The sequence below is a fragment of the Mixophyes fleayi genome, chromosome 3, assembly GCF_038048845.1.
Source record: "Mixophyes fleayi isolate aMixFle1 chromosome 3, aMixFle1.hap1, whole genome shotgun sequence".
In the NCBI taxonomy this organism is placed as follows: Eukaryota; Metazoa; Chordata; class Amphibia; order Anura; family Limnodynastidae; genus Mixophyes; species Mixophyes fleayi.
The window spans coordinates 212,328,044-212,572,676 of NC_134404.1; the positions used below are offsets into that span (position 1 = coordinate 212,328,044).

General features: G+C 41.3%; 2 protein-coding genes and 1 non-coding gene across 4 annotated transcripts; 1 reads left to right on the forward strand and 2 right to left on the reverse strand.

Annotated features, from left to right (window-relative positions):
* The first annotated feature begins 88,778 nt into the window (after positions 1-88,778).
* On the forward strand, positions 88,779-104,908 carry ARG1 (arginase 1). The gene is made up of 8 exons (XM_075203081.1): positions 88,779-88,894; positions 91,343-91,415; positions 97,150-97,324; positions 98,507-98,666; positions 99,516-99,610; positions 100,305-100,409; positions 101,871-102,007; positions 102,439-104,908. Exons 1-8 carry the CDS (start codon positions 88,838-88,840, stop codon positions 102,603-102,605), a joined length of 969 nt encoding a protein of 322 aa, XP_075059182.1. The 5' UTR covers positions 88,779-88,837; the 3' UTR covers positions 102,606-104,908.
* A 16,079-nt stretch (positions 104,909-120,987) lies between these two features.
* On the reverse strand, positions 120,988-243,540 carry MED23 (mediator complex subunit 23). Of its 2 annotated transcripts, XM_075203082.1 has the most exons (30): positions 243,312-243,540; positions 232,270-232,301; positions 229,059-229,146; positions 228,161-228,285; positions 227,203-227,314; positions 218,448-218,546; positions 216,943-217,044; positions 208,760-208,829; positions 193,820-193,932; positions 185,535-185,630; positions 185,017-185,034; positions 180,889-181,089; positions 180,275-180,418; positions 173,940-174,085; positions 173,142-173,387; positions 171,755-171,897; positions 167,902-168,076; positions 167,268-167,431; positions 166,643-166,767; positions 165,670-165,875; positions 159,169-159,349; positions 158,772-158,942; positions 158,156-158,372; positions 154,119-154,355; positions 151,682-151,847; positions 151,017-151,089; positions 142,189-142,403; positions 141,823-141,943; positions 131,672-131,803; positions 120,988-122,752 (listed from the first exon to the last, which is right to left on the reverse strand). In XM_075203082.1, exons 1-30 carry the CDS (start codon positions 243,348-243,350, stop codon positions 122,579-122,581), a joined length of 4,131 nt encoding a protein of 1,376 aa, XP_075059183.1. In that variant the 5' UTR covers positions 243,351-243,540; the 3' UTR covers positions 120,988-122,578. The 2 variants fall into 2 exon arrangements, with proteins under 2 accessions (XP_075059183.1, XP_075059184.1); XM_075203083.1 differs by lacking the exon at positions 185,017-185,034.
* LOC142146866 (U2 spliceosomal RNA) lies at positions 137,964-138,154 on the reverse strand. Its single transcript, XR_012690045.1, has one exon. It is a non-coding gene; the product is annotated as a U2 spliceosomal RNA (small nuclear RNA).
* Positions 243,541-244,633: the final 1,093 nt, after the last annotated feature.

Consider the following 244,633-nt stretch of genomic DNA (forward strand, 5'->3'; position numbering starts at 1 on the left):
AAGAACCTGGCCAGGAAGCGCTGAAGATCGATGAAGGAGCGGTGGAGGAGAGCCAGGTAGGAAGCAGCTGGGCCAGAGTTGGGGACCCGATAGTAGTACTTCCGGAGGGAGCCGAGAGCAGAGTAGACCAGCGGGTGCAGGACTCGGAGAGAGGCAGGGTGGAGGTGAGGTAGGCAGGCAGCGGAGAGGTGCCGGGGGGCCACAGTAGAAGGAGCCTGGGCCCCGGTGGAGAGCTCACGCAGCACGTCCGCGCTGGACGGAATCCGGAAGTAGCGAACATTTGTACATTTGTGGTGGTGGTTGGTTACTGCACTAAAGTTCATTTTTATGGTGAACTCTATCTGAAACCAGTATCAAAAGGTTGTGTCCTATTGTTATAAGTGGACATACATTCTCTTCCTTATGAGAACTCACCATCACTGGATCACTATTTAAGTAACAGCAGATTTGTGCGCACACCCACAACATTGTACCTATAATTCTCCTAAATGTCTCAATATTGGTTGAATAAAATATAATGGCAGTATTTTTGTCATGGGCTGACCACTCCCCCTCTAGTGTCTGGTCTCGCCTCTATGGTAATTGACCACACCCACTCTGGTGGGCCACTACCGTTGCAGTCCCCCGGTGGGCCCCTCATGCCCCAGTCCGACACTGATAGAGAGGGAGCGCAGGTTAGATAGACTGGATTCAATAGATCTCCACACAGAGCATGCCACAGTGTACAATGCGCCAGTTGCACCTAACATTAGTACTGTATGGACACTCCCCCTCCCCCCACATTACAAAAAATATACAAATCTAATGCACACCTTAGAGTAGCTGCACCCATGTTTTTGAGAAGTAGTCATATGATACTGATCCAAAGGAGTGATGTGTTTCCTAATCCCACAGCAAAAAAGGCAGCACACAATAAATATTAATTTCATGGACTTGTGTTGTATTAAAGCCTGAGGTTACAAAACAAAAGTTGCAGAGTGAGAGATGAAGTAAAAACATTTCAGGACACAAGCCCTTTTTTTAATGTTGGGGTTTTTGTAGCCACATGCTTTAATAGAACACAATTTTTGCTTTGTTTCATCTAAATATCAGCAGACATACGGAATACGGTCTGAATAGACTCATATTACTGCAAGGAAAATTGAATTACATTTTACCTCTTTTAAGTATTAAGCTAATTTAGGCTTTATGACTGAGGGCGGTGAAAGCATTCATATAGCTTCCCAATAGAAAATTGTGATATTATATTTTTCAAAGAGTGAATATATTATGTCCTTGCTTTGCATATAACATTGAATTTCTGAGACTCAATGCATATTATTGTAACTCTGTCAATGTCATTTCACACTTCAGCAGGGCCTGATTAAGGGTTCTGGCTGCCCTAGGCTAATACGGCCGCAGCGCCCCCCCCCCCCCTCCCTCCTCCGAATATATAGGTGTATAGGAACACTCCTGAATATGAATGTTCAGGTGTATTCTCCAGCATTCAAATTTAGACAGATTGTGCCATTGTCTCTTACCTGTTCTTGCTCTTCTCTCTTGCAACTTTGTTATCCTCTCGCTGGCTTCTGGAAAGTTGGCGTCCTTTTTTGAAAATGCAAAAATGTATTTTAATGCAAACCCTGAATGATTAGGCCCTTTAGTTAAAACAAAACACTCCATTATGGCCAGCTAAAAGTATCCCATTGGACAGGCATATATAAGCAATATCTGAATATTTGTTGTCAATCAAATACAAACCTCTACCAGCCCCATCTCACTAATATTTAGTATTCTAGTGATTGCTGAGACCACCCATGTGACCACCACACAATCATGAGATTCTGCCCCCCAAAGCTGCTCTATTTTTTAAATACCCCCTGCAGCCATTTTCCTTAACCACAACCCCCCCCCCACAGCCATTTTCCTTAACCCCTGCTGCAGCCATTTTCTTTACATCCCACCCTGCATCCATCCCCCTTACAGCTATTTTCCTTACCTCCACTCTGCTAGCTAGCTATCCCCCCCGTCACATAAAAACTCCCCCAGTCACATATATCAGCCCCCCTCCTCTGCCCTCCTTCATACATATCAACCTCTCTACCTCCCTATAGATTTTCATGGCAGCCCCCCCTCCCACCCTATAGATTTGTATGACAGTCCCCCTCTCCCTCCCTATACATATGCATGACAGTCCCCCCTCTCCCTCCCTATAGATATGCAGTGTAGTCCCCCCCCTCCCGATAGATATGCAGGGTGGTTCCCCCCCTCCCTATAGATATGCAGGGTAGTTTCCCCCCCCTTCCTATAGATATGCAGGGCAGTTCCCCCTCCCTATAGATATGCAGGGCAGTTCTCCCCCTCCCTATAGATATGCAGGGCAGTTCCCCCCCTCCTTATAGATATGCAGGGCAGTTCCCCCCCTCCCTATAGATATGCAGGGCAGTTCCCCCCCTCCCTATAGATAGGCAGGGCAGTTCCCCCCCCCCCCTCCCTATAGATATGAAGGGCAGTTCCCCCCCCTCCCTATAGATATGCAGGGCAGTTCCCCCCCCTCCCTATAGATATGCAGGGCAGTTCCCCCCCCTCCCTATAGATATGCAGGGCAGTTCCCCCCCCCCCTCCCTATAGATATGCAGGGCAGTTCCCCCCCCCTCCCTATAGATATGCAGGGCAGTTCCCCCCCTCCCTATAGATATGCAGGGCAGTTCCCCCCCCTCCCTATAGATATGCAGGGCAGTTCCCCCCTTCACTTACCTGTAGTTGTGCCAGCGTCGCTCCTCTCCTCAGATCAGCAGATAGGAAGTGAAGACGTCCTGCTTCCTGTCTGCTGCACAGCAACAGGCAGCCTGGCGATTGGCTGTGTGTTGCTAACCACTGACCACCAATGCTTTTAAACGTCGAGCCCTCCACCCCCCCGCGGCGACCCCCCCGAAAAAAAATAATTAAAAAAAATTTTATTTTTTTTTTTAAAAAAAAAAATACCCACAGTGCCGCGCCCCCCGGGACCCAGCGCCCCAGGCTGAAGCCTGGTCAGCCTAGTGGTTGATCAGGCCCTGCACTTCAGATTGTATCATTGAATTGTTCCTCACCTGGTAATATATATTCATCAACATATTGTGTTTTCATAGTTATTGTGAAAATATTTTTTTTGTGTAATAACCTGTATTTTGGAGTAACATAGGCGGTCAAGGAATCCCTACCTTTAGTGTTTGCCTCAGGCATGTTATCAAATAGTTCATAAGCTTAGAGACTGCACTAACCGGAAGCATGCTTTTCTTCTGTCAGATATTATCCATAATTATTTCCATAATTCATTAGCATTAGGACCATCAATATGCCTGTGGAATAGTGCTTACATCTCTGCAATGTTTCAAGTCATTTGTGTGTTACTGAAACTTTTAAGATTTCTTTTTTTATCTTTGTTGAAAGTTATGTCATGCAGTATGATATATTGTTTTTCTTATTACAATGTTTACTGATAATTCAATATCTATTCACACCCTCATGTGCAAGTTGATGATTCTCACAATAGCCTCATCTACTTCCTGATTCATCTTATTTCCTGACCACATGTCTATCCCAAGTGATAAACTCTTAAATATATAAGTTCAAATATTATTTTTTGTGCTATATATACTGCAGGATATTACAGACCGTATATTACTGATAGGACTTGACTTACAAGCAATATTGGATGTCATTTCAAAATATGTTGCCAGCATTTTGCTAGCATACCATCTTTTTCGTTCTGTGTTAGTTAAATGTGTTTTTATTAAAGTAAATATGTGTTACAAAGACTGTGGGGGTCATATATGTCACTGAAGAATGTGGCTTTGCAGTGTATTAGTTTCTGCACATAAATGGGTTCACTACATACTTGCCATCTGTCCTGGAATGTCCCAGAGACTTCCAATACATTAGGTGATCTCTCGGACTCCCAAGAGAGTCTGTCGCTAGTCCCTGAAGCAGGGCTGGAAAAGTGGTGGGTGGAGCCATCATACAGGAAACACTGGGAAGTGGGCTGGGGCGTTGCCATTTTTTTGTAGTACACCTTCTCCTGGTAAGGAGTTGTGCTACAAAAACATGGCTGCCGTTCTCCAGCACACAGATGTAGTCACTACTTTTTCTTCTCCCCAGTGAGAGGGAGAGGCTGAGAGATAGAGAGAGGGGAGATGGAGAATAGTAAAGAGGTGATAGAGAAAGAGTGGGTGGAGAGGGGAGATAGGAGTGAAGGGAGCCTGGGGAAAGAAAGGGTATAAGAAAGAGAGAGTGGAAAGAGAAGAATTTGGGACAGAAAGAGGGGTGGAAAGGCTGGGTAGAAGGTTTATGGATGAGGGGGAGAGAGGAAGTTTGTTGAATGTGGTGAGAAGGTTGGGTGGAATTGGGAGGGGCGTATTAAAGTAATTCTATCATTTTCAAATAAGCATTGTCCAAGCGATTGTATTGTGTTTCCAAAGCACAAAGTAATTTATTTTAGCAGATGTAAAATTTATCAGTTCAATACATAATTATAATACAGTACAGCCAATACGAAAAGATACATACATACCGATGCGCTCGCTTGCGCTAGCTGCGCTCCCACTGGTACCATCGGACAGTACTTCACTCCAGAATACTGTGGTCAGAGAAGGACTGACTTGGTATCAGTTAGAGCTGTATTATATACACTCAATGTTACAGTGAAAACAATGCAGATGGTGTGGCTTGCTTTTATTGGTCCAGGTATCAGGAAGGTCGAGAGTGCTGTAGGTCATAGGCCAGTTCAAACCAAAATATCCAAAGGTGGAGGTCATCTCTCCAGGGGTTGTGCTCTGACTTTTCCCGCCAAGACTCCAGTTTCAACTAGTCTATTTAGCATTTTATAGCTGGTATCACTCTGATCATTTATTCCCTAATATCAATAACTAGAGTATGCAATGTGCGATCTCTTCAGGGAATGAACCGGACAGGCACTGATGAATAGGGGATTAAAATGATACTAAACATGACACATTTCCTGTAACCTGAACCTTAAATAACACTAAAGTGTACATATAATCATAATATATAAACTAATAATAAACTAAATACTATCTGCTCATAAATCACTGTGGAATGGAACCAATATAAATATGAAATATATATATTACAAAATGTTAGAGTGCGTGTGTGTGCGTGCGCATTTTACCATGCGATTGCGCCATGCGATGTGTTACGTGTCATACTGATCGCAATCGCACGGCAAAACAATATTAACCAATATACTTTCGTTCATCCAATTATACGACTTCGACAGTTGCAACTAGGTGTTACTTGCCCAATCCCCCTGAAATTAATTTTGCAAAACTTGACAAGTGTGGTTCAATCTTGCCATTCTCTATTTCTTGGTCGGTTTCTGCATAGTCTTTACTTGATAGCAGAACTTGAGCCTGTGGCCATCAGTTAATTCAGGAAAAGTGCCTGTGATAACAATTAGTTCAGGCCATGAGCCTGGGGCACCAGTTTATTCAGGCCATTACGCCTGTGACATTAGAGAGTCCCTAGGCCTGTGGTGCAATAGCAGTTTCTCCCTCCTCACATCATAAAGTTCTCTTTTCCATAGAACCCATTAATCAGGCCCCCATTAAAGGTAGGCTTTTGGTTTTTAATACTGCCTTTTACTGCCAGTGGTTGTATTGTATTATGGGTGTCACTGTCAGTTAGGGTAGTACACTATACCTTGTGCTAGAACATTAGTTTGTGTGTAGCATCAGCGCCGGTGCTAGGGTCCTTGGCGCCCTAGCCACAGTGTGAAAATCGCCGCCCCCCCCTTTAAAAATCGCTTCCCTCCCCACCCCTCCCCATGTCTTTCTTTAACTTACCTGCATGAAGCTGCTCCTCTCTGCTCTGTCTTCTCCCCTCCACTCACAGACACTGTCGGTCCATGATGATGACATCATCACGGCCTGTCACTGTCAGTGAGCGGAGGGGAGAAGACAGAGCAGAGAGGAGCAGCTTCATGCAGGTAAGATTCATAGCCCCTTCCCTCCTCTCCGTGGATTTCCATTTCTTTTTTAATTTCGAGGCGCCCTGCAGAGCCCGGCGCCCTAGGCAATTGCCTAACCTTGCCTAATGGGAGCCCCGGGCCTGTGTTGCATACCAGTCACATAGAACATTGTTAGGACCAGGGTGATGCCGTTAGCATTTGAGTGGGTGATATTTACTATATAGGTACAGTTTAGGCCTTTGGGGAGGCTTTTTTGTTTCACATCCATTCCTAGGAGGCATCTTTAGCCACAGACTCCAATCAAAAGGACAGTGAGTGACCCCCTTTCCGTGATGCTCTTGGTGGCCCTCATCACTGGTAAGGTATTTGTCCAGGAGTTTTACTTGCAACGAATATCTGTAGCCCAAAGCCTAGGCCAAGAAACCAATTACCCCATTCTAGGCTAACACCTCAGACATTTTCCCTTCTCTTCTGTCCGCTACCATGTCAAAAATAACCTTTCCTTTCTCCTCCATAGGACGGTCTGAGAAGCCTTGTGTAGGAATGTTGCTGATAAGGTCACTGCTGAGTCCAAGGGGAATGGTCAATAAGGTCAGTGCCTGAGTGCCATGGGACACCCGCCACTTGTAGAGGAGCCAGCATACACATGGCTGCCAGGAAATGCTGGCACCAGGGCAAATGCATGAGGTCTGAGCTTCTTATGCAGCCCTCCCTTCCCCTCCCGGACCTATAGTCCAATGTAAAGTAAGACACCGTGAAAATATTTTATTAGAATAAACACTCCTTGAAACCCTCTAAAATGTAACATTTCATTAACACAGCAATGTTCATTCCCCTGAAATTGCCACAATCAGTCCTGGCTATGAGCCTATAATGTTTAATCGGATACAAATTCAATCTGTTTAAAAGCAGGGACATTTGGATTCCTCAATTGCAACTTAGATGGGCTATACACAGAATCTGCCATGGATTTTAACAACTAAGTTCTGTAATAAGTTGATCAAGTTCACAACATAATTCTTTAATGCATTTCTTGGGTCCTCTTCTCATTTTCTCATGAGCATGTGGTGTGAAGGGAAACATGGCAGCCTGACAGGTTTTTTGACCTTTACGATGCGTTCTGATTTTTATTTACAAAGAATAATTAATACAATCATAGCATTTGTTCAAAGAAAGTAATCATGACAGTGAAACCGTTTTCATATTGGTGCATGAGTATCGCTAGTCTGGATTCTAAATTCTAACAGGTGCTTCATTCAGATCAACTCAGGTGTCATCAAGACAACTTTAAATCATTAGTCAGAGTATTTTAAGAGGTTTGTTAAAATCTTGAACAGTATACTGCCATATATATTGCTCTGTACTGGTGCGCTGAGATTGAATACATTGAATGTATTCAGAATTTCTTTACAATACATAATATAATACAATGATTTCAAAACAGATTTTCCTATCAGATAAAATGGAAATACAAGGCTTAATCAAAACTACAAGTTGCTACCTATTTACACTGTGACTTTGTACAATGATTTAAGTCCAGGCTTACAATTATTAGGGTTGCTCTATTTTAAACCACTAAATTCATTTATGGTTCTTATTTCAAATTCAAAAATACCTTAATTGCTAAAGTCCTAAAAAGTGTTTATTTAAAACAAATTATTGAAGGGATTGTATACTAAGGGGCATATTTAATAAAGCATGATAGTGCTTTTAACGGGTCATTTAGATGTCCTCCGCAAATTTATTAAGGGTGCATCGCAGCAGATATCATGGATATCTGCTGCTTTGCATTCCTCTTCGTTTTTGGGAGCAGTCACCATTCAACAGAATGGTGACTGCTCCTGGCCGCAATCTAACAAGTCCCGAAAAAACATTTTTTTCGGGAACTTGTCATGTTAATGTTTGCCAGCTGAAGCTGGCGTACATCATCGGAATTGAAGAAATCTAATGCTGTCAGCTCTGCTCCGAAGAGCAGAGCTGTACATCGCATGTGTGGAGGGATCACATGATCCCTCCCTGTCACTCAGCGCACTCTCTCTGCAACTATTGTTGCAGAGACAGAGAGGGGATCTGTGTGCGCATGTCCAGTTCTTGGAACTGGACATGCGCAATTGAAGAGTGAAGAGAAGACCCGGAGACAGCGCTTCCGAAGAGGGGGGTAAGTATGATTTTTTTTATCACTGAAACAGCAGTTTTTCGGAACTGCTGTTTCTGTGCAGGGCTGTACATAAATGTGAGAAATAGTTCAATCCTTATCATTGCGATAAGGATTGAAAACTACTTTTCACTTTATGTGAATATTGATAAATGTGCCCCTAAGTCTCCCCGTTCCAGAGCATGATTTTCAAATGATAAAAAACAACATGATTCTATTATGTTTTAAAAACCATTATCTTTCTTTATAGCAAAAACCATTACAAATTTCATTAGTGAATAAAAAAGGTAAAAAGTCCTGAATGAGAAGAAAATTCAAATGAAAACCAAACTTGGACAATGTAACAGTTTCTGTGAAGCCTAAAATATAATAAATGCCTGTAATTAGCCCACGGCAGGGGATTTAGTACAGTGCGATCCTAGAATTAAGTCACATAACCTATATTTTTAGTAATATAGTAAAATAGTAATATTTTAAATGGTTTGCATAGTGACAAAACTGTTTGTGCTAGCCGTATTCAAAAAAAGCGTATAGTTCTACAATTTTAGAGCTGTGATTCCGAAAATAGATATTAAGGGGGATATTCAAGTAAGACGGCAGATCGCAGTTACGCATGGCTGCACACTTCCCACATTGTGGATTTCCCTTTGCACCTCATAGGATTGCGAAGGGAAACCCGCGATATTGCGGTACTGTAATGGCACTATACATAACCGCGATCTGACGTCTTAATGGAAAATCCCCCTAAGACTTTACTAAAACTGTTTATTATAAACTCTGCACTTTCCTGTTCAGTCGTATCTGCTGATCAAAATTATCAAGAGGGTAAGTCATTGCACAGTGATGTTGTTGACAGGACTTGTGTGTGAAATAAAGCTGGACAATGCTTCGGGGGGAATTCAATTGTCCGCGATGTTACTAAGAACATTTTTACCTCTATGGGGCGTGAGCAGAAATCCGCATTACTTCAATAAAAAAATAATATCCGCGCATGGTATCTTGTGGCTGTTCTGGAGGCACAGCCACGAGACACCACGCGCGGATATTTAAGGATTTGAATCTTCCCCTTTTTGTGACAAATGAATTTTCTTTACTGCAATCTCTGCATTATCTGCCTGATGTACAAGATGGGTATGAGTTACACCTCCCAGAGTTCCCTGCATACTCTTGCAGTGCGTCATGGGATGCATATCTTTTCCTTATCATCATCATCATTTATTTATATAGCACCACTAATTCCGCACAAGTCTGACTGTATAGTGCTTTCTATAGTAATACAATGCTGTTACTATTATATAATTAACATTATGTATCCTGCACAGCAATAATCAAAGGCATCAATTAATCACTGGTGTCGAAGTCGTATAATTGGATGAACAAAAGTATATTGGTTAATATTGTTTTGCCGTGCGATTGCGATCCGTACGCCACGTAGCACGTGGCATGGTGCGATCGCACGGTAAAATACGCACGCACACACTCGCATTACAACATTTAGTTATTTCTATAATTCATATTCATATTGGTTGCGTTACACTGTAATTTATGAGCAGGTAGTATTTGGTTTATTATTAGTCTATATATATATATATATATATATATATATATATATATATATAATGATTATATGTACACTTCAGTGATATTCAAGGTTCAGGTTATAGGAAAGGTATCATGCCTAGTATCATATTGAAACCCTAATCATCAGCAGCTGTCCGGTGCAGTTGGCGAAGAGATCACACATTGCATACTTTAGTTATTGATATTAGGGAATAAACATTTGTATGATGCTGGCTATGAAAGGAGCCGACCCCCTGGAGAGACGACCCCCACCTTTGGATTCCTTAGATTGAATCAGCCTATGACCTGTTTACCCTGGAACCACCCTTGTCTGGACCTATAGAAGCAAGCTACGTCATCTCTATTGTTCACTGTGTAACACTGTACTGTATATAACCATAGCTGCACCCCCATGGCCCTCAGTCTTCACTGATCACAGTATTCTAACAGATATACTGTCCACCGGGTCCTGTGATTAGCGCAGCGAGCGCATGCGATAAGTGCGCGGTATGTATGTATCTTTTGGTATTGGCTGTACTGTACTGTATCATAATATAATAATGTATTAAATTGTTGACTATTTACATCTGCTAAAATAAATCACTTTGTGCGTTAGAAACACAATACAATCGCCTATGCAATGCTTATTTGAAAACGATAGAATTACTTTAACACTGGTCAATGGGCAATTTGAGAGTAGCACATGAGAATTGAAGAAGGAGGCGTAAGTATACTCTGTGCAGTGTGCACCATTACAATACTATACTATATCTCCCAACTGTCCAAATTTCAGCAGGACAGTTCCGAATTTAGGGGACATGTTTTTCCCACAGGTGGGAATGTTTGGGGAAAGGGAGATATCTAATGGGCAGCCTAGGGCTTTACAGCACTAAGCAGCCACCTGGGAATGTTACCAACTTTATGTGGTCATGCCCCCATTGTGCATGACAACGCCAATCACCACCAGGGTTAATGTATAAAAATGGGATCCCTGTAGTAGCATATTTAAATCAGGGTCACAAAGATCCACCCTCCATTTTAATCTTTAAGCCTATGTTTCATTTACTTATATTATATTACCATAATAGGGAGGGGCCTTATTGAAAAAGTTTTGGAGTCTCTCTTAATCATTTCAATGGGAGTTTTGTATATAGTACCAAAATCTCTTTCACACCTGGAGATACAGTACATATTATTAAACCTGGATCCTTAAAGTTAGCTACTACTGTTTTGCAACTACTTCAAGTGGTAACTAGGAACCCTGAACAGGTCAATGTCCACAGTTTGCAGGTAACCCTTCAGTGTCGGACTGGAGCATGAAGGGCCTACCGGGGGACTGCAATGGTAGGGGCCCACCAGAGGGGGTGTGGCCAGCCCCCATAGAGGCGAGATCAGACACTAGAGGGGGAGTGGTCAACCCATGAAGGACATGGCTAGGTGCATAGTGTAGTATATAAAGAATGCAGTGTATATAAAGAGTGCATAGTCTGGACCCCACCCCTTAGAGCGAGACAAAGTCTTGCCCCACTAGAATCAGAACAGTTGGCAGACAGTCCTGCTCTCTCCTACCTGTTCTTGCAGCATTTACTACCTTCTGCTGATGTCTTAAGCTCAGTTGCTGTCTGGACACTGAAATGTTGGAGTCCTGTTTGGAAAAAAGGATAGGTACATTAAATATGCAAAGCCTCGCAATGAGGACACACTCTAGCCCCCTTCCGCAACCAGTCTCAATGTTAAATCAATAACTCTCACGTTTAATAACTAGGCCTCACTCCCTGCAAACAGCCTTGACATAAAATAATAGTATTCACATTTACTAAATAAACATATTCCTCACAAAGTCATTAATTGATAGCATGTACATTTAATAAATACGCATAACCCCCCCTGCCCAAGCAGCCCAGACTATAATTAGTATTTGCATGTAATAATTAAACCTGTTACACTCCCTAAAAAGCTCCAACACTAAATATTAGCATTCTCCGTGAACAAAAGCCACCCTTCTCCCCAGACTCAGCCACACATTACATTATTAGACCCAAAACTACCCCAGCATTAAATTATACTATAGGCACCAGTGGTGCATTTAGATAGATAGCTATAGATCATAAATATATATATGTATATATATATATATATATATATATATATATATTTTTTTTATTATTAATAGCAATGGAACCAACAAATAAACAGTCAGATTATGCCACACAGTAGTGCCTCAGTTCAATTTAATGTCCTCTATTCATCCCTCTCCCCTCACTGTTACAATGACAGGCTGCCGCTGTGCTAACCTGTGGCCAAAAACAACAATGGCTTGCTCCTGAGTCTTTTGTCCTGCTCCTCTAGGCGGCAGGTCCTCCGCCGCGGGCGGGTCTTCTTCCACATTACACATCACTGCCGACAACAAGGTGCAGAGAGCCGCGTCTCGGCTCTCTGTAAGTAAAATCGCTCCGGACGAACGGTCTTCTGCTGCTCCCAGGGCTGGTGCAAGGGTTCTCGGAGCCCTAGCAAAGCTTTAACTTTACACCCCCTATACTCACTTCCCAGCCCCTCTCACATTTGAGATTTGTAATGTAAAAATGATAACTCTTACCTCCTCCTTGCTGACTGGCTGGCAATGTTGTAGTTCAGATGCACGGATGTCTGATGCAGAATGCTGTCCAAACTCTACTGCTGCCCAGGAGCAAAAGCAGGATTTCTAGAGTGGGAGTTTTCAAGTTAGATTTTGGAACAAAGCAATAAGAAAGCTTGTCACAATAAGACAGCAACAGATATTTATTTTGATGATTTCTTTGATACCTTATCATTATGACACCATAATATCCAAATATCTCACCAGTGTACCTGCATATGCCCTTCACTGTACCAGGTGTACCATATAATATATTTCAGAAGCTCAAGGAGAAAAGGCAGTTTATATAAGTGAGCAAAATTATTGTATTATTCCTCCAGGTTACTTGTGTTTTGGCCTTTTTAGAAGGACGTGTGCCTCACCACCTACCTTATTGTTCGCCAACCAGAGATCTCTCTGGGTGAAGTGAAAAAAAATCTTACTTGATGTAAACTTTTATAGGTCTTTAAATTGGATCCATTGCTGATCTTTGAAGATTATCCACAGATCTTTAGATTGAAGCTTGAGAATATGCTCAGTGTGGAGATAAATAAAACCTTGACATGTTTCTGTGTGTGTAGCACTTTCATCAGAAGGGGAAAAAGAGAATGTCCAATCCCAATTTAAACAGGTCGTAACCAATCAGTGATAATACATTATTAGACAAAGCATCTAATGCATACAAAACACTAGGGATGTGCACCGGCGACTTTTGGTGTCTCGTGTTTTGTGTTTTGGATTCGGATTTTCTTGAGGTTTTGGGTTCGGATTTGTTTCGCAAAACACCTGCCGAAAGGTTTTGGTTCGGATTTAAGGTTTTGGATTCGGATTTTTTTTGAAAAAAGCATAAAAAGTTCAAAAATCAAGTTTTTGGGCTTATTTTCACTCCTACGCTATTATTAACCTCAATAACATTTAATAACAATCATTTCCACTAATTTACAGTGTATTTTGAACACCTTACAATATTGTTATTAGTCCAAAACGTTGCAACGAGGTATCTTTCTGGACTGCGTAGTGGAGTGGTCCCCACAATATAATAAGAAAACCATCAACTGGTCTGAATCGCACCCAAAAATGTACGTGGACTGTGTAGAGGAGTGGTCACCACAATATAATTTAAAAACCCTGAACTGGTCTGAATCGCACCAAAAAATGTATCTGGACTGCGTAGAGGAGTGGTCACCACAATATATATAATAAGAAAACCATCAACTGGTCTGAATCGCACCAAAAAATGTACCTGGACTGCGTAGAGGAGTGGTCACCACAATATAATTTAAAAACCCTGAACTGGTTTGAAACGCACCAAAAAATGTACCTGGACTGCGTAGAGGAGTGGTCACCACAATATAATTTAAAAACCCTGAACTGGTCTGAATCGCACCAAAAAATGTATCTGGACTGCGTAGAGGAGTGGTCACCACAATATAATAAGAAAACCATCAACTGGTCTGAATCGCACCACAAAATGTACCTGGACTGCGTAGAGGAGTGGTCACCACAATATAATTTAAAAACCCTGAACTGGTCTTAATCGCACCAAAAAATGTATCTGGACTGCGTAGAGGAGTGGTCACCACAATATAATAAGAAAACCATCAACTGGTCTGAATCGCACCAAAAAATGTACCTGGACTGCGTAGAGGAGTGGTCACCACAATATAATTTAAAAACCCTGAACTGGTCTTAATCGCACCAAAAAATGTATCTGGACTGCGTAGAGGAGTGGTCACCACAATATAATTTAAAAACTCTGAACTGGTCTGAATTCCACCAAAAAAGTTTATGGACTGCATAGTGTAGTGTTCCCCACAATATTATTTAAAAATTTTGCAGCAACAGTCAACGTTGTTTAATATCTGATACACCTCTATCTGGACTGCATAGTGGAGTGGCCCCGGTACTAAATATGGTACCAGGGCCACAATACCTCCTCCAACTTCCAAGTGTAGTGTTTATAACATATAACACTACACTAATTCTAGCACGTCAATACCTCTTGTTTTAAATAATGACAGGGCATTTTACTTTTGGTTTAATTTTTTGAATTTGTTGACATTTTGTTTTACTTTTTGAACATGGCAAATGACTGTTGAATGGTCACATAATGCCAAAAAAAGAGTTGCAAGATGGAATTGTCCTTGAACCCTCCCACCCACCCTTATGTTGTTGAAATAGGACATGCACACTTTAACAAAACAATCATTTCAGCAACAGGGCCTACCAAACAACTGTGGCTGAAATGATTGGTTTGTTTGGGCCCCCACACCAAAAAAGCTATTCATCTCTCCCTGTACAAAATAAACAGGCTCTACTGAGGCAAGATGTCGTCCTCATCCTCAACCTCTGATTCCTCTCCCCCTACAGTGTGTACTTCCTCCTCCTCACACATTATCAATTCGTCCCCGCTGGACTCCACAACCACAGGTCCCTCTGTACTATCTGGAGGGCAGTGCTGTACTTCATTGAGGAATTTATTATTCATTTTTATAAACATCATTTTTTCAACGTTGTGAGGAAGCAACCTCCTTCGCCGCTCACTGACCAGGTTCCCTGCTGCACTAAAAACTCTTTCCGAGTACACACTGGAGGAGAGACAACTCAGGTAAAATAGAGCCAGTTTGAACAGGGGCTTCCAAACTGACTTTTTTTCCTGCCAGCAACAATATGGACTGTCTGACATGTCTATTTGGATGGTGTCAGCAAAATAATCCTCCACCATTTTTTCAATTGTTACAGCATCCAATGCAGCGACACTAGACATGTCTGCAATGGTTGGCAGGTCCTTCAGTCCGGACCAGATGTTATCAGCATCCCCGCCAGCGGCTCTTTTAGGAAAACTGAGCTTTTTCCTCGCAGCCATAGATGTGGAAGAAAATGAGGGTGGAGCTGTTGGCATGTCACGGTCCTCTTCAGAGGACAATCTCCTGACCAGAAGGTCTTTGCACCGCTGTAGACTTGTGTCCGCCGAAAACAGAGACACAACATACACTTTAAACCGAGGATCGAGAACGGTGGGCAGAATGTATTCCTCTGACTTTAAAAGACTGACCACCCTCGGATCCTGGCAAAGCGTACGAAGGGCTTCATCCACAAGAGCTACATGCTTGGTGGAATCACAATGGTGTACCAGCTCCTCCCTCACTTTCTCCAGCTGCTTCTGCAAAAGCCTGATCAGGGGAATCACCTGACTCAAGCTGGCAGTGTCGGAACTGACTTCTCATGTGGCAAGTTCAAATGGCTGCAGAACCTTGCACAACACGGAAATCATTCTCCAGTGCGCTTGACTCAGGCGCATCCCCACTCCTTTTCCTATGTCGTAGGTGGCTGTGTAGGCTTGAATGGCCTTTTGATGCTCCTCCATCCTCTGCAGCATATAGAGGGTGGAGTTCTAGCACGTCACTACCTCCAGTTAATTTAGATTGCAAGGCTTGTAAATACTTTGAAGATAAAAAAAAGCAGGCTGCGCAGACTGTGGAGCTAGAGAGTGAAATTAAATGGACCACGTTACTTTGGTGGCTATCTATGCCCCCCCCCCCCCCCCCCGCCCTACACTTGTAGTTGAATATAAAAAAAAAGCAGCCTGCATAGACTGTAGAACTAGAAATTCAAATATACAAAGAAATGGACAAAGGCTGTTTGGTATCTGTCTGCATAAGATCCCCTCTCCACTAGGAGTAAAATAGAAAACTATTCAGCCGTAATATAATCTAGAATATAAATAGAAATTGAGAAAGGCAATTTGGTATCTGTCTGCATCATAATCATCAACATCCTCCTCAGCGCCAGCTACATCAATATCCTCCTCCCGGTGTACAACATTCACACCTTCATTAGCCAAATCTGTAACTGGACTGTGGATGATCCTTCCAGCATATGCAGAGGGCGTGCTGCAAATGCTGGATGGAGTCACCTCTTCCCGTACAGTGATGGGAAGGTCAGGCTTCACAACCACCAACACCCTTGGACTCGCCTTGGGGATTTGTGATGTCATCTGTTTAGAAGGCAGAGTTCTTTGCTGTTTTGTTGTTGTTGCTGACAGCATAACTCTCTTAAATTTTTTGTAGGAGGGGGAGGAGGAGGGCTTAGATCCTTGGGTGAAGCTGGACCACTAGTTATGAACACGGGCCAGGGCCTAAGCCGTTCCTTGCCACTACGTGTCGTAAATGGCATATTGCCAACTTTACGTTTCTCCTCAGATGATTTTAAGTTTCTCTTTTTGCTATTTTTTGAGAACTTGGGCTTTTTGGATTTTACATGCCCTGTACTAGGAGATTGGGCATCGGGCTTGCCAGACGACGTTGATGGCATTTCATCGTCTATGTCATGACTAGTGGCAGCAGCTTCAGCATTAGGAGGAAGTGGGTCTTGATCTTTCCCTACTTTATCCTCCAAATTTTGGTTTTCCATTATATGTAGCACAAGAGAGTGTACCCCTAAGCCACACACACTCGGCAAAGCCTTTAAAAATTATATGCGGCACAGGAGAGTACCACTGGACTTATACTGGTGAATCAGTGAACTTTGTAATATATCAGTACCACTGGACTTATACTGGTGAATCAGTGAACTTTGTAATATATCAGTACCACTGGACTTATACTGCTGAATCAGTGAACTTTGTAATATATCAGTACCACTGGACTTATACTGCTGAATCAGTGAACTTTGTAATATATCAGTACCACTGGACTTATACTGCTAAATCAGTGAACTTGGTAATATTGCAGTACCAATGGACTTATACTGCAGGATTGGTTTTGCAAATTTTGTTGTAATTAATTTTTTTTTTAATTATTTTTTGGTATTTTTTTTATAACTTTTTTTTAATTTTTTAAACACTTGGGAATAATGGGGAAATAAAGAACTATGCCCTTAGAAGCACAGAGCACAGGACACAGCACCACTGGACTGAACAGGACACAGCACAGGACCCAGCAGCACCACTGAACTCAAAATTGACAGAGCACAGCACACAGCACCACTGGACTGATACTGCAGAACACAGCACAGCACAGCACAGCACAGCACAAAACTAAACAACACAGCACGAGATCTACCAGAACTGAGGACCACCTAACACAACCTCCCTCTACCCTGATCAATGCCCGAGTGAAGATGGTGGCGACTAGCGGGGAATTTATAGGATCCGAGTATCGCGAGATCCGACAGCGGGATTATGACTTCGAGCCTCGGTTTCAGGTTTTCATTTGGCGCCAATACCCGGATCTGTCTCGGATCCGAATCGGATCGGAAACGTTCGGGTGGGCTCGGATTCAGGAAATCCGAGTGCGCTCATCTCTACAAAACACTGATCGAAGTGCTTAAAATATAAATGATATAGAATAATGTTTAAACTTATTAAATAAATGTATCTATGGTGCTGATGTAAAACATTTCATAATTTCTATTAATACATAAATGAATTGATCTAATAAAGTAACTTTATATTTATTTATGTAATAGTGATTACAACACAAGTTGAATATTTGTTATGCCACGCTGTGGCTCTAAATCCCAATCTTCAGCTAATGATTTCAAAGCAGTTATATGCAGGTATAGCTGACACAAAATAGGCTATACACCAGATGAATAAATCACTGGTTCGCTAATTCATACATGCCATTTGTAACAAAAAAAAAAAAAGTAAGAAAATAAATCAGTTTATCTTTAGTGCAGCCCGTTATAGATAACCCGCATAAATTCAGGGTTGAAATATGTAGTGAAGTGGAACGCAGTGTCCGGTTACAGACAACACAATGATCTGGTTGTGCAGCTAAGTTTCAAAAGAGAACAAGTAGTTAATAGGGATGAGCGCACTCGGATTTATGAAATCCGAGCCCACCCGAACGTTGCGGATCCGAGTCGGATCCGAGACAGATCCGGGTATTGGCGCCAAATTCAAATGTGAAACTGAGGCTCTGACTCATAATCCCGTTGTCGGATCTCGCGATACTCGGATCCTATAAATTCCCCGCTAGTCGCCGCCATCTTCACTCGGGCATTGATCAGGGTAGAGGGAGGGTGTGTTAGGTGGTCCTCTGTCCTGGTAGATCTCGTGCTGTGCTGTTTAGTTCTGTGCTGTGCTGTTTAGTTCTGTGCTGTGCTGTGCTGTGCTGTGCTGTGCTGTGCTGTGCTGTGTTCTGCAGTATCAGTCCAGTGGTGCTGTGTGCTGTGCTCTGTCCTTCTGAGGTCAGTGGTGCTGCTGGGTCCTGTGCTGTGTCCTGTTCAGTCCAGTGGTGCTGTGTCCTGTGCTCTGTGCTTCTAAGGGCATAGTTATTTCCCCAATATTCCCCTGTGTTTAAAAAAATAAAAAATAGTTTTTTAAAAAAATACCAAAAACTACTTTAATTTTTTTTAATTACCACAAAATTTGCACAACCAATCCTGCAGTATAAGCCCATTGGTACTGCAATATTACCAAGTTCACACATTCAGCAGTAAAAGTCCAGTGGTACTGCAATATTACAAAGTTTACACATTCTGCAGTATCAGTCCAGTGGTGCTGTGTCCTGTGCTCTGTCCTGCTGAGTTCCGTAGTGCTGCTGGGTCCTGTGCCGTGTCCTGTTCAGTCCAGTGGTGCTGTGTCCTGTGCTCTGTGCTTCTAAGGGCATAGTTATTTCCCCATTATTCCCAAGTTTTTAAAAAATAAAAAAAAAGTAAAAAAAAAAAAAAAAATTAAAAAAAAAAAAAAATATATAATAATTATAACCAAATTTGCAAAACCAATCCAGCAGTATAAGTCCATTGGTACTGCAATATTACAAAGTTCACACATTCTGCAGTATCAGTCCAGTGGTGCTGTGTCCTGTGCTCTGTCCTGCTGAGGTCCGTAGTGCTGCTGGGTCCTGTGCCGTGTCCTGTTCAGTCCAGTGGTGCTGTGTCCTGTGCTCTGTGCTTCTAAGGGCATAGTTATTTCCCCATTATTCCCAAGTTTTTAAAAAATAAAAAAAAGTAAAAAAAAATAAAAAATTTAAAAAAAAAAAAATATATATAATAATTATAACCAAATTTGCAAAACCAATCCAGCAGTATAAGTCCATTGGTACTGCAATATTACAAAGTTCACACATTCTGCAGTATCAGTCCAGTGGTGCTGTGTCCTGTGCTCTGTCCTGCTGAGTTCCGTAGTGCTGCTGGGTCCTGTGCCGTGTCCTGTTCAGTCCAGTGGTGCTGTGTCCTGTGCTCTGTGCTTCTAAGGGCATAGTTATTTCCCCACTATTCCCAAGTTTTTTAAAAATAAAAAAAAAGTTAAAAAAAATAAAAAATTTAAAAAAAAAAAAATATATAATAATTATAACCAAATTTGCAAAACCAATACAGCAGTATAAGTCCATTGGTACTGCAATATTACCAAGTTCACACATTCTGCAGTATCTTGTGCTACATATAATGGAGACCAAAAATTTGGAGGATAAAGTAGGGAAAGATCAAGACCCACTTCCTCCTAATGCTGAAGCTGCTGCCACTAGTCATGACATAGACGATGAAATGCCATCAACGTCGTCTTCCAAGCCCGATGCCCAATCTCGTAGTACCGGGCATGTAAAATCCAAAAAGCCCAAGTTAAGAAAAAGTAGCAAAAAGAGAAACTTAAAATCATCTGAGGAGAAACGTAAAGTTGCCAATATGCCATTTACGACACGGAGTGGCAAGGAACGGCTTAGGCCCTGGCCCGTGTTCATGACTAGTGGTTCAGCTTCACCCACGGATCTTAGCCCTCCTCCTCCTCCCCCCCCTACAAAAAATTGAAGAGAGTTATGCTGTCAGCAACAAAACAGCAAACAACTCTGCCTTCTAAAGAGAAATTATCACAAATCCACAAGGCGAGTCCAAGGATGTTGGTGGTTGTCAAGCCTGACCTTCCCATCACTGTACGGGAAGAGGTGGCTCGGGAGGAGGCTATTGATGATGTAGCTGGCGCTGTGGAGGAACTTGATGATGAGGATGGTGATGTGGTTATTGTAAATGAGGCACCAGGGGGGGAAACAGCTGATGTCCATGGGATGAAAAAGCCCATCGTCATGCCTGGTCAGAAGACCAAAAAATGCACCTCTTCGGTCTGGAGTTATTTTTATCCAAATCCAGACAACCAATGTATGGCCATATGTAGCTTATGTAAAGCTCAAATAAGCAGGGGTAAGGATCTTGCCCACCTAGGAACATCCTCCCTTATACGTCACCTGAATAACCTTCATAGTTCAGTGGTTAGTTCAGGAACTGGGGCTAGGACCCTCATCGGTACAGGGACACCTAAATCCCGTGGTCCAGTTGGATACACACCAGCAACACCCTCCTCGTCAACTTCCTCCACAATCTCCATCAGATTCAGTCCTGCAGCCCAAGTCAGCAGCCAGACTGAGTCCTCCTCAATACGGGATTCATCCGAGGAATCCTGCAGCGGTACGCCTACTACTGCCACTGCTGCTGTTGCTGCTGTTAGTCGGTCATCTTCCCAGAGGGGAAGTCGTAAGACCGCTAAGTCTTTCACAAAACAATTGACCGTCCAACAGTCATTTGCCATGACCACAAAATACGATAGTAGTCACCCTATTGCAAAGCGTATAACTGCGGCTGTAACTGCAATGTTGGTGTTAGACGTGCGCCCGGTGTCCGCCATCAGTGGAGTGGGATTTAGAGGGTTGATGGAGGTATTGTGTCCCCGGTACCAAATCCCCTCGAGATTCCACTTCACTAGGCAGGCGATACCAAAAATGTACAGAGAAGTACGATCAAGTGTCCTCAGTGCTCTTAAAAATGCGGTTGTACCCACTGTCCACTTAACCACGGACATGTGGACAAGTGGTTCTGAGCAAACGAAGGACTATATGACTGTGACAGCCCACTGGGTAGATGCATCCCCTTCCGCAGCAACAGCAACAGCTGCATCAGTAGCAGCATCTACAAAATGGCTGCTCATGCAAAGGCAGGCAACATTGTGTATTACAGGCTTTAATAAGAGGCACAACGCTGACAACATATTAGAGAAAATGAGGGAAATTATCTCCCAGTGGCTTACCCCACTTAGACTCTCATGGGGATTTGTGGTGTCAGACAATGCCAGTAACATTGTGCGGGCATTAAATATGGGCAATTTCCAGCACGTCCCATGTTTTGCCCACACCATTAATTTGGTGGTGCAGCATTACCTCAAGAGTGACAGGGGTGTGCAGGAGATGCTTGCGGTGGCGCGCAAAATTGCTGGACACTTTCGGCATTCAGCCAGTGCCTACCGCAGACTAGAGGCACATCAAAAAAGCATGAACCTGCCCTGCCATCACCTCAAACAAGAGGTTGTGACGCGCTGGAACTCCACCCTCTATATGCTGCAGAGGATGGAGGAGCAGCAAAAGGCCATTCAGGCCTACACAGCCACCTACGACATAGGCAAAGGAGTGGGGATGCGCCTCAGTCAAGCGCAGTGGAGACTGATTTCCGTGTTGTGCAAGGTTCTGCAGCCATTTGAACTTGCCACACGAGAAGTCAGTTCCGACACTGCCAGCTTGAGTCAGGTCATTCCCCTGATCAGGCTGTTGCAGAAGCAGCTGGAGAAAGTGAGGGAGGAGCTGGTAAGCCATTGCGATTACACCAAGCATGTAGCTCTTGTGGATGTAGCCCTTCGTACGCTTTGCCAGGATCCGAGGGTGGTCACTCTTTTAAAGTCAGAGGAATACATTCTGGCCACCGTGCTCGATCCTCGGTTTAAAGCGTATGTTGTGTCTCTGTTTCCGGCGGACACAAGTCTACAGCGGTGCAAAGACCTGCTGGTCAGGAGATTGTCCTCTGAAGAGGACCGTGACATGCCAACAGCTCCACCCTCATTTTCTTCCACATCTATGGCTGCGAGGAAAAAGCTCAGTTTTCCCAAAAGAGGCACTGGCGGGGATGCTGATAACATCTGGTCCGGACTGAAGGACCTGCCAACCATTGCAGACATGTCTACTCTCGCTGCATTGGATGCTGTCACAATAGAAAAAATTGTGGATGATTACTTTGCTGACACCATCCAAGTAGACATGTCAGACAGTCCATATTGTTACTGGCAGGAAAAAAAGGCAGTTTGGAAGCCCCTGTACAAACTGGCTCTATTTTACCTGAGTTGTCCCCCCTCCAGTGTGTACTCGGAAAGAGTTTTTAGTGCAGCGGGGAACCTGGTCAGTGAGCGGCGAAGGAGGTTGCTTCCTCACAACGTTGAAAAAATGATGTTTATAAAAATGAATAATAAATTCCTCAATGAAGTACAGCACTGCCCTCCAGATAGTACAGAGGGACCTGTGGTTGTGGAGTCCAGCGGGGACGAATTGATAATGTGTGAGGAGGAGGAAGTACACACTGTAGGGGGAGAGGAATCAGAGGTTGAGGATGAGGACGACATCTTGCCTCAGTAGAGCCTGTTTATTTTGTACAGGGAGAGATGAATAGCTTTTTTGGTGTGGGGGCCCAAACAAACCAATCATTTCAGCCAAAGTTGTTTGGTAGGCCCTGTCGCTGAAATGATTGGTTTGTTAAAGTGTGCATGTCCTATTTCAACAACATAAGGGTGGGTGTGAGGGCCCAAGGACAATTCCATCTTGGAACTTTTTTTTTTGCATTATATGACCAATCAACAGTCGTTTGCCATGTTCAAAAAGTAAAACCAAATTTTAAAAAATTCAAGAAATTAAACCAAAAGTAAAATGCCGTGTCATAATTTAAAACAAGAGGTATTGACGTGCTCTAAAACTACTGTATTGTTGTTTATATTTTATAAACACTACACTTGAAAGCTTGAGTCTTTCAATAAAAAAGTAACTGTCCATTGCACGAATATTTGCAACAGGGACAATTTTAGGGTTAAGAAAGTCAACTAATAACACTTCGACGCTGTCTGTCTTTATAAACACTACACTTGGAAGTTGGAGGAGGTATTGTGGCCCCGGCACCAAATTTACTACCGGGGCCACTCCACTGTGCAGTCCATATTTAGGTGTATCAGATATTAAACAACGGTGACAGTTGATGCCCAATTTTTTAATTATATTGTGGCCTCGGTACCAAATTGTGTACCGGGGCCACCACACTACGCAGTCAAGATAGATAGATGCGTATCATAGATAAAGTACATTCAGTGGTGTGGGGCAAATGGAAAAATATTCAAAATGCACTGACATTATCAAAAACAAGAGGTTGTCACACGCTAAAACTCCAACATGTATATGATGGAGAGGATGGAGGAGCAGCCGTATGTGTAGTGTAATGCAGACCTGTTGAAGGTTTTTTATATATTTTATTGTGGTGCCCAGTGCCCACTCCTCTACGCAGTCCAGGTACATTTATTGGTGAGATTCATAAAAGTTCAGGGTTTTTAATATATTGTGGTGACCCACTCCTCTACGCAGTCCAGGTACATTTATTGGTGCGAATCAAACAAGTTGATGGTTTTCTTATTATATATATTGTGGTGACCCACTCCTCTACGCAGTCCAGGTACATTTATTGGTGCGATTCATAAAAGTTCAGGGTTTTTAATATATTGTGGTGACCCACTCCTCTACGCAGTCCAGGTACATTTATTGGTGCGAATCAAACAAGTTGATGGTTTTCTTATTATATATATTGTGGTGACCCACTCCTCTACGCAGTCCAGGTACATTTATTGGTGCGATTCATAAAAGTTCAGGGTTTTTAATATATTGTGGTGACCCACTCCTCTACGCAGTCCAGGTACATTTATTGGTGCGAATCATAAAAGTTCAGGGTTTTTAATATATATTGTGGTGAGCCACTCCTCTACGCAGTCCAGGTACATTTATTGGTGCGAATCATAAAAGTTCAGGGTTTTTAATATATATTGTGGTGACCCACTCCTCTACGCAGTCCAGGTACATTTATTGGTGCGATTCATAAAAGTTCAGGGTTTTTAATATATTGTGGTGACCCACTCCTCTACGCAGTCCAGGTACATTTATTGGTGCGATTCATAAAAGTTGATGGTTTTCTTATTATATATATTGTGGTGACCCACTCCTCTACGCAGTCCAGGTACATTTATTGGTGCGATTCATAAAAGTTCAGGGTTTTTAATATATTGTGGTGACCCACTCCTCTACGCAGTCCAGGTACATTTATTGGTGCGAATCATAAAAGTTCAGGGTTTTTAATATATATTGTGGTGACCCACTCCTCTACGCAGTCCAGGTACATTTATTGGTGCGAATCATAAAAGTTCAGGGTTTTTAATATATATTGTGGTGACCCACTCCTCTACGCAGTCCAGGTACATTTATTGGTGCGATTCATAAAAGTTCAGGGTTTTTAATATATTGTGGTGACCCACTCCTCTACGCAGTCCAGGTACATTTATTGGTGCGATTCATAAAAGTTCAGGGTTTTTAATATATTGTGGTGACCCACTCCTCTACGCAGTCCAGGTACATTTATTGGTGCGAATCATAAAAGTTGATGGTTTTCTTATTATATATATTGTGGTGACCCACTCCTCTACGCAGTCCAGGCACATTTATTGGTGCGATTCATAAAAGTTCAGGGTTTTTAATATATTGTGGTGACCCACTCCTCTACGCAGTCCAGGTACATTTATTGGTGCGATTCATAAAAGTTCAGGGTTTTTAATATATTGTGGTGACCCACTCCTCTACGCAGTCCAGGTACATTTATTGGTGCGATTCATAAAAGTTGATGGTTTTCTTATTATATATATTGTGGTGACCCAATCCTCTACGCAGTCCAGGCACATTTATTGGTGCGATTCATAAAAGTTCAGGGTTTTTAATATATATTGTGGTGACCCACTCCTCTACGCAGTCCAGGTACATTTATTGGTGCGATTCATAAAAGTTCAGGGTTTTTAATATATATTGTGGTGACCCACTCCTCTACGCAGTCCAGGTACATTTATTGGTGCGAATCATAAAAGTTCAGGGTTTTTAATATATATTGTGGTGACCCACTCCTCTACGCAGTCCAGAAAGATACCTTGTTGCAACGTTTTGGACTAATAACTATATTGTGAGGTGTTCAGAATACACTGTAAATTAGTGGAAATGCTTGTTATTGAATGTTATTGAGGTTAATAATAGCCTAGGAGTGAAAATAAGCCCAAAAACTTGATTTTTAAACTTTTTATGTTTTTTTCAAAAAAAATCCGAATCCAAAACCTTAAATCCGAACCGAGACCTTTCGTCAAGTGTTTTGCGAGACAAATCCGAACCCCAAAAATAACGAAAATCCGGATCCAAAACACAAAACACGAGACCTCAAAAGTCGCCGGTGCACATCCCTAGTAGTTAATAATAATATTCAGTAACCCTTCACTGCACTTACCTCCTCCTGCTCTTTTTGCTGCTCCGCTCCGTGCTCTCTGCACTTCCGGCTCTGCTGCCCCTGCAGATGATAAATAGCACTGTGCGGTGCACATAATTCACAGCATAGAGAGCGGGATGGGGCATGAGCCATGCCACATGACACATCATCCTGGTGCCACTAAAATCTCTGCACTAGCCTGGTTGCTCCGCCCCACCAACGAAGTAGGTGGGGCTATCAAGCAGCTGGGCCCACCGGTGAATAGTCCGGCTGCCCGGTAGGCCAGTCCGACACTGTAACCCTTTGCACTGCACCAGACTCACGGCTGAATTGTCTTACTGTTGGTTACCTAAGCTAGAGGTCTGGCTTTGAACTGTCTTGATACAATTGGGACTACATGGCTACTCATTGTCACTTATATATTTATACATATTATCAGGACTAATCCCCTCATTATCCTCTCTGTGTTTATTCTTCTTATCGCATATCTTGCTACATGCCATAGGGGAGATATAAGTATCTTTATGCAGCTATTTTAGCAGTATTTAATACTAATTGCTGCTACCTCATTTCTGTGGCTCAGGTCACGGATTTATAGCTCTTGCAGGCCCGGCGCTCCCATTAGGCAACCTTAGGCAGTTGCCTAGGGCGCCGGGTCCTGCAGGGCGCCGCTGCCGCTGACTAGATTTGAAAATCTAGTCAGCGGAGAGAAGTGGGAGAGAGGTGCAGCGGCGGCGCCGCCGCTGTTTTTTCAATATCCGCCGCCGCCACAGTCATTTTTTTCAGATGCGCCCGGGTTGCACACCTGATCACTGACGTCAGTAATCAGGTGACATGTGTTTACCCGGCGACGCCTGCTGTGCCCCCTGTGATGCATTATCACACTGCCTGTCACTGGGCAGCCATTAAGGAAGAGCCTCCCTGCATCTGACCATCCTTCATCATCAAAAACGGTAAGTATATTTAATTTTAGTTATTTTTTTGGGTATTATTAATTTTATTTTCTAAAAAATGGGGTACCCAAAGCCCAAGTGTGGAGTAAAAAAAAATGTTGGGGGTGGTATTTGATTTTTTTTGCACTTTATGCCTTATGTTTGATTTAAAAACTATGGTGCATAAAATAATTATTTTATTGCACCTCATGCTCTATATTTGACTTGCTTCAAGTCAATAATAGAGCATGACGTGCCAATAAAATAATTATTTTATCCACCATAGTATTTAAATCAAAGATAGAGCATGAAGTTGCCAATAATATTAATTTTTCTCCCACATAGCTTGAAAATTAAATATAGAGCATGAGGTGGAAAATAGTATTTTTTCAATGGTATAAAAATTACTATTTTCCACGTCATACTCTATATTTGATTTGCAAAATATGTGGTGGAAAAATGACTATTATTCTTCACAGACCATGATCTCAGTATCTGATACCACCCTTTCAGTCTCTTTCTCAGTGTTACTCCCATGAGACCGTTTTCCACACTTCAACACAGTAGGAACACATTTGACAACTAAACCAATTGCTAAGATGACACCCAGTATAAGGAGAAGGAGCTTACCTACACTAGCAACCATTTCTTGTACCCACTCCCCCAGACCGGAGAACCATTTCACAGGGTTCAACCACGAGAACCAACCCGCCACCTTTTCCCCGACCTCATATAACGAAGAATTATGGCTCTTTCGAAATTCCCATTTCAGCTGTAAAATTTCATCCATCTTCCGGTCTATAACCTCTTTAGGGTCATCAGTATTATTAGTAATGTACGTGCAACATTTGACACCGAACTGGGTGGCCAGTGTCACACAATACCCACCAGTAATAGAGGTGAGATAATTTAGTACCAGTCTATGTTGCACCAACTCTTTCTTGTACGCTTGTAGCTCCCTTCCAGTATACCTGAAAGTGTCATCATACATCTCGGTGATATTATCTATTAATTTGGCTAGGTCTTGGATATATTTAAAGTTTAATGTTCCCCGAGCAGTCCTGGTGAGATCTAGAGCAACCATAACTTGGAAACCAGCAGTTTCACTAATCAATTTTGTAGCTATGGGTTCCTCACCAGGAATCATATTTCTCTTGCCACGGTGTTCATACTGTGTGTGTATGTATGGTGGTGATGTAGTCTTGTGAATATCAACTATTTCTTCATGAGTAATAGTCATGATTTCAGGAACCAGTTTAGCTAGGAAACACAAGCCCTTGGAACTCGGAGTCACCCAGGAATAAGCTTTTCTCCCACAAACAAAATACACATCCTCAGGGAGAACATAAGGAACAGTATGCCCATGAATTATATCACACAGAGTTTTGATAAAACTACCCATGCCTAGTGTCTCCATCTGCTCTAGACACGTGTCGGCATTAATGACATTTTCACATTTATCTGTAGAGACTTTTCCAATGGATACCTTCTTATGTTTGGTTATACGCCCTAACTTGTGACTTCCATCAACATTCCTGCCTAGTAGTGACCTTGTGAGTCTTCCTCTAAAATGAGTGTGGTGAGCCATTGTCTGATCTGATAGGTCAGCCTCTCAATTCTCCAGGCGCTTTGTATGAGATATGTTTAGGCACAGCAAAGATCTGCCTATGGAGTATTGTCGAAGCGTCAGACTAGGGGACCTAGTGTTATTGTACCTCCCTTCTATGGGCCTCCCACCCCTCAATTCGAGTACTTCGGATATGTTTAGGGGGAATGGCACTAGTCCTATGTTATGCTGCCCTTAAGCACGTGAGAGCACACCCAACACTCGGTTTAGTTTAGCACCTTACCCACCAGGGAGTGATAATCCTCCAAAGGATGCCCGCCTATATTCAGAGTACTGGGGGACTGGCTTTGTTGGATGCATCTCTCTTCAACTATGGAGTCGCAGAACTTGCAGATACAATACTCATCAGACAATAGCCCCTCACACTGCCTCCGAATTCCTGAGCTAGCAGACCTTTTCATAACCCCTGGACCAAGTTTGATAATGGGCTGTTCAGAGTATCCTATTAACTTTTCTTCGGCCTCCATTTCATCCGTATCACTCCCAGAACTCTCCTCCATCCTCCATCCTCCTTCACAAAAATAGAATGTCCTAGAAAAAGTAAAAACAAGGAAAATCCTGGAACAAAAGAAAAACAAAAACCGCCACTCCATCGCTGGAAAGATAGTTCTGAGGCAACGTCTCTGGTTCAGGTGTCTCAACTGCAGACTTTAGGTCTCCCGGAACAGGCTCACAAGTGACAGTTCTATGTCGTCGGTCTGAGTTTTGTCTTGCACTTTCTCCGGATTATGGACTCTCCTGCAGTGGGTGGAATGGACCCAAGTGTCTCTCTCTGCAACCTTCAGTGATGTAGTACTGGTCAGCAGCACTTGGTACGGGCCTTCCCAACGGTCTGTTATACAACCTGAACGTAAGAAATTGCGGATCATAACATAGTCTCCAGGTTCAACATCATGACAGTTCGTCTCTGGCATACCAGGTGACAGCATTTTTAGTTTTTGTTGTTGTTGTTTCAGCTGTCTACTCATTCTTATAAGATATTGTACAGTCACTTCATTATTACACTTTAAGTCGTCTTGTGGACTCACGATCAAATGAGGTTGTCGTCCGAACAGTATCTCAAAGGGGGACAGATTAAGGGGAGGTCTAGGAGTGGTTCGAATGCTATGGAGGACCAACGGCAAAGCCTCAGGCCAGGCCAACCCAGTTTCAGCCATTATCTTACCCAGTTTGTTCTTGATAGTACCGTTTACTCTCTCCACCTTACCACTGGCTTGTGGTTGGTAAGGGGTGTGAAGTCTGCTACTGATTCCCATGAGTTTACACATATTTTGGAAGATATCACCAGTAAAATGGGTACCCCATCACTTTCAATGATTCTAGGGATACCGAACCTACACACAAAGTCTTGTACAATTTTCTTTGCAGTGAACACAGCAGTATTAGTGGCTGCCGGATATGCTTCTACCCAACCGGAAAACACATCAATACACACTAACACATACTTTAGATTCCTGCACGGTGGTAATTGGATATAGTCAATTTGTATTACCTGAAAAGGTCCGTCTGTAGGAGGGATGTGGGATGGCTCAGTTGGAATAGTTTTCCCAACATTTTTCCTCAAACAAGTAAGACATGACATTGCTTTCTTACCAGCTTGAGAGGAAAATCCGGGAGCACACCAGTATGCTCTCACCAGTTTGCGCATACCTTCTTTACCCAGGTGAGTCAGGCCGTGTGCTGCTTCAGCCAGGCTTGGATAGTATGTTCGGGGAGCTACAGGCTTACCTTGTCCATCCCTCCAGAGTCCTGAGGACTCTTGACCACATCCCTTCGCCTTCCAGACCGCCTTTTCCTGCAGGGAACACAAATCTTGCATTTCAAATAATTTCTGCATGTCTAATGTCTGAAAAACCATCATAGTCTCGGTCGATACAGTCATAGGTTGCCCTGCTGCCCATTTAGCAGCTTCGTCTGCCCTGTTGTTGCCCAGGGACACTGGGTCTTCTTCAAAGGTATGGGCTTTGCACTTTATGACGGCTTCTGTTCTGGGTAACTGTATCGCTGTCATAAGTCCTTTTATGTGTTGTGAATGTGCTACTGGTGTACCTGCTGCTGTCGTAAAGTTTCTAAGACGCCAAAGGGCCCCAAAATCGTGCACTACCCCGAAGGCGTACCTAGAGTCAGTATATATATTGGCTGATTTACCCTCTGCCAATTCACACGCTCTCCTTAGTGCTACTAGTTCCACCACCTGGGCTGAGTGAGGTGGGCCAAGGGGTTCAGCTTCTACCACATCCTGATTGTCTACAACAGCGTAACCAGTACATAGCTCTCCTGTCTCTGTCTGTCTATGGCAACTTCCGTCTGTATAAAACGTAAAATCTACATTTTCTAAGGGGGTGTCACGTATGTCGGGCCTTGCATTAAAGGTCTGATTCAGGTGTTCCATACAGTCATGCGTGTCAGTATTCTTGCCTAACTCATCATCAACCAGGGTCTCCTCACCTCCCACCCTTTGTGTCTCTTGAGACACATACGGAAGGTATGTAGCTGGATTTAAGGTGTTACATCGTTTGATGGTGATGTTTGAGGGTGCCATCAGGGCTAGTTCCCATTTTGTGAATCTAGCTGAAGAAACATGTCTGGTTTGGGCTGAATTTAACAGAGCTGATACAGCATGGGGTGTATAGATGGTTGAATTATGACCTAATACTACATCCTCGCTCTTACTTACTAGAAGGGCCGTTGCTGCTACACTTCTGAGACATGTTGGGAGTGATCTTGCCACATTGTCTAATTGTGCACTGTAGTATGCTACCGGTCTGCTAGCGTCACCATGTTTCTGTGCGAGGACACCTGCTGCACAGCCATCAGCTTCTGTACAAAATAGCTCAAAAGGCTTTTCATAATCGGGTATTCCCAATGCAGGTGCTTTAGTCAGACTATCTTTAAGATTAAAGAACGCTTGCTCTGACTCTTCTGTGTGTACAACACGTTCTGGTTTTGAGGAAGAGACTAGCTCCTGCAATGGTAATGCCAGAATAGAAAAACCTGGGATCCAGGATCTACAGTATCCACACATCCCCAAGAAAGTACGAACCTGCTTCTGGCTCTGCGGCAGAGTCATGTGTTGTATGGCCTCAATTCTGTCGGTTGTCAGGTGTCTTAGCCCCTTAGTGAGGCAATGTCCTAAGTATTTGACCTTAGTCTGACATGGCTGTAATTTATCCTTTGCCACCTTGTGCCCTGTTTGTGAAAGAGGAAGCAACAACAATTTAGTATCATGCAAACATGACATAAAAGGATCAGAGCACAACAACAAATCGTCCACATATTGAATTAGAACAGACCCATTGTGGGGTTGAAAGGATTGCAAACAGTCATGCAAGGCTTGGGAGAAAATACTGGGGCTGTCAATGAACCCCTGGGGTAGTCTGGTCCATGTATATTGCACTCCCCTGTAGGAGAATGCAAAAAGGTATTGGCAGTCAGGGTGAAGAGGGATTGAGAAGAAAGCAGAACATAGATCAATGACAGTAAAATGACTGGCAGACGGTGGAATCTGCATGAGGATGACAGCTGGATTCGGCACTACGGGGAATTGGCTCTCAACAACTTTGTTAATTCCCCTTAAGTCCTGGACTAATCTATAGCCCCTCCCCCCACTCTTCTTCACAGGGAAGATGGGACTATTTGCTGTACTGGCTGTACGGATTAAAATCCCTTGTTGTATCAGCCTCTCAATAACAGGATATACCCCTAGTTCCACCTCTGGTTTTAATGGATACTGTGGGATTTTTGGAGCTATCCTACCACTTTTTAGATTGACCATGACAGGGGCTACGTTTGCCATCAGTCCAGTGTCCTGTCCATCTCTGGTCCATAGGGAACCTGGTATTTCCAGCAACATCCCCTTTACTTGAGATGGACTTTGTTCTATAACAGGAGAGTGTAACATTAACCTTTGAGGGGTGTCCAATATGTCCTGTACCTCATGTGCAACCTTCTCGGGTATATCTAGGAACACACCATCTGAAGTACAGTATATGACACATCCCATTTTACATAGCATGTCTCTCCCTAGCAAGTTAGTAGGGGCCGCTGCAGCTAAGAGAAACGAATGCTTAGTATGCAGAGGCCCGATAGTAACTTCGGCGGGTTTAGTTAGAGGATAATGTAACACTTCTCCCATTACCCCCATAGCTGGAATGGTTTTACTGGTCACCTGTAGATTGAAAGGAGAGGTTATCACAGATCGGGCCGCCCCTGTATCTACAAGAAAGGTTTGTTTCCTACCAGCTATGTCAACTATCATTGTTGGTTCTTCACTCTGACTCTCAGTTAACCTCACTGGCTGTAGACTACAGGTATGACCTGACCCCTAGCGCTGACTATTGATTTCCCGCGCAGCATTTGCTGCCGTAATATGCGCGGGTAGATGTGAGTCTTCTGGTCTATGTGAATCCCTCCTTGGAGGATATCTATGTGACCCACCTTTCTGTGTATTGAGTCTTTCCTTTTTACACTCTCTAGCGTAATGTCCTTCCTCGTTACAGTTGAAACACCTGATCACTTTAAGTTTCCTGTTATATGGGTTGTATGCTGGTGGTCGTGTATGCACCCTTTCTAGAGCCTGTAAACTTACCGTCATTAACCTATCACTCTTCTCCTCCCTTTTTCTAAAAAGGTTTTTGTCGTGTTCCACAGCAACTTCTCTAAGAGAATCTACCGTGCTGCCACTCCAACCAGGGGTTGAGGTTTGTACTCTTGTTTTTAGATTTTCTCTAAGGCCATCCATCGGTACCCCTACAGCTACCTCTCTGTGATGTGGGTCCTCACTTATGTTGGATATCCCAGTAAACCGTGTTATCGCTGCTATAGCTCTAATGAAGTAATCTGCTGCTGTTTCACTATCCTTTTGTTTAATGGTGAAAATCTTACTCCAATTTACTACTACTGGAAAATAGATGGCTAAGTGTTTGACAATTTGTTCTATATTCTTTTGGTTAATCTCATCAGTCAAGGTGTCATCTTCCTTCAACAAACAATCTTCAATGAATTTTTGTATGTTAGTATTGGGAGGAAGACACGCCCTCAACACTAAACGCCAATCCTTATTGGTTGGTTCGTGGGCATTTCCTAAGTCTTTAACAAATTTCTGACACTTAGCCAACTCTTTTCTAGGATCTGGGAATTCAGTCATAATGGAACGTAATTCTGATCTAGTCCAGGGACAATGCATTGTAACATTTCTTAAAGGAACTACACCGTCCTTATCCGGTTTCCCATTGGGAACTGATATTGTGCGGACCGGGAACGCACCCTCTGGTACACTGACTACAGGGGACACTACAGGATTTGCTGGTTCTAGATTTAGAACGCTTTCACTCCTAGTGATCACGCTACTCTCACCTATCTCAGCCATTTTCTCGTACTTGCGCTGAGCCTCTAGTACACTAACAGCATGGGCAATGGCCGAAATCACAGTGGGTTCATCTTCACTTTCAGATACACTTGATTTAAACTGGTTTAAAACAGGATACAACTTAGCAATTTTTCTATTTTCAGTTTTAACAACGGCTGTACTTACCCCTCCCGCCACATAAGGTGGCGGGGGCGTGCTTGCGCTGAGTTCGCCACGCTTCGCAACGGTTACATCCGCCTTGCGCGCGCTTTTTGTCACGCCTACTTCCGGTTTGCATTCGCTGCTCTGCCACGTGTTACCTTCCATTTGCCACAATTTTAAACAATCATTATGTTTATTCCTCACTTTCGTTGAGGTAATCAACCATACCTTATCTTTTACAGTATTTAGTACCTCTGCATTAAAACTTCCTATTGTTGGGAAAGGCCTATCACAAGTTTTGGTCATCTTGACCCACGTGTCACAATACACAGTTGCGTATGCACCATATTTCTTACACATGAGAAACCTCGCTGAACCAATAGGGCCTTCCTTAGGCAGTACACTGACCATCTCTAGCGTATGCTTAGCACTCATGTTGAACAATATACCAACTCTTTTGCTACAATCACACCTAGAGATCTCTAATGCTCGGTGAACGTATTTCCTTTAGCCGCGTTCACTCGCTTTTCTCGCCCCTGGCGAAGATCCCTAATACAGAAATATCACTGTGGGCCCCAAGGGCTATCAGCTCCTCGATACCCTGGCTCAACCACAAAATCTGCTGAGTTTATTATAACTGGGAAAACAAAGTCAATACAATCAACCAGCCTTTCCAATATAATTCCTCCTAGCTGCTTCACCAATTCGCACTCAAGATGCGATTAGATCGCACTGCCTACCAATACTAATTATTAGCAAACCTTGCGATCTATTGGTAGCGCTTTGCGAAAACCCAGTTTTCGCATTCGGTATACCTGCCCTGTATACCGTCCTTCAGTTGGGCAATCCGCCTCGTCAGACAGCAACTGAGCACAATGAGTAATGATCAGTGTATCTACGTTACAACATCACACACTATACACCTTTTCTGCGCAGAAAATCAAAAGTTCCCAACAACAGTAATGATATCTCAGAGGCTTTCACAAGTAATTGTATTATGCACATATAATAACTATCAAGATGATTGTTTAACCACGTGGCAAATCTACCGGAAGTTCGCGTACGCACAGCAGGAAGTACACATACGCTAAGCAATGCAATACAGTTAAAACGCACAATGACAGTAAAAAGAAACAGTTTTCTCTTTTGTCCCTAGGTTCTAGTTAGCGTGCCCTAGATAATGCAAAACGGACATTCGGTTTCGCAACACAGAGTAAAATTCAGGTTTTGAACACCATGCATTCTTACCCGTTTATGACGCGTCTCCACCCTTTGTTGAGGAACCGAAATCCGTTGGTCTTGCGTATCATCGGCAACGAAACCTCCAAAGCTCACGAGCCCCCAAATTGTTATGTGCGTTTTATCGCTAACCAATAAAGATTGTCGAACCTCGATTTGTGTTTCCAAAGCACAAAGATTTATTCGCAATAAGTAGAATAAATATGCTCAAGCGAAGTAATAGTAAATACAGCCGTTACTTATCGCAGGCGCTCTGGATCCAGTGCAGTCATTCAATCCTGAAGTCTGGGGACAAGATGTCTGCACTCTGGATCACAAGCTGCTGCTTATATACACAATCAACTACAGTAATACAATGAAGATGGAATAGCTTGCATCTATTGGTCTAGGTCTCAGGAAGGTCCAAGGGGTCGTCATCATTGGCCAGTTCATACAAAGGAATCCAAAGGAGGGGGTCATCTCAGCAGGGGGTATGCTTTGCTCTTCCCGCCAAGATTCCTTAGTCTTAAGTAGTTTATAATTCCCTATCATTCATAACTTGTGTATGCACTCTGCGATTCCCTCGCAGAGTGAACCAAACAGTAGGATATGTAACAAGGTTCAGTATGATACCACTCATGATGTTATTCCTTCAACCCATTCCGTGTATTTCACTAATATGCATGTAACTCTGATATAACATATAAATACTACTATATTTCGACATAACTGACTATGTGTTGTAACTACCATTAATGTGTACTATTTTATAATGTTGCGTGTCTGTGCGAATGTATGGTAAAAGACCGATTACTGTTGCTGCCACGTGTAGTGGATGAGCACGACCTTTCACGCCGTAGCGTGCCCTTGTACGCCGTAGCGTACCGTACGCATCTTTTCAGACAAAGACAACCAAGTTTGCTAGACTTTAATTGAAATGACTTTCTCCAATTTACTGACTTCGACAATATATATGCAGTTTTTGGTGTGTCATTTTGTAGGACATTGTAATAGTAATAATAATAGTAGTAATGATAATAACCATAACAACATCCCCAAGAGGCAAGAGCAAACATAACACTTCATTTTCTCCATTCCATATCTAATTACTGCCAGAGAAACATCAAGGTGCAGAGAGACCAGAAAAAGAGGATAGGCTTACTCTATTCCCCTATATGAGGATTGGAGGGTCTTGAAGGAATACTCTAGTTTCAGACCAAAGCATCTGATAGAAGCAATCATGGAGCTGTACTCGCTCCGGGGTAGGTAGGATGTTAATATAACTTTCCCAGGTTTCAAAGAACTTGCAAGTTAATGTACCCTTCTGGATGCCTCCAGCCAATCCATCCTTAGGAGAAAATACATCTTCTCCTTGAACAAGTCGAGCATTGGAGGGGAATTCTGAGGCCACATATGGAGGACCGACTTCCTAGCTGCAGCAGATATTGCCATAAGTAACCATCTCCTCCCTGCAGAAGTCCACGTATCGGGAGGCAAAATGCCCAAAATTGCCCAATCAGGAGTAAATGGCAAGTAATTTACTATCTCTGCAGTCGCAAATCTCCATACCCGGGTTCAGAGGGCCTTAATTACAGGACAAGCCCATAAACAATTATATAAATCGGCTTGGGGTTCACCACATTTGGGGCACCTAGAATCAGCTGACAGACCAATGATATTTGGACGATGAGGTGAGAGGTAGCCTCTGTGAAATATGTTGAGGAACATTTCTGCATACATGGAGGCTGGAAAGAATTTTATCGAAATAGCCAATTCCTTCAACAACATCTATTCTGTTAAATCGATGGAAGTGGCGTAACCACCCACTCAGACCCGAATTAATTTTGGTGTGATCTATTATGGTTCTCAGAAAGGCATAATTAGATGAAATTGCTCCTCTTTTGGAGGGGGTAGCTAGTAACAAGGTATCATGGGAATTATCCCAATCGACTGCTGTAAAAAGAGAAATCACCTCTCGGGCATAATGTTGGGCTTGAATAAAAGAAAGCCAACATGGTCCCAAAAAGGGAAATAATTCCAGCGCCCCATTATGGCAGTGTGGTTTTCTCCTTGTCCTATCCAATGGTAGTCAAATTGTCCGCAGTCCCTCCTTCTCCCACATAATAAAGGGGCGAGCCGCCATGCCATTTTGGAATTCGGGGCTTTTGACAAACAGTAAATGTATGATCACAGCAAAAAATAATAACCAATACTCTCTTCTAATTCTCCTGGATCTCTCTGCTGCATTTGACACTGTTGACCACTCTCTCATACAAACGCTGCAATCCCTAGGTCTTGAAGGCACTGTCCTATCCTGGTTCTCATCCTACCTATCTAATCGCTCTTTCAGTGTTAATTTCTCTGGATCCACCTCTGCTCCGCTTCCTTTATCAGTTGGAGTTCCACAAGGCTCAGTCCTAGGTCCTCTGCTATTCTCTAGCTACACCACTTCTCTTGGAAAACTAATAAGCTCCTTAGGATTTCAGTATCATCTCTATGCGGATGATACACAAATTTATCTATCCACTCCTGATCTTTCACCATCTGTGTTGTCTCGCGTTACTGACTGTCTTTCTGCCATTTCATCTTGGATGTCTTCTCGCCAACTCAAACTGAATCTTTCAAAAACTGAATTCCTAATATTCCCACCCAAGAACAGAAGCTTCCTGCCTAACATTTCTATTTCTGTCGATAACATGACCATAAATCCCACCCCGCAAGCTCGTTGCCTAGGTGTAATCCTTGATTCACAACTGTCGTTTATTCCCCACATCAACTCTATATCTGTTAGGAACCCCTCCAGCCGGCACAACACAACCCGGAGTCTACTCTGCCAGTCAGGTGTTCGCTGGAGCCCCTGATGGTGGGGACAGACTGGGCTGCAGACTGACAGAGGGTCGTGAAGTGTGTACCGGCTGGGGAGAATCCAGGCAAGCGGAGTAAGGTCCACGCAGAGGTCAAGGGCCGGCAGCAGACAGCGGTATCAGTAAACAAGCTGAGGTCAGGGGTCACAGGCGGATAGCAGAAACGATAAACAGGCCAGGGATCAGGGTCACAGGATACACGAGCCAAGACAGTTCAAAGCCAAAAGGTCATACACGGTTAATCAGACGAGGTCTCAGAAGACTAGAGCAGGAACAAGCAGGTCAGCAGACTGGAACACAGAAGCTATAACCGGCAATGAGGCAGCAGACCTCATTGCCTTAAATACACAGATGGGCCAATCAGAGCTTGCCTGCACCCCTGAGGACTAATCAGCAATCTGGCTCCAGACCTATCAGGGCTAGACCCTGTCAGACACCCATCGTTGCAGGCTAATGCCTGTAACTACAGCCCTGCATTTAATTAGCCCACAGGCTTGCCTGCGCATGCGCCCAGCAGTTCTCCTTTGCTGGGACGCGGCGCTCTCACTCTCTCTCAGCGTCCCGACCGTTGTCTAGGCAACGGCCGGGACGAGCCCCCGGAAGTGACCTCCCGGTCGTCATAGCGACGGCTGGGACGGAGGTAAGGGAGTCGCGGCGGCTGGGCACAGCCGTGGCTCGTAACAATATCTAAATCATGTTACATACACCTAAAGAACATTTCCAGAATACGCACATATCTGACACAAGACACCGCAAAAACATTAATTCATGCACTCATCATCTCCCGCATCGACTACTGCAATTCCCTCCTTACTGGTCTTCCCAAAGTCAGACTTGAACCCCTACAATCTATTTTGCACGCAGCGGCTAGACTGATTTTCCTTACTAACCGTTATTCCTCTGCTGAGCCACTCTGTCAGTCTCTACATTGGCTGCCTGTATTTCAACGAATCCAATAAAAAATTCTTCTACTAACATACAAGGCCATCAACAAAATTGCACCGACATACATTTCCTCACTTGTCTCGAAATATCTCCCTACTCGACACCTCCATTCTGCACAAGATCTACGTCTCTCCTCCACTCTCATCGCATCCTCCCATTCTCGGTTACAGGATTTTTCCCGGGCTGCACCTACTTTGTGGAATTCCCTCCCACGCACAGTAAGACTTTCCTCTAGTCTTCAAACCTTCAAGCGTGCACTGAAAACCCACCTCTTCAGACAAGGTTATGATATTCCTCAACCATCATCTTAATTTCCCTAGATTACCCTATTGCCACTGCTAACGCAAGACAACAACCTTCTGACCAACATTGCAACACACACAACCCACTCAGTACTTTTACCTTTGCAGTCTGGCTGGTCCATTGTGCGATATGATGTAGCACATGCCCTTGTGTTTCCAACTCCCATTGTCCTATAGATTGTAAGCTTTCGAGCAGGGTTCTCTTACCTCTCTGTCTGTATGTATTACCCAGTATTATCTTATTAATGTTTGTTCCCAATTGTAAAGCGCTACGGAATTTGCTGGTGCTATATAAATAAATGTTGATGATGTTGATGATGATGTATGGATTTATAAGGGTTAAGATGAAGTTTATGTCGTAATATATGCCAAATATTCCAAACAGAAAGAACAAGGGGATTTTCAAGAGTATGGGAAGGTAATTCCTGGTCATGCAAATGAAGAAAGGCCTATAAATGGATATTGGAGAGAAATTGTTTCTCCACTGCTAAATTAGTGTAAGTATTCTGATCCATTAGCCAATTTTTCAGATAGCACAGATGAGCTGCATGGCTATATTGAACTATGTCAGGGAAATTTATGCCCCCATTTATTTTGGCTTGTTGGAGTTTAATAAGACTGATCCTAGGGCGCTTCTTTTTCCATATAAATTTGCAGTTCATTTGTTGTGTATCTTTTTGTGTTAAAAGGAGTGGCAATGTTTGAAAAGGGTACAAAAGGCGAGGAAACAATATAATCTTCAAGAGGTATGTCCTACCCATATAAGAAAGATTAAGTCATTCCCAACCATCCAGTTCCTTTTGCACATCAGTTATGGCTTTGCCAATATTAAGATTGCAGAGAGTGGCCATGTTCTTCGGGAGCTGGACCCCCAAATATGGTATTGACTTATCATCCCACTGTAACCTAAGGGATTAGGCCCATGGAGGTTATACTGGACCTCTACCTAGGAAAATAGCTATTGATTTTTCAAGGTTCACTTCAAATCCTGATACTGATCAAATTTTCCTAATTTTCTCCATTAATGAGCTCAGGCAAGTCTCTAGGTTTGAAATATGAAGTAGAATATCTTTTGAAAGTAATAGACAAGTATGGCGCTTATACTCTAACAGATGAACAAAAGTATAAATTCCAAAAGCATACAGTCACTTTGAAACTTCCTAGAACGATCTAACTCAAGTCCAGAAAAGTATTGTCCCGTACAATATCCTCAATGTTCCCGAATTCAAAGTTCTCAGTTCATAGGAAAATAATATTTATCCTAGTATTATGTTCTCCACCGATGTTCATCCATACAAAAAATAAAAAGATCACATTACCATAGGTCAATACAATTCTCTATGATCAATGCATATATAGCACCAGTGTGGTATTAGATTTAAATTAATCACCACCGTGTGTAATAAATCACTTTTTCATTAGGTAATACACTTACATAAGAAGAGACTTCTTGTCCAAAGTAAAAGCATATATGGAACTCTTTAATAATTTTCACATTGATCTCTGGATTTTATCTCAAAGACAGCAAAAGAAGAGAAAAATGCTCCACATAGTGCATTATCCAAAATGATTCTATTTAATGTTTACACACCATAAAGACAAATAAAATAAGTACATAAGAGGATTTTCGCGGACGGTCCCGATAAAGCTGGACCCTTACCCTGTGTAAGATGGTATCAGGCGTGTAGGGAAACCTCTATGTCCCTCTCCATAGATCAGGAAGCCGGCTGGTTACCGTTCCACGCTCCACAACACTAGGGTTTCAGATTCCAAACCGTCTCAGGTAATCCGCGATTTTCCTCCTGGTCACCACATCTGCCGCCAACGCGTTTCAATTTTACAAAATCTTTATCAAGGCATTTTTCCCGCCTCAACACAAACACGTGATTAGATTTGATTGACAGCTCTGCTCATCCAATCATCAGATTCAGAGAGACTTTCCGGAAGTTGTTGTTGCTACAGAGACCGGTCTGACCTTCCCAGGAGTGGCAGTGTCACTGGCCAATAGCAATTGAGCGGGATTAGCGGGCGGAGCAGCGGTGGTTGGCGGGGAGAATGATCTGAAGTGAGTGGACATTTGGTGGTGGTCTTACGGATCTACTGTGCTCGGGCAGTAGTGAGGTTAGTGATGTCACTATACTATATAGGATGCTTTGTGGGCATCCAGACTGAGAAGCATAGTGGAAAAATGGGGGTTCCGGGAAGAAGCGATTATCGAGGCTATTGCAGTGCGAATACCACGCACCGAGTGGCATCCGTGGACAAAGCCTAGCTGATGTGAGGTCAATAGAGAGGGCAGTTTAGTTTGGAGGTGTTAAGTCATTATGCGAGAGAGGATTTTGAAGTCCAAGTTTAATAATGTGATAGGGCGATATGAGGACATCAACATAGGATCCTTATTTGGAATTAGAGTAGTGTATGCCTAATTAAAAGATGGGTAGTGAGGGCGATGATGGTGAATTGTCCGGTAAAGCTCTAACAAAGTCTGAACTATTTCTACTTTTAGAAGTTTATAATATTCACCTGAATATCCATCAGGGCCAGGGGATTTATGAAGCTTCAGGTCTGAGATGGTATCGGAGATCTCAGTATTTAATAGATCCTGTTGCTCAGGAGACAGTTTGGGCAAATTAGCTTCATGTAATAATTTATTTAAAAGTGGTTTATTAGGTGGAGTGGCTGTATAAAGTGTCTGGTAATATTTAAGAAAAGCATCTGCTATTTCGTTAGATTTAGTAAGGGGTAATGGAGAATCTGATATTTTAATAGCTATTATGTGACTTCTGCGTCTAAAAGGCTTTAATAGATTTGCCAAAAGTCTGCCAGCTCTATTGCCCCATCTATAGTATCTATTTTTTGCGCAATCTTTTCTGGACTGGGCCTGAGCCAGTAGAAAATTTTCTAATGTTTGCTTTGCCTGTTTATAAATAGCTAGTGTCGTGTTTTGTTTTCAGAGAGATAAATATTATATTTGATTTGTTTATATAAGGGAATGATAGATTTTATTCGATTCCTTTTTCCCTTTGGCCATGTATGTTATTTTGTTCCCCCCGCAAAACCGCCTTAGAAATCTCCCAGAATAACATTGGATTGTCAAAGTGGTCAATGTTATTATCTTGATATTCCAACCAATGATATTTAAGGTGCTGTTTAAAGTTTTCTGATGTGTATAAGTAGGATGGGAACCACCAAGTGAAATTCCGTTGCCCTTCCAAGGGAAGGCACAGCGATACTGATACAGGGGCATGATCAGATATAAGTATAGAACCAATATCAGTCTTGATAACCTCAGTTATCAGGGAATATGCCAGTAATATATAATCAAGCCTAGAAAATGAGTTATGAACCCCTGAGTGAAAGGTGAAGGATTTATCTGAGGGGTTTAACAGTCTCCATGGGTCTGTAAGACCATGTGTTGTTTTTAGAGTAGAAATCTGGGTCCACAATTCAGATCTGAGGTTCTGGGGTGTAGGGTTTACGTCTATAGTCGGATCATCTACCACGTTAAACTCGCCCCCTACTATTAAGTTTGGTGTTTCTCTTGAAGCAACAAGTTGGGATATGAAGTGGAAAAATTGTTTTTGATTAACATTAGGGGTGTATATGTTTAAAAGTGTATATTTATAATCGTGGATCTGGACATCTAGTAGTAGGTATCTGCCGTTTGGATCAACTACCCTATCCGAAATGGTCTATGGCACACTCCCCCCGAACAACATGGCCACTCCCCTGGACTTATTTCTATATGGGGCTGATATGCATTCAGCAATCTATGAATCTTTAAGGCTAGAATAATCTCCCAATTTCCAATGCGTTTCCTGCAAGAGGATGATATCGGGGCAATGGCGTTTAAGATGTGCTGTAACCCTTTTTCGCTTTATAGGAGTGTTTAAGCCGACAACGTTCCATAAGATAAGTTTCAAGGGTTGAGGGGGTCGGGGAGAAGAAGTAATGTCAGAATGTTTAAATGGCATGGTCAGCTTGTGGCTTACTCACGGACTGCAGTCTTTCCTGATGTAATCTTAAGGCAAAAGGAAGCAGGTATATCCCCAACCATTCAAACGAGTTCTGGTCTCCAACGCACATCGCACACAATTTCAAATCTAGAATTCTTGTACATGTTAAAAAAAATTAAAACATTATTATCTGAACGATCTTCTTCCACCATTTTTTATTTTTCCTCGGGATTCATCCTCAATGATATGGACATTTCAATAACTTTGTAACTCATAACCATAACGAGAAGAAGTGTAAGTAGTATAATAATAAAAAATACAACCTTTAAAGAAGAACAGGCACATTACTCATGAGAGTGGCCATACATCTAAAATAATATTGATGAATTTATTATCTCAGTGATGGGGGGACACTCTGTCTCCTGCTGGGGTCCCTCGTGAAGGTGACTTTTGTAAGAAATATCTAGTGGCCTCTGCTGGGTCATCGAAGAACAGGGTTTTTCCATTTTCCACAACTCTAAGTAAAGCGAAACGCTTATTACTGTCTATTAAGTGTTTGCATACGGCTGAAAACTCTTTTCGTTTTTGTGACACTATGACTGAGAAATCTTAGATTTGTGTTCCTTCAATAATCAGTGACCCCTGTTTTCTGTATGCCCCAAGTATTGTTTCTTTTGCTCTGTAGTTCAGGAACCTGGCTAGGACTGGACGGGTTCTAGGCCTATCACCAGTGCCGTAACTAGACATTTTGGTGCCCTGGGCGAGACAGGGCACCGGCGCCCCCATGTAAGTGGGAGTGTCATTTTCTGAGTGGGCGTGTCCAACCTCCTGTGGGGTGTGGCTAGTGCTTTACCAGTGCTAGACAGCACTGAAACCCCCTCCCTCCCCATTCTTCACATTCTGGCTTTGTAAGGATATTTATGTAATAAGCATTCATAGAATCACAGTACTTTCAATGCAGCTATCGCATGCTAGCTGTGTAAAAAAAAATTAATTGGTTATTGAAATAAAACTATGAAACAAATTGTAACAAATAAACTATATTTCTCTTTAGAACTTTGTAACTAAAATAAACATCTTAAATAAACAATACAATACAATAAATAAATGTTATATGTTTATAGAGGTGCCTTCCTAGCCTTCACACTTGCAAACTCTTCTATGATAGTGTCAAAGTTAATGGAACTTGTCAGTTTTTGTTCAATAGAAAGAATTGCCAAGTTTGAAAGGCGTTGTTGTCCAATTGAAGACCTCAAGTAGTTCTTCACTAGTTTTAATTTACTGAAGCTGCGTTCACAAGATGCCACAGTAACAGGTATACTGAGGAAGATGCGCAGAGCTATCTTGATATTTGTATATGCCGAACTCAGGGACCACTCATGTATGAGGTTTAAAATATCCTGTGGTGTTGCTGTGCTGCAATCTGGGAGGATGGAAACTGCTCGGAATTTGAAGCTTTCGATCTCTGTCACAATTTCAGTGGCATTGAGATCATTAGAGTACTTCTGTGCCAGGTCAGAAGCACACTTCTTCAGATCAGTTAGTGGCATGTTGGAGAGGGCAGACCCAGTGAGAAACTCAAAGTCTGAAGATATTTCCATCAATGTTTCACAACGCCACTTCAGTTGTGCATTCACAGTGTCCAGTACATTACAGAATTCTTTTCTGAAAACCTGCTCAGTGGACATACTGGAACCCTCATCTTCAGCTTCATCATAGTCAATCCTTCGTATCTTCCTTTTCCTCTTCATATGAAATTCCATAGGAAGGTTGATAGACTGAGCATGAACAGCTGCATCTTTCAGTATAACATCAACACCTTCTTCACGCATGTGCTGTAGTCCATTCTGAAGTCCAATTATCAGTTTTGCAGCTCGGTCAACAGATAATCCTTTCTTTTGCAAAGCTTGGTTGACAAAATCAATATTGTTCAAAATTCTACCCCACATTAGAAGTAAGCAAATGAATTTAAAATTAATTTGCATCACAAGGCTCTCAGCTGAAGAACTTGTTTCTCCACATGTCTTCTGATCGTATATCTTGTGCAGTGCCTCAAGAACTCCTGGCAATTGGTTACTTAAGGACCTGATAGCACGTGCTTTTGAGGACCACCTGGTGTCACTGTGACTTTTGAGGGTAATTTTGAGAATGCCTGTTAAGGTTTCCCATCTGCGTGTTGAACTTACAAAAAAATTAAACAGTCTCTGAACAGTTCCAAAGAATAATGCCATATCAACAGAACAACTGGCTGCATGAACTCCTACTAAATTAAGGGAATGTGCAGCACATGGAACAAATCTAGCCAGATTGTTTACTTGTTTTATTCTTGCCTGCACACCATTATATTTTCCTGCCATATTTGCTCCGTTGTCATAACCCTGTCCACGAATATTATCAGGATCTAATCCATCCTTGCAGAGCTTCTCTTCTATTTCCACAGCAAGACCACTACCTGTCTTCTCAGTGGTTTCAATAAAGTCTATAAAACTCTCTTCAACACTGCATTGTCCATCTGCAATTCTAACATATCTGATAATTTCACAGAGCTGTTCCTTGTGTGAGGTGTCCGGAGTGCAGTCAAAGATAATGGAATAGTATTTTGCTTCTTTGATTCGGTTTATTATTTCTTTTCTCACAGTGTTACCAAGAAGGTTAATAAATTCATTTTGAATGACTGGTGAAAAATAGGAAACACTGCCTTTCCTATGCTTTTCAATATGACCAGCTAACTCAGCATTGTAATGGCTAATCAATTCCAGCGCATTAAGAAATATCCCTGAGTTGGGTTGGCCAATTTGGTCACATGAACCCCGAAGAGCAAGATTGTTTATGGCACAGAAAATAATTGCATCCAGAATTATTTTTAAAACAGTGCGCCACTTCTCCTTTTCTGAAGCTATAACGGTTTGCAGTTCATGGTCAATTCCATGACCAAGTTTTAAATGCATCGCTAAGGACCTCCAACTTAAATAATTTTGTAGATGCTCAGGTGAGTTTTCATGTTCTACAATCCTGGGATTTAAATGCCTCCAATTAGAGAAGCCTTTATGTGGGTTTGCAATGCTTGGAGTTAATGCAGATTTAATTCCAAAAAGCATACAGGGAAAACAAAATACAGCTCTCTGCATTTCAGAGTACATAAGCCAGGTTCTCTCTACTGTTTCTCCATTAGGTGCAGTTTTAATGAACCAATCCTGACTAAATCGCCTCCCGTCACTAGTGGTTGAGAGTAGGGATGAGCGCACTCGGATTTATGAAATCCGAGCCCACCCGAACGTTGCGGATCCGAGTCGGATCCGAGACAGATCCGGGTATTGGCGCCAAATTCAAATGTGAAACTGAGGCTCTGACTCATAATCCCGTTGTCGGATCTCGCGATACTCGGATCCTATAAATTCCCCGCTAGTCGCCGCCATCTTCACTCGGGCATTGATCAGGGTAGAGGGAGGGTGTGTTAGGTGGTCCTCTGTCCTGGTAGATCTCGTGCTGTGCTGTTTAGTTCTGTGCTGTGCTGTGCTGTGCTGTGCTGTGCTGTGCTGTGCTGTGTTCTGCAGTATCAGTCCAGTGGTGCTGTGTGCTGTGCTCTGTCCTTCTGAGGTCAGTGGTGCTGCTGGGTCCTGTGCTGTGTCCTGTTCAGTCCAGTGGTGCTGTGTCCTGTGCTCTGTGCTTCTAAGGGCATAGTTATTTCCCCAATATTCCCCTGTGTTTAAAAAAATAAAAAAAAGTTTTTTTAAAAAATACCAAAAACTACTTTAATTTTTTTTAATTACCACAAAATTTGCACAACCAATCCTGCAGTATAAGCCCATTGGTACTGCAATATTACCAAGTTCACACATTCAGCAGTAAAAGTCCAGTGGTACTGCAATATTACAAAGTTTACACATTCTGCAGTATCAGTCCAGTGGTGCTGTGTCCTGTGCTCTGTCCTGCTGAGGTCCGTAGTGCTGCTGGGTCCTGTGCCGTGTCCTGTTCAGTCCAGTGGTGCTGTGTCCTGTGCTCTGTGCTTCTAAGGGCATAGTTATTTCCCCATTATTCCCAAGTTTTTAAAAAATAAAAAAAAGTAAAAAAAAATAAAAAAGTAAAAAATAAATAAATAAATATAATAATTATAACCAAATTTGCAAAACCAATCCAGCAGTATAAGTCCATTGGTACTGCAATATTACAAAGTTCACACATTCTGCAGTATCAGTCCAGTGGTGCTGTGTCCTGTGCTCTGTCCTGCTGAGTTCCGTAGTGCTGCTGGGTCCTGTGCCGTGTCCTGTTCAGTCCAGTGGTGCTGTGTCCTGTGCTCTGTGCTTCTAAGGGCATAGTTATTTCCCCACTATTCCCAAGTTTTTTAAAAATAAAAAAAAAGTAAAAAAAATAAAAAAATTTAAAAAAAAAAAAATATATAATAATTATAACCAAATTTGCAAAACCAATCCAGCAGTATAAGTCCATTGGTACTGCAATATTACTAAGTTCACACATTCTGCAGTATCTTGTGCTACATATAATGGAGACCAAAAATTTGGAGGATAAAGTAGGGAAAGATCAAGACCCACTTCCTCCTAATGCTGAAGCTGCTGCCACTAGTCATGACATAGACGATGAAATGCCATCAACGTCGTCTTCCAAGCCCGATGCCCAATCTCGTAGTACCGGGCATGTAAAATCCAAAAAGCCCAAGTTAAGAAAAAGTAGCAAAAAGAGAAACTTAAAATCATCTGAGGAGAAACGTAAAGTTGCCAATATGCCATTTACGACACGGAGTGGCAAGGAACGGCTTAGGCCCTGGCCCGTGTTCATGACTAGTGGTTCAGCTTCACCCACGGATCTTAGCCCTCCTCCTCCCCCCCCCCCCTACAAAAAATTGAAGAGAATTATGCTGTCAGCAACAAAACAGCAAACAACTCTGCCTTCTAAAGAGAAATTATCACAAATCCACAAGGCGAGTCCAAGGATGTTGGTGGTTGTCAAGCCTGACCTTCCCATCACTGTACGGGAAGAGGTGGCTCGGGAGGAGGCTATTGATGATGTAGCTGGCGCTGTGGAGGAACTTGATGATGAGGATGGTGATGTGGTTATTGTAAATGAGGCACCAGGGGGGGAAACAGCTGATGTCCATGGGATGAAAAAGCCCATCGTCATGCCTGGTCAGAAGACCAAAAAATGCACCTCTTCGGTCTGGAGTTATTTTTATCCAAATCCAGACAACCAATGTATGGCCATATGTAGCTTATGTAAAGCTCAAATAAGCAGGGGTAAGGATCTTGCCCACCTAGGAACATCCTCCCTTATACGTCACCTGAATAACCTTCATAGTTCAGTGGTTAGTTCAGGAACTGGGGCTAGGACCCTCATCGGTACAGGGACACCTAAATCCCGTGGTCCAGTTGGATACACACCAGCAACACCCTCCTCGTCAACTTCCTCCACAATCTCCATCAGATTCAGTCCTGCAGCCCAAGTCAGCAGCCAGACTGAGTCCTCCTCAATACGGGATTCATCCGAGGAATCCTGCAGCGGTACGCCTACTACTGCCACTGCTGCTGTTGCTGCTGTTAGTCGGTCATCTTCCCAGAGGGGAAGTCGTAAGACCGCTAAGTCTTTCACAAAACAATTGACCGTCCAACAGTCGTTTGCCATGACCACAAAATACGATAGTAGTCACCCTATTGCAAAGCGTATAACTGCGGCTGTAACTGCAATGTTGGTGTTAGACGTGCGCCCGGTGTCCGCCATCAGTGGAGTGGGATTTAGAGGGTTGATGGAGGTATTGTGGCCCCGGTATCAAATTGGGTACCGGGGCCACCCCACTACGCAGTCCAGATACTTGTTTGGTGGAATTCTGACACGTGGAGGGTTTTTTAATTATATTGTGGCCTCGGTACCAAATTGTGTACCGGGGCCACCACACTACGCAGTCAAGATAGATAGATGCGTATCATAGATAAAGTACATTCAGTGGTGTGGGGCAAATTGAAAAATATTCAAAATGCACTGACATTATCAAAAACAAGAGGTTGTCACACGCTAAAACTCCAACATGTATATGATGGAGAGGATGGAGGAGCAGCCGTATGTGTAGTGTAATGCAGACCTGTTGAAGGTTTTTTATATATTTTATTGTGGTGCCCAGTGCCCACTCCTCTACGCAGTCCAGATACATTTATTGGTGCGAATCATAAAAGTTCAGGGTTTTTAATATATTGTGGTGACCCACTCCTCTACGCAGTCCAGGTACATTTATTGGTGCGATTCATAAAAGTTCAGGGTTTTTAATATATTGTGGTGACCCACTCCTCTACGCAGTCCAGGTACATTTATTGGTGCGAATCAAACAAGTTGATGGTTTTCTTATTATATATATTGTGGTGACCCACTCCTCTACGCAGTCCAGGTACATTTATTGGTGCGATTCATAAAAGTTCAGGGTTTTTAATATATATTGTGGTGACCCACTCCTCTACGCAGTCCAGGTACATTTATTGGTGCGATTCATAAAAGTTCAGGGTTTTTAATATATATTGTGGTGACCCACTCCTCTACGCAGTCCAGGTACATTTATTGGTGCGATTCATAAAAGTTCAGGGTTTTTAATATATTGTGGTGACCCACTCCTCTACGCAGTCCAGGTACATTTATTGGTGCGATTCATAAAAGTTCAGGGTTTTTAATATATATTGTGGTGACCCACTCCTCTACGCAGTCCAGGTACATTTATTGGTGCGATTCATAAAAGTTCAGGGTTTTTAATATATATTGTGGTGACCCACTCCTCTACGCAGTCCAGGTACATTTATTGGTGCGATTCATAAAAGTTCAGGGTTTTTAATATATATTGTGGTGACCCACTCCTCTACGCAGTCCAGGTACATTTATTGGTGCGATTCATAAAAGTTCAGGGTTTTTAATATATATTGTGGTGACCCACTCCTCTACGCAGTCCAGGTACATTTATTGGTGCGATTCATAAAAGTTCAGGGTTTTTAATATATATTGTGGTGACCCACTCCTCTACGCAGTCCAGGTACATTTATTGGTGCGAATCATAAAAGTTCAGGGTTTTTAATATATATTGTGGTGACCCACTCCTCTACGCAGTCCAGAAAGATACCTTGTTGCAACGTTTTGGACTAATAACTATATTGTGAGGTGTTCAGAATACACTGTAAATTAGTGGAAATGCTTGTTATTGAATGTTATTGAGGTTAATAATAGCCTAGGAGTGAAAATAAGCCCAAAAACTTGATTTTTAAACTTTTTATGTTTTTTTCAAAAAAAATCCGAATCCAAAACCTTAAATCCGAACCGAGACCTTTCGTCAAGTGTTTTGCGAGACAAATCCGAACCCCAAAAATAACGAAAATCCGGATCCAAAACACAAAACACGAGACCTCAAAAGTCGCCGGTGCACATCCCTAGTTGAGAGTGTAAAATTTGAATCTTTCTGTTGCTCTGGTCCATGTCTCACTAAACAGCACCTCACATTGTCCGTTATGTTAGGCCAAGAATGTGGATCTTTAAACCTAAGGCCCAAAATTTCATTACTTGTGTTGTCAGTAGAGATGGGCGGGTCCGGTTCTCCGAGAACCGAACCCACCCGAACTTTGGGTATCCGAGTACCGAGCTGAGCAGCTCGGTACTCTCCCGCCAATTCCGAATCCAAATCGAGGCCGAACGTCATTGTGACGTCGTCGGATCTCGGGACTCGGTTCTCGCGATACTTCAACTTTATAAATACACGCCTCCACAGCAATCCATCGCCATTTGACAGAGGGAGAGAGCAGGGTGTAGTCATAGGCTAATTAGAGCAGGGACAGAGAAAGAATACAATATTGTTCTTGCAATTGCTCTAACCAAAATCGCTAGTGCAGAGAGGAGGATAGAGGTTTATTATTTTTTCTTCATATTTGGCACTCCCCAGCGCTTTTGGGTTGTCCCCCATAATTGTGCATTAATATTTCTGGCTGTCAAAAGTCATATCTGTCAGCAGTATCTACTCAATAAATGTTAGCACTCCTCAGTGTTTTTGGGGTGTCCTCTCTAATTGTGCATTAATATTTCTGGCTGTCAAAAGTCATATCTGTCAGCAGTATCTACTCAATAATTTTAAGCACTCCTCAGTGTTTTTGGGGTGTCCTCTCTAATTGTGCATTAATATTTCTGGCTGTCAAAAGTCATATCTGTCAGCAGTATCTACTCAATAATTTTAAGCACTCCTCAGTGTTTTTGGGGTGTCCTCTCTAATTGTGCATTAATATTTCTGGCTGTCAAAAGTCATATCTGTCAGCAGTATCTACTCAATAAATTTTAGCACTCCTCAGTGTTTTTGGGGTGTCCTCCCTAATTGTGCATTAATATTTCTGGCTGTCAAAAGTCATATCTGTCAGCAGTATCTACTCAATAAATGTTAGCACTCCTCAGTGTTTTTGGGGTGTCCTCTCTAATTGTGCATTAATATTTCTGGCTGTCAAAAGTCATATCTGTCAGCAGTATCTACTCAATAATTTTAAGCACTCCTCAGTGTTTTTGGGGTGTCCTCTCTAATTGTGCATTAATATTTCTGGCTGTCAAAAGTCATATCTGTCAGCAGTATCTACTCAATAAATTTTAGCACTCCTCAGTGTTTTTGGGGTGTCCTCCCTAATTGTGCATTAATATTTCTGGCTGTCAAAAGTCATATCTGTCAGCAGTATCTACTCAATAAATTTTAGCACTCCTCAGTGTTTTTGGGGTGTCCTCCCTAATTGTGCATTAATATTTCTGGCTGTCAAAAGTCATATCTGTCAGCAGTATCTACTCAATAAATGTTAGCACTCCTCAGTGTTTTTGGGGTGTCCTCTCTAATTGTGCATTAATATTTCTGGCTGTCAAAAGTCATATCTGTCAGCAGTATCTACTCAATAATTTTAAGCACTCCTCAGTGTTTTTGGGGTGTCCTCTCTAATTGTGCATTAATATTTCTGGCTGTCAAAAGTCATATCTGTCAGCAGTATCTACTCAATAATTTTAAGCACTCCTCAGTGTTTTTGGGGTGTCCTCTCTAATTGTGCATTAATATTTCTGGCTGTCAAAAGTCATATCTGTCAGCAGTATCTACTCAATAAATTTTAGCACTCCTCAGTGTTTTTGGGGTGTCCTCCCTAATTGTGCATTAATATTTCTGGCTGTCAAAAGTCATATCTGTCAGCAGTATCTACTCAATAAATGTTAGCACTCCTCAGTGTTTTTGGGGTGTCCTCTCTAATTGTGCATTAATATTTCTGGCTGTCAAAAGTCATATCTGTCAGCAGTATCTACGCAATGGATTCAAAGCAGTCCACATATGATCTAAATGAGCAACCAGGTTCTGTCACCAGTCCTGATGTTAGTGTTCCCAGTACGTCATCTGGCCAAGGCGATGTCAAACAACAGAGTGTTTTCAAATTAGTGCAAAAAACAAAAACCAAAAAAAAATTTACTGTATTGAAGCGAAAAAGAAGTGTAACTGAGCAAAAGTTAAGTGACGATAAAAAAAAAATTGCAAGCATGCCATTCTACACACGCAGTGGCAAAGAGAGAATGAGGCCTTCACCTTTGGCTATTAGTGGCAGATCCCAAAAAGTTACCCAGCCTACAATTGGTGCACAACTACTGTTACGCGTCAAAGCCGAGCTGCAAGATAACAGTGAGGCATTACAGGAGAATATTTGCTCTGATTCACAAATGACAACAATCCCTGTGGAGAGTCCATCCAACAGTGGGATGTCTAATCGTGACCATTCTGTTAGTCTACCCATAAAGAAGGGCCCTTTCAGCAGTTCTGCTGATATGTGCCTGAACAGCCCGAGTGTAGCCGGTGATACACCAAGTGAGGATGACACTTTGTCTTTAGAAGAGGATGTGGGGGAGATTTGGGTATCCGACGATGAGGATGCGGTTGATTGTGTAAGTCCTGCAGCAGTGTGGCACCAGTGGGAGCAGTTCTGGCATGTGAGGTTCTGGCACCAATATGCACTTTCCAAACACAAGCAGGGATGACGCAGGGGGCAGACCACAACAGTTTGACATCTGGGCTGGTTTGAAGGATTTGTCAAAAAAATGTGTGACCTTGACCATAATTCCAACCAATCCTACTATTAACATGCAAAGGATGGTGGAGGGCCTATCAGGGATTAAACTGTATTTTTCATAATTTTCACTAATAATGTTTGGGTGTAATATACACCCAAAGACGAGTGCTCAATTGCTAAGAGTCATTGATGGAGAGGAAGACAAGCAGGCTTGTCTGTAGAATTTGCAGGCAAATTGTGCTGCGTTATATAGGTAACACCCAAAGAGAAGAGCTCCATTGCTCCATTGCTAATTGTAATTGCTGAAATAGAAATAATAGGGCTGACAGTCTTGGTCTAAATCTGCAGTTACATTTTATTGTACCATAGCTCACTGCGAAACTGGAGAGGTGGCAGGGTTTAGTGATAATCTTCCTCCAACAATACTAATTCATCCCAATATCCCAATATCATAGAAGTCTGTGTAGTATGATGTAATTGCTGATAATGGCCTTCCAAAGGGAATGACTAGTTGATTTTAGGGCAGAGCTGTCACGGTTTTTGGGCAATTCTTTTACAGCACAGCAAATATCAAAATGTTTAGCGGACTCATCTGCATCACCACTGGGTGTCTTGGGAAAGCAATTTCTTTTACTACAAGCAGTTGCCAGAGAAACTGAAGGAGAAGACGTCCCAACAAGATGTTGATAAGTCTGGGATCCTTGCAAAGAAAATTAAGTATTTCATCTACAATTAAAATATAGTTAGCACATTTACTTTGTTTTATTGCACACTATAATTTTATGTAGCACCTTTTCAAAATCTATTATTAAGGCAATCACTTGACTCAAGCTAACCGTGTCTGCACTTTCTTCACAGGTAACTACTTCGCTGGACTAAAGTATATTCCCCTCAAATGCTAATCTTCTTGCAGCTGCTGTATTCTCCTACATGCTGTTGCAGAAACCACAAATTGACCCTAAATGTTTATGGACACAAACAGCATCTCCTGCATGTCATTTTTCAAAAGTTCTGTAACACCAAGTTGATAGTGTGTGCAAAACAGGAAATGTGATGGAATTCAGCCCCGCTGTAATGCTGGACCAATATTGGGGTCGTAATCAGAAATGACATATCCTCAGGAGACTCCAAGCAGGATTAGCCATCTTTCAATGACATCCCTTAGTTTTTGGAACAGTTTGTCAGCTGTATGCCTCTTAGTGAAGCTGCTGATACACAGAGTAGCCTACTTCTCAAAAATGTGATGTACCTGGGTACATGCTGCTGCTGTCCATGCTGGGGAAGGCGAATGACCAACCCAGTGGGCTTTCACAATCATATAATATTTTGTTTGCCCAGTTACGCTTGTACACATATCTGTGGTTAAGTGTACAGTGGGTAGAATACCATTTTGTCACCCAATAATGACATTTTTAGTAAACTTTCGGTACAGGAGAGAATTAGCTTTTCTAGTAAAATGGTATAGTGATGACATTTGCTAACAGGGACATAACACCTCAATTAAATGTCTTAAACCAACTGTATTAATAGTGAACATTGGACGCAGATCTAACACTAGCATAGTACCCAGGGCGTCTGTGATCCGCTTTGCGACTGGGTGACAGGTTTCATTCTTGCTTCCTCTTGCAGAGGATTGTTTAACTGCCAATTGTTGGGGGGGAAGACTGCAGGTGCTGGGATGTAGATGAGAGAAGGGAGGTAGATTATGCTGGAATGCTTGTTGTTATTTTTTTTTTAACCGAAGTTTCTGATTTTCCCAACAGTTTTCCAATAACTCGCTGAAAAATGACGAAACATGGATGAGGATCCCAGATGGTTAAGGTCCCTACCTCTACTGAGTGTGGCTTTCAAAATGCTACAAATGGATAGACAACTCTTGCCAGGATTCGTGTAAAAATAATTCCACACTTAAGAGTGGATTTTTGGTCTTATGCCCAGGCATGACAATGGCCTTTTTGTTATCACTGGCAAGAACTGCAGCAATTTTTCTTTTCAAGTGTATGAAAATCATATTGTGACATAGGAGGTGTTCAAAATTGAATAAAAAATGACTGGAAATTAGTGTTACTGAGGTTAATAATAATGTAGCTACAAAATAATACCTAAATTATGTTATTTTAGCACCAATAAATGTAATTTTTATAACAAATTGCAAAACAAAACCAAACAAAACCAAAACCAAAACCAAAACACGCAATGGCGGTTTTGCAAAACCAAAACCAAAACCAAAACACAACGGTAATCCAGATCCAAAACCGAATCCAAAACCAAAACACGGGGGTCAGTGACCATCTCTAGTTGTCAGTCTCATTTTCTACATTAGGGTCCACGTCAGTAGTACCAGTGACGGCAGGAACTTCTTCCCGACTCTCTGGCTCAGAATGAGAGATCTCTAGTGATGCTGACTCCGCTCTAGAGCTCCCGGCACCTTCATCGCTGGCTGACTTTGTGAGCCAGTTCTGAAAATGATGGGAAAGCTTACGAGCTTCCTCTTCTCTACCTCTCCTAAGCTTTCGGAATTCTGCACCAGATGGCTTCTTTGGGGGCATCGTTTATTACTAAAAGATAAATTTGACTTTAGTGGTGTGATGTAATACCATACAATACTCTGCACTCATCATGAAGATTAAAAATTAAATAAAGAGACAGTCCCAGAAGATATTAAGCTGTGAAGGGAACCTTCTACAATAAGGGAACAGAGGACAACACAGTGGACTGCAACACTGGTCGTGATGACCACACACAAAGTGCTTAACCTTCAATGTGTCTCACTAATATTCCTGAAAACTAAACCGAAACCCAACGATGCTCCAATAATAAGCTAGCTGTGAATCTCACTGAAAATTGTAATGTTCCTCCAGGATTAGGTGAAAAAACTTGTATCAAAGAGAAAGAAAGAGAGAGAAAGAGAGAGAGAGGGATCTCCCCCAGCAACACTACTACCAGTATAAGAGCTGCCTCTCCATTTGTATAATAAAGATGCAGAATTCTCAGTTACACACATTTGCAAATGCATAAAAAGCCAAATGCATCAAAATGCGCATATATATATATATATATATATATATATATATATATATATATATATATATATATATATACACATATATGCATCAAAATGCATATATATATATATATATATATATATATATATATATATATAATATATACATATACACACACAAAACCTAATTATGTGTTATATATTAGAATTGGCCTTACCGTCCCTCTTTCAGTGATGGGGTGCAAATGAAACGACTGGTCTGTCCACGGTGCCGAGACAGGTCAGGTGGCGTGTTTCTTCTTCTCTAGTTGTTGTACCTGGTCTGGGACACAGGTGTAAGCCGTTCTAGAGAGGTGTTCCCGAAAAAAAAAATTGGCTTCAATCAAAAATACAAATAATATAGCAATCCCAAACAGTGTAATATTTTCCTGTACATGTTGCCCTTACAATCCCAAGCAAAATGTACAAACAACACTCTTGGCAGAGTGAAAGGTGATGGTATATTGAGAGAAATACAACTGATTGAATGGCGATGTCAGCCTTATATTTTCCTGCATATTAAAATATATGGAGTAAAAATAGTTATTTTTGATGCATTAATAAGCAGCAGACTCCACTAATAGGTCCAGCAGGTGACAGTGTTCTCATTCAGGTGTTTTGGCCATAAGAAAATATGTGTTCTCTGATTTTAAAGATGTCCTTGCAGAAATAAATAAAATAATTCCTTGTATTTTTTTGAAACTTTTATAATAAATCTATTAATTGCAGAGGTGGAGAGGTGTTTGGTTACATATGGAGAAAAAACGGTAGCAGAAAGAAAGAAGTAATAATGCCCCTGTATAGGTCATTGGTACGGCCTCATCTAAAATACTGTGTCCATTTCTGGAGGCCATATCTCCAGAGGGATATAAATACATTACAGACTGTACAAAGAAGCCGGGACAGACTTTTCCTCATTCTGATCACAACCCGCGTTCAGTATTGTACACACTTATTTAGGCTTTGCGCACTCCCGAATTCAGCAAGGAACGTGCCCCGTTGAATTTGGGTGCAGGGTTGCTGTGCTCTACTACACAGGACGCTGCAGGCAGGTACATATCTGTCAGCTCCTTCAGAGCCGGCTGGTCTGGTGGCATTACAGTTGGTCCCCCCCAATTTTACCATAACCAGCACTAGGCAAGCCAGGTAGATTTATAATGGTCAACGTCATTAATGCCCCTAAACCCTCCTTAGGGTGTTATATATATATATATATATATATATATTCTTATATAACCCTCCTTAGGGAGACACACTTTAAATCTCCTTACCCCTCATGGATGGGCACTTTTTTTTCATTGTGTTTCTGCTCATCTGCAGAAATCAACATCAATGGCATGGTGATAATTATAAACTGTAACATTAAAGTGTTAAAAGTTCTCCCCCCCCCCCCCCCCCCCATCCCCCCCTCTCCCTCTCTCCATCTCTCCCTCTCATGTTACTTACATTTTCAGCTTCTTTTCAGTTTTTTTTTCTTTCCTGCTCACTGATGATTTTTTCCTGTTCAGCCAGCCCAGGCAGTCCTTGCTGTTTGCGCGCCTGCAGTCAAGCCCAGCCCCCTGTGTAAATCTCTGCTCCTCTGCTCCCAGCAGCATCATGACCTCTGATGCTGCAGGGACAGAGGGCAGAGTTAAAAAGTAGGAGGAGCCGGGTGCCGGCCGCCATCTTGGATGCGCCGGGCGGCCGGCAGTCTGAATCTGAGGTCTGTTTATGTTTTTTTAAAAAAAAAATTTTCATCCTCACAGGGAGGTCGGTGCGGGCGGCCACTGCGCCCCCTTGGGACTGCGCTCGGGGCGGTGGCACCGGCCGCACCGGCCTCATTACGGCTCTGCCTATCACCCTCTCTTTCCTGGACTATTCTATGCGCCCTTTCAATTTGGGGCTTATCCATTGTTTCTTCGAGCTCCAGCGCCAGAGGGATCAAAATACTTAGGTAATGGGTAAGTTGTGGGCCCTTTATTGTTTCTGGTATACATATGAATCGGAGATTATTTCTCCAAATCCTGTTTTCCAGGTCATCAAGCGTGTCTGTTAGTTGTTGTAAGGCTTGGGAATGGCTATCCACTTTGACATTAAAAAACTGATTTTTATCTTCTACATTACTAGTGCGTTGTTCCAACTCAGCAATGCGGGTTGTGTTAGCCGCAATATTACTCTCAACCGTATTATGCAAAGTTTGAAATTGTTTGTCAATCTGGGGCATAAATATGGCTGAAAATTCCATTGCCGAGATGGAAGGGGATGTACTTTGCGATGGGGCCAATGTAGGGTCAGAATTGTTTGATTGAGCAGTGTCTGACAATGGAGGGGGCGGGGGAGAGGGGTTAGATTCATTAGTTTGTGATTTTGGCTTACTCATTGTGGAAAGGGGAACTTTGGATGCACTTGTCCGTGTTTTTTGTTTGTGTTCAAATTTTTCCATGAGATAGACAAGATAAATAGAAAAGAGAAACCCATGTTAAGGTCGCGTTTCTAGGTTGTCAATTTTTATATAAAAGTTTATATTTTCTTCTCTCCTTGAAAAATTACATTTACATTGTTTGACTAGACAGAGGAAATACAGATAATATTCTCAGAGTTCTGACGTTCAAGTTAGTTGGTCACTAATACAATTAAATTATCACATATGAGTCAATGGTTAATTAAGTGACCCTTTAGTGTTCTAGTTATATCGTAATACAATTTTAACTTATGATGTTCAGGAGTACGGAGCATCCACCACCACTAGGTGGCTGCAAAGTCACAGCACATTTATGTAGCAGCCTGTTCAAAATCACTTAGCAAAGTTCTATCACATACAAGTAATTAGTACAATTAAGAAAAATTTTGACAAATATGCAAGATATTAAATCTTATGAGCCAGATAATCAGTTTTAAATGAACAGTATTGGTCATTAATTATGCCAACTGTATGACATAATTAGTTAACTTGAGAGTTCAGAAGGCAAACATTAGATGGCATCATGATCAGCTGAGAACGTTGCCCAGAGAAAATAGATACTTGATTAATGAGCTATAGACCATTTTACTTCTGATGTTAAATAATGCCAAGTATGGGCAGTATAGCCAAAATGTGTCAGCGTATCAGATGGAAAAAAAAAGAGAAAAGAAAAAAAAAAAAGAGAAAAAAAGAAAGAAATAAAGTCTCCTAATAAAACTTAGATTATCAACCTACTACTTCACGGCTGAATAGAGAATCTCAAAAGAATCTTGTAGAAAGGCATATGGGGCCAATTGTAGGAGGTTTGCACTGTACAAGCGAGCAGTGGCATGAGAGGAAGATGTAGGGGTATCAAGTGGCTCTAGCTCGTTCTGTGCATTCGCCTCCCTGGAAGCTCAATGTGCTGAAAAGTGTTAAATACCAAGACCTCCTGCTGCAGGGTAAATTCACTGCCCCTGATGAATGGCAGTTCCCCGCATCCACGACACAAGGGACAATCCATGCGCGGCTCAGGCTCTTTTCCCCTCTCTTCTCTTCTCAATTCTGGTGTGCAGCCAGGAACAAGGGAAGCCTCCGCAATATCTGTTACACCCACCACAGGAAGCCACATGTCGCCCCACAGTCTTCCGATCATGGCGGTTCCATGCTCATCTTCAAGCACCGGGAGTCTCGTTGGACGCTCCTCTCTCACCTGCAGCCAGCAGTCCTCTGCAGGGGCAAAACCTTCCGATAAGGTTATCGGGTAAGTGTCAGCACTTTCAACTTTTCCAGCGGAGACTAGCGGGAACCCGACTGAGAGCGCCGTCTCTCAGTCGGGTTGCCGCTAGTCTCCGCTGGAGAAGTTAAAGAGGTTATTTCGGCTTCCACTCCGACTCAATTTGCATTAGGTGGTCACAGTATTCTTCTCCACTTAGATGGTGTTCGAATTGGCAAGGGGTTTCACTTCAGCCTGTGAAGCTGTCTTTGCCGAGTGACGGGAAACGTGGCGTGGCTCTACTGGCGCTGAATTGCTGTTTGGAGGCTTCTGGGGTACCTCTATGGTAAGTTAGCTCTCAATTTAAAAACACATATGTATGGCCCAAATATATGGGACTCATTGTTTAGAGTTAGGACCACCCTATTAGCAAAAGCGCCGTGGAATGGTGGGTGGCTTTAACATACATTTGCAAATGTGTGCAACTAAGACTTTTGCATTTTTATCTACAGTAGAAATGGCAGGTCTTTTGCTGGCTATAGCAGTGTGCTGGGGGAATTTTTCGTACCTTTCTATCATAGTCAGCTTTAACATTTTCAGCAATTTTTACAACAGTAGCTCTTCTGTGGGTAGTACCAGACAAGCTAGCCTGCACTACCCATGTGCATCAATAAGCCTTGGGCCCTTATGACCCTATCTCCAGGTCACTTGTTGTCTTTCCTTGGACCACTTTTGGTAGGTACTAACCACTGCATACCAGGAACACCCCACAATATCTGTTGTTTTGAAGATACTCTGACCCAGTCATCTAGCCATCACAATTTGGCCCTTGTCAAAGTTGCTCATATCTTTACACATACCCATTTTTTCTGTGTCCAACACATCAACTTCAAAAACTGACTGTTCACTTGACACCTAATATATCCCACCTCTTGACAGGTGCCATTATAATAAGATAATTAATGTTATTCACTTCACTTATCAGTAGTTTAAATGTTCTGGCTGATCGGTGTAGATAGATAGATAGATAGATAGATATAGCTATATATGCAGCCTCATTATATGGGATAACAATGCTTTGTATTGTCTTCAAAGGCAGCAATAAATGTCTGAGTCTCTGCTATTCTAATGTGAAATGGGTCACCCGGGACACCAAAGGCATTGGCCAACTAAATGGGTGTAGCAAACAACAATGTTGCCAAGAAAATATTAGAAGGTGTTGCTGGCTTGGCTGAAATTTTCAGACTTCTGAGTTCACACAAAATAAAAAATTCTCACACCCTAATGTAATCACAGCACTAAGTATATTAGGAGGGTAGCATTAGCTCTGTACTATTATATTGTACTTCAATGCTCTCCAACAATACACTAGAAATAAAAACAAGACATTCACAGGTGCAACATAAATACTGTACATTGCTTCCTCATTTCTCGATACAATACAATGTGTTTTATATATCAGATAATACTTGGAGTGATCCAAAATATTTACCTTCAAAATAAAACTGCGCCTACATGTTCTGGCAATGAGTAAAAATAGCATTTCCACTGCTCTGTGGGTGTGTGAGGATTCAACCAATAGCATTCATTCTGTTTGGGAAACAGATCAAATAACAACTACTTGTATGCTAACAGCTGACATGAGATGATGAGCTTGCAAATAACTTGAATTTACAAGATATGTTTTTAGTTAACAGTTAACCATTTATGATGAAAATAAAACACATTCTATTTTCAGTTTCTTACCCATTGTTTGAAAGGTAGCTATAATTCTTTGTAGGCTGATCTAGCTAATAGAGCTACCAATTGAAAGATCTGTGGGCACAAAGTCTATGTGGGGCCTTATAGTATTTATGTGTAGTTACCAACTCTATCTAATTTTCAGGGACTTGCCCATCTTTTAATGAAATGTACCTAAATCACATTCTATAATGACAAGATATCATTCAGTGTTTTAAGTGATCCTATTGGCACCTCAGACAACCGCCTATGTTGATTTGATGGTAGAGTAGTCCCTGCTGCTCATACCAACCACTCTTCCCTATCAACATGTAGGCAGTTGCCAGGGGTCCCGGCTCCCTTTTGGCACTGGCTCCTCTAATTTGGGGCTGGGGGATCTAATCAATAGTTCTCCCATCCAGATCAATTTCTGGGGTTTTGTCCTTGAGATTTAGCACCATCTGTGAGCCAAGGAGGTTGGCTCCAGGAAGCAATGCTCCTCCAAGATTATTTGGAACTCTTCCAGTGCTACTGAGAGAGCATTTGGCACTCCTGCTTTTTAGTCACTGACTAGGGAATGCTTGGCAGTCTAATACCACCAGTTCCTGGACCCCACTGGATTACTAGGTGAGCATTTCGTAATTTCTACATAATTCACACACTACATATATAGTTTAAACCATACAGATATATAAACACCCAGTATGAGAAGCAGCAAAAAGCTTACCCATCACATGGGGAAAGGGGGTTCAAGTCGATTGGGGAAATGAACGCCAACTTCTTTTGAATAGAATCTTCCAATAACCTTTACTATAGTCAAAGGTCAAAATGTACATTGCTTGTGTTAAATCAGCTAATACAGCATCAATACAGGGCAGATGATAGGTATGGTTACATCATTAAACAGCAGTAATCTACAAAAAATTGATTTGTCCTTCTTGACAGTTTCTACATGGTGTGACAACAAGTAAGTTTCCTAGTTTCCTACTACACAGTTCTCATGAAAGACCCGAGGTGACATGATTATAATATGCAGTAAGCATTTATGGTAGAGGTGATGCCTCCTACCACCTTTATCAAATGAAATCACATGATTGGTGTCACTCAGGTGCAGGCAGCCTGGAGTTGGTTCTGTGAAGTGGGCATTAGGTGTTCTAGTACCTTCTGCCCTTCCTCAGAAAATAAAGCTCGGGCACACTTGTCATATCAAGCATTCTGCTTGTTATTTTTACTAGGTGCTACCTCCATGAAGTACTGTAACTGATCTGAACCACACTATGCACTCCACCTTGAAAGTATCATATGCAGTCAGCCCCATTCCGAAACCTACAAAAACAGGTTGAGGGGACACCAGACATTGCAGGCATGTAGCAACTTAAAGGACAAAAAATTAGTAAACTCAAATAACACTATGCAAACAGGTGGTGTGGCAGGTAGTTCTCTCAGTGCCCGTTGCACAGTCCATTCGTTTGTCAGAGGTAGGGGGCAGTGTGGAGCTGCCTCACTTTCCCCAGAGGTATTGGACAAATTCAGTCATGCATTCCCTGATTTGGGAGTAGGTTAGGATCTTCCTGGGAAATTGTACTTTGCTGAAAGCAAAGGTTCTGCTACCTTTTCCACAGTGGCCACATCCTCGGGATACCCGGTGGCATAATCCACCATGGTAAGAATGTAATGGAAGCTGGCAGGGGACCTACTGACAAGGTTTTCCCAACTACTGGCAAGGACCTAAAAGTAGCTCTCCACTCTCTCCAGTTTTTAACTACTCACTGCTAGAGCTGGTTTCCTACTTAAGGTAAGGATTCCTGTATTTATATCACTTCTGTTGAAAAACAAATAAAGTACTTTGCTTTTCACTATCACCTCTATGCCCAAATTTACCTTCTCCAGATTTCTCATCATGTTTGTTGGCAGGCATTCCTGAATGTGTTTCTGCCATATCATCTTGGGTGTCCTCTAACCACTTAAAACTAATTATCTCAAAGCCTGAGCTATTAATTTTTCTGCCAGTCAACAGGAGCTACTTACATACGATATGTATTTCTGTAAACAACATAACAAATGCTATCCTTCAAGTTTGCTGCCTAAGTGTCATCCTTGACTCCGAACCGTCCTTTTTTCCCAATATTCAGTCTGTCTCCATATCCTGTTACATAAACATATCCAAACCATACACATATTTCACACAAGACAACACAAAAAGTTTAATTCATACACTCATAATCTCCCACGTTGACTATTACACTGCCTTTTGTACTGGTCTTGCTCTAACCAGACATCAACCCTATAATCTATTTTGAATGCAGATGCTAGACTAATTTTCATATTCTTCTATTGTTGCTCTACCAATCAATACAGTATATTAGTTGCTTGTACTTTACAGAATCCATGTATATATATTTGTAAAACTAGTGGCCCTGTATTTGCCAGTCCATGCTCCTTTTTTATCTCCATTAGTACTTCGGTACAGGGCAGTATTTATGTTATATCTGTGCTCACTGTTTAAAAAATGATGTAGTACAAGAGTGTTTTTAAGAAAATGTAATAGTTGTGAGGATACCAGGTGAATTCTTTGCTCATTTGCCTGCCAATGGCTCTGCCCATTGGGCATCCTAATGTATCAACTTGGAGCTCCCAGTTCCTGTAGAAAGTTTGGAATCACTTAGACAAACAGTTGGTTACAAGTACAAGCAGGCTTTATTACACAGAGGGCCTAATCTACAACTCTACCTAAAGGAGCTATAGTCACCTATCCTTAATAGTGCTGTCCCAGCTGTCGAGCCACAATTGACTGATACAATACCAGATATGTAGGGAACAAGTCCAATGTCTCTCCACTTTGGGTGGGCTCACAAAGTGACGTCTGCAGAGACTTTGACAATTAGAGTAAACTGACACAATCCACTGAAGCAAGACCAGTCTATAAGGAGTTGTAACCCCTAGACAACACTGTCCAGGCATAGACACCCTTGGTGGCCCAAATTCCTCTCCTTTATCCCTCATCCAGTTTCCACAGTGATGTGGCTTCAGCATGACTGTCCTTTGATATGTCCCCTTTGCATGATTGGTACCTGCGTTTTTGAAGCGGCTGACACCTAGTTTCCCCCAGGTTCTTTGGTGATAGACACCCTGAAGTGTGTGGCTCCAGGCAATTGACTGCACATGAAGATGAACAATGGGCACCCACTTTACCAGATAAATGGAGCATAATCAAATTAGTCCCCTGGGCATCCCGTGCCCAGACCCCAATTTAACTTTATGTAATCTTTTTCTGTGAATGGGACAAGGATCCTCTTAGTGCTGCCTTGTAGTGTTAGAGAGTAGGTGCTGCTCTGGCAATACCGGAGGTATCCCTTCCTCATAAGATAATAGGAGAAAATAATAGTAGCCTAAGCACACCACAGTGTGCTTGGTGGTGATTATTTCAGATGTATGGAGGAAGTACTAGATGGCAAATATATACATAGCAAAACTTTATATGTCAGAACAAAATAAATCAAACATATTATTATTATTACCATTTATTTATAGAGCGCCACTATTCTGCAGCGCTGTACAGAGAACTCACTCACATCAGTCCCTGCTCCATTGGGGCTTACAGTCTAAATTCCCTAACACACACACACAGACACAGACAGACAGACTAGGGTCAATTTGTTAGCAGCCAATTAACCTACCAGTATGTTTTTGGAGTGTGGGAGGAAACCGGAGCACCCGGAGGAAACCCACGCAAACACGGGGAGAACATACAAACTCCTCGCAGATAAGGCCATGGTCGGGAATTGAACTCATGACCCCAGTGCTGTAAGGCAGAAGTGCTAACCACTTAGCCACCATGCTGCCAATGTATATTGTTACAATGCAACAAACAAAAAGTAGTTTGCATATATTAAAAATAAGAACATTGACAGTTTATATCACATATCTTATATAGAGTGATTAGAACTGTCAAGTAGCAGTGATATAATGCAGTGATATATTGCAGTCTCAATCACCTGAACAATGGATGCATGTCTGGCCTCAGGACTTTAAAGTTGAGATTCAATTTATACTGCATTCAAACTAGAAACAGATCTTAATTGTCCTTCAGTCAGTTGTACAAGTGTATATACTTGCCTTGTGTGGTCCAATCCACTAATTAGTGAAATTGTTGAGTGAAAAGTTCACTGCACTTAGGTATTATAGAGTAGTTAATCACCATGGAGATGAACAAGAAACACACCAGTGTACATAGCTTCTTCAAAGAGAGGATTTCTTATTTGCGAACTGACAATTCTTTTTAGTGATATGCTGTTCTGCACCAACCGGCACACATGTACAACCACTAGTGGAGGAAACCCCGCAAAGTCTGAAGCCAGTGGTCAGCTGGGGCCCTGATGACTAAGCTATTTTCAGGGATATGTTAAAAAATAGGGAACTCCCCTGGCAATGTTTAAGAACAGTATGACCTACAAACAGGCCTTTGCAACATACTGCCCACAGGATATTTCAGCCATAAAAGTGCTTGAGGTCATTAAGTTCATGTACATGTTTTATTATTAACTATTAATATCTTGCATATATAATAGTGGCAATAGTTCTCTGACTGTTGCATGGCGCAGCTCCTTAATCTGTTAGTATGGACGTTAAAAGTCAAAGAGAAATTTAGTAAGTATATTCTTTACTGTTGTATATCCCCTGTTAAATCCGCCTGTAGCTGTAACATCTCTCTGTTTGCCCACTAACAGGGAGGTTACAGTTTGCTGCTGAAGGGGAGGACCTATGATAGTTACAGATCTTGTAATTATAATCAATATTATTTTAATTTATTAAACTTTGACATATTATGCAGTATTGCACATTGAGGGGATCATGATACAAATAAAAAAAGGTAAAGGTGACCTTGCTCAAATGAGTTTACAATCTAAAAGGTGTGAGAAACAATTGATGCATAAGGTAGCAGGAGACCAATTGTAGCTATTGGTGGGTAAAAAGTATATGGTTATTGTACAGGAAGGTAACAGCAGTAACAGTCACCAATAATAAAACAGTCATTGGCAACTGGTATGTCTGTGCAATTACCAGTGGTACGATAGGGTTGAAATGAGGAGAGAGTGCAAAGTGGAGACATGAAATATGAACTAGTCAGTGACAAAATTTATCTTACCTGAACTTCCACCCTCTTATGGTTTTAGAGAAGGCTGATGCTTTTGCACTACACATGCATTCTTGTAGTTATCCACTATGATTACTTCTGGAAACAGAACAGGGTCACTAGTTATCCATGTTTAGTGACAGCTGCTGCCACCAAGGAGACAGAAGAAATCTCCAAAGGAGTAACTGAGATGACAACTTCATTAGTAAGATTAGTTTTAAGTCATTAATTACACACAAAAAATAGCATAGAATAATATATGAATATTCCCTCCAATGGTACGAGGAACCACTAGAATCCCCTCAAGCTAAAAGGTAAGTGATCATGTAAGTTGTTTTTGTTTTATGTTTCAATAGATGGTGATGCAAAGTCATTCCACTCAGGGGCCCACGCAGGATTGTCTGACCCAAAAAAAAAACAAAAAAAAACCCTGCGGGCGCATGCGCAGCAGCTCCGTATCGGCAGCGCTGTCCTATACAGCAGCCGCGGCGCTGTCAAAGAAGCGTCCACCGCGGTGCTGTACACACCGCCGCGGACGCTTCTTTGACAGCGATGCGGCTGCTGTATAGGACAGTGCACTATGGTGGGCACTTTGTTAGCGGAGGGGGGGTTTTCTGGAGACCCAGAAACCCCCCCCCCCTCGCGTGCGCCACTGCCACTTAAACTGTTTATTTATTGGACAATGTTGTTTCCAGACTGTACTAGAGAAAAATGAATAAATGTTCACATATGAAAAATGCAATGTGGTATTCAACAAAACAAAAAAAGTAAAATGCCATCCATGTAAAAAAAAAATTGGCTTTGCCCCTGAAAATGTCAATGTAATATATTTTACTATATGTCTTAAATTTCAAATCTTCGATTTGAAATTTTTGAACATACTCTGCTTAATTTAGCACTCTGTACCAGGGATGAGAGAGAAGAGCAGTCTGCACAGGAATAATATACTTATTTGTGATGGGAACTAGGTTTGTTTCTCTGCTAATGTTAATACCAGAAAAGTCTGAAAAGAGGATATATCTATTGATACTGATTATAGTCAAAGGATGTTATTGAGAAAGTAGCAAAATAATATAAAAAAATGGACTCCAATATTCCACTGTACCTTTACAAGGTGGACATATTAACCGAAATGTCATATAACAATATTCTTTATTTGTCAAATTCAAAAATTGGACACAGGTACCACATGTTTCATACTAAAACCCTTGCAAAATATTAAAACTTTTATAGTGAAAGAAATATATTATGTGAAATCTATAGAGCAAAATAGTTAAGGCCTCCATCTCCTGTATGAATTTTAGACCATCAATATCACATCATTGCATTGATTCTACTTTTTAATTACACTGATAGAAATTCCTTTGTTATAGCAATTAAAAGTTAATGTGTGATGTTGTTCAGTATTGATTTTATACAGGTTATAATTTTATAATTTAATTATTTTCATTAACATAAGGTGCATACAATAAATTATAGCATTTGTAAACTTTCATATATTTGTCATGCTCATTATTCACTTATAAAGGAACATAAATGCCAATACAATGTGTTAAATTGCTCTATGCAAGCTCAGAAATGGACGATATGCCTGAGAAGCAAGTGTATGCAATTCATCTTTGAGCGTAAAAGGATATTTATGACTACTATTTCCTGGGCGGAACAGGTAGTGAAATGGGCATATGCACGTAGTCCAGGGCAGGGGTGCATCTAGAAAAGTATCCTACCCCGGGTGATTTAGGGGGGGCTATTTAGGCCCCGCCCCCTTTTTGACTTCAAGGCTGCCGTCGGCTGCACAATATGTGCAGGTCCGCTCGGCAGTGACAATGTGCTGCCCGGCTGCTCTGATTGTGTTTTAAACACAATCAGAGCAGCCCGGCAGCACACTGTCGCTGCAGAACGGACCTGCACATAGTGTGCAGCCGCCGGCAGCAAGCCCCCCCCCCCCCTGGATCCGCCACTGGTCCAGGGGCGAATCTACACTTTTCTTTTAGAGGTGGGGGTGGTTTATATATTAATCATGACCCCTCCCTCTCTCCAATCATGGGTCCTTTCCTCTCCAGACTCCTCCCCCTCTTCAGTCCCACCAACCCCTCTCCAGACTCCTCCCCCTCTACAGTCCCGACTCCTGTAGGCACTGTGCAATACAATACTGTGTCTCACAAATTAATGTATTTTAGAATACAAGTCGGTCAGGTTTGGTCTTTGCTTTATTGTAAGTAAAACACTATTTAGCTATAAAATTACAATAAGAGCAACAAACAACAGATATATCTGCACCATCATCACACTGCTCCCATTTCATCATACTGCGCCATCTTCTTCACACTGCTGCCTCCTCATCACACTGTTCCCTTTCAGCACACTGCTCCATCTTTGGCGAGGAGGTTGCAGGTACCGTAAGCGAGGCACTGTCCAATCTTACTGGAGACAGCCGTGTTTTGTAGCAATGTAGTCATGCAGTCTCAGCAGTGCGTATAGGTTGGCCTAATGAAAACATAACTAATTGACAATAAATTAAAACCTTTAAAAACAGGTGGGACTGTATTTCTTCATTTAAATTTAAAAGTAAATTTATTCAATAGACCCTTTGTGTTTTTAATTACAGAGGTGTAATATTTAAATCTTTCCTTCATATTATTGTATTGTTACTCTGGTTATGTAGTACAGTACAATGACTGGAACTTTTCCTTTGAAACTGTAGACAAGATCTAGTTTTAATACTGGGCATTCTGATGTAAATATTAAAAAAACAAAAGAAATGTATGTTCTAAAAATGCATATCAAACACAAATACAGCTATGGGGGAGTATGTCTTGCTTGGAAAATGACATGGCTAAAAAAAACCTTGGGGGTTTGATATTAAGAACTCATCAATCATCATCATTTATTTATTGTAACAAAAGGAGGCATTTAGCTGGCAATATGCAGAGAAAGCAGGGAAGTAGAGTAAAACATTGGCACAGTTATGTACCTAGGTGGAGATTAAACCAGGTAAAAACATATGTGCAGTTTAAAATTGGTTTACTTACATGATTTAAAAGCTGCTTCCTCTCAGCAAACAGACAGGGTGGGTCTGATAATCTAAACAGAGCCAGGGATGGGCGTTTCCTTTTAAAGAGAAGGTGGGTGTGTCACCTGTCCATCAAACTAGGCCTGTGGGAGGAGTGTCAGGTATAAAACCCTGCTTGTTTCATTGTTCAGAAAGATCAACGCTGGGCTAGCTGGCTGATCTGGACAGAGAGCTGGACTATGTATAGTAAGCGTTGAGGGTCTCCATAATCGCTGTGCAAGTATACGGTGTCAAAACATTATTACCATACTGACAATAAAGAACCATAAAAAGGAAAAAGTTGTACGCGTGTGCTTCTACAGTAGCAGGCTCTTGCCACATTATATAGTGCCACCAAATCCGTAGTGCTGTGCCAAGAATACTTGTCATTCACATCAGTCCCTGCCCCACACACCACACACATTTTTGTTAGCAGCCAATTTACCTACCAGTATGTTTTTGGCGTGTGGGAGGAAACTGGAGTACCTGGAGGAAACCCACGCAAACACTGGGAGAAACTCCACACAAATAAGGCTCTGTTAGGGGATCGACCCTAGTGCTTTGAGGCAGAAGTGCTAGCCACTTAGCCACTATGCTGCCCACCCCGGAATATCTAGAATAATGGATTGCTGCAGTCAACATTAGGTCAATTGAAAGGATGCAGAAAACTATATTTATATAATACATATATATGTGTGTGTGTGTGTGTGTGTGTGTGTGTGTGTGTGTGTGTGTGTAAAAACAGTGCAGACTTTTCTATAGCACCAAGTGTAAGGTGTAAGTTCTTCAGTTGTGGACACCTAGTGTACATGTAATTCCCTACCTGTTGTATCCTTTTAAAGACTTAATCAGGGGAACATTACATACATTTTCTGCCTTCAAATAACATACTTAACTGTTGGTGCATGCCTGCCTTGTATAGTGTGCATCATCCCTGTTAGTATTACTTCAAAGCAGTTATATCAAACTGAAAAACTTCTAACTGACCTCTATTAGTTGTCCAGGGGGTTTTCAGGATGACATCACTTCCATGTTATTATCCGTTCTGTTCCATGTCACTTTGTTCAGGGCTGTAGATACAATAGTCAAAACAGGAGCTGGCAGTGTGCTATGGGTGGGGGGGAGGGGTGATTTCCCCAATCCCCCCCCCCCCTTCCCCTTGCATCTCCCCCTGACATAGTCAATGTACAGTAAGGGCATGCCAAGCTCGAGTGCACGCAGCAGCTTCCGATTCAATCATTCAGTACCAACTGTAAAAATGCATTTTATGTACAATAGACATTCATCTGCGCTTCTCTTATAATTGTACCGTAGCTACCAAATATAGGAAAAAGTGGAAAAGAGGACGTTCCAAATCTCCAAGGTACTAAAGATAGTAGGAAAATATCTCCCAAAGTGCCTGGTAATGTACCGCTACAATCTAATAACAACAAACCATAAGCTATTAGTGAGTACTGTAATCGTGAAATGATTCTCAGACAGAATAAAACAAATACAGTGCATTGATAGTATCAGAATACAAGGCAAAAAAACAAACAAAATAAACCAAATTAAAAACACAAGCCAATAGGCATGACTCATAAAACAGGCACAAGTGGTGCATTTCAAAGAAGGTGCTGGTTCATGTAAAACACAAAATGAACTAATCAATATGTGGAAATGGAAATGTCCTAATGATGTTGTCAAATAGCACATCTGTTGAATGATAATCCTAAATGAGTCAATGAAGCTCATATACATCAAAATAGGTTGGTAATTGTTCTGCAATCTGTAAAAAATCTCCTATAATCTAGATATATCCAAGTCTTCAGTCCACACATAATATGATGGTATGAATTTGTGTGATGATGAGAGTTAACAAAAATCTATTATATAAGTGATAAGTCCCCTTTTAAACTTGGGTGCAGGCAGTGGCGGCTGGTATTACAGGACGTGGGTAACATAACAACGTATCCCTCCGATGGAATCTTGGCTGGGAGTCCCTGGTCCACTGTGTCTGTGTGTTCCATCCAATCGTGCATGAGCATGCATCGTATTGAGAGTTTGGAATCTCTATCTCTGTTAATAGTAATTCAGTTTAAGACTCCTGGCAGTAGTGGTTCAAGATGACAAATAATTTGTGGTGTAATCAATATCCAAAGAGTTTTGCCAGAATATAGGATTCCTCAGGAATAGTAAGGGTATGCCATAGGTCTCCCCCTATTATTAGGCAGGTTTTAAGTGTAGCTGTTTTCTGATTGGTTGGGGTCCAGACTGGGCACAGGTGTAATAAAAGCTTAACATTTAGATCCTAAATAGAGTTGATCGAGTCAGTAAAATTGTGGAAATATTTATAGAAAAGTCTCCAACAATTCTGAATAAGGATGTTCATAAAACTAATAAACTAATAAACTTCTGCAACATGCTAATAATGAAATTAATCGGACCAATACAGTAATGATAATTTCTGGCAATGTCCAATAGAGTGATTCACTCTTTCTTCAACAAACACAGTATGAACCAACAAGATGTGATACATATTCTGCTGTGTTCAATATATCATAAAAATAAATAAAAATATAAAAACAACAGCCATGGGAAAACATGAAGATGTTACGTCTTAAAAGTTACCATGGAAAATTGGCAGCTCAAACTCTATGTTGAGACTGTTGGGTGCTAGTGTCTTTACTACATAGATCCATTTAGTTTCCTCTCATGACATGTGGCCAATTAAATCACTGCCCCTCCATGGTCTATGAACTTTGCAAATTCCCATTAATTTAAGTAGTGGGGGATCTCTTCCGTGGTGCTTTGTAAAATGGTAAAAGACACTGTGTGTGTCCAGACCTTTTCTTATATTTCTATGGTGTTCAGAAACCCTTGTGTGTTAACTTCTAATGGGCCTACCAATATATTGCTTTCCACAAGGGCACTCGAGCAAGTAAATGAGCCCTTTGTTGTGTCATGTTAGGTTATTTGAAATCCTGTGGGTTTCTCCAGTAGCATCAGACATAAATGTTTCACAGGTTTGGTACTATTTGTGTGACTAATTTTGGAAGCGTGGCATCTGTTGCAATGAAAGAAGCCACTGTCATTCTCTTTTAACCAGGTGTTATTCTGGGTCTGGGTGTTAGGTGGGATACTGCATTTGACTAATTTGTTCCTGAGATGATCTGCTTTTTTACATACAAAGCTCGGTTTGTTAGGCAGGATCTCCTTCAACTAACTTAACATTGCACAGCAGGATCCCCCATATTTTCAATCTTTTTTTGACTCCCTGCTGTATCTAGTGATAAATGGGAGACTGCTAGGGCATGTTTGAGACTATTTCCTTCTCTTTTACAGTAGGTTTGCTCTATTCATCTCCCTTACCTCCTTGTATGTTTCCTCCACCAAAGTCTGATCATAGTCTCTCTCCAGAAACCTATTTTTCAGTATGGTGGCTTGTATATCATATTGCGCCTATGTCTCATAAACTAATCTTGAGGAATATTGCATAGCCAGTTCCTATGGTAACTACTCGATATAAGAATTATAATCTACTAAAGTAGGTCTTGGTTTTGATTTTATGGCTGAGAATGGATGGCTTGATAAATGTAATGTTTTATTATAATGTATGTATTATATACTGTATTCACTTATTGCTCAGTTCTCAATATTTCATGTATCTATACATTTTCCAACAAGGTCCCAACATTCCAGGATGCATTCAAGAATCCAGTACCAGCTTGTGAAAGCTGCAATAGCAAGTAGGTGAGTTTTAATACATATATCATGTTTAAAGTGACATGTCCCATGTTGACCACACCCAAAAAAACGTGGCCATGCCCTCTTTGGCGCTGCCACACAGCAACGGCACTCACCCCTTTTCCTTCTCCACTATGGAAAAGGGAAATTCCTCTTGGCGACTCTGCTCATCATACATCTTAAGACTTATTTCCTCATTGTTTTTTAGTAAACTTTCAGTTATAGTTTTGCTAGATCTCTAAATTAGAATTTGAGTATATCCATTGTTTAAAGTCTCAAAAACACTGAAATAATGAAATATTTGAGAGTGTTCATGTGACTGTTACCTTATACTGCATTTTTATATTTATTTAATGTTCTTAATGTCACATGTTTAAAAGTGAATGTCCTGCAAACTATTGCAAAACAAACCATCATTGTGCAAACGATTATAAACACCTAAAAGAGCACATGACTGCTGAAATAGATCATGTTTTATTTTATTGGATGCCCAATGCAGTCCTACCTTTACACTGTACAACCTGTTTCATGCTGTCCAGCCATAGCTGTCTGTAAGAGTTTAATGGAAAAATATAGAATTACACAAATAAAATTTCTTACAATGTTGTATAATTCAGTTTTCAAAGTACTATTTGTAGTCACTAACATTACATTAGAGCTGTTTAGTAAGTAGCATTTTAAAGACACCTCTTTCATCTCTAGAAGTAGCATGGACATTACAGATGCTCAATGTTATGCTCAATTATCATCTATGATGATATAGACAATAGCAGGATTTAAAAAACAGGAAGAAGGTAAAGAATGTTGATACATTTGTTAAAATACAGTATCTGCTGTAACAATAAAAATGTTCACTGGAGTCCAGTAAATTTAATGTATATAAAGAGTGCTCCGATTAATCAAATGTGAGACTTAGAAATGTAATAAAAATGAGTATATCATGCATTTGCAATTTCATAGAAAAACCAGGCATTAAGCGATTTCGGTTGTTCCACGGTGGGAGAAGCTTGTTAGCCCACTGGTGTGTGCAGACTGCTGGAGTAGGGAAGTGAAGGAAATAGCCTCAAATAGATCAAATGCAAGTTGTTTTATGCATAAACAAATAATATAATATGCATTTACAATTTGGAAGAATAACAAAAGATTTAGTAATCACTGTTGTCCACAGTAGAGGGAGGCAATTACCCCAGCTGTTATTTCCTGTTCCACATATACAGTATATTGAGTATAATGGTGAGATGGGTCTGAGTGATCCTGCTAAGATGTAGCAGCTGGATCTAATGTGAATTATATTGCATGAAGACACATTTTGTTGAATTCATATTGGTAATGAACACAGATTTGGTAGAAACACAGTGATCAGTCAGTAAATGCTAACACAGAATGGAGGCATTTTGTTGGCTGCACCAATAGGCACACAAATGCAGCCAATTAGTTTGCTGGATGACAGTTAAATAACTGAAGTAACCAAGGACAAATAATCATGATTATTTGCAAAAGTACTGTGCAAAAGTTTTAGACAGATGTGGAAAAATATTGCAAAGTAGGAATATTTTCAAAAATAGAAGTGTTAATAGTTTATTTTTATCAATTAACAAAATATGTGAAACGGTAATGAACAGAAAAGAAATCTAAATCAAATCAATATTAGGTGTGAACCACCCTTAGCCTTCAAAGCAGCATCAGTGCATTAATTCTTCTACGTACACTTGTACACAGTTTTTGGACGAACTCGGCAGGAAGGTTGTTCCAAACGTCTTGGAGAACTCGAGCCCTGATCTCAACATCATCAAGTCTGTCTGGGATTACATGAATAGACAGAAGGATTTGAGCAAACCTACATCCACAGAAGATCTGTGGTTAGTTCTCCAAGATGTTTGGAACAACCTCCCAGCCGAGTTCCTTCAAAAACTGTGTGCAAGTGTACCTAGAAGAATTGATGCATTGATGCTGTTTTGAAGCCAAAGGGTGGTCACACCAAATATTGATTTGATTTAGATTTCTCTTCTGTTAATTCACTTTGCATTTTGTTAATTGATAATAATTAACTATTAACAATACTATTTTTTAAAGCATTCTTACTTTGCAGCATTTTTCCACACCTGCCTAAAACGTTTGCACAGTATTGTATGTCAGCATGTGCATTGCATAATTATAGAAGTTTAGTTTTTGTTAATTGTAAGCTTTCAATTAAAAAAGTAGACTCTGCTAATATAGCAGTCGATAAAACCATGGCTGAGCACAATAGGTAACTGCCAACCAGTGGATTATTTTATCATTTTAATCATTAAAGGATAACCCACTGTGTTAGGGGGATGCTAGGTGGGAATTTGCTCAGGGACCCATGACTTAGTAAAAATATGAAAACATTTTCCATTGCGGGTGTTTCTAACTGGTGAAAAGTGGTGGAGAGTCTAGAGAGATAGAGAGAAAAGCCCCCAGAATACCCCTCCTGGCATTTGCAGAAACTCAGACAATTAACCCACAATTTTTCCTTTATCAGACATAATCACACATCTGACAATGTAAAGGAGCCTATGAGATTCTCACTACACATCATGTTATAAGGGTGAAGCGTGAACAGGAAATTCAGAAGCTTCACATTGTATTGTCAGATGTATATTTATTCCTAGTTAAAGAATAATTATAAGTTAATTGGCAGGGTATCTGTGAGTATGAAGGGGCAAACAAAGTTTGTAGCAACACCACCAGCTGACTACAGAGCTACTCTTAGTAATAACATATTGCATTGCAAAATGGTGGCGATATATAAATAAATGGTGATGACGATGAAATATGATTGATGTTGTTGGGTAATCTATTATGTAGGTGAGGTATAATATACAGGATTTAAAAAAGAAATTGAAAATGGATGAGTGTAGAAAGAACAAATTATCTAAACATGACAGTGGGACAGTTATGTTACCTAACCCCTGAGACTTACTTTATTACTTTAATTAAACAATCAAAAAGTGCATTTATGTTTACAGGGGTCCCAAATTCAATTGGAGCTTACAAAAGTGATTCATTTTGCATTGGAAAACAAGAATATTGGTCAGAATTTAGCATGAGAACCCAATTATCCTGGTACTAGGTATGAAATAAAAAATACACAAAAACATCTTCCCACCATCAGGGAGGCATATAGTGGGCAAGGTTGATCAACATTTTAACCAATAGTCTTTTCTAGACAAGGTCCTTAAGAGTTAGGAGCAAATCTATATAAAGGGTGCAAATTTGCACTGGGTCAAACCATGTTGCGATTAATGGGGTGCAAATACAATTTTATTTTAAATACTGCCTGCTTTAGCATATAGCAAACAATACTGTGTAGTTTTACTTTTACACTGCAAATTACAGTTATGTTAGGATGTACCCACTGCTAGCTCCATCTGTCTACAGATTTTAATATTAACCCGTCCCCCACCGCAGAGCTACATGGTTTTGCCAAAGTGCAAAGTTGATGGTTTCTTTGCACAACTTAATTCTTTTTATGAGTAGATGAGGGTAAAATTGATGAGGGTAAAACAGGAGCAGGTGAAACCAAGAAACAGGTGCAAGATCTGGCACATCAGGATCTATTATATATATAAAGAAAGAAAGATAAAACAACACATTTTCTTTCTCTTTCTTTTATTTCATTTTCAACTTTTTCACTGCAGAGATTTTGAAAAAAACACCACCATATTTTGAGTATAGATTAAGACCCACATTATTGCAACTTACTGTTAGGAACCCCTCCAGCCGGCACAACACAACCCGGAATCTACTCTGCCAGTCAGGTGTTCACTGGAGCCCCTGATGGTGGGGACAGACTGGGCCGCAGACTGACAGAGGGTCGTGAAGTGCGTACCAGCTGGGGAGAACCCAGGCAAGAGGAGTCAGGTCCACGCAGAGGTCAAGGGCCGGCAGCAGACAACAGTATCGATGAACAAGCTGAGGTCAGGGGTCACAGGCAAATAGCAGAACGGGTAAACAGGCCAAAGATCAGGTTCACAGGAAACACGAGCAAGGTCCAAATAAAAGCCAAGGGTCATACACGGGGAGTCAAATAGAGATATCAGGATACAGGACAGGAACTAGCAGGTTAGCAGACTGGAACACAGGAGCTATAACCGGCAATGAGGCAGCAGACCTCATTGCCTTAAATACCAGTGGCCACCAATCAGAGCCTAGCTCTGAATTAGACACAGCCCCCAGCATAATTAATAGGCTGCATTAATTAGCCCACAGGCTAGAACATATGGTGAGCGCTGCGCCCGGCTTCCTCTCATTGCCGGGACGCAGCGCTGAAGCGTCTTCTCGTTGCCCCGGCAACGGCCGGGTCAGGGCCGGAAGTGACGTCCCGGTCGCCATAGCGACGGCCGGGACGCAGGTGAGTGAGTCGCGGCGGCTGGGCACCGCCGCGGCTCGTAACAGTACCCCCCCTTGAGGAGGGGTCGAGGGACCCCGACATCCAGGTTTTCTTGGGAACCTCCTAAAGAATTCCTTCAATTGTTTAGGGGCATGGAGTTGTCTTCGCGGAACCCAAGATCGCTCTTCTAACCCGCGGTTCCTCCACTGCACCAGGAAGTGCACCTGTCCTTGCACTTTTTTGGAATCTAAAATCCTTTGAACCACATATCTTAGTGGCTTACTCGAACTTCCCCCAGGCACAGTTGAGGATTGGCTAGGATACAATACCGGCTTCAACAATGAACAATGAAATGTGTTCGGAATTTTTAGTGAACTAGAAATCTTCAATCTAAAAGCTACCGGATTGATCTGTTTGGTAATCATGAACGGCCCAATAAATTTAGGCCCTAGTTTTTTACAAGGCTGTCTGAGCCTAAGATTTCTAGTTGATAGCCATACTTTCTGGCCCACTTTGAATGGGCAGGTGGTACGGTGGCGATCCGAAAAAATTTTGGCCGACAATGAGGATTTTTTCAAGGAGGACTGAACTTTCCCCCAAATTACTTTCAGATCAGCAGCTGTGGAATGAATCTCCGGAATACCAGCAGATTTGAGAGAGTACAGAGAATTAGACCTGGGATGGAAACCGAAGTTACAGTAGAACGGGGAAGTTTGAGTAGATGAGTGAGATGAGTTATTGTAGGCAAACTCTGCCCAAGGCAGCAAAGATGACCAGTTGTCATGGAATTCTGAGGAATAACATCGGAGGAACTGTTCAAGTGCTTGGTTAACCCTTTCAGTTTGCCCGTTAGACTGAGGGTGGTATGCAGATGACAGACTGATCCGGATTCCGAGGAGGGTGCAGAAGGATTTCCAGAATTGTGCTATGAATTGTGAACCACGATCAGAAACAATATCGGAAGGAAGTCCATGGAGCCGGAAAACATGTTGTATGAAGAGAATGGCCAGATCTCGAGCTGTAGGAAGCCTGGTTAATGGGATGAAATGTGCCATTTTACTGAAACGGTCCACCACAACCCAAATAGTATTATGTCCTGCAGAAGGTGGCAAATCAACAATAAAATCCATGGACAAATGTGTCCAAGGTTTTGCAGGAATGGGCAATGGAAGCAATTGACCCACCGGGCGAGTCCTGGGGACTTTGTTCCTGGCACAAATTTCACACGAGAGGACATGACTCTTGACGTCAGCGGACAAGGATGGCCACCAGACCGTACGGGAAAGGATCTCCAGCGTCTTATAAACTCCAGGGTGTCCAGCAGACCTACTATTATGCGCCTCTGCAAGAACCGCCTTCCTTAGATGGACTGGCACAAAAAGACATTGTTCCGGAGTAGTATCAGGGGCTAATTTCTGGAATCTCTGAAGTGTGATACTCAGATCTTGGGTTAATCCAACATGGATTATGGAAGGAGGAATAATAGGCTCTGGGTTCGAAACTGGAACGTGGTGTGCCAAGAAACTTCTGGACAGAGCATCTGCCCGGACATTTTTGGAACCCGGTCGATAGGTGATCAGGAAATTGAACTGGGTAAAGAATAACGACCAACGGGCCTGTCTGGGATTTAGACGTTTGGCCGATTGTATATATTGCAAGTTCTTGTGGTCGGTAATGACAGAGATCTGATGTGGAGCACCCTCCAGCCAATGTCGCCACTCCTCAAAGGCCCATTTGATTGTCAACAGTTCCCTATTCCCGACATCATAGTTGGCTTCTGCTGAAGAGAACTGGCGGGAGAAATAGGCACACGGGTGTAGACGATTAGTATGAGGGTCCTTCTGTGATAGTATAGCCCCAGCACCGACGTCAGAGGCGTCGACCTCAAGAACAAATGATTTAGCTGGATCCGGGTGTCTAAGGACCTGAGCGGAGACAAAGGCTTTTTTCAGGCTTTCGAATGAGGCTACTGCTTGAGGCGACCAATTAGTTGGATCCATTCCTTTACGGGTTAGGGCGACAATGGGAGCCACGATGTCCGCAAAACCTGGAATGAACCTTCTATAAAAATTGGAGAAGCCCAGAAACCTCTGCACCGCCTTAAGGTTGTTTGGTTGCACCCAATCTAGCATAGCCTGAACCTTAGTTGGATCCATGGAGAATCCCTCAGAAGAGATTATGTAACCTAAAAAGGATACTTTCTGCACCTCGAACTCACACTTTTCTAGTTTGGCGTAAAGGTGGTTCTCTCGCAGTCTTCGTAGAACTTGTTTAACGTGATTCTGATGTACAGACAGAGATCTGGAATAGATAAGGATATCATCTAAATAGACGACCACGAAACTACCAAGAAAGTCCCGAAGAACCTCATTGATTAAGTCCTGGAATACTGCAGGTGCATTGCTAAGACCGAACGGCATAACCAAGTATTCATAATGGCCAGAGTGCGTATTGAATGCCGTCTTCCACTCGTCTCCCTCCTTGATACGGATGAGGTTATACGCTCCACGAAGATCGATTTTTGAGAAGACAGTAGCACCTCTCAGCTGATCAAATAATACGGAGATGAGCGGAAGGGGATAGGTATTCTTGATTGTAATAAGATTCAATCCCCGGTAATCAATACAGGGTCTTAGTCCTCCGTCCTTTTTGGATACAAAGAAGCATCCTGCTCCTACGGGAGATTTAGATGGCCTGATGAAGCCCTTCTCCAGATTTTCTTCAATGTATTCCTGCATGGACTTGGTCTCCGGACCAGAAAGAGAGTACAGGCGACCCTTAGGCAACTTGGAACCAGGAATAAGCTCGATGGCACAGTCAAAGTCACGGTGAGGTGGTAAGGTGTCAGCAGCTTTCTTGGAGAACACATCCCAGAACTCATGATATTGTGAGGGAAGCTGCTCCGGAATAGACTGAATCACCCGCAGGGGCAGTGACAAGCAGGACTGTGTACAGTAAGAGCTCCACTGGACAATTTCTCCTTTTACCCAGTCCATGACAGGGTTATGACGGGAAAGCCATGGGTGGCCCAAGATCAAGGGAACTGATGAACAATCGATAAGAAGGAAGGTTATTGACTCTGAATGGAGAGCTCCGATTTTTAATTGTAGTGGCGAGGTCTCCCAGGAAATCTTGCCACCAGGCAACGGACCTCCATCTAATCCACAGACAGTAATAGCGGACTTGAGTTTTACCATCGGAATTTTAGCAGCGCGGGCGAACCCGATGTCCAGGAAGTTGCCTGCAGCTCCACTATCAATGAAGGCGGACAGGTCCATTGAACGAGCACTAAACATGAGCTGTGCAGGGATCAATACGGCGTTTTTCGGGGAGACAATCTGCAGACCTAGGTGAACTTTCCCCTCGTTCCCTAGGCATGCTCTTTTCCCGGCTTATTCGGGCAGGAACGGGAGAAGTGGCCTTTTGTGCCGCAATAGAGACATAGGCCCTGTGATCTTATCTTGTCTCTTTCGTCAGGGGAGAGACGATACGCCCCCAATTGCATGGGTTCCTCACCATCCGTGGGAACAGGAATGAAGCCGGATAGAGGTGATGATGTCTCCTTTTCGATTTTCCGCTCTTTAAATCTCCTGTCGATTTTAATGGAGAGGTGCATCAGATCCTCCAGAGAGGTAGGAGATGGGTACTGCACCAAAGAGTCTTTGACCTGTTCCGACAGGCCAAGACGGAACTGACTCCGCAAGGCAGGATCATTCCATCCACTATCAGGTGACCATCTACGGAATTCAGCGCAGTATTCCTCTGCCGAGCGCCGGCCTTGTTTCAAGGCCCGTAGATGAGTTTCAGCGGAGGCAGTACGGTCCGGGTCGTCATATAGTAGACCTAACGCCTCGAAGAAAGCGTCTACTGACTGCATGGCAGGACTGGTCTGCGGCAAGGAAAACGCCCAGGACTGGGGGTCACCCTGTAGAAGGGAAATGATAATCCCGACTCTTTGATGCTCTGACCCGGAGGAGCGGGGTCTCAATCGGAAATAGAGCTTGCAGCTCTCCCTGAAATTCCGAAACAGGGACCTATTTCCAGAGAAGCGATCCGGCAAGTTCATCTTAGGTTCACAGACGGAACTTGGAGTGGGTTGTGACACTTTTGCGGCTTCTTCTTGAACAGACAGACGCTCAGCCAATCCCTGGATCATCTGATATAAGGACTCAACATGGGCTGCTAGGGCTTGTGCTGGAGACCGTGAGGATCCACTTGCATCCATTCCAACCTCGTCTCCGTGAGTGGGCCGGTTATAATGTTAGGAACCCCTCCAGCCGGCACAACACAACCCGGAATCTACTCTGCCAGTCAGGTGTTCACTGGAGCCCCTGATGGTGGGGACAGACTGGGCCGCAGACTGACAGAGGGTCGTGAAGTGCGTACCAGCTGGGGAGAACCCAGGCAAGAGGAGTCAGGTCCACGCAGAGGTCAAGGGCCGGCAGCAGACAACAGTATCGATGAACAAGCTGAGGTCAGGGGTCACAGGCAAATAGCAGAACGGGTAAACAGGCCAAAGATCAGGGTCACAGGAAACACGAGCAAGGTCCAAATCAAAGCCAAGGGTTATACACGGGGAGTCAAATAGAGATATCAGGATACAGGACAGGAACTAGCAGGTTAGCAGACTGGAACACAGGAGCTATAACCGGCAATGAGGCAGCAGACCTCATTGCCTTAAATACCAGTGGCCACCAATCAGAGCCTAGCTCTGAATTAGACACAGCCCCCAGCATAATTAACAATTGGGCACCTACTGATGTTCTATGTACTGGAGCAAGTCCAGCCACCAAGGAGGAGCAGACATGAAACAACAACAAAAAAAAAATGTAAATACATTAAGTATACTGAATAAAGAGATTGGGGACCCTAGAGCCATTAGGTCTCAATCAGGAATATCCAGAGCCAGCGTTACCAGTATATGGCCCTGGATAGGAAACAAAGGTTTAGGAGGCACCGAATACACTGAATAAGTGACATAATGTCATATCTAATTCAGTGTTTTCATTTTTCCACAGTGCACCCACACTGAGCTCCGTCCACTTACATGATGTCACAGCTCGGTGACACACTTTTAGTCTGTATTTTGTATGATTTGTTATTTCGACTGTCTATTGCTGTGGAGCAATAGACAGTCGATCAGAACTTGAGCTTAGAAACCTGGAAGGATATGTGGTTATTTGTTGCATAGCAACACATAGGTAGCACATGCTCTCTTAAAATATTTGAGGCCAACGTGTCTCTAGGATGTGTTGCTTGATAAGGAGATGCCAATGCATTGTGAACAGAAGGTGAGGGGAAGACAATTTTGAATATAACATCAAGGGAACCTATTCATAAGTTGTATAACAATCTGCCACTGATGCATATATGTTGACTATAATTACTGAGCTTTAAACCTGGTGAAGAGACATTGACACATGGGCAATGGAGAGGTGTTTAATTCAGTTCAATAATGCTCAGTGAAGCAAATGAACTTATAAGGGCCAAAATTTTTCTGCAGTTGTATATAGCTAATTAAACCAGATGACTGAGGAGATAATGATCAAGGGGGGAGGGGCTAATGAATTGATACTTACATGCCCATTACCATTTAAATATTGTGTGCTAAAAGTTATTTGCATAATATTGGATGTTTCAGTTTGAGAAATCATGGTTACAGTGACAAATATTGCTGTTATGGTGTAATGCCTTGTAACAGTGTTTGGCCTAGTATAAATAAAGCTATAAAGTAATTTCATACTACTTGGAGGAAAGTTGTGGAAAGCTACTGCAATAACTATACCTTTAATCTTCCTATGAATGAATTGTTTCGCTTTTGTGAGTGAGAGGGGCCAAATAGAGTCTGTAGAAGCACTGCCAACTGACCACAAACTACACCAAACTCGCTATGCTATCATCAGTAAGATATGCTGAAAGAAAGTAATATGCATACCTTTAAGTATGGGCCTCTTCTGGGACTATAGCATGGTCTCTTTCAGGTATACCACTACATAAAATTAGCCATGCCGCCCCCTCCCCCTCCAAAAACCCTTGAATTTCTATGTGCAGCTGAGGCAGATGTGCACGAGACTCATTTGTCACTGTGATGTCCCCGCTAATCATGGTAAGTGGGGACCTACCTTCTAATATCTTGGGAGTCAGGATAAACATGATGACTATTGAAACTGCTCAACAGTCTACTCAAATTGGGACTGACCCACCTTAATTTAGAACAGTTGGGTGGTATGGTTTTTCCTGCGTATGGAGAAAATTAAAATTGCCTTAAGCCACTTGGAGATTAAAAAATGTATGCTTACTAGGAGTTTCCAGGGGAAGGCAGAATTTAGGTAATTCCAATTAACCTCTAACCAATTCTCTGTGAACTACAAAATGTTGTAACATTTCAGAGAACAAGGGATTTTGTGTTGCAGAAGGTCTAATGGTGTACTCTTTAGTGGCGTTGTTTTTATTTGAATACACTATCACAGTTCCTAGTGCACTGCTATATATTTGTGAGTATGTCACAATGGCTGCATATCATCTATCTTGGGATGCTGCATATGGCTCGACAGAAGATTTCAGATGTTGGAATTCCAGAGATTGGCAGATGTACAAGCAAGCAAAATTTTTGCACCTGAGGTAGTGTAAAGCAGAGTTTTTTTGTTTTTAAGGAGAAGCTGTTTCCACACCTAAACACACATAGTATGCTTGGTACACACCTGTTTACATTAAGGTGAGAGCAGAAAGAAGAAGTAGCAATATCAATTAATGATCCTGAAAGCTACCTGCATTTTCAAAGTGTAAAGTTACAGCACCTTAGCAAAGTACATGACAATAGGAATAAGAGAACATGCCCTAAGAGTCAGTTTTGTTTTAATGAAGGAAGCCACAGTGGTAGCCAATTTCCATAAGTTCACTATACATTATGAAAGAGCAAATAATAAAGGATATAAATGCAGTATAATCCTCCTCTTTCATATACAATAGCTTGGGCTGCAATGCAAATTTCTTTGGGTTTAATTGTTCACAAACAATTGATGAAACATCTGAGAAAAGAAAGAATGCACAAAGCAGTGTGTGTTATCATTGGCAGTGACTCATTACTAGTGACACAAGATAGACAAAGAAAAGCTGGGATAGTCACAAAATCATCACAATATACAAGATAATTACAGGGGTCTCCTCCACAAACTCAAGCCCATGTATGGTTACTGAGTTTCTGACATTACAAACTTTTCAGGTTCTGTGCTTAAATAAAACTAGGTAAGGTACAGATTGTCTACAATCAGCCATTGTAGACAGTTTATTGTATATGAACTGTATAATGTATATTCTTCAGTAATTAAAAGCATGAGTTGGCATTCTTGTTTCTGGTATGCTGGGGGATCATGGGTATATAAAATAGGTTCCATTCTGTGATATGTAAAGCAGGGTAAAATAAACTATAGAAATGGGGTGATGTACTGCTCAATCAGTGGAGGTATATGTTCATTTTTTGGGGGAGTTCATCACCCTTGCATAGACTTTCATTCCTTTCTTCCTGAATAATACATCACATAGTAAAGGAATCCTGTCTTTAGATTATTTCTTCATCATCTATTTCAAACTAGCGGTTGTTTGGTGTGCTCAAACCTAGGGATTCACCTTATCTTACTGTTTTCTCCTAGCATAAAACATAGCAATATCTATGGACTGTATTTACCATTTAGACAAACTACATGCCTAGGGCAGCATCGAAATTATGTTATGTTGATTTTATTACATTTCGTTTTTTGTAGTTGTTCTTCACATATGTTTCCCATTAAACAGTGTTAAAGTGGTAAAAAGCAGCATGGATATATGGTGTGATCCATTACCAATTTAGGATGAATTTACTTGAAATACCAAGGGCAGAATCAAATCAACATGTTTTAACAAGTTCTTTATTTCTGCATAAATACAGTGTTTAACTCTTAAAAATCATCTTAATATCCATATAGAATATAATTTTAATTGCTATGTGTTAAGGTAACCTTTCAGGTTAATTGACTAAGATGCTATCATTACATTTATTTCCACAAGTCTCACTACATCATACAATTTATGTCCTTGTGTTAGATTTATTTTTATTTTATTCTCAGTAGGTAGTTTGCCATTTGATAAATCAAACTTATGGGAATCCTTTAGCATTTTTTTATTAATAGTGAACAGAAGTGAAATTGTCTTTTTTTTTATTACAATATTTATTTCAAGCTCTAATAATGTATTCAGCAAACCCAATATACATAAGATGTTGACACAAACTGACAGTACTCAGGCATATTGCATCTAGAAAATATTTTTGCCTTAGGTTTCAACCTGTCTGGACACATTTGATTCTGAACGATCACAACAAGGCAAAAAAAAACCTTTGTTTTCTACAAGTTAGTCTTGCAAGGGTTTGGATGTTATTTGTGATGCCATTTAAAACTAATATAATCAAATGGTATATTTAGGATGTTGATATATAGCATGAAACAGAAGGTGAAGATTGCTCTGTCCAAAAGAACTTACAGTCAAAGAGTTGAGGATACACTTGATACATAAAGTAGTGGAACACAGTTGTAGATGTTTGTCTGGATACATATTCTTGCATATGGTAGTTCCTGGCACTGGGCAGTTCGTGATTGATTATCTGCATTGTGCTATTCTCTGGTTTTAGGCAGAAGGCGATTACTGAATCTGTGCTACTTCCTGGCTTTCGGCAGTGGGTATATTAAGTATAAAGTACCTGTACTCAAGGCTGCCATCAAAAACTATTGGGCCCAATTCTAATTAATTTTGAGTCTCTTATTCTGTTCTATAGCAACAAGACAAAAGCCCTTTATTTTCTACATATTAGCTTTGAAGGTGATTGGATAATATTGGTGATGCTATTTCAAACCAAAATAGATAAGTGGTATATTTTGGATGTTGTTGTTTTGCATATATGAAATACAAAGTAATGATATCTATACATATAATCATAGCAAAAATTCTCAAAAGCAATATGACAACATCTAATGTACAGGCTCTAGATTTCTATGTTTATTTATTAACTTGCAATGTTAAATAATAGAGTTTTAATTATGAAACCTAATAAATAGAGAGGCCACCTTGTTTGACAGGTACAACTAGTGTCATAGTTGCTTAAAAGCAATTCCAGGTTAAGGCAAGTTACTCACATTATTTCTTTGGTAGGTTTCTTGTTAACATACTTGTGATAAAAAGTGAGACCTGTTCCCTTCATTGACACTGTGTACACTGTCTAAAAAGCTTTATATTGAAAGTATCATCATCATCACCATTTATTTATATAGCACCACTAATTCCACTGCTAACATACACACACAGACAGACAGACAGAGAGAGAAAGAGAGAGACTAGGGTCAATTTTAATAGCAGCCAATTAACCTACTAGTATGTTTTTGGAGTGTGGGAGGAAACCGGAGCACCCGGAGGAAACCCGCGCAAACACGGGGAGAACATTCAAACTCCACACAGATAAGGCCATGGCTGGGAAATGAACTCATTACCCCAGTGCTGTGAGGCAGAAGTGCTAACCACTAAGCCACCGTGCTGCCCCAGTGTAGTACTTTTTTTAGTGTTAGAATATAAAATAAACATCCAACTCTTTTGTTTCAATGCAAAACCAGAGTTGCCTCATTTGGTGAAGAAATAAAGTTATTTTGTTGTAGAAAAATGTTGAGCTTATCAATTATGAGGCACCTCATTACTATGATGTGTTTTATATTTTTTAGTCTTTATTTAAAAAGTTCTAACATATTCTGCAGCACTCAAATCGGACATTGCGCTTACTTTTTAATATTGAATTCAAGGGGCTCTGAGCAACAATATTCTAAAGGAAATGTTTCTAGACAATCATTGTAGTACTGTACTTTGTGGGATTATGCTGTCTAGTAGGATCACAATGTAATTTAAAATAACAAATTTTGTTTTATGCCATTTCAGAAAACATGTAAAACTCATGATGACAGCATAAAATATATTCACAAGTAAATGAAAGGCACATGTCTCTCTTTCCTGATCAACTCACAATGACTCAAATTAATTTCATGTCATTAGTGGAACTATTGCATACAATAATTATGCAATTATTCTAAAAAATTTCTTGAAGCTTATCCTTCCTTCTTTAAGATGAAAAGTGATTCATGGGAAATGCAGGATTGTCTGGTTGTTTATTGTTGTTCATACATACATTACATACATATAGTACATAAGAAATGCACAGGAATAGAACAAGTAGCATTCTGAAAAATGCTACCAGGACGCAAGAAAATAACAATAGGTTTGGAAAGACACAATGGTTACTAGTGTTAGAACCAATTACATATATTTAAAATTGCCTGTGACACCTAAGACTGATTTAAGGTTACCTAAGTGTTATATCTCTCAAGTCAAAAATATATACATAAACTGAGATGTTATTTCAAAAGGTAGCCTATATAGTATTTGGAGTACACTTAGCTATAGCATATAGGTGATCCTCTTCATGTGGATATCATGACCACACAAACATAGTATATGATTTGTCAAACAGTGATGTATCTACTAATTTAATTTTATAAAGTCAGATAATATGTCCCCCATCTAATGTTAGAAATATATTAAGAAAAATGGTGAGGGCAAATAAAGGAGTTCTTAGTAGCCTTGTATTGCTCAGAAACATACAAGGCAGGCAAAATAAATGCTGATGAGAAAACAAAAGGTCAGGTGGGCCCTGATGGATAGAGATTACAATACATTGGTAAAAGGGTGGAGCAGACACACAAAGGGGTATATTTACTAAACTGTGGGTTTGAAAAAGTGGAGATGTTGACTATAGCAACCAATCAGATTCTAGCTGTCATGTTGTAGAATGTACTAAATAAATGAGAACTAGAGTCTGATTGGTTACTATAGGCAACATCCACTTTTTCATACGCCGAAGTTGAGTAAATATATCCCAATGAGTGACTGTGACACAACAAACACATAAAATAAGTATAAATTGTACACTAATGGCAAGGTTTTTCAAGACTACATCACTAGACAAACAGAGAGTTGCAGCAGCTGATGCTTTTGAAAGGGAACATATTGCATAATTTTTGTTCCTGGGAGGAGATGTTACACCTCTTTCCTCACAGTAATGCAGAGTAGAAAGGTACAAAAGGAGAAACTTAACAGCCAGACATACACATAAGAGGAAGCAGGCACAATGAGTGGAAGAAAGAGATCAGTGGGAGTAATTGGAGCACCTTTCTCCAAGGGGCAGGTGAGTTTTTTCCCACAATTAATTCTTATATGCAGACATTACCACAAGATGCTATATCATAAATAGAAGCCAGCTTTAAAGATTGACATGCTATATTACTAATTAACTTAAACAAATTTATCTCTCCTGGTTGCTACATGTCCTGACTTCAAATCTTTCTTTTTCAGTTTATCTTTTTTTTTTTTTTTTACTTACAATATAAAATGACTAGAAACAAAGTACATGTGTAAAATTAAACAAACAGTTTCATAGCCACTTTTACCATTTGCTGTTACTATCAAAAAATATATAAAATGCCTTTATCTTCATTTTATTAGAAGTAATATACTGTGTTAATGTATTTCTCTAGAACAGGATTGTTGAACAGTGAAATCTGAAAACTGTGCTCCTGACAGTCATCCCTGAGTGGGAAGAGTGACTTGATTTATTAGCTGGATGACAAATGCTTCATGAAAAAGTGCCTAACAATATATTCTGAATTATAATATTTACTTTGTTATTACTATGTTGTCACTATTGATTATAATGTGGTATACAGGTATTTGCTACTGTGCAATACTCAAATAAATAACTGAGATGTATAGTAAAATATCCAGTAAATCATTTACTATGCTATATTTAGATGTTATGACCAGTATGAAGGGGCCATTGTTACAAGAAGAGACACAAAAAACAATTTCCATCAGTAAATGTATTTAAATAGTTCTGAATGCAAAGTAGACATTTTAAATGTACTGTATATATTTCCTATACTATTGTGCACCTACAATCCTCCTATTTATAGATTCTTGAATCTACAAAAAGGGAGCAGTGGATTGAAATTGGATGGACACAAATATAATCACTAATTATCTCAATGTTTTTTAAGCGTTGTCAAGGAAATACACATATTTATTTATGCTCTATTACGGTGCAGTACAATAGATATTCCATTTTTAATGTAGATATTAGCAATAAGTGCAGTAGTGACAATTATCAACAATTTCCAACTATTCAGTAATGTAAATTAATTTGACGCAAAGTTTTTTCAAAGTCAAGCCACAGTATTGCAAACTGGTTGGTTTTTATTTTGCGATGAGATGAAAATTGACCACTCTCCCAAGGGTCTACACATTTGCACATTCTGCAGATCAAATATGGGCCAGTATAGTGCGTGTGTGAGAGTGTATATATATATATATATATATATATATATATATATATATATATATATTTATTTGTCTTTAGCACTAACATGTTACATTAGACTTTTAATTTGGGCATACGTCCATACTTATAAACATACCCCTTATAGTGCGGACATTGTACCACTCTGCAGAGATGATGTGACCCTATTTTGTTAGTTTATCCATATAAACATTATTTCATTATCACAGAAGGTTAAGTGTTGTGAGTGTGTTAATGTAGGGACAATATTGTACAGCTTTTTTAGTGCACTATATGTAAATTAGTTGCTAGAGGGAGTGAGATGAGGCTGTATAGCTTCCATACAAATGCAAAATAAAAATCCATGTCTATAGGGCGTGAAACTAATACAGTTAATCCTGAAGTTTCTGCTGTAAAAAGGAATGCAAAAAGCATTGCATAACAATGTCCCCTCACTTTGTGTGACAGTATGTGATATGTGGCAAAACCAGCCAAAGCAGCTATAATTGAGTGGACTATTTATAACTCTGTTGTATTCTAGGTAATCTCTTTTGATTGGTCTAAGTCTAGGGCAGTGATGGGCAATCGGTGGACCTAGTTCCACATGAGGTCCTCAGAGCCTTCACCTTCGGCCCCCAACTTCCTTCCTGTTTTGTCAGATTTTATTTTTGTTTTATTTTGTAACACTTGTTTAAAATGCCTACTGATATGTTATTACAGACAGGTGTTTATTTGATTAAATGTATTGTTTTAATTTATTATTGAGATTAATGGTAATGCACTGCCCTTTTTGAAATGTAGAGGGTGCACAATGTGGCCCCCAAAAAAACAGTGTATTATTGTTTATATTATTATTTACTATACTGTGCATGTTTGCGCCTTTGTTAGAAATCCAAGTATATTTTGGAGCTCTTGCACACTGAAGAATAAAATGAGTAATTTATAGATATGTACAATCTTGGATCCTATAATTTCTGTGGCCATCAGAAACAAAATTATCTAGAGATTGAGCAATGTATATTCTAATATCCTTTTAATGAATTCCAACATTTGGAATAAGTAATCCTTAAATTTAAGTGGAGTAGTCATTTATTGTATTGTAGTAATCAGTAAGGATTTGAGAATTGAGAGGTACACTAAAGTGACACAAAACGATCTATGGTGATATTTCTCTCCATATTAGGACTAGCTGTACACCACAAATCTATATATTGTATATATCACATTCACTGTTTTATAACATGTTAAATTAAAGGTCATGAATTAAATGTTGCACAATTCTCATACATTTTTCTTTGTCAGCCAAGAGGTGGTGTGGAAGAAGGCCCAAGGCATATACGAGCAGCTGGGTTAATTGAAAAACTGGAAGAACTGGGTAAGATAATCAGACTAAATACATGAACATATACAATATGGAGGTTTATTTGTTTAGTTTTTATTGTATTTAGTCCAGTGCAAAAAAAAATAAAAAAATGTGTTAACTGTAAGAAAAAAATGTCATAGATTTCATTGAGTCTAGCTTTCTCTTTTTACATAGAGATAGAGCTTTCCTAAGGTAGCATATTGGAATAAATGTTTTTTTGTTTGTTTTCTCCAAAGTGCAATATTTAGAGAAAACTAATGAAAAAAAAAATTAGGTTATACATAACTCACAATGAATAATTTCTATTTGTGTTTATTTAAATTATGTACAAACAGGCATAAAGCTACTAAGGGAACATACAGCTACCTGTAGTGCCGATAATTGCTGTTGGATTTTGGAAAGTAAATTTAGATTCATGTACTAAACTGAAAAAGACCTTATGTATGGAAGGAGCCACTTGTGTTAGTTCATGCAGGCTTCACAAATTCAAAGTCACAACTGAAGAATCTTGTTTTAGTTTCACTCTGACACTAATGTGAATCATGATTTCAGATGAAGCTACTGTATATTATGACATCCACATTTCCTCCTACACACAGACATTTCTGACCTGACTCCACAACCTGGGAAATTTGCAATGATTTACTGATGTGGGTCTACGTCTGTTTGACATCATTCACCTTGCTGCAATCTAAGTAGACGTGCTAAGCACATATTTTAGCTTCCAGGATTGTGCAATATGCTGCAAGGCAACAAGAACTGTAGTATGACATAGTGTTTGCCAAATAGTTGATGCAATTTTTTTTTACCCTTTTTGTTTTATAAATACTTAACATTAAAATCCTACTTTTGAAGCAAGATGTTGTGATGTAACCAAGTGTATTCTGCTTGATTCATTCTTAGAATTAATAGTTTCATCACCTAGACATATATAAAACTAAATGACAAATGTGTACTATAAAAAGGCAGATCATGTCAACAATTTTTATTTTTTGATAATTTTCATTTGTGTTTGAATTTAAGGTGATCTTTTTCAGACAAAATATTGAGATAGCCTTTTCCTTAGACATTAATCAAATTTGATATGTATATACACATTAAATATGAATATATATTTTGTGTACTGTGAATATTAAGTTAAGTCAAATTTTAAATGGGAACTCATATCTACCATTGATAATAAGATTGTAATACATGAGTGGTGTGAAAACATTTGCACCATATATTGTCACTGACATTACCAGATAATATCTTTAACTATGGTGTCTATTTTGAACACACCTTGTCCATGCCAGAGTGTGGCAAAGATAATATACTTCACAGTTCTACATACATTTTGTTTCACAGTACCTAGCGCGTCTCTGCTTCAATAGTCTCTTCTTCCAGAAATTTACTAACATTACACTGACCACAAGTTCTGCCCAGTCCCTCCTAGATACAGCAAATAACTTTCTAACAAAGCACAGATATCAAACAAAACAAAAAGTATACCAAGACATGATTTGATAAAATGTAATGTTGAATGTTAACATGTAATACTAATATGTTTACTTTCTGTAAAAAATGTGTGTCTATATATTAGAAAAGATAATGCTCCAACTACTGTAAGTTATAAGGAACCAGTTAATCACCTGTGTTCCATGTCCTGTATAAAATCTCTTTGTCTGCTACCTTGTGCTTTTATATGGGCAAATCGGTGGTAATCATTTTAATGATTATCACTATTCCGACATGGAGAACCCCTACAAATAAAAACCGAAATTATGAAAAAACAATTAGAAAATAAACAGACTTACCTTCAACCCGACGCTGGACATCTCTGATGAAAGCACCATGCTGACAGTAAGTGATTCCGAATTAACTAGTGTTCGGCAGTGCAGGCTGACGTCATCGTGACGTCTGTCAATAGAAATTTAAAGCAGCAATGTGGTTAAGTGTTTAAACACTTATCCCGACATTGCCTCTTTAAATTTCTATTGACAGATGTCGCGATGACGTCAGCCTGCACTGCCGAACACTTGTTCAATTGGAATCACTTGCTATCAGCATGTTGCTTTCATCGGAGATGTCCAGCATCGGGTTGAACGTAAGTCTGTTTATTTTCAAATTGCTTTTTCATAATTTCGTTTTTTATTTGTAGGGGTTCTCCATGTCGGAATACTGGTAATAAGTAAATCGTACCCAACCCAGGAAAATATCTCCTCAGTGACTTCTAATATCCTTATTATACAGTAGGGTCCATTGGTCCGTACATTTATATATTATTACTTTTATAACTATTATTACAACTTTTTGCTGCCTTCTGGTAGAATAATAGCCATAAACTAAAGCTGTTCTTAACCTATATGTTAGCAAGACATTTCAGCTAACATCTAGGGGTATATTTACCGAACTGCGTTTTGAAAAAGTGGAGATGTTGCCTATAGCAACCAATAAGATTCTAGTTATCATTTATTTTGTACATTCCACAAAATGACAGCTAGAATCTGATTGGTTGCTATAGGCAACATCATCACTTTTTCAAATCTACAGTTTAGTAAATATACCCCCTAGTGTTTGTTTGAAAAGATAGTAGTCTACTGTCTCCCCCTTCCTTCTATATTGCAGGCAGCCGAGACTGATACATTTTTCTAATATTATTTCAACAAGATTGCAGCTCTCTACAAAATAGTTAACTCTTAGTGCAGCAGAGGAGCTGATCATTTTGAGAGCCTATATATACATAAACCAATCAGCCACTACATTAAAACCACTGACGTTTGAAGTGAATAACATTATCTTGTTACAATGGCAGCTGTCAATGGGTGGGATATATTAGGCAGCAAGTGAACAGTCAGTTTTTGAAGTTGATGTGTTGGAAGCAGGAAAAATTGGCAACCGTAAAGATCTGACAGACTTTGATAAGGGCCAAATTGTGATGGGTAGACTACTGGGTCAGAGCATCTCCAAAAAATCAGGTCTTATGGGGTGTTCCCAGTTTGCAGTGGTTAGTACCTATCAAAAGTGGTCCGAGGAAGGACAACCAGTGAACCAGCAACAATGTCATGAGCGCACGAGGCTCACTGATGCGCATGGGGATCAAGGGCTAGCCCGCCTAGTCCAATCCCGCAGAAGGCTAGAAAATATGGGGCTGCATAGCCGCAGATTGGCCACAGTGCTAATGCTGACCTCTAACACTGAAAGTGCCTACAATGTGCACATGAGCACCAGAACTGGACCATGGAGCAATGGAAGAAGGTGGCCTTGTCTGATGAATCATGTTTTCTTTTACATCAGATGGACAATCAGATGAGTGTGTATCATTTACCTGGGGAAGAGATGGCACCAGGATACACTATGGGAAGAAAGCAAGCCAACGGTGGCTGCGTGGTGCTCTGGGCAATGTTCTGCTGGGAAACTTTGGGTCCTGGCATTCATGTAGATGTTACTTTGACATGTACCACCTACCTAACCATTGTTGCAGAACAAGTACACCTTTTAATGGCAACGGTATTCCCTGGTGACAGTGGCCTCTTTCAACAGGATAATGCCCTACCACTCTCCAAAAGTGAACAACCGGTGAAACAGCAACATGGTCATGAGTGCCCAAGGCTCACTGATGCACGTGGGGAGCAAAGGCTAGCACATCTGGTCAAATCCTACAGAAGTGCTACTGTAGCACAAAAACTTAATGCTGGCTATGATAGAAAGATATACTAAGAATAATTACCAACGCTTAAGGTATTCACATTCCCGATCTGAATTATATCATCTCACAATATGGTAATATCAAACCTCAGGTGGTGCACCCAATACATGTATAATTACTATGAACAACAAGGAGTACAAAGAAGGAAAAACATGTTTAATTGGAGCACTCTGTGATTAATAATGGTTGAATACATATTAAAACATAAATTTTATTTAACCAATTAAAATGATTACAAAGTGTTCCCAAGAATTAACCTGAAAATAACTTGTAGTGAAATATTAAAAGTAAGTGTTGAAAAAGATAGACTGATAAAAAAAATTTTTTGTCAGAAAATGGCAGATATGCCGCACTGTGTTGTTGGTTGGTAAATATATTATTTTATATAAACATCAATATATGACTTCTTATTATGTGTCTATTGAAGTCCTTAAACTGTAACTAACATTTTAGCACAAATAAAGATGTGTAAACCACCTAATTAGTCCATGGTTGTTGTTTTAATTCAAAACATAGCGAGATTGTATTAGTGGAATATTGACAAAATTGTCACACGGACATACTAGCTCAAAAATATACTCCTAGAAAAATGTAAATATATAGATACCACCAGTGATAATAAGATACTAGCCATTGCCTATATATTTACATTTTCCTAGGAGTATATTTCTGAGCTAGTATGTCCATGTGACAATTTTGACAATATTCCACTAATACAATCTATGTTTTTAATTAAAACAACAACCATGGACTAATTACGTGGTTTACACATCTTTATTTGTGCTAACATGCTAGTTACAGCTTAAGGACTTCAATAGATGCATAATAAGAAGTCATATATTGATGTTTATATAAAATAATATATTTACCAACCAACAACACAGCGCAGCTTGGCGGCATATCTGCCATTTTATGACTAATTTTTTTTTTATCATTCTATCTTTTTCAACACTTATTTTTAATATTTCGCTACAAGTTATATTCAGGTTAATTCTTGGGAACACTTTGTAATCATTTTAAATGGTTAAATAAAATGTATGTTTTAATATGTATTCAACCCTTATTACATCACAGAGTGCCCTAATTAAACATGTTTTCCTTCTTTGTACTCCTTGTTGTTCATATGATAAAAAGATGTCAGAACACACAGTGCAATGCAACTTTCTGTGTATTGGGCTGCGAGTGGTCACAGTGTCCATGGTGACCCCTGTCCACTGTCGAAAGTGTCTACATTGAATACGTGACCAGAACAGGAACATGAAGCAAGGGAAGAAGGTGACCTGGTCTGATGAATCACCTTTTCTTTTAAATCATGTGGACGGCTGGGTGCGTGTTCCTTGTTTACCTAGGGAAGAGATGGCACGCTGACAGAGGCAGCGTGATGCTTTGGGCAATGTTCTGCTGGGAAACCTTGGGTTCTGGCATTCATGTGGCTGTTACTTTGACACGTACCACCTACCTAAACATTGTTGCAGACCAAGTACACCCCTTCAAGGCAACGGTATTCCCTGATGGCAGTGGCCTCTTCCAGAGGTCTGCCACAATGCAGAAATTCTTCAGGAATGGTTTGAGGAACATGACAAAGAGTTTGAGGTGTTGACTTGGCGTCCAAATTCCCTAGATCTCAATCCAATCAAGCATCTGTGGGATGTGCTAGAGTAACAACCTTGCAACTTACAGGACTTAAAGGACCTGCTACTAACGTCTTGGTGCCAGATACCACAGGACACCTTCAGAGGTCTTGTGGAGTCCATGCCTCTACATGTTAGAGTTGTTTTGTAGGCACAAGGGGTACCTACACAATGCTAGGCAGGTGGTTTTAATGTTGTGGGTGATCGATATATGTGCTGAGAAAATAGGTTTTAACGCATTGCCCATTCACTCTACATTCATTGTGCTTTTACTAATATAATCTACTGTACCGGAGGTGTGCATTAACACACAAGTAATAGGTCATGCAGATTAAAACTTTAGAACACAATGGTAAGGGTTTGAAATGAGATTCCCTTTTAAAAATGCTTAAAATTCTGAAACCCATTTTAATTTCTTTTGTTGTAGAGTATGACGTGAAGGATTATAATGATCTGCATTTTCCCGATTTACTAAATGATGAATCATTTCAAAATGTTAAGAATCCTCGCACAGTTGGACAAGCTACGGAGAAAGTTGCGAATGCAGTTGCAGAAGTCAAGAAGACCGGCAGTGTGTGTCTAGTCATTGGTGGAGACCACAGGTCTTTTAATATTTATATTTGTTATTAAAACACAGAAAAGCAAACATGAAAATGTTATTTAAACTAACTTGGCAGATTTAGATAAAAAAAAATAATGAACCAATCACCTGGGGTAAAAACTGCAAATATGCAATAGCACCAGTGAACTCAATTACAAGATTAAATGGTAAAATCTCATAACAATTATTATCTTAGATATGTAAGGTGCCACAGTGCTCTGCAGCGCTGTACAGTAAGGAAAATAGGACATACAAGGTAGACAAAATAAATGCAGACATGAAAACAAAGAGTATTGAGGGCCGTGCTCATTAGAGAGCTCACATTCTAAGTGGAAGAAAGCACAGCTGAAGAGGAGCAAATGTGGTTCAGAGTGCAGATTGGGACAGTTGTGAGGGTGCATTAGTGTGTAATAGTAATCAGGGATAAGTCACCTGGCCAATTACAGACACTTATATTGGGAATGACTTCATCTGTCCCGCATAAGTGTAGTTTGTGTGGCTCCATACTCCAAATAACATCACATCAGGGTCTTAGTCACACTTACCATGTCCGCCACTGTCACTGAAACAAGAGGAGCAAATGTTGCTTACAGTTAAGATTGGGACAGTTGTGAGGGTGCATTAGTGTGAGTAGTATAATCTGGGGTAAGGGAAGCTCTTACAAAAAAAAGAAAAGAAAAAAAAGAGATAGGTTTTCAGAGAGCATCAACTATATTATATAATAATAATATGCAAGTAATAATATGATTCAGTGTAGTGAAGAGATAATATCAACGTATGTTTAAATTGTACATTTACATGCTGGAAGTCATTCATTATTTTACTTCATAGGCAGATATTTCTACCTCAAAATTACTAATAAGCTTCATAGCTGATATTTGCTTGGGCCAATAAACAACCCTAAAATGACTCGACAATACAAATATATAAATTACAATATTTTAGAAATGTAAGGTCATTATAAAAAAATAAAAGGACATTGTAATGATCCATTTGACCAACTGTTGTTAATGCTTAACATAGAACAATGTCATACATTCAGTTATTTTGCCAGGAATTAAATTGTAATTTGTAACACAATGTTCTAAGAGCTGAATTTTAGCCACAGATGCACCCATGTCCCATTTCAATGTGTTGTGACATTCTATTTGTTTACCCCTATCCACTGTTTGTGCTGATGCAGCTTGGCAGTTGGGACAATTGCAGGTCACGCTAAGGTTCACCCTGATCTGTGTGTAGTTTGGGTTGATGCCCATGCAGATATCAACACTCCATTGACATCACCAAGTGGCAATCTACACGGACAGCCTGTCTCTTTCCTAATAAAAGAGCTGAAAAACAAGGTAAACAATTAATTATAATACACAGTAGATATTTTGTTCATGATTACCTGAGTCAAAACAGTCTATGTTGAAATTAATGATAGAGGTATAGGGACATGACGTAAATGTGTTGAGGGGATATCTAGCTAACCTGTTTTGTAGTAAAAGCGTCTTACTCTACCAAGATCAAAATGCCTAAATACGGTGTTCTCCAGGTGCCTGGATAATTTTCAAAGTGGGGGCTAACTTTTTTGGATGAGGTCAGGTACCCTTCACTGACTAAAATGTTTGCATGTTTGCAAGCTGTCCAGGCAGGGAGGAACAGTCAACAACCATAGCAGGACATGACAGATCATTCTCATTCTGCTAGTAAGACGTAGATAAAAAACCATCAACTCAATCTGGACATCCCCTTTATTCCTATTTAGACTTGTGCCACTCATAAGGAATGTTAATACTGGTGTAATGCATATTAAATGAGATTGAAGTTTTGAGAATTCATCTTAAACTCAGTAAACTAAGGATGGATGTATTAACTCAATACAAACAAACAACTTTTTTTTTGTTAAACAAGAACCTAATGTACTGACATATAGACACCACAAGGTGCTAGAACAAAAATGAAAGTGTGAATGTTATACTGAATTTAGAAAGAAATAGAGATTTCTAATAGCCAGGGTTTCTAGCTTCTGGAAGAGGGACATATTGGAAAAAAAAGGGACAGCGGGATTTTGGTCTGTCCCTCCACAGTAAAGACAGTCATGATGTATCTATGGACTTAAGTTATAAATTGTAGTTGTATTAAAAGGAAAACTTTTTTTTACTAATAAATCACACAGTTTAAGACACTACACTTTTTTTGTCTCTTAGATGCCGGAGATACCGGGATTCTCTTGGGTGAAGCCATGTCTGTCTGCTAAAGACATAGTATACATTGGACTAAGAGATGTAGACCCTGGAGAACAGTAAGTTCATTCTACAGTTAACACCCTTAGTTAAATGTATTTATTGCCTTTCCCTTACATTTTAAGGATCACAGCTCAATTCTGCCAAAGTTTTTCTTGTACACATTGACCATCCCTTCCTGGATCTCACACAGGGAACAGAGACACCAAGATCACAGTGAATTAAGCTGTTCTTCATAAACTGTGAACATTCAAGGATGTCCTATCAGTCAATAAGTATCCTATTGTAATTCAGGAACAAATGAAGACACTGTCATTTACAGTAATTGAGCTGATACAGTATAGTGATGCTTGCAAATTTATATTTTAAAAGTTTAATTAATATATGTTGTTTTAGGCACAAAATCCCTTTAATATATTATCTCAAATAGCACAAGTAAAGACTCATGCATTTGCGCCCTCTAAAAGATTAGGCAAACATCCTACTAAAAGTGAAAACAAGTGTGGGTACACATCTAGGGTTATATAAATAAATTAATGAATAGTTTAGTGGTGTGTTAATGGATAGATTATTAATGATGATAATAAAAAAACCAATAATAAAGCAAATATAAGTTAAACAATAAATTAACATATATTAGATGCATTAAATGAATCATTCTATAAGTTCTACCCTGCTCAATGTGCATGCAATGCATGTTATAAACAAATATAATGATTAAAAAAAGTAACTTGTATATCTCTTTTATTTTAGTTATATTCTGCAGACACTTGGTATCAAGAGCTATTCAATGTCTGATGTGGATAGATTGACAATTAACAAAGTGATGGACGAAACACTTGAATATTTAGTTGGCAAGTAAGTACTTGAATACAACATATTCATGAAAGGAAGTTATACCTGTTTTACATTCATTGGTTTTGTCATGCAACTAGTTCAATGGGGTCACTCTAGGCTTGGCCTTTGTAATGCATGTGTTAGGAGACATCAGCCTTGGGGAAAACAACTGCAAAATAACGGATTGTAAAGAAATATAAATGTTTTTACTTTGAAGACAAACAGGTATCCTCTTTTATGTCTATTTGCTTTAATACTATAGATATTGGGAAATATTAGATGTGGTACTGGGTTTATGGTCTTGAAACAAGTGACTTAGTGGAGACATTAAAGTAATGTGCACACCTAAGACTGGTGTGGTACATAAGTAGATCTAAACTAACATTAAGCTTTAAGCACATGTAACTAAACAGGAAAAACTATGACTTTCCCTAAAATTTGTAATTTGAAAAGAATGCATTAACAAAAAAGTATAGGAGTGCTGAAATCTTATTTAATGTGTATTCTCCTGAAAATAGATGGCCTAGAATGAAATGTGTCCACATCTACCCAGGATACTAAGCTATGTAGGGTTTTGAACACATTTCAAACTGGACCATGAAATGTCAGAAGAAATGTAATGTAAATAAATGCAGAGTCATACATCTAGTAGTTGGATATAACTATGCCACTTACACATTGAGTGGAATACAACTGGAAAAACAGAGCTGGAAATTGACTTTTGGGTACAAGTTGACAGAGGGCTGAATTTTATTAGCCAGTGGCCAAAAGACAAATAGATATTTATCTTGATGAACCAGTGAATTAAATGTGCTTTATTTTGTTGCCACTTTTTCAATGAATTAGCTGCCTGTTTTGTTATACATAAAATGCTGTACAAAAAAAAACAAACCTCCAAACATTTTAAGAACAAATATCTCAAAAATCACAGCAGGATTTTGTGACAAAAAAAAGCTACAGTTTTAACGTAAACACATTATTGAACATTACTAACATATTAAAGCTTGCATATTACTGTCAGAACTAGTGTTTATGCATTAAATATTCCTGGGATTCTATCCATATCACACATTTGATGTAAGCTAATGTTAAACACCCCTCCAACTGCTGTGGAGGAAAAGCTTCTCTATCTTATGCTGCAAAATTGGGCAGATGCCCTGAAAAGATTGGTGGATTTCCACATGGACAGGAACACATAAATCCCTGCAGGTTGAGGTCATGACTTGCATAATATGCTTTGCTATTTGATCTTTTTAAACCCATTTGAGGAGCCTTATGGTAAATTGCCATGACCAGTTGGATATCTATTTACAATATGCCATCAAAATGTACATAATATTAGTGTTGAAGAGGAAAAACTGATTTAACTACCTTTTCGAACATAGCAAAAAAAAAAAACTGCTGACATTCGTTAAGTAACTTATTTATCAACATACATATGTTTTATTTATTTTGCGTTTGTTCAATTGTGTATCTTAAAAGGAAGAAAAGACCCATCCATTTAAGTTTTGATATAGATGGCCTGGACCCCAGCGTGGCACCAGCTACTGGAACACCTGTCCATGGAGGACTGACTTATAGAGAGGGCATGTACATCACAGAACAACTTTACAAAACAGGTAACTTATAAACACCAGACATACTATACACTACTAGGTGCACAACACAAAAACCTAATGAGCCCTAATTTTAAAATTATTTTATTACAATGGCTGAAAGAAGTGGGGTGGGGGACTATGCAGCAGTAGCTGCTAAGAAATTTGCATCCTTCAATTCAAAGTTTCATTGGAGGGCAGTTGTTGCTCAGAAATAACAAATTTGGTATCTGAGGTTCCAGGAATGAATATTTGTAGCTCTCTTCCATAAGCATGTTTAGTCACCGATACAGGTATTTCTGGGGTGTCACAGACTGGAACAGAAAATTGTACTGTGAGCTAAATAAGAGTCTCACAAAGTAAAATATGTTTATACTTCATAATAGAATTCAGGATACTTTTTACTGTATTTTACATGCAATTTTCATTTACTGTGAAATATTTTGATGGTTTAGGATTACTGTCTTCAGTGGATATGATGGAAGTCAATCCATCTCGTGGAGAAACGCCGCGAGATTCTCAGCTGACAGTGAACACAGCTCTCAATATGATCTTATCCTGCTTTGGAAAAGCACGAGAGGGATTTCATGGATCATCACTGAATTATGCAGATCTAATCTAAACTCTAAATGTCTCTGTTATGTCCATGTCACACTCTACGTCATATTTTTTATTTGCTTATTAATAAGGAGTTTCTTCATTTTCTCAAGAAGCTTGTTGCCTGTAATAATAACAATTATGTGAATTAGTTTAATACATTGTTAACCTTTACATTCATTGCTTAACAAATGACAGCATAAGATAGGGAAACATAGCACAAGCGAGATTTAAGTTATATTAACTTCCCTATTTGTTAAAAACTTAGGCATTTACAATCTCAGGTCTGTTGATCTATGGGTCTTATTTTGTGTTTTATTTAATCTGATGTATATTAATGATGTGCTTAAATCTATTTTCAAAAAACATTTTTTCACCAATAGCAATTAATTAGAGCTCTTGGCTTTGTAAAACAGCTGAATAAAATACTAAAATGTTAAACAAGTTACTTCCAACAGGAAGGTTCAATAATTGACTTTACTGTTCACTGAGACACAAGGCTGGGTACACTCTACAGAATTTTCCAACCAGTGTGTTATCTACAACGATTTATCGAACGACTGAGAAAAAAAAAAGTCCCAATCAGTATGCCAGTTCATGTGTACACACTATATACGTTTTAAGAGATTTACCCTCACATCTGTGCTCGTCATCTGTCATAACCGTCGGCTGAGAAGATCATGACTCTGTAAACTCTATGGAGATCCTTATCGTGAGTGCATACACACTGCAGGATGGGAAGGATGTCGTTCCATAGCTGAATGAGATTTATAGTTCTGCTGAACAATCAAAATAAACGATGGTCGGTGCTTTGGAACGACAATCGTTCATCGTCTAAGTGTACACATTAATGGAATATCGGGCTGAGCAGTCAGGTGATTGGTTTGATACTTGGCTGAAAGCACTGTAGTGTGTACCCAGCCGTAGTATGCTACACAAATTTAAATGTGTTGTAACTGGACAACAGGTTAGGGAGAATCAAACTGCAGATAGTGCTTTGTATGCATATGTGCCCACGCTATAATTGGTAGCGCTGGTAGGGCATGTTTTTATTGTTCTGAGGGTAATTTAAAGGAAAATACACCATGATACAAAATCAGGGCATTATTTTCTATAAATACCCAGTAAAACAATGGAAATATTAAGTCAGAAATCTTATTCCTCCTCTTATTCATTTTGCACCATGGAGTGGCCATTGCCATAATACTTAATGACTATAGTAAAATTAAGCTCTAGCCATAAATTAAAATGAGGACAAAATTATGGAAGTATCACTTCATAATCATTAAAAGGCACTAAAAACTCTACAAATTTATTTAGCATAACACAATGTCGATGTACTACACACAGTTAAAACTATTTTTTATTTACAGACTATTAGCAAACTTCTGTCTTGTGAATGCCTTCCTACCCCGTTCTAATTTTGTAGCTAGCTGCTCCTCCAATAATGTCAGACTCTATTTGCCACTAGGCCTTACACCCAAACTATTGTATTGCTAAATGATTCATACTGTGCTGATACAGGTTAATTTGGTTGCACATGTGGGTTGTCAAATTGTATAAGCTTTTGGCACTTGGACCAAATCACATCCACATCACAAGATGACCATGCCCAAAAGTGGTCATCTTTCGTCTGCATTTACAATCATACCTGATAATAATCGGTTGGGTATCTGACATGGTTCTCGATGGGCTACGATGTTTGCATTAGACACATAAGGGAAAATGAAAACAAAAACAAGATTAAATGTGATACATTTAATACACAGCTGAAGACCTTTAATTATATCCTGTACAGATAAAGTAAATACTCGTAAAGAACAGATAATGCATGTCAGACAATATGCTTTGGGAGACTACAAGAAGTCTATCCTGCAAATGAAAAACATCGGTAAGCATTTTATTCCTTGGATACATACCTCTCCAACTAAGATATTTTTAAAAAATGTGTTCATGAATGTTAATTTTCTAGTTCTTTGAAAAGCCATAATTTCAATATTGTGCATTCAAGGTAATTCTCTACATGGCTGAGCTGCGCTGGTTAACTTAAGGTTCATCTTTGCGCTATACTTTAGTGACATTTATATAAATACTTGGAGTCTAGTCAGGCAACATTGCAATGAGATTAATTTACTAAGAAAATTTACCTATACATACTGTATGGCATCTTCGATTGTCTATGAAGATTGGTGGCGTTTATATTTTTGATTTAACAAGTAGTTACATCACCTCACTGAATTTATAATAATCTAACTTTTTGATATATGATCCTCTGCCCTATTTTGGTCCATTGTAAAACTAAAATGTATAATAAATTGCATCAATTCAGCATGTCTTGTTCTTTGTTTCGCAAATATATATGGTAAATATGCACAATAAAACAAGGTGGCTACAAAGTAAAGCAGACTGACAGTAAAGAAAAATGTGCTATTAGCAGTGAAAATGAACACTAGATTTATAAAAAAAATAAATAAATGGATCAATCTAAAGTTTGTCACCAAACTGTAGGTATATTAATGACAGTCTATAAAAATAACACCAACTACTTCTATTCTGGAAAATGGACATCTGTGTTACATTACTACCCTTTGAGTTAATGCTTTACCCACTGTAATTTTAGAGCATATCATGGGCCTGTCCAGGAGCTTCCTAACATAAGAGAAGGCTGTTTTTAGATGAATATTCTGTGTCAACACATGACCGTGTCATGCTCTAAAACACCAGTCACAAAACATTTACTCTGCTACATAAGTGGTATAATCCAGAAGTTTATCCTACTGAATAGAAGTAGATTATTATTGTGGACTCATCCCCAATGAATCATGGGCTCTCAATGGTTTGCTGGTACAAAGCCCATGTGGTAATGCAAGATCAAATGAATGCTGTAGCAGGAAAATTTAGCGTTACAACAATTCTTATCTATCATTCTGATTTGCTTCCAGACTGTCTGATCGCAGTGACCAATGACTTGGTCCCAGAGCCGTAACTAGGGCTGTGCGACAGGGGCGACCGCCCAGGGCGCAATGCTGAAGGGGGGCGCAATTTGGAAATATTTTAGGTTAATTTGGTTAAAATTGAGGGCTAGGGGGGCGGCAGTTGTCTTTCTCGCCCAGGGCGCTAGAATTCTTAGTTACGGCTCTGCTTGGTCCACCCCTGCAGTGTAAGATCCAGGATATGCAATGTGGCTGGGTGTATGATGAAAGGCACTGAATTCCTAAAATTGACCTCTAGAATCAGGCTAGTTGTGGTCTTCACCTAGTGCGCTTTCCTGTAGAACTGAACATACTTGAATAACAAGAGACAATGGGTACCCACATAGGCCTTAAAAGATGTAATAAGGTACTATGTTCAAGCAGGTTGGCTCAGGCAGAAATCTAGAAATGGTCAATGTCCAGACAATAGGTCAGGGCAGGCAGTTTTCAGAAAATGGTCAGAAACCAAGCCAAATAATCAGGGCAGGTTGCTAATTAGAGGAATGTCAGTATTCAAGCAAGGTCAGAACTAGAATCAAGCAAGAACAAATAGCAAACAGGAAACAGAACAAGGTGGAACTGCATGGACAGTGCAGCATGGGGCTGCAGTACAGTCATGGCCAAAAGTTTTGAGAATGACACAAGTATATCATAGATTGTAAGCTTGCGAGCAGAGCCTTCTCACCTCTTTGTCTGTTTTACCCAGTTTGTTTATTAGTTCACTATGTTTGTCCCCAATTGTAAAACGCTACGGAATATGTTGGCGCTATATAAATAAATGATGATGATGAAGTATTGGTTTTCACAAAGATTGCTGCTTCAGTGTTTTTAGACCTTATTGTCAGATGTTGCTATGGTATACTGAAGTAAAATTACAAGCATTTCATAAGTGTCAAAGGCTTTAATTGACAATTACATTAAGTTTATGCAAAGAGTCAATATTTGCAGTGTTGACCCTTCTTTTTGAAGACCTCTGCAATTCGCCCTGGCATGCTGTCAATCAACTTCTGGGCCACATACTGACTGATGGCAGCCCATTCTTGCCTAATCAATGCTTGGAGTTTGTCAGAATTTGTAGGTTTTTGTTTGTCCACCCACCTCTTGAGGATTGACCAAAAGTTCTCAATGGGATTAAGGTCTGGAGAGTTTCCTGGCCATGGACCCAAAATTTTGATGTTTTGATCCCCGAGCCACTTTTACTTTTGCCTTATGGCAAGTTGCTCCCATCTTACCGCAAAATGCATTGTTTGTCACAAAACTGTTCTTGGATGGTTGGGAGAACTTACTCTTGCTGGATGTTTTGGTACCATTCTTTATTCATAGCTGTGTTCTTAGGCAATGTTGTGAGTGAGCCCACTCTCTTGACTGAGAAGCAACCCCACACATGAATGGTCTCAAGATGCTTTACTGTTGGTATGACACAGGACTGATGGTAGCGCTCACCTTTTCTTCACTGGACAAGCGTTTTCCCAGATGCCCCAAACAATCTGAAAGGGGATTCATCAGAGAAAATGACTTTACCCCAATCCTCAGCAGTCAAATCCCTGTACCTTTTGCAGAATATCAGTCTGTCTCTGAAGTTTTTCCTGGTTAGAAGTGGCTTCCTTGGTGGCCATCTTGACACCAGACCATCCTGCAAAAGTCTTCGGCTCACTGTGAGTGCAGATGCACTCACATCTGTCTGCTGCCATTCCTCAGGAAGCTCTGCACTGGTGGTGCCCTGATCCCACAGCTGAATCAACTTTAGGAGGCGGTCCTGGCGCTTGCTGGACGTTCTTGGGCGCCCTGAAGCCTCCTTCACAACTATTGAACCTCTCTCCTTGAAGTTCTTGATGATCCGATAAATGGTTGATTTAGGTGTAATCTTACTAGCAGCAATATCCTTTGCTTGTGAAGCCCTTTTTGTACAAAGCAATGATGACTGCATGCGTTTCCTTGCAGATAACCATGGTTAACAGAGGAAGAACAATTATTTCAAGCACCACGCTCCTTTTAAAGCTTCCAGTCTAATATTCTAACTCAATCAGCATGACAGAGTGATCTCCAGCCTTGTCCTCGTCAACACTCTCACCTGTGTTAACAAGAGAATCACTGATCTGGTGTCAGCTGGTCCTTTTGTGGCAGAGCTGAAATGCAGTGGAAATGTTTTTGGGTTAAAGTTCATTTGTCATGGCAAAGAGGGATTTTGAAATTAATTGCAATTCATCGGATCACTCTTCATGACATTGTGGAGTATATGCAAATTGTCATCATAAAAACTGAGGCAGCAGACTTTGTGAAAAATTATATTTGTGTCATTCTTAAAACTTTTGGCCATGACTGTACTATAAAGTGCAGACATCTAATCAGAAAGCTCCTAGAGAGCGTAACACATGTGCTCTAAGCCATAGCTGTACGATCACATAATCGCACAAGCTCTACCTGCCCAGCTATTCGGAGGTGTCCATAGTGATCTAGCAGCAACCGGAGGAGACTTATGTCTGTGTCCACTGAGGCTAACCCCATGATCCTTCATTCTTATAAGTAGCATTATGGAGAAACCAATAAAAAGGCAAACATTTACTAGAAACAAATAGTTTATATGATACACCTTAATGCATATATTATTTTAGCACATAAATTGCAGTAGGGAAGAAATCTACATGTTAATGCAGATAGTTACAAGATGGATGCGTGATTATTTTTTTTTTGCCCATCCACATAGCCCAAATTCCAGTTCCACTCTACATATCCAGCCTCAGGCACATTTATCAGTGCACTTCCCAAATCTCAGACAGATTTCTGACCCTGGCCGGTGCTAGGGTCCACGGCGCCCTAGGCATTTTTAAAAAAGCCCCGCAAAAATCGCCCTCCTCTCCTTACCTTGTCTCACCACCGCCGCCTCTCTGCTCCGTCTCCTCCCCTCCACTCACTGACACTAGTAAGCGGAGGGGCCGAGACGGAGCAGAGAGGCGGCGGTGGTGACAAAATAGCCTCTTCCCCCCCTCCCCGTGCATCTGAATGCTGTGCGGTGGCCGTGACAGGTATGGTCAGCGGTCGCCGCACAGTTTTAAAGTCTTTTAGTATTCTGTGGCGCCCTCCAGAGCCCGGCGCTCTAGGCAAGTGCCTTACCTTGCCTAATGGGAGCGCCGGGCCTGTTTCTGACCCAAACAAACATCTCTGTATACAACTGCAACACTCTAGGGTAAATGTATCAAGCTACAATTTTGAATATCCCGCTATTTTCTCACGGGTATTTTATCTTGCAGATATATTAAAGTGAGATTTTATGTAAAATTGTCAGAGATATGTTTGTCAAAATCGCCGTTTTCAAAATCGATAGAGATCAAAGACTCGACTGTTTGCCACTCTAGCTATACAAGTCTCAAATGTATGAAGCTGCAATTAAGTAAACTCTCCCGGGTTTGCTTTAAAAATTGCTAGATGCAACACACTGCTTCCTAGCTGCAAGATTAGTAAACACATCACTGTAACACTGCACTGTCTATAGAGTTGCAGGTCCCCGCAGCTGTCAAAAATTAAAAAATAGATAAATGTTGTAAAAAAATAAATAAATAAAAAATAAAATAAAAAGAAAAGTGTGGATAATCCCCGCCTGACCACTTATAACCCTAGCGCTGCCAGCCTCCTGCTGGTTGCGTTAAACTTGGGAAAATAATTTGCGTGAGGTCCCTTCGATTTTCTTGCAACCAGCAATAGGCAAACCAGCCTGGGTGGGTGGAACTATAGCAAGGGGACACGTGGCAGGGGATCCACCTGCCATAATGACAACCAACCCCAGGCTGTTCAGCGCTGGGCTGGATTACCTAAGGAGTGGGCTCCGCAAAAAAAACAAACGTGCGGGCTCCCCCTCTAGGAATAACCAGCTCAGTGCTGAAACCACTGGGGCTCTTTCTACACCCTTGGGCCGTGGGGGTAGAGTAATATTGGTGATTATAATGTAAAGAAACAAACGGACGTCATTTCATTTTGTGGAACTACAAGTCCCAGCCATGCCAGGGCACCAGCATACCCATGGCAGAAAGGTCATGCTGGCACTTGGAGAACCAAAAGTGCCAACATGGCCTGACGCCCATGGCTGCCTGAGACCTGTACTTTCACAAAACAAAATGTTTAAAAAAACGACAACACCCTCATTAAAACCACATACTTTTAATAAAAATAATAAAAAAAAAACAACAATAAAAACATAACACAGCCTCTTTATTACTACATATATTTAATAAAAATAATGAAACCCAATATACTCACTGATCTGAATTCTTCCTTTTTTGTCAGCAGCTTTTAATCCAAATGTTCCCATGTTCATAAATATTTATATATTCAAATGTCCGTGCTTGGAAATGTCCCCAAAAAATTGTATTTCCAAATGTCCATGCTTTTATTATTATTATTAATTTTTATTTATAGGGCGCCACAAAGTATCCGTAGCGCCGTACAAGGACAAACAATGGCACAGTACAAGTAACAGTAAGCACTATAACTCTGGGGGCTCAGGCACAGCATGAAAGAGAGGGAGGGAGGGGAAAAGTGAGTATAGGCAGGTAACTATGGCCCAAGAGGGTGGGCACGGATGACAGGTTGAGAGTCACTGAGGGGAGTGGAGAGAAGCGAGAGGAGACAGAGGGCAGAGGGACTGAGAGGAGGTGAGCTGAGTAGCTGGAGAGCGCAGTTAAAAGTGATGGAGTCAAGGAAGGGGGAGAAGGGAAGAAGGGATGAGAAAGAGAGGTAGCCGACCGGTGGGAGTTTAGGCATGAGACTGGAAGACTTTAAGGAAAAGGTGGGTTTTTCGGGTTAGAAAGACCCCCCATATGTAATTCCATGTTGATTGAAGTCTTTTTTCTTCAGGGTCAGAGGGACCCCCAATTTATAAAATTCCAGACCATGCTTGGTTAAAAAAATAAACCCTGATTTCAGATGCCGCTAACTTATGTGGTCTTCATCCCTCCTCCCCTGTCATGACCATCTGCTGCGGGCGCACTCGGCTGCAGAAATAAGTAAGATTGGGTGTGAGGGTCAGGGTCTGCCTCTGTTGCTGGGAGCCCTCACTTTGTTAGCCAAGTCTTCCCTGGAGAGACCTGTCACACAGCTAAGTTTACCGATTGTGGGACCCCAGTAAGCTGCCCCCTGTCTCTGGGTTGTCTGTTCATGGGTTCAGGATTCCTGGTCACCTACCTGAATTCTGGGCCGTCTTGGAGATATCTCCCTGTGCAGTGAGTAGCTGTTCTACGACTCACATAGCCTCTGTATCTGTACGTGTAATCCTTAGCCACCCGGTGGCCGTTTGAGCTTCCCAGTAACGTTGACTTTCTACTACTGTGTGTTACACTGGTTTATATGGCCATCTAGTGGTCACCTGAGATATTGCATATAACCAGTAACACTTGCTTTTTGAACTCCTGTTTGTATAAGTGGACAGTGCTAGCACCTAGTGCCCATCTGGGAGGTGGGGTCCCGTGGTCCCCACTGCTACATCTTGAGTTGTATAACATGCTCTCATTATCGCTATCGGCTCCAAACAGGACTCCGTGGTTTATGGATAACTACGTTGGATGCCTGGAATATGACCTGACCCTACCACTATACAAGCGGCATTATTAGGCTCTACCGGATTTATAAGGGACCTCGCCAAAGCCTGGGCACCTACTTTACTGCACAGTCCCCCCAGGGATCTTCTGACTTCCTGACCCATCATGCCATCTAAGAAAGTCAAACTTACCAAGTCGCTATCTCCTGTGAACTTTTTCGGAGGTGGTTCTGGGGCTTCAACATCCTCATGGGCTCAGGCCCGTTTGCCCCCAAAACCAGGCAAACAACCCCCTCAGTCTCCCCCATCATTAATCGCGATTGATGGTCCTGTCACCCTCAGATCTATACAATCTCTCAAGACAGCTCTGAAGTCCGATATCAAATCTGAGTTCCGGGCGTCAGTCAAAGAGATTAAATCTGACTTGGCGGCAATTGGAGCTAGAACTGATCATCTCGAGACCAAAGTGGAGGAGCTGGCCTCCTCACATAATCATCTCATAGCTGCTCACGACCGGCTTCAGGAAGATGTTTCGGCAGACAGAGATAAGCTCAAAGACCTGGAAGACCAGTCCCGTTGTAATAAAATCAAGATTCGTGGCATCTCGGACTGTTTCAAATGCGGACTTATACACTTATGCCACAGACCTATTCTGCAAGATGTTACTGTAAGCTTCAGACACGCATCTTATTATTGATAAAATTCACCGGTTGCCCAAATCTCGCCAAGTCCCTGACTCAGCTCCCAAGGGCACTCTACTTCAGGTCCACTTTTTCACACCAAAGAACAGATCTTGTGGGCAGCCTCACCCTCCTCTCCTAATCAAGCAGCCCTGAACGGACTCCAGTTATTCTCGGATATCTCAGCTGCAAGCTGGCCAAATGCCGTCTGTTTTGCCAAGTTACTGCATTTCTTCGCTTGGCGAATATCCCTTACAGCTGGGGATTCCCTACCAAGCTCCTTGTGCATAGGACTGGAATCCAGGTTGTAATCCCCATCCCGGAAAGGGGTTTATCTGTTCTTCGTGAATGGAACGTTCCCATGGAAGAATCCTCTACACCCTCTGCTGCCCGGCTTCAACAGGATTGGTCGAAGCCCACTACTTGATGGTCTTCTCCTTCCCCTTCAGACACGAACCATCTCTCAAGAAATGCAGTAGGCTCATCACTTCACTATGGTCACCAAGAACTGCTCTTATAAATAGCATAAAAAAACCGGGTCCCCGGTTTCACTTTGCTCTGCCTGTCTTCCCTGAGGCATTCAATCGATGGGTTTGCTCGGTCGCTGTCCCTTATCCCTCTGGGAGACAGGTAAGGTGTACGCTGCATGTTATAGTTTGTTGTTGTGTTTTCTCTTCACACTTATTGCAACACTCTGATTCTTAATGTTTATGCTCTTAACAATGTTTTATATTTTAGGATGATGGGTTTTGTTATTGCTGCTTGTATATTTTACTGTTGTATTTACCAGTTACAGTTAGGTAGTCCCCTTTAAATGCCCTGGGGTCATGTCACCTAGGTCCAGACTCACGCCGCCATAATTGTTTCACCTTTCTGTCACTCTTTTTCTCCCCCGTAGAAAAAGCCCTAGCCTCCTCATGGAAACTATTTTCGTTTACCCCCGTTAGTTCCTTTCTTGGTGTCCTCCCAGTCCCGCCCCTCTCCCCTAGTCATATGGAGACTACTGCTCGGTGCATATATCCCACCCCTCAGTTCTCACTCAAGATTGTTTCTCACCTCCATCAATTTTCACTATGGTCCATTTTCTGTCTGTAAACAGTAAGCTTGCGAGCAGGGCCTTCTCACCTCTTTGTCTGTTTTACCCAGTTTGTTTATTATGTTTGTCCCCAATTGTAAAGCGCTACGGAATATGTTGGCGCTATATAAATAAATGATGATGATGAAGGCCTGAACTCACCCAATAACCGTAGAATAGCCCTTAATTTTTTTGCCACCCACAAAGCGGATATAGTTGCTGCCCAAGAGACCCATTTCCCCCTCCATTCTCCTCCCCAATTCCACAATAAATGTTACCCCACTTCTTATGTGGGCCCCTTTAAGTGTAATGAGGTGGCTATTTTGATCAAAGCGGGATGACCCTTTAAATTGGAAAAGCAGGTAACTGATAAAAACGGACCTCACTCTAGTAGGAACCCTGGGCAAACAGTCCATAACCTTGGTTTCCCTATATGCCCCTAACTCCCGGCAGATCCCTTTTTTGAGACGCACATTTCAAGTTGTCCAACAGATTAAGAAGGGAATGGTCTTTTACATTGGATAATGTAATATAGCTCCTGAACCCAGATTAGACAAGTTTTCCTTCTCCGCGGCCTGGGTCTCTCCTCCTATCTCTCTGGCTTAGAATTTTGTTCAGCTTTTTGCTGAATTTGATCTATATGCGTTTGGAGAGCAGAACAGCTGGAGGAACGTGATGATACGTTCTTTTCCCAGATGCACAACTCCTTTTATTTTACAGATCTCCTCCTCTGCGATAAATGGCCTCTTCAACGGGTTTCCAACATTACGATTATGCCTATTACATGGTCAGACCACGCTCCATTAACTTGGTGCCTGAGATCCCCCCTGGCTGAATATATGCTGTTGGAAAACAGGTTCTGAGTGAGGCACTAGATTCTTACCCACAGACTAACAGCCTGGAACACACCTCAGAATACACACACTGGTGCGCTTTAGTGGCGGTCATAAGGGGAGCAGCTATACAGGCTGCGGCTAGAATTGTACGTACCCATTTTGAGGTGATAGAATCTTATGAAGCACAGATTGTCGTTTTAGAGCACCAACATAAGCTAAACCCTCTAACTCTGCCATTAAAGTATCTCTGGGTGATCTCCGGAAAAAATTAAATTCCATAATGTTACTCCAGGTGAACAACGCTATAGACAGATTAAATCAAAAGTTCTATACATTGGGGAAAAGTGACGAGTAAACTTCTGGCACGTAAGCTCCCGGGTAAAAATGCCATTAACCGTATTAAAGCTGCATTATTAGACCACCTTCAGCTCTTCACCCTAGACCCAGATGTGGCGGCTGGGCTGTGCTCATCCTGGACGGAGGATGAGATACAATGGGCAATAAAATCCCTTAAACGAGATAAAGCACCAGGACCCGATGGTCTCAAATGGCTTTTACCTTACCTTCCGAAGGGAGCTCAACTCAGTGCTCAAATCTCTATTCAGTAAGGCCGCTGATGAGTCTTACTTACCTAAAGAGATGCTGGAAGCAAGGATAGTTACCATTCCCAAGGCTCACAAGGACCCTCTCCACTGTCAAAATTATAGGCCAATTGCGCTCTTAAATACAGATCTTAAATTATATGCCACACTGTTCACCAATAGACCTAATCCTAGCCTGCCAAGCCTTATTAATCAAAATCAAGTTGGTTTTGTGTTTGGGCAGACAAGCCCCGGAAAATACAAGTCGGGTTCTTAATATATTGTCCACCCACACATCTCGGGCCCAACCTTGTTGTTGCTTTCGCTAGACGCCGAGAAGGCGTTCGACAGGATTCATTGGGAATACATACATGCTGTCCTTGCCAGGTTTGGATTTAGTGGCTTCTTCCTCCAGGCAATTTGTACCCTGTATAGCCCTCCCTCAGCCAGAGTCCTCAGTAATGGATTCCTGTTGGCCCCTTTTGCTATCACCAATGGAACCAGACAGGGCTGCCCGCTCTCTTCACTGATCTTCGCACTGGCAATGGAGCCCCTGGCGGAACAGATCCGGACAACGTCCACCATCATTGGCACTAGGAATGGGGACATCCATCATAAGACCTGCCTATTCATTCTTTTATTCCTGACAGAGTCTGAGACTTCTGTACCTGCCTTGCAGGAAGTCCTTGGAGCATAGTCTGAGGCTTCCTATTACAAAGTAAATCCTTCCAAGTCCAAAGCTATGGGGGGTGGGTTTAGTGCCAAATAGACTTCTCTCATTACAATCTACTTACAAATTCCACTGGTGCTTCTCATCTCTTAAATATTTGGGAATCCATATCCCATCCCATCCTAAAGATCTTATAGACTGTAGCTATACCCCTCTCCTGCAACAATTTATAGCCCTTACTACCTCATGGATACAAGATCTCGTGGCTTGGTACGATAGCTGCACTCAAAATGATGCTCTTGCCAAAAATCCTGTACCTGTTCAGGTCCGTTCCAGTCTCGGTCCCCCGCCAAGTACTCAACAAATTTTACATGAGTGCCTTGCGTTTTGTGTGGAGAGGCAAGCACCCCAGAATGGCTTGTTCACGTCTGTTCCGACCTAAATTAAGAGGTGACCTGGCAGCTCCCGACCTGGATCTTTACCAACAAGCTGCTAGGCTTGACCAGCTTAAGGACTGGACAGCTCCCAATCCTCGCAAACCATGGGTCTCTATTGAAAGAAAAGCGGTTTCCCAGCTTCCAAAAGAGGACTTGCTTTGGCTAGATAGGAAGTCCAGGCTGTCCACAGTAGCTGCAAATACATAAGAAAAGCGGTCCAATCCAATTACTCACTCCCAGCCTGAGACAAACGGCGCTTTTCCCTTTTCCCAAAATCTCATTAACATATGTATACAGAAAAAACCTTTGGTGCTCAAATTTCAGACCAACACAAAAATATTGAATAGACCCCAAAAAGTGGGGACTGGATTATCAAATAACAGTGTTAGAATAACTGGCCAATAGGCTGTAAATTGGTGAATAAACCTGCTTGATTGCAAAATATAGTCTTACACCCAATATATATATATCCACAGTTATAATATTGACTTATAAGATCTTGTTATAAACCGTAATGATTGGAAACAGAATGTCACTTTGTAAATGTACCAAGTCTGGATGAATGTAGTCAAAACAGTATATGAGAAACACTTGCAGAGTATGTTAGGAGGATGTTAGTATTAGGACTTAATACCTCTCAAGATGGAAGTACTTACAATGATAACTTGAATAAAGGGACCCGATCTGATCCCCAAAGCATGCACCTTATCCCTCGATGAAACGTCCCCGCTAGTGCAGTGATTTCCCAATGATCGATCTCTGACCTCTCACGGTGAGAATACTTCTGATGGTGGCCTGAATAAAGGAACCCGATCACCGGAACATAAGGCTTCTCCCCCGGTGAAACGTCCCTGTTGCTGCAGTGGTTTTCCGATGATCGGTCTCCTCCCAGGTATATTGGCTTAATCTAACTAGAGTTGGCGTCCACAGCAGCTGCTCTGCCTAGTGTTAGAGACTCCTTAGCAAGCTGGGATAAGATGGTTAGGGCCATTCAGGACTTTTCTCTCCCCTCCTCTCATCTCTCTTTTCTTGCGGTGCCAATATTAATTCCCGACCTGCAACTGGGTCCTTGGATCTCCCGAAGTGTTAGTAAGGTCTAGGACCTCTTTGAGTAGGGTATCTTGATCCTGTTTTCCACTCATCAGGAGTGCTACCAAATCCCGACAGCAGACTTCTACAAATATCTTCGTGTGCGTCATTGGATCCAGTCGCAGCAATCCTGCCCATACCCGACACGGCCCCCCTCGCCGTTTGTGAAGCGGTTGATATACTCACGTTACCACCCTGGTGGCATATCCGCTTGGTACCAATGTCTCTTGACAGCTCCCGAGTATTGTAAGTGGCAAGTGCAAGTGCAATGGAAAAGTGATCTTGGTCAGCCCCTGACAGATGAGGATTGGGACCATGTATTCAAAATTGTTTACACCATGTCGAAATGTATCAATCACTCAAAAATGCTCATTAAAATGATCCATAGATTATATTACACCCCTGTTAAAATTTGGCCCTCGGTTTCTTAGCTCTGTTGGACGAAGTCTTTCATATTGTCTGGTCCTGCCCCAAAATTAGATCTCTATGGGACAAAGTTTTTGGACTGATACAACAATTAACTTCGTTGTCTATTACACCGCATCCATCTCTGGCCCTTCTCAACCTCTATCCAACGGACTTCCCGGCTCATCACTGTTGTGACACAGGACACATATTAATTACTGCTAGAGCGGTCATCGCTCAAGTCTGGAAGAGCCCAGCTCTCCCGCCTCTCTCCAAAATTGTAGCAAAAACTCAGCATAGCTCTGTGATGGAAATTATAGGCTTCAAATATTCCACTTCTGCCTCTTCCTCCCTGATGAAGTGGTTCACTTGGTCTGATTACTATGCTTCCCATAGGACTGCACTCTCACCTTCTGGGTCCAACTAGGACTGTACTATCTTTTCTCAACCCCCCTCCGTAGGGGCCTATTGCGAACCCCATCTGGATACCTACTTATAGCAGCTCCAGGAGTAACTCCATCCCTTATACCCCCCCCCCCCCACACACACTTTTTCCCTTTAGCTTGTACTATACCCCTGTATCTGTTCTTTTAGTTTGATATGTTTTTGTATGTGTCAACAATACCTGAGGCTTTTAAATGCCACTTGACCTTTGTTTGTTCATAAATAGGTGTATTTAGTTTGTCATTCCGCACTTGAGGTATTTTTTGTGCTTTTTCTTTGGAAAATCTAATAAAAACCTTTTTGAATTAAAAGTATGTGATTTTAATGTGTGTTGTGGTTTTTTAAACATTTTGTTTTGTGAAACTACAGGTCTCAGCCAGCCATGGGTGTCAGGCCATGTTGGCACTTGTGGTTCTCCAAGTACCAGCATGACCTGGCTGACATGGCTATGCTGGTGCTTATAGTTATACAAGCATCTGCATACCCACACTGTTTATGGCACCCTGGCATGGCTGGGACTTGTAGTTACTCACAACAAAATGTTTTTTTTTTTTTACACATTATAATCGCCGATATTACCCTACACCCACCGCTCAGGGGTGTAAGAAGAGCCAGAGTGCTTTCAGCACTGAAGAGCCTGAGGTGGGTTGTCATTATGGCAGGGGGATCCCCTGCCACGTGTCCCCCTGCTATAGTGCCAATCACCCCCGCTGGTTTGCCTAGTACTGGTTGCATGAAAACCAGGGGGTCCCCACACAAATTGTTTCCTGAATATCACACAACCAGCAGTAGCCTGACAGCACTAAGGTTAATAGTGGTTGGGCGGGGGGAACCCACACATTTTTTTTTTTGTTTTTTTTTACAACATTTATCTACTTTTTTAACTTTTAGCCTGTGGCTGTATAGGCAGGGCAGTGTAACAGTGATGTGTTTACTAATCTCGGGAGAGTTTGCTAAACATGGGAGTGTTTGAAATCCCAGCAAATCGTGAGATGACCAGCGATTTTGAAGATCAGAATAAAAATCACAGCTTAATAAATCTGGCGACTTGGGGACTAAAATCGCGGGCTATCACCCGTGATTTTCCGCAATTTTTAACCAATAAAAAAAATCGGACCTTGATAAATTTACCCCGTCTCCGTTGCTGCATCAACACTACTTATTAATGTTTATTTATATAGCACTACCATACTACACAGCACTGTACAGAGAATATTTGTTATTCACCTAAGTCCCTGGCACACTGGAGCTTAAACTACATCCCCTATCACACAAGCTCACGCACACTATGGTCCATATTAGTCACAATGAATTGAACTACCATATATATCTTTGGAGTAAAACATCTTCAGTATTACCAATTACAGTATTTAGCATGCAGATATAAGTGTGGGTCTCCAACTTGCTCTAAAACGTTATTCCAACCGCTCTGCGTTGTACACCATAATTCCAGGAGACTCATAGCCACTATGTCCAATGATCTAACACCAACCTGCAACACAGAAGGAGCTGCAGGAGATCAAATTGTAGTGTGAAACAGGAGGGACCCTAGTCCCCAACGACTGGGTCAAGGAGCGATCCTAAATTATCTGCTTTTTGAAAATTAGAGATTTAATTTTAGCTTTATTAAATATCAAACGTCCGTATTCATCCAAATTTTATTTGCTCCCTCTAATGATTCAAGAGGTCTTAGAATATTCTAATTTGTGAATAAGACATGTCTGTTTGGCAGTCACTTGTATAATTACTTTAAAATGGAATACAACTTATCCCCCCGAGCTTTCTTCCTTGATTGACAGACCATGGTCTGTTCACACAATGGAGAATATGGTGAGTATTTTGAAAGACACTGAAAAGACATTCACGGCCATGGAGGGGAACTCAATTGGCCGCGATGTTCCTCAGAACATCACTGCCGCACATTTTTACAGTTGCACAGTAAAAAGTAATGCTCATGTTTGCTCGCACCTCTATGGGTTGCGAGCAAAAATGAGCTCTAATTCTGTAAAAAAAAAATCAAGAGGATCTGTGCGATTTGTCTCTGTCGTTCGAGGCAACTTGTGCAAATTTTTTACAATTCAATTCCCGCCTAATTGTTCATTTTTTAAAAAAAAATCATTCATCATCTGTCTTTGTATAGATTTATACCATGTACCAGTATTTACCACTGCTATTTACCACTGTTTAAAAAAAAAAAAGTATGCAACAGAAGTCAGGATTGGGGTGTGGCATCACATGGTGGCATGGACATGCCAGTTAGAGATGGCTGCACTTTAGATCAGCTCTGCGCCTTACCTCCCACATAATCATCTATTTACAAATACAAAACAGATAAAATGGCTGAAGGCAGTGGGAAATTACATAGTAGTGTTGCAGAGTGTCATCACAAGGTCAAGGTTGTTTAGAAGCTCTACTTTCTCAGGACAGCTGTTGGACCTAGTAAGTGCAACTGTCATTGATGCAGCCATTTCTGGTCATTCTTTGGTGATCTCCACTGCCTATTTAGTGACAACAGGTGCCATCCAACATGTTTAACAGATCTTCTGGCTCTGTTACCAAAAACGGTAGACACACTGCTACTCCAAGCTGGTGGATAATCACAAGTGTGCCTGTGAAACAAGAAAGTGAAAGCCTTCTTTAGAACTAGAAGGACAGTTATGGAAGGCAAAAGCTATTCATTTTTTTGTGTTCCGGCCTTCTGCTGCCTCTCCTCATTCCAACAGTACTGCCCCACTGGAAGCTACACAGAAATGCCAGATGCTACTGACTGCTTTATAATGCTGCAGCCTTACAATAGCCCCTGCACTTTTCCTTCTAATACTCTTATGTATCAAGTGTTCTCCACACCTCCACTCAGATTGTAAGCTCATTTGGTAGGGCCATAATTATTTCATGTAATTATATGAGATTTATGTCAATATTGCCTCAATGCACAGCACTGCATAGTATGTCAGTGCTTGCCCACCTTTGGGCCTTAATCATTGCGTCCTGCTCTGCATATTCCCCTCACTGTTTCTGTTGATCCTGAATGCAAAAGAACATATAAAAGCACACAAAAATGCATGTATGCTTTTCATTGCATTGAAGTCCTGCTCAGTGCATTCGAAATACAACTCATTGTGCATGTGCACATTAAAAGTTAATACACACAATCAAATTGGCACACTGGTGTAACATGCCCAACAAAATCTTAACAGACTGAAAATAGCACAAAAATGTTGTAACCCAGTGGTAGGCAACATGCGGCCTGAAGTCCCCCAGCCGGCTGGTCCTGATCTTCTTTGAACAGGGGGCAGTCGACTTCCGCTTCATGTGACCTCCTCTGCACAAGGCACTCCCTCCTTCCTCTGTGTGACCCTTCAGCTACTTCATGTTGCCCCTCACTGCTGTAGCCAATACAAACAAAGCAAAAATTGGCCTGATCAGTCAACTACAAACTGATGAAGTACAATATGTTGGTTACTATGGATTAAAGAACATATTTTATATCTCTTAATTGTATGTTCGAGCAAATGTGCCATTTGGGTTGAAGTCTTTTGGAGTGATGTAATTTATGGACACATTTCCAGGTGCAAAAAATACTGTTCAGCATAATAGAGCAGAAAAGCCCAGAGCTGATCTACATTTAAGTACAACCTGAAATCAAATAGTGAACAAAATGACAACTTCACATATAGTACACAACACAAAATTAAATACTATTAGGTTTTTACTAAAAAGGACAAGGAAAGTACAAAAACATTTTATTTTTTACAAACATTGAAAAAGTCTACAATTCATGTACTTGTAACGAAAAAAAATTCATGGAGATGGACACATACTTCTGTCCCCTTGAGTTCAAAAGCTATGTGCGTTCAAGCAAGTAGATACAACTGTCTTTTCCTTCTGTATTTACATTTCATTAGCGGAACAACCTTCATACAAAAAATATATTTGCCTTAATGTGCAATAGTGGGTTTAACTGATCATAAACATATTCAAATCTGTGAGTTACTGAGCTAAATCATAAACCTTTAAAGGGAAACAATGCATTTTAATTCATAAGAGTTATTTTTATATTGCTGCTTTGTGGTGGAAAATAAAGCATATATGCAAGTATGCAACATATTTGTCCGCTTGGTAATCCAGCCAAATTGTATTGAGCAAGATTAAAGAACAAAACAAAACAAACAAGCTTTTGCTTTGATATCCTTCTTCCTGTCATATTTATCAAAACCAACATTGGCAGTCAAACAGCAGACCTCTGCAACATTCAATAATTTAAAGGGGTTGTATCATGAAAAAGCAAGTCAGTTATTGTAATGCATGGGCCAAATGACTGTATTTCAAATCAATGTACCTTTTTATCACCAAGTAATCTTGTTTGTATATAATGCATATAACTTACTGTTTTAATTCTCCGCTATTAATGGAATACCTGGATCACTAACTCATTCAGACTATCTGTAACCTTATTAACATGCCAGCAGTCCACAGAACCACCTATTGAGATGGGTCTATGTCAGGTCTGTCAGTCATACACTGATTACAGGATTACAATAAGATACAATGAACTGTCCCAAACATTATATTATCCGATTAATTTCTAGAATGCAACTCGCTTAACAAGTTTGGTACTACCCCTAACTGAAAAGACATTTATGCTGTTTTCCCATAATAAAACCACCAAAAAAAAAATAAAAGGACTGGATAATCTTCTTGCATTTTACATGAAAATTTTATATTGGGGTTTAGTTGTCATTCAAACAATTAAATACCCACCCACATGTACACACAAGCAAAAGTAGCAATATGCTTTCTATATCTACCTACCAGTAGGTATCACAGTATTACTATTTTTTTGTCAACACAATGTACATGTTACAGGTCCTCGTTTCCACTTAGCAGTACTTATGTTTTCCTGTCACTTGGTTTACAAAATGCAGAAGTTAAAGGGTTTATGCTTTTTGAAAAAATGTTTAAAGAACTGACATCTGCTCAGGTGGCAGATGTCAGTTAAAATTGTATCAAAATGAGTTGAATGTAACCTACAATAAAATAGTGACCAATTACGGTTTTATAAATATTTTAGTCTTTTAAGTGTAAGAAGTCTCAATCTGTTGGCCGATCTCTTACATAACCTAAAAATAAAAAAAAATGGTAAAAACAGACAGATCACCACTACTGGCTTATTTAATCGTTCTTCAAAAAACACAAAGAAAAACGGTTTCCATTTCAAAAGCTGAGAAAGTTCTTCCAATGATTTTGGTTAAAACAAAGATGTAATCTGCGGATGGTACTTGTCACTGGGTAACAGGCAGAGTAACATTAACATGCACCTGGCTGGTCTGTGGGGCTGGGGACCCAGTATTCATTGGTGGTGGTGGTGCAGGGGCTGGCTCCTGTTTGCTTATATGTGTTATGAAACGCAAGCGCAGTTTTAAAGCCGGTCGTAAGTTGAAGATTATCTTTTCAGCCTGAAATAGAAAAGAGGGCAATTAATTTTTCTGTCATTAAGTTACATTCATTTATTTTCAGTTATCCTGACACAGCTTATGGTTAGCAAGTTAAAAAGTGGGAAATCTTGGCATTCAGTTGTTCAAATGGACAATGACAAAGTACTCCTTCTGGAGAAACTGATTTTAAAGCAGAAGTTTCCAGTCTATACAAATCATTTCATGTTTTATTTTATTTTTTTATTATTGCTCGTCTTGTCGGGCAAGATCGCTTTACTCAGATCACCAAACAATCACTGTTCAAAGAATCCTCTATTGGTTATGTTGGGTACCTGTGCTACTACTGTATTTTAAAATTTAATACGTTGCCATCAATTTTATTTTACAATACATCAACCATCATCTTACAAAGAAATTCTACATTTGTTAAAAAAACAAAACAAAGAAAACATGAATAACTTAGTACTAAATAGTAAAGGAAGGAAGGAAGAAGGTGGAAGACCATAAGAGTCAGGTTTAGAGAGATGAAACAGCAAGAAGGAGAGCATATAAAAAAAAAAAAGAAAGGTATGCCCAACTTGGGGTCTATGTAGAGAAGAAGGAAGTTGGCAGAGGAGAAAGATAATCAATGATCCTGTTCTATCCAACAATATATGTTAAAAGTATATCAAGTATATTTTATGTAAAAGTTAAAAAAAAATTCTGTATCCAATTTTAAATGTCTTGAAACGAGCAATGGGTATACAATATATATATATACACAATATACAGAGAAATACAAACATTTTTCCTTTGTCCTTCCCCAACTACATTTGCATTATGTACACGCTATAGTGATATTGCACTATTTATTGTTCTGCTCACGCCTATTCTCTTGTGTTCAAGTGTCGCCTTTATGTATCCAACTCTTGCCTGTTAATGATTTTATTTTACACATACAGCAAATCAAAGTCTTTTAAAAAAAAAAATTTGCAGATTTTGTTAACCATTTTTCTAAAATATTTTTTATTTATGTAATGAGAGAAGCTACAGATCATTATATACATATAAAAGACATACAGACACATACAAACTTTACAAGCATTGTTTATTCTTCCCCCTGATACAGAAAAATTGGAAGGGACACGAGTGTGACATCACTTCTGGTCAGAAAGCCTGTTAATACCTGACAAACGGCCAGAGAGTATTCAAAGTGAGGACAGACCTCCATGCACCCACTATGGAAGGTGCAGGTTATCTGCAAAAGGCATTTAATATATCTCTAACTACTAACTGCTGCCATGAGGTTGTATGAGGACATATGGAGTTGGCACTTAAATAGTTAACAACTAAACTTGCTGCTGCTGACTCCTCACCTCTGCAACCCCATAGACCTCAGTAAAACTAAAGTCCCAAATAAAGAGTACACAATATAAAATAAACCGCAGACCAGCAAAAGGAAGGGAACGCAGTGTCCCCCAGATGAAATCGGAGAAAGATTTATTGTAAGTACAAAAATCTTCTTCTATTCACTCTGGGGGACACTGCTACCATAGGGACCTTCTAAAGTAGTCCCTAAGGGAGAGAACTGGTCCACCAGCCCGCAAAACACTGCGCCAAAAACTGGCGTCCGAAGACGCAAAAATGTTGAACTGGATAAAAACAAGTAAAGGTATGGACAAAGGACCAGGTCGCTGCCCTACACAGCCCAGGCTCTGTGGCAAACAGCCCAAGAGGCCCCCACTGCCCATGTAAACTGCGCTGTGAGAACCTGAGACACAGCTCGATTCCTACACACACATAGGCATGCTTAATCATAGACCAGATCCAACAAGAAATGGTCTGCTTGTAGCTGGCCACCATCTCTTATAAAAGTACAAACAGAGAGTAGGTCCTCCAACAGGAAGAAGTCCTATCCACATAACCCTTCAAGGCATGGACAACATCCAGACAGACCGAAGGAGGGACGGAGGGAGGAATTCCTTCCTGACAAGCCGGAACCACTATCTCCTGGTTAATATGAAAACCAGAAACTACCTTTGGCAAAAAGGTAGGCATGGTTTTAAGAACTGCCCTATCTTCGTGGAACACCAGATAGGGAACCCTACAGGACAAGGCTTCTAGCTCAGACACCATTTGGGCAGAAGCAATGGCCAACAAAAACACCACCTTCCACGTCAAGAAATGTAGATCTACCGATTCAATGGTTTGAATGGAGGCGGCTGGAGGACATCAAGGACCAAATTCAGGTCCCACGAAGCCAGAGGAGGAATGTGAGGAGGCTGAACATGCAGCACTCCCTGAAGAAAAGTATGTACATCGGGAAGACAAGCCAAACAGCATCGGAAAAAGCGCAGAGACCTAAACCTCCTTCAACCCATCCTGAAGAAAAGCCAGAAACCAGTCTAGACTGAAAGATGCAGAACTATGACGCCTTCTCTTGCACCATTGCACATAAATATTACACACCCTGTGATAGATTTTGGCGGACACTGGTTTCCGAGCCTTCATGAGAGTTTCCACTACACTAGAAGAGAAACCCCTAAATCTCCAGAGAAACCCCTAAATCATCAACAGCCACCCCATTAAAGCCAACAGAGGTAAGTTTGGGTGCTGGAAGGGTCCCTGACTAAGAAGAATTGGGTCTGATGGGGAAGAGACAAGCCCGGTCCTTCGGCCATGAACAAGATGTTTGCGAACCAAAAACGCCTGGGCCAATTTGGTGCCACCATAATGACCGGAAGACCTCCCAACCTTACTTGCTGTAGAATTCGCGTAAGCATTGGGAATTTGTGGAAAGAGGTATCCCAACCGAAACTCCAACCACATTGACATCACATCCACCGCCACAGGGTCTCTGGTTCTTGCGCAAAATCTTGGCATTAGATGGATGTGCCTGGACGCTATCAGATCCAGAAGACCCAATCTGTTGACCACTTGTTGGAAAACCTGAGGGTGCAGGGACCACTCGCCCAGAAGGATTGCGTGCCTTCTCAGTTGTCTCACCAGGAATGAAAATTGCAGATATCGCTAGAACACAGTCTTCTACCCAAGCCAGAATCTGTTACGCCACCTGCATGGCTCCTGAGCTCTTTATTCCTCCATGACAGATTACATACACCACCGCCGTGGCATTGTCTGATTGGAGCCGAACTGGCTTAAAGGAAAGCTTGTGCTCTCTAAAGGGCTAACATAATAATTTGAGAATGTTGATCGATAGCAGAGCCTCCTTGTCGATCCATAGACCCTGAAGACGAAGAGGGAGAACCACCGCCCCCCATCTTCACAGATTGGCATCGTTACTATGGTCCAAGTCCATGGAGCAAAGGACTTGCCAGTTATCAGATGCTCCTGTGGAAGCCACCATGCCAACGCCAGACGGGCTCTTTCGGAGAGTCGAATCCACTGGGTCTCCAGATTAAGAGGAGATCCCGACCACTGTCTCAGAAGATCCAGTGGAAGACACACGAATGGAACCGACCGTAAGGAATAGAAGGCCACGGATGATCCAGGAGTAGCCGGACCAAGCTCTGAACAGAGCAAATCTTCTGCTCTGGTAAGTAAACTCGCTGGAGAGAAGTGTTCATCAGCAGTCCCAAGAACATCATCCTCTGGAAGGGTTCCAACTGGGACTTCAGATAACTGATTACCCACCCGTGCTCCTCCAGAAAACGAAGAATCAGAGAAAGATGCTGGTACAGGAGAGAGCCTGAAGAGGTCTCAATGAGTAAATCATCCAGGTATGAAACTATGTTCACCCCCTGGGCACGCAGACCTGCCAGCATTACTGACATAATCTTTGCGAAAACTCTGGAAGCAGTAGAAAGACCGAAGAGAAGCGCCGAAACTGGAAATGGGAATTGCCTACGGTAAATCGAAGGGATTGAAGGTCTACCGGCCGCAAGGAGGATTTTCTTAAGAAACCCCCCTATCTTGTGGTAAGTTAGGTCCTGAAGGATCGCCGAGCTTGGCACCTGCAAGGTAGTATGCCAGGCTAACCTGGAAATGTGAGTATCCACTCTGGGTAAGTGCTCCCAACAAGCTACCTCCTGCAGAGAGTAAAGCATTGTATAGCTGCGAGAAACCGAAAACTTCTTGCCCGGCTGCTTCCAGACGGACTCCTCAATCTCTGTTAGCTCCACGATAACAGAAAACAAACCGGTCTGGGCTTACTACGCTTAAAAAGCACCTGCTTAGGAAGACCCACGTCTTCCTCCACTCATTCAAGTGTTTCACGCACCACCATAACCAAATCCTGAATGCCCTGGCTTCTGTCAGTGTCAGCCCAGTCACCCAAGTGTGTAGAATGAAAATCCTCCACCAACTCACCTTTCTCCTCAGATGAACCCTCTGATTCTGAAACCAACCGAGACTGAGAAAGGCAGGAGCGCTTGGCCCTAGGTGCCAAGTGTCAAACCTGTTAAGACGCTCCAAACACTTTCACAGAGACGATGACCACGCAGGCTCAGCCTGAGTAACCTTGAACAGAGAGACGGGAAGACCTGTAGGACCTCACTCCCTGAACCCTCAGAAGAAACAGGATTAACCGCCTTACTGGAGACTGCTGAGGAGGTAACCAGATTAACATTTATAGATGCGGCAGTAACTTCTGCTTGGCGGTTGATAAGCTGTGCTAGCATAGAAACTGGCTGTGCCAAAGAGGACACCCAGGTAGGCTCCTCCACGACAGTCGAAGGGCCCCTGGGACTGCCCGCCCTGGCTCCCTGCTTCACCCTGTGCACAAAAGGCCCCCTGGTCCTGCTGCCGGGCAGGAAATTTGGCAAAGCATTTTGAGCAGGTAAAAAATGTAACATAACAACTCTTGTCCTTTTCAGACATTTTTAGTCCTGCTTATCATTTTTTTTTTTATGTAAAACAATACAGTGAGAATTGGCATTGAAATAGTTAACCAAATGCACCACAAGACAACACAGTAGTTCAATTACTTGTTCTGACCCTGCCTAATAGCCTCAAAACAGTAATTAGGTAACACTGTATCTAAAAAGTATATGTATTCTATGCACATCTATTCTTATAAATATATAGTCTCTCTCCTTTTTATTTACCAAAAAGAAAATGCAGAATCTGTGAGCACCACATATAATCATGGTAAAACAGTTACTAGTTCTGACCCTGGCCTATGGCCCCAAAACAGTAAAGGCAGCGCCTGTGTTAAGAAAGCATATATTAAATAAACTCAAGACGGAATCCTAGGTGCGGAGTATACAGATGCCCAATATGCCCTAGTCAAAATATGATATGCTGCCCAGAATAAAACGTCTCCCACAGGGTACTCGGCCTTCTTCCTGTCAGAAAAGTCAGGGAAAGAGAGCCAGCAGCAGACAGGCACTCCGGTAATATTGAGGAGTCCATCTGAGGAGCTGATTCTGATGCAAAATTCTCCCGCTTCTGGGCATACCAACAGGTGAGGGGCTGTCTCAACCACTCCCCTCCCTGGATGGTTCTGCATCTCTGGGGAAGATCACTCTTACTCTGCCCACTGAGATGCTTGCCATCTGTCGTTTACAATCCATCGTGCAGCTCCGTTATCTGCTTGTGCTGCGATGCTCGCAGGATCAGCCTGCTTCTCAAGTGTCCGAAAGAGATCCAAGTGCTCCCTCAACAGAGGACTTGGCATCTCCCAAAATGGCCACTCAACTGACCGATGCCGGCGCTCTCTACCAAAGACAGCACCGGGCCCACCGGGAGACTGCAGTGGCAGTTTAAAAAAAAAAAAAAAAAAACAATTAAGAAAAAAACTGAACTGTGTTCCATTCAAAACTAACAGGAATAGTGTAAAGAATTACACACTTCCATTCCTATCCTAGATAACAGCTCTAATAAAACAATAAAATACTAAGATATCCACAAAATACACAGCCCAACTCCTTGGGCACTTAAACAAAACCGGGGTCTATGGGGTTGCAGAGGACAGAGGAAAAGGCGTCAGAAGCAGCAAGTTTAGTTAACTATTTCAGTGCCAACTCCATGCGCCCTCATACAACCCCATTATAGTAGTGCCCCCCAGAGTGGAAGAAGGAGAAAAAATTAAGAGCCATTCAGCAGGAAATACTTTGCTCTCCCTAAGCTTCTCACTATTACAGCGATTGAACAAGTAATATAGAGAGACAGTAAGCGATTTGCAGCAAAAATGACTACAACAGAAATGTACTGCATATCACCACTGCAAACAATCCACCCCAAAGGCCTTAATAATAGAATTAAGAAAAAAAGAAAAAAAAAGCCACCTCGTAACTATCTAAATAATTTAATAGATTTATAGATTTTATCTGAATGTTGTGCAAAGGTAGCCCGTAATTGTCCAACTGAGGCATATATAGATACACGTTTATGGTTTGACATTGCCTTAATTCTTATACTTAGCAGATCTATACATAAATATGCACACATTAGGTATTCTCGAAGATTATGGGGACTATGTCTAATATTATTAAGGAATTCGCATAAAAGCAGCAACTGCTACCCATATTTTAACATTGCACATTTTTCCAATGACCTATTAACACGCATGTGATCATCATGTTCTGAAACACAGATACAGCATTAATATTTTTATTCTGCATAGATATATGATCCGAGACTAACTGCTCAATGTTAAACAGTGCGTAATTAAGAGTTTTAGTTTAGTTTACATGGCATCCACAGCAACTATGATTCTGAAGCAATTTTAGTGGCTCCATGCTCTGAATGAATGAAATTTTGCCTGTTTGAGCACAGAATAAAATAGATGAGTATGAATCATTATAAAATTACTCTACATTCAACATGCTTCATTTGATATGTTCCGCCAGCAGTAGCAACTCTGATCTAGGTCAATCAGACTGCAAGCCCTCCAGAAGCTGATCAGACCATTTTTCCAAGGCCTTGGTAACTCACAATTATGCTAGCATAAACCTGTGCATAGCACCAACGGCCACATAAATGGACATCAAAATGTTTTCATATGTCATGTCCATTCCATCCGTGAGTGAAGCTGCGCCAGGTATGGGTAGTGTTGTAGACTTAGAGAGGTGAGCTATGGGAGTGTCCACCTTTGGTAGTTGTTCTCATTTAGCCATGTCTTCAGTGGATAAGTGATACGCCATAGGAATTTTTTTTATCTGCCTTAACCAATTTCTCTCCAGTTCAGATAAATAAGAAGCCGAAGGAAAAGAGACAACTCTAGATCCCTTTTCATCAGGGTGCTACCTACTCCACCTAATTCTGCATGCTCAGGAATAGTGCCCTTGTTTCACCTCCCATCCTAGACTGTTTAGCGAATGTAATAGTTTTTAAAAGGTTTAAAAATGGGAGTAGTATGATTCTTTGACTGCTGGGTTTGAAATCGGATTTCATCAATCAGATGCTAACAAACACTTTAAAATCATTAATCTGAATACAATCCCCACTTAACGAATGAAGTCAACAGCATCTCACAAAACATGTAAGAAGTGGATGTTAATGGAAAACTATAGAGACACTGTAGGATGGGAGATGACACACTATTCCTGAGACTGGAGTTCGGGATAGTTTTAAATCAATCAAAAGTATGAATTTCCGGCTCCACATCTGAGTGCATTCCTTCTGTTTTAACCTATATGAATGTGATTGTACTACACTATGTTAGCATTTTATTTGTAGATTAAATAAAACATTTCTAGATATTGTAAAATAAAATCCCAAAATCTATTGTTTGATGTTTGCAATTGATGGGAGTCAAACTTCACAGAACAGAGTTATGTCTCTCTACATCACCATATTTGAGGTGAGCATATTCTGCTAGGATAATTTTTTTTTTAAATAGACATTATTATTTTATTTTTTGTGCATCAAGTTTAGGGGTCCTCCAGTCCTCCTCCAGGTTGCAACTAGGACTTGCCTAAAGGACTACTCGGGACAGGCGCTGGTCTAGTATTCCTATATACCACTGAAACCTAACCAACTCCTTGGGCACTTAAGATAAACTGAGGAGGAGTTAAGGTCAGAAAGGGGGAAAAACTTTTTTTTTTTTTTAAACTATTTAGTGCTCACATTATGTGCCCTCATCTCAACGGTATCCAACAGATAGGATGAAATAGAAAGAGTATCTGCATTTTACTGTACTTTTTTTTGGATTTGAATGTATCTTTATTCTGTATTTTTTGTTTGTGTTTATTTATGCAACACTAAGTCTACATCTAAAAGTGTCAAAAGGAGTCTGAATGAAACACATATAAACAAAATTACTCTGTCTTTTGTATGCGTTAAAATTTTTTATTATAAATTGTAATTTGACAATACTATTCAAACTCTCTTGCCTTTTTTTGGGGTCATTATGTAAATCTACATTTGACTGGGAAACCGTGCTACCGATGCTTCCTCCTGGGAGATTTGAAACAGTGATGGACAAACACTGTTCAGCAAGCTCACTTTTGTTCTACCTATTCGGTACTTAAGTTTTATTTTAGACTGCCTCCAGGACCGCTGGTGAATTTGACTTTGGTTACAAAGTCTATCATGCCTTAGATGTGATCCCAATATCAATGTATTTATGGAACATGATGCCAACCTGACCAAATCTTCTACAGCATAATTGAGAGGCTTAGGGTTAGAGAGCAAATGTGGCTATAATGATGAGGGACTGTATAACAGATCATCAGACTTATCCAGATTCCAAGAAGCCATTCTACTATTTTTTAATAATGAAATCACCAGAAGACACCATTCTGACATCTATTTTCTTTTATATTTAATTATATCTCACTATGAAATGCAATACAAAAAGTTACTCTGATAGTAATAGCTTATTACGCTATACATTAAAAACAAAAACCATACTATACAAGCACTGTACCATATGTAAGAATGTTAAGAGTAGAAATTAATACTTTAGTTACCTCTTGGGACATCCCCTGCAAACTAAAAATACAAGTGCAGAAAATACAGTACAATGGCTTTAAATAATAAGAAAAATCTACTTACTTGTTCTTTAATGCTGTCTCCTGTAAACATGTATTTCATGTTGTAAAGGAAGTCACAGATGGGATCCATGAAATTCAGGTGTGTGCTGCATTGATCCACATTCAGTAGCATCTCGTAGAATGCCACACCAATCTATGATAAAATAAATATTGTTGCCATGAAATGGCTAGAATGTATTCCCTCCAACACACAATAGTTACACTATGCATTTTAAACAAAATACTCATTTAAGTACCCAATGTACAGGCATAGGGACAATTTGAATGATTTCTCAGACTCCTCAAATATGGCATAGTACTCTACATTCACCTTGCAGAAAAAGTAGGGCGTCGATGCATGCAAATAAGGGACGCACAATTTTGTAATCTCAATATACTACAGCCTACTTTAACAATAATATACCAATAAATATTTCCAAAAGTCTAGTCTAGGGAGATAAATCTGATCTACAAATTCAGCAGCTTGTCTATTTAGCTGCCACCAACAACATTCCAGGATTTAGAAAACATTTGCATATCTCCAGGACTGCAGCAAAACCTGCAAATCTATAAGTCATGGGGAATGGCCCTTCATGTAAAAAAGTGTGGTTTAAGTTGTTGTCCAAGGGGTATATTTACTATGAGGCAGTTCCTTAGAATCGGTGCTTTGAATGTATTTTTATTAAAACTGCACTTTTATTAAAGACAAAGCCCATCGGGTTTTATTTTTAATAAAATTGCTATTAAAAGAAAATGCCTTCAAACCGCTGCGAATCGGCAGTTCTATGGAACAGTTGCATAGTAAATATACGTCCAAGTCCTCTCCGTCTATGCCTCCGCTCTCCCCCCTTTCCTCCTCCTACCCTTGCGTCTGTCCGTCCTACCGTCCCCATAGATTGTACGCTCCTTCGAGCAGGGCCTCCTCTCCTCCTGTTCTCCACCACCTTAACTCTGCTCTCCAGCTCCTTGTCTCTTCCGTGAGGCCCTTCTTCCCCTCTCTCTACCCCCGGGGGCTCTCACCTTTCATCTAGCTGTACTTTGAGCTTTTGAGTTACTGTGCTTTTTGTTAACTGTTCCGTGCTCTCTCACCCTGTACCGTGTTTCTGTCTGTCTCTGTATGGTGCTAGGGATACCTAGTGGCGCCCTATAAATAAATAATAATAATAAGAATAATAAAAAAAGTACTTGTGAGTGATAGAGAATAGAGGATTCAGATCAAATATGTCAAATAATTTGGACCTAGCATGTTGGGAAAATAAGCTAATAGAAAAAAACTAATAAAAATAAAAAAGGATCTGCTGCCAATCAGATTCAGTGGAGTATGTTTTTAAGCTTTTGTAAAAATTTCTTTGAGCCATGCCCATCACTATGAAAGAAATAGATTGCAGGCTACCGAGTAATTTTACAAGCTCAGGAACAGCCACAGGCAGTCATTTGTTCAAAGTTATCTTTCAGCTAATCCTACAGGGACAAAATGGCCTCCATGTTCAGTTGGAACCTCGGTATAACCTTAATATTAGAAATCAGAGGAATTTTGCATCACTCTTGAAATGATGGCAGTCAGCAACAATACACCCTCTACCACTGTATATACCCTGTGTCTGTAGCAACAAGCATATATTTTTTGTGGACTAACTCTAAGTCACTGAGTTAGGGAATACCCTTCTCTCTTGGACTAATCATTCTGCAGTTTATTTTGCGTTTGATATAGCAGGGACTTTGCCTCATCAATATTGTTGGCGCCTAGATGACTGTCTTCTTAACCTGCTCATCGTTCAAGAAATTAGAATAAGTAATAAGGAGTTTTTTCAGGTTTATAATTGCCTGGATCAGGTGGGAAGCTCATATTAAGCCACTATTTAAGGGACTTTAATTTGGGGGCAGTACTAAAGAAAAAGAAACAACCCTCCCACGGGTGACAGTGGAATTTATACCTATACAAAAATTAGCAACTTTCCCAAAGTAACCCAGCAGAATTTATTAATGTTGAATGCAGATCTGTCACTTGAAGAGACAACACAAGACATTAAATCAATTAATGATTGTCATGACCGGATGGTCTCACTGCTTCATAGTATAAATAAAAAGTCTCTGAAATCCAATTCCGCTTCTTGACAGAACTTTTTAATGCTATCCTACAAGAGGCCTTTTTCAAATCAGCTACTATGGCTTAACATTGTGGTTATTCTCAAACAGGCAGATATCCCAACTCTTGTGTTAGTTATAGTCCAATTTAACTATTGAATGTAGATGTAGAATGTAAATTTAAAACATTTTCGTAAAAACCCCTGCCAATTGATTAAATACTATTCTTCCCACTATAGTACATCGAAATCAAATTGGTTTTGTTCCAGGCCATTAGGCCTCAGATAACGAACACCACAAAAATCACAAATCTGCACTAGAGCCAAGATCTACTAATATAAAATATATTTAAACGTGTTTTACTTTATTCTTGTGGATGGTGATTCTTTGAACATTAATAAATTTCAATTCAAAAGGACAAGATGAGAAAATAATGTTCATACCAGAGCACTAAAGGTCCAAAAGGATTATTAAAAATTAAAAAAATGTATTAGTCAATATTAAAATCAATCTCAAATCTGAGAAATCTCAAATGTGCAATAGTTCTGTAAATACTAGAGAGTTAAAAGAGGATTTTTATACTTACGATAAATCCGTTTCTCTGATTCCATCTGGGGGGACACTGCTACCATGGGGTTGTATGAGGGGAGCGTGGAGTTGGCACTTAACTAGTTAACTTGTTAATTGTAATATACTGACAGTACCCTCCCCCTCTGCAACCTCCTGTAGCACCTTAGTGTAATTCTAAAGCCCCAAGGAAGGGGAGTCAAACCACCGTAGACTAAACAGCAGAAAAGCAGAAGGGAGGGAACGCAGCAGTGTCCCCCAGATGAAATCTGAGAAACGGATTTATAGTAAGTATAAAACTCCTCTTTTTCATCCAATCTGGGGGACACTGCTACCATGGGTACTTTCTAAAGCAGCCCCTTGGATAACCCAGCACGCAACTACGGCCAAAAACCAGCGGCCCACTAGTAACTAGATTACCTATGTGAAATTGCAGCCAGAGGACTATGTGACTGCTCGGACGAACCGATTGCGGTAGCACCATTAAGTGCAGCCCAGTTTTACCTCCACAGAATGGGTGGAAAAAGTGCCAAGGCAATTTGACATAGGCCGCTTAACCTAAAGGACATGATGGACAGAGGACAGAAGTTCCCGACAATGGGAACTTAGCAGTCAGCCTTTCCCTATCTTAGTAGGACTGGCTTCTACTTGAATGGTTCATGCTAAGTTGGACAGCCACACTACATAAGGTAGAGTGCATGACCCATATGTTAAAGAGACAAAACGCTGAGATAAGGTCCAAAGACGCAGTCACGTGTCGAAGGTTCGAAAAAGATTCAATTTGAACCTTATAAAGCCATGTATGCTGAATTAAAGTACTGTGGACCACAGCCCTGACATGGCATAAAGGGGAATAAGGGATACCGGCAAGGGTGAGGCCGCCCTAATAACCTGCATACCAAGGTCCTGGTCAAGGAACTCCACTGTCACGTGGTAACCACACTTCGCTGAACCCGTAGCTTTAATAAAGGTGGTAAGGAGTAAGGGCCATCTCCAGGTGTCGCGGAAGGAACCGTGGAGGTGTGAGCAGAATCCTTAAAGAGAGTTCCGCAACTCTTGCACATTCACAGCCCTTTCTCAACAGAGCAAGTCCAAGAGGATGAGCTGACACCCTAATTGTAATTGTGTGATGGACTAACGTTCACCCGCCCCCCCCCTCCACAACACTGCACTTTCTGTGGTACTGCTGTAGCCACAGGCTTCCTGACCTACCCAAACGGTGGCCTCTATACTGAATGACGATCTTCTTAACTAGCAGAAGCCGGCCATAATGTCTTGAACAAGGGGGTTGCCGAGGAGGTATCCGGCTTGAAGGGGCCCCAAAGGAGGAGGTCCGTGTGAAGAAGACCCTCTTCTTCCCGGATCTAGCATGAAGAATACTGCATCCTTATCCTACGGGCCCAATTTGAAATCAGCAGAAATCTAAGAAGGGTCACTTCTGTAGATCCTCTGGAGATTCGGGAAATCTGCACAGTGGGTGAGGGGGTGGGGGGTAACGGGTGTTCCATTTTGGATTTCCAGTGCATGGTCATGACGACCACCTCAACAGTAGGAACCCTGGTCCTGAACAGAATCCGGGTCCTGGTGACCCTGTCGAGACCTCTGAGATGTATATCAGCTAAATCGATGTATATCAGCTAAATCCACTGCCAGCACAGCCTCTGAAGATTTGCGTGGAGATGATCCCTTTTCCCAGCGGGACTGCTTTGACAAAAGTCAACCGAATGGATAGGGCTGTATAGGAACGCCCTGATACATTCCTGGTCCCGCTCCGTCCGTTGACATATGCCACAACCCTGGCATTGTCATAATGAAGGAGGACTGGAACAATTTCAGAATGACCGAGACCCCTGCTGGGGCAGTAATATGATCCTATGGTCCAAATATATCTGTAGAAGATTCTCAATGATCAGGTACCTGAAGGTGTATGCCGAGCGCCCTTGTGGTGAAGGACCACTGTTCTCCACCCCCATAGGCCAGTATCAGTGTCACCATGTACCATATGGCGTGGGTCAAGGCCTTGTCTATCGTGAGATGGTCCCATATCAGGCAACCATTATAAGAAATATGTTGTTTAGGGAAAACAGCGCTGCTCTAAAATGTATATAAGGATGCCAGTGTGGGAACGGTTTCCAGAAATTTACCCAATAAGCATGGACCAAAACAATGTTTCTCCCACGGCGCAAACTGAATATATAGAACAAATGGAATAAAGCTGAATGTATCGTGACAACCTAAAAAAAAAACCGTATAAATATCTTGATAATGGGTATTTCCAGCTGGATCCAACAAAATTCTTTAATATATTTAATATTCCAATGCAGCAAAAATATGCAATAGTAAAAACTCTAATTAAACATGCAATGGATACAATATTCAAAATACCTCTACTATAGATCTATTTTCATCAAAGAAAAATCCTTAAAGGATTAACTGTTCTTAATCTGCAAATCTGTATTTAATATTCCAATCCAAACTGGTCAATGGAATCCACACCCACACTCGTCAGTGGTGTGTGGGAATGCTAATATCCAAAGTCTGGTCAAAAATGTAATTCAGATTGGTGCATGCGCAAAAAATGTAGGCGGACTCACGCTGTTTAATGATGTTCTTAGTGGTGATTTCTGTAGCGTAGGGTCACTCAAGACTGTCAGGTGCTCCGTGGGCTGAGTCCTATCCCTGACTTCTGCGGCGCACTGCTTACTAATGACTGTTCATTGAACTTCCTGTAACGCACCTTGCGTTCCAAAAGCCGAACTTCCAGTATTTGGCATCAACGCATGAAACGCATGCAGTATCTTGCATTTCACAGCAAACATGTGGAAGCAAACAGATTCTAGTAATAGTATGTAGAAAAAGTATGTAACTTTGCCTTCTCTTCAACGCATTTAACCCCTACAGTAGGGGCTTCCTCAGAATAGAAAGCAAGTCAAGTACAAATTGGGTATTATTGTGAAGTGGGCGGAATTTATACCAATGTGGGACATTCCATCATATCATAACCATTACAAGAAGGACCTCCTCTTGATAAGAGTGTGGAAAATGTAGCGTATGGACTAACCGGTTGAGAGTGGAAGGCATTTTTTATGAGATCCCCGGAATGAGTAGGATTGTAACATCCCAAAAGGGAGTATAACGAAGTAGGAGACCATTTCCCAAGAACCTCACGACTGGAAACAAAGGACAATGACGATCAAAATTTAGCCTGCCCTACCAGAACACAACCCAGCATCCGAAGTCCGTGGCGTTAGTACCCAGAATGAGTTCCATAAGATCATTCCCATTGAGGGAACCTACTGGACTGGAGAGAGATAAAACGGTCACTTCTGTAGTCACGTACCTTTTTGTACGGGTAGGGTGCTGCTATAGCATGCAAGTTTGAACCTGCCTTGAGAATGTCGTCCAGTGCGGACGAATTCCAACCCCCGTGGGCCGCAGCTAGGTGGCTATACCATCATGGTCTTTGTATGGCCCCATGTTCACAGGAAGGGCCAAACCCTGAGAAAACAAGGACCCTACTGTAAACTGAGAAGAGGCCTAAAGGCTAACCCGATGGAGCTGTAATGGGTGGACATCCCTCAAAATGCTGGGAGACAGGGACTCCTGTAGTTCCAGCCCATTTTCACCTGCTGGTGTAATCCTCACTCGGAAATAATCCCAAGAACTGAAACACTAGTCCAGGAAGTACTGCCCTATCAAGAGGTCAGTGCATGGGGTAGCTAGAGCATGCTCTACTACCTTCTCCATGTACTACCAGTCCCATCCCTATACTGCTCCCAGATAAGGGGCATTTCAGATATCAATGGAAGAACAGATACCACAGTCGATCTTAACCCAAGGGTTGGGAAGAGATCCGGAATGAAAGATCGCAAGTAGAGAATGGGACTGAATGTCCTAGCTGGCTAGGGATGCCGAGAAGTATGTAGTAAAACTTCCCTCCCTTGACCCATGGGACCAAAAAGAATCAAGCCTTGCTGTATCTGATTGTGGGATCCTGTGTAATTGTGTCGGTACTGAATAAAGTAGGATCTAACACAAGCTCTTGAAACTCTCCGGAAGCAAGGACTCTGGGTGCCTCCAATGAGAGAGAGGATCAGCCCCCACAGGGGTGGCTCATGGCCGAAAAGGGATCTGCCTCTGAACTACTGACCTTTTTCAGACCAACCGCCATGGTGTGGCTGGTTGTAATTTTAAGTCTCGGAGTCAGAGTTTGTTCTGAATATCCACCCAGGAGAAGGGTACTCATCTCCTGTTGGCTACAATTTAATGTAGGTCAGCTTCTGGTCTCCATAAGACCCAATCTGAAAAGAAAAAGGGTACTTGGGAAATTTCTGCAACTTAGTGGATGACCTCAATCAAATGGTGCAGTGGCCTTTAACTGTCTACAGACAATTAAAAGAAATGAGGCTACATTTTGTCTCCTCATACCTACCTGTATCCCCAAAACTCAGAAAATGGTAAGCCATAGGGAGTAGTGCCTGGTAACAGCACTGCTAACTGGTGTCTCCAGGTCTGAATTGCCCTAATGACCCTGCAATGAATCAGGGCTGGGATGTGGCTGTGTGGTCTTGGACATGTCTGCCGGAGGCACCGGATACCAGCAGTACAAAACTTCAACGCAGCAAAGGATAAGGGTCACAGTGTTGAGTATTTTGAAGTATGTTTCTAATTAGGCAAGAACCCAGGCTTGGCAGCCTGCTGCCACACCAGAATCACAATGGCTGTGTACCTAGAGTTTTTTTTTTCTTTTTTTAAACCTCCCTCGAGGAGAGTCAGAATCCTACATACTGCTTCTGATTCAGAAGACCCTTTTTCCATGACATATTTCAAGGATGGGCCTGAGTGGACCCCTGACACTTACATGTGTCTGTGTAGGTGATACCAAGAACCAGGTCAACCGACTTAAGGCCTCCCCTAATCATGGAGCGAAGAGGTTCTACTGGAAGGACTCCCGCAGCTATGTGACTAAGCAGGCCCAGGCCTGTATCTAATTTTGGGGCCGGTACCTGTCCCCCTTGGAAGGGAGTACAGTATGGAAGCAGGGGGAAAAAGGCAGCAGCACTAGCAACATCACTGCCGGCCTGGCAAGTAGCTGAACACATGCCTGACAAACCTGCATGTCAGTTCAGTTGCCCACACAGTATATATACACCTGGGGTGGTGTGCTACCCTGGCCCTACTCACCATATGTATGTTCCACAGTTTGCGCAGCCGACCCCAGGTCCTTCAGTCCTCACGAGAGTCTTTTATTTTCACCAAGACCAATGAAATCTTTTACCCGATGCTCTTGACCTTTCCAGCCATTGTTCCTGTAATTAGGTAACTGCTGCACCAAAACCATTTCCCCGTTTACTTTATACCTTAGGAAGGCAACACTGTCATAAAAGGTGCAGAACAGAATTAATTAAGAGGATACCAGTTTTCCCTAGGCTTTTAGCCGAAACAGTGTCCTCAATGAGAATAGATATAAATATGTGACACCTGTTTCACAGTATACTTCCTTTGCCCAAGTAACTCTAGACAGGGCATTGTACACAGAAAAATGTATATAACATGGTTATACATTATGTCACTTAATAAACTGAGCATCTCAAATACCTATATACATGTACATGAAATATGTGCTGAATATAATAATAGTGAACTTGTACATATTTATCTTATTTATATATCTTTGAGGAAGTTAAGTACTTTCATGAATTTTTTTTGTGCAGAGTTCTCCCCAGAAAATTTTGCGAGCCGGCTGGCATTAAGAAGCAGCCGGGTGGGGGCAGTTATAATACTTTGCAATAATAAAGAAAAATGCTGGAAGTTTTTCCCCACATCTGGCAGGACTGGTCAGATTGGTGGTCTATTTGTGGCCAGTATTGTGATTTCCAGTCCCCTATCTGCTTCTGCAGAGGATTGGTATGATCCGATTTTGCAAATAGTCACCCGCATTTGTAGTGTAAGGCACTCTGGCTGATGGCAGCGCGGGACATGGACAGTGCTTCTGAGTGAAGCTGCTGTCACTACTTGTAACTGCCAGAGCAGTTTATGTATGGAGCGTCCTATGCGCCTCCTGTAGAAGGTGGTATTCGGTTATGAAAATCTTTTCCACTACTTACCCAGTCAGTGTATGCACTGTAGTGCATCACTGCCACCTATGTTTCTTGTAAGAAACATTTCTGGTTAAAAAAAAATTAAATAAAAATCAGCAAGATGTAGCTGCCGAGCAGCAACAGTAAGCCAAACTCCTTAGGCACTTAATCTACAACGGGGAGCTTCAAGGTGTTACAGAGGGGAGGGGACTGTCAGCATGTTACAATTCACAAGTTAACTCATAGTTGCCTACTCTCCAGGAATGGAAGAGCAGGGCAAGCTCCCAGTCTGTTCGGCAAGTTGAAGGGAGGGGCGGGGCTTAGTGATGCAAGTCTTGCGTCATCGTGGCCCGCCCCCTTCCGTTATAGGCCAAAAGTGGTAGGGACAGTTTAGGGGCCAGGATCAATTACATGTTTCTGAGAGCCCTGCCCAACCGCCCCCCCCCCCCCCCCCCCCCCAGCATAAGAAATTGCACGTATGAGTTAACTAGTTAAGTACCCTCATACAACCCCATGGTAGCAGTGTCCCCCAGATTGGATGAATGAGTAAAACATTTATATACCAAATGATCGTTGTGTGAAATTATATAGATTACTCTATTGATAGTCTAATTATTTCTTAGCTGAAATATTATATTCAACTCTTATAATGTAATTTCAATAGCTTCATAGAGGAAGCACTGTTAGTCTATAAACTTATTTATACTCACGTTTGAATGAACATTTCTAATTATGTGGATAAAATTGTTCTCACACACAAATCACAGGTCTATCACAGTTGTAATCAACAAAGATAGGTGAGATGACAGGTAAGAAAAGAAAGATTAGCCAGGCAGATAAATATTAAAGGAATTGTTTGGGTGACCCAAGAAGAAGACGACAAACATACGTGAAAATGTAGTCAAACCACTTCCATCGGCACCATAATTCTTAGCAAAGACAGGTGATTTGCATAAAAATTGCACACTGCTAAAAATCAGACCAATGACCTTGTGCAAGCTTGCCTTCATGACTTAGTGCCACTCCTTTCCCTGACATCTGTAGAAAGAAGTAATAACACACATGCTACCATGTTGATATAACTACTTGAACAGCAATGAGTCAGACCAAGAGTGGCATTAAAAAGGCTGTTGTCGCTGTATTTTTTTCTTGGCTACATTTTAATAATTTTACATAAATTAAGTTTGGTTTTAATACACACTTAAAAGTTTGTACTCTGATTGCAGTCTTTCCACAAACAAATCTTCTGCCAACTGACTACAACATACTAAAGTTTACAGCCTCAAATTCCACTTGTTCTCAACCATTCTGTTATTAACCAAATGTTACAGTTAACCTTTCTGAAAATAGGTAAGTTCATACATGCTCAAGTTTGCTTCAAATGAGTTATAGTCAAGAGCATGAAAGTTGAACTCAAAAGAGTAAGTGCCCCTGTTATTACCTCTATCATGCACCTTGTCCGTTCTTGCTGAAAGCGCTGCAGGAATGGTCCTACCAGATGGTAGACATAGAGTAACTGATACTCAGTTTTCACTATGGGTATGAGAACTTCAGGGAGGAACCTGCAAAAAATGCTCAATTATAATAAAGAAATACTTTAATATCTAATTTGGTTCTATAAAAATTAACTTTAAAATCACTGAAAACATAAATAAATCACAGTTGTCCAGATGGCCTTTTGGAGCTCCCAGCATCTTCTAAAGACATCCATATCCAAGTTAATTAACTTTTATGAATAGAACACGTGAAACAAGCATTATATATAGTGTACATGGTCTAAAAAAAAACGTAAAGTTGGTGTGCATACTTAGGAATGAGAGATAGTTGTCCAATGCTTGAATGGTGCCACACGGCATGTGCCAGAGCCAGTGTGTAACTGCAGCTCATCTCTGAGTAAGCCTTGTGACATGCTGCAAAGTCAAACAGCTGAAAGGGGTAGCCAACCCATTCAGTCTCTGATGTAAGACTTGGACTGTTGAGCACACTAACAATGCGATCATGGAGAACTATCCAATAAGGTTCCTAAAAATAAAACAATAAATACATGTTTTACAATATATAGCAATACAATAGGTCAAGGAGTAAAGCACTGAACATATAGATACAACTAAAGATAAGTGCAAAGAAACATGTTGTCAAAACTTTGGCGTTCAGGAACTTAATTTTAAAAAGCACATAAATACTTTCTTTTTTAATATTGCGTCTTGGTGTGAATTTTTCCTAACAGAATCACAGAGCTGCCAATCACTAGCAATATCATCTGCCTCTGCCCTGTGACATCATCACCAAGTTGCCTGTAGCCTGGTTGCATCAGCAAGTCATGCACCGAGCTTACAGCTACAGAAAAGGTAAAACTAAATGTATCTTGAAGTGGGAGAGGTTGGTCAGTCCCAAGGCTGCACAACAGTGTGTTACCCACAGCAACCTAACTAAACAAGAATACTCCGCAAGAGGCCATGCATTGCTGAATGTCCTTGTTGTATTAGCAAATATGTATGTTTGTGCCTAAAACATTTAATAGAACTAACCTGGTAACAAATGTTAAAGGAAAATGAATTAAATTTTAAATAACACTAAGGTTCCTAATCCCTTTGAAACCACACAGAAATTAAAAGTGTGTGTATATAATTTATATCTATTACTAGGTTTATGCTCCAGTTTTCAAGAATATGTGCTTACTTACTTAGTCATATTTTACCTGCAAGCAACCTCATTAATACGCTGACACTACACATTGTTGTCTACTGAGGCAGATCCATGTGAGAGCTGAAGAGTAATTACTCTGGTGGCACACAACCCTCCTGCCCTTACTTCAAAGTGAATCCCTCCACCAATCACAAACATGCCCTCTATTTCTTTACTAAAAGGTTACGCACATATACAGTCAAGTCCATAAATATTGGGACATTGACACAATTCTCATATTTGGGGCTCTAGACACCACAACAATGGATTTGAAATGAAACAAACAAGATGTGCTTTAACTGCAGACTTTCAGCTTTATTTTGAGGGTATTTACAACCAAATCAGGTGAACGGTGTAGGAATTACAACGGTTTCCATATGCCCTCCCCCCATTTTTAAGGGACCAAAAGTAATGGGACAAACTAAACAATCCTACATCAAACTTTCCCTTGTCTGGTATGTCTGGTCCAATCCCATAGAAGAGCTACTGTAGCACAAATTGCTGAAAAAAATTAATGCTGGCTATGATAGAAAGGTGTCAGAACACACAGTGCATCTCAGCTTTCTGTATATGGGGCTGCGACTGGTCACAGTGTCCATGCTGACCCCTATCCACTGTCAAAAGTGCCTACAACGGACAAGTGACCAGAACAGGACCATGAAGCAACGGAAGAAGATGGCCTGGTCTGATGAATCACGTTTTCTTTTACATCATGTGGACGGCTGGGTGCGTGTGCATTGTTTACCTAGTGAAGAGATGCGTCAGGATGTGAAGAAGGCAAGCCGATAGGCAGTGTGATGCTTTGGGAAATGTTCTGCTGGGAAACCTTGGGTTCTGGCATTCATGTGGCTGCTACTTTGACACATACCACCTACCTAAACATTGTTGCATACCTAGTATGCCCCTTCAAGGCAACGCTATTCCCTGATGGCAACGGCCTCTTTCAGAGGATAATGTGCTCTAAAACACTGCAAACATTGTTCAGGGATGGTTTGAGGTGTTGAATTGGCCTCCAAATTCCCAAGATCTCAATCTGATCAAGCATCTGTGGCATGTGCTGGAAAAATAAGCTAAAGCGATGGAGGCCCCACCTGGCAACTTACAGGAGTTCATGGATGTGCTGCTAACGTCTTGGTGCCAGATAACCTGTAGCCTTCCTCAGTACTTCATTTGTACGGATAGTACAATAAATAGATTCCAGGTGAGGCGACACTTTTTGAACCGTTTTTACACCTTTTTGATACACCTACAGTCTGTCTTAAATCCTTTAGTGCTGCCTCACCTCAAATCAATCTATCTATCTATCCACACGCACAGACATACAAGGCAGCCAGTTCTCCCACTGCTTTAATTCCTTATTTAAGTTGTATATGACTAACATACATCATCACGACTGCCTGTGTACAGTACCACAAAATCGACGATTTCCCTTCGCAACCCTACTGGGTGCGCATGGAAACCCGCTGTGTTACAGTAACGGGACATGTGCAGCCGTGCGTAATAGTGATCACCAAACCTAATTGAATATGCCCCCAAGAGTCATCTGGATCATCATAATTAACATGTGTAAACAACAGACTGAATTGAGTGACCGTCCATATGAGAAATTGAGTCAATATGTGTGGTACATGTGAATACATTGTTTTTATCCGTGACTGAGACAATGCCGGAAGTAGATGCGTTCCACTGTGGAATACAGAAGCTATGTTAGTGGCAAGTTAAGAATGATCCCTTCTGAACTACACCTTTGGTTTTGATTTTTTAACATTTCTACCATAATTTGAATTAAAGTTAAATAAATTTGATTTTAGAAACTACCTGGCCACATAGTCTTTTGTAAGCAGGGACCACCCACAAGCACCAAAGACAACACAAAAGCAATGCGGAGCAACAAGATATTCGGCACAAAACAATAGTGTTCCACATAGTCTCCACTATCTTCTTCTTTGTAAGAAATAGCGGGTGATTGTCCTCAAAGAAATCGAAAAATAGAATAACCATGCCACTCTAGATCCTATTCTGTGATTGACATTCTGAGTGGAACATCGAAAACCATTGGTGCAAATCAGGCTGACTTCAGGCCATGTAGAGATGAAGTCCGAAACTTATTTTCCCCATACAGCCACTACTAAAGTGTGTGTGCACGTGTGTGTGTGATATTTTATATAATAAATATATATATATATATATATATATATATATATATATATATATATATATATATATATATATATATATTCCATAGACAAAAAACCTTACGGTTTAACATGTCCAATTAAGGTTCCTTATACACAATCTACAATCTAAGAAAACGATTGAAACTCTTCAACTCAAACTGCAAAAAGCAATGAATTTACGACGATTAAGACAGAAACCTTAATGGACGTGTTCCTTGAGCAATACAGACATGGTATGCCATCACATCCTGTGGTTAGCTGCAGATTCAGCACCATCATGGAGTGAGATTGCTGTCACTCACAAAATGGTGGAGCTGCTAATTCACAGATTTGTGCGTTCACTGGAATACACAGATGATAGTCCCCACAGCCATCCCTCTTAGTCCTGATTTATGGATGGTAATTTATATAAGTGTATATGCAAGTTTAAAGCTACATACTAGAGCCTGATTTGTGAATGTACCGAGATTTGGCTGAACAGAACCTCATATTGAGGATTTAGTATTTACTAGTGCATAACTAAAGTTTGAGCAGCAGTACTCTTATTAACTGAGGATTTGGTAAACCAGCTGGTTACTTCTGCAATAAGACCTTATCCAATTGAGGACTTTTTATTTTTACCACTGCTGGACTAATGTTGCTTCCTTAATTGTTTTCTGAGCAATTATAACATCTGTGTCTATCTGTATATGCTGATTTGAGCACTCGCTGCACGTTTAAAATACTTTGTATTGTTGGCAATCCATTTGCATGAAATTTTTACTTTATTAGTAAATACATTCAATATCCTTTATTATTAATATATTAAAATAAACTAGTTTTTATTTTGCTGTGGGAACATATTCTTATTTTATGTATATACCCCTTGGAGCTTTGTTCTCTGTGTGTTTAGTTTACACTACTGAGCAGTTTAGCAGGAAATATTTTATAAGTTAAGTCTTGTTGGCTTGATGTATCCTTGAATTGTTGTCAAAAGTCAGTTTAGGCCTTGTAGGGTAATGCAATGGCAAACTTTGCTCACTGATAACCAAACTATGCAGAGGCTTCTCTACCATTTAAATGTATTTCAAATATATTATTTTGCAGTTTTTAATGAAGTTATTCTATTGTCCCTTTCTAAGACAGAGGCCCTAACCTACGATAAAGCTAAACTAAGAAAATGTACTACTACTGTATGTGAGTATTCCAGTGAACACACAAATCTGTGAATTAGCAACTCCACCATTTTGTGAGTGACAGCAACCTCACTCCATGATAGTGCTGAATCTGCAGCTAACCACAGGATGTGATGACATACCATGTCTGTATTGTGTGAGTGACAGCAATCTCACTCCATGATAGTGCTGAATCTGCAGCTAACCACAGGATGTGATGACATACCATGTCTGTATTGCGCAAGGAACACGTCCATTAAGTTTTCTGCCTTAATCGTCGTAATTTCATTGCTTTTTGCAGTTTGAGTGGAAGAGTTTCAATCGTTTTCTTACATTGTAGATTGTGTATAAGGAACCTTAATTGGACATGTTAAACCGTAAGGTTTTTTGTCTATGGTTTTTTGTAAAGTGAAGTGTATGTATGCATGTGCTGGCAGTCAGAAATGTGGTGCAGTATGTACCACATTGTGCTTATGTGCTTCCCACCAGCACCTGCAGCACTGTAATCACCTCCCCAGTCCTTAAACTTGAGTCCTTGATGATGCTGGTCACCAGTGAAAGCAGACAGACTTTTACAGAGATTCTGACAGAGAAGCCATGAGTAAACCAATGAGTAAAACACAGCCCACAACAGGCAATGAGAAGTGGGTGTATATAGATTATCTGCAGCTTCTCTCCAGTACATGTCACTTGTAAAGAGGGACATGTCAGATGCTAATGTCCAGATACCTCACATCTACTCCCCGCTGTGATCACCACTGAGTGTGATCAGTACAAGTAGCACAAAGCACTTTTGAATAAATTAACTGATGTCACTGAGTGGCGGGAGGTTTACAATGGATTCACTAACAGCTGTCTCAGGAAGAGATTAAACTCTCAATCGAAAGCAGTGCCTGGGCTAATAGTACTACAAGGTGCCATCCCATATCCCCAAAACATTAACCAGCCCCCCTGTGGCTAGAAAATGTGGGTAATTTCTTCAGCTCAGAGATGAAAATCCCTTAGCCACAGCCATGTTTGCGCTCTCAAGTGAAGCCAGTCTGAGTACACCCAGCACAAACCTCTAACTGACATGTGCAACATTATGAAATCCCCTATCTTTAAAATGGGGCATATTTTACCAAATTGTAAAAAAACGATAACTTTCTCAAAATTTTAAACCCTCAAAGGCACTCCTCAGCCCTAATAGCTTTCTTTTAAAACAAACCCCAGGTCTTTAGACCTCCTGTACACTGAGTTACGCTCTCCCAAAAAACCCCAGAAAAACGGTGACTTTTGCAAAACATGAAGTGGAAAAAAAAGGCGAGATTTTGAACTTTAGATTATTCCTAAATTGTCATTTTTTATTCTTTTTTTCTGAAATTTGGCATGCGGCACCTGTGGACAGTTCTCCATTCGCATGCATGTAGACCCTCAAACACAATGCCCCCCCTCTCACAGATTTCCAATGGCAGAATGTCATTTTTTAGATGTAACCTTAATATAAGGGCACGACATATATATATATATATATATAAAAAAAAAATATAAAAACAGACATAGAATGGGAAGACTTTGGCGTAAGTTGGTCAGCTTAACATATATTGCAATATGTGGAACTAACATTCCCTGTTTTTACTATAGAACAGTACTTGGTACAGCATTAATTATGTGTTTGGAGAGTGCAGAGTATCCCTGTTTTCATATATATATATATATATATATATATATATATATATATATATATATATATATATATATATATATATATATATATATACACACACACACACACACACATACATACGTACATAAATACATCATGTATTATATACATACATATAAAAATCTTTTTTTTTTTTTTTTGTAAAGGAAGATAAAAAAAACAAAAACCTTTAAAAACAAACCCTACATCATTTTAGGGCTCCCTTTGCTCTTCTGTTGGGGTGATGGGTTCTGGTAAATATTACTCAAGCATTATACTTCTGACCCAGGGCTCTCTGTAATACTGTTTGTCTAGCTGATGAGGGATATGATTATATACCGCTATTTTAAGAAGATACCCTTTTTTCCCTGACAATTTGTAGATTATGTACAAATTGCAAATAGGCAATTGTAACATATATATGGGTACCTTTCAGACCAGTCTCCCAAACCACATATTTTTATTGTATTTATGGAAACACAGTGGATTCTATGTCCTGTGACCTCTGCTGAAACACCGTTCATAATTTATACATCTTTACACAGTACTTGGCACTGGTTGTATAGTCTGCTTGTGAAAGATTCGGCAACAGAGATTTTGTTTTGGGGTGCGGAATATATGTAAATTTGAAAGACATATAATGCATGACCTGGCCACCACAGCAAAATAAAAGGATTTATATACTTAGGATAAATCTGTTTCTCTGATTCCTTCTGGGGGACACTGCTACCATTGAGTTGTGTGAGGGGGAGGAGGAGTTGGCACTTAACTAGTTAATTCCGTGAGCTGCCAACAGACCCCTCCCCCTGCAAACCCCCTGTAATCCCCATTTAATTATAAAGCCCCAAAGAAGAAAGGCCAATCAACCAAGAACATACAGAAGAAGAGCAGAAGGGAGGGAACACAGTGTCCCCCAGAAGGAATCAGACAAACAGATTTATCGTAAGCATATATATCCTTTTTTCTCTTTCATCCATCTGGGGGACACTGCTACCATGGGGACTTTCTAAAGCAGCTCCCTTGAAGGGAGGGACCGCTTCGATAGCCCAGCACGTAGAGCACTACGGCCAAAACTGGCATCTGCCGACGCAAATACATTGAATTAGTAAAATTTTGTAAACGTATGGACCGAGGACCAAGTGGCTGCTCTGCATAAATGATCCGTTATATATATATATAGTTTATAAGTAAATATTTGGCCCGAGGTGCTTTACCCTTATCGACATTTTAAGGTAATACAGTACAGTCAATAAGAGAACAGGCAAACACACAAGAGATAAGCAGGAGATACAAACTGATCTATAACAAGATCAAAATATAGTATCCCTGTATGACTATTATATGTGAGAGCAAAAGTTTCTATACACGTAATATACTATGCCCCAAAAAATGTATATGCATATCACAGTGTTCTAATACATCCTTATCTAACATTAGGGAGTATATAGACAAGAGTTTGGGTAATTAGCCTTCCTGGACTAAGCAACAGAAGAGGAGTCTGTTAGCAGCTCTGCTAGCCTCAGAAGCAGATTCTTCCTCTTTCCCAGGCATATTTGGGGCCAGACAAGTCCATTGTGTAGTGCAGACGGGGGAGTTCTATTCACTTAACTGTCCCTGTCTTCTGTTTGACTTCTCTTGCTTCTGTGAAGCAAAACAATTGAAGAGGCGATTTACTGCTTCTTTTACAAGCAGTAATCGCTGCTGCCCCTTCTTGTCCGGCTGTTCCCGCACCTTATCTGTGCCTCCTGTAGCCCGGGAGGTGCATTACAAAGTTCAGAGGAGGGGACTTGGTATGTTCCAAAATGACAGCCGGAGGCTGTGGAGATTAACCGGCGCTGCCAAGAAGGCAGAGAGCGCTGGTAATCTAAAAACCCTCAGTGTGACAGTGGCTTGTATAAGCCGCTTGGCACATTGTATAGGAGCCCTGGAAAAAAAATAAAAAAGCCTTTCCCTGTCAGCGAGAGCCGTCTGGCTCTCCTGACAGCTGCTCCTTTTAATGAGTGTGCTCTGTACGGAGCAGAGCACACTCGCACCTAAGAAAATAATAAAAAAAATGAATCAAAAACCTAAAACACAGTGAATAAAATTCACTGCACACTGAAAAATAAGACCAACTCCTTTGGCCACAGAACATAAACTGAGATTACAGGGGGTTTTCAGTGGGAGGGGTCTGTTGGTAGCTCACAAAATTAACTAGTTAAGTCCCAACTCCATGGTAGCAGTGTCCCCCAGATGGATGAAAGAAATATAGGTTCTCTCTAGCTTTTGGCAAGACTGTAAGTGGGCTGCAAATTTGTTTTTGCTCACCTATCTCTACATGGTGCGACAAAAAAAAATAAAAAAAAATCTGCCAGGTTTACTATTGAACAAAGGACTCCAGCACATACCGTTAACACGATTACCACAATTACAACACGCACGAGACCCATCAATAAAAAATGAATGTATTAAAAACCGTTGTAAATATTAATACTTACCTAAAAACCGAATGTGCAGATCACCGATGGAGCAGCATGATGACCACAAGTGATTTTGAATGAAGAGCTGTCTGGCACTACAGTTTAGGGTCATCGCGACTTCTATTAATGTTAATTTAAAGCAGCAATGTCGGGACCCCGCATGTTAAGTGTTTAAACACTTAACCCGACATTGCTATGTACTCCATCAAGAAAATATCCAATGTACCCAGCTGTTCCCTCCTAAAACTCAAAGGGCAGCTTAAGGGACAGGACCTGGACTATGCAGCAATCTGGCAAATCAAAGGGCAAGAAACTGGTAGACAATAAGCAAACAGGAAGTGTGGCAAGTAGGGCTGCAATATGGAGCAGTCTGTTATGAAAAATGTTATTGCCCATTAAGTAATTAAATTCTTTCAATAAAACAGACATATATTTGTACATAAAAGGTGTTTACAAAAGACATTTTTTTCACTCACTGGCAGAGCTGTAATAATCAGTCCAATTGCATTCATCCAAGCCGTGATATTTTCTCTTGGCACAAGTGGCTGGCTATAAATATGAAAACAAAGTCAATTTATTATCTAGACTGGTTTTATTAAGAAACAGAAGTTAGCTATAGCGATTAATTCTACACATCAACAGAAGAGAGGATAAAAACGTACAATTAGCACATTAGCAATTAAGAGAATTGTGACTGTAATGGTCTGCTATGAAGTAAAAGAACATGCTCACATCTGCATTTAAATAGTCTGTTTCACATGCAGCTTTTATATTTCACTTTGTATCATCTGGTGCTACCATTTCTCCAATAACAATTCATACCAAAAAATATAAAAAACTATATTAAGTTGACAAGGATTAGCTGAATTTCCTTTTTACAGTTTGTGGTCTCTCTTAGCTGCCATTCATTTACTTTTAATGGGGGTACAAAAAGACTTTACAAAGAAGGATCAGGATAGCATAAAATTTTAAAAATTGGGCTCTCCACATGTCAGAGGTATTACGGTATGAGAGTTGAAAACTTGCCATAGTGTGTTTTCTATGAAAAAGACTTTTATTATTGGGTTCATAAATGTGATGTAAACATAAAAAGTATACCATTAAGCTATGAAATGAATAAAAGCATATAGTTCAGAAATACCTCTTTAATACCACATTTAGAAGAGCATTGCCAACATCCTTCCCTGGAACAGCCAAAGCCATGAGCTCAACGCAAGTTACATGAAGCGCATGGGCAGCTGGATTTGGAAACTCGTTGAATCTCCAGTCGCAGTTTGGAAAAGGTCCAGGAGATTTTCCAGCCATCGGTAACAGAAGTTAAGAAAAAGCTCCATAGTTTGCAGCAATAGGATTAAAAGATGTAACTTAAAAATGACCAGGACAGCCTTTTTTTTTTTTTTCAACACATTAGTATGCAAAAAAAAATTCTCCTGCAAGTTTATGCACAAATGATATTAATATTCTACAATTTATGAAATTACAGTGTAAAACAAAAAACTCAATATAAACATTGGGACTTTGCTATCAATTTTCATTAATGATAACTAGCTTCCTATACCCATCTCATGATGCACTAAAGCAGGCCTGTCCAACCTGCGGCCCTCCAGGTGTTGTGAAACTACAAGCCCCAGCATGCTTTGCCAGTAGACAACCTGTTGGTAGCTGGAAGGGCATGCTGTAATTTGTAGTTTCACAACATCTGGAGGGCCGCAGGTTGGACAGGCCTGCACTAAAGTATATCCCTCCAGACACCGTGAGAAAATCAGACTGTAGGAAGGTGAAGAAGTTTTCTGCTCAAATAAGCCATAAGGTGCTCCTTTTACTTTCCTATGGGGTTGGGTGCGCCAGACTGACACTTCTGCCAGTGTGGTCAAACAGCCACATATTGGTTGGACAACTAGAAAGCTCCTGTTCCAGCACCCATTCCTTCACCTCCTGTGCACTAGTTATTAAACTATTTACGAGGTTGTGCAGGTCTCGTCGACCTACACTTGAACAACAAACATCCAATTCCTCCACTGATCCCTTCAGCAGATTCCTAAGTGACATTGCACACTCCTATGCTGGAGGGTTGGGCGTCCTGTGCATTCACAATTACTCAGACACTGTACTGATCTTCAGATGGCTGCGTGGGATTATCCTACCACTGCTGCAAGCTAAATTTGTGACAATATGTGTTTAGTTTGCTTTCAATTGAGGTGAGGGATCACTAACCAATAATACTGGTAATTGACAAACAGGCACTCCCCGAATGTAATTGTCAACTAGGCACCAAGGTAATGACCCCAGTTGCAGAAATATCTCTACCACCACCAGGAGCCCTCAAATGGCACTTGGAACGGCTTGTTTCTGGGTAGCTACTGCAGCACCTCTTTGCTGGTGACTGTGGCTGGATCCACTAATTTTGGAAGAAAAGTGTAGGTCAGGTAAGAGCATATTGACCCAGGACAATAGGTTTAATACAGGACAGCCTGGGGACAATGACTACTTTTAAACTTATCTGAAGGTCATAGCAATATAACACATATAGGAGTCTTGCAAAAATAGAGCTGCATCCTTAGGATTAGTGACAGTTTATTTGCTCAGAAATAACCCATTTAAGAGCGGTTACACTCAACACCTACTTTATAGGTAGTCTATGTACATAGGTCATTTTTTCTCTTTATATGGTTTTACATATAAATTCTAGAAGGTAATCTGAACCCCTACCACTTATTTTTACACTGCAATCAAAAGCAAAGGGGTCTGTATTAGGCTCCAACAGGCAGTTCATCAACCTGGACTACAGTCTAGGTACTGTCATTTTTAGAACTCTTGGCACCTTTATATTCAGATTTGCCTTGTGAGACTCCAAGCAAGCCACACATATTCGGGATTCATTTGAATTTAGGAAGAACTATCAAAAGGGTCCCAGTTGTGACCCTTTCCGGTCCACTCCAGGGGAATTTGAGGTAAGCAGACAAAACAAGACCTCATGGTGCCGCCACTCTGTGGTCCCTGAACTGTTGTGAGGCAGCCAAATACTGGTGAGCCTGTCTAGGACCAAACGGGCAAGGAAGCGGGACCCTTCTGGTACTGCCACGCATTGGTTCCCACAAATGGCCACTACACTAGTGTGTCGCTACTAGCCCACAAGGGTAAGTTCCTTAACAATTCTTTTCCCCACACGGTTTACACATTTTATGAATTATATACAAAGCACACTGTGTCTACAACACAATTCAAAGAGAATGTCAATGAAACATATCCCGCAGCATGTGTGGGTGTAAAGGGAGGAGGACCCGTCCACAAGGTTTTCACAGAACAACAATGATAACTACACTTCGATAAAGGTATTCATAATAAATGAATGTTAGAGTTAGTGGCACAAAAATTCTCAAGACTCCAAAGTGGGAGTGTTTTTTTTTGTTTGTTGAAAGGAGCTCAAGTTCCAAAAAAAAAATAAAATAAAAATAAATAAATAAAAATAACTTCCTATTAAAAAAATATATAAATGCTTAATGGTTTTAGAACATTCAAACAGATGTGAAAATACGGCTCAGAAAGAGGTCATTTGCACACACAAACCAAAAGGATATTGTCAACCAGTCGGCCAATCAGCTTGCAATAGTAAGTGTCATCAGGGATCCAAGGATTATCTTCCCGTGCATTCATACCACACTTAAGGTATGTTTCACTTAGACACCATCCTTGAGGCCTGTTATCCTTCAGAGATCCAATGATGGCATGAACTAGCTTGCGTTTTAAATTAGTCCGATCGCGAAGGTGCATCTCATAGTAGTGAAGAGTGTTGTACAAGTAGGTGACTGGTCGATCTAAATTAGAGTGATACTGGTGGTTATGACCAAACAAACCTATGCTGAATCAATCATAACTTTGCAAATACACAGTTTACCAGATGTAGTGCATTACAACTAAATTGCTATGCATCTCCTAATTTCTAATTATATTTATTAAAAGTGAAGTCCCATATATAAATGTTTTGTTCTTCCTGCAGTTCCAAGGTAGCAGTGTCCCCCAGATGGATTTGTAGAAATGGATGTAATTGTAAGGATACAGGAGAAGGCACTTACAGATTAACATCTAAACTGAACAGAAGCTCCTACCTTCTCCCACCCCACTTACATTCAGTTTGTAACTTGCAAAAGTCCCAAAAGGATAGAATTACACAAGATAATGAATCAAACAAACCATCCAAACACCACACAAAACTGAACACTGAGAGGAAAGGGTTGGAGCAAAGTGGAAGCTGATCCTCCCGGTTACACCCTGCCTATATTCCTGTCAAACCACTTCTGCGCATGGTAGTGAACCAGCAGGGAGCCAGACTTTCGAAATCCGAAGAGCTCTGACAACAAGTAGGAGAACCAGCTGATCCTGGTCACCAGAAGTACCAGACCCCCGTAAGGAAGGAATGACCATCTCCTGATTAAGGAGAAAACCACTTTAGGTTGGAACTAAGAAGAAGTACGCAGGACTGCCCTGCCATCATGAAAAATCTGAAAGGTAGACCTGCCAGATAGGGCCCCTAATTCGGAAAACTGTATAGTCGAAGAAAGATGGAAAGTTATTTTTCAACTCAAGAACTTCAAGTCAACTGCCTCCAAAGGATCAAACGGAGGAAAACCCGAAAGGATTCAAGGTAAGATCCCATGGCATGGAATAAGGATGGATATGTAAAACCCCTTGTAAGAAAGTCTGGACCTCCCAAATCAGAGCCAATTTACTCTGAAAATACACAGACAAGGCATAGACCTGAACTTTAAGGGAACGAAGCTCAGGCCTCCATCCAGTCTGTCCTGATAAATAAAAAGAAAAAAAAGAAAAGAGGAGTACACCAGAAAAGTTTTCCAAACCCTATGTATATCTGCGTGCCAAAACTGGCTTTTAGCACAGTCTGAATAACTCCACTGAACAAACCTTTTGTTCTCAAGATTTTGGCTTCAACAGTCATGCTGTTCATTGCAGAAGATGAAGGTCTTGGTGGAAGAATAGACCATGCAAAAGAAGATCTTCGAAAAAGAGAGGAAAACATTTTGTAAGTGTACACCCTTAAGGGGGTGAATTTTACACACATGGTGTAATTTATTCATATCTTCACACATACTGGAGTAATCGGGTCTTTTTCTGTGGAGAATTAGTCATTTATTATACATGTTGCACTATGATATATTTTCTGTTTTGATTTGTATATAGATACTATTTGGAGGAAAACTTTGGAATTCCACACAAGACCTATGTTGGACTTTTGTTGTTTCTAGAGATTGGTTTTGGACAAAATCTTACAGGCTTTTGGACTATTTGTGGCATCCTCTCTTTGGAATTTGGCTTGTGTTATTATTCTTTATAGTCTCTAGAGTGCTTCAAAATTGGGAGCGTCATCTCTATTTCCACATTTTTTATGTCCAATATCCTCTAAGGCTCATTATAGTGAATTGTGTGCAGGATAATAGAGGGCAGCTCCTGATCTGTCAGCGCAGGTATACAAACATTCTTGTTTTTTCTACTGGAATATTAAGATGTGTCCTTGATGTCTATGGACACTAGGAATTAGCTGTCCTCAATACAATTAATGAAGGAACTGAGAGACTCCATCTTTATCAAGGACTTGAGGTTCAAGATGGGCCAAAATAATTTATTTGGTTTTTGCACCAGGAAGAAGGTTGGAAGAAAACCCCTGAGACTTCTCCTGTTCTGGGATGGGAGTGACAACACCTGAAAAAAAGATGAGAGATGATAGTCCTCCTGAGAGCCAGCTGTCTTTCCATATCCTTTGTAAGGTAGGTGGAGAAATATAACTTCTCTCTTTTATGGAGGCGCCTGAAGATCCAGACTGTAAACCCTCTCTATGATACCAGTGTCTAAAGAGGAGGCTCTCCACACATGCTGGAACAACCAAAGACTGACACACACTGCTACCTGAGCTGGGTGTGGGGGAATGCAGTCTTTTCTCAGAAGGCTTTATACCTGGGTATCTGCCCCCTACCTGTCTTCCATTGGGTGCCTGGAGGGGGTGTCCCTTTGAAAAAGACGCCAGAAAGGAATGGAACCTCTGACCCTTAGATTTCGGATGGGTTTCTTCCAGTAGCTTGGACAGAACATTTTGTCAAGCTCGGGTCCAAAAAAAACTCTGTATCCGCGTCCCAGGACCAAAGCGATCATCTGGTAACTACAACGAAGACCTTGATCCAAGAGTTTGTACAACATATAGGAGCAATTGTAACTTAGGATGGTCCAAAGTTGGTTAGCCTATTTTTCCATGGTCTTAAACCCATGCTGACATCAGTGAAGGCCTGAGTGCAGCATCAGCAGACACATAGATGGACTTTAAAATGTCTTTACATTCCTTGTATGTTCCATTCTTGAGTAAAGCAGCCACAGGAATGGGAAGAGTGGAAATATGTTATCTGGCTTAGCTTAAGCTTCACCCAGAAGCTCAAATAAGTGAGAAGATGAAGGAAAAGAAGCATCTCTTTTCTTATTTGTTTTTAAATAACGCCGCTTCAGGTGATTGAAAATCATCCATGTCTAGCATGACCAAGACGTGATGTACTGCCATAACCAGTAAGTCCATGCCTTGGCCTCCAAAAGATTCACTCTAAAATCAAAAGATCCTTTGGGTCTACATCTCCCAGGACCTCCCCCTCTACCTGCAAAGATAATTCAAAATCTGAATTCTCACCTAAGTTGGTCTCTGAGCTCTAGGGCACTCAAAAAGCTTCCCTAAAGAAGACACTTTAGCAAGCGCCACAGACTTTTCCAGAGTCTTGGCCAACCTCCTGGGCCATAGCCGTGGAACTCCAGTGGAAGAGTGTCTGCTCCAGGTGTATCTACAGAAGGTGGCAAAGAACAATTTACTCTGTCCACTCAACAATGTACTGACCTAGTGATCTCTCCCAAGCAGGTTCTGCAATCTCGCACACGAAAAATAAATTTACAGAGCAACTACAGATATTCCAATAATAAAGAGTTACTTAGCCCCTAGGCTTGGCTTCCAGACAGCAGCAGGAACCCTTGAGAAGGAAACCCCGAAGAGAGGAGCTTCAGCCTAGGCAAGGAAGCAGAAACAGGGCAAATAGCTTCCCAGCTGCAGCTCTTTAAGGGAATGGTACCCAATAAGATCCAATGCCTTTCAATGGGGGTGCTACCTAGTCACAATAACTAATTGCACTGGCTAATCACTGCAGAATGACTTTTTTTTAACAATAATAGCCCCTGCAACACACATCTCCCTGCAGGGAACTAGCAGGGAGAGAGAAGGGATATTTACTAGCACCAGCCTAACAAGGCTGCCTCATGGATACCTTGCCCAACTCTTTGGACTGCCAAGTCTAAACTGCAGAGCAGTGAGGAGCTTCTGTACAGTTTAAAAGTTAACCTTTAAGTGCCAGCTACTGCACCCTCACCACAACCCCAAAGTCGCTGTGTCCCCCAGATAGCATGCTAGAGATATATACATCTTTTTTCAGAAGATAAAGTCAAAGAGGGAGCAAAGGCTAAAATTCCAATAACATGGAGTTCATCCTTGATTTAAGTGTATTAACTGAAATATTTATTACCAGGGGTATGGTCTTATTAGAATTAGAAAACAATCAATCACCAATAAAAAACATACCGTGAAACTTGTACAGGCCTCCAAGATGATCAAGCAACGTTTCCAGTGACTTTGAAACTGGAAGCAGCTCTAGAAATCTGTGGATGACTATGTCAAATACTGGCAAAAAGCGAAGGCACACATTTCCAAAGTAGATTGGAAGGTACTGGGGCTGGATCAGCACAGGAGGGTTAACTTGTTCTGCAAGTCCTTCAAAATACAGCTTTTCTGGGTATTTCTGAAAAATAATAAGTAATATATTTCCAGATCTAGGTAGCCTTATAATAATGCCTCATTCATACTTTTCTAAGCACTACAATTCTTTGTACATATATATTATTGTGTGTGCAAACATACATACCTCTATACAATGCCAGTAATAATTTTATTTAAAAAAACTTGTGGACTGTGAACTGAATAAAACAAAAGCATGTGTGAGACAAAAAACAAAGGCATGTCAAATGTGTTTAACAGACATTGCTATAAGCGTTATAAACAAACACCACGTCAGTAAGTATGTGGCCTTAGGAACAATGCTTAGCAATAACCAAGTCTGAGGATGAACCAATAATTTGGACGACACTTGAATGGAACATAAAAATTCAGTATGATGTTTCAATCATTTGAACGGCAGTACCTTATGGTAACTCATGTGCTTGGTATGCCAATCATTCTGCAGCCAGTGCTCCGGGGAATTCTCCTTAACAAAGTCACTCACTCTGTTTCTGAAGTCATTAGGCTTCAGTAGCAGCAATTGAATTATGAAATAGCACACCTGTGCTTCATTTCCTTCATGGCTGCGCATGGCCTGTAGGATCAAAAAAAAAGAAAAAAAGTATAACCATCATTTGTCTGCATTACTCCAAAGCCTCTGAACCTCACTGCTTCCCAGTCATTCCTCTCAGCATCCAGGCAGCTCATGGGTTTCCCAACAGGCAACATAAATACATATATTTCATTTATGCTAACATTTAAAGCTTAGAACTTGAAAGAGGCACGATACAGGATATAGCTTAGAGAAGAAAATGCATTACCAAGCACAGTATTAATCTGTCCAGTGTCACAATGTTGTATTTCCACACCATGTCATTAAGCATCTCAATACATTTATTGAGCTGTTGACCCCCAGCCGAGGTGGAGAATTCATACACAAGAAAATCTGCAAATGTTCGGACATGAGCGACAAGAGCCCTGGCACCAATTCTCTCCAGAACTCTGTAAACAAGGAATGTGTAACACAAAGAAAATTACAAACAAGTATTTGGGGGAAAGAATTTGATAGATTACATTTACAATTAACTGCATTACACACAATTTGGTCAAAAACAAAAACATGGAACGTCAGAAACCTATATTTACAACTGAATAAAAATAGAAGTGCATGGCTATTTAACTGAAGCACCAAAATCATTCAACTATCAGTATTTTGGTGAATTAAGGTATTATGATTATTATAGTCCATAGTAGCTGGTTTCCTGCTGTAAAGCTTGAAGCCAGCCGTTGCCTGCTGAAGCATGCAGAGTGGGAGGAGTAGTAAGGACCTTGTACAAACATGGGGAAAAGAGTGGGAGGCATTTGTAGGATGTATTATTATACATAAAAACACTTTTCCAATAAAATTATTCACTAAATAGTTTCACTTTTGCAAAACATGAATCGTATTTTATGGGGTGATATGATAATTATTATTAGAAGCAATGAAAAAATAAAATAGTTACTAAGTTGAGTTAACTAAATCAAGATATGATTTTTATACTTGTGTGAAATCCTTCTCTCTTAATCCTTTGGGAGAAGGGCACCGGGTACATTAGGGGATAGAGTAGGGATCCCGGCATGCAGGCACATATTAGCAGTTCTTCCCCCTTTATACCACTCTCCTGTAAGGCCTCAACTTATGTTTAACCAAGTCCCACAGAAAAGGAGAACAGTAGATAGAGAGAAATGTACAGAAAGCAGTAAACAACAACAACAACAACAACAACATCCTAATGAAAACAAACCAACCAGAACATGTCACACCAAAGGAGAACCCAGAGAGTAATGGGTGGGCACCTGGTGTCCCCCAATGGACTAACAGAAAGGATTTTTATACCTGTGTTAAATACTTTTTCTTCAGGCATCCCTTGGGGGACATTAGACATATTGGAGACGGCCCAAAGCTGCCATCACGGGTTGGTTATGCTCCGAAGAAACAGCTCAAAGCACCTCTCCCCCAAAATTGGCATACCTGGAAGTAAATCTATTCAACTTGTATAATTTGCTAAAAGTGTGAACAGAGGAGCGGGTAACCACCCGACACAGCTGCTCAGCACAGGGACCATGCCATGGCACCCAAGAATCACTCAACCACATCATGGAGTGAGCCCAGAGATTCTCAGGAACAGGCTGCCATGCACTGCTGTAAATCTGAAGGACAACAGCAGTAATCTATCGAACTATGGTAATTTTAGATAAAGAGGGATTGGGGTGGGGGGGGGCTGGGAGAACACCGTAACCGGTACAGACAATATACTGAGATGCTTATGGTACTAGCAGTTGGTTATAGCTTGTTTTGCAGTTTTTGCGTCTATAGCTCTTTTGCTTTGTTTATAGCTCTAATGCAGTGTATATTGTTGTGGTGGTGGTACAGTTACCAATGCGATGAGTGGATATATCCCTGACGAAGTCCACGGACGGAAACGCGTTAGTTACACAGCATACCACTATCCAAAGAACTCCCCGAAACTCCTTGAACAGCAAGCCCCGAGACCAACACCTGGCCACCGACTGCAACACCCGTACAACCATTCCATACAAAGCAGAGAAAGAAGCACTAGTGAGAACCGCTCCGCAGTGGAACGCACTGTGCGTTCCATCCCAATACCGGAAGTTCGGCATTTGGAACGCATATGCGTCAGCTACACTGACCGCTCGGTCAACGCTACAAACACCACCCGGGAAGCAACCTCTATATACCAGCACAAAGGCTACCCATAAACTCCGCAAGGAAGGACACCCCCATCAGAAACTGCTCTTATAAGAGTAATTTGAGCAAAAAGCTTTCACGCGCCATTCCACATACACTCACAAACATAATATCCACTTAATCCATACACCCACAAACCTAATCTCTACATAATCCCCGTAACACATACACATTTAAATTGCCTAGACGACACATAGCCATCACACCACCTTCTCTCATCTGGGCAACCCCTGCTCAAACACAAAAACCATCCCATTCATCATCTACACCACTCACCAACATTGAGCCTAAGAGCTAAACACAGAAAGCTATAAACAGGCAGCCAATACTAGCACTGCCTTAACTGCGAGCTATAAACACTGAGGATATACAGGGCTATAAACACCCCTGCCCGGAATAACCTCCAGAGCTATAAACACTGAGGAAATACAGGGCTATAAACACCCCTGCCGACATAACCACCAGAGCCATAAACCACTCATCGCATTGGTAACGGTACCACCAAAACAAAGCAAAAGAGCTATAGACGCAAAAACTGCAAAACAAGCTATAACCAACTGCTAGTACCATAAGCATTTAAGTATATTGTCTGTACCGGTTACTGTGTTCTCCGACCCCCCACCCCCATCCCTCTTTATCTCCACCCCAGGTTGCGCCACGGCAGAAACAACCAACAAGCTCGGGAACTGGAACACCCGGATTATCCGTAATGGCAGCAACAATCCCCAAGACACCCATATCAAGCGCAGACGTCCAAGGTAAGCTCCCTCAAGAGAGTCTCTGCCACCTACTCCCAAACCTATGGTAATTTTAGAGGCTGGCGCATCACAAAGGACCAAGATTCTCAGTCCTGCTCACGTCTTGAGTCCCAAGCACATAAGTTCGCAAAGCTCTGACCACATCCAGAGAACAAAAAGAGCCCTCGTCCTTTGAAGACCTACTCTTGACCAAAGCCAGGATGACAATGTCTTGAGTAATGTGGAATCTTAGGTTGTAAGGAAATTTTGGTCTGACGAAACCTAGCAGAATAAAAGACTTGCAAGACAAGGCTGCTAGCTCTGAAACTCTGAGCTATAGAAATGGCAATAAAGAAGCCAATCTTTCATGTTAGGAATTTCAAAATCAACAGAGTCAAAATGAGAATGCTGCAAAGCGTTCAACAAGCTTAAATCCCATGGAGCCAATGGTGGAGGAAGTTGTACGTGAAGTAAACCCTGCAAGAACGTCTGCACGTCAGGTATCCAAGCCAGTCTACTTTGAAAGAAGACCGAAATAACCAAACACCTGTACCTAAAGAGAGCTAAGGCGCAAACCGCTGTCCAGACCTTCCTGTAAGCAACGTGTACAAATAAAATGAGCCCTTCAGATTCCACAAAAACTTTGGCCAAACGTGGCTTCTGAGCAAAAGGATAGTTTGCACCACACAATCAGACAAATCTTTTGTTCACAACACTATGGCTTCAGTCACTATGTCATTAAACCAGATGTTGTAAACAGTGATGTAGAAATGGTCCTTGCCTTTGCAGGTCAGGCATGAAGACATACATCATCGCAACCCCGAAGGATGGATGCCAGCGTCACCAAGATCCAACCCCAGATTGAGAATGAAAGACCGTTGCAGAGAATTTCCTTCTGCAGCCACCAAAGGAAAGTCGAATCACCTGACTGGAAAGACTCAGATGAGATCTGTTCCATTTCAAGGGGCGTTCCAGCTCCAAAAATGTCATCCGTTGGGACGTAGTCAAATTGGACTTCTTGAAGATCAGAATCAAACTGTGGGACTTCATAGACTGTGCTTCCCCAGGACAGATTACAGAAGCACTGAAGGTGACTGGCTTGATGAGAAGATCTTCCAGGTAAGGAACTCTCAGACTGCAACAGCGTCACCATGACCGTCAAGACCTATTGTACCGTGGCAAGATCAAATGGAAGGGCCTGGAACTGGTAGTGTTTGGACTGAACATCAAACCTGAGAAGGTACAGATTGGGTTCTGAACACCTAGTACACCAGACCTCCCATCCACGCTGCAAGCCACCCCTGGGGTCAGACAACTGTCCTCTAAAGAACAAATTTCTTGACCGAACGAAGTAGTGAAACCTGGACAATTCGGATTTTGGCGCATATTAATGTTGTTGTAAACCTCCGGGTCAAACAGAACACCCTCAGAAAAGAAAGTGCCTCAAGAGTCTTAACTCCGAGGAATTAAGCCATAGGTACAGATGAGTAGAGACCACAGAGGCAGATGTCAGTGAACCAATCACAGTCCAGCGTCCAAGCCGCCTCTCCCAAATACTTTGCAGCTCTCTGAATTTGCTCAACCAAAGGAACCAATTCTGATCCCGGGATTGCCAGCTAATAAACCCTCTAAAAGCTGCAAGGACCAGCCATATTCACCTAATTAGTGGCCAAGGCAGGCCTTAAGGGGGTTCCCACCACCACGAAAATGAACTTAAGAATGTACTCAACCTTACGGTCCGTACCATTCTTAAGCGTGGCTGTATTGGAAACGGTGATTGTATTAAGCAAAGTGTGCAACAGGTGCATCCAACTAGAGGGCGTTTCCCATAAAATAATATCCCCAGAGGGAAGAGGATAACAGGACTGCAGCCTATAGAAAAACAACTTGAACATTAGCCAATTGGGAAGAAGGAAAAGAAGCCTACCTTTAGTTCTCCATTTAAACAGAGAAGGCTCTGCAGTCTCAGGGACTGCAATCTCTGGGATGGCGCACAGCCGATTGGTCAGAGGCAACATCCTCCCCATTGGAGAAGTCCTACACATCCGACCAAACAAGTACTTCGCCCTCCTCCAGTCAGAATGTAACTCATTTCCAGTTTGGGGCAACACCAACCTCCTGCGCTTATGCGAGAATGACGGCCTGGCAGATTCCAATATCTTCACTAAGGAGGAGGAAACCGTAACCATGCCTTGTACTGAAGTCGCTAGATACCTGACCCAAACCGGTACCTCTGAGAACAATGCCACAGGACCCGTAGGACCTTGGCCTGAGACTACAGGCATCAAATCAGCCAGACTCCCCAAATAGCGAGAGAGAACCTGGGAAAGACCTCCCCCTCCTTTTGGAAATTGAGTGAGTAGTCTCAGTCACAGAATTGGCTATTGACCTAGTCCAGGTAGGCTCCCCCATGTCAGAACTAGAGCCTCCAGACGCACATGGCACCTGATCCTCAGACTGGCAGTCTGCTCACCAAGCCCTCTTATAATTCTCCCTGCAAAAGAGCCTTAGAGCCCAATCAGTGACGAGCCACAAAGAAAACCAACCCCAAAGACCTTACAATTGGAAAGGAAGTGGCAAGGCTCCAAGATGGCTACTGTTCTGGTGTCTGCACACGTGGAATGAGAGACGAGCAAGGAGAAAGTGCAGGGAGAAGGAAAAAAAAAACCAACATACTCCACCAGGGCCCAAAACTGTATTGGTATCTGTCCTAGCAAAGGCTTATATTACTGCTGTAACTCCCATCTGACCCAGCCACCTAAGGAAACTAATGGCTACCCCTACTAACACAGACAGCCATCCCATGGGCCCACCACAACTTTGTCAGGCACTCCTGTAGCTGATGCTTGAAAACACTTCGCACAGCCTGGAGGCCTCAAGCACTGGAAGGTTGGGGTGCGGCAACAGAAGCACCCCCTCAGCAATTCTGATCCCCTGCGGTCTGTGCAGACATGTGGGACCGTCAGAGTGGCTAGAGAAACCGTAAAAGTAAAAATACAGAAATAAAAAGGGAAAATAAATATGGCAAGCAGCCAGTTAAAAAAACAACAAAAAAAAAACAGCCCTGCACTACGGGGCGCTTAAGCTAAACCAAAGCCTTACAGTAGAAGGGTAGAGAGTGGGAGGAGATACGGTGAACTGTTAATAAGTCTTAAAAGTGCATGCAAGTCTGGATCCTTAACTCTATAACCCCAATGTACTCTGTGTTTGCCAGACATACAGTACATTGGGAGACAAAGTATAACAAAACATGCATTAACAAAAAAGTGCATTTAAGCTAAAAGATTAAAACTTTGGGTCTAAATAGAACATAATGAACTTTCACTGGGAATAAGTAGTTTCTCTTCGATAATAAGATCTTAAAATTGAGCTGGTATCAATGTATTAGCGATTGATAAAGACTTGATCCGCTAACAATGTACAAGGAAAACAAGCTTTTAGTGATTGATGTCAAGCAACAGCAGAGTTATAAAGTATGTTGGTAAAATGAAATGTTTTTTTTTTTTTTTTAAACTAACTTTTTCACACAAAGTACTGACCTGTTAGTGCAATGGGAGCTCTCTTTATTTGACTAGTTTAACCATTTTAATCACAATAATATTTAAGCGTATTTAAAAGAAACTCCTGGAACAATGTGAAAATATCTAGTAGATTATGAGCGAAATTTGAGTAAAAATAGTTCTATTAGTGCTGTTTATCTTTTTAGTATTTAAATTATTGATTAGTCTCGCCACACTTCAATTTGGCACTTAATATTTTGCACTTGAAATGTTCAAATTATATACAAGAAGGAAAATATTTCAGTGTGACCAAAGCCTAAAAATGTAGTTTACCGGTATCCAATTTGGTTAATTTGATCAGTCTCTAGAAGCATCTTCCAAAGCAGACAAAGGAATAGAGGCGGTGAGCCCTGCAGGGAGAAGTGTGTGATGATGTCATTTTCATTGGTCATAGACTTCCACTTCCTATACTCTTCTTCCACATTCTTCTTCAGGTTGAAGCGGCTTTCCTGGGGTACATTGTTCTGCTTAAAGAAAGCCTGTACAAAAAAAACAAAAAAACAAATGTTAACATCAGTAAGACAAAATATATATATGACATTTTTAATTAAAGTACAAATGGGCAAATATAAAATACTAATAAGCAGAAATGAAAGAAGTATGCCATTTTGCATAGCAATTCTTGAGTGAAATAGATTTGTGAATGACCAGAAAGTGAGAGCACACATATGTGCATATGCAAACTTCTGCAACTCTGTGGCTTACTCCTGGAGAGGTGGGACGGGGGAGGGAAGAAGCATTCTAACGTTGGTCGAATACAGTATTCATGTTTACGCAAATGTAGCTCATCATCATCATGTATTTATATAGCGCCACTAATTCCGCAGCACTGTACAGAGAACTCATTCACATCAGTCCCTGCCCTATTAGAGCTTACAATCTAAAATCCCCTAACATACACACACACACAGACCGAGAGAGACTAAGTGCAATTTAATAGCAGTCAATTAACCTACTAGTATGTTTTTGGAGTGTGGGAGGAAACCCATGCAAACACAGGGAGAACATAAGCTCCACACCGATAAAGCCATGCTCATGCAGATCTGCCAAAAGACACTTATACGCCTGGTACACTGGCGATAGGTGATAACATGCATCACAGAATATGGTTAGATTTTTTTATGTTTTACCGCCTTAAAACAAAAAAAAACACAAAAAAAAACTTTAAAAGTTCAAAGAGTAAACTCTCATTATAGCCTTTATAGATCACTACCTCCCTCTTGTGGTTGAAATTAGCGATACTTACCTGCAATGGAGCTGGAAAACAGCTGAGTGTGTGCAGAGCCCAGTTATGTGGTGTAAAGCTAATAATTGTTTGAAGAATGTCTTTGCACCAAGTACCTTGAATTGATTCAGAGCCTGTGAAAAAATCTAAAAAACACAACATTTAATGAGAAGGCATATCTGAATTGCTATACATTCATGCAAATTTACAAGATCAATTTACTTATAAATTTTATCAGTAAGGCCAATGAGGTAGGCTGATGTCCAAGATGGTGAAGAAGAGGTAAGTGTTACGGGAAGTGTATGTAGCTAACAAGTGCAGATAAGATATAGTTATTCTGCACACAATACGCCTAAAAAGAATAACTTCACTTAAGTTAATTCCGTTTCTGCATAGTGCAGCATGTGACGTTTGGTACTGTGCTACACACAAACACCAAAAAAAAAAAACTGTTCTCCACGTTGCTTAGCTTTCTCTGATATTACCTTGGTATAATTTAGTTTACATACAAAATTTATGTAACGGAAAACCTGATCATCATCATAACTAATCTGTTTGTTTCTATTTCATGTTCAATTTGGTTTCTTTTTTATCCATTAACATTTAAAGTTTAATTAGAATGAATTGTAATGCATAATAAAAGTACCTGTGACATGAGTTGCTCTTGCCAGTGTCAGAATAAGAGCTCTATTAAGTTCTTCTGACTCTGCCGATAAAACGGTTTTGGGATCATTTAGGAAGCGAGTAAACTGTGGTTGCACCTCCGAACTGCCAAGAGCGGTGATCAATCTCAGAGCTGTGCTCTCAACACTTGAAATAAAGAGACAGAGACAGAAAGGATAAATCGAGTAAACAATCAGGACAGCAGATAATTGAAATTCACCTTATACAAAGAAATAAAAAACATTCTATACGTGAGCGAACATGGGGCCTGTGAAATGTATTACTTAGATTTAAGCATTGCTGATAATTGACCATCCAATATATGCATAGTCTGGTGAAAATTCTTCAGTAAATCTTTTGCCGCAGTGTGCTGACTGCTCCATCTGTATATCAGAACACTGTAATCACTAGAAAATCAACAGTTTGATACTACTAGAAGCCAGACGTTATTGCGCATAGAATTTGTAAGCACAACAGATTCTGTTGTGCATGAAAAATCCCTAGTCTTTAAAACTAATTTCAATAATAACAACAAGAAACCTCTAAAGTACAGAAACAAACAGCTCATATAGTGTATCTACACTGCATAACTATTGCACTTGATCTGGAATACTAACCAGAGGTGAAGCTGATTCTGGTTTGTTTGTGGTACTCCAGCTAGTGAATGGAGGTGACTCAAGAGCTGCACGCGATAATGAGGCTGGATATGGTGCATTCGATAGCTGAACATTTCCAGCAATGTGTGAAGGATTCCCCATGCATGAGACTTGAATACCGTAGGCAACAGCTGACCTAGAAGAATGCAATTTTATTTCAGGCTAACACCACAAAAAAATCCAAGTAGAAATGCAAACATAATTACTGAAATCATTAATGGATAACTATGTTAAAAAGGGAAATTTCATGCAGGAAGCATTGAAGTAAAATAACATTACTACTTAAAATAGCTATTATCGCACATTACTAAAACTGCTTTACTGCATACCTCCCAACATTTGGGAAGACGGCATCGGGATAGGGGGCATGGCCAGAGCTCATTGAGGAAGTGGCTACACATCAGGCACATGCCAAGCACTTCTGATGTGCAAGGCTTTCCCACCGTCTCCTCCCCTTCAAACTACTTCACTGGCATGCTCCTGGCACTTGTTCATCACTGCTACCCCATTCAGAGCAGCAATGAACTGGCAATACTTCCCTAATTTTCCACCGACCGGGACAAAGTTGTCCCAATTGGGATGGCGGGACAGAGCCCTCAAATCAGGATGGGTGGGAGGTATGCAGTATATAAGGGAATAAGTGAACTGCAATTTGATGAACTAAGGTGAATGTTGACCAAAAGAATCAGTTGAATTAGCATATGCTTTTAAATAGCTCTATGTGGACAACTCAAAAAAAAAAAAAGAAAAAAAAAAAAAAGTAAGCTTTAACGAAGCACCATGGCTAGAATAAATGACATTCCTCACCTATCACCACCTACAGCTACATCCAATAGCCGTTAGACAAGGTGGTAAAAATATGTTGAAATAGTATTTCTGTGCAATCCACACCTCTCCCTGTCAGTTCCAGAGTAGGAAAAAATAAATGTTATGCTCCTGTCTTGTTTTCACAAATAAATGCCATTTACTCAATTGTCAAGACCTTGCTAGTTGTTGAATTTCATCTATCCATCCATCCATTTATTTATTTAAGGCATTAATCTTTTTAAGCTCTGAAGCCTTCTTGTGTTAGTAGGTGGATTCTGATTGGATCTTGAAGTCACAGCACTAGGTTTGCAAATGGTTTCCTGTTTCTGGTTGACAGGAGTCTGGGTTGCTTTCATCTCAAAATACTAAGGTAATGTACTGCTTAATATAGTGCTGGCGGACATGATGGCCTGTACACGTGCACGAATGTCTGAGATTGATAAAGCTCTGCTCATAGTGACATCAGAGAGACCAAGGGAGCGAGGAAAAAGTGACATTTAGGGGAGTGACTTGAAACTGGCAGTTGGTTCTTGTCAGCGGTGAAATCTGTGAGCTGGTCAGGGAAGAACCCTGTCATTTTGGTGTTGATTGTCAAGAACACTACTCAACGAAGAGCCTACTGCACTCAGACCAAGGTGAAAGCACTGCGCTAACTGAGGATAGAAGTAAAGGAAATACCACAGGTCACAATACATTTTACTTAGATACCCAGCTGACCTACGGGAAAGGGGGTGCTACATTAATTTTTATAAAAACCTTTATAAAATAATAATTAACAATGTTTATACCTCCATGCATATGGTTAAATGATTTTAAAGGGCTAGAATTTCATGCTTTGGAGGTGAAAAGCTATGTAACTAGCTATGAATAAGTCAAGATGGGGTGTACATTGGATACTAGACACTATCATCAGGTTTTTCCAGTAAATGAACAATTACAGATTATTGCAGTTTGCTAACAAAAATCAAGGTAAATTTAGGCTAATTTTGCCAAATGGAAAAAAACTTCACTAAAGACCATAACATTTTATGTAGCCAGTAATTTAACACAGTTTTTCATCATGTTCAATCACTGGCTAATATCTGATCATTTACTGGATTGTATTTTCCCCAAAGGTTTTAAATTCTAACAGGCCCATTTCTTCTTTACAATCAACTGGAAGCTGGTGACCAATATTTGCCCAGAGCCTACAAGCGATTTAGGTACAACTAAGAAGCCCTTATTGCTTCTTTGGAAGCCATTAGGACAGCCGATTTAAGCCTTAGCAAGGCAAGTCAAGTCAAGAATTCAACATGCTGAAAGGCACTCAACACATTAAACTTGCAGGGAAGGTGCTGGATCTTAGAAAAATGGGGTCCCGAACATTACTGCTTCCTGAAGAAGACGACAGATTAGAAACCTAAATTTGAAATAACGAAGTAACAGATGCAGTACGAGGAATTTTAAAAGGTCTGAATAGAGAAAATCCACTTCCTGAGAACCGCCCAGGTGATACATGGATGTAACCATTTTTAAAAGGAACTTCTGCTGCAAGGATAAATATGGAAATAATTTCTCCTGAAACAATCCAAAATGACTTCAAGTGTGTCGACTATTTCAATTTGACATTGAAGCAGTTGATTTATCAAAGGGCATCTCACAAAAGTAGCGTGGACTATTTGAGAAAAAGGATGTATTAGAGCTATTTAGGCCCTTTCCTTGTTAGATATGAGGCAGGACTGAAGGTTATAGAAAAGTGAAATGAGCACTCATCTTTTACAATTTATTTAATTTTTTTTTTTTTTTTAGAAGCAACAGTGATGCATCAATTTCTACTGAGGTGCAAACAGCAAGAACAAAACTGAGTCGGTCAGACATCAGCCAGAAAAACAAAAAAACAAACAAAAAACAGGATCCTCAATCAAGTACCTAAACTGCCAATAGTACTCTCAGCCATAATGTTGTGGAGAATGCCAGTCAAGACATTGCAGCAGGGCTACTAAATATGGAAAGCAATTTGCCAGAGGTAATCCTCCAAACACCAAGAAGAAAGCACCTACAGCAAATAAACCAGATGAAGATGAAGCAAAAAAATCTGCATAAAAAAAAATAAAAAAATAAAATAAAGCATTCACCATTTGCCATTGTAACTGCAAAATAGGAATCTTATCTACAATTGGCAAGAACAGGAGAAAAAAAAAAAAAAGATGAAAAAACAAAAAAAACAAATGCTAGAGCAAGCAAAGAAGAAACGTATTAAAGCAGCTAAAAAGAAAAAGAAAGCTAGAAAAAAATAAAGTTGAGCAAAAAACTCAGAGGCAAGCTCAAAAATCCAAGTGAATACTTCTAAAAGTAAAACTGTCGGGTCCAACTTTTTGGAAATGGCCTGTGAAAGAGGACCACTAGAACATGGAGTGAATTTATTTTCCATTCACCAAGTAGAAGTGGTTCAAGAGCATTTGGAGTATACAGCGCTCCAAAAATACTTAAATATAGGCAAAAAGATGTTTAATGGCATTTAAACATCACATTTTTTTACACTTCAATTATTAATATAATTGTAGAATCTTGTACTTGTAAGTTGATCTGTTGCCTTTGTTTTATTAAAGTAAGTCACGTGTTCATTCACTGGACTTGTGTGATCATTTGTTGGCTTTGTTTGTTCAATCACTTATAATTTCTGCACCCATCCTGTTTTTTTGGTTGCAAAATGTTCACTAATACTGCAGTCTTTAAACCTAAATGTTCTTTCAAAAACGTAGACAGTAACATCGTAATGATGGTTGTACAGGTATCAAAATAGTTTTTATGTTGTGTCTTCTACATACACCATCATCTTAAACAATAGAGCCCATTTAACATTTAATTCACATTTCCTTTTAGTTAGAGAAATGCTAAAACACTGACAAATGACAGTACTAATGTCACCAGAGGTAACTGCTACATATGTACAAGGTGAGTAGCTTGAGAGGGACTATACACATTTATAGGGTACAGCATGGTCTATTTGCTCAAAAAAAATTCTTACTGATGAATCCTTTGATGCCAAGTGATTCTATTTCCATATAAACCAGCAAACGACTGTAGGTTTCCACAAGTGCAGGAGCCAAAGCTGGGCTACATTTTGCCAGTGCCAGTTTAATAACTCTGGTAGCAATGCTGTGAATGAGGCTGGGGGGGAAAAAAGAAAAGAAAAAAAAAGACAATTGTAAGTTAAGGAAAATGAAAAGTACATTCTTATCATGAATATCAAGGACAAATTAAACTTATTTTTATATGTTGTAGTAGAGGATAAACTACTACAGACTTACAAGTATCTAAACTTCTCTGATAACCAGTACGTATGACACAGCTTTTCTATTCTAATCTAAAACACAAAAGAACCTAAATTATTTTTTATTTTTATCTACTTGCTCTCACCACATATAACAAAGTCCGACACACATTTATAGACATCATTTCTGCAATCCCCATTCTTTAGTGCCTTTAGATTGCAGATTTACACTTTTAAATAAGCATATAAAAGTACACATCTAGCATATGCACAGATGTGGGGCAGCAGGGTGGCTTAATGGTTAGCACTTCTGCCTCGCAGCACTGGTGTCTTAAGTTTGATTCCGAACCATGGCCTTATCTGTGTGGAGTTTGTATGATCTCCAGTGTTCATGTGGGTTTCCTCCCATACTCCAAAAACACACTGGTAGGTTAAATGGCTGGTGACAAAATTAACAATAGTATGTGTGAGTTAGGGAATTCAGACTGTAAGCTCCAATGGGGCAGGGACTGAAATGGAAGATGGCGATGATAATGCATTGTATTGGTTTAATTGAGGTATTTTTTACACTTTAACAGTATTGATAAATTACTACGTTTCCATGCTGAACTTGTTAATAGAGTCCTATTGGCCAAAGCATCAGAGAAAAAATACAAATCATGGCAGAGATAAAAGGATGGTTATGTACTGGACTTAGGAAAACACCAGTGATGGTACGCCAAATGCTTACATTGGTGGTTGGCAGGGAGGTGGTAAATGAAGAATCTAATTGTTTAACTGGCAGTAAATTGAGCAGACCGCACCCAAAAAAAACCCTCATGTGCCACCACCACCTCCCCTGCCCACAACTGCAAGTGGATAAAAGGTCATTAGAACAGATAAATGTAATTCCCATACCCATTTCCATGCTTTTAGAAGGGTTAAAAACAAGCAATAAAAATCAAGAGAAACTGCAAGATTTTGACACCAGTGGGAAAGGAATCTAAGACTATTCCTTTTTTTTTATTTGCTAAAAAATACATTACATTATTTAGTTCATATCGTTTCATTTGCTATCACATGTTTTAGAGACACATAAATTCATCAAGTTTCTTTAATCCAGAATGTTGTCTTTGAAAATAAAATTATTTAAAATGTATACCTCATCTTTGCATGAACTGTAAGCGAATCCAACAGGTTCATTGGAAGAGGAGTAGTGGATCCGGACGCCAAACAATTAGTTCCTGGTAGTGGTATCTTCACATTTCCATTTCCATATATATATTCCACAAGCACCCCCATGGGTAAAGTAAAACACTCAGAATTGGTGGAATAAGCATTGCACAGCAAGGCTATTTTGTAGTCATTCATTTGTAAGCTCTTATTTCTTAAACTTTGTTGCAAGAATCTATATAATGAAGAGAACATTCCAAATCAAAAACACAACACAGAAGACAAGCATATTAAACATACAATGTTTATTTTCTAATCTGTATTAGTAACTAATCTGAAACTGCAATCCTAAGGCTATACTAACTATTTTAGCAGTGTGATGCTGTGAACAAAACTGCAAAACCTGTAACCAATGATTGTAATGTTTAGGTGTTTGTCAAAAAGTAAAACCAGTTGGAAGCATTTCCTCCTGCCTTCACTCCAAAGCTACACTGGTAATATTTTAATGCTCCACAAGAGGAAATAAGATCACTTTATGGTTAGGTTTTAAGCTCTCTCATGAGCAGGGCCCCTCCTTACCCTTTGCTTCATGTCTGCTATTATTTTATCTACAATGCATGTCATAATAAAATAATAACTAATAATGATAATAATAATAATAATAATAATAATAATAATAATAATAATAATAAACATACCAATGTGCATCTAACGGACAAAGACAAAATGCATCATTTACATTGTAAAATGTACTATAAAGTAGTAAGCAAGAGACAGATCCACATACTCATGATGTAACTTCAGTGAATGAGGAATAGGAATCTGCAGTTTGGAGTTGTCATTTTGAGCTTTTCTGTTCAGGTGTATCCAGATGCAAGTCATTGCAAAGGAATGAGTAGACTGAGGTTTGGTGATATCTGGTACAGGAATACACTAAAAACAAAAATTTAAAAAAAAGTAAAAATGCAATTTATGCCTAAAATGCATGTGGGAAAAAAAAAAAATCTCTACTTCAACAAATCGGACTTGAGGTAAAAAGGAAAATTTATATTTAAAAATAAAAAATCCTGACTTTTATTATTATTATTTTTTTATCCAATAAAGTATCTTTATTGATTTTAGAAACACATACATTTTTTAATTTAACTAACTAAACATAGTTTATCTTGTCGAAGTCGTATAATTGGACGAACGAAAGTATATTGGTTAATATTGTTTTATTGGTCGATGGTACTCACGTGGCATACTGCGATCACACGGTAAAATACGCACGTACACACTCGCATTACAACATTTATTTATTTATATAATTCATATTGAATCTATTCTACAGTGATTTATGAACAGATAGCATTTAGTTTATTATTAGTTTATATATTATGATTATATGTACACCTCAGTGTTATTTAAGGTTCAGGTTAAAGGAAAAGTTTCATGTCTGATATTAATCCCCTTTACATCAGCAGCTGTCCGGTGCATTCGGTGAAGAGATCGCACATTGCATACTCTAGTTATTGATGTTAGGGAATAAACCTTTAATATGATGCTGACTATAAAATGCTAATAGACTAGTTGTAACTGGAGTCGTGGCGGGAACAAAGGAGCACATCCCCTGGAGAGATGACCCCCACCTTTGGATTCTTTAGTTTGAACTAGCCTATGACCTGTTTACCCTGGACCCACCCGAAGTCTGGACCTATAGAAGCAAGTCACGTCATCTGCATTGTTCACTCTGTAACACTGAATGTATATATATCATAGCTGCGCTCCCACTAGTTTCAGTCTTCCCTGACCACAGTATTCAAGGGTGAACTACTGTCCACCAGTACCCGTGGGAGCGCATGCGAACGCAGCGGTATGTATGTATCTTTTGGTATTGGCTGTACTGTACTGTATTATATTATAATCATGTATTGAACTGTTAACTTTTACATCTGCTAAAATAAATCACTTTGTGCGTTGAAAACACAATACAATCGCCTATGTAATGCTTATTTGAAAATGATAGAATTACTTTAATAATTTGGGGGCTCTGAGTTTGGAGGTTACGTTGCCGGAAGGTATGCAACGCTGACGGAATTCCGTTCCTCACCAAAGGGTGGAAGACGCGTCACATACGGGAAAGAACGCAATGTGTTCAAAACCTGTTGTCCATTCTGTGTTGAGAAACCGAATGTCCATTGTTGCATAATCTGAAGGAATGCTAACTTGAATCTAGGGACAAGAAAGAAAAATGTTTCTTTTTATTGTCGTTTTGCGTTTTAAAAGGTATTGCATTGCATAGTGTATGTGTACTTCCTGATTTAGCGTGTATGAACTTCCGGTATTGTTACAACGTGTTTAAACAATCATGTTCATAGTCTGTTATATATGTAAAGTATAATCACTTGTTAAAACCTCTGAAATATTACCATTGTTTGGGAAATCTATTTTCTGTGCAGAAAACAAAAGGTTGTATGTAAATGGTATGCATAAAGATAAGAGAAGACTTTGCATACTGTTGAAAAGAGACAGATAAGGGAAGAATTTGTATACGGTTTAAAAAAAAAGACAGACAAAAGTGATTTACTATTGATAAGACAGGGATATCGGTCGCTGCCTGACGAGGTGGACTGGACGGGCAAGGTTGTGTTTGAAATAAGAACACTCTTTTAAGTAGTATGTGGTATTTTATGTAGCATATGGTGTTGTTATAAGTAATAAACAGTATTTTAAGCAGTATATGGTGTGGTTTTATGGTAGTATGTGGTATTTTGACTAGCATACGGTGTATTGAAGAAGTGCGTGATTTGAATAAGTAGTATATAAGGTATACGGTGAAAACAGATTTTGCTGGAGAGTCAAGGGTATCAAGGAGCTGATAGCCCTTTAGTCCGCAGTGATATTTCTGTGTTAGGAGGTAGGTGACATAGCCCGATTAAATTACCCACGGTTAATCTCTAGCAGGCTCTGGTTGAAACGAGAACAGTTAAAAAGGCCCTTTTTGCGTAGCGTTGAGAAATAGGTTGTTTTCACAATGGATGCGAAGCAAACGCTAGAGATAGTTCATGTTGTGCTGCCTAATGAATGGCCGGTTAGTTCGGCAAGGTATGTTATGCATAATAACTATGGTGCGTATGCAACGACATACTGCGACAAATGGGTCAAGATGACCCGGGGGTGTGTGAAACCTTCCCCAAACATAGGTAGTTTTGAGTCGGAGGTGTTAAATAATGTTAGAAATAAAGTGTGGTTGATTAAAAAAACAAAAACGAGAATTAAAAATGATGATTGTTTAAAATTGTGGCAAATGGAAGGCAACACGTGGCAGAGCAGCAAGTGCACAGCTGAAGTAGGTGTGGCGAAAAGCGCGCGCACAGCGGAAGTGAGCGTTGAGAAACGTGGAGAACTCAGCGCACGTGCGTCCTCGCAGCCAAATGCGATTGAGGTGATAAGTACAGCCAATACCAAAAATGTTAAGAATGTAACCAGTAACTTGTATCCTATAATTTACGTTAAAGATAAGGTATCAAGGGAAGAAGGTGAACCCACCGTCATTTCGGCCACTGCACATGCTGGTAACCTGCAAGAGGCACCACCTGGACAAGGAAAAGGAACGGTTGCACCAGCAGGGGCAGCGGCTGAAATTGGTGAAAATAATGTAGAGATTAATAGAAAGGGGGACATCCATTATACTGCAACAGCAATTCCAGCAACTAGTTCAGAATGTAGTGATTTAGTAGGTTTGCATCCTGTCCGCACAACAGTAGTTCCCAATGGGAAGGCGGACAGAGATGGCGTAGTTCCCATAAGACATGTAGAAATGCATTGTCCATGGACTAGATCTGAACTGCGTGCAATCATGTCTGAGTTCCCAGACCCGAGGAAAGATTTAGCCAAGTGTCAGAAATTTGTTAGAGATTTAGGTTATGCACATGAGCCAACTAATAAAGATTGGCGAGTGGTGTTTAGGGCCTGTCTTCCTCCCGGTACTGATATATAAAAGTTTATTAAGGATTGTATGTTGGAGGAAGAGAAGTCCTTAACAGATGATGATAATCAAGAAAATATTAAATGCATAATCTCTCAGTTGGCCATATACTTTCCTGTGGTAGTGGACTGGAGTAAAATTTTCACTATCAAACAACAGGATAGAGAAAATGCAGTGGACTATTTTTCTAGAGCTCTGATAGCGATGGCCAAATACACTGGGTTATCGGACATAAAGGATGATGTACACTATAGGGAGGTAGCTGTTTTAGTCTTAATGGATGGCCTCAGAAAAAATTTGAAAACAAGGGTGCAAACTTCATTACCGAACTGGAGAGGGATCACTATAGATGCTCTCAGGGAGTCAGCTATAGAACATGATAAGAATATAAATAAACAGAAAGAGACACTAAGTGATAGGTTAATGATGGTGAGTATCCAAGCACTAGAGGGACGACACACACAACCACAGCATAATAAAACCCGGTTTAAGGAAAAGAAACAACATGAGTTGAGGAAGTGTTTTAGATGCGCTAAAACGGGACACCATGCAAAGGACTGTACAATGACAAGAGCGGAAGCAAAGAGAGACTTGGCCCATCTAAGGGGGAATCACACAGACACCCACAGAGAAGGCGCACACAAGTCTCAGAGGCTTCTCAACAGTTGCCTGCGCACTTCATAACAGCCAATGCCTTGAGGGAGAACTATAGCCAACCCTAGAGGTTAGGTCAGACCTGTAGTCCTACAACCAGGCAAGGTAAAGGTTAATCTGTGGTAAGTATTAGTGTGCAGGTTACCGATTTAAAAGGTATACTTTGTTGATTTTGCTTGTTTGTTTTAGGTTGTCACATGCTTGCTTTTCTGATCGCTGGTCGATGGTAAAGAATGGAAATGTTTGTTTCGTTTGCTGTTTTAAGATATCTTGTTTTTCTTCTCACAGATAAGGGTACATAAAAGAAATTTAGACTTGGGGGTAAATGTATGAACATGCGGGTTCTTCAACACCCGCGTGTTCGGCGATTAAATTTCAAGCGGCGCTGCATTGTAAAGGTAAATTCCCTTAGTAGAGATGCTCACTGACCCCCGTGAACTGTTTTTGGTTTTGGATCTGGATTAGCTTAGTGTTTTGATTTTGGCAAAACCGCCCTTGTGTGTTTTGGTTTTGGATCTGTATTTTTCTAGAAAAATTCCTAAAATCACCTAATTTTGCTCCTACATCATTATTAACCTCAATAACACTAATTTCAAGTCATTCAGTCAATTTTGACCATCACACAGGTCACAATATTATATTCATACACTTTCGGACAAATACTGCAGCGATCTGGCTTGATGCTAAGCGACAGAGCAATGACTTAAACACACGGCAGTTCCTAGCACATCTAGGACACATTGGCACAAAGCAGTGGCAGAAAAGAAAAGTGGTGCAAGATGGAATTGTCCTTGGGCCCTCCCACCCTTATGTTGGATCTTATAAAGGACATGTACACTTTAACGAACCAAGCACTTCAGCCACAAAAGTGCAACTCCTTGTGACTGAAGTGCTTGGTTTGTTTGGGCCCTCACAAAACAAGCTAAAAATGGGCTTAAGGCACCCAAGGTACTCGTGGATAGACTCTCCTCAGGGATTTGTTTCATTTCTGAATCGGAACATACATTTTCCTCCAATGCCTTACTGTTGTCTTCCAGCTTGGCTTTTACACATAAAAGTATTTGGACACCACTTTTGGAGTCTGAATGACAAGGTCTTGCTTGGTCACAACTGACCTAACAAGAAAATGCCTCAGTGACAGTTGCAGAACTCATAGACGAAGGTCTCATTCTTTCTTTGCCACTGCGCGTGTAGAATGTCATTTTGGTAATTTTATTTTTTTCAGCAGATAACTTTGCCTGGATTACAGGTCTTTTTTTCTAGACCAAGGTGTATTTTTACATTTTTGTTTCCCTGACTTAAAAACACTATGCACTTTTACATAGGCTTTACCAGATGACGTAGAGGGATTACTATCATCATGACTGGTGGCAGCAGCTGCTTGGTGCTCCCGCTCTTCTGGGTACTGCTGTGAATCCGTTTTAATAACACTGTACACTTTGACTACAAATTCAGAAGAAAAGCCTGCCAGGCCTAGTATTTGTATTTCAACAATGACAATTAGCAATGAAGCTCTTCTCTTTGTGTGTAACCTATATAACACAGTAGAATGTGACAGCAGAATTACACCAAGCCTGCCAGCACTAGTATTTGTATTTTTCAGCAATGAGAATTAGCCATGGAGCTCTCCTGAATGTCACTGTAGACTTTGTTGAACACTGCTATCCCCTCCTCTTTCAATTCTATCTATGTTGCTGCCCAACTGCTCTACACACTGTGCTACCCCTTCTGTGTCCCTCTTTCAAATGGCGCTAGATCATCGTGGAGGGCGGTATTTATACATTTCAAAACTCGCGTCATCCGATGACGTAACAATGACTTTTGCCTCGTTTTCGATTACGAAAAAGCATGGAAGTATCGGCTCGGTACTCGGATATGCTAAGTTCGGGTGTGGTTTCGGTTCTCGGGGAACCAAGCCTGAGCATCTCTAGTTAAAAGTAATTTTAAAAAAATAATTAATTGGTGTATACTGTCATCTACCTACTTACATGCACACTTATGTGGCATTTTTCCTACACCATAATAGGGAAGGTTAGCTTATTGTTCCAGTATTCCTTTGACATGGAAATGTTTAATGTGCTAGGACATATAAGCAGATTTCCACACAATGGTAAAAAATGTGATCCAAAATGCACTTGTTGCACATTTTATTTATGGAATTGATGTGTTGCAACAGCCTCTAACTTGCAGACATTGTTAGTATTGCTGCCTATGGCCTTCTAGTCAGCCATCTCCATTGACAATAAAATGAACATTAACATCTTGCAAGGTGTGAAGTAGTACGTAAGATAAAGCAAATAACTTAATGCATGCAGTCAAAATACATATTTTCTATTGAAATAAACAGGACATTTCAATTACATTTCACAAAATATTAAAAATAATAATTTGTAGAACAATTGAAGCTATCTGAAACTGGCCCTACATGCAAGTAACAATGTAGAATGCTAATGCCATGAAAAAAATAATATAAGTTTTCATGTCAAACCTAGACTTACTTCCTTTTCTGGATACAATAGGTCAAACAGCTTCATAACTGGTAGAAAATCAGCCAAAGCATTCTTCTGTATGCTTCCAGAAATGAACTGAAGCAGAACCCACATGAGGTGGTCTCTGCCTTTAATAAGACCCCGACCTGCAAGCTGTAAAATGCATATTAGTGATAGAATGTAACCTGACCACAAGTAAAACATGCATGAATATTTTTACAGGTACAGAATACAATTTTGTTTTCGTGCATGTGCTTCTTACTTTATATTTCATTTACATCAATTTATAAATGAAAATATCTGAATACATATCTATCAAAATACAAAGCTTACTGCTAAGTTTTGCTTTCTATGGACAACCCTTGCAGTACACATTTGCATAGGACATTGGTGATGAACATGGCTGCTATCCAGATTAATTAGGATATGGCAAAATGCTTATTTTTACAAAAGAAAATACTTACATACATAAATGGCTAGCTACTAGCATATAACTAGTTCACATCAATAGACATAGAAACTAGGTAAAAATAGTCTTAATGAAACTGCAGATTTTACCAATCAGTTAACCCTTTGAAAACCAGTATCAATGTTAGTGACAGAAATTCTATGCAGTTGAATACCTTTTGGTGAAGAGACAAGACCATGTGTGGAAAACTGGCAAATTGAAAAAGCACAAAGAAAATGAGCTGGCTTGAAAGATGCTGCCATAACAACTGGCTTGTTCCACCATCGTCAAACTTCTCCTCTGTCTCCGATCGTTCCATGGCATAGACCACCAGATCGACTAGCTGGTCCTCCAGCACAGGACATCGCTGTTTGTACTGTAAAGTAGAAATCAGTATTCCAAAAGTTCTGTACTTCAGATGTTGTAAAGGCGTACAATACAGGTAGCCAAGCCAGGTCAAAAAGCAGGGAATGAAGTATAGGTGGAAAATGCTAACGAAAGCTGAATAAAAAATAACAGCATTATTGAAGCTCTGGTTTTAGATCTTTACAATTATAATTGATCTCTTCGCCGTCATAAAACTGAAGCTGTTCATACTTGCAAATATCAACATGCTTATCATTTAGTTTTATGCTTTAGGCGCAATGGAGGTCCAATTTTAAATTTTGTGAAATTATAATCTGCGGCTCCCTAACCAGCAGCTCCCAATCTGATTCAGTCTCAGTTTATAACGCAGGAAGGCTGAATGAGAGCAGATGACTTGTGTCATGTGACCACCTCTACAAACTGCAGAAGGTCGTACTGCAAAACCAATCAGAAAAGGAGGAGTTGCATATTCTCCTTCCTATGTGGGCACCAGCTGTGCAAGGTATGTGCGGAGTATTGTGAGGAGCAAATGGAGATATCAGAATGGCTTGTGAAGGGCATGTGGGCATGTTCTGGAGTACATGTGTTGCAATTTTAGAACAAGTGGCAGATTTGAGGGGCATGTAGAGAAATTTTGGAGCATTTTTGGATGAGTGATGTGGGGATGCCAAAGTTGTTCTGGGCTTTTTTTTTTTATTCTTGTAATTAAGGGTAATGTGCGGCCTTGGAGGTAGGAAGGTTACACATGCAGTGCTTGAAAAAATATCGTGTTGGCCATCACTGATCTAGACCATTAGATTTAGCAGTAATTTGGTATTGCAGGCATATGTTTAAAGCTTACTTACATGCATTTTTATTCCATTTAAATAAATTAAATTTAGCTGAGCTTAGAGCAATTCTATTTTTTTCTTTATACTGTATGTATTTTTAACCAGCATAATATCAATTTACACAGAGTTTATACTTCCAATGCTACAGAGGCTCCTGCCACAAAAATTCAGCTTTCAATTAGTTTGTTACATACAATAGAGGAAAAGAAGGGGGGAAACAAAATAATGAATTGCATTGTCCCTTTCTGCAGGCAAAATCAAAAGTATATATATATTTATTATTTTTAGAAAAATATATACAAAACATCAACAAAAAAAATCAATAAAACAATGAAAGGCATCATTGTACCAATTACGAATTAAAAACTGTCAACCAAAAGAAGTTTTGTATCTATGCAAGAATAGGTATAGAGGACATTTACTTTCTTTTGCCGTAAAAAAGGGATGAAGGAAAATAACTGGCAAGTTAAAATGTATACCATCAACATCACCCTGACATGCTCTTTGCCAGCACAGAAACAATTTGAAAATGCAAGACCAACAACATTTTGGTAAGACATGCCGTGACAAAGAGTAACATGTAGTCTCTACATATCGACCAGGAACGCAACCTAGTGAAGCATTGCATGTTGGTAACAACATATAATGCAGTAATACTCAACCTGTCGCTCTGAAGCCACTGGCACTTTTTCATTAACTAAAATCTGGCGCCAAATAGGTCTACAATATATAACCATGCAATTATGGTTTAATTTACCCTGGAATGCATCTCCCAAGGTCTGTACTTTAAAAGACAGCACTGCATATAAACGGAAGATTTGTCACTTTTATATAGGTGGACAGAATCCCACTGTTAACGATTATAAAATGGGCTATCAATACAGAAAATATATCACTATATATCAGTACTATATCAGTCCACATATCAAAAAGACCACCTTTGTTGACTTTTTTGGAAGGGTGGGGGTTAAATGTATGTATGCATGTACATAAAAAAACTATCCCACAGCTAACCATTACATTATGTGGAGTGTATCTAGTGAATACCAATTGAATCCAATTATCTATCTTATCTATGCTGTTATCTGTCACCAACCACCCCCAACGGGTGTGTTACAAACCCAATCATGTTTGCCCTGAAAAGTTATTCCAAGTAGGTGGTTCAGTCAGATCAAACTGCCAAGAGGCCAGCCGACACAGCAATAGTAGGATGATAGCCACACGTTTTGCAATGATCATTGAATTTGGGGCCCACAGCAGTTTAGGTTGGTATAGGCATGCCAAGAAACATCAATATTGAAAACCAATCCATAAAAGCATGGTATTCAAGCTTAAATTTGCAAAGCAATATGTTTATGTTAAGATTAGTATAAAACTGGTCAGAGAAAAATCAAATAAATTGAACAGTAACAGACAAAAACTGGAGACTGCTTGTGACCCTTCTGAAGACAAAACTTGATCAATACTAGCACAGAAGAACTATTATTCAAGACAAATACTTATAAAAAATTCACACAACACAACACAATCAAAGTTATCTAGCATGCAATTCTAGTGTACAGGGCTTGAAATTAACTAGTCCCGAGCATCTAGGAGGGCATATATGTTAGCAACAGTAACTGAAAAAATGTGTCCTTGGGAACACACATATAAAAGATTGTTTTTTAATAGTTTAAAAACAGAAATGAAACAGTAGTTAAACAAAACTAAAAAAACTCTATATCTTATATGTTCATTTTCAGAGATTTAAATGTATAGATACCCTAATGGAATACATTTAAGAAAAAATAATCGTAATGTAACACAAAAGTGCATGACCTGTTTATTGAGCACATACAAGCATAATGACAAATGGGAACAACGTAATATGTTATTCAGTCAGTCATTTTCTGTAGGACAAATGGTTGACAAACATGTTCACATTCTTTACTGAAAGGTGACTGCTGGGCTTTCACAATGACATACATTAAAGAGCAATGAATTACTCTGTTCAAAGGTTAGCCTCAGGTTCACAATGTATGACTTTACACGTCAAACCAACTTACTATGTTTTGACAGCTATGAACAGCAGAGATGTTTCATTTCAATAGTAAAGTTTTAAACAGGACAAGGAAGTGTAGAACACATTTTGCCAAGTAAATTTCTTTGTAAGTCACAAAAATCTCAGAAAATAACCCGTTGTCCTCTAAGTCTAGCAAACTTATTTCACCAACAGAATAACATTTAACTGCATTAGAAGTTTATAAATGGTAACTCAAACATGTTGCAAGAAAACACCCAGATGGAAAGAACCGGTTTTGTCATCATGGTATGTAATAACACATGAATTGCATATGTGTTTAAAGAATATAACACAATATGTATACATTTTATACTTTGCCTCAGACACAATATTAGACTGTCTGGCAACATCTATCCCTCTGGGTGGGAGGCAACATTCCTATTTCTGTTCTCTATGTACTAATATGTGACATGCCAGTCTGCTGTAAGAGAACCTCGTTAGACAATAAGTTACCAGGTATTATGGTATTTTCAAATATGCATGACCATGGAAGAAACTATATTTAATCTTATATTTCGAACATTATTCATTGTAAAATGTTGATTAAGAGAAAAAGGAGCAGTATATGAAAGTAGGATAGGAGAAAAATCTCATGCAAAAACTAAAATAACCAAACAGGTTTAAAGAAAAAAATATCCAATGCTTCCATGGATAGTAGAATTATTTTATGCAGGTAAATCAGGTAAAACCAAGCAGAGAACATAAGGAAATATATGCCAGCTTCCAATCTGGAACTGTCCAAACACAACTTTTTGCAACTCTGTTTAATTTAGACTTTAGAGGCAAATTTACAGTCTGATAACAGACTAAGTTACAAAGCTATTATTAAATTCTAACTAGATCACACCAGATTTAGTTTGCACTAAGATTAATTAAAATTAAGGTTTCAAACCATTTCTAACTGTACATATGTAATAGGTATGTTGTGGCCTTGCCAATTTCAAGCCCTGACCATGTCAGTGTGTTTGCCAAGTGGGATCAGTGGCTATAAAGCAGCCAGCGCAGCACTGTTAGTCACAATACAAGAAGAAGGTTGTGAACATACCTGAGCAATGTTCAAGGTCTAGAGCATTGAAGGATGGGCAGGACAAGACAGAACAAAAATAAAGGAAGAAAAAAAAGAAAAGACAAAACAGTGACTATGAGGCCTGCCTCAAGACGCCCAGAGTCAGAGAATACCCACCAAAAGGTATCTGCGCATGGTAGCAACATTAGTTTTAGTTTATGCGCACTGTTAGAGAATACAAATAAGCTGGGGACTTGTTTTTGTGCATTACATGGTGCAGTATGCTGGCAAAGGGCTCTCTTGAGACTGGCCTTATAGGAAGGGGAAAGCAATGCAAAACAAAAAAAAACAATTTTTCAAATATCTACTGTACTTTGAAACCCCCAGGCATAAGTCCCAAACAGGGAGAGGATTTCATTCAAAGAACCCGTAAGATATCAAAATAAATATAAAAAGGGACTATAATCAAAACTGTTTTGTTTAGTCTGCTATAGCAAAGGAAAAAAAAGGAAAGAAAAGAAGAATTTACAGAGAAATGTGTATGTGCATTGAAATACCTGCTTGTTTAGACCTAACATGTTGCACACCATATCACGTGAGTAAGGCTGCTCAAGGACATATCTCAACAGAGCGGTCTGTGGCTCAAATAAATCCTAAAAGAAAAGAAATGTAAGGTCAAAACAATAGATAAGAAAAGTGATAACTGGCTCAATAGTCTGTAGTGTTGAACAAAACAGCATCTTATTCTGCCCAATGCTAGAAGGCTGAAATTTTACAGAGTGAATCGTTTCTGATGATTGCAGATTTTAAGCCCTGGTGTTGGGCAAGATGAATGCCTAGTGCACATAAGCTTGCACTCTGGAGGGAGGGGGTGGGGGGGGTATTTTTACATTTTGAGTAATGCTAGATATATATACTCTCTACCAGACTTTATCTATAAACTCAGCAATATTAGGCAGGCCATAAAATTTTACAAAAGTGAGCCTCTACATTTATATTATTAGCTAAGAAAAGTGGATTTATCTCCTAAAGGGGATATTAAATTCCTGTGTCTTTTCATGAATTATTCCAATAACGTTACACTAGTCATTAAAACAGTGGCACCCTGCCCTCTTGATCATAAGAACAAATAAATCCCTTTCCTACAATTTATGAAGGAAAGCATCTTTAGATTAAATTGTGTTGTCAATGATGAAAAGTCTTGATCTTACTTCCCTAACTCCCATCTGAATAGTCCTTTGATAACCCCCAAATCAGAAATTACTGACATTTGTATCATGACGTTGCTACATTGCTACACTGGGATATACCTCTGTCCTTGGGAATACTTCATATCCCACACACCTCCAACTTTCCCTTCTCTGTAAACTTAAACTAACACACTAATTCCACATAGTAGAAAGCATAAGGAATATTTATTTGGTAAAAAAAACAGACATATAATACCTAATGGGCAAACAATACATTGTTGACATGGACATTACAACCCTATTTCTTTCAATGCCATGACTAGCATGAACATCTTTTTGGTACATAGCTTATCGATTGAAAATGGACAATACACTGTGACATGTTAACCTAAAAATATTTCTAGGATGGACTTTTTGATGTTCACAAACTTAGATGTTGAAGATATGTGGCTCTGCTTTAATGCTTTCCTTCCTTGGGAGCTTCTCATCTCAAGTTCTATGGTAGGCCCATAAGATCTAATTTTCTTGCACTTATTGATAGTCACCTGAAATTCTATTTGCTAAAAATGGGTTGACAATCATTATCTTTTATTTATATAGCGCCACCAAATTCATAGCGCTGTACAGAGAATATTTGTCACTCAAATCAGTCCCTGCCCCATTGGAGCTTACAGTCTAAATTCCATAACATACATACACAAATGACATAATTTATATTAAAAGCAAAAAAAAACCATTTACATATCCACATGTCAGCAATCTTCACATATTAAATATTTCCATTGTACTCATTCATTGTTTTTTTTTTTTTTTTAGAAGAAACTCAGACAATTGCTTACCTAATACTAGGGTAAGACTGAAAAGAAGATTTTTACTCACCGTAAAATAGATTTCTCTTACTCCATTGGGGGACACTGGGAGACATTGGGGTATAATAGGTGGAACTAGGAGTTTAGGCACTTATCAACTTGTTTGTTCCCTTATACTCCTCCACTACTATGCCCCTCCTCTTTAGCTCAGACCTCAGTTTTGTATAACCAAGCCAGGAAGAGAGGAGAAGCAATGCAAAAAATGGCACTACTTTCAAAGCAAGGAAGGGTGCGGAGTGTCCCCCAATGGAGTAAGAGAAATCGATTATACAGTGAGCAAAGAATTGAGAATTATACTCGCCGATAATTTCCTTTCCTTGAAATACTCCATGGCAGCCCTTACAGTGGGCTAATCCCTAATCAGCTAGTGTAGACAGGAAGAATTTTGTCCCACCCGGTTCCTATATAGGGTAGCTCCTCCTCTTCCTCAGTGTCTTTCGTAACTTCCCAAGCCGTCCTATAACATAACTGTCAGAACAAGGGTGGGAAAATATAGGGCTGCCATGGAGTATTTCAAGGAAAGGAAATTAACGGTGAGTATAATTCTCAATTTTCCTTTCCCTACTCCATGGCAGCCCTTACAATGGGATATACCAAAACAGTACCATAATCTAGAGGGCAATAAAACCAACACCTTAGTAAGGTCAAATAAAAAAATGTATTCACAGCGCTTGCGGAGAATCTTTCTCCCAAACGGTGTCTCCTTAGAGACTGAAACATCAAGAAGATAATGCTTAGAGAAAGTGTGCATCGACGACCATCCGGCTACTTTACAGATGCCGTTTGCCGATGCATATGTTCTATGTGCCCAGGAGGTCGCTACCACCCTAGTTGAATGCGCCTTCAGTATCCTAGGTACTTCACGCCCCTTTCCCCCTGTAGGCCTGTGCAATCACTTCTCTGATCCACTTTGCCAACGTGGGTTTGGAAGGGGAATATCCTTTGCGAGGACCTTCAGGAAGTCCAAATAGTTGCTTTGTCTTCCTAAGATTTTTTGTCTTGGTAATGTAAGCAGATATAGCTCTCACCACATCTAGAGTATGGAGACGTGTTTCGTCACTATTAGTGGGATGAGGGTAGAGAGATGTTAGAATCAATTCTTGATTGATGTGAAAGGAAGATACAACTTTGGGTAGATACTCTGGATTCGCCCTCAAAATTACTTTATCTTCATAGATATTCAGGAAGGGTTCTTCACACCATAACGCTTGTATGACCCCTATTTTACGAGCCGAAGTGATTGCCACCAGAAGAGCACCTTCAGAGTCAGCCACCTGAGAGATATGTCTTGCAATGGTTCAAAAGGAAAAGTTGTTAAGGCATCCAAGAAAATATTAAGGTCCCAAGGGGCTAAGAATGGTTTCAGCCTTGGTCATAACCTCTTCAGTGCCTGAAAAAAACTGGAAGGCGAGACCTTGAGATGATAACTTAATATGAAGGATGCTAAGAGCAGATACTTGCATCTTTTAACGTAGCGGGTGCTAGTTCTTTAACAAAACCATCTTTGAGAAATTAACACATCCGGCACACTGCAGACATGGAATCCTTCGCCATGTCCCTTTCCTAACAAATTAATTTTTCCAAATTCTGTAATAAATCATAGAGGAATTTTATTTTTCCTGGCCTGAGTTAGAATGTCTACTACTTCATCTGAGACCCCCTTTGGATTTCAATAATTGCCTCTCAGTTTCCACAACATCAAACTCAGGGAGTTTGGATTTGGATGTAAACCTGGACCCTGATGTATGAGGTCTGGCCAGACTGGCAACAGCCATGGATGTTCCAGCAACATTCTCTGTGCTACAGCGAACCAGGGACGCCTCGGCCTTGCCGGGAGGACTGCTATCACCTCCACCTTCTCTTTCCTTATTTTCCAGAGTACCTGAGGGATGACTGGAAAGGGGGGAAACACATACCCCAGCTTGAAGTTCCACTTCATTGACAGGGCATCTATCCCTAGGGCCCAGTTGTCTCTGTGACGGAAGTAGAAGAGGGGTACCTTGGCATTGTTTCCTGTGGTCATCAGGTCTATCTGTGGCGCTCCAAATCTGCGTTGTATAAGTTGAAAAACTTATTTGTGCAGCTCCCCTCTCCTGGGTGGAATTGGTGTCTGCTTAAGTAGTCCGCCACTACGTTGTCTTTGCCTTCTACGTGAAGGGCGGAGAGAGATTTCAGGTGCGTCTCTGCCCATTCCATTAATGCGGTTATTTTGGCCAACATTGCCCTGCTCTTGGTACCACCTTGCTTGTTTATGAAGGCTACCACAGTCCTGTTGTCGGAGAACACTCGTATATGCTTGGTTTGTAGATAGGGCTGGAAGTAATGGATCGCAAGCCAGATCGCTTTCATCTCCAAGATGTTTCCCTGAAAAAAAATCTCTCTTTGTCTCGCCAAGTGCCCTGCGTGACCATAGCTTGCATGTGAGCACCCCAGCCTACTGAACTGGCGTCTGTGGTAAGGACACACCAGTCTGGTTCCGAGAGCATCACACCTTGCTTTCTCAGGCCTGGGAGCTACCACCAACGCAAGAACAGTCTTGCCGGTCTTGAGAGGTTGACATTGGAGTCTAGAGACCCCACTGTACGATTCTATTGTGCAAAGAGATCTGCTTGAACATCTCTCATATGCCATCATGCCCACGGGATGATTCCTATTGTTGAGGAAAACATTTCTAGGAGGTGCAGACATGTTCGTGCTGACAAACGAGGTTGAATTTGAACTTGGTGCACTAAGGACTGGATTTTGTCCGTCCTTTCTTGAGAGAGGCAGACTTTGTCTGTTCTTGTATTTATTTGCACTCCTAGAAACACAAGCTGTTGTGACAGTGTCAGATGGCTTTTTGATACATTGACCAACCAACCATGCTGTTGCAGAAACTTAATTACTAGGGCTGTAACCTCCAAGGCTGCTCCTTCTGACTTTGCCGAAATTAGAATATTGTCCCGATATGGCCACAAAGTCACTCCTCTTTCCCTGAGTGCCGCTATGAGAACTATAAGGACCTTGGTGAATGTTCTTGGAGACGTGGAAAGGCCAAACGGGGGACAAATGAACTGGAAGTGACGTCCTTGAATGCAAAATCTCAGGAACTGCTGGTGATAAGGTGTGACTGGAATATGAAAATATGCATGTTTTAAGTCTATTTCCACCGCCTTGAGAATTGCGTTGACAGATCCCATTCGGAAAGGTCTTGCTCGCACATAGCAGTTGAGAGCCCTTAAATCTAGCACTGTCCAGAAGGCACCTGATGGTTTCTGGACGAGGAATAGTCTGGACTAGTCTGGATAGCTTTTGTTTTCACCAGGCCTCTTAGGCTTTCCTGCAATGCCTGTTCTAGGAAGGACGAAGGACTTCTTGACTGAATAAACTTGTTACCTACAGGGTAGGTATGGAATTCTATGGCATAGCCCTTTGTAAATATCTCCTGAACCCGCTCGTCTTGTGTGGTCTGAATCCAAACTTTTGCAAAGCATGATATTCTGCCGCCCACTGGAGCTAGTGGAGACTGGATCTGTAGATAGTCATTGGATCTTTGCTGTCCTTGTTGCCCCCTTTTTGGTCTGAAGGGCCGAAAGGGCTGTCTTGCCACATTATCCTGATGCCAAGAATATGGTCTCCCTGGCCTATAGGCACAGGCCTCCTTGAACTGTTGTTTTGGAGAATAAGAGAGAAAACTTCTCACCTTTCTGTCTTGTGGTAGACGATTGGCATTGCCACTCCTCTGCAATAGATAATCCGGATTTTCTACAAAAAAGAAACTGCCTTCATAAGGAAGCGTTGTCAGACGGCTCTTAAATTGATGATCTACTGCCCACGGACGTAGCCAGATCTCCCTTCTTGCTACAACTGCTGAGGTCATGCTCCTGGAAGAAAAAATAGTCGTATCCAACGAAGCTTCACACAGGAAATCAATGCTTTTCTGCATAACCTCTAAGGATTTTAGAAGATACAATCTATTTTTCTTATCCTCAATGTCTGTATGTAGAGTACTGGCCCACAGCCTAAGGGCTCTAGATACCAAACCCATGGCTATCCCAGACTTTAGAGTTATGCCTGAGGAGATGTGCAATTTCCTGAAGGAAGTCTCCATTCTCCTATCCATAGCATCCTTTAATAGACCCCCACATGAGAATGGTCTTTGAGGATAAGCCAGCTATGGCTGAATCCACCTTAGGCACAGAACATCATTTCAGCACATCTTCATCCTGAAGAGGATATATACGATTCAGTCTCCCCATATTAGGATTACTCGTCTAAAGCCTGACATTCTTTAGCAATCAAGTATTTAACCACCTTATGCATATGGAACACTCTAGACTTTACTTAGTGCTCTGAAAACAATGCATCCTGCGGTTTGATTGGTACTGATGGCTCTTCAATACCTAAAGATTTGTTAATGTGCTTACGTATAACATTCATCGTATCCAAATTAAACATCCTGGGATCCTCTTTCACTTCATCCTCACTATCCGACTCCGAATCCCATTCCTGAGCAGAACTGAATGTTTCAGAGGATGGCCCTGGCCTCATTTTCTCCATATCTTCTGCTATAGGGATACTGTCCCTTATTGTTCTCTGTTCTGGGGCCTGAAACTCTTGCATCGTTTTAACCATCCATGAAAAGAACTGCTTAAATTGTTCAGGGGAACCAGGCTCCTCTACCATTTCCGGGGTGCATGACATACACAACAGATCAGTACAATCTTCCGGTAAACTGCCAGCACAAGCTGCACATACACAAATCTTCAGTTTATATTTCCTTTTTTTTTCCCTGCACAAGCTCCACATAGCTACTGTAGACAATAGAAAAAAAGGAACTAAGTAACCTATCCTAAGAGTAACCAAAAACCCATTTTTAAGGGCTTACCTTGGGGTTCCTTCAGCTTTTTTGGGGTGGGCTCCTGGTCCACAGTGCACTTATCCAGGTAGCAGCTAGGTCCTGCAGCATCGAACAACAAGCCAATACTGAGCCTCATGAATGGGCTGCAGGTGCCCAGGTGATCGTTATCAGGGGGGTGGGGGTGCAAAGCCATCCTGGGCTTACCCATGCGTGTGCATCCTTGTCCTGCGCACCGCAATTTCAGTGTGCACGCCCTCCGGCAGTCTTGCTGAACTTCAAAGAGGCAGCTCAGAGGAAAGACAGAAAACCTCCAGGTAAGCCCTCTCGAATAAAATAAAAAATAAAACAACAAACACTCACTACACCACCTGTCCTATACAATGCTGAGACAGGAAGAGAAGACACTGAGGACACTTATATAGGAGCCAGGTGGGACAAAATTCTTCCTGTCTACACTAGCTGATTAGGGATTAACCCATTGTAAGGGCTGCATGGAGTAGGGAAAGGAAAAAGATTTACCAACCTCTGAAAATGAAAACACTAAAACCTGTAACAGCGCCTGCCTCTTACCTGTATGTAGATAGCAAAAGGTCTGTATAAAAAGCATTAAGTCCGCATACCAATTAAGGGGTAAACATAAACATAGAATTTGATGGCACTTGGCCCATCTAGTCTGCCCATTTTTTAACCTATGGCAACCTCCAACCTTATTTGATCCTTAGCTCTTTGAAAGCATATCCTTTTCAATTTTTCCTCAAATTTCCTCTGAACCTACTTCCCACCAGTTTCAGTGTTCTAATACTTCTCTTCCATTGAAGAATGTTTCTCTCATGTACCTTGTTAAAACCCATGGAATATTTGAAAGTTTCTAACATGTCCCCCCTTTTATCTTCTCTGCTCCAAACTTAAGATCTTAAGATATTAAGATCTTTTAGTCTTTACGGGTAAGTTTTGCGATGTAGACCATGCACCATTTTAGTTGCCCTTCTTAATCTCCAATGTATTTATATCCTTCTGGAGATATGACCTCCAGAACTGACCACCATATTATAGATGAGGCCGTACTAATCACCATTTATTTATATTCCGCCGCGCTGTACAGAGAACTCACTCACATCAGTCCCTGCCCCATTGGAGCTTACAGTCTAAATCCCCTAACACACACACACAGACTAGGGTCAATTTGTTAGCAGACAATTAACCTACAAGTATGTTTTGGAGTGTGAGAGGAAACCGGAACACCCGGAGGAAACCCACGCAAACATGGGGAGAACATACAAACTCCTCACAGATAAGGCCATGGCCGGGAATTGAACTTATGACCCCAGTGCTCTAAGGCAGAAGTGCTAACCACTAAGCCACTGTGTCAATGACCCATACCATTGCTAATATTACTATATTTCTTTCAGCTACAAATTCCTCTACCTATGCAACCAAGCATCTGGCTTGTCTTGCTCATAACCTATATAAAAAACAGCAGTTCACAAAAGATACAGTTCCCTTTCAATTTACACAGGTTAATTAGAAAGCAGCTGCTGACATGAAAAACATTGGAGATTGCAAAGTATAAACAAAAAAACAAAAGAAAACGCACACTTAAAAAGGAAAAAAAAAAAAGAAGGAGTGCCCTACTACTTGGGCACTGAAATAAAACGAAAAGTTTTACTTGATGATAGTGCCTTACTCTCAAGATCCCTCACAGAGCCCTCTATACCCCAATTGAGCAGTGCCCCCCAAATGCCTGAGAAAGTAGGATTTACTGGTCATTATTGCCCTAATTGCCACCTAATTTGGGCAAACCTCCATTGTACATTGGTTTACTGGGTAAAGATTTATGTTCGTTAAAATATAATTTAATGCAATTTCACTTTGCAAAGCTATTCACTAACTGCAGATGTGTTTGTCTGCATAGAAAAAAAGTTAAGACTTAATTGGCTACTTACCTTGTCATATGGCAAAAGTCCTATCAGTGGAAAGCGCAATGTTAAAGGGTCCAACTTCCAAGAATTACATATGGCTCCAGAATTATTTACCACTGGAAGAAGACTACAGCGACCTGTTGTGCAAAATACAGAAATATAACCATTTACAATTCAATCACTAGTTTAGCTATAACGTGCTGCAAGTTACTAAAACATTCAAAGTAAACACATTTTCTTTTTGAATAAAGTATTTTGAGATTTTTTTAGTTATAACATACAAATAACATATCTCACATCCAATTTAAATAAACATCTATCATTGCCTATGTCACTATAAACATAATGCAGTCATATCTTGTGAACTTTTAGGCCAATGATACCATCATAGTATTTTTATTGCACTCCAGGTTAAATTTATTGAAGCTGCATAGGGCTCAGAGCTAACCATCCACCTGGTGATTCCCCAAATCCATCATATCATCCTGATGAGGGTGGATGACATAACGTGATTTATACCAGTGCTGCCATATCTTATGGTATTTATGTATGGCTCTTCTACTTTTATACATGAACCGTTCATGCCTACACACTTCAGTAACTAGATTGATCCAGCGAGGTACACTAGGTAGTTCAGTCGTCATCCATGCCCTAGCTATAATAACCTTAGCTAGGGAGGCTATGGTAAATATATATTTGAAGAGTGGGTTACTTAAATTTTCTTTTAGTGTAGTGCCAAATAGACAGATCTTAGGGCATAACAAAAGGGACAAAGGTGATGTGGAGTAAATGCAGTCCCATATTTGGCTCTAGGACTGGACAATTGGGCATTCCCATAAAAGATGCCAAAAAGTGCCCTCAGTGATACTGCACCTGGGGCACTCAGAAGAGGTGCGCAGTCCCATTGTGTGCATTTTAACTGGTATTAAGTATACTCTGTGCACAATGTAAAAACGGATCTGCTGAAACCTAAGACAAGATGTGGCATGCCTAGCATTTCCCACCACTATATCCCACTCCTCATCAGAAAGCACCCCTAGATCGGTTTCCCATTTTACTCTGAGCAGATCTAATCCTCTCAGGGACACCTGAGGCAATAATAAGGCATAGAGCACAGAAAAGTAGATTTTTACTCACCATAAAATCGATTTATCTGACTCCATTGGGAGACACTGCGAGAAAGTGGGGTATAGTAGTGGGTCTAGGAGTTTAGGCACTTATCAACTTGTTTGATCTTCACACTCCTCCCCTACTATGCCCCTTCCTCTCCAGCTCAGACCTCAGTTTTGTATAACCAAGCCAGGAAGAGAGGAGAAGCAATACAGAAAATAGCACCAAAAAACAGCACTATTTTGAAAGCAAGGGAGGGTGCGCAGTGTCCCACAATGGAGTAAGAGAAGTCTTCTTTTCCTACCATTGGGGGACACTGCGATACATTGGGGACATACCAAAGCTGCCTTTAAGGAAGGGATTGCTCTGGAACGGCTGTGCGGAACATCCTGCGCTCAAAGCTCGCATCAGCTGATGCAAAGCCCTGTAACCCAGTAAACTCTGCAGTAGATGTGGGCGGTGCCACCCTGCACAACTGCTTTAACGAAGCACCCAAATGAACCGCCCAAGAAGCGCCAACCGCCCTGGAGAGTGAGCTCTAATGTCCAAAGGACCGGAGAAGGGGTGCGAACCTCCCACCGAATGGTGGAAGGGATGTAGCGGCCACGAGACTGTTTGGAAACTGACCAGCCCGCTATTAAGCATCCGAAAGAACAAAGTCTCATGGACACAGACCCTGCGGTTACTCTGACCCGAAGGTCATGGACCACATCCAGTCAAGGAAAAGTGTCACACGAAAGGAAGAACAACAGAATGCTTGACCACAAGCTCCTCAGTTAAGTGTATTGTAGATACTATCCTCTGAGGCAATAATGGCCTGAGCAACACACCTCTCTATCCTCCTGGAAAGGTAAAATGTGGGAGTGCATTCCACACTACCGCCACGAACCCCTGTGAACAAGGGAGATATGCAAGGGAACACCCCTACTCTGGAATTAACGTATCTTGCCAGGGTTAGCAAGTCAACGGTGGCTAAAATAAGCGCTCTGATTACCCAACTAGGTTTCATGGCTTCACCTGCCCAACCAAAGGGGGCCTGATGCGGAAGGGACCCCTCAGAGGACCAACTGAAGATATTGTGATCTTATAAACCGGCACTGAAAATGATGTAGAGCACCGGGAGCTGCACCTTGCTGGCACCTAGGGGGGAGTCCCATCTCCGCATCAGCTTGCGGAAGTAAATGACTTAGTGAGCCAGTACTGGAACGTGTGAAAACCTTAGGACTCACACCAAGCGCTTAACTTTTTCAGACCAAGGAGACCTTAAGGATAGGGCCTGCAATGCCCCAGTGCCAAGCTAGACGATATAAAGAGTGGCAGAAAAAGGTCCCTGAATGTTCAGGTCTGGCCACAGAGGCAGGCGGAAATGGGGTGTCACCACCAGCCGCAAATGTCTGAGAATCGTGCTCTGCCTGATAAATGAAGGGCCCCAGGATAGCTGGGAGCCACACTCCTAGAAAACGCTTTACCAATGAGAACCATTGGTAAAAGACCAACCGGACAGATGATCATATATCTCTATAAGGAGACCAGGCTGAAAAATTCCCCTGTACCGATGAATTCTGCAGAACCTCTGTTGCTTCCATGTCAAATGGAAGCGACAGGTACACCAGACTGAAGCTTCAGGGAATGGTCCCTAGATTCAGAGCAGTTAAGGGGGGACCAGAGACATAAATATGAAAGCCCTGGAAACTAAGTCCGGAGTTCCCCCCAAGACTCCGCCAGGAGGAAAAAGGATGTCCCTGTGAAGAGACTATTCCCCCTGGTTAATAGCCTGCCTGCTAAGACTCTCGTCCTCCACCATAATCCTGTCAGGATAATGGTCAAAAGTATGGGAATATGACACGCTGCTCAGGCCATAACATGGACGTCTCTTACACTGCTATCGGGCCGCGTGTTCCCCTGTGATGCTATAGAAATGCAACAGATGCGGCATTATCTGACCGATTGTCTGGAGGTTTTATGATCAGGACCTGCTGGGCCTGACACCACGTCTTGTGCACCCTGTGTGACCCAAAAGACCCCGGAACCCTAAGGATCCTATTAATTCGCCTATATTAGACAGACTAAAGCTTGTCCGGACCGGGATTCAGGCCGATCGACCTCACTCCTGACTGTCTGGGTAACGACTGTGAGAGGGATAGACGTGTGGACTTGGACAGAGTGATGATCTGCAAGTCCAATAACCTGGGAACCAGCCCCCTTCTGGAAAATTTCCCTCTGGAGAGGTCAAGAGGGGATCAATGAACTTTATTGCCTCGAACATCTGAACCCTGTTTTTCAGAAGCCTCGAGCAACTGAGAAGAGAAAAATTCTTTCTGCGCTAGGGGCATCCCTTTTCTTGCGCCGACATGTGAGGGCCTATTCCAACGGTAGGAAGACCCTGTGGGACCCAGTAAAGAAGATGAGGTCTAAGAAATGAGGGGGTACATCGCCCTTGGAAAAAATTTAAATAAAAGGAGACGAAGGGATAAAGTCCGCCCTTGAAAGGGCCTAGTGGAGCTGACGGGAAGAGATGCACTCTTACCTCCAGAGGCCCCTGGATACTACGCTGTAACTGTGCAAAAATGAGAAGCTCCAATCTTAGAATGTACTCCAGAATACTTTTGACTAACTGCACTGAATGGGCCTTTTCCAAACCCCAGATATGATCCTGTTGGGTGTAACCATAGTGACATTCGTCACTTAAGCTGAATGAAGGCTAGATTACACTATCTGTCAGAGATAAAAAAAAACCTTCACTGGGCGCCTGCCCTGTGTAGGGATAGCAGAATAAGTGAATAGTGGAGTTACAGGGTTGTGAATCCTAGGGGTACCTTTTCCCATATAACTATTTTCTCTGCCAGGAGAGGAAAAAGATGAGAATCTGCCCAGTCTAATAATTGCTTATTTGGCTTAATACCCAAGGTCAGACACCGTGCCCAGCATCTGGGGAGGTGCGAATGAGGTCGCAGACTCAAGATCCGCAAGGGTTAAAGTGTGTCTGGTGCTTAAGCTGAGACTATCCCTCCTGAGAGGAATGTGGAAGTTTCAGAGCCAACAATGCTTTTTTTTTATTTTTTTTATTTTATTTCGTAATTCAAGATCCAACTAGCCATCCTCTACCGAGGAATGGACTATATTCGGATCTTGACTGTGGACAACTCTGAAAATCAAAATTATGCTTAGCCTTGTGAGATGCTGAGAAAATGTGTCTGTGTCGTCTTAGACCGGGACAGAGACATAGCTGCTTCTGTGTGGGAAGATGTGCCTGTGACAGATCTGATCTGTGTTGGCTGAGTGTGTGCAGAAGCGCAAGAAAAAAGGGGAATTCAGACCCTAACATCACCTTAATGAGTTCGGCCATTTATGCTGCCAGTGATTTAGCTTAGACTGGCTTCTACAGGGCTGCCGACACCAAAGTGGGAGCACCTGGTTCGCAGAATTCAGCATCTCAAGCTGCACAGCAGCATCCGGGCTAAGCTGTTAAAATGATAGCATATATTATCTTCTTGAGTCGTCTACACACTCTCCACCCCCTGAGCTCTTTCATATACCTGCTTTGTGGTCTCCCCCCCCCCTTCCTCTCTGACTCCCTTCCCCCTACTCCCACATTTCACACTTTCACTACAGTTATATACAATTTGATACTGCATATAAAATTGTAAAAATGGTTGTCTCATTATAAGCTTCTATGTACATGTTGATTCAATTGTTCTGACTGTTTTTGTACGTCTGTTCAATAATAGCACTCTTATTCCCTGTATTTGCTTATATGACCAACCAAAATAAAGAATTTAAAAAAAAATGATAGCATATAAAAAAGAAATATAAAATTATATTTTGCTCATATATACTGCAGCTCAGACGTACCAATGGGTCCGTATTAAGCCAAAGGCAATGCTAGGCAAAGCTTCACAGAACAAATGTGTACCTAATTTTGGTACATATATAATGCAGTACAGATGAGCTAGCAGGTATCTTACCTCTGGGTTTGTCCTTGCTAGACTAAATACAATGCTAGGGAAGGCGTCACAGAATAATTATGTATGTTATTCTTTGTGTACATATGTATATATATGGACGTAGTAGCTGGTTTCTTACTCTGAAATAAGTCTGTAAATTATCAATGTGGTACATATACTACGCAGTGCAGACATACCAGCGGGTCTCTTACCCGTGAAAGTCCCCTCTTTAGACATAATGCATAGTAGGAAAGCTGTACAAAAGCTAAATTAGAATTGCATTTGGCACATGTGCATAACAGCACATATGTAGCTGAGGATCCCGTTTCAGGACATTTCCTCTATTTGAACATATTTTGGATTGTACATGAAACAAGAATCACAATAGCAAAAATACACTTTCCTATATTAAATGGCTGCCGATCAAGAGCCCATGCTGCTGGGGGAGGGGAAGTTCCACTTCCCTGCTTCCGCTGTCTAGTCTGCCTCTGCATTGTCGCACAGCCCTATAATATGGCTGTCGACTGCTAATACCAAGCGCTTGGCAGAGTTAAAATGCCCAGGCTGCCGCACTAGGTCTAAAGCGTATCGCCTCCTATGGAGTGTGATCGCTGACTGTCCCCCATAGATGAAGTGATTACATGATTACAAAGCAATAAAACAGATTTGTTCTGTAACTCCTTTTTTCCTGGCATTGCTTTGTGTCAAAGAAGGGGACTTCCAGGGGTAAAAGACCCACTGGCATGTCGCTACAGCATTATCTATGCCAAAAGCAATTAGATACAGATTTATTCTGTTATACTCTTCATAGCATTGCATTTTTTCTAAAAAAGGGACTTCCAGGGAAGAGAGACCCTCTGGTATGTCTGTACTACATTATCCATCTGCCAAGAGCATAATCTACAGATTTATTCTGTGACACTTTTCGTAGCATTGCATTATGCTTAAAAAGGGGACTTCCAGTGGTAAGAGACCTCCTGGTACGTTCGTGCGGCATTAGTCATGTGCCAAATGTAATTTTATATTATCTTTTGGACAGCATAACCCAGATGTGCAGGTTATGACGCCAAGGTCTGCAAATGATGTGCTTCCGGTCAGGCTTCAGCAGCTGGATAAGCCGGTCTGGCCTAAATCACTGGCAGCATAATTGGCCTGTAACTCACTAAGGTGATGTTGGGGTCCGCAAAGGTATGTGAACTTCTGTTTGCCAACACTTTCACACACACTCAGGCCACATAGTTTATATTAGTGCCAGGCACATTTTTCCGGATGAAAGCCGCTATGCCATGATCCCAGTCTGAATCCACACAAACAGAGACACGGTTGCTAACCATTTCACAGAGGTAAGCATGGGCAATCGCTAGTGGGATTTTTTTTTACAGAAGATTGCACGTCCATTTACAGGGAGGATAATTTCATCCTAAGCATCAGACACACTTTAGGTTCTGTGGGAACTTCAGCTGGTGGCTCCATCCGCACTTGCCCTAGGATGACTAGTTGAGTCTGGATTTACAGATAAAAACCATTATGATCTCTGAGAATTCCACATTCACTCACAGGGTGGATAATCTCTGCTAGTGCATTAGATTCATTTTAACCTTTGCGGAACGTGAGTCTACAGTTCCATTTGCATCTGCCCTGTTTAAGAAACCATCTCCTCATAGGATGGGCATGGGGTCTGACCTTTGGCAAACACCAAATAAACAATTTATAGGCTGTGCAGTTTTTTTTTATCGAATAAATAGCAAGCGCTGTCTGACTCTATTGTGTGTAAATACTGTACAATGGGGTGCTGCCCGTAGGAACCTGAATGGTTTCTCCACCATTCAAAATATATAAGATTTAGAGTGTAGTTCCCTGGCGCTCCACCACAGTATGAATAATGTAACAGTTTTAGATTAATATTGAATATATTATGGTGAAAAAAATATATATAAACATAGTAATATCTCTGGCCAACCTGGTGGACCCTCAATTGCCCCGCAGAACATGGTTCTTATACATTCGGCAGCTGGTGCAGACACCACCCTTCCGCCTTCCAATGCCAGCAGATCTTATAGTTCAGGGGCCTCTCCTGCCACTCTTTTGATCTCGTCTAGCTTGGTGCCATGGCGTTGGAAACCAGGGTCGTAGGCAAGAGATTCTTCGCAGGAGGCTGCTGGGTACCTTGAATACAGCCTGTGTAGCATTTTCCGCACCCATTCTCATTGGTCTGGAAATTGTACAGCGTTTGGTGTGAATCACAATGTTTTCACACGTCCCTGTGCTGGCTCTCCAAGTTGTTTTCTTTTGCTACCTGGCTCCAATATGAGACTCCACTTTGGTTCTCTCAAATTGCAGCCTCCGGTGCTCTCCATCTAGCACTGGTTTACAGGATCATGGGAGGTTGTCTTTTCTTTAGTTGCAGCCCCCCTTTGTTTGGTCAGGTGAAGCCATGGAATCTAGATCTCGTCATCAGAGCACTTCCTTTGGCCTCCTTTGAGCCTCTGATTTTGGGAAATGACGTCATCCCAGGGTAGGGGTAATCACTTAGATATCGCCTTGGTTCGGTGTCAGGAGTGTGGATTGCACTCACACATTTTACTTCTCCAAGAGGATAGAGCGGTGTGTCACCCCGAGCATTATTTCTTCAGAGGATAGTGTCTGCATCTCACTTGACGCAGGGGTTTGTGCTTCACAATTCTCTTATTCTTTCCACTTTTCATGTAACACTCTTTGTCGGCTGGATGTGGTTTGTGCTCTTGACCGCATCATCTCTGTCCTGGAGACTAATGTCCTCTTCGTCCTTTCGGACGCTTAATAGCGGGGTTGGCCAGCTTCCAAATAGTCTCTTGCCCGCTACATCTCTTCCACCATTCTGTTGGATTCTGTTTGTGACCCTCATTCTGTTCCAGGGACTTTTAAAGCTCACTCTGCGGGGCAGTTGGCGCTTCTTAAGACTGCACGTCAGGCTGCTTCACAGGAGCAGTTGTGCACAGTGGCAACGTCCACTGCTTCTGCAAAGTTCTTAGTGGCATGGCTTTGCATCCGAGCGAGCTTTCGCCACAGGATGTTGCACGCAGTTGTTTCAGAGCAATCCCTCCCTTAGAGGTAGCTTTGGTATGTCCCAATGTCCTGCAGTGTCCCCCAATGGTAGGAAAGAGAAAAGAAGATTTTTACTCACCGTAAAATCAATTTCTCTTGCTACATTGGGGGACACTGCGCACTCTCCCTTGCTCTGAAAGTAGAGCCTTTTCTGGTGCTATTTTCTGTAGGGGAGGAGTGTGAGGAACAAACAAGTTGATAAGTGCCTAGACTCCTACTCCCACCTACTATACCCCAATGTCTGGCAGTGTCCCCCAGTGGAGTAAAAGAAATCAATTTTACAGTAAGTAAAAATCTTCTTTTCTATTTCCTACAATTGGGGGACACTGCGAAACATTGGGGTATAGTAGGTGGGACTAGGAGTCTAGGCACTTATCAACTTGTTTGTTCCTCACACTCCTCCTCACTAGCTCAGACCTCAGTTTTTTCTAAGTGCCTAGGAGATAGGTCACTTCGGTATAGCCTCCTGCCTCTACTTGTATTAGTTTTAGGTTTTTCATGTTTTTATTTTAATTCCCTATAGGTGCAGCGCGGGACTCGATCCAAAAACCCAGAGGAATGAATAAGACTTCAGCTCTGTTCACTCTGGGTCCCAGCGCAGGTAAGCAGCAGCCTTGTCTCGCCTCCCCAGCACGTTTGCCGGCAGTCTCCACTAGAAACGAGCAAAGGGACCATGCTTTTAAATCTGCCATTAGGCAGCATATATCATGGGCACCAGAAGGTTTATATTATATTGGCCAGATAGACGGCCGTGGCCACATTAATTTAGGGCGGTGGGGAGTGAAGCTGTAGCAGCCTCTCCTCTCGCCACCCGTTACACATGCTGGCAGGTCCTCCCTCCTGTTGCCCTAGACAATGAGCAGCCTTCACGCTCCTTAGGAGGCGAAGCAGCTGTCAGAATTAAAGCACACACGTCCTGGGCAACTTTAAAACTGCGTGTTGAAAAAAAAGTTGACAGCTATATTATTAGAGGCGCTTATCGGCGGAGGCAGCCATATTATGAGGGGAGTCGGGGAAGGTACTTTCCATCTACCTCCTATGAATTTCCTGGCAACGGCGACCATTTTAAACAAGGGGATTCATAGAGTGCACGCTGCCCGGCTCTGCCTCTCCTCCTGGTATTGTTGTATCGTTTATATAGCTTTATATTTAAACCATTGGGAGTTTGCTTTATGTGTTTTACACATACAAACCGATTTGGGGATTGATGTTTATTATAGGACTACCTAGTATAGAGACTTAGTCAATTCCATTGTACAGCCAGCAGATTGCTACAAATAGATATTAACTATAATCATTTGTATTTTAAAGTATGTCTGAAAAGGGGACAGCCAAGAACAAGGGACCCTTTGGTTGAGCTGTGCTGTATTATACCTGTGACAAATGTAATTGTAAATTATCTGTTGGACAGCCGACCCAAGAAGCACTTTTTACAGTTTGTGACGCCGATATGCAGGAGCAACACAACCCAGCTCAGGCGTCCGCAGCTATGGAAGAACCACTCTGGGCAAGATCCCTGAAAACAGCAATGGCTGAGCTCACTAAGATGATGTTACTCTTCACAGAGGTACGTGAACATTCTGTTTCTCACACTTCTACACACGGTCAGGCTGTCGCCAGCATATCCTCACAGGCAGAATCTGCTCAGGAAGCGGAATGCTTACTTACTATATCTCACAGGGGCAAGAGGATTCAGACCATACCTCAGCAGAGGAAGGGGAATTGGATTTTGATGTAGAGGAGGATACTCTTAGTTCCGGGAATTCTGCACCTGCACATACTGTAGATATCCTCATTTTAGGCATCAGACATACCTTATGTTTTGCTGAACCCGAGGCCACGGCCCCTTCAGGTTTTGCTTTGTTTAAAAAGACTAAGGGCTAGATTTACTAAACTGCGGGTTTGAAGAAGTGGAGATGTTGCCTATAGCAACCAATCAGATTCTAGATTTCATATTGTAGAATGCACTAAATAAATGATAGCTAGAATATGATTAGTTGTTATAGGCAACATCTCCACTTTTTCAAACCCGCCGTTTAGTAAATATACCCCTAAGGCTCAATTAGCCTCCTTTCCACAATCAACGGAAATTATGGAAATGGTATCTGAGGCTTGGCAGAGGTCAAATTCTTTATGATGTCAGGCAGGTTTAAGTTTCTTTACCCTCTCCTGGCAGAGCACTCTGTTAAGTGGGAAGCTTTACCTAGGCCCTCATTATTGTAGCCCGTCGTAACTTATGGTTACGCTCTTGGAAAGCGGACGCTGATTCAAAGAGAGAGCTTGCCCTGTGATGGGGTCACTCTGTTCGGCTAAGAGGTAGAGAAGGTTATCCAGGTGACCACAGGAGGTAAAAGCACTTCCCTTCCCAGCGGACCCCATAAACCACGACAGGGACATTTTCGGTCCGTTGCCCGGGGCCAGGGTGCCTCGTCAAGAGGCCAGTCCTTTGTCCCCAGGGGAACGTTTAGCAGAAGTAGGGATGCTGCTAGACAAGTAACCTCAAGATCAGCTGATAAGCCCACAGTTTGACAGATTCCCTCCAGGGGAAGCTGGGATAGGGGTGCGTCATCTTCACTTCCAAAACCAGTGGTAGGAATCCACCACAGATGTTTGGATACGAGGAATTGTGTCCCAGGGCTACGTCATAGACCTAGTCCAATTTATTATGCACAGGTTCTTCACCACTGCCCTTCCCCTTTGTCCACTTCAGGAATCCATGCAGAAGGTGCTGGCAACCGAGATGATCATCCACATTCCACAGCGGGAAAGAGGTCAGGGGTTTTACTCCAAACTCTTTCTCATGCCAAATCTGGATGGCACTTTCTGTCCCATTTTAAACCTACAATCTCTAAACAAACAGGTAAAACTTCTAAAATTTCGAATGGAGTCACTTCGATCTGTTATAGTTGGAATGGAACAGGGATAATTTCTAGCTTCCATAGACATCAGGGATGCCTACCTGCATGTTTCAATATGAAGGGGACACCAGTGCCTTCTCCACTTTGCGCTGGGAAGCTCCCTTTTTTAATTCCGGGCCCTACCTTGCGGTCTAGCGACCACGCCCCGAGTTCACCAAAATCATCATCACGATAATGGCAGGCTTTCTGCATCAGAGAGGAGTCACGATAATTCCTTAACTAGACGACCTCCTTCTGAAAGCTCCGTCTGCATCGCTCCTAACTCATCCCATCCAGAATACTATTCAGTTTCTGAAAGCACACGGCTGGGTTCTGAATGTACCCAAGTCATCTCTCATTCCAGCGCAACAGATGCGGTTCTTGGGTCTCATATTCAACACACTGACCCAGAGAGTATATCTACTGGAGGACAATGTCCTCTCACTTCGCAACAAAACCAGATCCCTCCTAGCAATGAAGAAGGTTTGCCTCCTCAGTTGCATGAGACTCCTTGGAACGATGGTTTCAGCGTTCGAAGCAGTGCCATTCGTGCAATTCCATTCACGACCGCTTCAGAGGGAGATTCTTCGACAGATCATCCGCCTGTCCAGACCCAAACGTCTTTCCCTGACGTGGTGTGTATCTAGGCAGAATCTGAAAAGAGGACAGTCTCTTCGAGCCTGGTCATGGACCTTGTTCACAACAGGCACAAGTCTGTCAGGTTGGGGCGGGGTAACAGGGCCTCTGAGATTAGAGGGTCTCTAGTCCCCCCAGGAAGCCACACTCCCTATCAACATCCTGGAACTCAGAGCTGTGTACAGGACGTTGACGCAGGCTCAGAGTTTTCTGTCAGGAAAGCCTCTACAGATTCAATCAGACAATACCACGACTGTGGCTTACATAAATCACCAGCGTGGAACTCGCAGCGTAGCACCCCTGTGAGAGACTGCCAGAATCATGATATGGGCAGAACATTGTATTCCCAAGATATCGGCCATTTACATTCCAGGAGTATAAAATTGGGAACCCGACTTTCTCAGCAGACAGAGATTTCACCCAGGCCAATGGTCTCTAAACAGGCAAGTTTTTGCTCTCCTAGTGGAACGCTGGGGCACACCAGAGATCGACCTCATGGCATTCCTCAAATACTGCTCGAAGGCTCAAGACCCTCAGGCGAGATTTACAGATGCCATGCAGTTCCATGGCGCTTCTGGCTAGTGTACCTATTTCCTCCAATTCCCATGCTATCGCGAGTGCTAAAAAAAGCTAAAAATAGAACGGGTTCCCACAATCCTTGTAGAACCCCATTGGCCTCACAGGGCATGGTTCTCGGACATTCAGGGGCTGGCAGCAGCACCCCCCTTTCGTCTACCAATGCAGCCTGATCTTCTAGTTCAAGGACCGCTTCTTTGCCTCTCTTTAGATCGTCTGGCTTTGAAGGCATGGTTGTTGAGACCCTAATTCCTAAGGTAAGGGGGTTCTCGCAGGAGGTTATTGGGACCCTTATCAAGGACAGAAAAATGTCTTCCTCAGCCATATATTAGAGTTTGGAAGGCATACATTAGTTGATGTGAGTTCAACAAATTCCACACATCTAAGTTTAGCCTTCCTCGAATGTTAGCCTTCTTGCAGGCGAGCATTCATAAAGGACTACGCCTTGGGTCCCTTAAGGTTCAGGTCTCTGCACTCTCCATTTACTTTCAGCACAATCTAGCGGCCTGTAGGGATGTTCAGACCTTTCTTCTGGGGGTTCTCCATGTGCAGCCTCCCTTCAGTCCTCCTGTGGAGCCTTGGGACCTCAATTCGGTGCTCAATGCACTTACCCAAGCTCCATTTGAACCTTTGGATTCTGTGGAGTTACGACATCTTACTTGGAAAACAACGTTCCTGTTAGCCATCACTTCAGCTCGTAGGATTTCGGAATTGGGAGCGCTCTGCTGCGATCCTCCATTCCTGATCTTCCATGAAGACATAGCGGTACTTCGAAAGCCTCTTTCGTTCCAAAGGTAGCATCCAGATTCCAAGAGTTTGTGGTACCTGCTTTTCGCCCTTCTCAGTCTTCTCCGAATTACTTTTTACGTTTGCTGGATGTGGTCCGTGCCCTGCAATGTTATGTTGATCACATGGCCTTTATCCGAAAAACTAAGGATCTTTTTGTTCTTTATGAGGCGCATAAGCAGGGTTGCCCAGCTTCCAAACAGTCACTGCCGACTGGATTACTTCCACCATTAAGTGGGCTTATGTGTGGGCCTCGCAGCCTGTCCCGGCGAATTTAAAAGCTCATTATATCAGGGCTGTCGGCGCTTCTTGGACAGCGCGTCACGAGCAGTTGTACAAAGCAGCAACATGGTCGTCTGTCCACACCTTTGCAAGATTTTATAGATTACAGGGCATTGCATGCTTTGGCCGCAGGATATTACGCTCAGCCGTTCCAGAGCAATCTCTCCCTTAGACGAAGCTTTGGAATATCCTCAATGTCTCGTGCAGTGTCCCCCAGTGGTAAGAAAAAGAAAGGTAAATTTCTCTTTCCAACCATTGGGGGACACGACGAGACATTGGGGTATAGTAGGTGGGACTCGGAGTTTAGACACTTAACTTGTTTGTGCCTCACACTCCTCCCCTACTATGCCCCTCCTATCCAGCTCAGGCCTCAGCTTTTTCTAAGTGCCTAGGAGATAGGTCACTTCGGTATAGGCTCCTGTCTATATTGTTAATAGTTATAGGTTTTCACTTTTATATTTTTATTCCCTCTCTTGGTGATCAATAGGAAGAGGTCAGGGGTACCAGCCTAGGTACACCAGTAACGGGTTACACCAGCAGCGCCAGTGACCCAGAAGGAACCCAGTTCTGGGTGCCGGTAAGGAGTCCAGTGGTGGCAGCATTATAAGCCCCTTCTACTGCGGCAGGAGGGCGCAATTGGGATAAAGAAAGGGAATGGTGGCAAAGTAAGCCCAGCTGGTTACCAGCAGCAACAGACAGGGTGACATAGGCGGTCCATCCCGTCACAATAATATACTGCAAAAAATAGTTTAACATCTATGGAAGTACACATTGTATTAAACAGGTAGCAATGTAGACTCAATTGTGGCCAGCATGTGTACTTTTGTGTTGAGTACTGGGGCCTCCATAGAGCCAATGCAAATTTAAGGCTATATCAGGGGGACAAAATATGGATTAACATTTCTTTAACACCATCGCTACAGAAGGATTTTTGTACTTACCATTTAATTCATTTCTCCAAATTCACATGTGAGACACTGCAACTTTGGGGTTGTGGTGAGGCTGCAGGAACTGCACACTTAATAGTTACATTCAGAAGAAATTAAACTCCTCACCTCTCTCAACCAAACTGATCCTCAGTTCACATATTGCAAAGCCCCAAAATATAGGGTAAACACAAGAAAACGCACAGTCCAAACAAAACTGAACACTGAGAGTAAAGTGTGGGAATCCAGTGTCCCCCTGATGTATTCGAAGACATGGATTTAACAGCAAGTACAACAATTCTGTTTTCTCCTTCTCTGAGGGACACTGGTTCCTTGGGGATATACCAAAGCTCTGTATAGGGGGTTTTACATACAGCTACGTGTAGCATCTCTAGATGAAAAAACATGAAAACAGCAAAACTTGGCAAACATGTAAACTGGCTGCCCGACATAGCTGCTCTGTGACACACCGCCCAAGAAGCGCCTACTGGATCAAGAGTAAGAGTGCTGAATAGTTGACCTAGTCCATCTGGATATAGTCTGCTTAGATGCTGACCAGTTCCGATTCTGTGCATCATACAGAACTAGCAGGGAGTCCGTCCTTCGAACCCCTGAAGTCCTGTCTAGACAAATTCTTTGCCCTCTGACCACATTCAAGAGAGCCAACAACAATATATTCTTTTTTTTTCCTGAACATGTTGTATGGAACATCTGTAAACTTACCACAGATTGAGTTAATTCTTGCGGTAGGTCTGAAACTGTCCACAAAATCCGACACCAAGTTCCCCAACAACTGGTAAAAAAGGAAAAAAAATATGCGTTACAAGTAGGAATCCCAGACTTTATTTTTCTACCCCAGCCCACCTGTGACCTGAAGCTGAAAGCAGTGGATTCCAAATCCATGTCCTATACCAGGCTTGCTTAATACTTTGACTGTATGGTCTGGCTAGAAACCCTATCTGAAGCTCAGTAGCCGGTTTCAGTGTAGCCGAAAAAATTCAGCAACTGGCATTTTGTGGAGGCTAAGTTATGACTCTGCGCAACCGTTAATCCTCTTTTATAACGTTCAAGTCATGAAAAATTACAGATGTGGAATCACTAAATAACAGGTATGAATATTTTCCTCTCAACTGTAAGTATCCTGGGTAATAGCTAAAGGTTTTCTATACTCATACCCATAACCGGAAAGGAACATTGTGAGAAGTTGAAACACTTATTCTTATTTGTAACTTACTATATTTAATGCACACTGTATCCTACTTAGTTGCCAATATCTCATTTTATACCTAACAGAGGACATAAATCTAAGTACCAGAAACCGAATGCCATCAAATCTTTGCGAATCTGAGGACATGTGGGTGCATGTAGTTGGAAATGGGGGTACAAGAGCATGTGGGGGCATTTTGGGATGAGCGATGTGAGTGTCTCTAGGAGTATACCATGACAAATACTCTGTTTTTGCTCTTTTATTTACCCATCCAGACATTTCACCAGTCCAGGTGTATGAATGAATAAGTGGCAGAATCAGCCAATTCACACAAGATATGCCAAGCAAACTTGCGTAGCACTCATTCTGCATCAGCCCCGAAGTGTCTTGTTAGAGATACTTAAATGGAGTTACTTTAGCATTTTCTTTGGTAACCACAACAAAGAAGTAGAAAATTGAAGGTCCCAGGTCTGGGGGCCCCTAGCAATCTCGAGATGCGTGCTTTGAATTTAAAAGTTCCTGGATTATTCAGAAGTATGTTTAAGGCTAGCTAAAATTCATTCCCTCATTTGGATCAGTGTCACAGCCCTGATAGCTACAGGTCAGTGCTATGTCACTACTGTTATTAAGTCAGTTCACCTAACTAAACTTGCAAGTACTTGAGAATTCTCCAAACACAATAGCGCTTAGAATTTAAGAAGAATGGAAGCGAAATTAAGATTGAATCTGAAGTTCTAGGAGTTGAGCCAAAACTATTTGACAAATTTGGATAAATTGGTCACTTAATTATTTTAAATATTCATTTTCAGAATTGGTGGCCCTTACCATGATTGTGTGCGATATCCTTGTTTATGGATTACTTCCTTTTAAACCCCATGGATTTAATAAAAAACATCTAACATTTCTTTTCTTAATGCAGAGATATCCTATTTGTAAGTCAGGGTCATACATTTATGTTTCAATGTACATTTGTAAAACTCAAAAACAAAAGATATATGTTTACATTCCACTCAGAGAACCTGTTATTCTTATGTACGCAGTGCCTAATTTATTCTACAACAAATAAAATAAATTAGATTTAAGTTAACTATCTCCAATATTTGGGAATGTGATGCTGTTTTATTAAATCATCTGAACAAATACAGATATAAAAAATGCTTTAATTTAAGAACATGAATAAATTGGAGTAAATGGAATAAATAAGGAGTTTATTTTAATAATTAAAATGTATTTATACAGCACCAGCATACTCTAAGTGCTTTACAAATGGGAACAAAAACATTGTAAACACAAAATAGACAGAGGTAAGAGGATCCTGTTTGCTTTGTGCTCTGGAACAATAGGAGGTTACTGAAATAAGAAGATTTTTACTCACCATAAATATCGATTTCTCTTACTCCATTGGGGGACACTGGGAGACATTGGGGAATATTAGTGGGTGTAGGAGTCTAGGCACTTATCTTCTTTGATCTTCACTCTCCTCCCTTACTATGCCCCTCCTCTCCTGTGGATACCTCAGTTTTGACTAACCAAGTGTATGAGGAAAAGGAACCCCCATAGGGCAAAGAGCATTAACATAAAAAAAACACACACCAAAACGATTTACAGAGCAAGGGAGGGTGTGCAGTGTTCCCCATGGAGTAAGATAAATCGATTTTATGGTGAGTAAAAATCTTCTTTACTCTTTCTTACCATTGGGGAACACTGCAAGACATTGGGGAAATACCAAAGCTGCCTCTAAGGGAGGGAATGCTCTGGAACGGCTGACGCAATTCCTTGCGCCCAAAGCTCGCATCAGAGGATGCAAAACCCTGCAATCTGTAGAATTTAGAGAATTTATGGACAGATGACCATGTAGCCGCTCTGCATAGCTGCTCCGCCGAAGCACCATGATGCGCCGCCCGAGAAGTGCCAACGGCTCTGGTAGAGTGAGCCTGCAACAATACCGGGACAGGCTGAGATGCCCGAACATAAGCCAGTCTAATAGTGTAATTGATTCAGCGGGCAAGCGACTGTTTGGAAGCTGGCCAATCCCGCTTCTGAGCATCATAAAGAACAAAAAGATCTTTGGTCCTACGGACTGAGGCTGTGCGGTCTACATAATACCGAAGATCACGAACCACATCCAGCAACATTAAATCGCTCCTTGAGATAGAAGGAGCAGAGGAAGGCGGAGGACAGAAAGCCGGTGGGTGCGAAGGACCACTCTATCCTCGTGGAATATGAGGAATGGAGAGGTGCAGCAGAGCGCTGCTAATTCAGACACTCAACGAGCTGACAAAATCGCTAATAGGAATACCGTCTTCCAAGTGAGATGGCGTAAATCCACCAAATCTAATGGCGTATTTATTCGTGCATTGAGAACCAGGTTGAGGTCCCAAGGCTCTACTGGATGAACAAAGGGGGGCTGCACATGAAGGACCTCCTGCAAAAAGATCTGAACATCCTTGACGACCGCCAGCTTCCACTGAAAATAAATGGAGTGCGCCGAGAACTGAACCTTAAGGGACCCCAGACGGAGCGCCTTATCTAGGCCGGCCCGCAGGAAGGCCAGCAGTCTAGGGAGACTAAACCTGGATGTGTGGAATCCCTGGCCCTCACACCAAGAAATGTATGTATTCCAGACTCGATAATATATATGTCAGAGGAGGACAATTTCCTGGCCTTGATCAGAGTACCAATAACCTCTGGTGAAAAACTCCTGGCCTTGAGAATTAAGGTCTCAATGGCCACATCGTTACAGTTAGCTGATCTAATTTGTGGCAGAGAAGAGGACCTTCAATGAGAAGGGCCAGTTGCATTGGCAGATGCAGGGAAGGATCCACTGCCAGTTTCAGAATGTCTGAAAACCATACCCTGCGTGGCCAATGGGAAGCTACCATAATGGCAGGGACGCGCTCTTTTTTTAACTTTTTTAGTACCCGCGAGAGCATGGGTATCGGGGGGGAGGAATAGGTACACTAGCCGGAAGTGCCATGGAATGGTCATGGCATCCGTGAAAAGTGCTTGAGGGTCTTGAGACTTCGAACAGTACCAGGGGACTTGATGGTTTAGTCTGGAGCCATGAGATCGATTTCCGGCATGCCCCAGCGTTCCACTAGAAGGGCAAAGACCCGCTTGTTGAGAGACCATTCACCCGGGTGAACCCTCTGCCTGCTGAGGAAGTCGGACTCCCAATTGTACACGCCTCGAATGCAAACCGCCGATATCTGGGGTACGTGGCGCTCCGTTCATGCCATGATCTTGGCTGTTTCCCGCATGGCCCCTACACTGCGAGTTCCCCCTTGGTGACTTAAATATGCCACGGCCGTGGCATTGTCCGACTGAATCTGCCAGAAACCTCTGAGCATGCGCCAACGTCCTGTATACCGCTCGGAGTTCTAGGGCGCTGATCGAGAGTGTGAACTCTTGGAGAGACCAACGGCCCTGAAATCTCAGGGATCCTCTTACCCCTCCTTAACCTAGCAGACTTGCGTCTGTCGTAACTAAGGTCCATGGGCCGGCCTGAAGGGTCTGACCTTTGTCCAGATTTTATCTGGATAACCACCACGCTAGGGAAAGACAAGTGGGTACTGACAAGCCAATGATCTGCCTGTCTATGCTCCTGAGACCCTGACCACTTTTGAAGAATTTCCTGTTGAAGAGGCGAGAGTGGAATTGTGCAAAGGACACGGCCTTGAACACTGAAATCATCGTTCCCAAGAGTTTCTTGCAGCCGAGGATGGACACCTCCTTCCGCACAAGTAAAGTCCTGGTTTTGCGCAAGAGAGCAACAACCTTGTTCTCCGGCAAACAGACTCCCTGGGTCATTGTGTCAAACATGAGACCTTGGAAGCGCATGCGTTGAGCCAGAATGAGAGATTATTTGGGTAAATTGAGAATCCACCCATGAGCTTCCAGAAACTGCATAGTGATCTGGATTTGACGAGTGAAGAGCAACGCCGACGGTGCTTTCAGAAGGAGATCGTCTAGATAGGTAACTATTGTGACTCCCTTCTGTCGCAGGAGTCCCTCCATGACCTTAGTAAACACTCGTGGACCTGTCACTAGGCCGAAAGGTAGGGCCCTGAAATGGTATTCTCCTACCACAAAGCAGAGAAGGCGATGGGTGTCCCATCCATATAGGAACGTGCAGGTAGGCATTCTTGATGTCTATGGAGGCAGGAAACTCTCCCTATTCCATTCCAGCGTTGACAGTTCAAAGGGACTCCATTCTGAATTTTTGAGTCTTTACCTGTTTTTTCACAGACTGCAGTTTTAAAATTGGACGCAATGACCTGTCCTGTTTTGGTACTAGGAAGAGACTGGAGTAAAACCCTTGACTTCTTTCCTGTGTTGGAACGGGAACAACGACACCGCCTGTTAGCAAATTCTGGATTGCTTCCTGAAGTGCCTTGCGCCTGAGGGAACAAAGGGGGGGTACGGTGGTGAAGAATCTTCATGGTGGAAAGTGGACTAGATCTATGATATAGCCCCGGGACACAATTTCTCGTGTCCAAACGTCTGCGGTGGATGCCTGCCACTGGCACTGGAAACAAAGAAAGCGTGCCCCCACCACAGATTCCCATGGGGGAAGGTGGTCACGCTGCCGATCTCGAGGCCCCTCGCCTAATAGCCCCCCTGTCTGTGCTATACGTTCCACCGGGAGCAGAAAATTGACCCTTGGGCGGGTTTCCCAACCCCGGGCAAAGGAACGAAAGGACCGAAACCGTCCTTGACAAGGTTTATTGGAACCCATGGGTAGAGCACTGCTCTTCCCTCCTGTGGCCACCTGAATGACTTTCTCTAACTCTGACCCAAAGAGAGTAACCCCATCAAAAGGCAACCCCTCTAGAGCTCGCTTTGAATCGGCGTCCACAGTCCAAGAACGTAGCCATAAGGTTGACGAGCTGCGAAGAGGGCAGAGAATCTGGCATTGACAGACACCGCATCCATGGCTGCCTGGCCTACATAATCTGTGGTGTCAAAGATATTCTCGGCCAAGGAAAGGATTTCTGCACCTGGGGTGTCGTCCTGGATACCCTTAACCAGCAGTCCCGCCCAATGCTGCATAGCTTTGTTAGCCCAGACAACCTCCATATTGGGTCTAAACATGCTGCCTGACGCAATGCAAGCTGAATGAAGGGCCTGAATGCACTTTTTATCAGTGGGGTCCCTTAGTGAAACCCGCTGCTGAGTCGGAATAACCGAAGAGGAAAACAACGTCCCACAGGGGTGTCAGCTTCCCATTTAATGGAATATTGTGGTGGAAGCGGGTAAAGAGATTTAAATCTACCAGACATCATAAAATGTTTATTTGGCCTCTGCCATGTGTCAGATACCATCTCCATCTTCTGAGGGCATAGTGGAAAAGCAGCCACCTGCACCTTAGTTTTCTTAAACAGGGAGAACTCTGCAGGGGCCATGGGCTCAGGTTCAGAAAAAACCTAAGGAATGTCTGATTCCCAGAATGAGCGTTATATACATTCAGGGCAGAGGTAGAATCTACTGAGTTGAGGGAGTCATCCTGTAGATCGAAATCTACTTCACCCTCCTCTTCTGAGGAATGGTCAGAATCCTGTCTGCAGCCCTAAGATGCATCAGAGATGATACTCTTGGCCCTGTTTGATGCTGCAAGCAGGTGTTCCTCTTCCTGACCTGATTGACTGTGTACAAGTGAATGTGTACAAGTGTGTGGAACAGAAACCTCACGTACCTCTGCAGATCGTATCATCACCCGGGTGAGCTCCACCATGGCTGTTGTCAGCGACCTAGCCCTGAGCGGCTCTTCCGTGACTGCTGCCCCTGTGCTGGAGCGCTTTGCTCTTGGATTTCAGCCCCGCATGCCGTGCAGCGAGCATCCTGGTTAGGCTGTCCAACAGATAATTTAGTATTACATTTGGCAAAGGTATAATGCAGTGCAGACATGGCAGAGTATCCCTTGTTTTTGGACGTCCCCTTCTCACTCATATTTAAAATATATACAAATTAAATAGGGTATACACTGTGGAAGTTGTATTCTTAACGTTTAGAAAAGTCTGAGAACTACAGTCTGATTACAAAGGAAACGGATGTTACAAGATCTCAATACAAAGGTAAATCCTTGTAAATACACCAATCCCAAGACCCTGAATAATAGTCCTCATTGTGTAAACAGCCTAGTAAGGTAATACAATCAGAGTGCAATGATACCAGTAGAGGAGAGGCAGAGCAGAGGAGCAGCGTGCAGCATGAGATCTCCTTGTTCAGATGGCCGCTTCCGCGGCAGTAAGTAGGGAGTCCGTCCATCCTACAGACCTCCCTCAATAGGGCTGCCTCCATGGAACACTGATGCCTTTGTTTGGCAATCAGCGTGCATCACCAGCGCCATCTATGGCTGACATTTCTAGAGTCCACACACAAGAAATTAAATTGCCCAGGATGTGTGTACTCTTTTTTAAAACGGGATCACCTCGTACTGAGTACGATTGTTGTCTCCGTACCCCCACTGCTCATGAATAGGGGTGGAGGTAATCTGCCGGCATGCAGGAGCAGGCGGGGAGGAGAGACTGATAGAGCTTTACTCCTGACCGCCTATAAAGTAATGGGGACACGGCCGTGTATATGGCTGATAAAATAATAATAATGGGCCCCTTGTAGCTACTGCTCAAAGCAGAGAAACAATAACGTGGCCCTCTTACATCGTTTGTAGGGGAGACTACCAGCAGAGGTGCCAGGGAAAGGAGACTAGGCTGCCTCTTACCTGCGCTGGGACCCAGAGTGAACAGAGCTGCAGTCTTATTCACTCCTCTGGGTCTTGAGATCGAGTCACGCGCTGCACCTGGATAAGAGTAAAAATAAAAACATAATGTCAGGTGCCGTCTCCGCGCTCTCCACAGGCGCCGTAGACAGACACCTTCTCTCCGTAATCCACGTCCTGTTGCCTAGCAGCAGAACTCTATCTCTACTCACCTGTCTGCAGCCAGCATGTCTAAACTGCCTAAATCTCCCTAACCCTATCAGGAGGCACATTAGGGTATATAAAGCAGCCTCTAACACAGGTGTAGTGCCAGAGTATTGGTTCTACCCTGCTCCAGCATTTAGTTGCATTCCTGTTCCTGACCTCCTGTGTAAAGACTCCTTGGCTTGTTTGACCTCTCTTCCGGATTTCCTTTGTACTTCGCTGCCCGCACTGGTATTGACCTTTGGACCGTCCCTGACTACTCTTGCCTACTCTCTATGGTACCTCGCTTCCTTGGTTTCGACTCGGCCTGTCTGACTACCCTCTATTCGCTGCACTGGTGACTTCCTGGGAGAACCGCAACCAGCACATCGCACGCAGCAAAGCCCAAACCTCCTTGCGGGGGTCCCTGGTGAACACGGGTGGTGTGTTAGACTCCGCGCCTCTCAGGTTAGTAGCGCTAATATCAGTCAGTGATATTCTCTGTGTAAAAGTGTGACACATAACAGTAATACAAATATAGGCAGGAGCCTTATACCGAAGTGACCTATCTCCTAGGCACTTAAAAGAAATGAAGGTATCCACAGGAGAGGAGGGGCATCGTAGGGGAGTAGAGTGAAGATCAAAGAAGATGATAAGTGCCTAGACTCCTACACCCACTAATATACCCCAATGTCTCAGTGTCCCCCAATGGTAGGAAAGAGAAATCAACTGCAACATAAACAAACAAGTCTCTGCATAAGCAATTTTTCCATTATTAGTTGTTTTGTTTAGTCTTACCCAATGTGGAAGTTTTCCTTCAGGATAAAGTTTGCGGATTTCTGTTACTGCCAGGTATGCTGGAAGAAGGCATGCATTCCGGTCCAAAATGTAGGCTACAACCTACAAAAAGAAATATCAACATTAGCACTTCAAGCTTACCTTCCGGATTATTTACATTTATTATTGGAGACTGATCTTGGGTTCTCATATTTCTGAAGTCAAACATACGGGACAACCACATAACAAAGATATATTTGCCTTTTATTCCCCCCCCCCCCCCCCCCAAAAAAAAAAACATAAATCCCATCTATAGTACCATTTGAATAGTGTAATAAGTAAGGCATGCACAAATAGGAAATAGAGCCAACCAGCTATCATTTTAGGGTCAGGAAAGACTGAATTAAAATTGTTTATGCAACATAGGTGAATTGACATGCACACAAAATCAGACTCCATATAATCTCAAAAAAAGCAAGATTAGTTCTAGTTAAAGTCATTCCCAAATACCAATATAATTCCTACACAATAAAGCAAATTTACATGTTTTAATCACAAAGTTGTCTTATTACAATCTCACACTTCAATCTTTTGTAAAAAAAAAAAAAAAAAAAAGGGGGGTTTCTTTTCCCTTTATTTAGGACATTGTCCTAGTTTTAAATTTAGCCAGATCAGCTGCTAGACAGCTACTATAATGCTCCAGTTGTTACAGAATATGGAGAGAACCAAACACAGCTGTTGAAAATGAATCTGGCTGCGAATTTCTCATCATTATGATCATTTGTTTATATAGCGCCTGAGTCCCTGACGCAATCGAGCTTACAGTCTAAATTCCATAACGCACACACAGACAAATTAGGGTCAATTTGATAGGGACCCAATTAACCTACTAGTATGTTTTTGGAGTGTTTGAGGAAGCCAGAGCACCCGAAGTAAACCCAAGCAAACACAGGGAGAACGTACACACTCCACACAGATGACGCCATGGTCAGGAATTGAACTCATGACCCCAGTGCTGTTAGGCAGAAGTGCTAACCAGTTAGCTACCGTGCTGCACATTGGAGGAGAATGTGTAACTGTTGCACTATATTTATGATACCATTGTATTATATGTGTGGAACCTCAGTGTCTTCTGATGGTGATAGTACTTTGTGCATGCCCATTGTCTTAGATCTCATTTAAACATATAAATAAAATCAAATAAATCATTGTACACACAGTGAGTCAGTCATTCTCAACATTCATACATATCCATTTCACTAATGACATTATTTACACTACAATACATCCAAACTTAATCATGAATATATTAAAAATTACATTTATAGTAATTTTGTCACACACTAGGCACTGTGCAATGCTGGGTCACATTTGCTGGTATTAGAATATGGTCTCCAAGCAGACCCTTATGTTTTAAGTTTTCGAAAGAACAACACTATGGAAAATTATGGCAAGACTATAGTGATAGGTTATTCATAGCAAACAAAGTTGCAGGTGTTTCAGCATTTTTCAGAAATTATTGTTACCTCTCTTGCTGCTAGAAGCTGCTGTACAACAGCAGAGCTCACAGTGTTCGGAATAGTATGAATTTTCTCCACTATCACTTTTGAGAGATCTCTTACTCCCTGGACAAGAACGAAAAAGATTAAAAGAAGAACAATTTAATTAAAGCATAACTAAACTAAACAATGAAAATACTTACTTAAAGAAATCAATGCTCTAAGTAACAAATATATTGACAGTAAACCAATCTACCATCCTTGCTATTGCTGGCTACGAGATGTCCTCTCTTAAAGTTTAAAATAATTAAGCAATTGTAAACAAATATCATTTAAATAAATATAAAAAAACTTTCACAAAACAGGTAGTGTACAATGTTACTAAATAAAAAGCAATTCATATTTTAACCAGTCAGAAATGTGAAGTAGAAATTCTAGACAGAAAGAATGAAAAAAATACAATATTTATTGTGAAAAAACTGTTTCGTTATGATTAACTAACCATGGATATGTATCATTTTCTTTTTCATTTTGCGCCAACCTCTGCTTCACATCCCCGCTGTTGGAGTTCATACATTTGAGGAAGTGACATAATGGTGCATTCTCTGATAGTATATATAACAGTCACAGAACCTTGGCAGGGTTCCTCTCACATTACTGTGGATATGCTCTATAAAGACTGCAAACAGCATCCTGTGACGGATGTCAGTGTAAAAAGCGGCATTGTGCTTTTTACACTTAACTGAGTGAAAAAGGAAGCGCTGTGCATAGCAACCAAATTCTATAATGTTTCTAATTAAAATTACAAAGTTAAAGCAAATGTCTCATTGGTTGCTATTCGCAACACCACCTTAGTTACTAATGGAAACGTTTTCATAAATACTCTGCTCAACATCTACTGTACCATCACATCATAACGCAAAATTATTTGAATTCTAGTTTGTCAGAGGTGCAGGAAACCTCATACTTATGATTTTAATGTGACACAGTTTGCAACAGAGTCGAATTTTAGAAGAAAAGAAAAGAGGATTTTTATATTTATGATAAATCCGTTTCTCTGAGGTCCTCTCCGAATCCAACAGTCTTCTGAGGACGCTGTCCACTGATCTCTGAACAGTAGCAGACGTCCACCCACTCCCACAGCCTCGACGAAGAGAGGAAGACCATCAAACTGACTGTTATTCGGTGAGCTTGGGAAACGGACATTTTCGTGGTGGAGGAAGACCTACCTCCATACGCTTGTACTTTAGATGCCGAAGTTCTCGGTCTATGTGTCTGGCCTTGGCCAGTGGAGCCCCCACAAAAGAACTGTCTAAATGAACAAAGCCTCGGTGTCCTAGATTTGGGACATTTACTGGGAGGAAGTTACTTTTGCCTCCTGTGGACTTGCATATTATGCTGTCCAGTTCAGGGCCGAATAACACTCCCGCTGAATAAGGGAGTGATTCTAACAACTTTTTTGATTCCGAGTCTGCATCCCAGGACCAGAGCCATAAGGTTCTGCTGGCCGCTACTGCACTTGCAGAAACAGATGAAGAAATGGAGGCTGCATTCTGGGCAGTCTCGTATGAATATCCAAAAGCCTCTTTGAGATGCAGGGTAAGGGGGAGCAATTCCGAAATTTGCAGACCTGCTGCTAATTGGTCAGCCCATGTTTCCATAGCCCTGGCAAACCATGCAGATGAAAACATAGGTATGAATGAAGCGGTGTAGATAGACTTTAAAAATATCTCTATTTTGCGGTCAGTATTATACTGCAGGGTGGCTGTCTCTGGGATAGGGAGTGTGGTGTATTGTGCTAAGCGTGCGTCTGGCGAATCAACCCTTGGAACCTGTTCCCAACGGTTGAGATCCTCCTCCTATGATGGATATAAAGACAGATTCGCATAACAGTAAATTTCCTATGTGGTTGTTTACAGAATGCTTCCGCGTTTCCTTCAGTTCTACTGATTGAGGAAAGCGGATTGCACGTTTCCTAGCTTTTTTAAGGAGACTCTGATCTGATGTTCCAGTCTCTTTAAAATCCAGAATACCTAATGTTTGACAAACTGCTACCACCAGGTTGTCAATACCTTAATATCTGGAAGACTTTTCTGGGTCTATGAACTGTGTAAAGTCTTCTATCATTTTACCCTGCTCTTATGGCAATCACTTTGAATCAGAGAGAGTCAGAAGGGGGCTAACGGATCAGTGTTGCTTATTTTTGGGTAAGAGTCTTGGCGCATCCAAGAACCGGTTTAACCTATCAAGTCCTCTAACTAGGAAAGCAGAACAAGGCGGTTCTCCTGTAGGAGAGTCTTGTGAGGTGAGGACAGACGGAGCCCCAGCCAGTCCCAAGTCTGTGGACTCGGCGGTCCCCGTAGTCATGCCTGTAACGAGGGTGTCAATTGCTACTGAGGTAAGGGGGAGTACTGCTGCAACCGTTGGAATCTCTGTTGGTTTAGATAGTGCGAGAGTCGAATAATTGGATAAAAGAAAGTATATTAATATTGTTTTACCGTGCAATTGCAATCAGTACTCCATGTGTCATGGCGGAATTGCACGATAAATAATGCACGCATACACTTGCATTTACACTTTCACTTATATATATAGTTCATATTTATTAAGGTTTCAATCCATATTCATTTATTAGTAAAATGTATTAGATTGTTTATTTATGCATATAGAATACTGTAGTAAAGGTATTTATGGTTCAGATGTTTTAAAAGGTAAAGAGTTTGGTCTCATATTAAAGCTTATTTCACCAGAATTAACCCGTTGTGGATGGAATAGCGATCACAAGATACAAGCAATATGAGATTAATACTCAAAAGTACTTTTTGGGTCAGTATGAACTGGTCATTCAGAGTCAAAACATGTGAACAATGGGGTGGGGGAAGGTTCCTCTCACCCTTTGTAAGGATCAAATGAACTGACCTATAACTTGCAAGGAACTGAATATCATTAACCCTGGACCAATGAAGACCTCACTGAGTGTTATCTGTACAGTATATACAAGCATGCTGGCTTTTGTTGTACCACTCTTTGATCCTGGCATCGTGAGAGCATGGTTGCATTCATTGAACCTGGGTTAACCCTATAAGGAAGATGTAATGTATTCTGTGTTTTTATACTTTCCTGCTTTATTTTAAACATCTTTAATGTGTAACAATGGCTTGCTGTGAAATCCTGCTATATTTTGCAATTAAATACATTGTGCGTTGGAACCACAACAATCGCATTGGACAATGCTTTATTGGTAAGCGATAAAATTAATTTAACAATAGCAGTTTAACCAATGTCTCAACCCCCTGTGTCAGGCCATTTGCCCATGCTGGTTAATCTGAGCCTGCACGGTCAGTGTACCCCTGCTGCAGACAGCACAAAGCGCCACTGGGTCCTGTAGTCTCATTGGTAACTTATCTTTACACTTAGAGCAGGTATAATATTTTGCCTGAGGTGCCTTTCCCATATCAGACATTTTTTTTAAGGGAACAGTAGAACAGTAAAAGACTGAAATACAGGCAATCACTCACAAGGAAACAGAGAGAAACTACCTAGTCTATGATAGAGTCAAAAATTTGTATCCCCTGATAAGGCTATGTGTTATGCAATTAGTATTCTATATTTTATTAAAAATGTTATTGCAACAACAACTTTAATTTCAATATACCCCTATCTATGATATAGAAATATAAGAAAAGTGGAACTTAGCCTTCCAATCAGTCTAAGATGTCTTATGGAGCAGGAGAGGTCTGGCAGAAACTCAGTGTCTCAGAGAATGTCTGCTGCTCTTTTTCCCGGGCAGTGTTAGGCGCCCTTGGAATATACTACTTGCTTGAGACTGCAGGGGGTACTCTGTCCTTAGTATCCTCCGACTGCACAGTTTTCCTGTTCCTCTTCGACTTTTCTGCTGGTCACAAGGTGATCTACTATTATTATTATTATCCTTTATTTGTTGGGCGCCACAAGGTTTCCGCAGCGCCGTACACAGCACAAACAGTAGTACAAAACAGGGTGACAAAATACAGAACAATAAACACAAAGTACCAATGCTTCAGGCACTCGAGGAAGACATATGGAGTAAAGACAGGGCAGAAGAACCAGTATGGAGACAGGAGGGGAGGGGGGGGGGGGGTCTGCTCTTAAGAGCTTACATCCTAAGGGAGGGTGAAACAAAAACAGGCACGAAAGGGAGCCAGTGAAGCAGGGTGAGAGAAGAGAGAGGGGCCAGGGGAGAGAGGGAGAACGAAAAAAGAGTGGATGATGGGTTAGGTGGCTGGTTGGTAGGCTTTAAGGAACAGGTGGGTTTTAAGTGCCCGTTTGAAGGAGTACAGGTTGGGAGAGAGACGGATGGAGCGAGGGAGGTCATTCCAGTGTAGGAGGGCAGCTCGGGAGTAGTCCTGGATTCTAGAGTGGAGAAGAGGTGACGGTCATTGGCCGAGCGCAGGGAGCGGACCGGAGTGTAAGTGGTGAGGAGGTTAGAGATATAGGGGGCAGTAGACTGGGAGAGAGCTTTATAAGTGGTGGTGAGGAGTTTTGAAAAGGATCCTGTAGGGGAAGGGGAGCCAGTGTAGGGGGTGGTAGAGAGGGGAAGTAAAGGAGGAGCGGCGTGAGAGACAGCCGCATTGAGAACGGATCGGAGGGAGGCAAGATGGGAGAGGGGGAGACCAGTGAGGGGAAGTTGCAGTAATCGAGGCGGGAGATGATGAAAGAGTGGATGATTGTTTTGGTGGCATCTTGAGAGAGGAAGGGCCGGATGCGGGCGATGTTGCGCAGTTGGAAGAGACAGGCTTGGGCAAGGGATTGGATATGGGGGGCGAAGGAGAGAGAGGAGTCAAGAGTGACACCTAGGAATTGGAGTTGGGTGACAGAGGAGATGGTAGTGTTATTGACAACGATAGAGAGGTTGTGATGGGAGGGGAGTCTGGCAGGAGGGAAGACAATAAGTTCAGTTTTAGAGATATTGATGTTGAGAAAGCGCAAGGACATCCAGGAGGTGGCGGAGAGGCAGTCAGATACACGAGAGAGGAGAGTGGAAAAGAGGTCAGGAGAAGAGATGTAGAGTTGAATGTCGTCAGCATAAAGGTGATACTGAAGACCAAAAGGAGGTGATAAGAGCACCGAGGGAGGAAGTGTAGAGCAAAAAGAGAAGGGGGTCGAGAACAGAGCCCTGGGGAATGCCAACCGGGAGAGGGGAGGGGGTGGAAGAGGAGCCAGACATGGAGACAGAGAAGTTGCGGTTAGTGAGGTAAGAGCAGAACCAGGTATGGACTGAGCCAGAGAGGCCGAGAGAGAGAAGAGTTTGCGGAGAGGCCTTTGATACCGTAGATCACCCCCTCCTATATTATGCAGCAGTCGCTAATAGCAGATTACTGATGGCCGTTTTTTCTGGTGGAACAAGTGCCCCCCTCCTTTGTTAAGGAGGGGACTTGGTATATTCCAGTAGGCCGGCCCCTGGCATTCTGATTACCGGCGGTCTTTGCCGTTTCTGGCAGCGCCGGGATATATGTTTTGAACCAGCGTGGCAGCAGCTATAAGCCGCTTGTTAAGGCAGAGTAGTTTTTAAAATAAGAAAAAAATAGAAAATAAAACTTCCGATGTTAGCGAGAGCCGTGAATAAATGTGCTCTGTATAGTTAATAGAGCACACTGCTGCAAAAATGTAAGTAAAAATTTACTAGAAAAAGGAATAATTCTTTCCTGTCATTTAAAGTAAGCCCAATTCCCTTGGTCACTTAACCAAGACCGGAGAGGCTACAAGGGGTTGCAGAGGGGAGGGGATTGTCAGCTTTAATACATTAACAAAGTTAACCTGTTAAGTGCCAACTCCACCTCCACTCTCACAACCCATGTAGCAGTGTCCAACAGATAGACTGAAAGAGAAAATTAAAAAGTTTAAATTAATGAAGGGTTTTGTTCTAAATTGATTGTAGGTTGGAATTTTTAGTGATGTTTTTACAGTATGCGTTATAAATTTGCTTTTAGCTCAACCTCACATTTTATTGCCATTCTTAAAGTGTTAATGTACGGTTTAAGTTTGTGTTTTGGTCTACAAATGTTTGCTGTCATTCAAAGTCTGTGCCCAGTACTTCAGCGTCAAGATCCAGCTGCTGGGCTGCATTATTAAGTCTCCACAGTGACAAGGGGGTGTATTTACTAAACTGCGGGTTTGAAAAAGTTGAGCTGTTGCCTATAGCAACCAGATTCTAGCTGTCATTTTGTACAATGTACTAACAAAAAAAAAAAAAGATAACTAGAATCGGATTGTTGCTATAGGCAGCATCTCCACTTTTTCAAACCCGCAGTTTAGTAAATATAGCCCCAGGACTTGTTAAAAAAAAAACCTTCCTAAGCATGCCACATGTTTAGTGTATTACTTGCGTTCAGCAACACGGAGTTCAATTGAGAGATATCCACGCCGTAATGAGCTCCCAGCATAGCTGCAAACAGGCTTATAATAGCTAATCTAATAGCGGCGCAGCTGAAGGAGAAAGAGACAGCGTCTAGGAGGTGTGTCTGACATCAAGACACTGAATGAATTGTGTGTGTGTTATCTAACTATACAAGACTAATGCTACATTCTGAGGTATAGCACCTAAGTGTGCTAGTCCCAAGGGGTTACGCTTTATACTATCCTAGTGTGTTAGTAAGATATTAGTATAACAACAAGTGTCTAACGCTATCTAATAGTATGTAACACAGTGCACATCCAAGATGAACCACAGGATAATTAATATTAACTGCTAGATGATGCCTGTCATTTAACCATTTATACACCATCGGATAGAGGAGAGTGGTGGTGAACATACATGACAGTAGATGGTATTACTAGCCTATTGGGTTAATCTGTGGCACGCCACTAGGAGCTAATATAAGGCTCTGAGAGGAAGCCCACTGAGGAGTAGGACGATATTCATAGTGTCTTATTGTTCATATAAACGAATATACCCGAATCTAAGGTTTGATTCAACTATTAATAAGACATTTACACTTTTGTTTATTGTGAATAGTAGGTGTACATAGTGAACGTGATATATTTACCACATTCAAGCGCTATTATCTAATATTAGTAGAGCAAGTGAGACAGCATAGTAGTATTCTTACTACTTCTTAACAGTTTGCTTATTTTATGTATTCGGTTATTATGTTCACTCATCCATTCAGTGTTTTTAATATTTCGCTAATTGTATCAATTTAATAAAGATATTATTCTTAACAGAAAACTAATCTATATCGTGAAATAAAAGAGTGCCCTTTATACACATCTTTCACATTCCCTCCCCCCCATTTTCCCTTTTTCAGCAGAAGTCAGACAAGTAAAGCAGATGGAATAAAATGTATTAGAATTTCTTTGCTTTCTGCGTTCTCTCTCTAATAGGCTCATTACCACTATGTTCAATGCTGTAGTTTCCCCTTCGTCTCAAGAGAAGTAACTTAGGGAGAACAAACGGGCGATATCGGAGATCAAGGTTTCCACTGGGACCAGACCAAGATTAGAAGCAGCCTGGCTAAATCATTAATCAATATCTGTTCACATTAAAAAAATGCCTACAAACTGCATTACTGCTAGTATCTTGCACGCTCCAGGGTACACAAATCTATGGTTCACCGTTAGGATTCTGTCGGAGAAACCGTAGCCGAGCTGGTTTCTTTGTACACATTTGGTGAAGCTACTCTAAACATCTGGTAAGAGATTTAATTTTGAATTTGCTTCATGTCAAACACCCAGAATTGCCCATATTTACTTGCCACTAGTCTTATTACTTCCAAATTCTCCTGAGTCTACAGAGTTCTCTTCTTTTACTAGCAGAATATGGTCTGTGTAAAACATGGGAGTCTATGACAAGCATATTGCAAAATACTGAAAATAATTTACCATCACCTGGAGTATTTCAAAGAATCTACATCGCTCTAAATGTCTTGATGACCGAATTACTAGCCCATTTAATATAACTTTTCTCCATATTTACTCTCAGAGTTAAAAGATCCTTTTTTCATTATTAATAAATTCTGTTTTGACAAGTCCCTCTAGCTCAATCAACTTTTTCCTCTCACCTAATTTTAGATATTTATGTTATAAACTTCAGTGGACAGGTAGTAATTCTTCTTTAGATTGACTATAAGCTAAGAGTTCTAGAAAGAACATCTATCTGATACCAAATAGTTCATATTTTTAATATTCAATTACATAATAATCAATAATTTAATACACAACTTAATAAATGTAAATAATTTATGGATATATATTTATTGCATATTGTTCTAAGTTTTATGCTAAATACTTATCCGTTTTGTATTAGCAAAATTTTGTTTTGTGCTTATGTTCAGTTTTACTCTGTATCAACGTACTGCGGGGTTTGGGGGGGGGGGGGGAGGGTGTTCTAACTGGTGCTGAAAGCAGCAATTTATCTCAGAATCAGTAAGAAAAACACCTATGCTAAACTTTTTTTTCTTCTTAATATATATTCTTTGCCTGACGATAACAGCAATATTTATGTTACTTTCTACATTTTTTAATTCAGCATCTTTGTACTTTTGACAGTCTGGATTTTTAATGTCTATATTTCTAAGGACATATTTATCCACACATTTCTAAGGACATATTTATCCACACTAAAAAGGTCATATCATAATTAAATAAGACTGTTAAAATAAACTTCTGTTTGGACTGTGAATACACTTCTTGCAACAGTCCTAGTCTCAGAGATGTGGTATGCATTTGAAATAATGAGACTTGATGAGTGTACAGACAAATAAAAACCCAACAAGAATATAAAATGGAGCATGTACACACTTACCTTATAATCAACTCCACCAATGATTTTCAGGACAAGCTTAAATGTTAAGACCCAAAGTTGTGTTCTCTCCCATTCCAAAGCATCGGAGTTTAATAAGGCTTCACAAACCATTCTGTGAAAATAAACAAACAATTAGCTAAATACTGGAATAACACAAACTGCATGGTTATTTCAGTTAACAGAAAAAAATATATATGAAATGCCTGTAATGAATGTGGTTAGATTTTGATTTGACTTTCAATTTCCATTTGTATAGCTGTTTGATAGAATTATATCTTTTATTAGATTACATCTTTCTTTGATTTAGTTTTATATGTGTTAGAATAGATATTGGTGTGCCGCGGTACATTCATCAACTACAGTTTCCAATAACCACAATCCTACACAATGAAGAGGTTTTTTGGGTGTGGGGTAGGGGATCTGAAACAGTTAAATCAAGATACATACAACATAAATAAAGAACTTGATTTGATGTAAAATGTTCATACGTGTAATTTACATCAAGGAGAAGTGAATGGAAGGTTAAAGTGGATGAATCTACAACACATTGCTGGTTACAGTCTAGAGGAATACAACTAGAAATAACAAAAAAGTATTTTCTAAATACTTGCACAGTTTAATATAAATAGCTGCAAACAATGTAAAGCACTCAAAAGTAGCAAACAGACACTTGCCAACTAATGTCATTTTTATCCATATAGATCTACACCTCACATCAAGAGGACACTTGGAAATGGATATATAGTATAGAGGAATTTGTGTGCAAACCAACATTAAGCATCAATACCATCAGAAGGAATCAACAAGCTTATTACAAAGACTGTACATAATAGATTCATGTAAGGAACTCAAACTAACAATATGCGAGTACTTCTGCATACATGTATCTCTCAGATCAGTGAATAACATATTTGTTTAAAAACAGGATGTTTCACTATAGTTCCCCATAAGAACATACCTTGGAGGAAGAACAGATGTTTCTACAGCCATTGCCAGACAGTCATAGAGGAAAGAGATTCTTTTTGGACTGTGTTGTCCATGTATAAACCTCACAATCCACTGGACACATTGCTCATGGGAATCCTAAACGTATAATAAAATATTATACAAATAGAACAAGAGATACAAACAATCATTGTATGGTTTTAGCAAAAATGTAAGCACTTTGTATATTAACAAAAGTAACTTCTGACTTATTTTGAGAACCATGGGGCAGATACAATTAGCCGCTAGGTGCAGTCGGACATCGCCGCGCCATGACATTAAAATACAGTAAGTGAAACTTATTCATAACACTGCAATGTACTAAATTCTGTCAGTAAAATTCTGAATGCAGCACCAACACTGCAAGGATGTTTATACAGTATACGTCCAGTTACACTTGATGTCTAACATGACGCATATTTACAGCATTTGGTTGGGTACCATTTAAATAAACTTTATATTGCTTGTTTTTAATAACTATCTATGGATAAAACAAAAAAGGTCATCATCTCCAACATGCCATTTATATATCCTAACTTACTGTACACATGATTATTCTGAAAATTGTATTTAACAGAGTGTGGCATCACCCCGAGTATTTGAGAATAGCAGAAGTGTCACCTCGACAATGGTCATTACTTTATGTTCGCTGGTAACAAAGTTATCAATTGAAACATTTTCTATTTGGATGTTTTTGGTTTTTTTTAAAACCCCACTGAAAAATAAACAAAAAAAAAAACAAAAACACAACAGTGATTCTATAACGTCAATAGGTGCTATTTTCCTTGCTTCATTTACTCTTTTTCTAAATTGGGTTTTTTTTTGTGTCTTCTTTTTGAAAAACACTTATAATAATAATGTAATATTCATACCTGAGGAAGGTCACTCCAGTACTGTCTAAATGCACCAAGGCAGCTTATAAGCTTTGTCTTTTCATCTTCAGGTGTGTCCATAAACATGCTGCAAATATAAATATATATATATATATATATTTGAGGAAAAACTATACCCCACCTGCACACATTGGTCCTTGTTAAAATGATCCCTCCTGCAGTCCCAAAGCATATGCTACTGGCTGATCTTCTTGACCTACAATGAACCAAGATTGGTTCAGAGTGTTCAGGGCAGAAGAGTAAACGGAGTAATAAAACAGGCTCATAGCTGCTATGTGACCCAAAGTGAGTGATCATTTTAGCAGGAAAGAAAAAAAGCAAGAACATAAAAAAAATCCCTCACTGATAGCAGCTCTGAAAAGAGTGAGTTTTAAACAAGGCTGTCAAGTAAAGTAACATATGGCCAAGACTTCTATTTCCATCCTAAGATTGTCTCAGCTATGCATATTAGCCAGAATTTTGTACCATTGATTTGTGTTCCTGTCACAAAGGGCAAAATGTGTAAGTATATGCTCAGTGTGAAACTGAGGTCTGTCCTCAGAGTGATGGTTTCCATCAGACAGTAGTTCAGGGGAGTCCTCTGATGTGACATCTGCAGTGAAATGACACGCACTGGGGACTAAGAGAGAGGCGGCTGAAGCACAGAGGAGTGGAGCTGGGTTTTAAAGTCCCCCCCCCACCCCTCCACAGAAGAGGGTGCGATGGGATCTCCTGAGGCGTCAAGATCTGCCCGGGAAAAGTACACAGTACACTCCCCAGCCTCTGCTTCACTGCTGACAGAGACTCCTCTCCAGCTGCGGATTTGTACTAGTCTAGGAAGGCTAAATACTAATAAATAAAATATATATATTAGTTCTTGGTTTTGTGACCAAGAACAGGTTTGAGTAGAATCCCTGGTGTCTCTGTACATCCGTAACTGCACAAATGACCCCTGCGGAAAGAAGAGAAGAGACGCAATCCAACATCGCTTGTCTCTTTATGGGATCTAACGGTAAGGAGGTGGGAAAGAAATAACGCGGGGCCTGACCCACTAGACTGATCATGTAGCCCCTTGTCATAATTCCTTGAATCCATCAACCCTCCTTTTATAGAATGTCCTCTGGAGCCAAAAGAAGGGGCCCTTTGGGAAGCAATAGAGGATGAAGGGTCAGCGGTTCCTAAGTATGCCCCGTCATTGATCGGTTGTTGGAGTAACATTGAAACTGCAGCCCCACCTGTCGAGGTAGAAGGAGAACTCACAGACAGCGCTGTAGTCTCCGCCTGACGGATGAGAAGCTGCACCAGAGTGCCCATTGACTGTGCCAGCGATACAGCTCACACCGGTTCTTCCGTTAACAGCGAAATACTACCCTGGGCCTGTGCCCTCTGAGACCCTGCCTCACGATCTACCCAGAGCGTCCCGGGGTCTTGCTGTACATTTGGCAATTTTACCTTGGGCATTTTGAGCAAGCAAAGTGTTTTGTTTTTGGTGCTTTCCCTTTATCAGACATTATAAAAAGGAAAAAACAATCAAAGATATAGAATATGCAGAGACCGTTAGCAATTATACAACACAAGAAACAAAAGGTTACAAAAGATACTATCTAATCTCTGACTATCAGTCAAAAGATGTATCTTGCTATATGTTGTATGCTATTGTATTGTGCCCCAGTCAACTCTGTGATGCAGCGATTTCCTCTTGAATATACTGCTTTTCAACAAGGCAATATCATTATCATATATCAACACTGTATAACAGTATATATATATATATATATATATATATATATATATATATATATACACACACATACACACACACATATACTTAGCCTTCCTAGACTAGTACAAATCCGCAGCTGGAGAGGAGTCTCTGTCAGCAGTGAAGCAGAGGCTGGGGAGTGTAACTGTGTACTTTTCCTGGGCAGATCTTGACACCTTAGGAGATACCATTGCACCCTCTTCTGTGGAGGGGTGAGTGGGCTTTAAAACCAAGCTCCACTCCTCTGTGCTTCAACCGTCTCTCTCTTAGTCCCCAATGCGTGTCATTTCTATAATATAAGTGCACCATCGGGTCTTGCTGCCGTACATCAAATATTTGATGTAAAAAATGTACCCCCACCTCCCCACTTGGTAGTGGCCATAAGATGACGGCCGCCATCGCTTCAAAACGCGGCACTCTATATCCGAAGATAGCGACGGATCTCACCCTATTACACAGCCTGCTGCCTTTTTTTTTTTATTAGTGTGCTGATTCAAATTGCACACTAAGCAGGCTTTGATATACTCTATATTAAAACAAGAAAAAAAAAATATGAAGAAAGGAAAAGAAAAACATTACTAATCTAAATCAGAAGTTAAGAAGTAAGCCTAACTCACTGGGCACTTAATCTACACTGAGGAGCTAGAGTGGGGGTTGCAGAGGGGAGGGGTCTGTCAGCAGGTCACAAGTTAACCAGTTAAGCGCCAACTCCCTCACTCCCCAACTACAACCAATAGTAACAGTGTCCCCCAGAAGGATGAAAGAGAAATAATGATACATTTAGTGATTGATTTCCTTAAATTAGGTCAACCAAATCATCACCTTCAAGATATATTACACACAAGTTAACCCGTGCATGATACTCATGCATTCTAGTCAAATCAAGCTACTTAAGGTGTTAAAAGGGTTCTTGTCATGCATTTGGGGCTAGGCCAGGCCTCCTCAGGGGAAGAGCGTTACTTCCCGACGCAAGCGCCCTTTTTTAACGTGGTTTTGTCCACGTCACCACCTCATCATTTTTCTCCATCACCTCATCCTTCATCGCCACATCCTTCAACAGGCTACTTAAGGTGTTACAAACTCCCCACTGTCACCCCCGGCAACCACCAACCACTCCCAACTGTCACTTCTCCTTCAAGAAATATATAGGTCAGTGTATAACTCTGCCCAGCAGGTGGCGCTGCAGCTTGGTGTTTTTTTTTTTCACACACGCCACTAGGAATTTATATAGTAGATCACCAGATTATGGTTGTTGTGTATCCAGTGTTTATTTAGTATTGATTATGTGAACAGTTAAGCCATGGCTGTAATCAACATGGTCCACTATCCGCACTACAATACACAGTCTAACTCCCAGATGTTTCTGGCTGGCTTCTAGGTCTATAAAAACTTGGAGGCCTGAAGAGATGTGTAGAATTAAAAACAAAATTAAAGTAACAAGGTACTCACCCAGCAAAGGCTTCTTCTATGACCTCTGTCTTCTGCATAAGGAAAGAAAGAATATTGAACACTTAATTACTGAAAAGATTACAGATACCAATTGATACTTGTACAGCTATTTTAAAGTTTTTAGCTTACAAGGGTTTAGGCGATTGCAGCTGTAAAAAAATGAATCCAACATAAAAGAAAACCTTGCCACAAAAATATTCATCTAAGGCAGTGGTTCCCAAACTTTTGCAGTTTGCGGCACCCTTAGAGAGTCTCCATAATTTTTTCAAGGCAGCCTGCAAAATAATTACCGAGCAGTCCCAAGTAGCTGGGTCAAAAAACGTAATAAGTATTTAGGTCAGGACAGAAATACTTATTTAGTTGTATGCAAAAATACACATAAATCCATCTAAAAAATAATATTTTTATATATTTTTTTCAATTATATTTCTGTCAAATAATAATTTACAGCTAACACACTCTGGGCCCCCGCTGCATCCACACACTCTGGGCCCCCGCTGCATCCTCGCTTTGTCCTCTCTGCACCCTCTGCATCCCGCCATGGCCAGGAAGAGAGGAAAAAAAAAAATAATTACCAATCCGGCGGCACCCGGGACCCAGCATCTCTCCTGCTGCTTGTCACTGAATGTCGGGCGTGATGACGTCCAGTGAGAGGCGAGGAGAGTGGAGGATGCTGGGTCCCAGGCGCCGCCGGATTGGTAATTATTTTTTTTTCCTCTTCCGGTCCACAGCACCCCTGTGACAGCGCCGCAACACCCCTGGGAGCCACGGCGCACAGTTTGGGAACCTAGGATCTAAGGATTCCAATCGCTTTTCATTTTCCAGGAACTATGATACGTAAGATTCTAAAAAGGACTGCAATGGCAAGTTGCAGTTTTCCATCATCAATTATTTATAAAGCGCCAGTTCTCTTCTCAGCAACCAATAAAATGCAGATTGCATGATATTTGATTTCTATTTGAAACATTCTTATGATTTCAGTAATCATTGAAAAACTGAACATATGGGCAGATTTGACCACATAATTATAACCAGACCTGAAACATCTGGTGGTTGACCTAGTAAGCTGAACAAACGAATGTGACATATGGTGAAACAGAGACTCTTGTGGGTCAGTTTTTGGGACAATATAAGGGTTAAGAATAACAAGAATGTGTTTAAGAACAATACAATAATTCACATCAAACATTTTCAAGTCATTTGATCCACAAGTTACTTGGTGTTGCAAGTATGTTTTTTTTAATTGATTTTTAAATATTATAAATAGGAACAGTAGCTTATGTACATGGCAGAAACTTCCTACTGCCAAAAAGAACCTTTAATTTATGAAGTGCAATTCTCATACAATGTTTGTTTTGCATCTACATGCTGACCTTTATTAGTCTAGCATAGGGGTTACACACACACACACAAATATATATATATATATATATATATACACATACATACATATATATATATATACATACATACATACATACATACATATATATACACACACACACATACAAAGAACTATTTGGATGCTTGACCATTATACCAACAAGGACTGTAATGATATTTTATTCAAAAACATGGGGGTATATTTACTAAACTGCGTGTTTGGAAAAGTGAAGATGTTGCTTATAGCAACCAGATTCTAGTTTATTTAGTGTATTCTACAAAATGACAGCTAGAATCCGATTGGTTACTATAGGCAACATCTTCACTTTTTCAAACCAGCAGTTTAGTAAATCTAGCTGTGACTGGATCACTTATAACATAAATGCATTGAAAGGAAATAGCGCAGGGCGCTTATTTATATAATTGCAATTGTACTTTTGATATTGTAGGTATGTTGGTAAAAGAGATATCTTTATTTCTGAGACCAGGGGAAGAAATTCGTTTGTTTTAACCTTGCTAGAGGAAATGCATGATTTCTGAGGTATATATCTGATACAATAAGCCTTTGTGTAGGAAGTCGTCTGTGTATTGCGATGCGGGGAAATGACTTGTTTGGGGGGTTTCTTTGGGAATATGTATTCTGCAGCTGTCTGAAGAAAGGACCCATGTTCATCTCATGCTAATTAGACGTTCTGGTGTGTGAGGGTCCAGCACCTGAAGGCACAGGAAGGTTTAATTAATTAGACTTGTTGTTACGCTTCCTGTGTCCAAAATAAGATGCAGGAAATCACAGTAAGTTTAAGGATATCACAGAGAAGTGTAAATATTGCTAGCTTTGTATTGCATGTAAATCCATGTTTGGGTATCCATGACTTGTATTGAAAATTGTTCTTCTGGTTCCATTTTACCTGATCAATGGTACCTTCAATCAGTGTGACTGCAAATAAACATCACTTGCTTCAAACGCCTGCTTGAAAACATCTATGCTGAAAATCTTGTAACCTACAAATTAGACCCAAAATCGAATCCATTCCCGGCTGTTTCTGAGGTTTGGGCCCAGCATCCAGTACCACCGCTCTCCCCGCTACCCAGCAGCTCTGGCCAGTGTGATAGGCCAGGAGGGATCCATCCACAGCAACCTTGATCCATAGGAAGAGGTCAGGAGTACCAGCCCAGGTATACCAGTAACGGCGTACACTCGCAGCATCCGTTACCCAGAAGGAACCCGGTTCTGGATGCCGATAAGGACTCCAGTGGTGGCAGCATTTGTAAGCCCGTCCTACTGGTGCAAGAGGGCACATTTGGGATAACGATAGTGAATGGTGGCAAAGTAAGCCCAGCCAGTACCCAGCAACAACAGACAGGGTGGCATAGGTGGTCCATCCTGTCACACTAGGCTAGTCCATATACTTTAATATTGAGTTGGTCCCCCTTTTGCAGCGATAACAGTTTCCACTCTTCTTGGAAAACTTTCCACAAGAAGTTGGAGTGTTTCTGTGGGAATTTATGCCCATTTAATCTGTAGAGCATTTATGAGGTCAGGCACTGATGTTGGAAGAGAAGGCCTGGCTCACAATCTCCGTTCCAGTTCATCCCAAAGGTGTTCGATGGGGTTGAGGTCAGGGCTCTGTAAGGGCCAGTCAAATTCTTCCACACCGAATTCATCAAACCATGTCTCTGTAGTTCTTGCTTTGTGCACTGGGTCACAGCCATGTTGGAATAGAAAAGGGCTTTCGCCAAACTGTTGCCACAAAGTTGGAAGCATAGCATTGTCCAAAAAGAATGGATATGCTGAAACATTAAGATTGCCCTTTACAGGAGATAAAGGGCCTAGCCAAAACCCTGAATAACAGCCCCATACCATTATGCCTCCTCCACCAAACTTCACAGTTGGCATAATGCAGTCAGGCAGGTAACGTTCTCCCGACATTCGCCAAACCTAGACTCGCCCATCAGACTGCCAAAACAGAGAAGCGTGATTTGTCATTGCTTCACAGTCAAGTGTCGGTGTGCTTTATACCACTCCATCTGATGCTTGCCATTGGTTTTGGTGATGTGAGGCTTGCATGCAGCTGTTCAGCCATGGAAACCCATTTCATTAAGCTCCCTCCGCAAAGTTTTTGTGCTTACATTAATGCCAGTAGAAGTTCAGACCCCTTAAGCTATGGCATCAGCAGAGAGTTGGTGACTTTTACGCACCATGCACCTTAGATGTAGATGACCCCGCTCTGTGATTTTACATGGTTTTCCGCTTCATGGCCGAGTTGCTGTTGTTCCTAAACGCCACTTTCTAATAATATCACTTATAGTTGACCATGGAATATCCAGCAGGGATGAAAATTCACAAACCGTCTTATTGCAAAGGTAGCACAGTGCCACGCTTGAAGTCACTGACCCATTTTGTATCAAATATTTGCAAATGGAGACTGCATGGCTAGGTGCTTCATTTATACACCTCTGGCAATGGGTCCGATTGAAACACCTCAATTCAATAATTAACAGGTGTGGCAAAATACTTTTGTCCATATAATGTATGTATGTATGTATGTATGTACAATATATATTTTAATTATGTCTTATTTTATGATGCCAATAGCATAATATTAATAGTAATGGGATAAGCAAATAAATGTTCATGCTATGCCATACGGTGGCAATCATCACCACCATTTATATAGTGCCACCAATTCTGCAGCGCTGTACAGAGAATAATAAAAAAAACAAGGAGAGTGCAGCTTAAAACCAACAAATTAATAACAGTTTAAGATTAATATTAAACTGTTATTTGTTAGTTTTAAACTGCGCTCTCTTCTTGTTTTTTTATTATTTCTATTGCCCCATTCAGGTTCCAGAGCCTGTTATGAGAGCTGCAACCTAACCAATAATACATTTTGTTTTTAGGTTTATGAGTGTCTATTTGTTGTATGTGTTTTCTGTAGAGAGAATATTTGTCATTCACATCAGTCCCTGTCCTATTGGAGCTTACAGTCTAAATTCTCTAACACACAGAGTAGGGTCAATTTGTTAGCAGCCAATTAACCTATCAGTATGTTTTCAGAGTGTGGGAGGAAACCCACGCAAACACGGGGAGAACATATACACAGTATAGTCACATAGTTGTGCCTCCAAAGCACAGTATAGCCATATAGTTGTGCCCCCAATTCATAATGTGCCTCATACTTACCTTCGGAGTCAGCACACACATCTTCTGTTTCTCAGCAAAACCTGGGAGCTGCTTCTCCAAAGCAGCTGGTGATGAATGAAACTGAGCTACTGCGCAACCGCAGGCGCTCCATTTCAGCAATCTTCGGCTGCTTTAGAGAAGCAGCTGTGGAGCTTGGTGTGCCAGAGAAAAGTTGCCACACGTGCCGGGGGTTGCCGAACCCTGGTCTAACGGCTCAGGGTAGATTGTTATGCCTTAAAATATTGATATTTTGCTCCATAAGTGTAGACTGGAACTCCTTTCTATTTATACTAAGAGTAATGAATAAATATTAAATCAATAGAAAAGCTTTTCAAAAAGGTTTTAAAATAACCAAAAACCAGACAAAAAAACTGCAGGACGTTGTCGTTTTTTCTTTATTCCCCGAAAACAAGCATTTGGAAACACCGTAGAGGACCTGTGTTTGCCCCTACAAATTAGTGGTTAAAAGCGCTTTCTGCAAATATTATTTGCATTTATTTAAACTGTGCCAGCATATGCCACAGTACATTACAATTAGGAATATGCACATTGGATGGATGGCTTCTTCTAAAATACAATGTAAATGTATTTATAATCAAATTAAAAGATAAATAAATCTAAAATACACAGATCATATAAGGATATTATTAGCATATATCACGTCAATAGTGAATATTAAAGACATCACATTCCACGTTAATAATACTATGCTTGTCTAGTAACAAACGACCAATCATAAGAAAACAAGTTGTAAGACTCTATAATAAATGGGCAAATAATTTAAGGTAGATATAAACTGAGTGTGTGGCCAGTACACTCTGTATACTAATTTTAGAGTTCTTTAAAAGTCTTATAGTTTACCAAAATTATCAGCGATAATCTTACTTAGGTCAATGAAAAAGAACTAGCCTAGGTACGAAGATAATCCAAAATAGTAGGGAATACAGAGAATGACCATAAGAATAAACAGTATAGACCAGTGGTTCCCAAACTTTTGCAGTTCGCGGCACCCTTAGAGTCTCCAAATTTTTTCAAGGCACCCCTCCAAAATAATTACTGAACAGTCCTGTTTTAGAGGTAGTTGGGTCAAAAAGTTGTAATAAGTATTTAGGTCACGACAGAAATACTTATTTAGTTGTATGCAAAAATGCCCCTCTGCATCCAGGCACACTGCCACCTCTGCAACCAGGCACACTGCCCTCTCACACGTTGCCCCCTCCTCTGCCCTCTGTCACGCTGGCCCCCCTCCTCTGCCATCTCTCACGCTGTCCCCCTCCTCTGCCCTCTCTCCCCCTCCTCTGCCATCTGCCCTCCTCCTCTGCCCCCCTCCTCTGCCCTCCTGGTGTGCCCTCTGTCCCCCTCCTCTGCTCTCTGTCCTCCTGGTCTGCCATCTGTCCTCCTCCTCTGCTCTCTGTCCTCCTCCTTTGCCATCTGTCCTCTTCCTTTGCCATCTGTCCTCCTCCTCTGCCCTCGGTCTGCTCTCTGTCCCCCTCCTCCTCTGCCATCTGTCCTCCTGGTCTGCCCTCTGTCCCCCTCCTCCTGTGCCATCTGTCCTTCTGCTCCTCTGCCCTCGGTCTGCTCTCTGTCCCCCTCCTCCTCTGCCCTCCTCCTTTGCCATCTGTCCTCCTCCTCCTCTGCCCTCAGTCTGCTCTCTGTCCCCCTCCTCCTCCTCCTTTGCCATCTGTCCTCCTCCTCTGCCCTCGGTCTGCTCTCTGTCCCCCTCCTCCTCTGCCATCTGTCCTCCTCCTCCTCTGCCCCCGGTCTGCAACCAGGCAAACTATCCCCCTCTGCAACCAGGCACACTGCCCCCTCTCACGTTGCCCCCTCTGTCACGCTGGCCCCCTCCTCTGCCCTCTGTCAAGCTGGCCCCCTCCTCTGCCATCTCTCATGCTGTCCCCCTCCTCTGCCCTCTGTCCCCCCTTCTCTGCTCTCTGTCCTCCCCCTCTGCCCCCCTCCCCCTCTGCCATCTGTCCTCCTCCTCCTCTGCCCTCGGTCTGCTCTCTGACATCCCTCCTCCTCTGCCATCTGTCCTCCTGGTCTGCCCCCCTCCTCCTTTGCCATCTGTCCTTCTCCTCCTCTGCCCTCGGTCTGCTCTCTGTCCCCCTCCTCCTCTGCCCTCTGTCCTCCTCCTTTGCCCTCTGTCCCCCTCCTCCTCTGCCCTCCTCCTTTGCCATCTGTCCTTCTCCTCCTCTGCCCTCGGTCTGCCCTCTGTCCACCTCCTCCTGTGCCATCTGTCCTTCTGCTCCTCTGCCCTCGGTCTGCTCTCTGTCCCCCTCCTCCTCTGCCCTCCTCCTTTGCCATCTGTCCTCCTCCTCCTCTGCCCTCAGTCTGCTCTCTGTCCCCCTCCTCCTCTGCCATCTGTCCTCCGCCTCCTCTGCCCCCGGTCTGCAACCAGGCAAACTGCCCCCTCTGCAACCAGGCACACTGGCCTCTCTCACGTTGCCCCCTCTGTCACGCTGGCCCCCTCCTATGCCCTCTGTCAAGCTGGCCCCCTCCTCTGCCATCTGTCCTCCACCTCTGCCCTCTGTCCCCCCTCCTCTGCCCTCCTCCTCTGCTCTCTGTCCTCCCCCTCTGCCCTCCTCTGCCCCCCTCTGCCCTCTGTCCTCCTCCTTTGCCATCTGTCCTCCTCCTCCTCTGCCCTCGGTCTGCTCTCTGACCCCCTCCTCCTCTGCCATCTGTCCTCCTGGTCTGCCCTCTGTCCCACTCCTCCTCTGCCATCTGTCCTCCTGGTCTGCCCTCTGTCCCCCTCCTCCTCTGCCCTCCTCCTTTGCCATCTGTCCTTCTCCTCCTCTGCCCTCGGTCTGCTCTCTGTCCCGCTCCTCCTCTGCCCTCTGTCCTCCTCCTTTGCCATCTGTCCTCCTCCTCCTCTGCCCTCGGTCTGCTCTCTGTCCCCCACCTCCTCTGCCATCTGTCCTCCTGGTCTGCTCTCTGTCCCCCTCCTCCTCTGCCCTCCTCCGTGGCCATCTGTCCTCCTGGTCTGCCCTCTGTCCCCCTCCTCCTATGCCCTCTGTCCTCCTCCTCCTCTGCCCTCGGTCTGCTCTCTGTCCCCCTCCTCCTCTGCCCTCCTCCTTTGCCCTCTGTACTCGATCTGCTCTCTGTCCCCGTCCTCCTCTACCCTCCTCCTTTGCCCTCGGTCTGCTCTCTGTCCCCCTCCTCCTCTGCCATCTGTCCTCCTGGTCTGCCTCTGTCCCCCTCCTCCTCTACCCTCTGTCCTCCTCCTTTGCCATCTGTCCTCCTCCTCCTCTGCCTGCTCTCTGTCCCCCTCCTCCTCTGCCCTCCTCCTTTGCCATCTGTCCTCCTCCTCCTCTGCCCTCGGTCTGCTCTCTGTCCCCCTCCTCCTCTGCCCTCTGTCCTCCTCCTTTGCCTTCTGTCCTCCTCCTGCTCTGCCCTCGGTCTGCTTTCTGTCCCCCTCCTCCTCTGCCCTCTGTCCTCCTCCTTTGCCATCTGTCCTGCTGCTCCTCTGCCCTCTGTCCTCCTCCTCTACCCTCTGTCCTCGGTCTGCTCTCTGTCCCCCTCCTCCTCTGCCCTCTGTCCTCCTCCTCCTTTGCCATCTGTCCTCCTCCTCCTCTGTCCTCGGTCTGCTCCCTGTCCCCCTCTGCCATCTGTCCTCCTGGTCTGCCCTCTGTCCTCCTCCTTTGCCATCTGTCCTCCTCCTTTGCCATCTGTCCCCCTTCCTCCCTCTGCCCCACGCCAGGCAAAAAAAAAAGAAAGAAAACAGTAACTTACCAATCCGCGCGGCGTCGGGACCCAGCAGCTGCGGGAGAGAGGAGGCTGCTGGGTCCCGGTGCCGCGCGGATTGGTAAGTTTCTGTTTTCTTTCTTTTTTGCCTGGCCCGCGGCACCCCTGGGAGCCGCCGGTATAGACCATACTCTACAATGTTAAGATATATTACTTGCAAGGTACTACTATAGTCTGCACTAGAAGATCAATCAATAAATAACAAAAAACTACATTTGTGGGAAATCCCATTATACACATGCATTCCGATACCCAAAACAGATAAGAAATGTAACTACTGGATTGTCAAAAACAATTTCCCAGAATAGGATACAGGAAAAAGAAATAAGAGGGAACAGGAAAAATTTATTAACCCAAGCAAGAATGTATGGGTAAGTAGAAAGCACAGGGGGTTTTATCTATAATTGAACTCGAGATTCATTTAACCCCTCTAGTGCTAAAGTATGTAGCTTGAATATCCAGAACAACTCCCTTTCATAGAGAGTTCTAAATCTGTCACCTCCCCTGGTTGTAGGTCTAGTTGACTCTACAATAATCACACTCAAGCCTGATGGATCAGCCTGGTGTGTGTTTTTAAAATGTCTAGACACTATGATTTTTCACCTTGTTAGCAATATTTCTTTTATGTTCCATAAATCTTTTTCGTACATTTCTAGTTGTTCTTCCCACTTACTGCAGGCCACATGGGCACTGCAGCACGTAGATGGCGAAAGAGGTGCTACAATATGAAATCCAGGGATAGTGAAAATTTCTTGTGTGGACTGGGATATCACTACTTTATCCTTATTCTTCATATGATGACAAGCCATACATCTCAATTTTACACATTTGTAGTTACCTCTTATATTATTGAGAAAACCGATATTTTGACTAGTTCCTTCTTTATTCTCCTTTTTCGGTTTAAAGACCTGCTAATATATTTTTTTTTAATTTTTATTTGTGTAAAAAAAATAATCATGGGATGTTCTGAGATTGCTGTATTTAAGATATAGTATTCATCATCACCATTTATATATATAGCGCCACTAATTCCACAGCGCTGTACAGAGAACTCACTCACATCAGTCCCTGCCCCATTGGGGCTTACAGTCTAAATTCCCCAACACACACATACAGACAGATACAGGCATGCAGACACAGACAGACAGACTACGGTCAATTTGTTAGCAGCCAATTAACCTACCAGTATGTTTTTGGCGTGTGGGAGGAAACCGGAGCACCCGGAGGAAACCCACACAAACACAGGAAGAACATACAAACTCCCCACAAATAAGGCTATGGTCGGGAATTGAACTCATGACCCCAGTGCTGTAAGAGAGAAGTGCTAACCACTACGCCACCGTGTATTTGTTTTAAAATGTGTTTTTCTTAATAATATGTCTTCACCCCCATTGATTTTGACTTATATTTTAAAAGAAATATCGGGTTATTAAACCTCTCCATGTATAGTATTATTAAGGTGGAATGTGATGTCACTATTGACACAATATATTCTAATATCCTTATATGATCTGTGTATTTTTATATCGATTATAAATAAATTTACATTGTATTTTAGAAGAAGCTATCCATCTCTCTTCTTTTATTTATGAAATGTTTGGTCTTCTTGGCGTACCTAATCTTTCGATATTGTTCCATTTTAATAAAGGGTAACACCCTTGGTTGGGATTGCGACAAGAGTCTACTCCTTTTTGGGTTTAGAGCACTCAGGATTTTTATTAGCTTGTTAATCATACTTGCCAACATTTTTTTTTCTTTTTCCGGGAGATGCCGGCTGGGACGTGGGCGTGCAGGGGGCGGGGCTGCGAAATCGCGTCATTTGGGGCTAAACGCCGCGATTCCGGGTGAATCGCGGCGTTTAAACTAAATTTTTCCCCCTTCCTATCAGGGAGATTGCCACACTCGTGCGGGAGTCTCCCGGACAATCCGGGAGAGTTGGCAAGTATGTTGTTAATACAGTAAGACTGAGTATTTAATAGATTAACAGACAAGCTTACAATCTATAGAACAATAGGAGTTTGGTACACAAGGTTAAGTGCCACATATTCGTTACTGATCCAACCAAACTGTGAGAAAAGTGGTTTGTGAGGCTATGTGATCAAGTCAGACACCAATGTAGGTTTAGGAGGTTAGAGTGCTGTGTGAGTATATAAGAAAATACATGCAAGTTTTGTGCAGATTTGCAGAAATAGGGCAGGATAGTGTACATAGGCTAAGAGTGTGGCTCGAGAATTTGATAAATGTCTGAAGTGATAAGTTTTCAAAGAACACATGAAAGTTTGGATGCTAGAGGAAGGTCTTGTGTGAGAGGGATGGCAGAAAAAATCCTGTAACTGAGAATGGGAGCATATAATAAGGGTGTATGAGAGACACAGATCTTGCACAGAGCGTATGACCCAAGGGTATATATATCATAGAAAAAGTGAAAAGTTGTATGTTGGTACAGCTTTCTTTATGGCCTTGTATGTTAGAAATATTTTTATATTGGATTCAGTAAAATACAGAAACCAATGTAGGGAACTGACAGAGCATAGTAGGGTAACAAAAGAACGTTTAACAAGGACAATTAGTATAGTAGTTACATTCAAAATAGATTGTAGGATGGAAAGTCTGGTTAAGGAAAGAATAGTAAGGGGAATAGAGGGCCATACAGTTTTACTAAATAAGAGCTACACAGATAAATGTCAGATATATTAATAACAAGCATTGCTGGTACATCCCAACACTAGGAACTTACCACAACCTCCTCGAAGATGCTCTGTAGCTGAGACTCCATGAGCACAGTGATGTGATACGACACTGTTAGTAAATAAAGACACCGCGCCAGCGATGCTTGCACTAAATATTAAACGACATGTTGTACTCGCTATAAGCAAACTTAAACTTCATTAAACTATAAACACTGTTATGAGTGGGTACACACTGGGTGATGGCTAGATCCCCTTAATCGGAAGGACCTGCTGACGGCACCAGGTCATGTGACTGCAGCGGTCACATGATACACAGAGGAGGCGGCTTCTGTGAATGTAGCTGCCGAAAGTAATGGAGATTCAGGTAGAGCAGTGCTCTAGCAACAAACACTGCATCTGTGCACCATCCCTATTGAATTCAGAAGGAAAAATTGTTTTCCATGTCAGAGTTATTCACGCTTTTGCTTTTCAGGCATCACTTAATCCCAGAGAAGAGTCTTAAAAACAGGACACATTGAAGTGCATTAGCTAGTTTACATGTCAGCGATATGAATATTCCAACATTGTGAATAAGTGTTCCAAAAGTTGCATTGTATGTTCTGTGTGGTTTTAGTGCTATCATTAAATGAGATATACTTAGTAGTGGGCAGTGATCAATTGTAATTGTTCTTTTATTTTGCTGTAGTCCTTTTATGACTTCCATAGTGAATTCCAGAGTGAGTCCTGTCCCAATAATGGAGGGAGGCAAATTTATTTAATGCTTAAAAATTGTAGTACAATAAAGGTTGGGTTGGGGGGGAAGAAATGAGGCAAATTTAACAAGTGCTTTCTAAAAGCTTTGCAGGTTTGTACGAAATGGTCGTATGTGAGTACGGCATATATTTCATGCTAATCAAATAGTATACATAGGCCTTGTATAGTTCTCTATGGTAATATAACCTTTATATTTTTTTACTCGACAGGTAAAAACCAAAAGCAAAACAATATGTATTGTGGAAAAATAAATGCTATGGGGTGGATTCACAGTCGAAAAATATATGGTGAATATATTTTAGGACATGTTTCCATATCCATGGTTCAAATGTAAAAGGTGTTAAAGTCAATACATGCATTGCAGTTAATGATGGGTAACATTAGATATCCACAGAAAGAACATCTCCCATGTTTTGCAGAAATGTAAACTACTTTGGCAACGGCCATGGTGGTTTATAACAGGAAAACTTATTAGAGAAAAGAAGTAAGAAAATCCTGTTGGAAGTTAATGGATAAGGCAGTATCCTCAGAGCTGGATTAAGGCTTTGGGGGGCACGGGGCACTTAAGACAGGGGGGGCCCTATGATGTCACATGGTTATCATTTTAGACAAATAC

What these genes read in the sequence shown, in the direction of transcription:
- ARG1 (XM_075203081.1), top strand. Translation starts at nt 88,838, where the DNA reads ATGAGTGGAAGAAAGAGATCAGTGGGAGTAATTGGAGCACCTTTCTCC. An exon ending in GTCATTGGTGGAGACCACAG is followed by an intron (nt 97,325 to 98,506) that starts GTCTTTTAATAT and finishes GTGCTGATGCAG; the next exon opens with CTTGGCAGTTGGGACAATTG. An exon ending in AGAACAACTTTACAAAACAG is followed by an intron (nt 102,008 to 102,438) that starts GTAACTTATAAA and finishes TTGATGGTTTAG; the next exon opens with GATTACTGTCTTCAGTGGAT.
- MED23 (XM_075203082.1), bottom strand. Translation starts at nt 243,350, where the DNA reads ATGGAGTCTCAGCTACAGAGCATCTTCGAGGAGGTTGTG. An exon ending in AAGAATTAACTCAATCTGTG is followed by an intron (nt 193,933 to 208,759) that starts GTAAGTTTACAG and finishes TTTGCACAACAG; the next exon opens with GTCGCTGTAGTCTTCTTCCA. An exon ending in TCTTGTCTCTTCACCAAAAG is followed by an intron (nt 180,419 to 180,888) that starts GTATTCAACTGC and finishes TGCATTTTACAG; the next exon opens with CTTGCAGGTCGGGGTCTTAT.